Here is a 253273-nt window from a genome sequence, read left to right as displayed (position 1 = left end):
GAGAAAATGGAAATGAGATGGGATGGCGGAGGGTCTGAGGGAAAAGCAGATGCCCCACTGTGCAATGTGGGACTCGATCCTGGGCTCCCCGAGAATCTGGGGTCATGACCAGAGCTGAAGGCAGACGCTTAACTGACGGAACCACCCAGACATCCAGCACTTTACATGTCCCTTTTTTTAATTAATTATTTTTATTAACATATAATGTGTAATTTGCCCCAGGGGTACAGATCTGTGAATCGTCAGGTTTACACATTTCACAGCACTCACCATAGCACATACCCTCCCCAGTGTCCATCACATAACCACCCTCTCCCTAACCCCCTCCTCCCAGCAACCCTCAGTTTGTTTTGTGAGATTAAGAGACTCTTATGGCTTGTCTCCCTCCCAGTCCAACCTTGTTTCATTTTTTTCCTTCCACTTTACATGTCTTAATGGGCATTTCATCCTCTCAACATATTCGCAAGGTAAGGGTCATTGCTATCTCCGTTTTGCAGATACAGAAACTTAAGAGGGATTCTGTGAGGCAGCTCAGTTGTCAGATCCTGGGTAGGAGAGGAAGAACTCAGGATGCCACTGCATTTTTATCACACAATTTATTTTATTTTATTAAATATTATATTTCTTTATTTGATAGACAGAGAGAGTGAGCACAAGTAGGCAGAGCAACAGGCAGAGGGAGAAGAGAAGCAGTCTCCCCGCTGAGCAGGGATCCCGATGTGGGACTCAATCCCCAGACCTGGAGATCATGACCTGAGTGGAAGGCAGACATTTAACTGACTGAGCCACCCAGGCACCGCTCACCGAATTTCTTTTAGCAGCTCTGTGTTAGAGTCTTGGCCTCACTCCTGCCCAGCTGTGTGACCTTGAGCAAAAGTCACTTAACTTTTTTGAGGCTCAGTTTCCTTCTCCATAAAATGGGCACAGGAGGTCCACCTCACAGGGTACTTAGGATGCTAACCGGCGACCATGAGAAGTTAACCACAGAACCCAGTGCTTTGGCACAAAGCACGCTCTCACTGTCCAACAGGCAGAAGAGAATTTTTGCTCTGACTCCCAACAGGCTTTGTGGTCCTGGCTCCCCCCATCCCTTGCCCTCTAAACTCTAAACACTGCTCCCTGAGGCTTCTGTCTGGGCCTGCCACTCCAGCTGACTACAGAATGGCCTACTAATTCAAGCTCTTCTTCAGCCGTTCACCAAATATCTAGGGTGTGTTTACTAGTACTACTCTCCAGGCTCGAGAACACCTGGGATCAGGCAGGGCCAGAGCTTCCTTGGTTGTCCCCTGGAGTGCTAGGCTCACAAAACCCTCTTCTAGGTTGATGCCCCTACCCCCAGTGCAGCTCAGAGACTCTCACCTGCCAAGTGTCATCTTTGAGCTGAACCAACCTCCATCCAGATGTGCCCAGGCTCTGCTTTGCAGATTGGAAGCCCCAGTTAATGCTGTTTTGCCTTCTTTGAAGAAACGATTTGGGGGAAAGCAAGAAGAGGGGTCCTGGGGTTCTCTGAGGTGCAAAGGTCAGAAACTTGCTCTGGGGTGGGGGCTGGCACCGAGAAGGAGCAGGAGGTTTGCCTGGCCTGGGAGGCAAGCTGGAGTAGCTGGGCGCTGGTGAGCCTCGGGTCAAGATTTGCAAATCACATGCAAACCCTCTTGCTCAGGTGTTGCACCCATGACTAGGCCTGTGTGCCAACCCCTGTCCTTGTTAGAGAATAGGGAAGCTTTGAAAAGACCCCTCCCTTGGTTGGGAGCAGAGTGGAGCTGGGCAGAGAGGGGACCCTCCCTGAGCTGAAGGAGGTTCCAGAAGCCCCCTGAACCAGGAATGAGGCTTGAAGGGCTGCAGGGGGCCTGGAGGGAAGCGTTCCCACACCCTGGTTGTTAGGTGCCCCCAGAGTTGAGTTCTGAATTGTGGGTATCTGGGAGGGTTGAGCTCTCCGAGGACAGGGGCTGGCTTCTTTTTTCTCTGTCTGTCCACAAGGTGGCACAGAGCCATGGCAGGGCCAACTCTGGTTGAAGAGATGGCCCTCTCCTCCCCTAAGGACCCTGCCTCCACCAGGGGGGGGGGGGGGGGGGGGGGGGGGGGGTGGGTAGTTCCTCAGTCCCCAGTAGTGCAGCTGGCCCTCAACCCCCAGCTCCACTGTCCAGGCAGCAGGGAAAGTAGCAGCTCTGGGAGAAGTCAGGCCTACCAGTGGCTGGGAGCCTGGCTTCTAGGTGCTTCCTGTTGACAGGGGCTTAGCATTGGTTGAATGAGTGAAGGATTAAGGTTGGGGTGACAGGACCAAAGCAAGCGGTTCCCCCTGAGCTCGTGGCCCAGAGAACTGGAGGCTTCAGGGCAGCTAGGGTAAGGGTGTGTGGCGGAGGGACACAGTGCCCCAACACCAGCGACCCTTGGAGATTATTTTCTGAGAGGCCAGGGACAGCATCCTGTTCAAACCACACCGAAGGCCTGATCTTAGCTGTCTTCTTGTGGCCGTCTCCCTAGGAGGACTGCCACTTCTCCAGCATGGTTCTCTGCCTTTGCTGCTGCTTTTGGTCACAGCCCGTTTATTTCTTGCCTCTGTGAGCGGGAGGTCAGTTTGCGTTTGTCACTTCGAAGCCTCCCCAGTAGCGCGGACCCCACACCCATCGTGTGGCAGGAATATGAGGTAAGGTCCTGCGTGGGAAGTGTCAGATTCATAACGGTGATTAGACAAATGTCATTTTCTTCTTCTTGCACTCCCCGCGATGACTTGCCTTCTGCTCTCTTTTCCAGCGAGTTTGGTCTCTGAAGGTGCTGGTCTGTGGGCTCACCGGGTCTGAGGGGGAACAGCGCCCCCTGGTGGCCAGAGAGGAGATTGCCAAGGGAAAGGGGAGACAGAGGCGCTGGAGGCGGGCCTGTGTCACAGAGCCCGGTCTGGAGAGCTGGGGCGTGTCTTTTCTGGAAACAGTTGGCAGCTAGGGGCCTGGGCAGGACCCTGTTCCAGACTCAACTAGGGCCAGAGCCAGAGCTGACCCTCTCCAACTGAGAGTGTTGCAAGGCATGCTGTGGGCAAGGCTGGCCGATGTAGATGAAGACAGGGAACCAAGGGCAGCTGGAAGGGGAAGAGATAACGCCACTTCCGGAAAGCCTGGGCGGGTTGGTCATCCCTTCACAGAAAGGCAGAAATCAGCCCTTTGGGGAACCACTCCTAGTAGCTGTCCGCCTGACTCTGGGAGGGCTTTTTCCAGAGCAGGTGCTAAGTGGGGGACGTTGCTGACCTCACTGGGGTTCTCCTGAATAACAGAGCAAAGGAAGGTGAGGACAGCACCCTTTGGGGAACACTTACTGTGTGTTCGGTTTTTGTATGCTTGATCTCATTTGATCATTATTTTTCAAGGAAAACAGTGGTCTCTAGATCTTACCCGTATAGCAAAAGAGGCTCACAGAGGTGATTTGCAGGACCATCCCAAAGCCTGGGCTCTCTCTCCTACCCCACGAGAGGCTCTCAGACAGTGGTTCCAGAGGCGAACCCCAGGTCCTGGGTTTGCTTGGCATGAGAGGGCAGTGAGCTGGGGGAGAGGTTTACCGCCCACCTGCCAGTCCTCCCTTGAGGAAGAGAGGAGTTGCCAGTACAGAGTGATTTCCTGCCAGAAACAGTCCAGGTAGGAGGGTCTGGGCAGAATGGTCCTAAAGCCCAAGGTGGGCAGCAGAGCTGGGGCATGGGTGGAGGCAGGCCTGGGAAGGAGGGCATGAGGGGGCAAATGAGGGTCAAACTCCTGGCCTCACCATTGGCCCTGAGCTTTCTTAGCATGCCTGGCATAGGCCCAGGGGTCATGCTTTGGTGCAAGGAATTCTGTGTGAGCTGCTGGAGGCCCCAGCAAAGCTAAGGTCAAGTCCAACTCTGCAGATGACTGGTGGGGTCATCCTGGGAGAGGGACCTTCCTTCTGCCCCTTGTCCCCGTCTGCCTGGTGGGCATGAGGATACTGCCCTCACAGAGTGTCAGAGAACCAAGTGGGCCCAGCAGAAAGCAGGTGCTCCAGACCCCAGGCAGATTCTCAGGCAGACTCAGGGGAACATCCAGACTCTAGGAATGCATCTTCTGGACTCTGACATTTCATTTCTTGGAACAGAAGATCCCTGAGAAGAGGTGCGCGAGGATGGAGGCGCTTCTGGAGCAGGCAGCTCTTGGGGGCCCTTGGGGCTCGTATAACCCACATTCGCTCACCCATTGCTCCAGGAAGGAAGCAGCAGGAGCATTCCCGGAGGCCAGGAAGGGTCTGCACCATCAGTGTTCCTGGTGGCTCCAGCATGGAAAAGATGATGGGTCAGCCTCAGGGGTAATGATTCCCTGAAAGTGGAAGTAAGTTGAACTCCTGGCAGGGAGTTGGATAAAGAATTTCTGCTTTGGGTCGGTCTTTGTAGATCAAGCCAGGGAATGATGGGGAAGGTAGTGGGGGCCAGCCCAATCTTTTGTCTACAGAAATTTTCTTTCTTTCTTTCTTTCTTTCTTTCTTTCTTTCTTTCTTTCTTTCCTTCCTTCCTTCTTTCTTTCTTTTTTCTTTCTTTCTTTCTTTCTTTCTTTCTTTCTTTCCTTCCTTCCTTCCTTCCTTCCTTCTTTCTTTCTTTTTTCTTTCTTTTTTTTTTTTTTTTTTTTTTTTTTAAAGATTTTATTTATTTATTTGACAGAGAGAAATCACAAGTAGATGGAGAGGCAGGCAGAGAGGGAGAGAGAGAGGGAAGCAGGCTCTCTGCTCAGCAGAGAGCCAGATGCGGGACTCGATCCCAGGACTCTGAGATCATGACCTGAGCCGAAGGCAGCGGCTTAACCCACTGAGCCACCCAGGCGCCCTCTTTTTTCTTTCTTTCCTTCTTTCTTTCTTTCTTTTTTTCTTTCTTTCTATCTTTCTTTTTTTCTTCCTTCCTTCCTTCCCATATATCTATATGTCTATTTATATTTCATTTCTTTTAAAGGTTTTGTTTATTTGTCAGAAAGAGAGAGGCTGCATTTGCAAAATGAACATACTTTTCCTTAAGTCGTCTCTATGGGATGGGGTCGCCTGGGCGACGGGTTCCTGTCCGCGGCTCCTGGAAGCCTTTGCTTCTCTAAGTGGCCACCAGGGGGCGTCCCAGACCACATTCTCTCAGCTCCAGCTTCCGTGCGCGGTGGGGTGGGAGAGGGAGGATGGCAGATAACGGCCCCGGTCCGAACCTGGGAGAGGGGTGCAGAGCTGTGTGGGGTGCGTGAAAGGGCCACTCTCCTTCCCGCAGATCACAAGTCTGACTTTCTTGGCAGGGACTGGGTGGGCAGGTGGGAATATTTCCTTTGAAGGAGCCCTGGTACTGGACAAAATTTATAAAACCTGAAGACTGCCACTGTGGCAAGCTTGGACCAAACGTTCCAGCTTGACATTTAGGAATAGACTTGATTCTCCCTACCTCCTCTGACAAGCCTGCCTTGATCAACCCGGCTAAAGACATTGTCTGTATTTGTCTCTTCATAGTCCCTTGCATCCTCTCCCTTTTTAAAAAGATTTATTTATTTATAGTTTTATTTATTTATTTATGAGAGAGAGAACGAGAGCAAATGTGAGAGCAGGTGGGAGCAGCAGAGGGAGAGGGAGAAGCGGGCTCTCTGCTGAGCAGGGAGTCTGATGGTGGGACTTGATCCCAGGACCCCGGGATCATGACCTGAACCAAAAGCAGATGCCCCCAGGCTTATTTTAGAGAGAGAGAAAGAGGGAGAGAGAGAGAGAGAGAGCATGAGTGTGGGGGAGGGAGGCAATGCGGGAGAGGGGGAGGCAAAGGGAGGAAGGGCAGTGGGGAAGGAAGAAGTTGGAAGAGAAAATCTGAAGTAGACTCTGCACCGAGTGTGGAGCCCATTACTGGGCTGGGTCTCCTGAGGTCATGACCAAGAGTTGAACACTGAGCCAGCTGCACCACCCAGGCACACCACACCTTTGGTTCTTCATAGCATTCATTATAATTTGTAATTGGGTATTTATTTGTATATTATTGTTTTGTTTTGTTTTTTAAAGATTTTATTTATTTGACAGACAGAGATCACAAGTAGGCAGAGGCAGCCAGAGAGAGAGGAGGAAGCAGGCTCCCTGGGATAATGACCTGAGCTGAAGGCAGAGGTTTTAACCCACTGAGCCACCCAGGCGCCCCTGGTTATTGTTTTTAGTATCTGTCTTGTTAGTAGACTATAAATTCCACGAGACCAGAAGAGAACTGTACTAACCTTCTTTATTGCCTCCTCTCCACAACACCTAGTACATAATAGATGTTCAATCAATGTAACATAAAGTCCTTTTTTTAAAAAAATAGGAAATCTATAAACAGGGTCCAAAATCCAAAAGTTACAAAAGGATGAATTCTCCCTCAAACCCATGTCCTCTAGATGTGCATTGCCTTCTTTAGAGAAGAGCCTTACTTTTTCTCATACATCTTTGCAGGATAGTCTCTGCATATATTAGTACACTGCTTTTAAAAACATATGTGGGACGCCTGGGTGGCTCGGTCGTTAAGCGTCTGCCTTCGGCTCAGGTCATGATCCCAGGGTTCTGGGATCGATCCCCACGTCGGGCTCCCTGCTCAGTGGGGAGCCTGCTTCTTGTTCTCCCACTCCCCCTGCTTGTGTTCCCTCTCTCACTGTCTCTGTCAAATAAATAAATAAAATCTTAAAAAAAAAAAACCTTAAATGGTAACAAAACTAGACACACTGTCCTGGAGAATCTTCCATAGCATGCATAACATTTTGTATGGATCTATTATAATTTACGTAGTCATTTCCAGATTATTGGGATTAATGGGATGCTACAAAATAAATAAATAAATAAATAAATAAATAAATAAATCCTTGAACATATTGTCATTTGCGTAAGCTTAACTGGAGGATGAATTTCTGGAAGTGACATTGGTGGGTCAAAGGTATACCTTATTTTTTCTTTTAAGATTTTTTTTTTAAGTTATTGCTACACCCGATGTGGGGCTCAAACTTATAACCCCAAGAGTCACACACTCCACCAACTGAGCCAGCCAGGTGCCCCATCTTTAGAATTTTGACAAATATTGTCAAATTCCTTTTTTAGAGGTGTATTTTCTTAAAATATTTATTTGAGAGAGAGAGAGAGAATGCCCATGAGCAGAGGGGAAGGATAGAGGAAGAAAGAGAAGCAGGCTCCCCCCTGAGTAGGGAGCCCACCATGGGACTCTGATCCCAGGACCCTGGGATCATGACCTGAGCGAAGGCAGATGCTTAACTGACTGAGCCACTCAGGCGCCCCAGAGGTTTATTTTTTAACTAAAATTCACTTTCAACAGTAATGAATGTGAGTGCCTGTTTTCAGACTCTTGCCAACACAGTGTTATCAGGCATTTCATGTTTGCCAAACTGGTGAAAAATTGTCATTTTAATTTTAAGTTATATTTCTCTTATTATATGTAAGTGAGGCCAGGCATCTCTTTATAGTTTAAAATTCAGTTGTGTTTTCCTCTTCTGTTCCTAGTTCATGTTCTTTGTTCACTTTTATTAGATTATTGTTTTCTGTAGGAACTCTTTGCATATTAAGGAAATTAACCTTTTATCGGGTGTCATGTAGGGTTCCAGCAGGAAACAGAGGGCATCCTTAAATCAGTTTAATTTGAGGTTTAATACAGGGATTATTTTCAAGGGTGTAGGCAGGGAATCGAGGGGGCTTGAGGGGCAGTTCAGTTGTCCAAAGGATGCTGCTGGAGGGAATGGTTGAGCCCCGGGAGAGAGCTGCCTGGGGAGGGAAGCCTGAAAGGACACATTCCCCCATTTTCCATTACAACTTCCATTCCATGAACCCAGCTAGAAACCAGAGGGCATGAGAGCCTATGACTAAGGCTTCTGCAAGTCAGCTTCCCACAAAAAAGAGCAGGGTAGAGAAGGGTAGAGGGGGGAACCTGGAGGGGCAAAATGGAAGATATCCAGCACACATTCACTGTAAGTCTTTTGACTTTGTTTATGATTCTTTTCAATGCAGAAATGATTTATTTTTATGTAATAAAATCAATCTTTTCTTTTATAGCTTTTGGACTTGGGTCCAATTTAAAAAGGCTTTCTCCTAGGGACACCTGGGTGGCTCAGTGGGTTAAGCCTCTGCCTTCAGCTCAGGTCATGATCCCAGTGTCCTGGGATCGAATCCCACATTGCGCTCTCTGCTCAACGGGGAGCCTGCTTCCCTTTCTCTCTCTATGTGCCTCTCTGCCTACTTGTGATCTCTCTCTCTGTGTCAAATAAATAAAAATCTAAAATAAAATAAAAAGGCTTTCTCCACTTTCAGATTATTTAAAAAAATCAGTTGCTTGCTTTCTTCTGGTGGGGTCTTATGACCAATATTTAAATCTTAGATCCATTTGAATTATTTTGGCATTAGGAAGGAGGTAAGCATCCAATTTTTTTCGACATTATTTATTCAATAACATTTCTTTCCCACAATGATTGGAAACAACACTTGGTAATAAAAACATGTGAGAATGAATAAGTGAATGAATGAATTGGTAGGATTGCTGAGAACAGAAGTCATTGGCTACTCAGTGCCAGATCCCAAAGCCCAAGTTATTCCTGGGCTTTGCCTGGGGTTCATCTCCAAAGTCCTGGTATAACCCTAATGTCCTCTGAGCCTCCAAAGTAGACAGGGTATGGGTCCACAAGATGTAGGTCCTGGGGTGGCCCAAGAGTACTGGTGGGCGAGTGCAGAGTGGCGGTAGGCACAGGTGTGCATATCAGGTGCTGGTCCTGGAGGTGTGGGTAGATGGCTGTGGCGGGGGGTGGGGTGGGGTGGCGGGAAGAGGGCGCCCACTCTCGGTGGGTAGGTGCCCATGGGCAAGTGTAAGCCTGGAGTGATGCAGTATATGTGTGCGTGAGTTTGCCAGGTGTGTTCAGGTGGATTGGCACCCCAGCCAAGTCCATGCGTGCTTGCAGCCAGGCGTGTGTTTGCAGGTTTGTCTGCTATCGTCTGTGCCCTCCGGGCCACGGGAGCCTCCCACTCACGTGCCTGAGAGACCTTGTCCCGGAGCTGAGAATCGTGAGAATGGAGCGATCTCTCAGTCCCCAGACTCGTGCTTCCTCCACAGTGGGGGTGGCTGTGGGCTAATTAGGCAGGTTTGGGAGGTATGTTCTGTCTGCTGCTCACTAGCCTCGGTCACACCCAAGACCTTGGAGACCTGGACCCAGTGGCGCTACCTCTCCAGGCAGGGGAAGCAGAGACACTGCCCAGGGCTCGGGGGTTGGTGGGGGGCACCCGTGGAAAACAAGTAGCTGGGGCAAGATCCAGCCAGACCTCGGCTTCCACGACAAGGCTGTGCTCTGGGACCCTCTGGTCACTAGGCCACCTGGAGTGAACCCTCCGCTGCATGCTGCTGGGTGTGGACAGGCATTGGGGAGGAAGAGCCCCCCACCTTCCCCCACCCTCCTCCGGGACCTTAGAGAGCCTCTAGTCTGCAGGGGGAGATGCTGGACCCACCTGGAGTGAGAAAGTTGGGGTGCAGGCGAAGTTACTGCTCTGCAGGTGAAACCCTGCAGGACTGTTGAGGGAGAGCAAGCCCATCCTTAGTGCCCCCTCCCCCCCACTGCAGGAGGCCTTGTGCTCCCTGGAGGGGTTTCTGAGGCCCTGATCTCATCTTCAGTATAAGTCTTGCCCAAGCTGGATCTTTCTCTCTCATCTTTTCTGGTTCAGCACTGGGCTCCTGACCGACCGTCCTGGACTGGCTTCCTGCACTCGCTCACTCACTCAGTTGGCCAACCCTCACGGGGACTGCTTGAGCCAGGCCACAAGCTGGAGACACCAAGATGAGATAGGAATCCCAGGCTCTTGGGGAGGGGGGCAGCGGTGCCTTTGCCAGAAGGGGTGCAGAAAGCCTCGTGGCCAGTCCGGGAAGCCAGTCCAGGATGGTCAGTAGTGACAGAAAGCACCCACAGCAAGAGGTCTTGAGTACACGGAACCCCTCCCCTTGAGCAGCATGGGGGTCTCCAGGCGTCCCTGGGGCAGGCGTCAGGGGCGGGTGGCCCGTCCGCCAGGAGGTAAGTTTCCTTCCGGCAGCTCCTTCTCACGCAATGAGCCGGAAGGGGTTGGGGGCCTATTGTTCCCTGGCACGCCAGTACCCCCAGCCCTCCCCAGCTTCTGGGTGGGGGGAGCAGCGGAAGGAAGTGGGCTGAGTCCAGGCCCTGGCAAGCCCCCAGTGAGAGGGTGTAGGGTCCGGGAATGCTGGCTCACATATGTGCGCCTGCTGTATACACAGCCTCAAAGGCAGCACGCATGTCATGGGTCTGGTCTTGCCCTGAGATGACCCTTCCCAGCATTCCTGGTATGTGCGTGTGTGCGTGTGAAGCATCGACCTAACACCTGGCACTTTACACACCATATCTTATCAAGCCTCCCAGCAGCCTGTGGGACACGACTATACATAATCCCCAGTTGCACCGTGAGAAAAGCTACACTCAGAAAGGTTATGCAACTGCCCCAGGCTAGTGGGTGAGCTGGGATTTGGACTTCGCAGTGAGCTGCCCTCCTCTTATCTCCTTTCCTTTCCTAGGCCCTGCTGGGAATTGCACTCCAATCGTTACCTCACCAGAAGGAAGTAGGAAGTGCAGAGGTGAAAGCCCAGCATTGGGGGAACCTATCAAATATCTCCATGTGATCCTTCTAAAACCAGAACAATCTGCTGGCTCATGGGGGCCCCCCAGGGAGAGCACAGGTGGCCTCAGAGAGGACATGAGGCGTCCCTCCTCTCTAGTGCAAGCTGAGGGTTTTTGCAAGAGGCAGGCTCTTACCCCAAGGTTCTCCCTTCCCCTGTGTAGCCTGCAAGCCTACTGCTCCAGGGGGATCCCAGAGCCTGCGGTGTTATGTCATAGGGGCATAAGTGGAACGCAGGGTCTTGGGGCTAACTTTGAGGGCGGGGCTCATAGGGAGTCTGGGGAGCTTAGCTGAGGGTGCGATGACCTCTGGTGGTAGTCCCCATTCAGGAACAAGAGCTGGGATGAGGTGGAGGGCAGACTCACAGACGGAATTTCTGAACCGAATAAACTTCACGCCAGGAAAATCCAGCCTCTGCTTGGTTTCCCAGATGTGCACCCACCACCCTTCTTTCAGTCTGTCCCCTCCTCAGATTTCTTTGTGGAATGGATCATCTTTCATAGAGGGAGCAAGTTGCCCTAGGTCTGAGGCTTAGCTGGGCAGCTCTGGATTCATTTGCATAGGGCCCTAGGGGATTCTGGGAGAGAGGTCACCCTTATCGTAAAAGGACTAGGGCAGGACCACTTGGCTCAGCCACAATACCAACTTCATAAAAATTGTTTTATCTCAGAATGCTTCTGTAGTTGAGGTGATGGTTTTGTGTCTTGGAGTCAACATACCTTGCTTCTGTAATTGTGTGCTGTTGCCTGAGTAAATAACATTGAAGAGGTTTGGGTCATAAGTCAGTGTTAATTCAAGGACTTATAGCTACTGTTTTGCTGGTAGTGTAGTAGTAATGTTTTATGTTGAATATATGGTTTGAGTTTATCATATCAGCTAAGCCAGGGTTTGGGCAGCAGGGGTTGGTGTGTGGTTTGGGCAGCAGGGGTTGGTGTGTGGGCAAGAAGGGTTGAGGTCAGGTTTTCTGCCATTTTGTTGCTACCATTTTTTTTATTTAAATATATATATTTATTTGAATGTATAACAAATTGTCAAGTTTTCTCATATTTCTACAGATAACTTAATCTCAGTATTTTATTATTATTATTTTTTAAAAGTTCTTTTCAGCGTAACAGTATTCATTGTTTTTGCACCACACGCAGTGCTCCATGCAATATGTGCCCTCCCCAATACCCACCACCTGGTTCCCCCAACCTCCCCCCTCCTTCAAAACCCTCAGGTTGTTTTTCAGAGTCAGTAGTCTCTCATGGTTCACCTCCCCTTCCAATTTCGTTCAGCTCCCTTCTCCTCTCCATCTCCCCATGTCCTCCATATTATTTGTTATGCTCTACAAGTAAGTGAAACCATATGATAATTGACTCTCTCTACTTGACTGATTTCACTCAGCATAATCTCTTCCCGTCCCGCCCAAGTTGCTACAAAAGTTGGGTATTCATCCTTTCTGATGGAGGCATAATACTCCATAGTGTATATGGACCACATCTTCCTTATCCATTTATCTGTTGAAGGGCATCTTGGTTCTTTCCACAGTTTGGCAACTGTGGCCATTGCTGCCTTAAACATTGCTACAGATGGCCCTTCTTTTCACTACATCTGTATCTTTGGGGTAAATACCCAGTAGTGCAATTACAGGGTCATAGGGAAGCTCTATTTTTAATTTCTTGAGGAATCTCCATACTGTTCTCCAAAGTGGCTGCACCAACTTGCATTCCCACCAACAGTGTAAGAGGGTTCCCCTTTCTCCACATCCCCTCCAACACATGTTGTTTCCTGTCTTGCTAATTTTGGCCATTCTAACTGGTGTAAGGTGGTGTCTCAATGTGGTTTTAATTTGAATCTCCCTGAGGGCTAGTGATGATGAACATTTTTTCATGTGTCTGATAGCCATTTGTATGTCTTCATTGGAGAAGTGTCTGTTCATATCTTCTGCCCATTTTTTTGATATGATTGTCTGTTTTGTGTGCATTGAGTTTGAGGAGTTCTTTATAGATTCTGGATATCAGCCTTTTGTCTGTACTGTCATTTGCAAATATCTTCTCCCATTCTGTGGGTTTCTTCTTTGTTTTCTTGACTGTTGCTACCACTTTTTAATTTTTGTCTTAGTGGCTTCTTCCCGTAGGGTTTTGTCTACAGCCTGAGGGGCAGCTGATAGAGGGGCTGGGTTGCTCTTGGCCTGAGCTTCCAGTTGTCGACTTCGGAGGTGGCTGAAGACTGGGGTTAGAGACCCAGGGATAGGGAGGAACTTGCCCCCGGTCACCCACACCTAGAACCTGAGCTCAGGGCTCTCAAAGCTTGTGTTCCTTCCAACTTTCCCCACAACTCACTGATCAAGCTGCCTTTCCAAGCCCTCTGGTTCTATTGGCTACTGGGGGGAGGCTCTGTATACAGGTGCACAGCCCTGAGTGTCCCCCTACCCCCACCAGTCACAGAGCATGCTTTGAGATGGGGGCTCCCTATCTCCAAAGAGGGTGGAATGGCGTGTGTCCTGCGCCTGCCCAGGAAGGGACAGGCCAGAATTGTTCTGGTCAGCCTCCAACCTGCTGTGAGGGGCAGGAATGGCTAGCAGGGGTGAGGGGTTGCAACGTCTCTTTGTCCAATTCCTTCGACTTTGGCTCTGGCTAGAGGGGAGCCCTGGGCCACCCTGGGTGAGTTAAACATTGGCCAGGTGTGCGTGAGAAGTTCAAGCCAACTCCTGATCACAGGGAGCTGGCCAGGGTGGTGACCGATGAGTGACCGCTGGGCCTGAAACTCAGCTGGGGTTTGGCTGAATCCTCTATTGACAAAATGTGGCTTGTTATGGCCTTCCTGTGTGCCACAAGGGTGCATCAGTGGTTTTCCAGCAGGTAAAGGCTCTGAAGGATAAAAGCATGTGCCCCTCAGACTGGAGCTCCCAGAACAAGGCACTGTGTCCTTTCTCAGATAAGACCATGTTTCCTGAGATTCCCAGGACTGGGCTGCCTCCCCCTCCAGGCTGGGAGTCTCAGAGCAGGCTCATTTCCCCCCGAGAATGGAGCCCTCCAGTCAGGCTATGTCTCCTCCCTCACTTTGTGGTGTCCAGGAAAGGGTCATGTCGGCTCAGTCTCAAGTTCCTGGGGTAGGGCTCTGTAGTCCCCCTCAGGCTGGTATTCCCTGGGGCAGAGCTGTACCTCTTCCTTCTGACAGGCAAGGTAGGTTTTCTCTCAGAGGGAGGTTCCTTGGAGATTTGCTTTTGGTTTGAGGATGGGCATGGGCATGGACACAGACAATTGGAGCTCAAGTGAGATGCTTTTCTTCCCTCCAGGATTTAGCACAGACTCCAGCTGATTTTACTCCTTAAATTTATTAATTTTTCAAAGCCACAGATAACCATAATTGTTTCCAGAATGTTAGAGGCTCTGGAGGAACACTTTGGAAATGAAGGTCTGGCTCATCGTCAACTCATCTCAGAGAACTGTAGTTTGTAGGACAGGTGAGGCTGAGGCTTGACTGGAAATAAAGTGACAGTGAAGGAATGAGTCAACAAGAGTGTAGAAGGTGTCTGTCAGGTAGCAGCTCCTGTCAGTCAAGGGCGGCCTTTTGCTCAGCCCTCTTAGTCTTTGTGCTGACTGCTCAGATAGAAGCGTCCAGAACTGAGATCTTGTAGCTGTGTGTAACAGCTGCTTGGCAGAGGTGCTGGCTGGGACAATATACCCAGAACTAAACACCTACAGGTTGCTTACCATTTAGATCACCTTATTAAGTTTGAACTGTGAGTAGGTACTTTCCTAAGAACGCATCTCTAATACGGTGATAAGGGCCATAAGAAAGTAGGATTCATTTGGCAGAGACTCAGTAGGCTGCCCATGTTGCTGGATAAGTTTATTCTAGAAAGTGGGGGTCATGATAGCTGGAGAGGTACAGCCATTCTTTCTGTGTCCTACGTCCTTCAAGGACCCTTCCTGAAGATTCCAACATTGTGTTCCTTCCTCCATCCCAGTCACACCGGTGGGTACTCTGGAGTCACACTCTAGTCAGTTGGTCCCTTCCAACATAAAAGTGTGTCCTTGCAAATAGCCTGAGGCCAAAGGGGCATTAAGGAGGCAGGTGGTCCTTCTGGTGTGTATGGGCAGGAGGTGGGGGGAAGAAAGAAGCCCCAAATCTCAGCATGCTCTGTTTTCCCATCTGTTTTCATTTTTCTGTTTTGCAGAAGGGAGGAGCCTTGTTCACACATAGGAGATAAAATATGATGAACAGCCTTCTCTTTTTTGTAAAGAACATAGCAAACTTCTTTCTTTTTTTTTAAAAGATTTTATTTACTTATTTGAGAAGAAGATAGTATGAGTGCAGTGGAGCAGTGGGAGAGGGAGAAGTTGATGTCCCGCTGAATGGGGAGTCCTGACACGGGGCTCGAACCCAGGACCCTGGGATCATGACCTGAGTGGAAGGCAGACGCTTAACTGACTGAGTCACCCAGGTGCCCCCAGGTTCCCTCTTATTAACATCTTGCATCAATAGGCACCTATTACACAGTTGATGGACCAGTATTGATAGTTTATTGTTTATATAATAACATATTATTATAATTTATAAATTTAAATTGATAATTTATAAATTATACAATATTTAAATAATAATACATAGCTAAATATCTAGTTAAATATTTATATTATTAACTAAAATCCAGAGTTTTACATTAAGATTCGCCTTGTGTTGGGCACTCAGAGTTTTGACAAATGGATCTACCATTAGTCTCATATAGAATAGCTTCGCTGCCGTAAAAATCCTGCGTTCCATCTGCTCATCTCTCCCCCAGTTCCCAAGACTCCTGCAAACCACAGATCTTCTTATGGTCTCCATCATTTTGCCTTTTCTGGATGTCATATAGTTGGAGCCATAACGTAGGTAAACTTCCAGACTTGGTTCTTTCTCTTAATGATAGGCATTTACAATTCCTCTCTGTCTTTTCCTTGCCTTGGTAGCTCATTTCTTTTTATTGACACACTATTGCCTTGCGTTACTTGCTTAAAAAAAATTGTGGTAAAGTATACATGACAAAATTTACCATTTTATTTTTAAAGATTTTATTTATTTATTTGACAGAAACAGCGAGAGAGAGGGAACACAAGCAAGGGGAGTGGGAGAGGGAGAAGCAGGCTCCTCAGCAGGGAGCCCAATGTGGGGTTCCGTCCCAGGACCCTGGGATCATGACCTGAGCCAAAGGCAGATGCTTAACAACTGAGCCATCCTAGTGTCCCAAAATTTACCATTTTAGAGGCACCTGGCTGGCTCAGTCTGGAGAGTGTGAGACTCTTAACCTCAGGGTTTTAAGTCTGAGCCCCACGTTAAGTGTAGAGATTCTTTAAAAATAAAATCTTAAAAAAAAATTACCATTTTAACCATTTTTAAGCCTATAATTCAGTGACATTAAGTACGCCCACAGTGCTGTGAAACTATTACTTCTGTCCATCTGCAGAACTTTGTCATCACCCCAAACTAAAACTATCCACTGGACAATAATGCCCTATCCCCCCTCCAGCTCTTAGTAACTAACTACTGTTCTAATTTCCATCTCCCTGAATTTAACTATTCTAGGTGCTTCACTCAAGTAGAATCATACGCTATCTGTCCTTTGTGCACCTTAGTTCACTTAGCATAATGTTTCAAAGTCCATCTGTGTGGTAACATGGGTAAGGATGTCATTCCTTTTTATGGCCAAATAATATTTCATTCTATTCCTATGTGATATTGTGTTTATCTGTTCATCTGCTGTTGTACATTTGGGCCGTTTCCTCCTTTTAACTATGGAGAATAATGTTGCTATAAACATTCCTATACAAGTTGTTTTTTGAACACCTGTTTTCCATTATTTTGAGTCTATACCTAAAGAGCAGAATTGTGGGGGGTCATATGGTGATTCGATGTTTAACCTTTGGAGGAACTGCCAAACTGTTTTCTACAGTGACTATACAATTTTGCTTTCTTACCGGTAATGCACAGTGTTATAATTTCTCCATATCCTCACCAACGTGTTGTTTACTAGCTTTTTTTAAACCAAGATAAAATTGACATAAAACATTATATGAGTTCCAGTGCACAACATGAGTCAATGCTTATAGACATTGCAAAATGGTCACCACAGTGTCTAGTTAACATCCACCACCATACATAGTTACAATTTTTTTCTTGTGATGAGAACTTTTAAGATCTGTTTTAGCAACTTTTTCTTCCTTCCTTCCTCCTTCCCTTCCTTCTTTCTTTCTAAGATTTGATTTATTTATTTGAAAGAGAGAGAGCACAAGCAGGAAAGGTTCACACAGAGGGAGAGGGAGAAGCAGGCTCCCTGCAGAGCAGGAACCCCAACACAGGGCTTGATCCCAGAACCCTGGTATTATGACCAGAGCCAAAGGCAGACGTTTAACCAACCGAGCCACCCAGGTGCCCCTTTTTTTGCAACTTTCAAATATATAATACAGTATAGATAATTATGGTCATCATGCTGTATATTATATCCCAGTGATTTTATCTATTTTAATAGATGAAAGTTTGTACTTCTTAACCCCTTTCATCCATTTCACTCTCCGCCCCCCCATCCTCTCCCTCTGGAAACCATCAATCTGTCCCCTTTATCTATGAGCTCAGTTTGTTTGATTGTTGGATTTATTTATTTACTTTTTGTCTTAGATTCCACATACAGATGAGATCTGTCAGACTTATTTTACTTAGCATATGCCCTCAAGATTCATCCATATTGTCACAAATAGCAAGAGTCCCTTCTTTTCTATGGCTGAATGATATTTCTGTGTGTGTGTGTGTGTGCGTGCGTGTGTGTGTGTGTGTGTGTGTGTGTGTAACATGTTTTCTTTATCCATTCTTCGTTGATGGACACTTAGGTTGCTTCCGTCTTGGCTACTGTGAATAATGTTGCAACAGACATGAGGACGCATACATCTTTTCAAGTTTGTGTTTTTGTTTTTGTTGGAAAAATACCTAGAAGAGGAATTGCTGGGTCATATAGGAATTCTATTTTTATTTTTTTGAGGAATCTCCACACTGTTTTCCATAATGGCCTTACCAGTTTACATTCCCACCAACTACACAGCGTGTGCTTTTTTCCCACATGCTCATCAGCATTTGTTATTTCTTCTCCTTTTGATAAAAGCCATTCTGACAGGTGCAAGGTGATATCTCACTGTGTTTTGACTTGCATTTCCCTGATCAGAGATGCTGAGCCTCTTTTCAATACATTTGGGCCATCTGTACATCCTCTTTGGAAAAATGTCTATTTAGACCTTCTGTCCATTTTTACTGTTTCTTTCTATTTTTTGCTATTGAGTTATATGAATTCTTTATATATTTTGGATAGTAACCACTTAGCAGATAGATATATGATTTGTAAATGTTTTTTTTATTCAGTAGGCTGCACTTTCATTTTGTTGATCACTTATTTTTGCCGTTCAGAGGATTTTTAGTTTGATGTAGTTCCACTTGCTTATTTTCGTTTCTCTTGCCTTTGCTTTTGAGAACCCAAAATATCATCTCCAAGACCAATGTCAAGGAACTAAGGAAAACATAGGAGCCTATGCTTTCTTCTAGGAGTTTTAGGGTTTCAGGTCTTATGTTCAAATCTTTGGTCCAATTTGGTTCAGTTTATTTTTGTATACGGGTTAAGATACTGGTTCAGTTTCATTCTTTCGCATTTGTCTGTCCAGTGTTCCCAGCCCCATTTATTGAAGAGACGGTCCTTTCCCCATTGTATGTTCTTGGCTCCTTTGTCTTAAATTAATTGACCATATATGCATGAATTTCTTTCTTTTTTAAAAAGATTTTATTTTATTTATTTATTTGACAGAGAGAGAGAGATCACAAGTAGGCAGAGAGGCAGGCAGAGAGAGAGGGAGAAGCAGGCTCCCCGCTGAGCAGAGAGCCCGATGCAGAGCTCGATCCCAGGATCCTGAGATCACAACCTGAGCTGAAGGCAGATGCTTAACTCACTGAGCCACCCTGGTGTCCTCTCTAAGATTATATTTTTAAGTAATCTCTAAATCCAGTGTGGGGCTTAAGCTTCCAACCCTGAGATCAAGAGCCACATAGTCTAGTGACTGAGCCACCCAGGTGCCCTTCATTGGTTTATTTCTGGGTTCTCTATTCTGTTCCATTTATCTACAGGTCCGTTTTATTTTATTTTATTTATTTTTTAATCATTTTTTAAAGATTTCATTTATTTATTCAACAGAGAGAGAGACAGTACAAGCAGGGGGAGTGGCAGGCAGAGGGAGAAGGAGAAGCAGGCTCCCCACCAATCAGGGAGCCCGATGGGGTGGAGGGGGGGTTGTCCCAGGACCCTGGGATCATGACCTGAGCTGAAGGCAAACCACTAATCAACCGACCCACCCAGGCACCCTATGTGTAAATTTTAATGCAAATACCATACTGTTTTGATTACTATAGCTTTGTAGTGTAGTTTAAAATCAGACAGCATATTAGGTTACATGTTTCTAGGAACTTATCCATTTCTTCCAGGTTCTCTGATTTGTTGGCATATAACTGTTCATAGTTGTCTCTTATGACCTTTTGTATTTCTGTTGTATCAGTTCTAAGTCTCCTCTGATTTTACTGATTTGAGTCTCTTTTTTTTCTTGGTGAGTCTAGCTAAAAGTTTGTCAGTTTTGTGTAGCTTTTCTTTCTTTCTTTTTTTTTTTTGAAAAACAAACAAACAAACAAATAAACAGTGAGTGGACAGTCTTCTTTGTAGTACTTACCACAATTACTAATTTTCTGTATTTTCTTAACTTGTATATAATGTATGTGCATCTGTGTAGTGGTGTGTGTAGATTTCTTTCACTTTGTCTTTGGTGCACCATAGATTTTTTTTAAAAGATTTTATTTATTTATTTGACAGACAGAAATCACAAGCAGGCAGAGAGGCAGGCAGAGAGAGAGGAGGAAGCAGGCTCCCTGCTGAGCAGAGAACCCAATGCAATGCGGTTCAATCCCAGGACCCTGGGGTCATGACCTGAGCCCAAGGCAGAGGCTTAACCCACTGAGCCCTCCAGGCGCCCATCATAGATTTTTTTTTTTTTAAAGATTGTATTTATTTATTTATTTGACAGAGACATTGAGAGAGACAGAAAGCACAAGTGGGGGGAATGGCAAAGGGAGAGGAGAAGGGAGCAGGGAGCTAGGTGCAGGGCTGGATCCCAGGACCCTGGGATCATAACCTGAGCCGAAGTCAGATGCTTAATGACTGAGCCACTCAGTCATCAGTCATCACTCTTTTATTCATTTTTGAATTGTTTGTTTTCTTGTTGATTTGTAGGATTTACTTGTATATTCTGGATATCAATCCCTTATCAGATATATGATTTGCAAATATTTCCTCCTATTCTGTGGCTTATGTTTTCAATCTTTTGATGGTGCCCTTTGATGAGACCTGGGCCTTTTGCAGATAACCCAAGCACTTCCTGGGAGCTTCTGCTCCCCTAGCAGTGCATGAACAAATCAAGGTCTTGTGAGAAGTCAGATGTTTTGAAGATGGAACACGAGGGATTCCCATTCAGCCATCTGGGTTTGGCCATAAGGGTGGGTCACTTCCTTCATATTCCATACAAGTGTTCAAAGACTTGGGTCAAACAGGAAAGGAGAGAAGAGAGAGCAGTGAACAATGTACCCATCAGTGACTGAGGAAACAAACCTGGGCTTTCTCTTAGGACTCAAGAAACCAGGGTTTACTGATACACGCTACAACATGGATGAACCCTGAAAACATTACACTAAGTGAAGAAACCACTAACAAAAGACCATTTCTTGTATAATTATGTTTGTATGACATGTCCAAAGTAGGCAAATCTATAGAGACAGAAAGTAGTTTTGTAGTTGTCTAGAACTAGTGGGATATGGAACTGGGTTAAGGGGAAATAGGGAGTGATTGCTAACTGGTATGAGCTTTCATTTCCGGTGGATGAGAAGGTTCTTAAATTGATTATGGTATGGTAGTACAACTCTGTTTTGATATTGTGATTTATAAGAAATATATATTCGGTCATTTAGATGACCAAACATATATTTGGTCTTTGCCCACAGATCCTGGCTCCTGGCTCCCCTAATCCTTGGAATTTCCTAGGTGTTGAAAATGATGAGGGGATCTTTTGTTATATTAATGAAGGTAATGTTTGGATTGTACTCCGGGGCAGGAGCAGGTTGCCAGGAGATCCAACCATGTGATTAGAATGTTGGGTCAGTCCTATTCCCTAACCTTCAGGGAGGGGAAAAGGGCTGGAGGATCAGTCAGCCAATGGCCAAAGCCTTAGTCAGTCCTGAGTATGCAATGATGCCGCCATCAAATCCCAAAGGGACTAGGATCAAGAGCTTCAGGTTGGTGAACACACAGAAAATGGGGAGAGTGGGGTGCTTGGAGAGGGCATGGAGGTCCTCTTTTCCCAGACCTCGCCCTGTGTATCTCTTTTTTTTTTTTTTTTTTTTAGAAGAAACTTTTTTTTTTTTTTAAAGATTTTATTTATTTATTTATTTGACAGAGAGAAATCACAAGTAGATGGAGAGGCAGGCAGAGAGAGAGAGGGAAGCAGGCTCCCTGCCGAGCAGAGAGCCCGATGCGGGACTCGATCCCAGGACCCTGAGATCATGACCCGAGCCGAAGGCAGCGGCTCAACCACTGAGCCACCCAGGCGCCCCTGTGTATCTCTTCATCTGGCAATTGATTCATATCTTTTGTCATATCCTTTAATAAACTTGTAAACCTGAGTGTTTCCTTGAGTTTTGTGAGCCACTCTAACAAATTAAAGAACCTAAGGAGGAGGTCGTTGGAACCTCCAATCTGAAATTGGTTGATCAGAAGTACAGGTAACAGCCTGGGGCTTGTGACTGGCAACTGATGTCAGGGGTGACGGGCAATCTTGTAAGACTGAGTTCTTAACCTGTGAAGTGTCATACTATGTCTGGGTAGGTAGTGTCAGAATTGAGTTGAATTCTTGGACACCCTGTTGGGGTCTGAGAATTGCTTGGTGTTGTGTGTGTGTGTGTGTATCTCCCCCTGATGTTGAAACGGGGTCCAGGAATGCCCAAAGATCTGTGCATATACTAAAAGCCATTGGAAGGTGAATTGTATGGTTGTGTATTATACCTCCATAAAGCTTTTATTTAAGAAAAAGGAAAAAAAACAAGGGTTGAGGCCCCATGGATGATCCTTACCCCTCCCCCTGCCTTGGCATGCTGGTGCCTTCTTCACTTGGTGGAGAAGCGTGGCCGTGCCTGGACATGCTCACAGTGGGGGTGCTTCATGGTCAGCCCATAGATGGGGGTTAGGTCTACTTTCATACCGGCTGGCACACTGAACTCCAGCTGCTGCAGCAAGATAGCTAGGAAGAGGAAGATCTCCGACTTGGCCATGACCTCTCCTATGCACCGGCGCTTGCCCATGCCGAAGAGCATCACCTTCTCACTCAAGGTCTTATTGATTGCAGTGCCATCAGCGGTAAGGAATCTCTCTGGTCGGAACTTGGATGGATCTCCCCACACCTTTCTGCAAGAGGAACAGAGGAGATGGAATTTCTGGCTGGGATGGGGGGACACCCTGGGAAGAAAAGCCTGGGGGGAGACTTCTGTGGGTGGCACAAGTGTTAGAATAGATTGAGAGTACTGAGAAGAGAATGGAGAGGAACCAAACTGTACTTTCGTGCTTATTTCTTTTACAACGCTTTCTCTAAAACAATTGGTCTTGCAAATGGTGCTTTATCATATCTATTTGTTATTTTAAAGAAATAACACTTCAACTAAAAGAAATTAAAAGAAGGAAAACATTATGTCCAGCCTACTCAGTATAAAGGGGAATCAGCAGTACATCCTGGTTTACGCTTTATTGTTTTCAAGTCATTGTTGACAGCATCCTTTTTCACACTCAGAAGTGCTTCAGTTTGGATGGTAAATTATATGGTCCCCCTACCTACAGGCAGAGTGGGATTTTCCAAAGAGAGGTCCCTGGGCCATTAACATCACAATTGCCTGAGGGACTCCAGTTTGCTTACCAAAGTGGAATCTTGGGGAATGAGGTCCTCTAATCTAACCAACCTTCTGGTCATTTCCTGTGTACAATGTTTGAAAAACACGGACCTAAGTTTAGGTACTTACAACAGAGTCCATATGGCAATTGAGGCCCCATTCCTTTATTTATGCCCATTTCCTAGGGGGACAAAGAGCCTTCCTGTCTGCTGAATCCCATGGAGTTTTCAGTGGGAGAGGTATACTCACGGGTCATGATTGACCTGCCACTGGTTTACAAAGACACAGCGTTCTTTGGGGATGTAGAAGCCTTTCAATATTGTGTCCCTTGTCGTGCTGAGGAGGGAAGAGGTCTCTGTCAGGATCAGGGCAGGAACACTGGGGCTTGTCTCTGGAACCTACTTCTCCTACTAACCACTCTCCCCCACGCCAATAACTTGCCCACCACAGTCTCCACAGTTTCCATATCCCACACTGGGAGGAAGTATCAGGAGCAGGGGAAGGTGAAACTGTCCTCCCCCTCCCTCAGCTCCTGTTCTTCAACTTCAGCAAGTGTCTACTAAACTTCCGTTTGTGTCCAGCTGTGTTCTTGGCCATACTTTGGAGCTGAGAAACAGGCAGCCTGGGCTAGCCCTGGGGAGTTCCCACCCAGGCTGAGGAGTCGGGCCTTTTAGTCTGGGAATAACTAGACCAACATTTGGGTAGAAGTAAATGTTCACTAACTCTCTTGACATTGTTAAAATCCCAGGACACGATCAAGGACAAATGACTGGAAGTCCTACAGTCTATCAGAGAGAGAAGCTGTGCCAGCTGGATGAGTCAAGAAAGCCTGCCAGTGAAGGGCAAGTTTGTGTCAGGATTGACCTTGGGTAAGGATGGGATTCTGGTAGCAGAAGAGGTTAGGAGGCATTCCAGGCAGAAGGTCCAGCATAAGCAAAATTGGAGGTTGACTGTGTCTTGCCAGCCAGGTCCACCGAGGCCAGTCTAGCTGGGTTGAAAGTACTTGCAGAGAGGGAATGTGTGCAGAGGTGAAGGAGAACTGAGGTCAAGAGTGTGACTATCTCCTGACAGCTGGGTGGTTTGATCATGGTTGGACTGCTTAGGGACAGCCTAGAGGCTGAGTGTCTGTAAGAAACCTGGTGACATGGCCAGAACGGAGGCCAAGGTCTGAGCCAGGGCCAGGACTAAGAAGATGGGAAGAAGAAACACGGCAAGGACTATAAAGGTGGTAGGGCAGGATAAGCTGGCCTTACCTGTGGGGGATGGTAAAGGGGACGAAGGAGGTGTGTCGGAAGAGCTCCAGGATGAAGGCCTCCAGGTAGGGCAGCTGGAGTCTGTCAGAGAGCCATGGTTGCCGGGCCCTGCCAATCACTCTGTCTGTGGAACACAGACCAGACAAGGCTTAGGGATGCCCTGACTGCCCCCATGGCGTCAAAGTCCCCTATTACTTGGTACTATGCCTGTTTTATATGTGAGGCCCGCTAACGACCCTGCCTCTAGCATGTTCAAGGCAAGGGTGGGCACCACTGTATGTCCAGGTGTGACCCATAGTAGGCACAAAACAGCTACATGTACATGGGAAAAATGACCTGGGGAATCCCAAGACTTCTCTTAGCTCATGTATCTCAACCACATACCCAACTCTTCCTGGATCTTTCTCTGTATCTCAGGGTTTGTCACAAGATACATGATGCTCCAGGAGATGGCCGTTGTGACGGTGTCAAATCCTGGCCAGCATGGCACAAGGTGAGGAAGGGAGGAAGACAAGAACAAGAAACCAGCATTTACTAAGCATCCAGAACTTACACACAAGCTGTGGGTTTCTCTGCCCCCTTCCCCCTACATTCTCCAATTGCTCACATGCTCCATTGCTCACATGCTCTTCCATGAGTTTCCTGAGGGTAGAGACCTGGTCTCCTCAACACAAATTTGAATCACTAGTTTCAAGATTAGCTGCTGGCATTACAGGGATCCAGACTTACAGGATAAAGAACCCCTTATTGTTCAGGTGGGGAAACTGAGACCCAGAAGCAGAGAGGGGTTTAGCTGAATTTCCACTGGGAGTTTTTGGGCCCACCTGGACTCAGACCCTGAATATGGGCCAGGGGTCTGTATCCCACACCATCTGTTGTGTGGTTAGCCAATGATCAGATGGACTCAGGGGCCTGGCAAGTCTGTGTGTGGACAGCAGGCACTGGTGGATGGAAAAGGTATGGGTCTGGTTCCTACCGGCCCCAAAAATGTCGTTGATAATGTTGACGATCTTCTCATGGGGGATGTGACCAGCACTAGTTCTGGAGCCCTTCTCACTGTGCTTCAGGAGGGCGCCTGTGATGTCCTGAATGTTGCTCTGTGGGGACACAAGCTTGCGGCATCCTGGCACTTCCAGGTCGGACCTTGCCCTTCCCCCCATGGCACTCCCACGGGGCCTCCAGGTAGTTAGCTGGGGTTCCAGGGGTGGCTGGTAGCAGCCCTGGGTGCCCTTCCTCCCAATAACCCTGGGGTCAAATTTCAAAGGAGGGCTTTGTAGGGGAGTACTGGGAAGCCGAGTGCCACCTGAGCTGTGGATTAGCTTCTGTCTGGGTTCAGATTCCTGCAGAACAAGAGCCTTCTCCTGATAATAGCCCCCCACATTGCAGGTCTCTGCCAGGGCCTCATTCACAGGCAAATATCTTTGGGGCTTTGAGCAATCCTGAGAGGGAGGCAGTTGGATGAGGAAATGGAGGCCCCAGAGGGAGAGGCATTGGTCCCAGGTCAAGCAGCTGATCCAATACATTCCAGAGCCTTCCTGGGCCTTGGTAGCCCCTCAGCTGTGTGCGTACCTGGAGGCTGGGTGAGAGGGGCCACCCCCAGGCCCTGCAGGGTGCCCCCTCACCACCAACACCCTGGGCTCACCTCGTCAAAGTCCCGGTAGTGCTCCTGGACAATATTCTGCAGGAACCGAAAGAACTTCTGGTTGAAGGCCTTGAATTTCTGCAGGGAAGGGTTAGGCAGATACCGGAGAATGGGGAAGAAGTCCACGGGGTTCCCAGAGGAGGCTGTCTCCACAAAGTCATTGGTGCTGCTTATAAGGCTGAGCATCTCCTCACTGCTCTGAGGGAAGCGCTTTCCAAAGCACATGGCACCAATGACACTGGCCACGGACAAGAGCACCTCGTTGTAGGGGTCAAAGCGCCCTGCCTCTGCCATCCGCTGCTGCAGCCTGCCGAGGAGGGCCTCTGCCTCCTTGCTCACATGCTCTTCCAGGTAGCAGGTGCACAAGGAAGCCGGGTCTGATGCGGTGGAGAAGCTCTTCAAGGCGTTCTGGGCCAGGCGCCTGCGCGCAGCCCACACTGGTCCAGAGTCCGGGTTGAAGGTCATGCTTTGGCCATCAGTAACCAGAGTGAAGATGTAGAGGTCAGGCCGGCCCTTGAAATCGTCCCCCTGTTGCACTAGGGCCTGCCGGATGGTGTCCAGGCCACTGAGCACCAGCACGGGTGTGGAGCCAATGTGGATTTGCAGCACATCCCCGTATCTCTGGCTCAGCCTCGTCAGCGCCAGGTGTGGGGTCTTCCCCAAGGTCAGCAAGTTCCCCAGCAAGGGCCATCCCCACGGCCCTGGTGGACTCTTCAGGCCTTTGGGAACCCGAGGCTGCCAGGCCCTGGCCACCCAGAGCACCAGGCAGAAGACGGCGGAGACCAGGAGCAGCTCGGTAGCTATCGGGGACCAGGCCATCTGTGCTCACTGCTGGAGAAGACGGAGGAGCCAGGCTGAATGTCAAGACGGAGCCTTTCATTCCTTCCTTCATTCACTTGCTCAAGCAATAAGCACTGACATATGTTCGGTGCTTGGCTCCCAGATGGACACCAGAAAGGCTAGGTGACACCCACCATGGGTCCTGTGTCATAGAAACTCTCCCTGAGAGCATTGCAGAATCTGAGGCTTGGAAAAGAATCTCGAAATGCCCAACCTGAGTGTCTGCACTTTGAGTCCTGACCCTCCCCTCTGCCCATCACTGCTGTCTCCAATTCTGAGGCTGGAGGGGAGGCAAATGACACTTCAAAACAGAGACGTACCCTTGTAGGGGTCAAAGCGCCCTGCCTCTGCCATTCGCTGCTGCAGCCTGCCGAGGAGGGCCTCTGCCTCCTTGCTCACGTGCTCTTCCAGGTAGCAGGTGCAGGAAGCCAGCCCCCAGCTCAGGCTTATCCTGGGTATTATGCCAAAGTGTCCCTGCCAAGGCTGGCTTCCTGCCAATACCTCCTACTCAGGAAACAGGTTGCTACGCCCACCCAGCAACACCAAGGAGGCGAAGGTCCCACCCAGGGCTGATACAAATGACTGGTGATGGCCCCTCTCCCAAGGCCTTCGTTATGACATCCAAGAAGAGCATCTCCTCCCTAGCTCCTCACAATCTTAGAGGCTGAGGTTGGGCTGCAGCCAGAGGCATGGCTGCCTTCGTGCCGGGTGGGGACCCTTCCCCATCTCTCCATTTGAATCACACTAAGGGTCCTTAGAGATGGCCCTGTCCAAGCTGCCAACTGAAAAATGGAGAAACAGGTCTGGAGCTGGGCAGGAAGGACTAGAACTCAGACCTCCTACACCCAACCCAGGGTCCCTTCATTCCTCCATCCTCACTGGGTCCCAGGATATACTGGGGAGGGGGGAGGTCCCAGGGACTGGAAAATGAGCCCAAGAAAGGTACCTGTAGAGGCAGGTGCTTGAGATGAGCAGGGTTGTGGAGGCTGGTACAGAGCTTCTGGCTTCGGGGGAGGGGACCTTTTATAAATACCACCCTCTGTTAGATTGGCCTGGTTACCCTGGTCACCTGATATGAAAGTCATCAAATGAAACTGGAAGGGTCAGCCCTTGGCCTTGGGCCATGATCCCTCAGCTCCGCCTACTACCCAGGGCCCAGGGCAGCCCTTCAGTGAGAATTGCTATGTCCCTAGAGAGGAATGCCCAGCTCTTTTCAGGGTCCAAGATCAATAGACATTTCTCTCTAGGGCAGGCAGGGTGCCAGGAGCAAAAGTCTCCTGGATTGTTCCAGGCTCCTTTTCTACTGTCCCCATGAGGAGAGACCTGTCCCTGAGCCCTCGGAACAGGCTGGTCCCCTCCTCTCAGAAGAGTGCTCTGTAGGAACCCTCTAGCCACCTGCAAAACCAGGTAGGGAACGGGCATGCTTCGGACATCTCTGAATTTCAGCCCAAGTCCTTAATCTGAAAACAAGAGATGAAAAGTACCCTGCATTCTAAAGGGTGACCCCCTCAGCCCTCCTCCCTCTTGGTAAGATATGAAAAGAAACTTAAAATCAAATGAAGAGGGCACCTGGGTGGCTCAGTTGGTTAACCCACTGCCTACAGCTCAGGTCATGATCCAAGAGTCTCGGGATCGAGTCCTGGGAGTCTGCTTCTCCCTCTGACCCTCTCCCCTCTCACGCTCTCTCTTACTCCCTTTCTCTCAAATAACTAAAATCTTAAAAAAAAATCAAATGAAGAATATCCATGCTGTGGTCTGTTCCTCATGACAACTGACTTAGATTCTTCAAAACAGTCACTGTCATTAAAAAATAAAAAGTCCTTGGAGCCTGGTGGCTCAGTTGGTTGGGCGTCTGCCTTCAGCTTAGGTTGTGATCTCGGAGTCCAAGGATCAAGTCCCATAACAGAGCTCCCTGCTCCATGGGGAGCCTGCTTCTCCCTCTGACCCTCTCCCCTTTCGTGTTTTCTCTCTCTCTCTCAAATAAATAAATAAATAAATAATAAAATCTTAATATATAAATAAAAAGTAAAAAACAAACAAATAAAAAAAGTCCCTTTCTACAATGAAGAGCCTAGAGACAGAACAACCAAATGCTATATGTAAAATTTTCCTAGACCCTAGACTTCAAGAAAAAAATGTTTTAAAGCTGCAAAAGACATTTTGGCACTTGAACATGGGCAGGAGATTAGAAAATATTATGGAATTAATTAATTAATTTCCTTAAAAAAAAAGATTTAATTTATTTATGTGTGAGAGAGAGAAAGAGAGAGCACATGCGCAACTGGGGAGAGGGGCAGAGGGAGAGGGAGGAGCAACGATTGAGGGGGGGGTTCCATCCCAGGACCCTGGGATCATGACCTGAGCCAAAAGGCAGACACCTAACAGGCTGAGCTACCTAGGCTGCCCTCATGTGAATTTTCTTAGGTGTGAACATAGCATTGCTGTTATGTGGGAGAATGTTGTAGGAAATCTTCTTAGGAGATCAATGTTGTAAGCATGTAGGGGTAAAGTGTCATGATTTTTGCAGTTTACTTTTTTTTCTTTATTTATCTGTCAGAGAGAGAGAAAGAGAGGGCACATGACATGGGGAGTGGCAGACAGAGGGAGAAGCAGTCTCCAAACTGAGCAGAAAGCCCACTGCAGGGCTCAATCCCAGTACCCTGGAATCATGACCCAAGTGGAAGGCAGAGACTTAACCGCTGAGCCACCCAGGCATCCCTCTGCAACTTACCTTTAAGCTATTCTGTTTAAAGATGAAATCAGGGTGCCTGCTTGGCTCAGTGGTTAAAGCCTCTGCCTTCAGCTCAGGTCATGATTCCAGGGTCCTGGGATGGAGCCCTGCATCGGGCTCTCTGCTCAGCAGGAAGCCTGCTTCCCTTCCTCTCTCTCTCTGCCTGCCTCTCTGCCTACTTGTGATCTCTGTCTGTCAAATAAATAAATAAAATATTAAAAAAAAAAAAAGATGAGGGGCACCTGGGTGGCTCAGTGGGTTAAGCCTCTGCCTTTAGCTCAGGTCATGATCTCAGGGTCCTGGGATCGAGCCCCACATCGGGATCTCTGCTCGGCAAGGAGCCTGCCTCCCCCTCTTTCTCTGCCTGCCTCTCTGCCTACTTGAGATCTCTATCTAAAAGGAAAAAAAAGGGGAAAAAAAAGATGAAATCAGAGAGGAAGACCAACCATAAGAGACTCTTTTTTTTTTTAATTAAAGATTTTATTTATTTATTTGACAGACAGACATCACAAGTAGGCAGGGAAGCAGGCAGAGAGAGAGGGAAGCAGGCTCCCCGCTGAGCAGAGAGCCTGATTTGGGGCTCGATCCCAGGATCCTGGGATCATGACCTGAGCTGAAGGCAGAGGCTTAACCCACTGAGCCATCCAGGCGCCCCAAGAGACTCTTAATCATAGGAGACAAACTGGGGGTTGCTGGAGGGGAGGAGCCGTGAAGGGGCGGGGGTAACTGGGTGACGGGCATTAAGGAGGGCACATGATATAATGAGCACTGGGTGTTATATAAGACTGATGAATCACTGAACTCCACCTCTGAAACTAATAATACACTATATGTTAATTAATTGAATTTGAATTAAAAATAAATGATTCTGTTTAAAAAAGTGTACATCCACATGCGTATGTATATAGAGAGGAGAGAGAGTAGATACGGCAAATGTCAGCTGTCAAGGTCCTAGGGGAAGGTACACCAGCCAGCGTTCAGTGAAAGTAAAGGAGCTTTAAGGTAGCAAGAGGACTGTTGCTTGGTAAGGAGTTCCATGGTGATTCTCTCTCCTCCCCTGGTGAAGGGAGGAGAAACTCTCCATCTCAAGGAGCCAAGTGAGGAGAGGCCAGGAGACCCTATAGCTCTGAGAGCAGGATACTTGCAAAAGGGGAGAATGGCCTCCCCCTCCCAGCCAGGAGTCCAGGTGGATTGGAGAAGGGGGAGGGGAACTGTTCATTTGCATAAATTTGCATAGTTATCACCTACTTTATAGAGCTTGATAGTCATGGGCCCATTGTTTTAAGAGCTTTACAGGTATGATCAAAAAACCTTCTCAGTAATCCTGTGGAAACAAAATTACTACTTTTTTGGTATTACAACGGGGCAATAGAAACTCAGAGAAGTTGTGTAGTTTGTTCTAGGTTCCAGAGCCCTGTGTTAGAGCTGAGACCCAGACCTTCAGAAGACTACTCTGGATCAGTGCTCTATGCCCCGGTTTGAAAAGCACCCCTGGACTGGGGGAAGGGGCTGACAGGAAATGAGTCTCCTGAGAGCCAGGTAGACATCCTGTAGGGATAGGACCTAGGACCTCACTGCAGAGGAGAGGAGATGCCTTCCGGAGTGAGCTGGGGGGAGGGGGTGGGTAAGATGTCATCCAGGGTCCATCAGGAGACTCTGTGATGTGGAGGACAGCTGGGACTCTAAGACACTTGATGAAAAGCTGTCAGTGGGACATCTGCTACATAAAGTCATCCTTAACCCAGAGAGAAGATACACAACGTCAGACAAATAAAAAGAGATTGGCTTTTCCTTCAGCACCCTCCCCATTCACTCTCCCTTATGGAGAGGCCAGCAAGGTGGCAGGGGCAGTGGAAGGAAGGAGTACAGAAACAGAGCCAATTCCTCCCCTTCCTACGGGGTCTGGTTGGGTCCACAGGAGGCTGGGAATGCACCCTAAATTGGATATGAGCAGCCAACTTTTATTTCGATTGGTCTGGGCTCTCTAATTCCGGAAAATGAGAAAGCTGTGGGGTCAAACTGGGCTGAGGTCAAGGGGCAAGGTTGGGAAGTCTGATAGATCTGCAGAGCATGTTTGAAGACCTTGGCTGAGAGAAAGGACAACTATTTCCTGTTTCCAGTAGAGATACTACTGGGTTCAGCTCTCACAATAAAATGATTGAGGTCTGAGGCTAGGCTAAGCTTTGTTTACAGAAAACGATTTCTCTGTGTCTCTCTTCCCCCACCTCCTTCCCGCCCTGCCTCCCTTCTTCCTTTCCTCACCCTCATCTCTACCTCTGTCTCTTACTCTCTCTCTCTCTCTTGCTCTCATTCTTCAATGAACTGAAGTCCTACTTTAATCAGATCTCCTTGGCTTTTGCCTGATGTCTTCTTCAGGATCCCATCAAGAAACACACCACAGTATAATGAATGGTCATGTCTCTTTAAGCTCCTCTTGGCTGTGACATGTCTCAGACTATCTTTGTTTTTGATGACCTTGACAGTTTTCAAGAGTACCTGTCAAGTATTCTGTAGAATGCCCAGTACAGAATTTGTCTGTTTCTTTCATGATAAAGGTTATTGGGTTATTGGTAGGAAGACCAAGAAATAAAGTGCCATCTTAGTCACATCATGTCAAGGCTGCATATTGTCAGCCTGACTCAGGATGGGTGATGTTGGCCTTGGTCAGCTGGCTGAAGTAGTATTTGTCAAGTTTCTGCATGGGGAGTCACTCCTTCCTCCCCTTTCCATACTGTGCTCTTTGGAAGCAAGTTGCTATGAGCAGTCCACACCTATGGAGTGGGGACCCCCAAGGAGGGGGGACTGCTTCCCCTCCTTGAGGATGGAGAATCTACATGAAATATTTGAACTTGTGCATGACAGACCAGCTTTATTTTTAATAAAAATCTTTAAACTTTTGGGACACCTGGATGACTCAGATGGTTGAACATCTGCCTTCAGCTCAGGTCATGATCCCAGGGTCCTGGGATCTACCATGTTGGGCTCTACCATGTTGGGCTCTACCATGTTGGGCTCCCTGCTCAGCAGGGAGTCTGCTTCTCCCTCTCCCTCTCCCTCTGCCTGCCACTCCCCTGCTTGTGCTCTCTCTCTCAAATGAACAAATAAAATCTTTAAACATAAATAAAGAAATAAAACTAATGGATTTTTTAAAAATAATAAAAATTAAAATCTTAAAACTTTTAATTAAGTTATAAGATCTATTCAGAAAAGTGAAGCTATCATGCACATCTCGATGAATTTTTACAGATTTAACAAAGCCACATACCTCGCCCTCAGATCAAAACACAGAACATTACCTACACCCTAGACTCTCCCCAAGTGTAACCACAACCTCAATCTCTAATAGTGTAGATGAGTTGTGTCTGTTTCTGGTCTTTATATAGATGAAATCATGCTGCGTGTACTCTCTTTTTGGTCAAGGAATTTTTTTTTTTTAAGATTTTACTCACTTTTTTGTTAGAGAGAGAGAGAGAGAGCCCAAGCAGGGGAGTGGCAGGTAGAGGGAGAAGCAGACTCCCCATGAAGGAAGGAGCCTAATGTGGCACTCCCTCCCAGGACCCTGGGATCATGACCTGAGCCAAAGGCAGATGCTCAACCACTGAGCCACTCAGGTATCCTGGTCATGGAATATTTTTTTAATTAATAGATTTTTAAAAAAGATTTTATTTATTAATTTGAGAGAAGGAAAGAGAGACTGAGACAGAGAGATTGAGCATGCAGCGGAGGGGCAGAGGGAGAGGGAGAAACAGGCTCCCTGCTGAGCAGATGCAAGGCTCTATCCCAGGACCCCAAGGTCATGACCTGAGCTGAAGTCAGATGCTTAACCAACTGAGCCACCCAGGCACCCCTTCCACATCTATTTGTATGTATTTCTGCATTGTATAGACCCATGAGTAGGCATGCTAGGTCATAGGCTAGACACATATCCAGTGCTAGTAGATTCTACCATAAGATTTTTCAGTGTTCTTGAACCATAGATACACTCACATATGAGGGTCTATGCCTCCCATGCTCACTACCATGGAATATATATATTTATATGTATGTATATATACATATATATTTTTTTTAAATATTTTTTTTATTCATGATGGAGAGATACAGCAAGAGAGTGAACACAGGACAGGGGAGCTAGAGAGGGAGAAGCAGGCTTCCCACTGAGCAGGGAGCCCAATTCAGGGCTCCATCCCAAGATGCCGGGATCATGACCTGAGCTTAACAACTGAGCCACCCAGGCGCCCTACCATGGAATATTTTTAATATTTTTCATTTTATCCATTCTGGAATTTGTATTGACTACTTTGCTTTTTAAAATCCCTCAATGCTTCCCATAGGTTTCAGGATAAAAACCAAACTCCTTTGCTTAGCACCCAAAGGTTTCAGCAGTAGCTCTTGCTCCCCTCTCTGGCTCTGTTTGCCCCTGTGACCCCCCGCCCCACCCCCCATTGTCTTCTCCATATGTTGATCCCTTTGCTTGAAACTCAGTCCTCCACCGAGCGTTCTCTGGCCTGTCATTCTATACCCTGCTCAACTGCCACCACATGGCTCCTCTGAATTACCACAGACTCCACACTGCCCTCCCTGACAGCACTCTCATGCTGCCTCCCCCTTTGGACTGTGAGCTTAAAGGTCAAGATAGCCACAAGATAGCCTCTGCTTCTCTTCTTATCTCGAGTTCCTAGCACTGGAACTGGCACACAGCATGCATTCAGAATAAGATTTGTTGAATAAGTTAGTGTGCCCAAGCAAGAATGCTCACCGGCACAAGAGCTTTGTGAAGACCCTGCTTTGGACATTTCTTACGTCAGTTTTATGAAACTTGCAATAGTCCTTACAGTTAAAATCGATTGAGCACTTGCTGTGCCCTAAGCTCTGTGTTGTGTGCTTACGGTGGGCTGTCTCTGTTCTAGCTTTGTAGTAATCCTATCCTGAGGAGAGGATCCCAGGGGAAACAAGCAGGGTGTGGCCAAGGTTAAGGTGAGCGGAAGCGTAAAGGGCACTCAAGAATTTATTCAGCCCATACTCCTTGTCAGCTGCTGTTCAGGCCTCGGTAATCGATAGCCCCTTTGCTGTTCCTTGTGGGGTGAGTCCTTTGCGCCTCTCATCACTCGTCTCTCTTCTGCCATGGCTCTGCCACAGGGAGCTTCAGTTTTGGGTTGGTCCACTGTCTAACCCAAACTTCAGCCAAGACTGTGGGCTCCTTGACAGCAGAAGCTGAATAGCATTTGTCTCTGTGCCCAGACCTGGCAGAGAAGGAGGACCTTGGTGGACACAGGTGAGTCATTAAATCTAGGGGATCTTGAATCTATGAGATATGGACCTGGAGCATCAGTCCTGGACATCCATCTTATCACCTGTTGCATGTGTCCACCCCGAGACTCCCCTCTCACAGCATCCTTGTCGTGCCCAAATGAAGCATGTCACTTCCCTCCACACACACTTTCCCTCTGATCGTCACCCCAGCCAGAAACCTGGGAATCCTGGAAGTCTCTTTCTTTCTTTCTTTCTTTTTAAGATTTTATTTATTTATTTGACAGAGAGAGATCTCAAGTAGATGGAGAGGCAGGCAGAGAGAGAGAGAGAGGGAAGCAGGCTCCCCCCTGAGCAGAGAGCCCAACATGGGACTTGATCCCAGGACGAGATCATGACCTGAGCCGAAGGCAGTGGCTCAACCCACTGAGCCACCTAGGTGCCCCTGAAAGTCTCTTTCTATCATTCATCACCAGCAGCCTTCTCAGGATTCTATGGTTTAAATACCTCTTGGGTCTCACTCCTCTTCATTGCTGTGGCACGGTCTATGGAAGGCTGTCAAGAATGCTTCCTACCTGGACTTTGGCAGGAACCTCCTACTTGATCTCACCACCTGCAGGCCAGTGTTATCTGATAGAGCTTTCTGGGGAGCTAGGAATGTTCTCTGTCTGTGCCATCTGATAGGGTAGTCACAAGCCACCTGCTGCTATTGAACACGTGAAATGTGGTTAGTGCAATTGAGAGCCTAAATTTGAATTCCATTTAAATTTTTTAAAAGATTTTATTTATTTATTTCACAGAGAAAGAGAGAGAGAGAGAGAGAGAGAGCACAAGCAGGAAGCCTGGTGTGGGGCTTGATCCCATGACCCTGGGATTATGACCTGAGCTGAAGGCAGAGGCCTAACCCAGAGCCACCCAGGAGCCCCCAGAATTAATTTTAAATTGAAGTAGTCACACGTGGCTCCTGGCTGCCCTGTTGACCAGTGCAGTCAGTACTTGGCTCCCTCTCCAGCCCACCCCTCCAGTCCCTGCTCCACACTGCCACCCACCTGAACTTGCAGAACTGAACATCTGAGCACATCCTAGGGCACCTGGGTGCCTCAGTCAGTTCAGTGTCCACTTTTGGCTCAGGGCATGGTCTCAGGGTCCTGGGATCTGACCCGCATCAGGCTCTCGGCTCAGTAGGAGGTCTGCTTCTCCTTCTGGGCTCTCCCTCTCTTTCTCTCTCTCAAATAAATAAACAAAATAATTTTAAAAATATTTTATTTATTTATTTGACACAGAGAGAGAGATCACAAGTAGGCAGAGCAGCACAGAGAGAGAGAGCGAGGGGGAAGCAGGCTCCCTGCCGAGCAGAGATCCTGATGCGGGGCTCGATCCCAGGACCCTGGGATCATGACCTGAGTTGAAGGCAGAGGCTTAACCCACTGAGCCGCCCAGACACCCCAACAAAATAATTTTTTAAAAAATCTGAACGTGTCCTATCCCTACTTCAAGTCCTACAGCAATTTCCTAAGGAATTTGAAACAAAGTTCCAACTCAGTTCAGCATGGAAGCCAGTTCCTGCTCCCTTCTCTCCACATTTCCTGCCAACCCCTCCCTCTCACACAGCTTTCCCACCAGTCAAAGGAAGTAGCTTCTCATTCCTCCAGCCAGCTTTCACATATGCTGTTCCCTCTGCCTGGAACACCCTACCCTTCTCCCAACCTTCTTCCCCAGCCAAAAAACACCCTCCAGGAAATGTACTGCTTCCAGATTAGGAAAGCTAACTTATATTGTGGTATTGGGATGTGTTATTGGCAAAGGATTCCCACCTCTCCAGGAGAGCAAATCCTCCCAAACTCAGCCCTAGGGTCCCCCTCATCTGAGGCACCCTGAGCCCTTACTCTGGTTCAGATCCTCCGCTTTGGGGGCGTGGCTCTCCCGTGGTACCCCAACACACCCGTGTCATATTGTTTGGTTTCCTTCACCCTCTCTAGACTGGACAACTTGAGGCAAACGGTGTTCTCATTCACTCAGTTTTGAGTGTAGTGCCTGTCACTAGCAGATGTTCAGCCATATTCTTTGAGCAAAGATTGTGATGCCAGCCACTGCTTTAGGAGAAAACTTACAGCAGTGAACAAGATAGGCCCTGCCTTCAGGGAGGAGACTGACAACAAGCAGGCAAACAGATGAATGAGATCATTGCTGTCTTACTGAAACTCCTCTTTGTCCTCCAGATCCAACCCCCTTTTTCTCTGTGTACCGAGAGACTGACCTCTGCAGACTGTATCAGTGGGCTCCCCCATCATCTGGCTCCTTGTTGGGTTGCATCAATGGGAGGCACAAACATGAGACACGAGGGTGGGAAGAGAATGAGACTGGGGTACTTTTTCTCCACAGGTCCCAGCAAAGTCACTATGGTAGGCCACAGCTCCTGCCAGGCAGTCCGCCTCTCCTTAGTCTCTCTCTGGGTCTGGGAAACCTCCTTTTTCTTGTATGTTCCGGCCTAAGACCGTGAGGGCTTCTCTCTGTTACTAATTGTATGGTACCACACTATCCTGTGTGGGTTTCCCCAAACCCTGCCCACACCTTTTTAAATCATCCTTATTAAACTCTCCCCAATGACCCAGTTTGAATGGATCCTGTTTCTTGCAAGGACTCTGAATGATCAGTGGGTTCTTTGCAAATCTGTGGTATACCATCCTTGGAAAACTCAGCTTTTTGCCCCAGCCTGGTTCCCTCTGATCACAAGATAGCTGCTGCAGTTCACATTCAGACATGACAAGGGCCAGAGGGACAAGATTGCACCTCTTGCCATGTATCCATTTTCAGAGTGAAGAAGCCTTTCCCAAAAGCTGTCCCAGTTGACCCTGGCTTTCAGAATAGCTTGCCTTGAAGCATTTTTTCATTAAGGGAATTCCCCTGTCCTTCCTATGGCTTTCAGTAAATGACCACAAATGTGTTCCAAAAAGTATTTGGTCCCAGCTGTAATCAAATTGGTCTTAGTAAGCAAACAAAAAAACTTTGTCAGCCAAATGTTCTTGGATGTGCTCTCACTGTCTCTGCCAAGGAGGTGGTCTCTTTTAGACCTATCGGGGACAGCCTGGCCGCCCCACCAGACACTGACGGGCCACTTGACAAACTTAGGAACTCTATCCCACCTGTCCCACCACTTGCAGACACCCGATGACCATTCCTTATCTTTTAACCTGGAGAATAAAAACTCAAGCAGAATCTCAGTCTCTCTCCACCATACTGCTAGCTCTTAGCTTCTGTTTCCCTGCTGGCCACAAGGCTTTGGTGGGCGTTCTCAGGCTCTTGGGAGCCTCTGTCTTCCGGGCCAGTGGTGCAGGCACTGTCTAGGACCCAACACCCTTAGGAAGAGCAGTGCCTTGACTTTCAGTCCCTCCCAGGCTCCTTGGCAACTGCCTCAGTTGGACCTTGTTTCACACACAAAACAACACAAACAGTCCAAAAAACATTCTTCTTTCTTCCTTTTTTTTTTTTTTTTAATTCTTATTTCTTTTTGAAGGTTTTGCATGTGTTGTTATCATTAACCGGGCTTTTTTTTTTTTTTTTAAAGGTTTTATTTATTTGAGAGAGAGAGAGATCATGAGCAGGGGGAGAGATAAGGGGAGAAGCAAGCTTCCGGCTTAGTGGGGAGCTCAATGCGGGACTCAGTCCCAGCACCCTGGGATCATGACCTGAACCAAAGGCAGACCCTTAACTGACTGGGCCATCCAGGTGCCCCTTAACCAGTCTTTCTTAACCAGATTCCTATAATGAACCAGATTTCTCCTACATATCATTGGCCAGAATCCTATCATGGATCTGTGTTTAATCCAATCACCAGCAAGGCAACTGAGGCCACAGTGGCTGGTGCAGAGCAGCCAGGACCCACTCCCTCGGGCTGGGGGATTAGGGTCAGTCTCCTCCAAAGGCACATAGCTCAGGAAAGGAAGGTGGAGGACACTTGCACGAAACAGGGGTGGAGGAGGTGTTAGGAAGAAGAGAACTCAAGGTTGTTGGGGGGAGAATGGCCATCAGGTGCCTACAGGTGGTGGGGCAGTTGGGAAAGGGTTCCTCTATTGGTCCAGTGGCCAAACCCTGGCTGGTGGGGCGGCCAGGCTCTGCCCCGATAGGTCCGAATGAGACCACCTCCTTGGCAGAGACAGTGGGAAGTCATCCAGCAGCATTTGGCTGACCAGAGCAGAGGACTTGCTTTGATGAGAGGATGAGAACATTCTCTCTCAGCAGATCTCGGTGTTTATATATAAAAGGGCATTTCTTTCTTTCTTTCTTCTTCTTCTTTTTTTAAATTTGATAGACAGAGATCACAAGTAGGCGGAGAGGCATGCAGAGAGAGAGAGAGGAGGAAACAGGCTGCCCGCTGAGCAGAGAGCCCAATGTGGGGCTGGATCCCAAGACCCTGGGATCATGACCTGAGCTGAAGGCAGGGGATCATGACCTGAGCTGAAGGCAGAGGTTCAACTGAAGGCAGAGGCTTAACCGACTGAGCCACCCAGGCACCCCTATAAAAGGACATTTCTTTTCTTTTTTTTTTTTTAATTTTATTTATTTATTTGACAGAGAGAGATCACAAGTAGACAGAGAGGCAGGCAGAGAGAAGGAGGAAGCAGGCTCCCTGCTGAGCAGGGAGCCCGATGCAGGACTCGATCCCAGGGCCCTGAGATCATGACCTGAGCCGAAGGCAGCGGCCCAACCCGCTGAGCCACCCAGGCGCCCTAAAAGGACATTTCTAACTGGGAATCGGAGCATTCCCCTGAGCATGCCCAGCACCCCCATTAGCAGGTCAAACATTTCCCTGCAAGGCTGTTGTCACAATTCCCTGGCTTGGTAAACATTCCCCCAATAGTAAAGGCAACTGCCAACCTGAGTGGAATTAGTCGAATTGGGACATATACTATGGGTCTAAATTAATCCTGTCTGTTGCTATTGAAGGAAGAAGAGACAAAGGAAAAAGAAGGCCTGCCTTCATCTCCATTGCCACTCTCCCTCCCTCCCTAGCCTTCTCTGTGCAGTTTCCCAGGTCTGCCCCTTCCCAGCCATTCCCCACCTATCAAAACATGGAGGTCTCTCGTCCCAATCCTGCAGTGCTCCCTCTGTTGAGGGCCACCCCAGAGCCGGCCCTCTGCCGATTATTGTAGGGGACCCAATTGTGGCCCCATTGAAAGGAGCCAGGAGACTTTGAAACAGAAAGAAATTGAGAACTTCTGGTGACCATGACCATGTGGTTAGCCATGTGGTCTTGTCCAGATGCTGGCCTTGAAGAGAAATGAAGAAGACTTAAGGTAGGATGTCTGATCTGGGCCAGGCTGAGATGAGCTTCTGAAGGTAGGATGGTGCCTGATGTCCTGTCTGCTGGGAACAGAATGACTGACAATCTCTTAAAGAAGGGATCTGGGGTGGGAAGATCCATTTAGCTGACCACCTTGGACTTGGTGCCCTGCCTACAAAGACCCAGAATCTCACTAGGCCTCTGCTATTGAAAACTAGATGTGTTTTCCCATTTGGGGGTATCACATTCCCTTATGTAACAAATATGCATTTACCATCCACAGTGTGCCGGTTTGCTATTGATGAAGCATTGATCAAAACAGACAAGAGGGGTGCCAGAGTGGCTCCATCAGTTAAGAGTCCTACTCTTGATTTTGGCTCAGGTCATGATCTCAGGATTGTGGGATCAAGGCCCTGCACTGGGCTCTGCGCTCAGCCTGGAGTCTGCTTATCCCTCTTTCTCAATTTCTGCACCTCTCCCTGTTCTCTCTCTCTCAAATAAATAAATATACTCTATCTCTCTCTTCTCTCTCTCTCACTCAAATAAATAAGTAAAATTATTTAAGTGAGAGAGAGAAGAGACAGAGAGAGCACACAAAAGCTGGGGGAGTGGCAGGCAGAGGGAGGGAGAGAAGCATGAAGTTTGTAAGTATACAAATTCAAACTCAAGTTGAGAAGAAAGGTAGAGTGGAGTGGGAGTCAGTGTCTAGTCTTACATAGGATGACTAAGGAAGGTGTATTGAGAAGGTGATATATAAGGAAGTAGACAGGAGGATTTGGGGAGAAATTTTCCAGGGGGAGGGGGAACAGCAAGTGCAAAGGCCCTGAGGTAGAGTATAGAACTCTGGCCCCGTGCTTCCTGGCCAGGACTTTATCCACCACAGTATCAATCCAGCAAAGCCTCAGGGGCCCAAAAATGGACAGGCTCAGCCCCTGGGTCAGGGCCCCCCATTTCCCTCTACTCCTGGACAAGAGTCTGGTGCTACTAGGGTTATGGGAGGCATTGCACTTCTCATTGCCAACCGTGCCTCAGTGAACAGTCCACAAGAAAAAGGGGCCCACGAATCACCAGACAGAGAAGGAGGGAGGCAGGCAGGAGGTCAGAGGTCCTTGATGTGGATGGAGCTAAACAGCCTATCCTGGGTCAAAGTTCGCATGCCTTTGCGTGAGAAGACCTTTGGCTAGGATTCCCTAGCCATCGATCCATTTGCTACCAGGAACATGGGGACAGTGGGGCAGTGGGGAGGGGAGAGGGTTCTGGGCTGAGGGTCTTGGCCCAACCAACAGTGTTTGGTCAGCACTGCTGAAGACTGTGGTGGGCAGGGGCAGATGGAGAGACAGTAAAACCCAAAATAAACCCCTCTCCCACGGTGAGGATGGGAAGCACGCCCCAAACACAGCCTATGCTGAATCTGCAAATGCTCCAGGAGCTGTGAGAAGGCTAACACCTTGGGGTGGGGACAGGTAATGGGGTTCTACCAGAGGGTAGACTCAGAAGAGTGTAAGGGGGGCATTCCAGGCTTGAGGAGAGAGCATGGCAATGAAGAGGTAGATTTACCTGCTTAACGGATTATTAATACCTTGCAAAGGCTTAGCTTATCAATCTATTTCCTCCAGGTTGGTGTTTGTTCTGTGTTAGGGCATGGAGGAAGAAATGACGGGTTGGTTTGAGGTCATAGTAAGGGTCAAATGCCCTAATAGTTACTATGGAGGAGTGCTGGAAACATAGATCAGGAGACATTGAACTAGCTGTGGGCAGGACTTGGGGTGGGGTAAGGGCTTCCCAGAAGAAGTGATGTTTTAGCTGAAATTGACTGATTGATTTATTTAAAGATTTTATTTATTTGAGAGAGAGAGCACTAGCAGGGGTTAGGAGGAAAGAGGGCAAAGGGTGCAGGGGAAGCAGACTCCCCACTGATCAAGGAGCCCAATACCAGGCTCCATCCCAGGACCTCAAGATCATGAACTGAGCCAGAGGCAGACCCTTAACTGACTGAGCCACCCATGTACCCCTATTTATTATTTATTATTTTTGTTTATTTCTTTAAAAGATTTTATTTATTTATTCGACAGAGAGAGATACAGTGAGAGAGGGAACACAAGCAGAGGGACTGGGAGAGGGAGAAGCTGAGCAGGGAGCCCAATGCGGGCTCGATCCCAGGACTCTGGGATCATGACCTGAGCCAAAGGCAGATGCTTAACGACTGAGTCACCCAGGCGCGCCCCTATTTATTTTTTTAATGAAGATTTATTTATTTATTTTAGGGAAAGAGAGAGAGGGAGAGAGAGCAAGGGCATGGGCAGTGGGGGACGAGGAGAGGGAGAGAGCGAATCTCAAGCAGACTCTCCACTCCCTCTCATGACCCTGAGATCATGACTTGAGCCAAAAATGAAGAATTGGATGCTTTAACCAACTGAGCCACCCAGGTGTCCTCTAGATGAGATTTAAAATAGGGGAGATTGGGGCGCCTGGGTGGCTCAGTGGGTTAAAGCCTCTGCCTTCGGCTCAGGTCATGATCTCAGGATCCTGGGATTGAGCTCCACATCAGGCTCTCTGCTCAGCAGGGAGCCTGCTTCCTCTTTTCTCTCTCTCTGCCTGCCTCTCTGCCTACTTGTGATCTCTGTCTGTCAAATAAATAAATAAAATCTTTAAAATAAAATAAAATAGGGGAGATTAACAGTAGAGCTGGTGGGGCTCCTTGCTCAGTGGGAAGCCTGCCCTCCACATATGTGCTCTGTCTTTCTAATAAATAAATAAAATTTTAAAAAAATAATAAAAGGTGTGACACCTTAAGATTAAAAAAAAAAAAAAAAAAAAAAAAAGAGGAAGTAGAGGTGGTCAGGCCTGGTAGGTTCTGCCAAAGATTCTGGTTTCCATCTAGATGGGAGCCACTCAACGGGCATGGTTGTGACAGAATGAGAATTTCGTACTTTTGGAAAGACACCTGTGGGTGCCACAGGCTTGAGAAGGTATTGGAGGGAGCAACAGGCAAGTGGGAACCAGGTTTGGAGATTATTTTTACTCTAGGGAGCAATGATAGGATCCCAGGAGAGGGTTCCGAAGATTTGCAGTGGGGTTGGACAGCTGTCAGGGTGGGTAACCTATTCTCTGTGATCTTCCTTGCCTCAGACCCCACAATGTGTCCATCTCACACACAGGAGATGTTTCTCAAGGGAGTGCTCTCTGCACCTGGGGATGGGGGCACTCCATGCTAAGAGAAATCCCCAGTCACAAGACCACTGCCATTTCCAGGGCCTCTGGTACTGTTGCTTCCCTCCGCCTCCGCCAATGACTGCCTTTAGGGGCCTTTGAACTTGCTGTCTCTTCTGCTTCCAGATACCTGTGTGCCTGGGGTCTTGATTCCACACTCTTGCCTCTGCTTACTGTCATTTTCTCAGTGAGGCCTTCTCTAACTACCCTATTTTTTTTAAGTAGGTTCCAGACCCAACATGGGTCTGGAACTCAGAACCTCCAGATCAGGAGTCCCTCCACCAACTGAGCCAGCCAGGTGCCCCTGACCACCCACCCTATTTTGAATTGCAGTTTTCCCCTGGGGTGATTTCTACCCCTTCTCTCCTGTATTTTTCTCTAAAGCATTTTTCACCCTATGACATTCTCTATGTGTGATTGGCACCCCGTCCCTCCACCCACCCCCGCCCCGTCCCGCCCCCGACCCGACCCCAGAGTAAGCTCTATGTGAGCGGGAGTAGGGTCAGTTTTGATCACTTGTGGATCCAACGCCAGCATGCAGAACAGTGCCTGCCACATAGTAGGCATTTGTCCAGTGTTTGAGCGGAGTGGTGAAGGGGCGGGATGAACCTCTGTTTGCGGTTGGGCCAGCGGATGGCGGTGTCATTCGCTGGGTCGGGAAGCACGGGCGGGTTGGGCGGGTGAAGTGGTTATTTGGGGACAGGATGAGCAAGACACGCAAATGCGACTTTCCCCTCCTGCACGTTCTACAGCAGGAGGGCTCGGCACGGGCAGCGTCCAAGGCAGCCAGCCAGGCGATCCGTGTGGCGCTGGGGCTGCGTGTCCTGCCACAGGCGTGGACTACAAATATGACACGCGCAGGCTCCTCCTTGCAGGCAAAAGCCTAGCTCCGCACGCAAGCCGGGGCCCTTTGCACCGCCCCCCCCCCACCCCTCACCAATCGCGCACCCGCCAGGCTTCGGCGTTCCTCTCCCTCCACCCTCACCTCCAGGCTCGCCTAGGGACTGGCGCTTTAAGAGCCCCGCCCCCGACTCCTCTCCCCCTTCGCGTGACTGTGCCGGGACCCGAGGTGGGGAGTCAGGCAGCTGGGTGGCTGCGCCAGGCTCCAGGGCCTTCTCACGCGACTGCCGGGCACCGCGCGCAGCCCAGGTGGAGCGGGGATGGGCCGCGTGACCTCTGCCCCCTGGAGGGATGTACCAAACAAGTGCACGCTAGCCTGGGGAGGCTTTTGCGCTGGGCGTCTCCCTCCTCGGTCCCTAGGCCCCCCCTTCTCCCCGGTCCGAGAGTCCCCCTCTTCTCGGTCACCTGGAGCTGGCCGCACAGCCTGCTCGATTTCTCCGCCCCTCCACTAAGCTGGCAGCCCCGGAGTCAAAAGGGAACCTCGAAGGCCTGTGGGTCCCCCCTGGAGGTACCCCCAAAGTGGTCCTAGAGCTAGTGAGGGCCAGTGAGCGCTCAGCGAGACTGAGCGTTTCCATCCATTCCCGCCTATCTATCGCCTATCTATCGGGGAGCTCAGACTTCGGCCAGTCACCCCGGCTCTGGGGGCTCTTGGGGAATGAAGCCAGCCCTTCGGCGCCTCTGGCCTTCCGGCCCCGGTGACCTCAGGGCTGGGGTCGCCGAGCTTCTCACGCGAGCCCGGACTCAGTAACCCGGGGGAAAGAGGTCATCACAAGGCAGCCCCGCCCCGCCTGCCAGGCCCCCGTCAACTAGTAGCAAGAGGGAGGCACTTGCAAGCCCAGTGTCCTAGGGAGGCAAAAATTAGGGTGAGGGGTTACCGCACCCGGGTCTGGAGGGCTTCTCATACCGTGTCTTTGGGCGGTTTGGGGACTTTTTCAAATCCCCACCTCAGGTGGGGTCTGCGCTGTCCATCGGGACCTTGGAACTGGGGTCTCAAGTATCCCCAGCCGTCACCCCTTTTCCTGCTGGCACTTGGATGAGGAGACCCCATAGTGAGTTCTTACCTGTCCCTGAGTTCCCCCAACCCAGTCTAACCCCCACTTCCCATCTCCGGTTTCTCCCCTCTATCCCCTCTATCCTAGAGCAACCCCCTCTTCAGTCAGCCCCTCCCTCTGCCTAGCTCCAGGGGGTGTGGCCAAGCGCTCCAGCTGTTTATAAAGGTGGAAGTGCTTTTCACCCTCATCCTGAAGGTGACAGTTCCTAGGAGCCTTCCCTGATCTTCTTTGGGGTCTCCGGCTTAAGAGACCACTTGTCCCAGCTCACTTCAGTACCTCCTCATAGCCGCAGGTGAGTGCTGGGGACTTCTGGCTTGCCCTTTTCCTCCCAACAGTAAGAAAATTTTGATGCCTCTTAGGTTTTCCTAGGTGGCCGCTGACCTGGCACCTCAAAAAAGGAGGCTAAGAGTGTCCTTAGTGACCAGGCACTCCACCTCCGTAGTGGGAATACTGAGGCCAGGGGAAAAACAGGAATTAGCCAAGGTCCCACAGCTAGTGTCAGAATTCTAGATTTTCCATGGGCTCCCTTCAAGGACTCTGGGATTCAGCCTCCAGTTCCATTCCCACTGACTCTCTGAAAGCCTCTGGGCTTCCCCATCAGGGTCACCTGGGAGGCTGGAATAAGTACCGTATACACTGCGGGAGGCAAGAATGATGTGCAGTGCCTTGTTCAAGCTGTGTGAGGAGGGGGGCTTCTCCCTGGGTGGACAGGTTGGATGGAGGGGGCAGGTTGGGTTCTTATCTGTTGTACCTTGTCTCATCTAAAAGCTACCCCTGGCAGTCTCAACCCTCCTACACCCAAGGCCTGGCTTGTAACACCCAAGATGTGCTGGCCAGAACAAGAGAGGCTGCTCTGAACGAGAGTCCTGGGCACTGCCCAGGGCCCCTCCCTATCCCACTAACTGCCTTCTCTGTCCTGTGCTCTGGGGCAGTCTATGGGAGAGCCTACGGAGAGCTGGACTGTCAGTCCCTGAAAACTTACCAGTCACATCTTTCTTGGCCTCTTACTGTCGTGCTAAGGCTGGAGGTTTCTGGGCACCCCGTGTGCCGAAGGGAAACCATGGCACCCCAAGACCTGTCCCTACATCACTCAAGGAGTCAGGGCTTGAAGGATCTAGCTCCTCCAGGAGGCCTCCCTAGACAGATGGCTGTATAAGGTAGGACCTAGGCAATCTCCCCATCTTAGGAAGTTCTGTGGGGAAACCAGGATTCAGATGGGGAGGCTCCCAGGTCAGATCTAGGTTTTCTGTTCTCTGAGATCTAACTGAGCCTCCTGAATCAAAGATCATATCCCCACTTCCACCCCAAGTGATATAACTGCCAGAAAGGCAAAATGACAAGTCCAAGGCCCGTGGACTTGGAATGGGGAAACCTGGAGCTCCTCATCTCCAGTCTGGGACACCTGGCAGGAGCCCCAGTCAGAGACCCATGTCTTGAAGAGAATACTCAATGAATTTGCACACCCTTTCTAGAACAATCCTAGAGAGAAAGTATTGTCTCCACTTCTGTTAAATTTAGATTGATTCCTAATTTCCCCAATTCCAGTCTAGTGTTTTCTTGCAGCCCTTATCTGGTGGGAGTCTTCCATTTATTCTCTGTTCTTTGGTGACTAGGAAATGGGGGAGGCCCAGACCATTCATTCATTTAGAACTGAGCCCAGTGAAAACCCTGGCCTGGATTTCTGTGACCGGGAGCCTTTTGTAGCTTTTCTCTGGTTGCTTTTAAACCCTGGGTCAGTCTGACTCAGAGAGCCTCATGAGGCGTAGTAGTATGGCTTAGGCAGTGGCCTTGGGGTTCCCTGTCACTTCCCTACCCTGTCCCAGGGTCTGGTCTGGCAGGATTCCCTAGACCCTGGGATGGAGATATAGAAAATGGAGAGTTCTAGGAGAGAATGTGACCACTCTTCAAAGGGAGGTAGCTGTGACAGGAGCTTTGGAACTTCCTAGGGAACTTTCCCTGAGAGGTCTGAGTCCCAGCTCTGTCACTGAGGGGTGGGTGACTTCATCAAGTCAATAGCCCCTCTGGAGGTCAATGTCCCGAAATGTGAAATGAGCCAAAAGGAGCACATGATCCCTAGTTCTCCTGACGTCCTTGTTTCCCCAAGTGAGGTGGATAGTACTCAAGGGGGTTGGTGGTGACATATGTCGATTATGTGTTTGATAAATATTAGGGGGAAAAAATCAAACCTGTACTTTGACACGGGTTTTTTTGTTTGGGATGATGCTATGTGGGTAGATTTAAAGTTGATTATATTTTATTTTTTTAAGATTTTATTTATTTGTTTGACAGACAGAGATCACAAGTAGGCAGAGAGGCAGGCAGAGAGAAGGAAGCAGGCTCCCTGCTAAGTAGAGATCACTGTGATGTGGGGCTCCACCCCAGGACCCTGGGATCATGACTTGAGCCGGATCCAAAGGTAGAGGCTTTAGCCCACTGAGCCACTCTGACGCCCCTAAAGTTAATTTTAGAAAAGTATAAAATAAGTGACAGTACAGGTGCTATATGAGAATCACAGACTGATGTGTAGAAAACCCTTTTTAAAAAAATTTATTTTATTTTATTTCATTTCACTTTAAGGGGGCTCCACGCTGGGCTTGAATTCACAACCCTGAGATCAAGACCTGAGCTGACATCAAGAGTCGGATGCTTAACTGACTGAGCCACTTAGGACCCCCAAAGAAAAACCTGTTTTAGATAGGTGCAGCAGTGTTCTGGAATTGGGCACTTTGGGTTGGGAGTGTGGATCCAACACTGTGTGACCTTGTGCTAGTTACTTAACCTCTCTGAGCCTCACTGTAGTCTACCTTATAGGCTGTGGCCAGGACTGAATGAATGACTGTGAAATTCTTGGCACATGGCCGCATCTCAACAAACAGCTTCTCCCATCTTCTCCTCCCCTTCATGTCCAGATACTGTTCTGGATAGGAAAATTTCTCCTTTCTTTGACCAGCATGCTGACACTTTAGGACACTGGTTCCTCATATCCCCCCATCTGATATCTTGGTCTTTTCTCCCCACCCTGCCTCTCAGCAGTCATCTGGAGAACTCTACACTGATGATGTCCTCTGTGTCCAGGCTCTCCATCCCCATCTCGGCCACAGAGTTTCTTCTGGCCTCTGCCGTCTTCTGCCTAGTGCTCTGGGTGGTCAGGGCCTGGCAGCCTCGGGTTCCCAAAGGCCTGAAGAGTCCACCGGGGCCGTGGGGCTGGCCCCTGCTGGGGAACGTGCTGACTTTGGGGAAGACCCCACACCTGGCGCTGACAAGGCTGAGCCAGAGGTACGGGGATGTGCTGCAAATCCACATTGGCTCCACACCCGTGCTGGTGCTCAGTGGCCTGGACACCATCCGGCAGGCCTTGGTGCGGCAGGGGGATGATTTCAAGGGCCGGCCTGACCTCTACAGCTTCACTCTGGTTACTGATGGCCAAAGCATGACCTTCAACCCGGACTCTGGACCAGCATGGGCTGCCCGCAGGCGCCTGGCCCAGAATGCCCTGAAGAGCTTCTCCACTGCATCAGACCCGGCTTCCTCGTGCACCTGCTACCTGGAAGAGCACGTGAGCAAGGAGGCAGAGGCCCTCCTTGGCAGGCTGCAGCAGCAGATGGCAGAGGCTGGGTGCTTTGAACCCTACAGATATGTAGTAGTATCGGTGGCTAATGTCATCTGTGCCATGTGCTTTGGCAAGCGCTATGACCATGATGACCAAGAGCTACTTAGCTTAGTGAACCTGAGTAATGAGTTCGGGGAGGCAGTTGCCTCTGGGAGCCCCGTGGACTTCTTCCCCATCCTTCGTTACTTGCCCAACCCCACCCTGGATTCCTTCAAGGACCTGAATAAGAAGTTCTATAACTTCATGCAAAAGCTGGTCAAGGAACACTACAGAACATTTGAGAAGGTACTGGCTGGGGAGAGGCAGGCGACTGTGGGGAGCAGTAGGGTTGGGGTCGGAAGGTCAGAGACAACTGGAGGAGTAGGGGGTTTGGCGGGCTCTCAGGGACTTCACCCTGCGATTTTGAGGAGAGTGGTCGAGTGGACTCTGTCCTTGGCAGGGAAATAGAACGTTTTCTTAATTGGCTTTTCTATCCTTCCATTAGACAGCAATATTTACTGAATATCCAGTCTGTGCAGGACCTAAGGCCAGTGGTTGTGGGCAACAGAGAGTTAAAAAGCTGGTCTCCTGGCCTCATAGATGACACCTCTGTCTCTGGGGTCCCTTAAATTGGGGCTGCCTGCATTCCAAGGCAGGAGAGAGCCTTAAAGAGGCACGAAAAGCTGGTCTGGCAGCCTTGGGGTAGAGGGGTCACCTCTTGAATGAAGGTGCTAGGGATGTGAGGAACCAGTCCTCATGGAAAGGTAGGCCTGGATTTGGGATCTCGTTCACCTGTGGGCCTTCCCTACCCAGGGCCACATTCGGGATATCACAGACAGCCTGATCGAGCACTGCCAGGAGAAGAGGCTAGATGAAAATGCCAACATCCAGCTGTCTGACGAGAAGATCGTTAACGTTGTCTTGGACCTGTTTGGAGCAGGTATGAGCTACCCCTTCGTGCCTTTCCTACGCCCAGCTGCCCAGACCTGCCAACTGCTTGAGCTTTCCCTTTGTTCTCTGCGGGGCAGGATTTGACACGGTCACAACTGCCATCTCCTGGAGCCTCCTGTACCTGGTGACGAACCCCAATGTGCAAAAAAAGATCCAGGAGGAGCTGGGTAGGTGGGGGCTTCCTTTGAAGTACTCAAGGCAGAAGGCCTGGCCAGGTTCTGGGCAGCCCCTTCATGCACATAGTCCTTTTATTTTATTTTATTGTAAATATTTTATTTATTTGAGACAGTGAGTGAGAGAGGAGAGCACAAGCTGGGGGAGGGTAGGGGGAGAGGGAGAGGAAGAAGAGGGCTCCCTGTTAAGCAGGGAGCCCGATGCGGGGCTCAATCCCAGGACCCCAAGATCATGACCTGAGCTGAAGGCAGACGCTTAACAGACTGAGCCACCCAGGTGCCCCACATGGTCCTTTATGTTCTGCAGACACAGTAATTGGCAGGGCCCGGCAGCCCCGGCTCTCCGACAGGCCCCAGCTGCCCTACATGGAGGCCTTCATCCTGGAGATATTCCGACACGCTTCCTTCGTCCCCTTTACCATCCCTCATAGGTGAGGCTCCATGGATCGACTGCTGTCCCTCCAGTCCATGCACCCCATCAGGGCCAGTGGGAGGCAACAGTGTGGGAGGCAAGGGGATGTCCTTGTGGTCCTGAGCCTGACTGGGCTTCCTTCTTCCCCAGCACCACAAGAGACACAAGCCTCAGTGGCTTTTACATCCCCAAGGGGCGTTGTGTCTTCGTGAACCAGTGGAAGATCAACCATGACCAGTAAGTTGAGAGGAGGCAAGGGCAACTCTGCCCTCTCCCGAGCTCCAAACCCTGCTGTCTTCGGGCCACTTGGCCATCCCCTACCCTTCCAGGCTGGGGTTCAACCCACTGGATGCTTCTGAGCCCCTGGGCTACCACTTTAGCTGCTTCTCTCTGATTACAGGAAGCTCTGGGGCGACCCATCTAAGTTCCGACCAGAACGATTTCTCAATCTCGATGGCACCATCAACAAGGCACTGAGTGAGAAGGTGATTCTCTTTGGTATGGGCAAGCGGAAGTGCATCGGTGAGACTATTGCCCGCCTGGAGGTCTTTCTCTTCTTGGCCATCCTGCTGCAGCAGGTGGAATTCAGTGTGCCCCAGGGCACAAGGGTGGACATGACCCCCATCTATGGGCTGACCATGAAGCATGCCCGCTGTGAGCACTTCCAAGTGAGGGTGCGCACTTAGGGGACTGAGAGCCCTGCAGCCTAGACTCTGCCTACCTGGTCTGTCTGGGCAGCCAGGACAGGGGACTGGCCCAGGTCTGGGGGCTGTTCTAAGCCTCAGCCAGAAACCCACAGATATTGGTCTGGCTGGATTTTGCTGTCTGGGCTGCAGGCAAGGCTGAAGGATCGTGCCTGCCCACCAGCCTGGACTTGCTGCTCTGCGTACTGACCATGGACAGTGGGCACAGCAGGAGCCCCAAAGGAGCAGATGGAGCCTTCTGGAATTGTGCTTGAGCCAGGAGGCTTGGTTGGTTTGGGAGATCCTAAGTGCCTGGAAAGCTTGAGGGAATGCACTAAAAGGCTGTAAACCCAGTGGCTGGCTGGCTTTCTGTGGGGGTGGATTGGCTGGAGAAACATTTAGAGCAGGCCACACCGGGGCCTGTCCAATCCCTCTGACACTTGGGAGCTGTCACTAATGATGGGAAGAAGCATCTTCAGATCTGCTGAGCGATCTGACCACGGGGTTCTGGGCCACTGTGATGCCTTTTGTGTTCTCCCTGCGTCAGCAACAGGGCTGCCTCCCAGCCTTGGAAGGCCCCTGTTCCTGTCCAGGAGGAGCTGGGGACTTGGACATGTCTAAGAGGAGTAGAGAGCAGAGGGAGGGCCCAGATTCAGACACCAGAGACCAGTTCTCTATGCCCTATATAAAAATGCCTTTTAAAAATATTTGTATGCAAGAAGCTTTTTATTCGCCTGCATTTATCATACATAAGAGCTTAAGAACAACTTACTGAGTGCAATAGAGACAAAGTCTAACCCAAGTATCCAGAAATGTGTAAGAAACACCTACCTAAGCTAAATAAAGATATTACCCAGGACTCCTATTGTGGAAATTTTTTGATTCTTGAGTGAATCCGTCCCTCCTCTACCTGCCCAGTCTGAGCCCAGTCTCAGGGAGGAAGAAAAGGAAGAGGGGGCGGTGAAGAGGTGAAGCCATGGCTCTCGGATGCTCAGTGTCCAGCTGGGGCCCAGGACTACCGCCTCACTGCCTTCCTCCAACTGATCACACACCGATGAAGTACATTCTCTAGACCAGGCACTGGGGGATACACAGCAAATAAGACACAGTCTTGGCCTTCAGAAGTCTCCCAGACTCATTGGAGGAACCAACTTCTAAACACATCACCCAATTCATTGTCATGAGGGCTCTACCAGACAGATGCATGGAAGACGAGGCCCTGAGCTGGGGCTGGGTGGCAGGGGGAGAGAGAGAGAGAGAGTAAGGGGATGCTGCAGATCTTGGGGTTATCAACGCAGATTCTTCCTCAAAGGATGAGAGGCAGGGGACGCCTGGGTGGCTCAGTCTGTTGAGCCTCTGACTCTTGATTTTTGACTCAAGTCATGGTCTCAGGTCTGTGAGATCGAGCCCTGCCTCAGGCTTTGTGCTTAGTGAGGAGTCAGCTTGAGATTTTTTCTCCCTCTCCTTCTGTCCCTCTCCCCTACTCACATTTTCCCTCTCGCTGTCTAAAATAAATAAATAGGTCTTTTCTTTTTTAAGATTTTATTTCTCTATTTGACAGAGAGAAATCACAAGTAGATGGAGAGGCAGGCAGAGAGAGAGAGAGGGAAGCAGGCTCCCTGCTGAGCAGAGAGCCCGATGCGGGACTCGATCTCAGGACCCCGAGCCACCCAGGCACCCCAATAAATAGGTCTTAAAAAAAGAAATGAACAATACTAAACTGCAGTGTCTGGGAATACACACTTGGCAACAACTCTACAATAAGAAGAAGGAAATGATTACTATCAGGATATAGAGAGTGGTCGCTCTGGTGGGGAGGGAGTGTGTTATAATTGAAATGGCCATGTAAGGGACACCTGGGTGGCTCAGTTGGTTAAGCAGCTGACTTCGGCTCAGGTCATGATCCCAGCGTCCTGGGATCGAGTCCCACATTGGGCTCCTTGCTCAACAGGGAGCCTGCTTCTCCCTCTGCCTGCCACTCTATCTGCCTGTGCTCACTCTCTCTGACAAATAAATAAATAAAATCTTAAAAAAAAAGAAAAGAAATAGCCATGTAGATGGCTTCCAGGATGACTGATAAAGTTCCATTTCTTCTTTTTTCCCCCAAAGATTTTATTTACTTATTTGACAGAGACACAACAAGAGAGGCAACACAAGCATGGGGAGCAGGAGGGGGAGAAGCAGGCTTCCTGCCAAGCAGGGAGCCTGATGCCGGGCTCGATCCCAAGACCCTGGGATCACAACCCGAGCTGAAGGCAGACACTTAACCCACTAAGTCACCCAGACATTCCCCATCTTTTCCTCTTTCAATTATTTCTAGTTTTATACCCATGCAGCTGGAAAAGAAATTAGTATTATTTCAGTATTCTTAAATTTGCCATGACTTGTTTTATGACCTATCATATGACGTATCTTGGAGAATGTTCCTTGTGCACTTGAATAAAATATGTTTTCGGCTGCTATTAGATGGAATCTCCTGTATATCTGTGACAGGTCTATTTGGCATAAATTTGGGAGTGTGTTATAATTGAAATGGCCATGTAAGGGACTCCTGGGTGGCTCAGTTGGTTAAGCAGCTGCCTTCGGCTCAGGTCATGATCCCTTGAATCAGGACATGATTCAAGTCCAATGTTTCCTTGTTGATTTTCTCTCTGGATGATATATCTATTATTGAAAGTGAGATTTTGAAATCCTTCACTATTATGATATTACTGCCTACTTTTCCTTTCGGATCTGTTAGTATTTGCTTAATATATATTAGATATTCTGGTGTTGGGTGACATATATATATATGTATATTATATATATGATTATTATTATTTCTTGTTGATGAACTGACTCCTTTAGCATTATACAGTGACCTTCTTCGTCTTTTATTAGCATTTTTGGCTTGAAGCCTTGTTTTGTCAAAATACAGCTACCTATGCGATCTTTTGGTTTCCACTTGCATTGTGTATCTTTTTCCATCCTTTCTCTTTGAGCCTCGGTGTGTCCTGAAAACTGAAGTGTTTTTGTTGTTGTTGTTGTTGTTTTGTTCCTGTTTGTTTTTGGGGAGGAAGAGCCCGGCAAGAACTTTGTGACCCCAGGAAAGCAGCTGCTAGGGAGCAGCACCTGGAGCCAAATGGGCTTCTGTGGGCAGGTAGGAGACGTGGCCTGCTGGGCTCGGAGCCCAGGCTGGATCCCAGTGGCGCTCCTTCTTGTTCACGTGACCTTCACCAAGTGTGGTAAACCGTCTGCGTCAGCGGAGGAGCAACAGGAGGCCTCCACAGAAGAGCTCACTAAGTGTCCGACTTCGTAAGCACGAGGCACCCAGCAGCTCAGTTAAACCTCATCACGGCTGCGCGCGCAGGGACCGTCACCCCCGTGTTCCACTTGAGAAAACGGAGAACCAAAGATGGTAAATACCACGTCCCGCGTGGTCCGTGGGGGCGGGGGCGTCCATACATTATTTCAAATTCTCCTTTACTTCCAGTCGGGGCACGTCGGTAGCGGCACCTGGGAGAAGGTCAGGTCAGGGCTGAGGTTGGAGAACACGCAACAGCTTCTTCACGCCTCCCTCTCTCCGGCTGAAACACTTGTTCCCACCCCCGCGCTCTTTGTCACGCCCCCTGCCGGCTGTGGAGAAGCGACCTTCGTTTCCCAGCTCATGCTTGAGGCCACATGGGCCTGCAGCCTGGAGGCAACAGAGAGAGGAAGGGACCCGTGGGCCCCGGGGAGGTGAGTGGGGCTGACTTTGCCGGGGTGAAAGGAGATGGTCCGTCGGGAGGCTCAGTGCCGAGGCTCACATCAGGCGGCTGGGCTGTCTGCTTCAGCCAGGCTTGCTGGGCCGCCGGGGACCTAGGAGGGAAACCGCACAGGAAGGTGGTAGGTGGGGAGCTGGGGCCCGGCTGCGGACCTTCCAGAAGAGACAGTGCTTCACCTTGAGGAATGTGTAGGCGCTTGCTCCATAGGAAACTAGGGAAGGGCATTCCAGGAAGAGGGAACAGCATGCGCAAAAGCTGCGGGCCTCAAACCCTGGCTGTGTTTAGGGAGCTGTGTTTCCAGGTGTGGCCGAGGCCTGGAGGGCCCCGGGAGTGGGGTAGCTGCAGATGGGCCTGGAAGAGAGGCGGGGCCAGCTCATGGACACCACGGGCCTAGAGCTGGGCCTCTGGGAGTGAAAATGGACAGCAGGGACTGACCTGTTGAGGTATGGGCTTTGGAATGCCCTTGTGTCAGAGATTGTGGAGTTAAATGGGAAGGGGGAGATTCTAGAGGGGGTGGAGGGAGAGGCAGAAGAAGAGCTAGCAGGAGACAAATACAGGTTAAACATTTTTGTTTGTTTGTTTGTTTTATTTTTTTAAAAAGATTTTACTTATTTATTTGACAGAGAGATCACAAGTAGGCAGAGAGGCAGGCGCCGGTGGGTGGGTGGGAAGCAGACTCCCCGCTGAGCAGAGAGCCCGGTGCAGGGCTCCATCCCAGGACCCTGAGATTATACCCTGAGTGGAAGGCAGAGGCTTAACCCACTAAGCCACCCAGACTGCCCGCAGTTTGAACATTTAGCCATTTCCTCCTCCCCTACAGGCAGTGTTAGTTGGATCTTGGTTTTTTATCCCTTCAACCACTTTATGTCTTTGGATTGGAGAATTCATTTCATTTACATTTAAAATAATTTTGGGAGTGCCTGGTTGGCTCAGTTGGTTGAAAGTGCTCTGGTCCTGGTCCCAGAGTCCTGGGATTGACCCCCACATGGGGCTCCCTGCTTAGTGGGGAGCCTGTTTCTCCCTCTGCCTCTGCAGCCCCCACTGCTTGTGCTCTCTCTCTCTGTCAAATGAATAAATAAAATCTTGAAAAGAAAAATAATAAAATAAAATAATTATTGAGGGATGCCTGACTGGCTCAGTTACTAAAGCATGTGACTCTTAATCTCAGGGTGGTGAGTTCAAGTTCCACCTTTGGCATGGAGGCTACTTAAAAATAAAATAAAATATATAAAATAATTTTTGATAGGTGAGAACTCACTAATGCCATCTTCTTAATTGGTTTACTGGCTATTCTGTAGTTCCCTTGTGTCTTTCTTCCTCTTTCTGCCTTCCTTTGTGAATTGATGGTTTTCCATTGTGGTATGCTTTGACTCCTTTCTCTTCATCTTCTGTGAATCTACTATAGGTTTTTGTTTTTTTTTTAAGATTTTATTTATTTACTTGACAGACAGAAATCACAAGTAGGCAGAGAGTCAGGCAGAGAGAGAGAGGAGAAAGCAGGCTCCCTGCTGAGCAGAGAGCCCAATGGGGGCTTGATCCCAGGACCCTGGGATCATGACCTGAACCGAAGGCAGAGGCTTTAACCCACTGAGCCACCCAGGCACCCCTACTGTAGGTTTTTGCTGTGTGGTTACCACGAGGCTTACATAAAACTTCTTCTAGATATAATTGTCTGTTTTACATGGAGAGCAGTTTAACTTCCAATGGATAAATAAACTCCATTCTTTTATGCCCTCCTTTTGTTTTTGATGTCACAATTTACATCTCTTTATATTGTGTATCCATTAATAAATTATTATAGCTATAGCTATTGTAATCATTTTGGCCTTTAACCTATTTCTTTGTAAAATTCCGGTATAATTAAATGTAATTAGTGTTATATAGGTTTCAGGTGTACAATATAGTGATTCAAAAGTTTTATACATTACTCAGGGCTCATCACAGTAAGTGTCTGTCCTTTAACCTTTATATTAGAATTAAGTGGTTAACACATCACCACAGAACAGTATTAGAGGGGTGCAGGGAAAGCAGTGGGCAGAGGGAGAGGGAGAAGCAGACTCCCTGCTTCTGGGGCTGGATCCCAGGACCCTAGGATCATGACCTGAGCCTAAGGCAGACAATGGACTGAGCCAATCTTTTTTTTTTATCAGTCAGAGAGAAAGAGACCACCAGTAGGGAGAGCAGGAAGAGCAGTAGGCATAGAGAAAAGGAGCCCAAAGCAGGATCATGACCCAAGCCAACCACTTGCCTTCTTCCTTACACTACCACAAGTTATAGATCAGAAATTGAGTTTTCTAGAAGGAACATCAAAAAGCTTCAACAATGAACCATTACAGACACTCACCAGACTATACTAAATGACCAGGCCAGGACCTTTCAGACCTTTTTAGTCCAGAAACAGGGTCTTCATGAAAGTAGACAGCTCCACCCCAAGACTTTTCAATCAAGATCAATACCCAAAAATAATGCTAGTAATTTACCTTTTAATTCTGCTAAAAGATACATTGTTAACAACTTAAACCTTTCTTTAAAAGGTAAATCTTTTGGGGTGCCTGGGTGGCTCAGTTGTTAAGGGTCTGCCCTCAGCTCAGGTCATGATCCCAGGGTCCTACATTGGGCTCCTTGCTCAGAGGGAAGCCTGCTTTTCCCTCTCCCACTCCCCCTGCTTGTGTTCCTTCTCTCGCCGTCTGTCCAATAAAGTCTTTAATCAAAAAAATCACAATGAGATTGCTTCACAGTCAATAGAATAACTATAATAATCATCATCTTAAAAAGGAGGAATAAAAGTGTTGTGAGGGTGCGAAAAATTTCGAACCCTTGTATATTGATAATGGGAATACAAAAAAGCAGCCACTGTGGAAAACAGTTCCTCAATAAGTTAAACAGAGTTATCGTATGACCCCACATTTGCCCTCCTAGATAGATACCCAAAAGAACTGATAACAGGTGTTCGAACAAAAACTTGTACATAAATGTTCATAGCAGCAATATTTATAGTAGCCAAAAGGAAGAAACAGCTCAAATATCTATCATAAGATAAATAGATAAACAAAATGTGGTTTGTTCACACCCTGGAATATTATTCAGCCATAAAAAGGGATGAAGTGCTGGTACATATTACAACATGGTTGAATCTCAAAAACAATATTCTAATGAAAGAAGATACAAAGTCCCCATATTGTACTAATCCCATTTAAATGAAATATCCAGAGTCAGCAAATCCTTAGAGACAAAAGGCAGATTAGTAATTGACAGGGGTTGTAGGGAGAGAGGAATGGGGAGCTACTGCTTTATGGGCGGGGTTTCCTTTGAGATGATGAAATGTTCTGGAATTAGTGGAGGTGGTTGCACAACATTGTAAATATGCTAAATGTCACTAGTGATAAATTTTATGTCATATGTATTTTACTTAAATAAAAAAAAATGTTCAGGAGTGCCTGGGTGGCTCAGTCAGTTAAGTGTTTGCCTTTGGCTCAGGTTATGATCCCAGGGGCTGGGATCAAGTCCTGTGTAGGGCTCCTGGCTCAGCAGGGAGTCGGCTTTTCCCTCATCCTCTGCTCGTCCTCCTCTGCTCATGCTCTGTCTCTTGCTTTCTCTCATTCTCAAATAAATAAAAATAAAAACTTAAAAAAAATTTTTTTTAATTTTATTTATTTATTTGACAGAGAGAGAGAGATCACAAGTAGGCAGAGAGGCAGGCAGAGAGAGAGAGGAGGAAGCAGGCTCCCTGCTGAGCAGAGAGCCCGATGTGGGACTCGATCCCAGGACCCTGAGATCATGACCTGAGCCGAAGGCAGCGGCCTAACCCACTGAGCCACCCAGGCGCCCAAAAAAAATTTTTTTTAATGTAAAGAAAAAAAAAAACCTCATAAGGAGTGGGACCCTTGTAGAATGTTGAAGTAGCTTAGTTTGGGTCTAAGAACCAGTCAGAATCTTTTCCCGTGTCTGTTAGAGCCATTTAGAATCTCCATTTCTGTTCGAGCCAATCAAAATCTCCTGCATTCATTCAGTGTAAAATCTATCCGACCTGCTCAAGCATTGCTGAGATTCTCTGAATGAACACAGGGCTCCCTTGCCTGGCAAGTTTAATTCATTCCTATCTTTCAGCTGGTCTTAGTATCTTATGAATAGGGCCAGTCTCAGCTGTGTGATCCTCAGCAAGTGACTTCAGCTCCTTGGGTCCATGTTTTCTCAACTATGAAATGGGGTAATACTTCCTACCTATTCTATGTTGTATACATGTTGCATATGGTAGGATAAAGTTGGTGAGGCCACAAGAGGAAATAGGGATGAGGCTTGGATGGAGGACATTTGTATTCACAGGTGCCAGAGAGAGGGTCACCACACATCACACAGGGCCACAAGAGAAGGGCCTTGTTACTTGCTTTGGTCAATAGAAGGAATTGCAGGGTGCCTGGGTGGCTCAGTGGGTTAAGCCTCTGCCTTCGGCTCAGGTCATGATCTCGGGGTCCTAGGATCGAGCCGTGTGGCGAGCTCTCTGCTCAGCAGGGAGCCTGCTTCCCTGCCCTCCAACCCACAACCCTGCTTTCTGCCTACTTGTGATCTCTTTCTGTCAAATAAATAATAAATAAAATCTTAAAAAAAAAAATAGAAGGAATTGCAAGTGATGGTGTGCTAGTTCTGAGCATCCTACTGTCCTTTCTTAGGCTCCGGACACCACCAAGAGCAAACCCAGGTTAGTCTGCTAGAGAATACAAGACTATGTGGAACAAAGAGCAGTCAACGCCACCTTCAACCAGACAGACCCTGGACAGCCTTCCTTGAGCAAGTCCAGCAAAGATCAGCCACTTCTGGGCACCTGGGTGGCTCAGTGGGTTAAAGCCTCTGCCTTCAGCTCCGGTCATGATCCCAGGGTCCTGGGATCGAGCCCCGCATCGGGCTCTCTGCTCAGCAGAGAGCCTGCTTCCTCCTCTCTCTCTGCCTGTTTCTCCACGTACTTGTGATCTCTGCCTGTCAAATAAATAAATAAAATCTTTAAAAATAAGAAAAAAAAAGATCAGCCACTCCTAGCCCAATCAGCAGAACTATCCAACCAATCCATAAACTAATGAGCTAATAAATCATTGTTATTTTTTAATATTTAATTTATTTGTTTGAGACAGAGCGAGAGAGAGAATATGAGTGGGGGGAGGGGGCAGAGGAATAAGCAGACTCCTCGCTGAGCAGGGAACCCTATCTGGGGCTCGATCCCAAGACCCCGGGATCATGACCTGAGCCGGAGGCAGGCGCTTAATGGACTGAGCCACCCAAGTGCCCCAAATGGTTGTTAATTTTAAACCACTAAATTTGGGGGGGGGAGTTTGTTACATAGCAATAAATAATTGATACAGTATATTAATTTGGTTTCCTTGGTTGAACAAGAAGCTTCTTCATGGCAGGCCTTATTTGTTGCCTCCATCCTATGTTTTAATGCCAGAGATGAGCACAAGGTTGCCATTCCATACATCCTTGTTGATTTCTTCCCTAATAACTTTCTCTGTTGGTTGGGTGAGTTGGAGCCCCTTACTTTGCTTGTCTAGGTTTACTTCTCTCCTGTTTACACCTCTGTCTGCTTTTCCACAGGCTTGGGTCATGACTAAGTAAAGATGTATATTGCCTTGTTGGGGCTTTTTCCCTGAGCATTTCTTTCTTTCTTTCTTTCTTTCTTTCTTTCTTTCTTTCTTTCTTTCTTTCTTTCTTTCTTTCTTTCTTTCTTTTTTTTTTAGAGAATGGAGAGGGAGCAGAGAGGGGGAGAGAATCTTCAGCAAGCTCCATGGCCAGTGCGCAGGGCCTCTCAGGGGGCCCGATCTCATGACCCTGAGATCATGACCTGAGAGGAAATCAGGAGTCTGATGTTCGGGCAACTGAGCCACCCAGGTGTGCGAGTTCCTAAGTGATGCAGGAGGGATGTTAGAGTGTAAGCCGATGGCCAAGAAAGAATTCTTGAGATGTCTTTGGTGAAAAAAGGTGGTTTTATTAAAGCATAAGACAGGACCCATGGGCAGAAAGAGGTGCACTGGGGTCATGAGGAATAGCCTATTATATACTTTGAAGTTGGGAGGGCTTAAGGATAGCTCAAACCTCCCAGGTATTTTGGAAACAGGTTTTCAGGATCCTGTGGGGCTAGCTATTGTTAGGAAAAGGTCATTTATCACTATTTAGTAAAAACTCAGTCATGAGACCCTTCAGATGTGTATCAGTGGGTCATATGCTTGGAGTATGATTGCCAAAATGCATCTTGGGGGTTGGAGATAAAGGAAATTTCCAAAGGAATTTTTATGTGTTAAGGTAGACTCTCAGGATCCTGGGGATTGGGCCTAAGATTGCCTTTTGCCCTTAGCAAAGTATTAACATCAAAACAGCTGAGTTCCTAGAGGAATGTCACTCTACCTGTTTCAGGTGGGCTGCAAGTAGTAGTGAAAATTAATAACTTTTCCTCTGCCTTCATTTCCCAAATCACTGAGCAGACTCAATCAATTAGTCTCAGTCTATTTAAGAAAAATGTAGACTCATGAAATAGGCCATTGAATTCTTGGGTTTATCACAAAATTTGTTTAAAGGCTCTTACCCTGCATGTGAAACTATTTGTTGATTTCCCACTTGGCACTTCTCTTAAAGGGGAAATGTCAGTGATCTGAGGATGTAGTACCCAGGTGAGTGGTAGTAGACAATAAGGCATCATGGAGATATACAACCTGTAGTCATCACCCATTTGGGCTGTGGGGAGCACCCAGAGGTGTCCTGAACTCAATTATTCTGCACCACGAGTTTAACCCTTGAGGTATGCTGGGGGAGGACAGCTGGCTTCTAGGTCCCCAGGAGCACAATGAAGCCGAAAGGGAGCTCACCGTCTGGGCCATCTGCCAGAATGACCTAGGAGGTTTTTTTCCATGCAACCCCCTCCCTGCTGACCTCTGAACTTCCACTGGGTCCTGCTCTGTACCTGTGTAGTGAGATCTTCTCTCCTGAGTACTTTAATAGCAGGCTTGCAGGTTCCGGTGAGGAGAATTGCAAACCTGTGCACCCCTGCAAAGCCCTTAAGGCTTGCCTGGGAACCTGTGAAGGGAAGCAGGCACTCCTGAAACTGTTTAAAACTCTAAGGCCCAAGCAGGAAGTGGTAAGTCAGCAACACCATTTGAAAAGGCCAACTGTAGGTGGCCCATGGGGGACTCAGTGGGTTAAGCCTCTGCCTTCAGTTCAGGTCATGATCTCAGGGTCCTGGGATCAAGTCCCACATTGGGCTCTCGGCTCAGCAGGGAGCCTGATTCCCCCTCTCTGCCTGCTTCTCTGCCTACTTGTGATCTCTGTCAAATAAATTTAAAAAATCTTAAGAAAAGAAAAGGCCAACTGTAGGGGAGCCTGGGTGGCTCAGTAGTTGGGCATCTGCCTTGTGCTCAGGTCATGGTCCTGGGATCCTGGGATTGAGCACCCCTGCCGGCATTGGGCTCCCTGCTCAGCAGGAAGCCTGCTTCTCCCTCTCCCACTCCCCATGCTTGTGTTCCCTCTCTTGCTGTGTATTTTTATGTCAAATACATAAATAAAATCTTTAAAAAAAAAAAAAGAAAGGCAAACTGTTGCTGGGCCGGTGGACCTCGGAGGATGCAGGAGGACAGGGGAGGGAGGACAGGAAGCTGAACCGCTGGAGCTGGGAGCCACATCCTAGGTGAGGGGAGTCTGTGGCCTCAGCTGGGACCTTTGTCTGTTCTCTTCCTGGACATCGTTTCCAACAGAAAACACACCCTCCCCTATTACCCAGCACAGTTCTACCTTACCCTGGTTCTTTATGCTCATTATCTATCCCTGCCTTATTGAAAAAATGAAAGCATTCTTTCATTAGACATCGGGAAAGGGGGCGTCTGGGTGGCTCAGTGGGTTACAGCCTTTGCCTTCAGCTCAGGTCATGATCTGAGGGTCCTGGGATGGAGCCCCGCATGGAGCCCCCCCACCCCCGGCCCCTGCGTGCAGCATCGGGGCTCTCTGCTAAGCAGGGAGCCTGCTTCCCTTCCTCTCTTTCTGCCTCCTTGTGATCTTTAAAATAGAAAAAAAGAAAAAAAATAGACATCAGGAAAGGAGCTTGACAGAGAAGGCCAAAGAGAAGGTAAGGATCACAGGGTGTGGCGAAGAGGTGTAGTGGTGATGTAGTTTTGGAATACAGGTGAGGTTTGGTGGGGTGAAGTCTGGAGCTGATGACCAAGAAAGAATTCTTGATCTGTCTTTGGTGCAAAATGGTGGTTTTATGAAAGCACAGGCACAGGACGGGTGGGCAGAAAGAGCTGCCGCCCCAGGGTGGTGAGGGGTGGCTGGTTTTATACTTGGGAATTGGGGGTGGGTAAGGAAAAGGGAGGTTTCGAAAGAACTTTCATATGCTAAAGAGGACCTACCAGATACTGGAGGCCTTGCTATTGGTCAAGCTAAGCTAAGGTCAAGCTAAGACATTAACTTTAAGACAGATGGGAGCTTCCTGGAGGAATGTCACGAAAATCCCACCCAGGAGTGGGGGAGGGAGGAGGTTGCTGGGTGTCAGCCTGTGCCTTGTCCTCAGTTAGCCTTCTGCTCCCTCCTCCGGCCAGATTCCCTCTTGCTGTTAGCAAAGTATTGATATATTCTTTTAAAGATTTTATTTATTTATTTGACAGACAGAGATCACAAGAGGCAGAGAGGCAAGCAGTAAAAGATGGGGAAACAGGCTCCCTGCTCAGCAGAGAGCCAATGTGGGGCTCCATCCAAGGACCCTGAGATCATGACCTGAGCCGAAGGCAGGGGCTTAACCCACTGAGCCACCCAGGTGCCCCTAGCAAAGTATTGATATTAAGGCAGCTGAGTTCCTAGAGGAATGTCACTCGGCCTGTTTCAAGGACCTATCAATGGGCCACGGAAAGTAAAGAAATCTAATAGTTTTTCTTCTGCCTTTGTTTTCCACATCACTAAACTACTTACAGCCCATTGACAAATCCCTGAGACAGGCAGAGTCTGACCGTCCTCAAGGAATACACAACCACCGTAAGGTATTTATCAATGGGCTGCAAGTTTTTTTTTTTTTTTTAAGATTTTATTTATTTATTTGACAGAGCGAGATCACAAGTAGGCAGAGAGGCAGACAGAGAGAGGGGGAAGCAGGCTCCCTGCTGAGCAGAGAGCCCGATGCTGGGCTCCATCCCAGGACCCTGGGATCATGATGGGAGCCGAAGGCAGAGGCTTTAACCCACTGAGCCACCCAGGTGCCCCTGGGCTGCAAGTTTTAAGGAAATTTAATTTTACCTAAATATCTTTAGCCTTTGTTCTCATCTTGGAAGCAGCCAGTCACAAAAGACCACATGCTGTGTGATTCCACTAACCTGTCTTGTAATAGGTGACTCTATGGAAACCCCCCTACCCCTTTATGCATGGCAGCCATTTCCCCATTTGCCCCTCCCCCAAGCCCCAGGCAAGCTCTAATTTAATTTCTGTCTCTACATTTATCTGTTCTTCTGTTGATGGACATTTAGGTTGTTTCCATCTGTGGCTATTGAAAATAATGCTACTATGACCGTTTGTGTACAAAATTTTGTTCCAAGACATATTTTCAGTTCTCTGGGGTATATACCCAGAAGTGGAATTGCTGGGTCATGTGGATAGTCTAACTTTTTGAAGAACTGCCAGAGTGTTTTTTCACATTTTTCACAACTATTTTATGTTCCCACCAGCAAGCATTAGTACTTTCCTCTCCCTTTATTCTCAGGGACTTTTAAAGGAGTCTTCTTTAATTAAAAAAAAATTTTTTTTAAAGATTTTATTTATTTATTTGACAGAGAGAGATCACAAGTAGATGGAGAGGCAGGAGAGAGAGAGAGAGGGAAGCAGGCTCCCTGCTGAGCAGAGAGCCCGATGCGGGACTTGATCCCAGGACCTTGAGATCATGACCTGAGCCGAAGGCAGCGGCTTAACCCACTGAGCCACCCAGGCGCCCCTAATTTTTAAAATTTAAAAAATTTTTAATTTTTAAAGGAGTTTTCTTTAATTTTTTAAAAAAATAATTAATTAATAATTAATTAATTTGTGAGAGAGAGTCAAGTTTGAGTCCAAGCTGAGTGGGGGCAGGGTAGGGGCAGAGAGAGAAGCAGACTCCCTGCAGACCAGGAAGTCTGATGGGGGCCTCAGTCCCAGGACCCCAGGATCATGACCTGAGCCCAAGGCAGAGGCTTACCCCACTGAGCCACCCAGGTGCCTCTAAGGAGTTGGCACAGTCACATCAGCTGTTCAGGCTGTAATCGTCTAGCCTGTGGCTATTCTATTGGGAGGGGAAAGCCTGCCTTTTGGTTGGAAGTTAGTACCCATGGTGGTAATATTGATGAAGTTCTAGAACACAGGTGAGGTTTGGTGGGGTGAGGTCCGGAGCCGATGACCAGGAAAGAATTCTTGAGACATATTTGGTACAAAATGGTGGTTTATTAAAGCAGGGCGACAGGACCCGTGAGCAGAAAGAGCTGCTGCCCCAGGGATGAGGAGTGGCCTATTATATACTTCTAAGTTAGGAAGGGGATTAAGGATGATGTAAGTCTCTAAGGAATTTTGGAAGCAAGGTTTCTAGGACCTTGAGGGGCTAGCTATTGTCTGGGGGAAAAGGTTATTCATTACCAGTAATAAAAGCTTTACCAGTAATAAAAGACCCTTTAATGTGTATCAGTGGGCCATCCGCTTGGGAATGATTGTCGACACTATCTTGGAGGACACTATCTTGGAGGTTTAGAGATAAAGTTTCTAAAAGAATTGTTAAAGTAGACTTAATAGGATCCTGGTTGGGGATAGGGGTTCAGTCAGGCTAGGATTGCCCTTTGCCCTTAGCAAAGGCTTAAGGTGGGGGTAGTTGAGTCCCTAGAGGAGAGTCACTCTGCCTGTTTTAAGGGCCTGTCAGTAGGTAAGGAAATTTATTTATTTATTTATTTATTTTTAAAGATTTTATTTATTTATTTGACAGAGAGAGATCACAAGTAGGCAGAGAGGCAGGCAGAGAGAGAGAGAGAGGAGGAAGCAGGCTCCCTGCTGAGCAGAGAGCCCGATGCGGGACTCGATCCCAGGACCCTGAGATCATGACCTGAGCCGAAGGCAGCGGCTTAACCCACTGAGCCACCCAGGCGCCCAGTAGGTAAGGAAATTTAATAGTTTTTCTTCTGCTTCTGTTTCCCACATCAACATGACCCAGAAATTGTGTCCTCTCTTTATTTCTATTCTTTTGTAAAGATGTCTTGGGCACGGGAGAGCCACCTAAATCACCAGGACAGCTGCTAATCTTAAGATTTCTGTGTGAGTTTCCTCCTCATTGGTCTAATGTGATCCTCTCCACATCCCTGGTGTCACCTCTTCCGGCCACGAGAACTCCACTGTGAGCCGGCTGAAACCAGTAACTGATTGAATTGAAACCCAACTAGGCACCCTTTCCAAGGAAGTTGGCTGTGAAGGCTGCATGTGTTGGAATGTCGCTTAGGCCATGATGGAATTCTATCTTTACTGTTTTCTGTCAGTGTCCTGTAACTACTTAAGCTACAAAACTGGATACTTTCCTCTTGAAAAGCTTTTTTTTTTTTTTTTTTAAAGTTGAAAACCTTTTCTAGTGTTTTCCATGGGTTAAAAACAGCCGGTTCTTTGTGGCCTTCACAGTGGGGCCTTCAGCAAGACTAGCCAAGCTGCGGTGCAGCCTTCACAGTAAAGCAAACTCGGTCCATACATCAGCACCCATCATAGAATAGAATGCAATGGTTAGGAGTGCCTGGGTGACTCAGTTGTTAAGTGTCTGCCTTCGGCTCAGGTCATGATCCCGAGGTCCTAGAACCGAGCCCCACATTGGGCTCCCTGCTCGGCGGGAAACCTGCTTCTCCCTCTCCCACTACCCCCTGCTGTATTCCCTCTCTCACTGCGTCTCTCTGTGTCAAATAAATAAAAATAAAATCTTAGAATGCAGTGGCAAAGCGGGGGAGCAGGGGGGACAGCAGGGGTAGAGGTGGGCAGGCCTTCATCTTACAGGGCATTTATGGCAGGTGGTGATCACAGCAGTTTCATTTGAGGGATCCCTTGGGTCACTTTGGCACTAGGAATCTCTGACAAATCCTGCATGTAGGACTCCACCCAGGAGTTGGGAGTTGGAGGTCAAGGGTCGGGGGATGGGAGTTGGGTCCGAGTGGTGCACGTTTGGGGGTGGTTTTCTTGGTAATGGACCTTCTCTCATCAGTCCCCAAGGACACTCCACTGGGATGCCTATTTAACCCACTGGAAACAATTCAGATTGCAAAATTTAAGAAGGGTACTGCATGGCCTCAGGAGGATCTAGCAGTTAGGTCTCTTCTGCAGGAAACGGGGCAAATAGATGGAGGTAGCCTAGGTCCTTCCAGACCTTTGGGGTTCTAAATCAGGACCCAGACCTAAATACCTCTTGCAGAATGTGTTTGGTCATAACCAGACTAGTAAACTTCTTCCTGATATACTGGATGATAATGATCTAAACAGGCCTCTTCTGAATAAACCCAGATGGGAGGAAACACAGGCCATCCCTGACAAAGGGGATGCTGCCTCTCATTGTTCTCCTGTTAGATTCTCTCTCATTCATTTCCCAGGTTAATGGCTATAGTTGGAAACGACTGTCTGTTAGTTTACCCCAGGATATGGGCTTTAAGGAATATTCTGGGGCACCTGGGTGGCTCAGTCAGTTAAGCCTCTGCCTTTGGCTCAGGTCATGATCCCAAGGTCCTGGGACTGAGCCCCATGTCAGGCTCTCTGCCTATCAGGGAGCCTGCTTCTCCCTCTACCTCTGCTGCTCCCCCTGTTTGTGTTCTCCCTCTCTCTAATTAATAAATAAAATCTTTTTTTTTAAAAGGAATATTCTCAAGCAGCTGTCAAAACTCCCTTTGTTTTGGAATAATTCTGTGTTCCCCAGCCAGATGTGGACTGCCTATTCCTTCTTTTTGGCAGGAAAATATGGCATCTGCTCCTCTCTTGAGCTGATCGCCTCTAGAACTGGGAACCCTTTCTCTGCCTCTGGCCATACTTTGCCTCTTCAGTCTCCCTTTTCCCTTCGTGTTTCTGCACCGCCTTGGGTGCAGCCTGCCTAAGTGGCTTCTAGACCGTCCTCAGTGTCTTTGCCACCTTTGGCTCCTCCTCCTCCCAGGAGCAGAGAGCATACTCTGGATTTAACACAGCGCACTTCAATTTCTCCACCAGTGTCTCAGGTAAAAATTAACAATGGGGAGCAAACTCACGACTTTTTTTTTTTTAATTTCATTTTTTTGACAGCGCTCACAAGTAGATGGAGAGGCAGAGAGAGAGAGAGAGAGAGAGAAAAGCAGGCTCCCTGCTGAGCAGGGAGCCCCATGCGGGACTCGATCCCAGGACCCTGAGATCATGACCTGAGCCGAAGGCAGCGGCTTAACCCACTGAGCCACCCAGGCGCCCAAACTTACGACTTTTAAAAGCGAATCCAGGTGGAACAGAGTTCGGTATTTAAACTAATTTAAGTTTTTGGTTTAATTAAGGTAGCCCTGTCTTTTAGAGTTATCAGCATTAAATGTGAAACTTTCATTTAACCAAGAATTGAAGGTCAGATAAACTTGTGTTATCTCTGTTGCAATTTTATTTTTTAAAAGATTTTATTTATTTGAGAGAGACCGAGCTCAAGTAGGCAGAGTGGCAAGCAGAGGGAGAGGAAATGCAGGCTCCCGGGTGAGCAAAGAGCCTGATGGGCTGCTGGACTTATTACGTCCCACATGGGCAACTGATCAAGGATGGGGTCCACGTCACCATCCACTCTCTCCTCTCTAAAGTCCTCCGCTCTTCTTTGGGGATAAGCCCAAGGGGTGTAGAGGGAAAGCGGGAACTTTTCATCCCCCAGGTTTCTGAGCGGGAGAGTGGGGCAGGACCCCAGCTCCAACCAAACCTCTACGCGACAACAGTAGGCGGGGCTCACAGAATGGACGCCCATGCGCAGTTTAGGAAGGCCGCAGCGCCTGCCCTCGCCACGGTCTCCCAACCTCTCAAATTTCCCGGGCGCTCCGCCCCCCAACCGCTCGCCCTGTAGTTGCCAAGGCGTCGCGCCGGAAGTGACCTCACGACGGTGGCGTGGAGACGCGGGGCGCTTCCGGCCGCCGCTGTGGGGGTGGGTTGTGGAGAAGACCCTCAGCCTCCGGGTCTTCTCCTGTTTCGGGGTGGACTTGGCGAGGTGTGCGGAGGAGGCGGCGGCCAGACGGCGTGGAGGTGGGAGCGAGGCGGCGACTGGGCTGTGGGTGCTTGCGGGAGGGGGCTTCCGGGGTTGCTAGGCGGGTTTGCTTTTAGGCTTCGGGGTTCCAGGCCTTGTAGACTTTTTTATCAAGGCCGGCGCGAGCTGGGGACCGGGTCCTAGGGTTTGCGTCAGGGGGTATGGTTTGAGGTGGGAGACTGAGGGCAGCAGTTCTAAATGAACCGGGAATCGTATGAATTGTGAGGCATGAGCGGCCTAGGCTCTTGGTTTCGCCTCGTTGATGGCCGCTGCAGTTCGCCCACTGTTTGCTCCCTGCCTCAGTGTCCTTTTGCACAATGGAATAGGGTGGCATGGAAAACCTCGGGTGCCCCAGCCGTGACCGATAGCCTGAGGACGGAGGTGAACTGGGGCCTGAAAGGGAAGGTGGTTGAGAAATTAAGGATACCTGCCAGGGCGCAGCTTCTTGATTATTTTCAGCTGTAGTTTATGTCTGAGCTTCTTCAAGTGTTCTTTGTGTGCTGTTGATTGAATTTCTCAGTAGTTGGCTTGTTGAGCGGTTCAAGTGTTGTGGTGTGCAAGGCGTAGCCCTCGCCTGCTTGGCCAGTTTTCAGTGACTCTCCCAATTCCAGAGCTAGGAGGAGTCCTTAACAACTCTCCTATGGTTACTGATGAGAAATCAGAATGATTTTTGTTCTCTTCCCTAGCCAGTTTAAACAGATTTCAGTCTCCTGTCAAATAGAGGTGTTTCTACCAATTCAGAACATAAATGACTGTCTCTGAGCAGGTTAGTATTTCAACTGGAAACCTCAGGTGGATTCTAGGCTTTTTTTTTTTTTTTTTTTTTTATGATGGCAGATTAGGTGTACCGAGTTCAAAATTCCTGTTGGTTTCTCTGTATGAAATGAAGATGGTTACAAACATAACTTTTTGATTACTAAGAATTTCTTTGGTGGAGCTTCCTTGTGGGGGTAGGGCTGTGGGACTAGCAAAGTGTGATTAAACTTTTTTTGACTGGGACCCACGGTTAGATACATTTACATTATGACTTAATGTGCTCCAAGCATACGCAGAGTACACACACACAGAGCCCAAAAGTTTACCCTTTCTGCGTATGATCCCCTTTGACACTTTCTGTTTCATTAAAAGAAAAAAAGTTGATGGCAACTCACTAAATTGACTATATGTCTGACCGCTAAAGACCCCTAGTTTGAAAAACAATGGACTAGAAAATGTTTAAGATATTTGTAATTCCTGAGATGCTGTAATTAATGCAAAGTGGGAAATGTGTCTTTTTCCTGTCCTTTATAGGCAGAGGAGCAAGGGTACTAGAGTTATAAGTTCCGTCAGAACAACAGGACAGGACATTCAAATTGGTATCTCAAAGGAATGTAGTGATAGTGTGTCAGAATTTTAGCAAGGCATTTGGTAAGTCTTTTATGAGGACTTGGTGGATGAGATAGGGGAAGTTGCTAGAGTGGGGTAAAATTAGATGGAATCCTGGTTTTGAGCATCAGTGTCTGGAGGGGTTTGATTTATGGATACAACTTAGAGTTGGGATTCTGGTGAGTTGAGGCTGCATCACTTTCTTTATATACAGTATGTATTTAAAGCTTTATTTGGAAAGTGTGCTTATTAGATTTGTTGCCTTTATGAAGTGAAGAGAGAAGATATCATCTGGTTAATCTCAAGATTTTTCCAGTGCAGTTTAATGAAATGGAAGGGTCATATACGTGTGAAAAATTTCAGTTGGGTCCAAAAAATGCAGTTATACCAGTTAATGAAGGTAGAGATGTGACTTAGGGGCTCGAGTAGAGTCTCAGTCTTCTAAATCAGTCACATGGTTACAGCTGACGTGCCCTACAGTAGTAGATAACATTAGGCGAATGTAGAATCTAGAAGAAAGGAAGGTTGACCCTAGCACTGGTTGACTCCGTCCTGGAGTATTGGGTGTATGTCTGGGTACTCTACAAAAATAAATTAACTTGGGGGTAGAAGTTAAAAGGATTTGGAATTCGTCAAATTTTCAAAAATAATTTTTGTGTGTGTGTGAAGATAGGATGGAGTTGCTTTGGGATGAATGATTCTTTTTCCCTTGTTACTCGGGTCTTAAAACATTTTTTAGTGTTCAGAACATTAGAAAATCTATGTATCTCTTACACATTAAGTTGGCATTTGAAATTTTTCATCATGAATTTAAGTAGTTTTAATAGTTTAGGATGTAATTTTTGATGTGTAAATATTGGCTTTTAAAAATTAAATACAAAGGGTGCCTTGGTGGCTCAGTTGGTTAAGCGTCTGCCTTTTTTTGCCTTCTTCGACTCAGGTCGTGATCCCAGGGTCCTGGGATGGAGCCCCGTGTTGGGCTCCCAGCTTAGTGGGAAGCCTGCTTCTCCCTTTCCCTCTTCTTCTCCCCCTGCTTGTGCTTGTGCCCTCTTTACCTCTGTCAAGTGAAAAATAAAGTCTCTAGATAAAAAAATAAAAAATACAAAGTTATCTAAATACACAATTTGATATTTTTATTTTATTTTTTAAAGTAGCTCCATACCCAGTGTGGGGCTTGAACTCACAACCTCCAGATCAAGAGCCACATGCTCTACTGACTGAGTCAGCCAGGAGCCCCTTGATGTTTTAAAAATGTACAAATAACTTTTTTTTAAAAAAGATTTTATTTATTTATTTGACAGAGATCACAAGTAGGCAGAGAGGCAGGCAGAGAGGGAGAAAGGAGGAAGCAAGCTCCCTGTTGAGCAGAGAGCCCGATAGCGGGGTTTGGTCCCAGGACCCTGGGATCATGACCTGAGCCAAAGGCAGAGGCTTTAACTCTCTTAGCCACCCAGGCACCCCCAAATAACCTTTTCTATATTAAAAAAAAACTCTTCTAAATGGTGTATTTACTTGAGTTTTGGATATTAAACCAATCTTCTGTTCCTGGAATGAACCCCACTTAGTCATGGTGTATATATTTTTTATATGTTGCTGAATTTAGTTTGCTAAAATTTTGTTAAGGATTTTCATGTCTGTGCTCATGAGGGATGTTGAGGTTTTCTTATGATGTCTTTAGCTTTAGTATCAGAGTGATAGTACCTTCATAACAGTGGTGAAATGTTACTTTCTCTTTTGTTTCCTGAAAGAGTTTATGTAGCATTTTTTATTTTTCTATATGTTTGGTAGAATTTATCAGTGGACTCTTCTTCGGGGCCTGAGCTTTTTTTTTAAGATTTTATTTATTTATTTGACAGAGCACAAGTAAGCAGAGTGGCAAGCAGAGCAAGAGAGAAAAGCAGGCTCTCTGCTGAGCAGGGTGCCCGATGCAGGGCTTCATCCCAGAACCCTGGAATCGTGACCCCTGAGGTGAAGGCAGCCGCTTAACCAGCTGAGTCACCCAGGTGCCCCTTTTAAAAAAGATTTTATTTATTTATTTGACAGACAGGGAACACAAGCAGGGGGAGCAGCAGGCAGAGGGAGAGAGAGAAGCAGGCTCCTTGTGGAGCAGGGGGCCTGATGTGGGGCTCAATCCTAGGACCGTGGGATCACGATCTGAGCCGAAGGTAGATGCTCAACCAACTGAGCCATTCAGGAGCCCCATTAAAAAAAAAAAAAAAAATTAATTGATTAATTTGAGAGAGAGAAAGTAGATGCATAGGGGAAGAGGCCAAGGGAGAGGGAGAGAGAATATCAAGCTGACTCCTCACTGAGCAGAGAGCTGGAAGGGCCCCATCCCTTGACTCTGAGATCATGACTTGAGCTGAAATCAAGAGCCAGAGGCTTAAATGAGCTACCCAGGCAACCCAATTTTTTTTTTTTTTAAGATTTTATTTATTTGGCAGAGTGAACAAGCAGGGGGAGCAGCAGGCAGAGCGGGGAGCCCAATGCGGGGCTCGATCCCAGGCCCCTGGGGTCATGACCTGAGCTGCAGACAGACTCTTAACTGACTGAGCCACCCAGGTACCCCCCGCTTCTTTTTTAAGTTCGTTTGTTATAACCCCTACACCCAGCATGGGTCTTGAGCTCAGGACCTCGAGATCGAGAGTCATATGCTCTACCCACTGACCCAACCAGGCACCCCGCTAATTAAGTTTCTCTGCTTGATACAGGTCCATCCAGATTTTCTATTCTTGAGTCATTTTTGGTAATTTGTATTATTCTGGGGATTTGTCTGTTTCATAGTTTTCCTTTTTCTTTTCTTTTCTTTCTTTCTTTTTTTTTTTTTAAAGATTCATTTATTTTAGAGAGTGTGAGAGTGCAGGAGTGGGAGAGGGAGAGAGAATCTCAAGTGGACTCCACGCTAGCTCACAACCCCAGCCAAAAGGGAGTCCAGGAGTCCAAGGCTCTACCGACTGAGCCATTGAGGCACTCCAAGTGTGGCGGTGTTCTGATTCACCTTAATTGGTAGTGGGGCCTGTTTGGCCCATGGTCTGTAGTTTTCAGACTCATGTCTGAAAACATATTACTTTAGGAGTAATAAATTTATGGCTGTAGTTTTCAGACTCATGTCTGAAAACATACTACTTTAGGAGTAATAAATTTAAGGTTAAAAATATTTTATTGATAATCCAATTGTGTGGGCTGTTTAGGTTTATAAAAGAGTATGGAAATTGATTCCCTTGCTTGCATATCTTCGTGTACCCCTAAAGATGTGTGTGTTTCAGTTGAAGATTGGAACTTCATTTCCAAGATGTAGAGAATTTGTTTTTGTAGTTGCATTTTTGTTGTTTTGTTTGGGTGAGAATGGAAGTGGCCCTCATACTATGATTTTCTAGGGCCTTAACTCAAGTCCCTTATCCAGTCAATATTTCCACTAAAAGGAGACATTTGAAATAAAATTTAATAATAGAATATATTCTATAATATATATGATATAATATATATCATCTCTGTTCTCAGAACACATCCTTAATGTGGAAAAAGTGGTAGTTTAGCATTTGAGCAAATAGTCCATAATACTCTATGACTTCCTGTGTAATATGGCCAGAATAATGGGTACGTTTGTTCCCCACAAAGACAAATACAGAAATGTTTAACTCTTTATTCTTGATAGCCCCCCAAACTGGAAATAACCCAACTGTCTATCAGCAGTAGGATGAGGGGCGCCTGGGTGGCTCAGTGGGTTAAGCCTCTGCCTTTGGCTTGGGTCATGATCTCAGTGTCCTGGGTTTGAGCCCTGCATTGGGTCAGCAGGGAGCCTGCTCCCCCCAGCCCCCTGCCGCCTCCCTCTCTGCCTACTTGTGATCTCTCTCTCAAACAAATAAAATGTTAAAAAACAAAAACAAAAACAACCAACAACAGTAGGATGGGTTTATACATTGAAGTATAGTTACAGAATACTATGTAGCCATGAGAAAGAATGAACTATTGCTACATGCAACAAGGATGAATTTCACAGGTAAATATTGAGCAAAAGAAGCCAAACATTTTATTTCTTTATTTATTAAAAGATTTTATTTATTTATTTGACAGAGATCACAAGTAGGCTGAGAGGCAGGTAGACAGAGAAAGGCAGACACAGGCTCCCCGTTGAGCAGAGAGCCCAATGTAGGGCTCAATCCCAGGACCCTGGGATCGTGACCTGAGCCGAAGGCAGAGGCTTTAACCCACTGAATCATCCAGGTGCCCCTAAGCCAAACATTTAAAAAGAAAACCTTTATGATCCCATTTATGTGAAGTTCAAAAACTGGGATAGAGCCCCGTATCAGGTTCCCTGCTTAGTGGGGAGTCGCTTCTCCTCCACTCCCCCTGCTAGTGTTCCTCCTCTCGTTGTTTCTCTCTCTCTGTCAAATAAATAAATAAAATCTTTTTTTTTTTTTTAAGGATTTAATTTATTTGGCAGAGAGAGACACAGCAAGAGAGGGAACACAAGCAGGGGGGAGAGGGAGGAGTAGGCTTCCCGCCGAGCAGGGAGCTGATTGTGGGACTTGATCCCAGGACCGTGGGATCATGACCTGAACCTAAGGAAAAAGCTTAACGGCTGAGCCATCCAGGCACCCCCAAATAAATAAAAAATTTTTAAAAAAATTGTCTCTTGATTTAGGTGGTAGTTATATGGGTGAATTAGTATGCAGTAATTCATTCATCTATACGCTTATAATATGTAGACTTTATAGTATACCTTGATGGAAAGGTAGAATGTGAAAGGCATCAAAGGCTGGTCTCCTTGTGGCTCCTAAATCTCCTGCTTCAGCTGTCACTCTTCTTTTAACATAAAGGTGTTAGCCCTATAATTAATGAAGGCTCTTTCCTTAATGAAGGCTCTTTCCTTAGTGTGTTCATCTGATTAGGAACCCAGATGGTGACACTTGTTTTAGATTCACAGTTTTCAGTTAATAGAGGATCTTTCTTTCTTTCTTCTTTTTTTTTTAGATTTTGTTTATTTATTTGACAGAGATCACAAGTAGGCAAAGAAGCAGGCAGAGAGAGGGGAGGAAGCAGGCTACCTGCTGAGCAGAGAGCCCAATGAGGGGCTCCATCCCAGGACCCTGGGATCATGACCTGAGCTGAAGGCCGAAGCTTTAACCCACTGAGCCACCCAGGCACTTAATAGAGGAATTTTCTTTATAGAATAAACCTTTTTGATGAGTTTTGAATAATGCATTAATGTTGTATTTTACATAGAGGGAAGTTTGTTACAGGTTGAGTACTTTTTTTTTTTTTTTAACAGATTTTATTTATTTATTTGACAGAGATCACAAGTAGGCAGAGAGAGGAAGGTAAGCAGGCTCCCCGCTGAGCAGAGTGCCCAATGCAGGGCTGGTCCTAGGACCCTGGGATCATGACCTGAGCCTGAGCTGAAGGCTGAGGCTTTAACCCACTCAGCCACCCAGGTGCCCTGAGTAGATACTTTTTTAAAAGTTTCTATTGTAGAACTGGCAATCCACATGTTGAAACTATTAAAAAGTCTGCTCAATTATTAACAGTATAAACCTGGATGTACAACATCAGTGTCTTTTTTTAAAGATTTTATTTACTTATTTGACAGACAGAGATCACAAGTAGGCAGAGAGGCAGCCAGAGAGAGAGAGAGGGAAGCAGGCTCCCTGCTCAGCAGAGAGCCCGATGTGGGACTCGATTCCAGTACCCCAAGACCATGACCCGAGACGAAGGCAGAGGCACAACCCACTGAGCCACCCAGGCACCCAACATCAGTGTCTTTTTAAATTCTAGTTGACATACAATTTTATATTTGTTTCAGGTGTACAGCACCATGATTTGATAATTCTGTACATCACACTATGCACACCATGATAAGTATATGTACCATCTGTCACTGTACATTGTTACAATATTACTATGATTATCCTTGCTTTAAGATTTTATTTATTTGACAGAAAGAGGGAGAAGTAGGCCCCTGTTGAGCAGGGATCCTGATGTGGGGCTCAATCCCAGAACCCTGGTACCCTGACCTGAGCCAAAGGCAAACACTTAACTACTGAGCCACCCAGGCGTCCCCATTGTTACAATATTATTGACTATATTTCCTGTGCTATACTTTTCATCCGTTACTTACTTTTTTTTTTTTTTTTTTTTTTTTTTTTAAAGATTTTATTTATTTATTTGTGAGAGAGAGAGAGTGAGAGCGAGCACAGGCAGACAGAGTGGAAGGCAGAGTCAGAGGGAGAAGCAGGCTCCCTGCGGAGCAAGGAGCCCGATATGGGACTCGATCCCAGGACGCTGGGATCATGACCTGAGCCGAAGGCAGCTGCTTAACCAACTGAGCCACCCAGGCGTCCCCATTACTTACTTTTTAAGTGGAATTTTGTACCTCTTAATCACCTTCATTTATTTTGCCTATCCCAACTCCTGCTCCGCTGGCAGCCAACAGTTCTCTGATTCTTTTTCTGTTTGTTATTTGTTTCGTTTTTTAAGATTCTACATGCAAGTGAAGTCATATAATACTTGTCTTTATCAGACTTACTTCATTTAGCAGAATAGCCTCTTGTCACAAATGGCAAGTTCACATGCATTTTGACAGCTGAATAATATTCCAGGGTTTGTAGTGTACATTGCATCTTCTATCTTCATCTCTCAGTGTGCACTTAGGTTCATTTCCATTTTTTTTTAAAGATTTTATTTATTTATTTGACAGAGAGAGATCACAAGTAGGCAGAGAGGCAGGCAGAGAGGAGGAAGCAGGCTCCCCGCTGAGCAGAGAGCCCGATGGGGAACTCAATCCCAGGACCCTGAGATTATGACCTGAGCAGCGGCTCAGCGGCTTAACCCACTGAGCCACCCAGGTGCCCAGTTCATTTCCATTTCTTGGTATTGTAAATAATGCTGCAACGAATATAGGGGTCCATGTGTCTTTCCTTTTTTTAAGTATTTTATTTATTTATTTGGCAGACAATGAGAAAGGGAAGACAAGCAGGGGGAGAGGGAGAAGCAGGCTTCCTAATGAACAGGGAGCCTGTAGTGGGGCTGGATCCCAGAACCCTGGGATCATGACCTGAGCAGAAGGCAGATGCTTAACAACTGAGCCACCCAGGTACCGCCCCCCCCCCTTTTTTTTTAAGATTTTATTTATGTATTTGGAGAGAGAGCATGAGCAGGGGAGGGTCAGAGGGAGAAGTATGCTTCCTACTGAGCAGGGATCCTGATGTGGGGCTTGATTCTAGGACCTTGGGACTATGACTTGCGCCCGAGACAGATGCTTAACTGACTGAGACACTCAGGTGCCCTGCGTATATCTTTTCAAGTTAATGTTTTCATTTCTTTGGGTAAGTATCTTGTAGTGGAGTTATTGGATTGTATAGTATTTATTTTTTTATCTTTTAATATTTTATTTTTGCATGTGCACATGTGTGCGTGTGAAAAGAACAAATGTGTGTGCACATGAGCATTGGAGAGGGGCAGAGGGATAAGCAGACTCCCCGCTGAGCAGGGAGACTCCATGCTAGGACGCCAGCAGTTGCTTAACCAACTGAGTCACCCAGGTACCCCCTGATTGTCGTTTTGATTTGTATTTCCCTGTATTTTGATTAGTGATGTCTCATGTGTTGGCCATCTGCGTCTTCTTTGGAAAAATGTCTGTTCAGGCCCTTTGGCCATCTTGAATCAGATTATTTGTATTTGTTGTGTAAGTTTTTTATAAATTTTGGATATTAAACCTTTATTGGATATATCATGTGCAATCATATTTTCCCAGTAGTAAGTTGCCTTTTTCTTTTGTTGGTTTCCTTTCCTGTGCAGAAGCTTTTTATTTTGGTTCAACATAAGTGCCTTTTTTTTTTTTTTTTTTTTTTTTAAGAGAGAGAGAGAAAGCACACACACATGCAGGGAGAGGCAGAGGGAGAGGGACAAGCACACTCCTTGCTGAGCGTGGAAGATGTCACAGGGCTCGATCCCAGGACTCCCAAGATCGTTACCGAGCCAAAATCACGCTTAACCAGTTGAGCTACCTAGGCACCCTTTATCATTAGTCTTGAAGATACATGTTGAATGAGAAAGAAGTAAAAGTCTTTTTCACATCTGATTAATTTCTGGTATTCAAAAAAATTCTTGTTATTATGGCTTTCTTCATCTATCTAATAAAGGCATCAGAGTAGGATTGTGATGGAGTATAAGTGATAGGAAGTGAAATTCATACTTTTGTGATATTAAGTAGACAAAGTCTTGTGAGGATATTGGAAATAAGCCTAAAGTGTATTTTTTGCCTTTTACCATTATCAGTGTTGTGGAAATTGTGCTGTATTGGAAATTGACCTGATTTCTTAATTTCTTATATTGTTAATTGTAGCAGCTGAGTTATGGGTATGTGGGGCTCATTATGCTATGCTGTCTACATTTGTATATGTTTGAAATTTTTCATAAAATGTAAAAAAGAGTCTTATGATTGAGTCTGCTAATGCATTATTTTCTGTTCTGTCAGTGTAGTTTTCTGATACTGCTTAGTTGGATCACTGGAAAACAACCTGAGTTTTCTCTTTAGGTTTTTGTGTTTCTGATGGGTCATACTCTCCCCCCGACAAGAGTGTTTTTTTAATTTTTCCTTCATTAGACTCTATATTTTATGTAGGTATGTTTCTTCTTTTTTTATTGTTTATTTTTTTTTGAGAGAGAGCAAGTGAGCAGGACCAAGGGTGGGTGTGTAGAGACACCACACTGAGCGCAGAGCCCCCGAGTGGGGCTCAGTCTCACTACCACAAGATCATGTCCTGAGCCCAAACCCAGAATCAGGAGCTTAACTGACTCACTCAGGCGCCCCTTATGTAGGTATATTTCTGAAATTGGTATTTGAAACCAGCTCGAAATGCTATTTTTTATTTTTCATGGAGAACACTAAGCAATATTTCATTTTGTACTTAATACTGTATATTTATATTCATGTGCTATCTCCTGACTTCCTTCTGTGTATAGGGCAGTGTTAGATTCCATATCTTATATAGGATTTTGCATAAAGGGTATTATGATTTTAGAACCATTTCCAAGAAGGGCCACAACATTTAGATATAAATAGATACTCTAGATTTTCAGCGATTAACTTCTGTCAGATTTATTATGTGTAATTAAGTCATTGATTAGATAAATATTTTGAGCTTTTTCTCATTGTAAGCACTCTGTTGGCTGAACAAGACAAGGTTTCTTGCCCTCATGAAGCTTACATTTTAGTGGGGTGATAGAACATAAACCAAAAAGATAATTTATTTAGTGATGAATTTTGAGATCATAACCGAAGGTGAGGTGTTGAAGAGCGATGGGGAGTAGTGACATTAGATTAGGGTAGCCAGGGAAGGCCTCTTTGGGGGATGGTGACATTTTAGATACCATATAGACAAGATAGAACTAGCTTTTCATAGAGTTTTGTTGTAGTGTCTTTTATTCCTTTTTGTTGTTGAGTAGCATTCTGTTGTATAATACCATGACTTGTTTATCTCTTCTCCTTGTTCCCAGTTTTCCTGCTCTATGAATAAAGCTGCTGCGTACATTTGTGTACAAGTTCTTTTGTGAATATGTTTTTGTTTTTCTTAGGTAAATCCTGGGGATGAAATTTTGGGTCATAAGCATGTGTTCAATATTAAAAGAAACCGCTAAACTCTTTTCCAGAGTTGTATCATTTTACATGGTCAGCAGTGTAAGGGGGGGTTCCGGTTGCTCCACGTCATCTCCCATTTGGTGTAACCTACCAGCCCTTTTTAATTTTAAGCCATTGTAGTGGGTGTAAATGGTATCTTACAGTGTTTTTTTTGCCAATTTAATGGTTTTTTATTGTTGTAAAATACATATAAAAGTTACCATTTTGGGGGCACCTGGGTGGCTCAGTGGGTTAAGCCTCTGCTTTCAGCTCAGGTCATGATCTCAGGGTCCTGGGATCGAGCCTCTGCTCAGCAGGGAGCCTGCTTCTCCCTCTGTCTCTGCTTGCCTCTCTGCCTACTTGTGATCTCTGTCTGTTAAATAAATAAATAAATACATCTTTAAAAAAAAAAGTTAACCATTTTTAAGTGTATAGTTCATGGCATTGAGTACACTAAAGTTGTTGTGCGACCATCACCACCACCCATCTCTAGAGCTTTTTCATGCTCTCCCAAACTGAAATTCTGTACCCATTAAACAATAATTTACCATTCCCTGTTCCCGCAGCTGTGGCAGCCACCTTCTACTCTCCGTCTCTGATTGAATAGTCTCTTGTGATAAGTAGTCTCTTGACTACTCTAGGGACCTCATGCAAGTGGAATCATACACGATTTGTATTTTCGTGTCTGACTTCTTTAACTTCTCATAATATCAGGATTCATCTGTGCTGTAACATATGGTCAGAACTCCTTTTTAAGACTGAATGATATTCCACTGTATGTATTTACCACATTTTGTTTTTCCATTCAACCATCGTGGACATTGGAGTTGTTGCATTGTGTTTTAGTTTTCATTGCCCTGATAATTAATGATGTTGAGCAGCCCTCCCTGTGTTTATTGGTCATTCAGATAACCTCTTTTGCTCATTTTATTTTATTTTTTTTAATTTTTAAAAAGATTTTATTTATTTGACACACAGAGAGCGGTCATGAGTAGGCAGAGATGCACGCAGTGGGGGAGGGGGAAGCAGGCTCCCTGCTAAGTAGAGAGCCCAATGCGGGGCTCCATCCGAGGACCCTGAGAGCCAAAGGCAGAGGCTTAACCCACTAAGCCACCCAGGCGCCCTGGATATAAGTCCTTGATCAGATGTATCGATTGTGAATGTTTTCTTCTTGACTTGCTCAACCCATTTTTTTCCCCCTCTTGCTTTGGGGTGATAGAGAAGAGGGCAGAAGTTTCTTTTTGCTTCTTGAAGTACTTCACTTGGCTGCCTGGGAGGTTGTCTCTATTGAGGTAATTTTGGGATGTGGCTTGGTAATGTGGAATACCTTCCTAAATATTTTATTACATTACTGTTATTTTGTTATTTATTTATTATTTATTTACTTACTTTTTAGTCAGGGGAGAGGTTCTCGCAGTGGGGGGCTCAGTCTCACAACACTGAGATCATGACCAGAGCTGAAATCAAGGGATGCTTAACTGACTGAGTCACCCAGGTGTCCCCTTGATGAGTAAACCTCTAGATTTTGATAAAATCAAATTCATCGGATTTTTTTCTTTTATGATTAGTACTTATTTGTGTTTTCTCTAAGAAAGCTCTCTCCTCTAAGGCCACTGAGATACTCCAATTTTTGTTTTTGTAGTAGCTTTAGTTTTATCTTTTATGTTTAGTTTGTTTCAAATTGATTTTTTGTATCTGGTGTGGGATAGGAATAGGAGGTTATTTTTCCTCATATGTTCAGTTCTAGCACCATTTTATTTTTAAGATTTTTATTTTTTTTGACAGGGAGACCCAGGGAACAGCGAGAGAGGGAATGCAAGTAGGGGGAATGAGAGAGGGGGAAGCAGGCTTCCCTGCTGAGTAAAGATCCCAATGCTGGGCTTGATCCCAGGACCCTGGGATCATGACCTGAGCCAAAGGCAGCCGTATCACCACTGAGCCACCCTTCTCGCACCATTGGTTGAAAAATACTTAGATTTCTTTATTGATTTATCTTGGTGCTTTGATCAGTAGTCCGTGTGGGTCTGTGTCTGGATACTCTTCTGGTCCATGGATCTATTCGCTTATCCTTGCACCAACACCATATTGATTTCTTTCCTTTTTAAGATTTTATTTGTTGGGGCGTGGGTCAGGGAGAGGGACAAGCAGACTGTATTGAGCACGGAGCCCAACTTGGGGCTCAACCTCTTGACACAGAGATCCTGACCTCAGCTAAAACCAAGAGTTAGCTGCCCAGCTTACTGAGTCACCCAGGTGCCCCAACACCTCAGTGGTTTCTCTAGCTTTATAGTATATCTTGAAATAAGGTGGTATAAAACATCTTCGCCTTGTTTTATATTTTCGTGATTATTTTGGCTAGTCTAAGTATTTTGCATTTCCATATACAGTTTATTTTATTTTTTAAAAGATTTTATTTATTCATTTGGCAGAGACACAGCAAGAGAGGGAACACAAGCAGGGGTAGTGGGAGAGGGAGAAGCAAGCTTCCCCCCCAAGCAGGAGCCTGATGTGGGGCTCGATCCCAGAACCCTGGGATCATGACCTGAGTCGAAGGCAGAGGCTTAACCCACTGAACCACCCAGGTGCCCCTCCAGCTGGGATTTTTATTGATATCTGTGTTTGATCCCTAGATCAGTTTGGGGAGAATTGACATTATCTCTTCATTTATTTACGTCTTTTAATTTTTCTCAGGGGTCTTTTGTAGTTTTCATTATAGCATTCTGCACATTCTTCATTAGATTTATTCCTAAGTACTTGATGTTTTTAAATACTATTATAAATGATATATTAAAATTTCATTTTCAGGGCATCTCCATGGCTCAGTTGGTTGGCTTTCTGCCTTCAGCTTCTGTCATGGTCTCTGGGTCCTGGGTTTGAATGTTGCATAGGACTGCCTGCTCGGGATCATGACCTTGGTCAAAGGCAACATTGCACTGGGTAGAACATACAGTACAGTGTTGAATAGAAGTGGAAATGGTGAAAGTGGACATCCTTGCCTTGTCTTAGTCTTGTGGAGTAAAGAAGTCATTATTTCACCATTAATATGATGTTAGCTGGAATTGTTTTGTAGATGCCACTACCCTCCCCTGTTTGGTATCACAAGTGGATGTTGAATTTTGTCAGATTATCTTTCTGCATTGTGTGTGTGTGTGTGTGTGTTTTTAAAAGAAACATTTTTTTTTTAAGATTTTATTTATTCACTTGACAGGCTGAGATCACAAGCAGGCAGAGAGGCAGGCAGAGAGAGAGGAAGTTCCCTTCCTCCCGCCAAGCAGAGAGCCTGATGTGGGGCTCTATCCCAGGACCCTGAGACTGTGACCTGAGCCGAAGGCAGAGGCTCCAACCTACTGAGCCACCCAGGAGCCCCTGTTTTTTGTTTCTTGTTTTTTGTTTTTAGATTTTATTTGAGCGAGATGGAGAGTGAGAGAGCATAAGAAGAGGGAGTAGCAGAGGGAGAGGGAGAAGCATACTCCTCACTGAGCAGGGAGCCTGATGCGGGGCTCTATCCCAGGACCCTGGGATCATGACCTGGACAAGGCAGATGCTTAACCGACTGAGCCACTCAGGCGCCCCTATTTATTTATTTATTAATTTAAGATTTTATTTTTAAGTAATCTCCGCACCTAATGTGGGGCTTGAACTCAAAACCCTGAGATTGAGAGTTGCATGCTCTACTCACCGAGCCAGCCAGGCACCCGTATGTTTCCGCATTTATTGATTTTATACATGATTTCCTCATTTATTTTGTTAACGTGGTAGAAGACATAAATTTTATTTATTTATTTATTTGACAGAGACACAGTGAGAGAGGGAACACAAGCAGGGGGAGTGAGAGAGGGAGAAGAAGTAGGCTTCCTGCTAAGCAGGGAGTCCAGTGCAGTGCTCAGTCCCAGCACCCTGGGGTCGTAACCTGAGCCAAAGGCGACGCTTAGCTACCAAGCCACCCAGGCACCTGGCATGGATTTTTTTGGTTAAACTTTTTATTTGAGATACTTTTAGATTTGTATGCACTTGTAAGGAATAATACAGAAAGATTCCATATACCCATCCTAGTTTTTCTCATTGATAACATCTTCAAAAACTGTAATACAGTGTCACTACTAAGATGCTGACATTGATGTGGTCCAGATACAGAATATTCCCATTACTATAAGGATCCCTGGTGTTGTCCCTTTCATAGCCATCCTCATTTCCCTCCTGCCTCACACCCTTCCTAAACCCTGGGAACCACTCATCTCCATGTCTGTAGTTTGTAGTTTTAAGAATGTTAACATAGATTGAATCCTGCGGAATGTAACTTTTTTACTTTTTTTCCATGGTATGGAGGTACCAGTTTGTTTAACCATTCACCCTCTGAAGGTCATCTGGGTTTCTCGTTTGGGGCTATTTTTGTGAACTTGACTTCCTTTCTCTGGGATAAATGACCAGTAGTGCAGTTGCTTAGTCATGTAATGGTTGCACGTTCATGATTTTTGTTTTGTTTTGAGATGGCTGAATTGTTTACCAAAATGGCCACATCATTTTATAGTCTCATCAGCAATGTATGAGGAATCCAGTTTTTCCGCTTTGTTTCCAGGACTTGGTGGTGTCACTGTTTGTTTATTTTAGCTATTCTGGTGCGTGTGTAGTGATCTTCACGGGAGGAGTTTTAATTTGCCTTTCCCTAATGGTTAATGATGTTGAACATTTTTTCATGTGCTTGCTTGGTGTCTGTTTGTTTTCTAGGTTGAAATGTCTTCTTGTGTTTTTTGACCTTTTTAAAAATTGGATTGTTTGGGTTTTTTTAACTACTGGGTTTTGAGAGTTCTTTATACTAGATATTCTTTGTCTTTTTCAGATATGTGGTTTGCAAATATTTTTTCTCAGCCTGTAGTTTTTGTTTTTATCTTCCTACCAGGGTTTTTACAGAACAAAAAAGTTTTTAGTTTACAAGAATTCCAGTGTACCAGTTTGTGTTTTTATTGATTATGCTTTTGGTATCTTAAGAATCTTTTGCCTCATCCTAGATCTTGAAGGTTTCTCTTATGTTTTCCGTAAAAGTTTTATTGGTTGACATACTACATTTAAGTCTATAATCATTTTTAGTAAATGTGTAAATTATGACACTTAAGTCAAAGTTTATTTTTACTGATGAATATCCATTTGCTCCAACACCATTTGTAAATGCTGTGTCATCTTTGTTGAATTACTTTTGCACTTTGTCAGAGTCAGTTCAGGGTTTATTTTGTGTGGGTCTATTTCTGGGTTTTCTCTTCTATTCCATTGATTTATATATCTGTCCTCCTACCTGTACCGTGTAGTCTTGATTACTATAGCTATATAATAAGTCTTGAAATTGAATAGACTGATTCCTCCCATTTTCTTGTCAGAATTGATTTAGCTATAAAATAGTTGCATAGTTTGTATGATTTGATGTCTAGGTAAATTTTATCTTTACTATTTATTCTTTAAAGCATTTATAAAATTCAGTGTTATTTTTATTCACTAATATGCATGCTTCTACTAAAAAAAGTAAAACAAATTTTTTTCAGTTCCAGTATAGTTAACATACAGGGTTATACTAGTTTGAGGTATACAATACAACATAGTGATTCATCAATTCTATGCATAGAGCTCATCAAGATGAGTGTACTATTGATCCCTTCACCTATGTCACCCATCTCCCACGCACTTCCTATTTGGCAACCGTCTGTTTGTTCTCTATAGTTAAGAGTCTATTTTTGATCTGATCTCCCCCCCCCCCCACTCTGCTTTCCTTGTTTGTTTTGTTTTTTAAATTGCATATATGATCAAAATCATATGGTAATTGTCTTTCTCTGACTGGCTTATTATTTTTTTTTTAAGATTTTATTTATTTATTAGCAAGAGAGAGCAATGGGGTGTGGAGGGCAGAGCGAGAGGGACAAGCAGACTCCCTGCTGAACAAGGAGCCAGACAGGGGCCTCAGTGTCAGAACTTTGGGATCGTGACCTGAGCTGAAGGCAGACACTTAAACAGCTAAGCCACCCAGGTGCCCCATGACTGGTTTATTTTGTTTAGCATTATACATTATAGCTCCATCCATGTTGTTGCAAATGGCATGATTTCAGTTTTTTTTGTGTGTGGCCAAGTAATATTCTGTGTGTGTGTGTATGTGTGTGTGTGTGTGTGTGTGTGTGTGTGTAACCCATACCTACTCTTTGAGTAGTGCAGTTACTGTATCATAGATAGGTTAGTTCTGTTTTTAATTTTTTGACGAACCTCTGTGCTGTTTTCCACAGTGGCTGCACCAGTTTGCATTCCTGTCAAAAGTTTTATTTTATTTTATTTATTTATCTATTTATTTATTTAAAGATTTTATTTATTTAACAGAGAGAAAGTGCACAGCAGGAGAAGCAGTAGGCAGAGGGAGAGGGAGAAGCAAGCTTGTCTAATAGGGGGGCCCATGCAGGGCTCGATCCCAGGACGCCAGGATCATGACCTGAGCCGAAGGCAGACGCTTAATGACTTAGCCACCCAGATGCCCCAAAGGTTTTATTTTTTATACTTTACTACTTCAGTTAAGGATGTGACAGAATATGCAGTATTTTTTCTTTCTTTCTTTCTTTCTTTCTTTCTTTTTTTTTTCTCTTTTTATAAGATTTATGTGTTAGGGCACCTGGGTCACTCAGTCATTTAAGCATCTTCCTTTGGCTCAAGTCATAATGATCCCAGAACTGGGATCAATCCTGTCTCAGGCTCCCTGCTCAGTGGGGAGTCTGCTTCTCCCTCTCCCTCTGCCCTACCCCCCAGTCATGCGTGCGTGTGCGTGCCTCCCCAAATCTTTAAAATAAATAAGAAGATTGATGTATTAGCGTGCCTGCACACAGAAAGGGGGGCCAGGCGGGGAGAGATAGAGGGGGAAGGAAAGAATCCCAAGCGGACTGAATGCAGGGTCCTATCTCATGACCCCGGGTTCTATCCCACAACCTGAGCCAAAATCAAGAGTCGGAAGCCTAATGGACTGAGCCCAGGTGCCCCCAGAATATGTAGTATTAAGGTTCAGATCCTGACATAATATTTGCTGAATTTAATGAAAGGTTTTTCTGTTTCTCAAGATTTGCATGACTCCTTCTCTCTACAGTGGTCTTACATCAGAAACATGGCTACAGATTGGCTGGGCAGTATTGTGTCCATCAACTGCGGAGATAGCTTGGGTGTCTATCAGGGAAGAGTGTCAGCCGTGGATCAGATCAGCCAGACCATTTCTCTCACCCGGCCTTTCCACAATGGAGTGAAGTGCCTCGTGCCAGAAGTCACCTTCAGGTGAGTGTCCTGACTGATTTCTTCAAATCTAGTCTGGTGGTCTGTGGAGCTTGAATCTAGGTCTAGTTGCCAACATTCTCTTGGATAGGGCTGCTTTTGAGTAGTGTCTTGTCAGGGGTGAGATTTTGCAGTCTTAACCTTCATAGTCTAGCTGTTGTTTTAGTATAGACTTTGTGTGGTAATTAGCTTTCAGCCAGGAATCAGGGTTTGTGAAACCTTTTTCTTAGCTCTGGCAAGCCCTTAATATTCTTATTTAAATGGGTCAAATTTGGAATAAGCTTTCTGTTTTCTTTGGCTTTTGTTATTTGTGTTTTCTTATATCTAAGGCCTTTACTGATCTCCCCACCCCCCACATTAATGTATCTTTCTTTGTAGATTTGTGTCTTAATTTATCTCTAGAAGCACACTGTCACCAATAGCTGATGTCCTTAATTACAGGAACATGTGTTTTTTAGTGTTTGTCTGCAGATTTCAAGTTCACTTGTCTTCACATCCCTCTTTTCACCAGTTTGTCACAAAATCTCCATTCTTAGGTTAAAATGGCAACAAAAACAACAACAAAATAGTCAGGCAAGAACTTCCTTGACTTTCTGAACAATACCTTCACTTAATCTTTTCTCTAGGAGTATCCATTCTTAATGTCTTAGCCCTTCTGAAGACTCAGTAGAAGGCATGCCCTCTGTGTTTAGGGCTACTCTTATCCCATATGCTTTATATACTGTCCTTTTCTGTCTCCTTTGACACTCTTTTGTGTCTTCATTTTCAACCTTCATACCTCATTTTCCTCTTTGCATTCTAACATTCCCAGCCTTCCCCCACAGGTCACACCCTCCTACACACCCACATCCACTTACACACACGCACACCCACACACCTGCCACATCTTGGTGTTTACCATTAGGTGTTGCCCTGTCATTTCCCTTCTCTTTATACCCACAGTTCTTTTCAGAGCAAAACAGTCTGCTTTCATTTCCTTTGTGGCCTCATTCTCTAGTCCTTCCTTAACCCCACAATTATCTTTCTTCTAACTTTATCATCTTGCTGAATGAGCTCTTGCCAAGGTTGCAAATGACCGAGTAGGCAAATTCAGTGGCAGTGTTTTAATGCTAACCTTAGTCAGATGCTCCCTAAGTGTTGAAGTGCCCTCTTTAATTTCTCTGTCACCCCTTTGGGTTTTCTTTCCATGTATTCCTCCATTCCTTTACATCCCCCAGCACCAGATTCCTTTTCTTCTCACTTTTTAAGATTGGTTTATTTAGGTTTTATTTTTTATTCTTTTCTCAGTCTGTAATCTCCCTAGACCATTTCATGTGTACTTCTTACACATTAATGAGACTCCAGATCTTTTTTTTTTTTTTTCTTTTTTTGAGAGAGAGAGAGAGAGAGATCACAAGTAGGCAGAGAGGGGGAAGCAGGCTCCCTGCTGGGCAGAGAGCCTGACTCAGGACTCAATCCCAGGACCCTGAAATCATGACCTGAGCCAAAGGCGGAGGCTTAACCCACTGAGCCACCCAGGCACCTGGCAGAGACTCCAGATCTTTAATTAAGACCCATTATCTGGGGACGCCTGGGTGGCTCAGTTGGTTAAGCAGCTGCCTTCGGCTCAGGTCATGATCTCAGCGTCCTGGGATCGAGTCCCACATCGGGCTCCTTGCTCAGCAGGGAGCCTGCTTCTCCCTCTGCCTGCCATTCTTTCTGCCTGTGCTCACTCTCTCCCCCTCTCTCTCTCTGATAAATAAATAAAAATCTTTAAAAAAAAAAAAAAAAAAAAAAGACCCATTATCTGAACTCCAGACACTTACTTTGTCTATTGGCCATTTCCAGGTGGATATCCCAGAAAATATCTTAGATTTAAGAATTTCAAAGCTTTGGGGCGCCTGGGTGGCTCAGTGGGTTGAGCCTCTGCCTTTGGCTTGGGTCATGATCTCAGGGTCCTGGGATCGAGCCCCACATCAGGCTCTCTGCTCAGCAGGGAGCCTGCTTCCTCCCCCTCTCTCTGCCTGCCTCTCTGCCTACTTCTCTGTCAAATAAATAAAAACCTTTAAAAAAAAAATTTCAAAGCTGAGCTCATTATATCACCTGCAGGTTTCTTCTTCCAAAGGTCTGCCCTTAATTGGTGGCTAATGACAGCTTTCCAAATTAGAAGCTTAGAATCATTGTAAATCCTTCTTTCTCTTTGTTCATCATAATCATTTAGTCACCAAACCCTATGGATTCCAAATTTCTCTTGGGTTCATCCTCTCTCCCTTTGCACTGTCACTTGTCCTGTTCATCCTCTCTTATTTCTCGCCTGGTCTCCTATTGGGTGCTTTTCCTTCTAGTTTTCCACCTTTTCTATAGTCACCAGAAAAATTCAATGTGATTATGATCTAGTCCCTGATTACCTCCACAGCCTTACCTCTTGGTGGCTTTCCACAAGCATCTTTCCCGTTAGTAACAACATGATGTTGGCACTTTCTCAGGTGTGCCGCATTTTCTCAGTCTCTGAGTCTTGGTCTGTGATAGTACTCCCCGCCCCCATACTGCTGGGCCAGCTCTTATTTTCCCTCCCTGCTCAGGCTTTGTTTAAATGTCTCATCGATTTCTGCCAGAGTAGCTTACATATTTTGCTTTTGGGCTCTTTGGCCCCCTATACACACCTCTGTCACAGTATTTAACACTTTTGATTGTCTGCTTGTTTTTTCCACTGACCAGACTGTTCGTTTTGGGCATGTGTTGGTTTTTGTCTCTGTCTAGTCCATTCTTAGCACAGGGCAGACCATATGGTAAGTGCTGTATATACACTTATGGAATGACAAAGTGAGTGAATGAATGAAAAAAATCTATTAGGCATTCTGAAAATCTAAGATGCTGGTGATAGTTCTGTGATTAATAATAGGTCTCTTTAAAGGCCAGTGCTGTCACTTGACTGTTGTTGCTGAGCCTTGTCTTTAAGTAGTCTACTACTTTTCCGCACTTTTGCCTGATACTTCACTGGAATGGAGCCCTGGATTAAGAGGTACAAATTTCCAGTTATAAGTAAGTCATAGGAATGTAAAGCATAGCATATAAAATAACTTCATTTGGTGACAGATGGTCACTAGACTTACTGTGGTGATTATTTCATGGTATATGTAAATATCAGATCATTATGTTGTACACCTGGAACTAATGCAATATTGTACATCACTATACTTCAGTTAGGAAAAAAACAAAAAACCACAGGTCTGCAAAAGTGTAGCTGGTTGCTATTGATCCCAGTTTCATAATTTTTATTACTGTTAGACTTTGTGTGTGTGTGTGTGTGTGTGTTTTACATTGCCTGTATTATTTTTTAACGTGGTAAGGTGGCCACAACATAAAATGTACCATTTTAACCACTTTTCAGTGTATAATTCAGTGGCATTAAGTACATTGACATAATGGGCAACCATTACCACTCTCCATCTCAAGAACTTTTCCATCCTCCCACACTGAAACTTGATACCCTATAAACTAACTACAGTCCCCCTTCCTCTGGCCCTAATAACCACCTTTTTACTTTCTTTCACTATGAATTTGATGGTTCTAGATATCTCATATAATTGGGATCATTTAATCACTGTCCTTTTGTGATGGCTTATTTTACTTAGAAATAGTGTCTTCAATATTGTAGCATGTGTCAAAATTTCCCTCCTTTTTAAGGTTGAGTAAATATTTTACTGTGTGTTTGTACCGTATTTTGTTTAGCCATTCATCTTACGGGGGGACTTGGGTTTGTTGGTTATTACAACTTTTTGGTTATTGTGAAGTATGTTATTATGAACATTGGTTGTGACACCATTACAGTTTTGAGACTTGGATTCTTTTGTGTATTTCAGGGCAGGTGACATTACGGAATTAAAAATTTTGGAGATACCAGGTCCTGGAGAAAACCAACATTTTGGAGACCTTCATCAGACAGAATTAGGCCATTCTGGTGTTGGGTACCAAGTGGGTATCAATCAGAATGGCACGGGCAAGCTGGTGAAGAAGCCAACCTCTTCCAGCAGTGCCCCTCAGAATATCCCTAAGAGGACAGACATGAAGAGTCAGGATGTTGCCATTTCCCCACAGCAGCAACAGTGCTCAAAGAGCTATGTGGACAGGCACACGGAGTCCCTGAGTCAGTCCAAAAGTTTCCGCCGTCGGCACAACTCTTGTAAGTTGAATCAAGTTGATGTATCTTCTTAACCTTGTGTTTCAGGCCTATAAGCTCTTACCCACTGCTGTTCTTTAAAGAAATTCTTTATTGGGCGCCTGGGTGGCTCAGTGGGTTAAAGCCGCTGCCTTCGGCTCAGGTCATGGTCTCGGGGTCCTGGGATTGAGTCCCGCATCGGGCTCTCTGCTCAGCAGGGAGCCTGCGTCTCTCTCTCTCTCTCTCTCTCTCTGCTTCTCCATTTGCTTGTGACCTCTCTTTGTCAAATAAATAAATAAAATAAAAAAAAAAAAAAAGAAATTCTTTATTACCCTCATAAAAAAGGATGCTGGCAGAGCATGATCGACTTCATGCAGGGCTAGTCCCTCAGGATATTAAGGGAAAGAAAATAAGCTATTAGCGGCTCACATCAGCTCCTTACTCTCTCCCTCCACTTAACTTCCTTCAAGAAAAGCCAGTGACCTGCCTGGAGTTCACATAGACAGAAGTCATTATTAACTTCAATCTGGTAACTGATGGAAGTAGTGATGTTTGAGTTGAGCACGTGGCTGTTCCAGGGCATTTTTGAGTAACTTGTGATTTGGTTTCCATCCTCAAGAAGACAGGAAGCGGGGTGCCTGAGTGGCTCAGTGGGTTGAGCCTCTACCTTTGGCTTGGGTCATGGTCTCAGGGTCCTGGGATCGAGCCCCACATTGGGCTCTCTGCTCAGCAGGGAGCCTGCTTCCCCCCTCTCTCTGCCTGCCTCTCTGCCTACTTGTGATTCCTCTCTCTCTCTGTCAAATAAATAAATAATCCTTAAAAAAAAGGAAGGGATTGGCCTATGCCTCTCTGTGATCAGACAGTTTCTAACAGACTACAGTTTTTTGAATTTGCTGTATTCCCTGTCCTTACTGACACATCAAGGAGGAAATGCACAGGTGTATTCATGGCCCAGTTTTGTTTGGCACTAACAAATTGTTGAATGCCATTCAATCACCATGGAACCATAGGTAATTCACTAGAATGTGGTTTGCTCTTTAGCATATTCAGTTATGTTATATGTAATGTTATAAAAAGTGAAGTATAGGGGGACCTGGGTGGCTCAGTCCTTAAGTGTCTGCCTTTGGCTCGGGTCATGATCCCGGGGTCCTGGGATCAAGTCCTGCATCAGGCTCTCTGCTTGGCGAGAAGCCTACTTCTCCCCCTCCCACTGCCCCTGCTTGTGTTCCCTTTTTTACTATGTCTCTCTCTGTCAAATAAATAAATAAAATCTTAAAAAAAAAAAAAAAAAGTGAAGTTTAACATTCACCAAAATCTGTATGGTGTCTGTCTTAGGGGCCAACAGTTTCAAGTTTTGAAGATGCCTTGATTTTGTGAACAAGCTATTGAAATTTTGGAAATTAAGGGGCGCCTGGGTGGCTCAGTGGGTTAAAGCCTCTGCCTTCGGTTCAGGTCATGATCCCAGGGTACTGGGGATTGAGCCCCATGTCAGGCTCTTTGCTCAGCGGGGAGCTTGCTTTCCTTCCTCTTTCTCTGCCTGCCTCTCTGCCTACTTGTGATCTTTGTGTCAAATAAATAAAAATCTTAAACTTTTGGAAATTAAAAAAATTAATTCTGGACATTTTCCTTCATTGCTTAGGTAACTGTCTGAATCGGGGCACCTAGGTGGCTCATCGGTTACGGGTCTGCAGTTGACCCAGGTCATGATACTGGGGTCCTAGGATCAAGGTCCACATTGGGCTCCCCACCCAGTGGGGAATCTGCCTCCCCCTTTCCCCCTCCCTGCTGCTTTTTCATGTGCCCTCTCGCTCTCTCAAATGACTATAATCTTAAAAAAAAAAAAAAAAAAAAACTGTCTAAATTGACAATAATTGAAAACCTGAGAGTGAAATTGAATTGTTACTTTCGTATCCTTGGAAAAAACCGTAGAATGCTTGGGTAGAAAATTTGTTCTTTCCATTTCAACTTTAAACCTCACTACTTTGCTTTATTTTCCCTTTCTAATTTTTAAAGAATGTTTATTTATTTATTTTAGAGAGTGAGCTTGCCGGTGCCTGTGTGTGCAGGATGAGAGGAAGGAGGAGCCAGAGGGAGAGGGAGAGAATCTTTTTTTTTTTTTTTTTGGTAATTTTATTTTTTTCAGTGTTCTAATATTCATTGTTTATGTACCACACCCAGTGCTCCATGCAACACTTGCACTCCATAATACCCACCACCAGGCTCACCCAACCTCCCACCCCCTCCCCTACAAAACCCTCAGTTTGTTTCTCAGAGTCCACAGTCACTTATGGTTCGTCAGAGAGGGAGAGAATCTTAAGCAGGCTTCATGCCCAGAATTTGGACTCTGAGATCATGACCTGACCTGAATAGAAACCAAGAGGCGGGTGCTCAACTGACTGAGCCACGTAGGTGCCCGTTTTAAAAAGCTCTTTTTCTTAGGGCGCCTGAGTGCCTCAGTGAGTTAAAGCCTCTGCCTTTGGCTCAGGTCATGATCTCAAGATCCTGGGATTGAGCCCCACATCGGGCTCTCTGCTCAGCGGCTCGGCCTGCCTCTCTGCCTATTGTGATCTCTATCTGATAAATAAATAAAATCTTTCTAAAAAAAAAAAAAACCAACTCTTTCTTTACCAAAAACATGGACTTGTTTGTTTAAAGTTCAAATATTCAAGCAGTTTATATTCTCATGTGCTTGGAGACAACCTTCATTAGCAGTTTTTTCCTAAATATTTTTTCCGCCTGTTATTAACATCTTACTAAGGTAGATTTGTTATACTTTTTTTTTTTTTTTTTAAAGATTTTATTTATTTATTTGAGAGAGAGTGAGAAAGAGCATGAGCGAGGAGAAGGTCAGAGGGAGAAGCAGACTCCCCATGGAGCTGGGAGCCTGATGCAGGACTCGATCCCAGGACTCCAGGATCATGACCTGAGCTAAAGGCAGTCGTCCAACCAACTGAGCCACCCAGGCGTCCCTAGATTTGTTATAATTAATGAACCAATGTTGATATATTATTATTAATTAAAATCAGTATTTCATTCTCATTACCTGTTCTTGTCATAGACTTCTGTCCCGCACACCACCTTACATTTAGTAGTCAATCTCCTCTTGCTTCTGACGGTTCTCAGACTCTGATTAGTTTTGGTGACTTAGACTATTTTGATGAGTACTGGTCAGGTATTTTGTAGAGTATTGTAGAGTATCCTTCCATTGGTATTTGATGTTTTTCTCATGATTAGATTGGGTTATGTGTTTGGGGGAGGAAGACCAAGGTGATAAGTTATTTTCATCACATTGTATTAAGGGCATGTGATATCAGTATGGTTTATGACTTGATGTTGACCTTGATATCTGGGCTGAGGGAATGTGTGTGTCAAATTTCTACTCTAGAGGTTTTCCCACCCCCTTCCATATTGAAAGGACATCTGTGTCCATACCTAAAGGAGTAGAAAGATATGCAGTGTATCTGCATAAATTATTCGGAATTCTTCTACGTCAGAGATTTGTCTCTTCTCCCCTGTTGACTCAGTTAAGTATTTTTTATCATTGAGGACTCATAGTTATCTTCTACCTTGGGTTATAATTCATCACTGCTTTATTTTAGTGCTGAAATTGTTTGTTTTCACAACTGGTAGCTGTTTTAGTTAGCTCCTGTGTTCCTTTGACATTCCCCCATTCTTGTGTGTGGGGGGGTCCCTACTACTCTACTTTCTGGCAGTACAAGATGCTCCAGGTTTATCTTGTTTATTTCCTACCCTACCCTAGAATCAACAATGTCTTTAGGGAGCCCTGTTTCTTTTATTGGAGAATGGTATTACAAGCCACTGTCTGGGTGCTAGATGTGCTCATTGCTACTGGGTGTTGCCTTTTGGCTGACAGAGCAAGGAAATGGGTATCTGTATACATGTATAGATGTGTATCTATTATTTTCTATATGACTTTCTGTACTATATTAAGTTAATGTGAGTTCATACGGTTGTGTCCAACTCTAACCCATTACCATGTCGCCTCATTCTAGCTGCTTCCTTTTTTTATGTGTAACTTCTCACTCTAACAATGAGAGACCTGTCTCCTACTATCTGCCATCCATTAGCTTAAATGATTCCATTCTGCATGGTTATAGCACTATCAGAGTTAACAACCTGCACCCACACTCCCTTCATTGACTTTTTTGCACGTTTGTAGCAGATTGTTTTGTCCCCTTCTGCCGTCTGTCTTGGGATCCTCCCACCTCCTCAATGGTATTTTAAAAATTTGCATACACTAAGGCTAATTCTTTTTTAAAGATTTTATTTATTTGAGAGAGAAAGAGAGCATCTGCTGGGGGAGGAGGAGAGGGAGAAGCAGACTCTGCACTGAGTAGGGAGCCTGAGGCAGGGATTTCGCTTAACCAGCTGAGCCACCCAGGTGTCCCATGGGCTTATTCTTTGTGCTCTTAAGTTCTTTGGGTTTTAACAAATACAGTGCCTTGTATCCATCATTACAATATTATACAGGATGCCTTTTTCACCATTTCAGTCCTTCCCCTTTATCCTCCACGACCTTTCCCCCACCTCAGCAACTGCTGATCCTTTCACCATTTCTCCAGTTTTGCCTTTTCCAGAATATCACATAATTAAAATCATGCAGTATGTAGCTTTTTGAGATAGGCTTCTTTCACTTAATGTGTGTTTAAGATTCATTCATGTTTTTTTGTGGCTGGATAGCTCATTTCCTTTTAGTGCTGAACAATATTCCACTGTATGGATGTGTCAGAGTTTGCCTATCCGTTTATCTATCAAAGGGCATCTTAGTTGCTTCTAGCTTTTGGTGATTATGAATAAAACTGATATAAACATTTGTGTGTGGGTTTTGTGTGGACTTGTTTTCAGATCAGTTGGGTAAATACCTAGGAGTATGATTGCTGGATGTTATAGTAAGAGTATCTTTCTAATTTTTCCCCCCTTACCAACAATTACACCAACTCTCTTGAAAGAGTGCAGTTAAGTTCAAAACAGATAATTTATTTGATCTTTACTAAGTCACAAAAAGTGGGATCACTCTCAAAAGCATTCCCTGGTAGATGTTTCTTCTGCTTTTGCTGGTTGGTGTTCAAGTGCACATAAATAAGGTAAAGAGGTCATGGCGCTAAAATGTTATTCTAATTCAGAGAACTTCTTTTGAATCCAGGTTAGTGTGGAAAATGTCTGTGGCCTGGGAATCTGATGATGAGATGTGGCTCAGAATTGGTTTATGTTGGAAGGTAGAGTTGCCTTTATTTGTTCAGTGAACCCTGAGTTCACTTAGTAGACTGGTCTGCCAGAGACTTTGCATTTTATGTGGCATTTTAAGGATTCCAAGAAAATAGAGTGGTTTCTTCCCACCGTAGTTGTAATGTAGATTATCAGTGTTTTTCTCATCAATGAATGAAGAAATAGAGGTTAAATATTTTTCTCATTAGAGATATGTAAGTAGAATTTTCTCTGGTCTATATGCACTGATACTGAGACTAGTAGATTGATAAAGTATAGGAAAATAATAATCTCTCTGGTTTTTAGTGTTCTTTCAAGGTTAATGATGAGTTGTAGAGGATTTGTTGGTTCTGGTTACCTAATCCAACATTGATGAGAGATTTAGCACAAGCAGATTTTAATCTCTTCTTTAGGTTGTGTGTATATGTGGGGTGGTTATGGAGGATAGTTCCTGTGACCTTGGCCATTGAACTGACCACTGAGAGTATTTGTCATGTAGCTGAATGGAACATGAGTGCTGTGGAGTAGAGGGAAAACCATTTGAGACCAGCTAAGGATACAGGTCTGTGTATAGTGTGTTCAGTGTAACAGGGACCGCACCATCTGAGGTTAGAAAGTTTTTATGGTCCTACTGAGGTCCTACTGTGACTTAACCTCCTTGGGTGTGCTTCATCCAACAGGCTTGAAAACCCTGGTGCTGCTGCTGGAGCCCAAGAAGTTGACTGATTACTAAGGCCTGGAATTTGGGGAGTTGAAAAGAAGGTCCCAGATGCTCTCAGTCACTTCCTCGTGAAGCCTGTTGAGTCTGACATTAAAAGATTTGCAGTTTGACCTTCAGGTGCCCTTTAGCGTGCTAACTGCAGGACAAAGTTCCCCTTCACAATATGTGTGTGACAAAAACCAATAAATAAGTGGCAGTGAGGGTTACACAACAATGGGTTTGTTGTTAAGTTATCCTGGCCAAAGGGCTTTTGTGCCAGAGGCTGGCAGCAAAATGGCACAGGAAGGCGGCCAGCCTCTAGTCTTAACACATATTTGGCCCTTGCAATTGAAAGGTAAAGAAATCTGCAAAGCACTGTTTATCTTTTCTAAGGGAAGTGCTTTTCTCTCTTAGTAGCCAGAGGCCATTTTAAATACAGAGCCAAGACCTTTGGGCTGAGTAACCCAAGTATCGAGACCACTTATTCACCCAGGACTACGTAATATTTGTATTCACTGTGAGCAAGAGGAAGAATAGGAAGACAACTAAGCATATTGGCCTGCCTTTCGTTTACTTTATTTTGTCTTCTCTTTTTCTTGCTGACCTACAATGTCAGTATTTCCTCTTGGAGGTTTTTTTCCACTGTCTGCTTTCCGGACAGTATTTGGAACATGGCTGGTCCTTAGTGTATATTTGTCAAACGAGTGAATGTAAGGTCTGTCTTGAGACAGCATGAGGAAAAACACCTGTTACTTTCTAAAGGCACAACTCTGGTTTGGTTGGAAGTGGTGTTTGTAGAGCCTTTAGGCTGAGCCAAAAATGGCTTCCCGTTTTGCTGCTTTTACCCTGCCTTCTCTTAAATTGATTAATTGCTTATTTTCATCTGTTGTTGTGATAGATCCAGGATAGTTCATTGTCACTTCCTAGTGGGCACAGCTGAACTCCTTTCCTCTGAAGCCCCTGCCTTATGCTCCCTCTTGTACTACTGTTGACAACTTCGTCTTCCTAACCTTTTCAGTTGCGCACAGTTTTGATAGATCCCTTTCTTTCCCATAGTTAATCTCAAGATGGCTTTTCTTTTGTGACCTCTTCAGACTCCTAACTTTTGTTGGTTTTGGGGGGTGTTTTTTGGTTTGTTTGTGTGTGTGTGTGTTGATATAGCTGTTTCTATTCAGAGATTTGTGTATGTATGGTGGGCTAGGCATAGAATTGGGTGACAGTCTGAATGACACGGTTCTGCCCTCTGCTGGCTTATGGTGTCCTTGGGGAGTTAGAGTAAGAACACAGATAACTGTAGAACAGAGTGGGTGGTATAAGTCAAGTGCCAACTGAAAGGTACCTGCACCGCTGCAGGCAGTCCAGTGGGGATGATCTTTCAGCTGCAGTGGTCAGCGTGGTGTGTTTGGGCTGAGTCTGTAACAATAGGAGTGAGAAATAGCTTAAAAACTCAGCAGTAGGGGCACCTGGGTGGCTCAGTGGGTTAAGCCTCTGTCTTCAGCTCAGGTCATGATCCCAGAGTCCTGGGATCGAGCCCCACATCGGGCTCTCTATTCAGCAGGGAGCCTGCTTCATCCTCTCTCTTCTGCCTGCCTCTGTCTGCTTGTGATTTCTGTCTGTCAAATAAATAAATAAAATCTTTAAAACAAAAAAAAACTCAGCAGTAGCGGGGCGCCTGGGTGGCTCAGTGGTTTAAGCCTCTGCCTTTGGCTCAGGTCATGGTCTCAGGGTCCTAGGATCGAGCTCCGCGTCGGGCTCTCTGCTCAGCGGGGAGCTTGCTTCCCTGTCTCTCTGCCTGCTTCTCTGCCTACTTGTGATTTCTCTATCAAATAAATAAAAAGGAAAAAAAAATTAAAAAATAAAAAAAAACCTCAGCAGTAGGGATGGTGTAGATCAATATGGTATAACCTATAAAAATCATATAAAAAGATATTTGGAGAAATCTTTCATGAAACAGAACTAAGCTCTTTTTTTTTTTTTTTTAAAGATTTTATTTATCAGAGGTGGGGGGAGCGAGCACAGGCAGACAGAATGGCAGGCAGAGGCAGAGGAAGAAGCAGGCTCCCTGCTGAGCAAGGAGCTCGATGTGGGACTTGATCCCAGGACGCTGGGATCATGACCTGAGCCAAAGGCAGCTGCTTAACCAACTGAGCCACCCAGGCGTTCCCCAGAACTAAGCTCTTACGCAAGAAAGCAAGGTATAAAGTTTTGTAAGATGGATGCATATTGGATGCATATCGAGCCCTGAGTCGGGCTTTCTGCTCAGCAGGGAGCCTGCTTCCCTCTCTCTGCCTGCCTCTCTGTCTACTTGTGATCTCTCTCTCTGCCAAATAAATAAATAAAATCTTTAAAAAAAAAAAAAAAGATGGATGCATATTTTTGACTAAAAGGAAACATGTCAAAATGTTAAGTAAGTATCTGGAATTTTCTATATATTTTATGCATTACTATGAACATTTGTTAACAAAAAGTTATTTAAAAAAAATTTTTTTTAAAGGATTTTATTTCATTATTTGACAGATCACAAGTAGGCAGAGAGGCAGGCAGAGAGAGAGGGGGAAGCAGGCTTCCCTCTGAGCAGAGAGTCTGACGTGACGTGGGTCTCGTCTCGATCCTGGGACCCTGAGACCATGACCTGAGCCGAAGGCAGAGGCTTAACCCATTGAGCCACCCGGGCGCCCCCGAAAAGTTATTTTTAAAAAAGGAATGCTTGTTTCCTGTTCCTTTTGAATTCCTTTTTAGCCTTGTGCTATACTGGAGAAGTTTTTTGCCTTTACCTTATGTGCTCATTTTCTAGACGTGATCGTCTGTTCGTTCTTTTAACTTTGCCTGGGTCTATCAGAGTTTTGTGGTTTCCCTACTTGTTTCCACAATTGTGTGGAATTTGGAATCTGACAGCTCAGAGTTCAAAACCTAACTCAGAAATTATCAGTTTGGAGCATCCTTAGTTTCTTCATTTGTAGAATGCTGATTTTAATCGGGTTGTTTGGAAGACAGACTGAGAAAATGTGTCTATCAAAGCCTAAGATGGTGCCAGGTACATAGGCTCTGGAAGATGACAAGTGGAGTGAGTCCTTAGTGTCTTCCTCTGCTCTTGGCTAGTAAAGGGAGACAGTAATAATCATCCTAACTATTTTCTCGCCTTTCTAATACCTTAACGATACTTTAAAGTGTAACAATGAAGTCTTCTTTGGGAAAAAGCTCGTGGTAAATGTTCATGTACAAGTGGATTATATCAGGGTGCTCTGATTTAGTAATAGAAACCCTACTTCATGGCTCAGATAACAGAGAAATTATGTCATAGGTGAAGTCCAGAGTTGGGACATTTCCAGGGATAGTATAATCAGGCCTTCAGTCTTGTTTCTCTGAAGCTCTCCTCTGTGTGTTGGCTTTGTTCTCAGACTGAAACTAGCTGGGTCCAGCAGTTCTGTGTGCCTCATCCAGATTCTTTAGAAGGAGAGAAGACACTGTCTCTTCCAGGGTATCCTCTTTAGCAGGGCTTCTTAACCTCAGTACTCTTGGCATTTGGAGCCAGATCATTGTTGTTGTTGTGGGAGACTGTCTTATGTAGTTGTTGAATGTTTAGCAGCATCCATGGACTCTACCTTCTAGATGCCGGGAGCACTCCCCAACCACCACCAGTTGTCATAACCAAAAATGTCTCTAGACATTGTCAGATATCCCATGGGGGTAATATTGCCCCTGATCGAGAATCAGAAGTTCTTTAGGAGTGAGAAAACCTTTATCGGAAACTGCTGGGATGCCTGGGTGGCTCAGTCAGTGAAGTGTCTGCGTTAGGCTCAGGTCATGATCGCAGGGCCCTGGGACCCAGCACCCCATCGGGCTCCCTGCTCAGTGGGGATTCTGCTTCTCCCTTCCCATTGCTTGCGCGCTCGCTCTCTCTCTGACATAATAAGTAAAATCTTAAAATAAATAAATAAATAAATAAATAAATAACAACCTGCTGCAAGAGCTGCCCTATGCCCTTCCCCCAGTCCTGTCTACTTGACCAGTATTCTTCTCATGCCCATGCTTAAATCAGTTGTTGGCATGAGCACCACATGATTGATTCAGAAACTAATCCATTCCTTCACCTTAGAGGAGGGCATTGTATCTATCTGAACAAAAATGGGTTTTGTTCTGAGGGTAGAGAGGTATGGATGTTGGGTAGACAACAGCAGGGTCTGCTTACAGGGCAAAACTCTAAAATTGCTTATCTGTGGCAAGGGCCTACTGAAAGTACATGGTGGAAGATGTGAGCAGTTTGACTGTCGGGTCTGCAGAAGTGATTGGGGGTGATCGTGAGGGGGGTTGAGTGTAACAGGAGAGGACTGGGGTCACATTATATTGTTCACCATTAACTCTCTGGCACTTAGCACAGATCCTGGTGGACAGCAGATGCTTAATGAACATTTTTGAACAAATAAAGAAAAATGCTGATCAGAATTTTTTCCTGAGTGAAATTTGTGCCCCCATTAATTAATTAATTAATTAATTTGACAGACTGCGAGAGAGGGAACACAAGCAGGGGGAGTGGGAGAGGGAGAAATAGGCTTCCCGCTGAGCAGGGAGCCCAATGTGGGGCTTAGTCCTAGGACCCTAGGACTAAGGTCAGGATCGTGACCTGAGCTGAAGGCAGATACTTTGACCTAGCCACCTAGGTGCCCTGCGAAATGTGTTTTGGATTCAGTAAGCAGTGGTATGATTATAGGTGCAGTTTGCGGAAATGAAGATACTTATGGAGACCCCCCCCATTTGTGTCTTTCAGATAAACTATATTCAGCTTCAGACAAATTACGCGTTGGCCTATATAGTGCGTTAAAATAAGCATTAAGTGGGGGCATCTGGGTGGCTCAGTTGGTTAAGTAGCTGCTTTCGGCTCAGGTCACGATTCCAGGGTCCTGGGATTGAGCCCCGCATTGGGGTCCCTGCTCAGGAGAGAGCCTGCTTCTCCTCCTCCCTCTGCCTGCTGTTCTGCCTACTTGTGCTCTTTCTCTCTCTGTCAAATAAATAAAATCTTTAAAAAATATAAGCATGAAATATTTGACTCATAATATTATTTCATTAGGTTTCTTGTGCTTCCTCTTTTAAAACTAAACATTCCTGTGACATTGACAACTCTTAAGTGGCTCATCAATTTATTGTTTTCTATCATACATACATACATACATACATATTATATGTATATATCAGATACAAGACACAAAAGGACAAATTAAAAAAGACTAGATAAACACGGAGTAAACCTTTACAGTGATATTGGTTTAAATTTGGCTCAGTGGTTCAAAATGTTTTGCTTATTAATAAATTAATATTTAGTTAGAACAGTGAATAACTGTGAGTCATTGACTATTTTGGGGGTGATGGGAGGTGATGGATAGGTTTATTATTGTGGTTGTGGGCATGGTATAGCAAGTGTTTGAATATGTCCAAACTTCTAAAATTGTATACATGAAGTATGTGCAGGTTTTTGTATACTGATTATATACTTCAGTAAAGCTGTAAAAAAAATCAGTGCTGCACTTCTGAGCAGCTCAAGCCTGGCTGCATCTTTTCTTGGTTCCCAGGGATGAATCCAGAGCTGCAGTAGACTCTTTGTGTTTCTTTAGTATTTTCCCCTTTGACTAATTTTGTGTTTGTCTTCATTTTTGGATTGTTTATAGCTAAGCTGTTCCCCCTCATTGGTAGCAGTGGTGATTAGGGGTTTGCCTTTATGGTTTGATCACTTGACCTCTGTTAGGGGATTAATGTTTTCTAGATATCTACTTTGTTGAATTAGAGACTGTTAACAGAGAAGTAGGTTAGTCTTTTTTTAATCTTTTCTCTTTGTCTATTTGTCTACTTTGAGTTCCAGTCAATTAAGACTTCCATCCACACTGGGAGAAGATGGGCTCTTTAACCTCTAGACTGGTCTGTGTTTACTCTTGGCCCATGTCTGAGACTTTAGAATTGGAGCTGTAAGTGCTGTTTCTTCATGTCTGTCTGTAATTGAGAAAGTTCTTTACCTTTACAAATTAAAAAGGGTTAAATAACAATTTTTGAAGTAATATTTTATTAATGGTTCAGAACTTTTTTGCTCATTAAACATTAACATTTGGTTAGAAGAGTAATTAGTTCTGAGTCATTAATTTTTTAGATCTTGATATACCACTAAAGAAAATAGTAACCATGCTAGTTATTTCAGATGAAATTTAATAGAATTGGTTAAGTAGGTGTCAGAAGACCAAAGAAGCAAAAGGAGACATTGAGGGAGAGGAAGCCGGGAAGAGGTTCTGTTGTCAGAACGTGGACATTCAGAGAACGGGCTTCCCAGAGCCACTGGTGGTTCTTCAGGGAGTTGCAGTGAAGCTTGTTCTGTCTACACCAGCCGAAAAGAAAAACTGGAGACTGGAGCTGGCAGGGCAGTGCTGGTGCAGATAGCAAGCAAACAAGGAGGAAGTCCCTTCTCATTCCTCCTTCCTTTCTCCTTCCATTCTCTTCAGGTAACTACTGCTGGTAGTGGAAGCTAACCGACAGCCAGCTAAGGAAAGAAAATTGTAGTTTTTAGAGTTCCAGCCTGGCACTGTGAAGATTGAGTGTAGAGTTGAAAGACAGTAGTTTAGGGACACTTGGGTGGCTCAGTCGGTTAGGTTTCCAACTCTTGATTGGGGCTCAGGTCATGCTCTCAGGGTTGAGCACCCCACATTGAGCTCCCCAAGTTGGGCTCTGCATTCAGCTGAGAGTCTGATTGTCCCTCTCACTGTTCCTCCCCCAGCCTGTGCTCATGCACTGTCTCTCAAATAAAATCTTAACAAAAGACAGTAGTTTAGTGACACTATTATTATTCTTACTAATTATTATTGAAACAGAGGTTCAAAGGACTGATCCTGGGCTCAGTTAATTAAAAAATTTAAAATTTTGGTGCCTGAAGAGTCATTAGCTGAAAAAAAGAAACTTATAGTAACCAAAAAGAATACTTCTGAGAGGCATGATGGAGAGCAGGGCGAGCGAACTTCTGTAAAAGGTCAGATGTTATACACTTTAGGCTTCGCAGGTCGTAAGGTCTCTGTCTTAAGTACTTTTTGTTGCTTTTTTAGCACAGAGGAAGCCTTAGACAATACGTAAACAAATGAGTGTGGCTGTTCCAGTAAAACACTTACAGAAGCAGGCAGTGGACTGGATTTGGCAGAGTCAGAATAGTTGGTAGAGTCCTGATGTACAATATTCACTTACTGTGTGGTTGGTCAGTGATAAGGCCGTATGCATTCATGTTTGGAATAACCTTAATACTTTTTAATTTGGGAGACCATCTTCTTTAGATCTGATGATTTTTTTTTTTTTTTTTTTTTAGATCTGATGAATTTTGTAAGCACTTCATCCTAGCTAAAGAATGCCTGTAAGAGGAATAGAGGAAGTGTTAGCTGTGCCATGCGCTTGTTCAGTTGTGATTGCATTATTAGTATTATTTTAATAATACTGTTTCTTTATAGGAATCTTTCTAAGCCGCTTATTTTATTATGCTCTAGTAGCTACAAATTCATACAGTTGCACAACAGTGTGCCTGTACTTACTGCTGCTGGGCTTCTTGTTATATATATTTTACCATGATGAAAAAGAATTGATGTTACGACTACTTGCATGGACATCATTCTTTCCTCTGATACCTGGAATACTGGCAGTGATCAACTGGCATGAAACCTCATAAGGGTGCCAGTTTCTGTCCATACATTAAATTCATAAATCTTAATTTTTCTACTCTTTTTAGTTAAAAACTAAAGAGAAGTTAGTGTCTTTTCCCTGCATCCCAGTGGATCATGTTTTACACTCCTGGGTTTGCACACACTCACTGGAGAGAGACCACTGGGCTAGAGACTCTTTTTTAATAAGATGCCTTGATTTCGTATTGAGGCAAAACATTCGGCCTACGCACTGGACTTTTTTTCTGGTTGTTCCTCTCCCTGCTTATATTGCTGATGGTTTTATCCTGACCTGTGTTTTCCTGCCAATTCAGTTCTGCTTTCTCATCCACATTTCTATGATACTTGATATAAACTTACAGTATAATTCTTACCACGTTGTATTTCAGTTACTAGCTGTTATAGCTCTCCTCCTTCCTTTTGAGTAGCATGCCTTGGTTTATACAGTGTATTCCTAGCACCTAGGTGTGGCACACAGCATGCTTTCACTAAATGTTTTTGTCAGATTTTTGGAACTAGAACTTAACCCAGATTTTGACGAGCTTGTCATTGTTTCTTAATTCAGGCTATTTCTGGTGGCTCAGCTAGATTTGCCTCTACTTCATAATTTTGGCCAGCCTTAGTTTTTTTCTGAGGTCTAAATCTCATCTTCTAGCTCAGCCCTTTTCCATACCAATATTTGACATTAGGAAGACTTGGATGCGAGTTCTATTTACATGGTGTACATCTTTCTTTTTTACTTTCTTTCTTTCTTCCTTTCTTTTCTTCTTCTTCTTCTTTTTTTTAAAGATTTTATTTATTTGACAGAGCACAAGCAGCGGGAACAGCAGGCAGAGGGAGAAGCAGACTCCCCGCCTGAGCAGAGAGCCCAATGCGGGACTCGATCCCAGGACCCTGGGATCTTGACCTGAGCCAAAGGCAGATGTTTAACCAGCTAAGCCACCCAGGTGCCCAGTACACCTCTTTCAGAATAGTTATTGTAATTAATTTTGTCAATGTTGGTGAATTTGTTAAATATATATTGACTGCTCACTATGTGTTAGGAACTGTGCTGGGGATACAACAGTGAGTATTTTACATACAAGGAGATTGAAAGGTTGAATGACAGGTGTAAGATAATGTGGTAATGAGAACTGCAGCTAGATCCTAGGTCTCCTGGCTGGTCTGTAGGGCAGAAGGGAGTTGCTGTGAGAAGCTACTGTAGTGTAGTTGGAATGATATGAGTGTGGGGGTGAGGGGGTTTCCTTGTGATCATTCTAACCTCTAACCTTAATAATTGAGGAGCTCAGTCTTTCAAAAGGAAGCACATTACATTTATTTAAACCATATTGGAGGTTCCATTTGGCCTACCAATAACCTGATCTACCTTTTCAGGGTGGTCGTATTAGGTCAGAGCATAAACTCAGTTCAGGGTTCCCTGGGAATGGATGGTTTGCAGAGTTTTGTGGGGTGTTCTGTCTTGGCTGCCAGAAGACTCGTTAACTGATGTGTGGTGGCCATGTGGAGGGCAGCTGCTTTTGGTGCTGGTGTGCATCTTGGTGTGGTCATGACAGAATCAGGTCAGTGTGGTACTTGTCATATTTGATGGTTCAGAAATTGCTTACTGACAAGTGTTAAGTTCTGAGAAGAGAGATCACATGAACTAAGAGATCTAAAAACAGGTTTATAAATCAAAATACCAACTTAACAGTGATAGATGTATGCTTGGCTCAAGATCTGGAATCTCTTTAAACAGAGATTGTCTCCGGCTGGTGTCTATTAGACTGAGGTCAGATTAAAAATCAGAAGGTTGCTTGCTTGGTAAGCAGAGAATTAGGAGTCAGTTGAGTATTCTCTTCCTTTGAGCTTCAGGTTATGAGGAGTTGGCCTTATTTTACAGCGAGGGGGTGGGTATTTCTCTGTTCACTACTGCTGGACAATTAAGATCAAAACATCCAGACCTGGGGCGCCTGGGTGGCTCAGTGGGTTAAGCCGCTGCCTTTGGCTCAGGTCATGATCTCAGGGTCCTGGGATCAAGTCCCGCATGGGGCTCTCTGCTCAGCAGGGAGCCTGCTTCCCTTCCTCTCTCTCTGCCTGCCTCTCTGCTTACTTGTGATCTCTCTCTGTCAAATGAATAAATAAAATCTTTAAAAAAAAAAAAAATCCAGACCTGTGGGAAGCTGTTGTACTCTTGCCCTTCCACTTTTTTTGTTACTCAGTTGCCAAAAAAGCCTCTGTCATTACTAATTTCCTTATGAAGGATAGAACTGGTAAGATTTCCAGGAGTTGTACTTATTTTATCTTCACTGTTACTTGGTTAATATATGAAATCTATTATTCCATGAGATTTGTGGTAGTTTGTGCTACTTAATATGATCTAGGAATAGCCTACCTTTCTCATCTTCACTTTGATTCCTTTAACACTCTCCATAAAAGACTAATGTATTTTCCATTTCTACTGAGTGCTTCCTGTGGGCACATTTACCTTAGTCCGTGTCTTTTCTCTAGGGTCATCTAGTAGCAGACACCCAAATCAGGCAACTCCAAAGAAAAGTGGCTTAAAGAATGGCCAAATGAAGAATAAAGATGATGAGTGCTTCGGGGATGATATCGAAGAGATCCCAGACACAGATTTTGATTTTGAAGGGAATCTGGCCCTTTTTGACAAGGCAGCTGTGTTCGAAGAGATTGATACCTATGAGAGGAGAAGCGGTACCCGTTCCCGGGGCATCCCAAATGAAAGGCCAACTCGGTACCGCCACGATGAGAACATCCTGGAGTCAGAGCCCATTGTCTATCGTCGGATCACAGTGCCCCACAACGTGAGCAAGGAGTTCTGCACGGGTGAGTTGTACCAGCCCATCTCACTGGTTCTCTCTGCTTTCTGTTATGCTTGAAAGAGAATGACCTAAATTCTGAATCGGAGTGTTGCGGTAGGAATTCACTAAACTCATGAAAGTGGCTTTGTGGTTGGCTATTATTATTGTCTCTTGGGAATTGTGGTTACTATGGCATCCTAGCTACCACAGGGATGTGGGAGTGTGGCGTAGGGGGCTGATTTCATGTCTGTTTATATCCCATATCTGACAGGTTCTGGTCTGATCTTTATATAGTGTGTCGTGATTAGCAATGAAAGGCAGAGGAGCCATCTGTCTAGAGTCACATAATCAGATCCTTGCCTTTTCACTGTGGCTTGCCTGTTACGACCTGTACATTTCACCAGAAGTTTCCCGTTGTTTGTTGGGGTTAAAAACAGTCAGAGATGGACGGTTGAAACCACTGGCTAAAATTGGGGTTTCCATAAATTGTTTACTACAGTGTCCTCATCTCCTCCTGTCCCTGGTCAGAGAGGGTTTGGCTAGTCCCATTTCTCACGTAACAAAGTAGTGCCTTGGTATTTCCGTCGGCCATTGTATAGGATAGTCTAGTCTATTACCTCAGTGGTTTTTAAGCTTCTTTTTTTAACATTAGGATCTTTTCTTCAAACATGGCATTAGAGAGGCACCTGGGTGGCTAGGTCAATGAAGCATCTGCCTTGGGCTCAGGTCATGATCCTACTGTCCTGGGATGGAGCCCCGCCTTGGGCTCCCTGCTCAGTGGGGAGTCTCCTTCTCTCTCTGACCCTCCCCCCCTCATGCGTACTCTTTTCTCTCACACTCTCTCTCACTCTGTCTCTCAAATAAATAAAATCTTAAAAAACAAAAAACCCATGCACAAAAAAAAGACATGGCATTAGAGGCAGATTAAACCAGCTATGGAGGGTGGGCGCCTGGGTGGCTCAGTGCGTTAAAGCCTCTGCCTTTGGCTCAGGTCATGATCCCAGGGTCCTGGGATGGAGCCCTGCATCTGGCTTTCTGCTCAGCAGGGAGCCTGCTTCCCTTCCTCTCTCTCTGCCTGCCTCTCTGCCTACTTGTGATCTCTGTCAAATAAATAAATAAAATCTTAAAAAACAAACAAACAGCTATGGGAGAGGTGGTCTGCCTCATCCCTGTCCCTGTCCTTTCCCACTAAACCACATTATTACCTGAGATGCTTCAAATAGTTTGAAAACTATTCTTATTGAACAATCTTAAAGAGCTGAAGGAGGAATCATAATCATTTTAATTAAGTAGAAAGGAACTAAGTACAATATTCGTTTTGGTTTGAGGGTTTGAATATAGGGGATATAAATTTAGAACAGTAGTAGCAGTTATAGAAAGTGTTATGGAGATGGCTTAATTACATTTGGAAGAAAATCAGATATGGTGTGGCTTTTTTGTAGATAGCAGTAAGGCTGTTCTGTATTTAGTTTGCTGGATATAGAAGTTTGCACGTGCTTTCCATGTGGAAAAAAAATAAGACTGTCAGGCTAAGAGTACCAAATTATTTTTCCATCGTTCACTGGGGGACTCGTGGGGATACCTCTTTGCCAAGGTAGTTTCCCTAAGTGACACTGACAGTGTGACTTCCTCTGATTTTTACCACCTGTGTGTAGGCAAACAGCCCAACTCAGAGTCAGGCTTCATTCAGTTGCCAGGTGTTTAGCTTTTCAGAGGCATCCATCGTCCAGCAGGTCTGGTAGCATACTCAGTTCCTGTCATTCATTTGCCCCACTGCTCCCCTCTTTTACTATACTCATTTGCAAAATAAGCTGCTTCTGTGGGACCTCTTGAGCTGAGGTGGTCCAGTATGCAGCAGGTCATTTCCCTGAAATTCCTCAACTTGGGGAGATACAGCCTGCCTTGGACATAGCTACAGGGAAGGAAAGAGAAGAGAAGAGTAGACTCAAAGAGTCTCAGATCTAAAAAAGCCCAAGAAAACATTGCTAAAGTAGACAAAGGGGAGGGTGGGAATTTTTTCCCACTACACACTCCTCCTCCCCAACTTGATTTTCACACCTTAATTTAACAACAGAAGTAAAAAGTCCCCTTCTCTCGCATGAAACCATTTTCCCAGAATTGCCATTAATAAGCTTACAGCAGACACATGAGCTGGTCCTCAGCCAAGCATTCAGGTATGGCGGCTTGTGTGCTGGTGACCAGTTGCACTTCATTGAGGCATGACGGGATGGGAGGCCCTGCAGCTTCATGCCATCTGGTTTTCCTCTTTGTCCGCAGAAGTGGTAGGAGTGCAAATGAAGCCCTTTTCCCAAGAAGGGTCTGTGTTGGAAATAGAGCAAGTAAGCCGTTGGCCTTGCTGAGTAACTTCTCCTACATCAAGTTTTTATCTCTGCTCCAGCAACAAGACACAAGTCTCAAAGTCGGTTTCTACTCTTACCCAGAGAGTGTCTGGCTGGGGACACTTTTCCACTTGGGTCTTCTATGCAGATGTTACAGTCAGAGTAAGGCAAACTATCTAGAATACATGGGGAAACAACCTAAGACCATCAAATGTTAGTGTTAGGTTACTCGATCACTTAGTATGATTTTTCTCATTCTGCAGATGAGAACATTGAAACCCAGAGAGATAATGACTCTCACAAACCTTCTTTATCACATTTCCTTTCACTTTTGGAAAGTGGCTAAGTTGAGGAGGAGGAAGGACGGAGGATCAGAGGAGAAGGATAGTGTAATGGCACAACAGACCACAGTCGTTTCTCTTTAGTGTCCTCAGAAACGGACCAATTTAGATCAGCAGTTGTGGAGGCTAGCTTGGATAGCTTCCCAGCTAGCTTTTTGGCATTCATGTTCTAGAACCCCAAAACCTTATTTTCTCCTAATCGCCAGGGTAGCAAAAGAACAACATGTTTACTACCCATGTGGTGTGATGGCTTGGGTCTCAGGATTCTGACAGCTTGCTGCTGCTATTCAGCACGTCGACTGCATGCTAAGTGGTGTCAGCAGTTTCTAAGCCAATATGCTGTAATTGCTCACACTCCTCTTGGCAGTCCTCTACCAACTGTGTGTGTGTGTGTGTGTGTGTTACGGGGCAGTGTTATAAAAGGTCTGTTGATTGGGAAAACACATTCAGGAAGCAACTAAATTCAGCTCTTTGTTTAACCCAAATCTTTTCTCTCTGGAAAGCCTTTTTGAGTCCTTTGACAGTGCTGCTGTCTCCAACAATTGTGGATTGTCAGACATTCCTCCAGCTTGGATTTAGCCTGCTGAATAATATCCAGTGGTCACATACTTGTCTATTAAGTTTGGCTGTAAAATGTGAGATGTGTGTGAGCACTTCATTCAGTGGGTAAGAGCTTCTCAAAGAACACTGGTTAGGAGAGCGGTAAGGCTTCAAAGAAGAATCTTAGTTCAACATTCATATTCTTCTAAGACAAATAGGTTAGTCTAAATACTGTTGCTTATTTTGTGTAAGTCACTCTAAGATCTTGTATTTGTTATTCAGGTGTATTAGGAAGGGGCGCCTGGGTGACTCAGTTAAGCATCTGAGTCTTGATTTTGGCTCTGATCTTAGGATTGAGCCCTACATGGTGCTCCGTGCTCAGCGGGGCATCTGCTTGAGGACCCCCCTCCCTGCCATGCGCATATGCTCACGTGCACTCTCTCTCAAATAAATACATTATATTTTTTAATCTTAAAAAGATGTATTAGGGGCGCCTGGGTGGCTCAGTGGGTTAAGCCCCTGCCTTCGGCTCAGGTCATGATCTCAGGGTCCTGGGATTGAGTTCTGCATCGGGCTCTCTGCTCAGCAGGGAGCCTGCTTCCTCCTCTCTCTCTGCCTGCCTCTCTGCCTACTTGTGATCTCTCTCTGTCAAATAATAATAATAAAGAAAGATGCATTAGGAAGCAGCATATATGCCTGGAGTCCAGTGAGTGTGGACATTAATTGTACTAAATGTTGAGAGGCAGAAGAGGTCCTGAAGGCTGGACTGATCAGGAACAGCTTCACAAAGGGAGCAGGACAGAAGCCTTGAAGCATGTGCAGGGTTTCACCAGACAGAGAGAAAGAGGGAATATGTGGATAGGCTGGTAGGTGCTGGTGAATAGTGAGAGTAAAGGGCCTTATGGGAAATTGGCCATCGGCTGGTTTGGCCAGGCCAGAGAGTGTTTGTGTGGGGGAGTAGCAGGAATTAAATAAGCCTTGGACCACAAGAACACAGAGCCTTATGTGTGTACGTTATCCTTGTCCTGTGCCATAGGGAACAACTGAAGAATTCTGAAAATGACATGATCCCAATCTCATTTAGGAAGACTTAGAGACTTTTTTTTTTTTTTTAAAATAAAGATTCTATCTATCTATTTGACAGAAAGAGAAAAAAACACAAGCAAGGGGAGTGGCAGGCAGAGGGAGAGAGAAGCAGCCTGATGCAGGGCTTCATCCTGGGATCCTGGGATCACGACCTGAGCCAAAGGCAGACACTTAACTGACTGAGCTACCCAAGTGCCCCAGGAAGATTTAGAGTCTCTCTCTCTCTCTCTCTCTTTTTTTTAATTAACATAAAATGTATTATTTGCTTCAGGGGTACAGGTCTGTGAATCATCAGTCTTACACAGTTCACAGCGCTCACCATATCACAGGCCCTCCGCTAGTCTGTAACCCAGCCACCCTGTCCCTCCCTGCCCCAGATTTAGAGTCTTGAGGAAGACTGGTCTCATAGATTTCAGGGTGGAATGAGAGGAGAGAGACCGGAGTAGGAAGACTAGGTTCGTGACGTAACTAATGGACCAGAGGTTTGGACTGCTGAATGGAAAGGAAGAAAAGGTGTTGAAAGAAATGACAAAGGGAATTGATAGTTGAGAGCAGTTGGAAAAGGGTTGAGTGAGCGGAGGACTCAAAGGCATTGAACCTGTGGGGCAGGAAGAATGGCAGTGAGAGTCTGGTTGTCATTAGGTTGCCTGAGTCTGCAGCAGGCCTAGTCTGCATGGTTTTGTGATTTCCCTCCTGTGGTGCTCTGCGGTTGAGCTCGGAGAAAGCAAATAGTAGAGGTACCACACTGAGAGAGAGGTCAGAGAGCTATTAAAAGGTTCAATGAGGAAGCTTCTGTAGAATCAAAGAATGGAGTTATATAGCCAAATGAGGGCTACTGAGCCTGTTTCCTTATCTGTAAAGTGGGATAAAATTGTAAACTAAATGAGATCATGTGGAAAAGCAGCTAGTGCAATGCCCAGTTTATGATTGTTAGTCAGTTTTTGAGTTCAAATATGAATTGCAGAGGTGGCCTCAGTAAGGTTATTTCAAAGCATCTACATTTGTAAAATTTCTATTGTGTGTGAGGTAGCATTCTAGATCCTCTAGGTAAGTCCTTGTCATCCCAGGGGCCTTACAGAGGAGCCAAATGTTACAGAGTAATTTTACAGAGTACTCTGTAACCAAATTACAGCAGTGTGTGCAGGGTTTGGAGGTGGCAGCAAGGGGATGGTGGGAGCCTGGTTCGGGAGAAGAAACATTATTACGATCAGTGTCATAGCATTGAAAGTTCATTGGATATTTACTGTGTCACAGGCACCATTCTAAGCACTTCACGTTTGTCACAGTTTTCATGGCGTATCTATGAGATTGCACTGTTCTCCCCATTTTGTTATTATCCCTGTTTTGTTGGCATTAAGTGATCCAGTAAGCCTTTCAAACCAGGAGTGACTTTAAAAAGTGTCTCAAATTGTTCGTTTCCTGAATGCTAATAAATTCTTTTTAGGTATATTTATTCAAGAATCCTTCCTATTGGGTTGAATTCTTATTTAACTTCTGCCATTTGTGTTCCACTGTGTAGCCTCCTTCTGCCTCCAAGTGTTCAAAAGCCCAGATGGGAGGCAGCGGGGTGCTGTTGATGCAGACAGTGAGTGGCTGCGGTTGTCCCATTTGCTTTGCCCGAAGGCTGTTCTTTTGCCGCAATACTGTCTGCCTGCTGAGATTTGGGGAGCAGCAAGTATATGAGGAGGATGAGCTGAGGTAGAGTTACTGTTTACTGTCTTGCAAAAGGATCAAGTTGGGTTTGAGTGAGGCACTCTGGCCTGAGCTCCCTTTGAGTCTGGCATCACTTAAACATGCCTGTTACTCTTGGTAAGAGCCAGTCATGGTTCCTTCTCTGGAGGGAGTTGCTGGTGAAGCCACGGTTGGTTTATTCCTGCTGCTTTATGGCTTCCCTCTTTACTCTTCCCACCTTGGCTAGCTAAATTTTTGAACTTCAGTGGGGATGTGTCTTGCCCTCAGGACAAGCTTGACCTTCACTCACTTTTGAGGCTGGCAATTGTCTTCCACAGCTAGTGTTCCATTTCTGCCTCTGAACTCTAGCTGCCTTCTCTTGCTTCTTGTCAAGAGTCCCTTAAGAAATATTCACATGCTTTTAAGACCAGCAATGTTCGAATCTCTTGAAGAACAGATAATCAGGAAATCTACTTTGGGTTTGTATGTATGTTCAGCAGGAATACAGAAAGAAATCTTTGAGTTTAGAAGTGGCCATTGAAGAATTTTACCCTCAGGTGGTGAGACCTCCTTCAGTAATCATGGTCCTGAGAGCCACAGAGATGCACTGGGAGGTAAATTCTAGGAGATGGTCTGGATCAGAACATCTGCCCTGTCACACTTGTGCTGGAGCAGGTTCTGATGTAACTTTTCACGGAACAGAGGTAATGAACCAAGTTTCTGAAATGGTGTCTGCAGGCAAAATTCCTTGACAGTGACCTGGTTGATTTTAGGAACCTCAGGTTCTAAGCAGTTCTCCCAGTGCCAGGAGTTGAGGGAGTAGACAGTCCCTTTAATGTGGTGTCCTTTGGAGTTTCTGGGCCTGGATAATCAGATGGATACTTATAGATCTGAAGGGCGTGGTTGAACTCATTGGTAGTCTTAAGAGGTTTTAGGGCTACATTGTTAAGACAGGTGTCTTGGGGGGTGCGCCTGGGTGGCTCAGTGGGTTAAGCCTCTGCTTTCAGCTCAGGTCATGATCTCAGGGTCCTAGGATCAAGCCCCGCATCGGGCTCTCAGCTTGGTGGGGAGTCTGCTTCCCCCCCCCCTCTCTCTGCCTGCCTCTCTGCCTACTTATGATCTCTGTCTGTCTAATAAATAAATAAACTATTAAAAAAAATTTTTTTTTAAATTCAAATTAAGGTGGGGGAGGATGTGGAGCCTTGGTACTTTATGGCCTGACACCTGAGAGAGAGAGAGAGTGAGAGAGTGTTTTCTTTTTAAAGAGAGGACACTCAAAGGGCAGAGGGAGAAGGAGAATTTCAACAGGCTCCTTGCTCGGGCTCAGTGCTGCTGAACCCGATGCAGGGCTCAATCTCATGACCCTGAGGTCATGACCTGAGCTGAAATCAAGAATCAGACAATTGTCTGAGCCACACAGCTGCTGCCTCCCCCACCTGAGTTTTTGATAAAACTCGAAATGGGACCACTTTGCCCTTCTGTATCATCTTGCCATTTCAGAACCACAGGTGTCTAGCCAGGGTGAGGATGAGGAAAGAGTTTGATTTCAGTGTATGCACCATCCTCCTTAAATTTGACACACTGCAGCAGCTAAGTCAGTCAGCACAACATCTCCTCCTTGCCACCCCACCCCCCACCCCCAGTTCCGGCAGTATTATTGCCTCTTTGCATTCTTGTTTCTTTCAATGCAGTCGCCATTGTTAAGCTTTGCAGCCACCTTTACCTTTTCCTTCTCATATAAATTCATGCCACATGCAGAACCTCACTTGGATGTGTTCGGAGCTTTGGAAGCTTGGCCTACCCTATGTCCTCCTAAACTTGACCTTTTGAGGCTTGTGTAGAGTTCCTAGCAGGGGAGTGCAGCTACTCGTGTACCCATGATGGAAGAACAGTCCTTTCTTGGGGACGGTTTCCTCTTTGACCAGCAGGCAGCTTTAGGAGGGACACCCACGGAATGGTGAGGGAGGAAGGCGACACCCACTTAGCCAGTCAGATCAGCCGAATGAACCCTGGTGATCAGTGGGGTGACAGATGCCACAGCCAGATTGCCCTGACCTCCTTTTTTTCTAATTTCATAGCAAATATAGTGATTCCTTCTATAGCAGCCCTGGCAAGGAGTTTCCTTTATCCTCTGTTCATTCTGGCTTGGGGCTTTCTAACTCCTTACTTGGTCACCATTGAAATGCTTATGATTTTTTAGTTTCTCCTGCTACCCTATCCATGGGTTTCCTATGTCCCTTGACATCAGTTCTACCTAGTCCTCCTCTCTTCATTTTCTAGCCCAGTCAGCATAGCCTTCACATCAGCCTCCGGGTTCCAGCAGGGAATTTGCATCTGCACAGTCACCCACATTCTAGCCTGTGGAACTTTGTTCATTGTTCCACCCACCCCCACCTGGAGGGCTCTCTCCCCCTCCTTTCCTTCTGACTACAGTCCTGTCTGCCTTTCCAGGCACAGTTCAGTTTGAGAATTTGAACATTGCCTCGAGCTCCTGGGGATAACAGTTTATTGTGTGTATTTTCTGGTATTTGCATATATATATTTTCTGTTTTCAGCTAGATTGTAAGACTGTGGGAAACAGGGTTGGTTTTTGTATTTTTTTTTTTTTAAAGATTTTATTTATTTGGCGGAGAGAGACATAGAGAAGGAACCCAAGCAGGGCGAGTGGGAGAGGGAAGGGGGGGAGGAAGCAGGCTTCCCAACAAGCGGGAGCCCAGTGAGGGGCTCGATCCCAGGATCTCGGGATATGACCTGAGACGAAGGCAGATGCTTAATGACTGAGCCACCCAGATGCCCCCCCCCACTTTTTTTATATTGAAGACAATTTTACACTTTAAGTTGCTAGAATAGTATAATGAATACCATGCACTCTCCATTTAGATTCATCTATTAATATTTTGCCACATTTACTTTTAAATACAGATACACAGGAGCACACCCGAGCCACCTGAGGGTTCATTGCTCTCGTCCCGTTCCTGTACAGTCCACAGGATGTTGCTCTTACAGCCACGCAGTGAGACTGCCCTCAGGAGACGTACAGCTAGCACCAAGTGTTATTTAACACACACTCCGTATCCGTGGCTCTCCGGTTGTCCCAGCTGTGTCCTTTATAGCTGTATTTTTAGTCGACAGTTGTGCATCACATTGAATGAGATGTAGTCGAGACACAGCTGTCTCTTTTTTGTTTCTTTTAACCAGGAGAGTTCCCACAACTTCTGTCATCTCTTGTGACAGATTTATGAAGAGTCTAGGCCAGTTGATTTGCAGAATGCGCCTTAGTTTTATTTACTGATTGTTCCTTTTGATTCATGTGATTTATGTTCCAGGTGATTCATGTTAAACATGTTTCCCAAGATTTGGGGGGGAATCTGTCTGTCTCAGGGTATCACATCATAAAAATAAACAGTGTCGTTTTGTCTCCCCATTGGGGCCGGGTTAATCACTTGGTAAGGTTTTGTCCACTGGGTTTTTCCTTTGTAAAGATACTTCTTCCCTTCATAATTAGTAAGTCTTCTTGTCAGCAGGTCCTTCACCCCTTGAGTCCACAGCTTGTTCCAGTGGAGCTTTAACCTGAAGGAATAAAGTTCATGGTGGGCAGGGGGTTTGTCTGGTTGTAACAAATAGGGGAAGGAAAAGGTGAGGAAGCATTCTGAAACCTCTCCCTCACCTTTACCTTTAAAGGTTACAGCAGGCCTTTTACCCAGCTGGCAGAATGGACCGCGCTGAGGAAGTTTTATCAGTTTCCTTCCCATTCATTCACTAATTGCACCTGTATTTCTGTAGACCGCCCAGGCCCTTCGCTAACACTGAAGGCACCGTGAAGAACGGGTAGAGCCGTGAACAAGACAGACGTGGTCACTGCCTTTGTGGAGTTTGCAGTCTGGCAAAGTAGATAGTCCAGAAAGAAAAACAGTTATTTACAAGTTGTGTTCAGTACAGTGAAGAAAATCAGCAGCGTGCTGAGACTGATAGGTAGTTAAGAAGAGGGACAGAAGAAGGAGGGACCAGCCATGAGTGTGGGTAGAGCACTGGAAGAGCGAAGAGAGTCCCCGGAGAGGGGACGTGCTTTCTGAGGCCAGCAGGGACTTGGAGTGTTTAGAAACCAGAAGGCAGCCAAGGTCCCTTAGAGCGTGGTGGGATTTGGGGTTCAAGGTGAAGGGGGTGAAGTAAACAGGGGCCAGATCATGGGGGCCTTGTGGGCCCTAATAAAGAGTATTGAGTATTTAGGCTTCTTGTAACAAATCCTTCTTTCAGAGATAGATGTGACACCAAATTTCATTTGTGTAGATCTTAGGATATGAATTGGGATCTGATTAACCTCAGGGTATCAGTGTGTTTAACTATAGGGAGCAAACTGGTGGTTACCAAGGGGGAGTTGTGGGGGAGGGTGAAGTAGGTGATGGAGGTTAAGGAGGGCACTGGTCCTGATGAGCACCAGGTGATTAAAAATAAAAACTTAAAAAAAAAAAAAGTGTGGTATCTCCCTGAAATGGTGTGATCCTCCACAGAATAGAATTGGAATTCATAGCCCTGGAGAACTCAACATGCCCTCCTTGAGGCATTGAACCTTCAGTGAGCTATGCTCCTTGTTGGTAAGACATGGGGTGCGCACAGCCTTTCTAACTAAAGGGCCATGTCTGCGTGAGGATTGAGTTTAGATCTGAGCTGATGCTTTGTTGTGGGTGTTTTTTTTTGTTTGTTTGTTTTTTTTTAATTTGACACAGAGAGGGGCACCTGGGTGGCTCAGTGGGTTAAAGCCTCTGCCTTCGGCTCGGGTCATGATCCCGGAGTCCTGGGATCGAGCCCCGCGTCGGGCTCTCTGCTCGGCGGAGAGCCTGCTTCCTCCTCTCTCTCTGCCTGCCTCTCTGCCTACTTGTGATCTCTGTCTGTCAAATAAATAAATAAACAAAATCTTAAAAAAAAAAAAATTTAAATTTGACACAGAGAGAGGCAGAGACAGTGAGAGAGGGAACACAAGCAGGGGGAGTGGGAGAGGGAGAAGCAGGTTTCCCGCTGAGCAGGGAGCCTGATTGGGGGCGGGGGGCTGGATACTAGGACCATGGGATCATGACCTGAGCTGAAGGCAGATGCCTAACAACTGAGCCCACCCAGGCACCCCAAATTCCATTGTGGGAGTCTTGTCACACAACCAAAAGGCTGGGAGGTTTAAGGGACAGGGAGGGATATACATGCAGAGGCTGCCAGAGGAGGTTTGGACATAGTGCTGCTTGAGGGTGTGAGAACGTGTGTAAATGTCCATACGAGAGGTAGAGTCCTTAAGTTGTATGTGCTAGAAGGAGCTGTGTGGCAGTGAGAAAGATTAGAGAAGCTGAAGCCGCAGCAGGCACTGTGGTGGCTAGCCTGCGAGCTTGCCAGGCCTGCTGTGGAGTGTGCTGCGTGGGGAGGAGTCTTCCCTCCCAGCCCATACAGAGTGTGCTTAAGCCATTTTCCTGGATACCCTGAGGTTAATCAGATCCCAAGATGTGCTCTGCTTGTCACGAACTGACTGGAATTCTATCTCCCTTTCTTGTTCCACCGACAGCTGTAAAATACATATTGAGAGAAACCCTACCGACTGATTTTACTGCCTTGGTTCCAGAACAATAAAGATCTACCTTCCAGCTCAAACATAATTAAGCTTGGCTCATGTTCAAGCTTTGGCAGTGTTATTGTTTGCCATTTACACGCTATGTTCTTGGTTCCCTTCCTTTGGAGTTTATTTTATCCCCTCTGCCTGTTTCTGATAAGCAGTCTGACTGGTGGAACTTTGTGTGTAAATGTTGAAAAGGAACATTTTGTGGTGCTTGCACATTCCTTCCAGAGAAACTGAGTAGGTGCAGCGGAGTCCTGTAGCTGGCAGGCTGGGAAGAAAGGGTGCAGCCTTGTCTTGCCTTAGGCTTTAGAGTGTGCGGGTTCATCAGTGTGCCCCTGCCACCAGTGAGGGGCTGGTGACGGATACCCAGCTCCCAGCTGTAGCAGCCAGCCAGGGTGTGGGTTCTGCTCTCCTCTCCCCGTACTGCGAGTTTTGTACCCTTCAGGACTGTGAGGAGAAAGGTAGCAGAAAACGCTCAGCCTGCCTCCAGAGAGCTGTCCGAATGGGAGGGGGCTGGGTGCCTGTACCTACAGCACAAGATGTAGACCCACAAAGAATGCTTGCTCTGAAGGGTGGTGTGCTCAGGACTCCCTGTCTGGATCTGTTTCAGATTCAACAGAAAGCAGTTAAATGGGTGAAGAAATGCACAGGGTGAAGGGAACACGCTCTCTTGCGTGACTCTGCAGGGAAAGAGGGTTTGGAAGTAGGCATGACTTGTCTGACAGGTTTAGGGTTGTTAGTGGCTTAGGACTCCTCTGAGAATTCCTTTGGCCTTTTCACACTGCTATCAGTGATTCCTAATTAGTTCTGATGATATGTGCGTGTCTGGAGCAGGCCATAAAAATGGCTGTTAGAATCAGCTGTTGACATGCAAGGTCAAGCTGCAGCCTCCAGCGTTGGCGCTTAGGACTGGTATTTCAGAAAGAGAGAGGAGACCTTGCTCCTGATGGCACTGTTTGTGCCAGAGTGGGACTAGGACTCTGGTAGGTAGAAGGCTTCAGCTAATCAACAAGATAGTGTTAATTTTGATGTGTAGATGTCTTTTATTGTCATTATTACAGTAAGTCATTATTTCGCCTTCCTTTGAGAGGATGTATACCTTGGTGTTTTCGGTTCAGTCTTTGTGCTTGGATTTCTGTTGTTCAGATGTACCACCATAGCCTTGTTCTGTGTGGTTTTAAGAGTCTATGTAGGCGGGACTGGATATCTGGTAGAACTTCAAGAAATTATTCCTGAAATGATAAAGGAGGAAGACAAGTTTTTCTAATGGATAATTTATCCATTATCTAGGATAAATGAGGAACTTCTGAAAACTTCTGCCAGACCAGAAATAGCACCAGGTTTGCATCATTTATGTGTTTGAGGACTTGATGAGAGCTCACCTCTGTTGATAAATGTAGTTGAAGCAAGTTGAGGAGATGGGGGCCAAAGGAGTAAAAGGTTTACTTCCCTGCTCAGAGGAGTGTATAGTCCAGTATAGATGAAGACGCAGGATCTGAGAAGGCGTCGGATCCAGCCTGACAAAACCCGTTAGGTGCGGTCCCATGACAGCTTGCTGATTGGAGTCTGTGTGCGTTCGTCTGTCAGCCAGTGAGGCCAGGTGGGGCTCGTGCGTGAAGGTCTCTCTTGGGGCCAGTCCAGTGGCTTCTGGTATTTGTAAGATGGCATTGGTTGTCAAGACGAGCTGCTCGTTACAGATCACAATTCTTTACTTTGGTGTTTCTTTCCTGTCCTGGTTTTCTGGCCCTGAAATGGCCCCGGTGTGTTGGTGCTGATGTGTATGAGACTCTTGCCTGTGTCCCAGCTGCTGCAGACTTTGGCCTTACGAAACCAAGTATTTTCCATGCTGTACTTTCAGCGACTGGCTCTCCCTAACCTTTACAGAGTTCCTTTCTCTATGGCAAATAAAATATTCAAGATTCTTCTGAGCAGGCTGCTTTCCATGTGCTCTTGCCCTGAGGTTTGAGTATTAGGTTACATTCACACCAGATGTGGAAGAAAATGATAAATTATTTGAGAAAACAAGTTGCTAATTAAATTTTTTAAGCGAAGAGGAAGGGCTGAGTAGAAGAGAAGAGGAAGAAGAGGAAGTGGGGAGCAGATGGGGTCAGCACACCATCCAGCCAGGACCTGAGGGTCAGGAGGCTTAGTCAGTGTCTGTTCCTCTTGTGGGGAAGGAGGAGGAGTCTGCTCCTGAGGACGGTGCCACTGCCAGGGATATCATTTCCCCCACTTTGGGAAAAGCATGGTCTCTTCTGACATGGCCCACAAGTTGCTGTTCCATGCTGTGCCAGCCCTTTCTCTGTAATAACCAAATAGGTCTTGGTAGAACTGTTTGGATTTGGAACTGTTAGGAGAGTAGCGCCTGGGTGGCTCAGTCGGTTAAGTGACTTCATACAGCTCAGGGCATGATCCCAGGGTCCTGGGATTGAGCCATGTGTTGGGCTCCCTGCTCAGCGGGACTCTTCATCCCTTTCCCTCTGCCCCCTACCCCACTCCTCCTCGTGGGTACCTGCCCTCATGCGCTCTCTCTCATAAAGAAAACCTGAAAGAATAAAGTGCTCAGAGAGCTTAAGCTAGCTCCTGCTCTTTGGTAATGGGCACAAGGTGTTACTTCCCAGCTGCTGCTGTGGAGGGCTCCAGGGTACACCTCCATCCCACCCTAGGCAGCTAGGCCAGGGGAGGGCTAGTCTTAGAGTCTTGGCTGTCACAGAATCCTGGATCGAGTATGTCCATTTGTTGGTATGGTTTCCTGTCATCTCTTTCCCTTTCTCTCTCCATCTCCTTTTGAACTGCAGACTCTGGCCTGGTTGTCCCAAGTGTTTCCTATGAACTGCACAAAAAGCTCTTGTCTGTGGCTGAGAAGCACGGGTTGACTCTGGAGCGGAGACTGGAGATGACAGGAGTGTGCGCCAGCCAAATGGCCCTGACCCTGCTTGGAGGACCCAACAGGTAAACGCCTCTGGACTGGGCGGAGGCTGAGGGTGGGGAGGTGCTGCCCTGCCGAGGTGCCACCGCGCCCCCACCAGAGGAGTCTGTCAGTGTGAAGTCCCTCCCCGGGGTGCTCTGAGGGTGTTGTTTGCCCCTCTTACCCTCCCGGAAGTCCTCATTCTTCTCTAGGCAAGCTGCCCTTTGACCCTTTCTTTCCTGATAACTGCTGGCTTTGACACTCTTGCTGGCTCCCAGAGACCTGCCTTCTAAGAGCCTTCAGAGACTCAGCCTTTGGCACTTGTCCTTCACTCAGAGGGGCTGAGATACAGATTAGCCCAAGTTCCATACCTGAGCACTGTTAGAACCACCCTGACAACTGGGTTGGGAAAGCTGGAGGTCGGTGCCTTCCTACCTCCTTTCTGGGCCTCTGTGTCAAGAGCAGTGCTTAATTTTATTTGTGGTCACTTACTGGTATCGTGTGCCAGTCCTTGTGCTAGAACTAGGCACACAAAGAAGAGTAGAATACTGCACCTGCCCTCTGGAAGGCTAGTGAGGTGTCCGGAAGGTACACCGTGGCAGGAGAGGAAGCAGGATCGCCGAGGAGGCCGCAGCAGCATCCACACAGAGTCCTGCGGGGGCTGAGGAGGCATTAACAGGCCAGCAGGCAGGGCGGGGGGTCCAGGTCTGGGGAGTAGCCTGCGCTGAGGGCGGACAGAATGGAGAGCGTGGTCGTGGCTGGGATCTGTGACGTCCTTCCTGTGGGGCTGGGAAGTCGGGCTTTGCCTCAGCTGCGCAGTAAGGAGCTGAGCTGCCAATGGGAATTTCAGAAACAGCCTTGTGGGGGCAGGATGTGAATGTCCTCACCCCATCACAGTGCCCTCTAGCCGGCTTCTTGGGGCCAGCTGTCTGTGGGCTGGCTTTTCTTGCCGCCTCTGACCTCTCCAAAGGGCCAACTCCTGCAGCCCCTTTGAGAAGGGTTGCCATAGCTAGTAATCTTCCTCATGTGTGTCCAGTCCTATGCAGTTCTCACTGTGCTCACAGCCCTGTTCAGTTTGAGCCTTGTGGCTTCACCTTGAAGGTGAATAGTAGCCTAATGTTTGAGGATGAGCCCGCTGAGGCTCCAGGAGCGGAAAGACGTGCCCAGCTTGGTGCCGCCGCTATGTGGTGGAGCCAGGTCTCCTGTCCAGACAGGCGTGTTTCCAGTGTCTGGTCCCTGACCCTTGCTGTCGGCTGTGTGATGCCAGGGTCTGCGTCCTCTGACGGTGGTGCCTCTGTGAGAGCAGGAGTCTTCAGGAGCAGCCGTGGGTGAGGCAGCTGCCACGACACAGCAGTGTCTGTGTGAGGGGAGAGGCGCTCACCATATTTCCTTCAGATGCACACGTAGTGGGGGAAATGAGTGGTTTGGTATATATGCAGAGTACGTTGCTAAACGCCCCCAAATTTACTTGGAGCATAGGGGCTTCCTCTCTGACTGGAACAGCATCTGTCATCTGCCTCCTTTCGGGAGACTAGTAAGTGACTGTCACTGCTAAGGAGGTACCTAAGCCCATTTCTTGCTGTCCATCTCCTCCTGCCTTCTGCCCCTGAGGCAAGCCGTATGGCCTGTGAGTTGGGAACAGCTCCAGTCAATCCAGACCTCCTGTGGCTCAGCTTTGAATGACAGGAGCTGGAAGTGACTTCATCAGGACATGGGTAGCCAAGGGAGCTGCCAGCGTAGGAGCCCAGGAAGGCCTGCCTGCTGCCTCTGTGACCTGCGATGTAACGTGACAGTCCTGTTCTGAGTGCTGTGCGTGCGTGGACACACAGCATCCTGTGGAAAAGGTCTTGTTTGTATCTGGTGTTGCCCTTATTCCACTTATTGGTGGCTCAGTGAGGAGCACTTGGCCTGGCACCTGATTGAGGACGATTTAGAACGGCCCTGTTTGCTGCTGCTGTTGAGTTTCTTAGGAGCTGAGCCAGAGTAACCCTGGAAGAGGTGAGGCTTGAGCTGGATTCCAGAGAAAGGGTGGGTCAGAGTTTGCCAAGCGAAGGGCTTTCTGCGCAGGGGACCTCATCTGAGGAGAAGCAAGGAAGAGCCTTTCAGAAACAGTTCCGTGTTTCTGGTCGGAGAGCCATGTTCTGGCAACAGTGTTGTATGGCTCAATATGTGGGTGAGCTGCCTTGTGAGAGGACCCACTAGATGAAGTGACACCGGGGTGTGGGACCATGGGAATGCCACCCTGTAGCCCTGGGGTGTGTGGCTTTTCACCTTCTCTGGGAGGGATTGGCAGGTCTGCAGCTGCTAATACTTATTTGCCTTCTGTTCTAGGTTGAATCCCAAAAATGTTCACCAGAGGCCCACAGTGGCCCTGCTGTGTGGCCCCCATGTGAAAGGGGCTCAGGGGATCAGCTGTGGAAGGCACCTGGCTAACCATGATGTCCAGGTCATTCTCTTCCTGCCCAACTTTGTCAAGATGCTGGAGTCCATCACCAATGAGCTATCTCTTTTCAGCAAGACCCAAGGCCAACAAGTATCTAACCTCAAAGGTGAGCACTCGCCTAGGGCAGGCCTGCACCCTCCTCCTGTAGTTGGATGGTCCGGTGCTGCCGCCCAGTGGCGACAGATGGAACATCACAGATGTAAGGCGTGCTCTGCCTGCTGGAGTCTTTGTACACAGAGGAAATACTTTGGTTGTTGACTTGGTTATTTCCCACCCCTTCACTGTTCTCCCTCTCTGATTACTCAGATGGAGAGCTGGGGGCCCACTTGTTCACTTTACAAACGTTTACAGAACAGGCACCACTGCTGACACTGAGGATGTTTTTTTGATCCGTACTTCCATGGAGCTTACACTCTGTTTAGGACAGAGAAGAGACAGATAAGGAAGCTTTCTGTTAGGCCAGTTGGCGGTGTTATGAGACAAAGGAGGGAAGGGAGCTAGAGAGGGTCGGAGGGTTGCGTTAGGGAGGTGCAGGTGGTAAAGTGCCTGAGGTTCGCTGTACGGGTTTGACTTTCACACTCACTGTGATGGAGAGTCACTGGAGGAACACGCAAAGGAAGGCAGAGGCCAGCTCAGATTCCTAATGATCCCCTGGCTGCTGCTTGGGAGTAAACTAGAGATTTACAAAGAGAAGTGTTAAGAGGCTGTTGTGCTGGGGCGCCTGGGTGGCTCAGTGGGTTAAGCCTCTGCCTTCAGCTTGGGTCATGATCTCAGGGTCCTGGGATTGAGTCCCGCGTCGGGCTCTCTACTTGGTGGGGAGCCTGCTTCCCCCCCTCTCTCTGCCTGCCTCTCTGCGTACTTGTGATTTCTCTCTCTCTGTCAAATAAATAAAATCTTAAAAAAAAAAAAAAGCAGTTGCACGAAACCAGAAGGAAATGTTGGTGGCTGAGACAGTGATAGTGGTAGAGGAGGTAAAGGGGGGGGGTTAGGTTTTTTGTTTTTTAAGATTTTATTTACTTATTTGACAGACAGATCACAAGCAGGCAGAGAGGCAGGCAGAGAGAGTGACGTGGGGAAGCAGGCTCCCTGCCGAGCAGAGAGCCCATGCAGGGCTCGATCCCAGGACTCTGAGATCATGACCTGAGCTGAAGACAGAGGCTTTAACCCACTGAGCCACCCAGGTGCCCCAGGGAGTTAGTTTCTAAGTTAGTTTTGGAGCTAGAGGCTGCAGAGTGGATATAAGGGATGTGACAGGGAAAGGTTAAGAACAATTCCAAGGTGTTTGGCCTGAGTGACCAGAAGGATGAAGGTGCCATCCTGAGCTGGGAAGACTTGCGGGAGGAGGTTTGGGGAGGAAGGTGCCTGTTGAATATGCAGGTAGAAATGTTGACTGATGCAGATGAGTCTGCAGGTAGGGGCAGGGGTCTGGTCTGGGTGCTGAGGATGTAGGTAGGAATGAGCCCTAATAAACCTGGATAAGCTATCTTCTAGGAAGAGGTAGGGAAGTTGTTAAGTCTAAGTTCTTTTAGAAGTCAGGGAGTTGATGGGGCGCCTGGGTGGCTCAGTGGGTTAAAGCCTCTGCCTTCGGCTCGGGTCATGATCTCAGGGTCCTGGGATCGAGCCCCACATCGGGCTCTCTGCTCAGTGAGGAGCCTGCTTCCTCCTCTCTCTCTGCCTGCCTCTCTGCCTACTTGTGATCTCTCTCTCTCTCTCTCTCTCTCTCAAATAAATAAATAAATAAGTCTTAAAAACAAAAAAACAAGAAGTCAGGGAGTTGAGAGAGCAGTTCAGGAGACAGGGTGGAAGAAGCAGGGGAGCCTGGCACCTGGAAGGCAAGTGAAGAGGGAGGTGTGGTGTGGTCAGCTCTGCCAGCAAGCCGCTCTGAGTTAGGCTCAGATGAAAGCTGAGAATTGACCACTAGATCTGTGTGGGAGCCCTGTGAGCAGTTTCTGCCCACTGAGCAGTTTCTCAGTGGCGATGTATGGGGGCGCGGTACAAAGTGATTAGAGTGGGTTTTAGTGAGAGCAGGGGAGAAGAGAGAAGAAATACGAAGGAAGGGTCTTGCCAGGGGTCAGATGGCAAGTTGGGGCCAGATCCTGGGCCAGAACCTCTGGCTCCTGTGTACATGTAGAAGGTAAGACCCCATTCTTACTCTTGAGAGCCTACTGGTCCCCAGCAATGCCTCATCATGGTGGTCAGATCTAAGTACGGAAGCCCTGAGTCCCTAATTGAGAACTAGCATTACTGGAGCCGGAAAACAGGCCTGTTCTGGGTTCCCCTGCTTGAGATCTGTAACATGATGCTCTGTTTTAGGTAATTCTTCCTCTGGCTACCTAAAAGCCTTCCAATTTCAACTCCAGGAGCCAAGTCTGAGGATGCTGACCTTGAATTTGGTCTGGTTTCTCCTATTCTCAAGTTACTTTCTTAGGCTGGTCAAGGCTTAACGTAGCTTTTGAGACATCTGTTCTTCTGCTGTCCCAGAGGCTTGGTTTGAGAAGAAAAACTTTTTATGTAAAGTGTTTGAAGAAGTGATTAGTTTCCTCTCCATCCTTCAGATTGGGCTGTAAGCAGAGCCTATTTTATGAGATAGACGTGGGGCATGATGCAGCAAGGCCAGGCTGGCTCAGGTCGGGTGAGGAGGCTAGCCCAAGGTTCTGGCCAGCTTGCTGTTCGGCTAGTCACATGTGGAAGTCAGCCCATTTCTGCTAGGGTGTGGGCAGAGCTCCCTGTGAGGGCTAACTCAGCGGCAGTCAGCTCCCCCTTCTCAGATCTCCTAGTGTGTACCCTGTGTGTTAGTTGGATGTGTGTCTGCTGTCCCCGGAGACAGCCTGTACGGCCTGCAGCACAGGGCTTCAGCCTGGGAGACTCCATGAGGACACTGGTCCACCGGGCTGACATGCCCTTTGTCTCTGGTGCCCAGCCCAGCCTGGCCTTGGAAGTCCTGGGGCTGGTCCTGGCCTTGAGAAAGCCAGCCTGTGGTGAGGCCACAGAGTGGTGTCAGAACAAGACCCCCCTTGGGACCATCTGGGTCCTAGTCCCCACCTGGGCTACTCTCTCCTTATAGTGATTCTTATGTGGTGCTCTTCCTACCTGCAGATCTGCCCTCTAGTCCTGTGGACCTGGTGATCAACTGCCTGGACTGCCCCGAGAATGCCTTCCTGCGGGACCAGCCCTGGTACAAGGCAGCCGTGGCCTGGGCCAACCGGAACCGGGCGCCGGTGCTCAGCATTGACCCTCCCGTGCATGAAGGCGAACAGGGTATCGACGCCAAGTGGTCGCTGGCTCTGGGCCTGCCTCTGCCCCTGGGGGAGCGCGCAGGCCGCGTCTACTTGTGCGACATTGGCCTCCCCCAGCAGGTATTCCAGGAGGTAGGAATCAGCTACCACTCACCCTTTGGCTGCAAGTTTGTCATTCCATTACACTCTGCCTAGAGGGACTCTGGGCGAGTTGGACTCTGCAGTCCCCCGCTGCTCTGGACACACTGAACTTGACAACGAACGCCTTAAGGATGTGAAGCTTCATGGACCTTCAGTTTTTTTCACTTTTGGATTTGTTACTTCTGTGAGAGAACAGATCATATTTAAAAATGATCTGTCACCTGCCGATAGCCAGGGAAGGCTTTCCCACTGGGTGTCCTGGGTGGGCGGCAGGCCAAGTGGCTCTAGGCATCTCTACACTTGGCCCCCTGTGTGGTTGGGTGGGGCTTTGTTTACAGACTTAGGCAGCTCACAGACTGTGTTTCAGGTTTACAGTCACTGGGGCCTGGGCAAGCACCTTGCGGGGTGGGGCGGGTCCTGTTTGGGGGCCTGTACTTGCTTTGGCTCCGTGTCCTCTGCTCCCCCACCCCCCCAGCCCTTCTGATCATGTCGAACTGGCTGTGCTGCAGCCGCCCACCAGAGGGCAGACTCGCACTCTGTTCCTTGCCAGAGCTCTGAGGAGGCCTTCCCAGAGCCCCCCCACAAGTTGGTTTGGGGGCTTTTGACCCTTTCTTCTGAGCTGATGCAAACTGTTTGCTGGGATTTTTCTCAAGGGTCCTTCTTCCTTTCCACTCCATCATTCTGAGAGGCAGGGAAGGGGGTGGCATCAGGATGGTTTTACTGTATGGGGATTTTATACTGTTTTTCTGTTTTCAGCATAGGTAGTACAAGGTCATGTTACTGTAGAACCACAGTGCCCATCTTGCCAGCAGTGCCCCCGCCCCATACCCTCTCTAGCTGGGGCCGGAGCCCTCAGGGTGCAGCTTTAATGTTCAGTATTGGGAAGGTCCCTGAGGGAGCCTGGTGCTGAGCCAGAAGAGGCTCCCTGGTGCTTCTGTCTTAGGCCACTACCACCCTGTTCCTGCCTCCTTGCCTGCCCATGTACCCTCCTTTCTTCTGTCCCTGCCCTATCTTCCTGCTCAAACAGTCCTCTGCAGCTGTCATCCCAGAGCAGGGCGCATGTCCCTCCCCTGTCTGGGCTCCACCCCAGTTCTTACAGTCTGGGCTTTGAACCCTTTATGGTTGTCCACTCGAGATGAGTAGGCTCGGGGCCAGCACGCTATCTCAAAAGATGCCAAAATGAGGCTAGTTCTAGAAGAGCTAGCTGGCAGGGCTCAGCCACAGGAACATGCTGCTGTTCAAATCCTAAGGCGGGAAAGCCCTCGGACCTCACAGGCTTAGGCCTTGGAGGCTGCTTTCAGAGCAGGAGCCATGCCTTGGGAGTCCTTCACAGGGACTCTTCCAAAAAGTTCATGCTTTAAAGCCTTTTTCAGGCCTTCAGGCTTAGCTTCTGCTCTCTCCCCACCCACTCTGGTTGAGGGGGTGAGTGTGACGGCTTGCAAGGGATCATGGACACAGGACAGGCCCTGCTGCCATGGGTTTCAGGCTGCCTATCACTTTTCTTATAGGAACATAGCCAGGAGCAGATGAGGCGAGGCAGAGGGCTGGTCCCTCCTTTTCTCCCATCCTCCCTGAAGGTCTGATCGTCTCCAGCAGTGGGAGGAGGCCAGAGGCCTGAGGCCCAGGGCCTTGTGTGTATCCTCCCTGAGCCTCTGCTCACTCAGGGCCGTAGTCTGAGGAGCAGTGCTGGGTCATAGGCATTTTAGTAAGCAACCACTGCATAGTTTCTGGGTACCTGCCTGGCCACGCAGTAAGGCCCCCCCAGTTGGGTACGGTAGGGGAGCAGCTTTAGGAGCCCTGGCGCCACAGACTGCTGACTTGGGTGAACTGCAGCGGCCTTGGGGGTGAGGGCCTTGTGGAGGGGCACTGGGAGCTTGTGCCTGAACCTGGCTTCTCCCCGCAGGGGGCTCTGAAGCAGCTTCCTGCCCTCAGCATGGGCCTTCCCCGGTGGTATTCACATCAGCATGATTCCTCTGCCTTCAGCTCCTTCCAGAGGCATCCTGTCCCCAGGGGGCCCCAGTCAGGGGGTCAGGACTGTCACTCATGCAGCTCTTGGGGAACCAAAAACCAGCACTTAAAATAAAGCTGAATGACAGAGTCCTGGGCTCTGTGGTAAATCGCTCTGTAGGCTGCAGTGAGGTGCCCCCCCCCACCCCGCCCCAGGAGCCCAGAAGGGTCTCCTCACAGTTGCCCACCTGCAGTCAGGTGGTTGGGCAGGCACGGCCTGAAGTGGCAGGTGGTGATGGGGCCAGAGGCAGAGGTCAAATCAGCTGCTGACCGGCCAGGGATTCCATGGGGGCTGAGGGAAACTGTTGCCTTCCAGCAGGCCTGCCACCTTCGGGCTCTTCTCCGTGGCCCAGAGGGACACACGGCTTCTGTCTGGTCACTGGCTAGCCCTTCCGTGCCAGCCTAGTTCACACTTAGCTCTCCACAAGCTGAACTGCTAAGAAAGTCTTTATTAATAAGGTGGGAAGGGAAGGCAATGAGCCTGGAGACGGACACACTGGTACCAGGGGTTACAAACAGTAAGAAACACTTTATTATAACTTTACAACATATAAATAGCTTGGGTCAAATCTGTGCTTTCTGGCAGCTGGGCATCCAGTCTTGTCCCCTGCAGGCTCCGGCCTTCCTTCACATTGCACTGTTCGCTGGGTGGCTCTGGCCCTGGGGCCTGGTGGTGGAGGGTGGAGAGAAAGCTGGGCAGCCCCGTTCCGCTGTCCAGCTCCCGGAGGGGGGGCCCCGCCTGTCATCTGCTTGGGTTGCGGCTGGTGTGGAAGGACCGCTCCTCAGGGGTCAGGCCGGCAAAGAAGGGGTGCAGCAGGGCCTCCGCCAGTGTGATGCGCTGGGCAGGGTCGAATTCTAACATCTTCCTCATCAGGTCAAACAGCTGCACGTGCTCCAAGGCATCCTCGAGCATGTAGCTCTGCTCAGGGACACAAGGTGCCGCAGTGTGACGGCGGGGCTGGGGGCCACCGCGGGTCCCCGGGCCTCTGGGAGGCGTTGCTGCAGGGCTCGAGGAGCCAGTGCTTGCCCCCCGGAGGACCACTTCTGCCCTCCTGGACCGCGAGCGGCTCTGCTCCTTGCATGCCCGTGTAGAGCTTTTGGCTCTGAGCGTCTCGCTGGCTTGGTGCCTCTGCCCCTGCATGCAACGTCCCGACAGGTGGGCAGTGTCCCCTCTGTAGAATTCACTGGTCCGGGCACCAGATGCCGTTGACAGAGGATTTCAGGCCATGTCTACATCTTCCCTCCCCCTCACCTCAGTCCTGCCTAGTTCTTCCCAAAACTGAGAGAAGAGGAGCACCGGAGGCAGCAAGGTCTCTGACATCGGGCTCTTCTGGTGCTCCCCCATTACATCCATGGCCACCCTGTGGGGGAGGGGCGGGGCTAAGGGCCCCTCGGGGGGGCGGTTGGCAAGCAGCCCCACGGCCCGCACCCAGCAGCCTTGGGTGTGGCCTCCCACAGAGCCGGAGCGAGGAGGCAGCCTGTAGCTGCCCGGCCGGTCTCTGCTGTGTGTCTGCCCAGTGCCTGGGGCCTCCTTGGCATGAGCCGAGCTGGGGGAAGCCAGAAACTGACCTTCAGAGGTTTGCAGTTCTCCTTCACATACCGGCCATCAGAGCTGTTCTCATCCCAAACCAGACCCCCTTTGTAGAAATATTTCTGTTTCCTGGAAGCGAAGGAAAGAAGGGGTCAAGCCTCAGGGGTTGGGGGAGACATGGCAGTCTGGGGAATGACTGCAGAGCCACCGGGGATGCTAACTGGCCCAGTACAGCAGGGGAGGGAGGTCTGGGCGAGTGTCTGCCAGCTCAGAGTGCAGTACGGGAGGGAAGGCTGCTAGGAGCCTGGGGGAGCCAGGGTGTCCCAGGAGACTGGCTTGTGACCCAAGGCCAAGATGGGAAAGGCCCCTATGGCCACCCCTGAAGGTGTCCCCACGGCTGCTTACCTGGTACGGTGGATCATGTGTGAGGGGATGGGCCCTAGGATCTTCTCCATCATCACCAAATGTTCTCGGTTTTCGTGGGTCTATTGGAAGGTCAGGGATAGAGCAAGCAGGAGTCAGTACCAGCCTCTGCCCCCTCAAAAAAATAAGGGACCCAAAAAGATGGGCAGGTGCCTTCCTTGCCCCAAGAGATGTGAACCCACCAGGTGAATAGTAATCCCGGCCTCTGACATGGTAGCAGCCTGCCAGACCATTCTCTCAAGGTCAAGTTCACTCTCCTTAGCCTTTCAGGTGGATTTAACCATCACCGCACACCTCTCTCCAATGACTTCCTCACTCTTTCCAAAACGTGCCCCTCTCTGCACCCTCCTCCCTCAGGCTGTGCTCCTGCCTCAAATGCTCGCTCCTCTTGCTTATGGTCCTCCACGCTGAGGCCGAGCACAAGAGAATCCCTGGGCGCTCCACTCCTTGACCTCAGGAGCCTGAGTGTTCCAGCGTGCTGACGCGGGGTGGTCACAGGGCTCTCCCACGTCAGCCCCTGCAGCCTACCCAAGGAGCAGTGCTCAGGCGAGCCCCGTGATGCAGGAGGCCTTACCTGGAAGAGTGTGAAGCCCCGGTAGTACTCGAAGAGAATGCAGCCAATGCTCCAGACGTCGCAGGGCTGTGCCCAGCCCAGCTCTGAAAACCAACATGGGAGGAGACTGTGACACTCAGCCCCCTGCTCCCAGCCCAGATGTCAAAGGACAGCTGCCACTCTGGTGGGCAGGACCCTAGCCCAAACCCCAACAGAAGGCCCTTTCTCAGGGAAGGCCAAGTGAGCCGCTACAGTGACATCGGCCCCTGGGGGCAGGCACATCCCCGCCCCTAGTCCTCCCCTCCCGACAATGGTCCGCTTTATCAAGGGCTGGGGGCTAGCCAGTCACTCACCAAGGATCACCTCAGGTGGGCGGTAGTGACGGGTAGCCACAATGGTCGTGTGGTGCTCATGGTCAAAGGTGGCACTGCCGAAGTCAGCCACTCGGATGCTGGTGTTCTTCACCGCCTTCTCCTCACAGCTCTGAGGCAAGGAGGGCGCGCAGGTCAGGAGCCTGCAGGTAGGTCCCAGTGGGTGACCTACCACAGAGCACGGCCTTGCCCTCTCCCAACCCCTACCTTGTGCTCATTGTAGAGAGTTTCAAACTCTGAATTCACAAACAAGATGTTCTCTGGCTTCAAGTCTGTGTGGGTCAGTTGGTTTTCATGTAGAACTGGGGAGGCAGGAAACAACCTTGAGAACCCTGGCTGCTTCTCGGGCCCCACGGCCGGTGCGAGACGAGACTGCAACCCCATAGCTGGTCTCTCGGCCACCCTGATCCCCCCCAGCCTCTGCAGGGGGCACAGCGGACTCTGCCTCCATACTGGCTTCGCTCTTGAGTGCTCGGTGCTTGGGGCCGTGGCCAGTTCTGATACTTCACAAGGGGGCAGGGACACTCTTCCCATCCAGTATAGAAAACCTCCCTCCTCCTCTTCCTCAGCCGGTCTCTGGCTGAGGCTGCAGCATCAGCCTGGGGGCTCCTTCTCCCCAGCAACGGCTGCATGATTTGCAGGACCGGGGACAAGATGAACACGTAGGTCCCCTCAGGAGTCACAAAGAATGTTAAGTTGGCAGTGAGCGAACAATGAATAACCACAGGGCCGCCCCTGAAACAACCTGAGGCCAGCCCTACCTCTTCCCATCCCTCAGCCTGGGAAGAGACCTCTACCTTCTCCTTCCAGCTCCTGTCCCATCAATGCTGGCACCCAGTTAGCACCTTCTGACTCCACGCTCCCAGCTGGTGGTCAAGACCCGGCCTGTAGCGTGACCCACCTCTCTCCAGCCTGGACCCTGCTTCCTCAGAGGAGTTTCAGCATGTGCCGGGGTCTGGGGCCCCCGGGCCTCCCCGTCCCCCCACCATCTGTGTAGACCCGAACAGCCTAGATCTAGGCTCCTCTCTAAGGAGCCTTTGTCCTGTGTGGACCACCATGCCCTTCAGGGCACCTCTGAAAGTCCCACACCACCAAAAGCAGCTCTGAGAGGTCGGCGGGCAGATGGGAAGGGGTGGTCAGACGAAGGGCATCTGTGCAGGCACTGCCTGGGGCTGGAATCTACAGTCAGACTTCAGCCTTCCCATCCTCCGTAGGATGGCAAAAGGGACAAGGGGAAGATCTTTATTCCTGAGTGCCTGTGGCATAGGTGGACTCAGGGGCCCCCTGGAGGGGAACCAAGCCTCTCCTTCCTCCCAAACAGTCCTCCCTGAAGGCCTTTCAGCCAAAGGGGACCCAGTGCCTCTGGGGCCAGGCATGATGGTTGGTAGTGCACTGGTGTTAGCGGGGGAGCAGGAGGCCACCAGGCGCAGGCACGGACACTTACATCGGAGGGCGTGGCAGAGCTGGTAGGCCATATGCCGCACATGTGGCAGGGGGTAAGGCTGGAAGTTATTCTCCTTCAGGAACTCAAAGGTGTTCTTGCCTAGGAGCTCAAAGGCGATGCACATATGCCCATGGAAGTTGAACCAGTCGGACATCAAGACACACAGGCTAGAGGAGAAGATTGGAGGTGGGGGGCTCAGTTTCTGCCCCTCCCTCAGATAAGGCCGGTCCCCACCCCCAGGCCACTGGGTCACCCATGCCCATAAAGAAAAACCCTCAATTACAAAAAGCATGTCTCCCATCAGAGACCACGCTGTTCAGCTCAGGGCAAGGACTAAACTTCCTACTGCCACAGGGGAAGTTCTGGTCCAAGGCATCCTGCCCTGTCTACTTAAGACATGGCCACAATCCCTGTACCTCGGAAAGAGATGGAATTGTGCCTGCCGTTCTCCAGCTCCCTTAACTGAGCTTCCCGAGTCTGCGGGGCTCAGCACCGGGCTGGCAGGAGAGGAACTGCTCAGTGTGAGTGCACCGGGGTGGCTCGACTTCGGAGCCCTCCGACTGTGTAAGCGCTGCAGCAGCTGCGGGGCTGCATCTGTTCTGATCCCTGCTGTGACCCACGAGGCCCTCACTTATAGAAGTGGGCCCAGGAGGCCGCCTCAGAGCACAGAACCCTTGGGGTGGAGCCTGCACTGCAAACCCAGGGCTCCTCCAGCAGGACTCACAGGGCCTGGGCGTGCTGCTCTGCACACCAACTGGGTGAAGGGCCACGGCTCCGCCGGGGGTCTGGGCAACTGCAGCCGGAGCAGACACCGTCCCCACCGAAAGCTTCCCTCTCATTCCCTGAGACACTCACAACTTGTTCTCTTTGTCCTTCTCCTTGATTTTTTTGAGAACGTTGATTTCTAGCCGGGCGGCCTCCCGGTACTTGCCCACATTGCGAATGATCTTCAGGGCAACCTGAGACTTCCCTCTGGGAGCCAGGAAAGAAGCAGAGGTTCTCAGAAGTGCCCTAGCCCTTCCCTGCCCCCCCCTCCACCCCAATCTCGCAGCTCCTGGCAAACGGTGCTCAGGACTCCAGGAACAGCACCTGTTCAGAGGGCGCAGATACCTGGCCCCCAGCCTGTCCCCAGGCAACATCCTCCCCACCCCGCCCTGCCAGCTCCCCTGGCATCTGTGAGTTAGTGCGTCAGGGCCAGCCTGGACTTCGCTGATGCCAGCCGCTGCCAGCTCCCCAGACAGCAGGCAAAGGAGTAGAGGCCCAGCCTGCCGGCCGGCACCAACACCAACTCCCCTAGGAACCTGACCTGCAGGCCAGCCAGCCCTGACCGTGGCCAGGCCATCCCAGCTAGAACCTTCCTACAGCACCTCCTGACCTTCCTAAAGCACATCTCCAGGTCTGGGCAAATGGCTCCACCTGGGGTGGGGGTTCCAGGATGAGACAAAGCTTTGGCAAGAGGGTGAGGGTGCCAGCAGTAGGGTCTTCTCGCTGGGCATCCCCGGGTTGCTCCCTTTACTACACTCCCTCTAGCCGCCTGCCAACCAACCAGCCACAGCGTTTCTCGGAGACCCCCGAGTGCTAGGAGGCCTCTTCCGGGTCTAGTAAGGATTTGAAGAATCCCATCCCTGCTCTGTGCTTCCCATCCGCCAGCCCCGCCCCACAGCCTGCCTGTAGGATGCCCACAGAGCAGGGACCACGCTGAGGTTCGAATGCCAGGCCCAGCGGCCAGCAGGAAGGGCCAGCCAGACTTCAGAAGCCCGGGGGAACAGGAGTGAGACGGCACTGGCCCACAAGAATGTGGCATCTTGAGGCCCCTGGGAAGCTGGCGTGGTGCCTAAGGAAAAAGTTCACAAGCCCCAGGGCAAAGGCATCTTCTGGAAAATAACCTGTTTTTCTCTCCCTATCCCACTTTCCCTGATTTTCAGGGCAGGGAAAGACCTCAGAGGAAAGGCTGCTCACTCCAGGCTCCTAGGACAGGATCCCTCAATGGCATTCTCACCTTTAGCAGAGAGCTCACAGCTCCCGCAGGCAGCCACAGCCTGGGCTGGATGGCGCTGGGGATCAGGCCTGCCCTTTGGCCAAGGTCAATTTACCCCCCTCATTACCACCCTGCTGGCCAACTACCTTTGGATCCCCTAAAAGTCCCCCAAGTGTTGTGGCTGCCCCTTAGTGATTTCAGAGACTCACTTCCCCTCCACCTACTTGGGGTGGGGGGTGGGGGGACATGGCCCAGACAGCTTAGCTGCCCCCACATGTCACAGTTGCCAGTCTGCCTCCCACCTTCAGGTCCCAGTATGGTCTACATGTCCATCCCTATGCCCACCGGCCCCAGCCCTAACCTCGGGGGCCACCACTGGGTCTGAGGGGTGTTTAAATGGGAGCTGGGAGCCCAGGGAGATTTCCTGTCAGTCACTGTCATTACCTTAGCCAGCTGGATGGCTAGGTCTAACTGTCCTTTCTGAGCGCCCAGTACCATGGTGGCTCGGTGCCAGGGGAGCATGGGTCCTATTCCTTCACCCCGAGCACAGTGGGAAGGTCATGATGGGCAGCACATGGCTCAGTGGGACAGGAGAGACAGGGCACCTGGTAGCTAAGGCATCAGACCAATGAGAGTGCCCTCAGAGGAGAGGCAGCGGGCTCCCGGGAGGTGGCCTCCCAGCCTAAGGCAAAGGGGCACAAGTTCTGGTCTGCTAGAATGGCGAGGGAACAGAAGTGTTTCACTGCGCAGCCTGGAAGGCAGCACGGATCCCTAGAAGCCCCCAAACACACACCGGAGGAGCCCCGTTCTACCTGCATGCACCCAGAGGGACGCGTAGTCCAGCCTGGCCATGTGGGAGAGGGCAGCAGCCAGCAGAGTCAGAGAGCCTGAGCCTAGTTCCTCTCAACCCAGCCATGCACTGGGTTTAGGGGGTCCAAAGGGAGTTGGCCAACAGGGTGGACAGCGGGGTGGCCAACCTCTCAGACAGACCTCCTGAGCCAGGGAGGGGTTGCTCAGGCTGGGCTCTGCAGTATTCCCAACCCGCCTCCCAGCCCCAACCTGACACAAGATGGCAGGAAGTGGGCCCAAATCACAGAAGGGCCAGGGCCTTGGCCATGTGCCGATAGCCACCACCAAGTCCTGGGGCCAAAGGGTCACCAGAGCTGCACCCCTCGCCAGCCAGCAGTTCATGGGCAGGGAGGCCACCTGGCTGCAGAGCCCCAGGACGGCTCCCTATCTCAGGGGATCAGCAGAAGCTCAGCACTTGCAGGCCGGACCCCTGCCATGAGCCCGCTAGGATGCCCACCACCCATCGCGCAGAGTTGCTCACCGGGCGTGGTCCAAGCACTCCACCACCTTGCCGAACGTGCCTTCACCCAAGTTCCCCACGATCTCATCTAGGAGAGAAAAGAAGCAGGGCATGAGGGCCTGCAGGGCAGAGAGCCGGCAGCTCCTGCAAGTTCACAGCATTCAAATTCTCAAAAACAAAAAAGGTTTCTCTCTCACGGCTACACTCTTAAAAACAGAAGTTGCTAGCGTCTGCGTCATTCAGGCAATTACTGGTGGCCCCGCTAAGGCGCCACGCGCACTAGAGGCCCCTCCGGGCAGGAGAGGTCTCGTCTAACAGGGGGGAGGAAGTAGAGAGGTAAAGTTTTACGAAAGGTGGCTGTACATCGCTCCTGGAGCCAATCGCCGGTCCGACACACCAGGTGGCCCTCCTTGTCATCTTCCACACTCCGGCTGCTGCGCTTACTGCTCTGTTGGCTTCTCTGCATGCACCGCCCCCCGAAACGCCATCCGACCCATCGCATGGTAGGCGGTTCCGATTGACAGATTGAGGTGTCAGTCAAAGGCAGAGGTGGAGACGGTGAGGAGCCGGCGGGTTGGTTGGTTGGATTTTCCAGATCCCAGCATTTCATAAGGCACACAGCATATATAACGATAGGGATATTGCAAGGGACACGTCAAGACACAAACTGACTTCAAAAACAGAAAAGTAAAAACAGCTACAGGTATGTAAGGAAAACTCGGACATTATCTAAGAGAAGGGCGCCGCCAGCGCTCAGAAAGACCACCAAGCCTCTGCTGCCAAAGGGCTGGGCCACGCTGAGAGCCACAGCCCTGACTCCCTTCGCCACCGCGCGTCCCCCTCCCGGGCCCTCCCGAGACGGCCCCTGCTGCTGAAGCCGTGCTGAGGACGGCGCAAGAAGGCGGCCAGCTCAGCGCACGGCCGGTCGTGCGGAATGGCCAGAGGCCACTCCGGCCTGAGCGGCAGGACGCCCGGCCCACCCCTGCCTGCCTCTCTGCGCACACGCTGCCCTGCACGGGCCCGACAGCTGCCATTCAGAGCCACGCCTGCCACCTGCCCCTAGACGGCATCCGCGGCCAGACGTCACGTCACCACCACAAATGGCCTGTTGCCGGCGGCCCTCGTGCCGCCGGCCTTGAGCAGGGAAGGAGCCCGGGATCCGCTGGGCCAGGCAGCCTCCTACCACAACGGCCCCCGTGGGCCCCACGCCAGCTCCTGCCCTGGCCTTGGCACCCAGGCGACAGCCTCATGACGACAGAGGGCACCAGAAAGAGAAGAAGCAGAGCCCCAGCCCTGCACTGCCATCCTGCAGCAATGTGTGGCTGCGGGCACAGAGGCCACCAGGCCGTGCTCGGTGGTCGCGGTCAAGCCTCAACCTGTGGCCACTCAAGGAAGTCGCAGGAAAGCTGAGCAGAAGAGATGCCTGGCCCCTGCACTGGGTCCGCCACTAATCCTCAGGGGCCTCCTGGCCGGCGGGAAGGAAGAGGGGCGGGGAGGAGAAGAGAAGACAGCAGGTCCCCTGACACGCGCACGAGGGGCCCGAGTGCCGCGTGGGCTCCCGGCCTTGGCCGAGATCGAGACCGCCTCCATCCGTGCCAACACCACGACCAGGGCCTGCACCTGGCGCCTGGCCAGCAAGCAGAAGAGGCCTGGGCCGCAGGCCTTTCTGCCATTCGTCCATGCGCCCCATCACATGGGCAGCCTGTCCCCTCATCTTGACCGCCCCTCCCAGGAAGAGGCGAGGCTGCAGAGGGCCCGGCTGGAAATCAAGGTCAGAGGGGCCGCTCCCGGTCTGAGCTCACGGGCAGACCTCCCCTACCCGTGGGCACTCCGGCCTCCGGGCCTCTGGGGAGGGCTGCGGACCTGAGAGACCGGGCCACACGTCGCCAGACCACACACCAGCAGCCCTATCAAGTTCCCTAAATGTCCCCGGCCACGCACATCACGTGACCCGGAGCAGCGCGGAGACACAGACAGGTGGGGGTAGGGGGTGGCTATCGCTGGAGCCAGAGCCCCTCTCGCCACCAGCACAGTGGCCCGAAGATGGAGGAGCCAGGCCTCTGGCTCGGCCCTGCACCTGGACCAGACGACACAGACACACACACAGGCACACACACCCAGTACGCGGGCGCAGGGCTGGCGGTACTCACCCAGACCCGCCAGCCTGAGAGAAGGCTAGAAAGCCAGAGGGCCCTGAGGCCCCAGCCAGCACACCCCGGCCACCACTCACCGAGGAGGCACTGCTACAAGACCTGGTGCGGCGTTTGTGGCAGTGGTGGGCATGCTTGCGGGGCCGGTATGGCTCCCTGTCCCGCGACCGCCGCCGGTGGTGGGAACGCGAAGACCCGTAGCAGTCCTCCCCGAAGGACGGGCTCCGCTCTTCACACCGATACGTGTCGCTGTCCCGACGCTCCCGGTACCTCCTCTGGTAGGGCAGGCGGTCATGGCTGCCGGGAGGGGGCGAGGACACCAGTAAGATGGGGCACTTCCTCCCACCAGCCCGGTTTTGCTTCTGGGCAAAAGGCGTGTGGCGAGGCCCCCACAAAAAGCTCATGGGGGGGCCTGCTGGAGCAGAGGCATCCAGATGGGGGTGGGATGCATGTGCACAAAGTCCCACCTCCAGAACCCGGGCTGCTGGCAGCACCCCTCCAGACAGGAGGCAATGCACGGGGGAAGGTGAGCAGGGTGAAGGGCCTTGGAGGGTCCTATCACCCCAAGACTCCCTGTGGCTGCTAACACAGGATGAGGAGCCAACCTCCAGAAAGGACAGAGGCTGTGTTATGAATCCCACTGAGGGAGGCTCAGAAGTCAGCAGGGGAGATGCTGGCCTAGAAATGGGGAACCAGTCTGGAGAAGGAAGACTCAAGGACAGAGAAAGGGGCAGCAGGATGGCAGTGAATACGGAGGCCCGGGAACACAGCTGAGATAGGGGGGTGGTGGGCAGAGGCGGCAGGCGCTGAAGGAGCCCAGGGCTGCCCCAAGCCTCCACACTGTCTCCCCAGCCCTGCCCAGGGATGGAGCCCGTTCCTCCCACCTAGCCCCCTGTCACCTTCTGGACCGAGATCTCCGGGGCGGAGGCTCCCTTCGAGACGGGTACCGCAGTCTCCCTTCATGCTCCCGACTGTAAGACCTCCTCCTCTTCCATCGGTAGCTCAGGTACGGGTCTGGCTCAGGGGAGCGGTATCGCTTACAGTGATGCATCTAGGCCACGGGAAAGGGAGCCCCGCTCAGTGGGGAGCCAGGCAGCCAGTCACCTCTGGCCACTCGGGCCCCAGGGCTGCTCGGGGCGCCCAGGCGCTCCTGAAGAAGAGGCCCATTGTTGTGTTTGGGGGCAGCCCCTCCCAGGGGTTTATGAAGCAAAAAAGAGCTCTGAGGTCACACTAGTCCAACAGCACACAACGGGCAACACCCTTCTGTGCCAATGAACAAACAAACAGCTGCCTCCCCAGCCCAGCATCGTGGGGCCTGGGGACCTGAGCGCTCAGGTCACCCGGCAAGCGGGCACAGGTGCAGCAACAGAATGGGTGGGTGGGGGGCGCTGGTGAGCACCATCCCAGAAAACCAAGGCCAAGGAGAGAGGAGAGCCTCCTGGCCACCATCCCCTCCTGTCTGTGGGCTTCTATGAAGTGACTGGCCTATCAAGCCAGAGGCCCAAGGGCTGCTGGCAGGGAACAAACACACAAGAGCAAAGGGTGAAAGCCCTCAAGTTTGAGGCCAGGTTGCCTGACTGAGGCCCTGAACTGGACCCCACTCAAGGGAGCAAAGGCCACACCTCCGTATCAGGGGCCATGGGCAGAAACGAGAAGACCAGCCTTTAGAGAAGGAGGTGCACAGGGCCTTACATACATTCCCTAGCCGATCCGACGGGCCAACCAAACAGACCTGGGGGTCTGTCCAGCCCCTGCTGCTCCATACTCTGTCTCAGCACCAATAAACTGACGTCAGCCTCCTCAGGGCAGTGAGTCTCTCACCAAGACACCCAGGGCACCCTCCGCCCACCTGCAGTGCCACGCCAGGCAGCGCCTCGCCGCCAACTGTACCACCGCTGCCCCCTATGCTAGATCCCCTGCTAGATCTGCTAGACCCTCTGCTAGATCTGCTAGATCCTACCTCGAAGTTCCAGTCCCCTCTCCTATGCTCATCTTGGGAGAAGCCAGAGGACCGAGTGTCTGGCAGCCTGTGTGCTTGGAGAGGCCTGCCCAAAGGGCCCTACCTCACCGTGCCTGTTTGGCAGGGACTTAAAATCCACCACAGGAAACCACCAGGCTGGATCAGACACGAGCTGAGGAAGAAGGCTATGTGAGGCCAGCTCCCGGTTCCACCCACACCCAGAACCCGGACACTGCTTCTGCTGGAAGGCTGGGCCAGGGATCGTGGCCAGCCTTCCTCCCAACCCTTTACTTGGCCTTCTCCAGCCTTCAGTGGTCAGTGCTGGGCTCGCCTTACTCAGCACATTTGGACAAACCCACCGAGGCTGCCCCAGCTCACGAGAAGGGTCCATCAGGAGAGCAGAGTGAACCAGCTCCTGTGGATGGGCAGGCAGCCGGGCCTATCTGACTAAACCCCTGGAAAACCTGAGAAATCCTCTGTTCCGGATCTCCTCACCAGCAGATTTCTCCCCATATCTACCTTGAAGCCCAGGCCCCAGCAACCCTCGGAGGTAAACACCATGTAAAATCACCAACTGCTCCTCAAGAGCTTAAACTGCTGTTCTGTTTTGACGATCAGCTGACTAATGAATGTTTCACGGTTTTCCTGCAATTACCCGGGTCAGGTGCCCGAGTTATGGAATGAAGGCAGTATGTCACATCTCCCTAAGCGACAGCGAAGATGCTCTGGTGGCCAGGCAGGCAAAGTTCCAGAGCTGGACACATGGTCTGGTCTACACCAGGCCAACTCCTCCAGGGACCAGGAGGGTTCCCATACCCCCCCCCCCCCGCCACTGTACTCGAGAGGGCGGAGCAGAGGTTCAGAGTAGACAGATGTTGAGTCCCAACACTGCCACTTCTAGCTGTGTGTCTTCAGGCAAGTTATTAAACTACTCTGACCTTCAACTTCCTCTTGCAACAAGGGAATAATAATCTCTTATAAGGCTCTGTGAGGATTAAATTATGCCACTCCTTTAGTAATGCCCAGCACACGCCTTTGGGTCATTTCATTAACAAGGTTAAAAAGATTCTAGGTAACACCTCTGGGTCTAAGTTAGGACACAAAGGATATTTTATAAATCCCTTCCAAGGGGTGGGGGTGAGAGGCCTGGGTAGAAAATCCCAAACTAATTCCCAGTGCTCTACTTACTGGCCTCATGACTCTAAGGTCGCCATACCTGAAAATTCCAAAAAACACCCTCCAGCCAACTTGGCAATGGAGATGACAAGGATGAGAGCTACAGAGTACCACGCAAGGTAATCAGAGAGGAGATAACCTCTGCTTCGACACTTTCTAGACAGGGGAAATATGGGGAATACCAGATGTTCCTCATTATCTTCCCAGCCAGGGCTCCAGATCCCATTTCTCACCAATGATCTCTGAAGCTCTGACACCCCAGCAAATAGATTATTCAAGGAAGCTAAGGGTCACAATTACGTTCAAGAAGGCTCTGCTCTTACACAGTGAAGAAAGAGATAATGTAGAGGAAACCAGGCCAAGGATGCCAGCTTTTCTGTGCAGGGGCCTAGTCGGCTTCTCATCTGCAGCTCCTGGCCAGAGAACTGGGTTGACAAGAAGAGCAGCCAGCCAGGTCAGCGTCTGCACTACCGGATCCCAGCCACTCCAGAGCCCCATGGTTATTTTTGGCTGACGCGGCCCCACCGCTGCAACCTCAAATCTGCCACCTTACAAGCCGCCACCACCGGGTGAAACGCTCCTCCTTTTCAAGGGCATGGAGGAGGGAAGCTGGAAGGCCGCCAACTCCGCCTCGACGGGGGCCTGGCTCAGGCAACTCCCACTCCAGCTCCACACCAGGGCACCCGCACCCGGAACTAAAGCACACAGACTCCCCCGGATCAAGGAACAGCTCCGGCATTTGTAGTGTCAGCTTGACTCGGCCCCTCCCCCGGGCTGGAGAGGCTCCATCATCACAACAAAACAGGCTGGAGGCCTGCGGCCCTCGCTCGCGTCCCTTCCTGACGCGCCTTGGGTCTCAGAGATCCAAGCCCCTTCCCCCATAACCGCCGCCAGCGGCGGCGAGGGGCTACCCGGGGGACAGGCGGATGGCCAGCCAGAGCTAGAATCAAACTTCAGGCCGCGCGTGGAGGAGGAGTCTGCAGGCCTCGAGCAGAGGGTATGGGAGGAGTCTGAAGGCCCCTCCAGGCTCTCCCAGGTAAGACCCCGACCCCACTCCGCGGGAGGTGCAGGGCTGAATCTGGATTCCTGCAGGGGCCTCAGCCGCCGCTCAGACTCCGACACCGGGGGATCGAGAGGTCGGGGTCTGCGGTGACCGCCCCTCCGGGGGAGAAGCGGCGGGTCAGGGGTGAGAGGTCGGGGCCGCGACCAGAGGCGGGCCGAGGGAGAGAAAGAGAGAGACTAGACCGAGACGGAACCGAAAGCCCGGAGACCCGCACCCACTGCGCCCGCCCTACCCACTCACCCCCCGCCGCTGCCGCCGCCGCCGCCGCCGTGGGCCTGGGCCCACACTCACCGTCTCCCAGGATCCGGCTGCGGCTAGGCCCCACTCCCCACTCCGAGCGCCTCTTCCGCTTCCGGCTCCGGCCTCCGCCCGCGGCGGCCCCGCCCCTCGCGTGACGCAGCCGTCGCCAGTCCCGGCTCGACACGGGTCGGTGGCCTGGCCGCTCTGGCCCCCGACTCGAAGGCTCTGGAGGACCCACCTTCGCCGCTCCGGTCCGGGCGGCAGCAGTGGAGACAGGTTCCGGGAGGGCAGAGGGGACGTCCCCGGCCGCGGCCCACCCCCGCCGTATCGCGCCGCACGTAGGCCTCAAGACTCGACGTGGGTGCAGGCCCAAGCCGCGGGCGCCCGGAGGTGGAGCCCCGACCAGGCCGGGGGACCCTGCCTGCTCTGCAGACTCGACCCCGCCCGTGCCCGCCAACCCCTTTCTGCTCGTGGAGGGGCGGGCATTGTGTCGCTTTTGCCTCAGTGAAAACCGGGCGGGCCTTGAGCGTCCCCTTGGCCCCGGGACCCCGGAGGGCGCCAAAGATGACGGAAGCTAGTGTCGCTAGGCTCGGGAAGGCGGGCGCCACTCCCGATTTCGGGGAAGACGCAAATGAGAGGCAACTCTCTGTGTGGGTTTCTATTAAAGATCTGCGACACGTCCCCGTTCCCGTGTGCGTCCAGAACGGTTTCGGGGAAGATACCCGAGAGCCATGTCGGCGGGTTTCTGGAAGGACGTGGTCTGGGGGCAAGGTTGTCCCCTCTTCCCTGAGCAGCGCCGGACGCAGACCAGCACTGTGTCTCAGTTCATGAACCCCGGGCTCTCGCGGTCAGGCCGCGCGGGCCATTCCTCCCAGCCACTCGACGCCCTTTTTGCCGAGGCTGCGCGGGTGGGATCGCCGGGGCCCGTCCCGCCCCTGGCCCGGGCGGGATAACGAGACCCCACTTTCCACAGGAGAAAGCCAAGGTCGGGTCCTTTGCGGGAAACTCAGGGATTGTGAGCGTTCACGCCCCACGGCTCTTGCTGGTAACCACCAGGCTACGCGGCCGGGAGCTGCAGGCCGGGGCACCCTCCCGGGACCGCTCTGTCGGGGGCGGGCCGCCCACTCCCCCAATGAGGGCTGGGCACGCCCCCGACGCGAAATGTCCTCTCCCCGCCTGGGCTGGCGCGCTGTGGGCGCATCCGCTCCCTCCGGATTTGTGGCGGTTCCCTCGGTCTTTGGTCTCTGGCTCTCGCTTAAACCGAGGTCCGACGGCGTGGCCTGAGCGGGGTGCTTAGTACCCCCCGCCCCCCAGTTCTCTGTTAGCTCCACCACGCCACCCGAAGTAACCAAGAGAAGCTAAGGCAACACCGAGGCTTTCTATGCTAATACGGCCTCAAGAACGGATCCCGGTCCCCTCCCAACCAAATTCAGAAGGCGCTTCCAGTGTGCTGTGGGTGACCGAGAGCCCGGCTGTCCCCGCCCCTCGGTCGCCCTCCCTTAGGATCCTGTCTCCGGAGCCAGAGGTAATGAGTTGCCATTCTTGGCCCGGGCGCTGTCCGTGGCCTAAGGCCACGGCCTGCGTTAGCCTGGTTTCATCTCGGGGTTTCACCCACACAGACAAGATGAAAGGTGTCTCCCCCCACTTCACCCCAAGCCGTCATGGCTCCTAGAAGCCAGGACTGCATGGGCAGCTGAGGGTGGAGGAGCTGGGGGAGGCTCCTGTCTTCTAGCCCTGCACTGGGCGCCGGGCTCCGAGGGGGCAAGTCAGGCGCATCTTCCCACATCGGGGACCCAGGAGTCCCTGCCTCCGGCTAAGGAAGCTGCTCTCCTTCTCTGAAATGGGGCAGGAGCCATCTCCCAGCCCTCTCTCCAAAAGCAGTTCCATAGCTGTCTGGTGCCTCAGATTCTACCATTAGAGCTTCCTTCTTCTGTCTTTATTGTTCCGGAAAGAACTCACACCTAGAAGAAAAAGAGGCAGAGTATCAGATAGGCACTTGGAAAAAGATCTAACCTGAGGTCAGGTACAGGTACCCCCCCCCCCCCACACACACACACCCTCCTATCTCATTACTGCCACTGCTGGAAGGCTGTAGCTTGGGCAGCTCTTAGCTGGGGAGTTCAAGCGGTGAGCCACCTTCAGAGGACCCTTGCTCCACACCCCCAGCCCCTTGGGACCCACCATTTTCCCCAGGTCTCTACCCTCATACCCACCAAGCCTTTGCTGTGCGGGCTGAGAACTGCAACACAGTTCCAGGGCACCAGGGAAATGCCCCTGCCCCGTGCCCTGCTCCCAGCCACCTGAGACCCACGGCAGCTCCCGTCCCTCTTGATCTCCCTTTTGCCCTGCTGGGCTCCTGGCTCAGCTCGATGCCTTCTCCAGACCCCAGGCCCTCTGATCCCCTCCTTGTCCTGCTGCCCTTGCTCTCTCTAGTCTGCCACATCCATCTTTGGCTTCTCTGGGGCAGTTAATTCACCTTTGAGCTTCAGCTCCAGGGGCAGGTTAGCCTTCCTGGACGCTCCAGAGGAGAACCGGACTCCCTACCCCTGTGCTTCCGCAGCATTGGGGGCTGCCCCTTCCTCTGCACAGGCTCTGTGAATTCAACATCTGGCTGGTGCCACTCCCCACTCCCGCAGACCAGGAGCCCTCCTACACCCAAGTTAGGTAGTCTAGGTTCTCAGTAAGCGCTGGGGGCGGTCTGTGGGGAGGACTTTTTTTTTTTTTAAGATTCTATTTATTTATTTGACAGAGAGAGAGATCACAGGTAGGCAGAGAGGCAGGCAGAGAGAGAGGGAAGCAGGCTCCCTGCTGAGCAGAGAGCCCAATGCGGGGCTCGATCCCAGGACCCTGAGATCATGACCCGAGCCGAAGGCAGAGGCTTAGCCCACTGAGCCACCCAGGCGCCCCAGGACTTGTTTTTAATGGGAAGACTGAGTACCCAGCCAGAGTGGAGTTGTGGTGGCTGCGCCAGGGCGTGGGAGATGGGGGCAGCAGACCGTCATCATAGACCATCTTGGAGAGGCCTTGCATGGTGGTGAAATGTGGAGAGAGCAGCTCAGAAGTGGCTGCAAGAATGTGAGCCTGGAGTCCAGAGAGGAGAGCGTCAAGGTGTCTACAGGGAGAGGGCTGGTGGGTAGTAGTGCCATCCTGAGCTGGGAGCAGGTCTGGGAATGTGAGGAGTGAACAAGTCAGTTAGGGGTCCAGGGGAGCTCAGCTCAGTAGCTCAGTAGGTATCTTCTCCCTGTGCCCACACAGAGTTGGGGCAGGGTGCCTGGTGCCCAGGTGCGTGGGTGGGAAGATAGTGGTAGGATTCTGAGGCTCAGTCCCTGGAGGTTAAGTGGGTGGGGCCTAGGGCTCAGGTCCCCCATCTTCCAGCTAAAGCTATGGAAGCCAAAGGGGAACTGAAGGAGTAACTTGGTTTAAGGGTTTCTGACTTCTTACACTGGAGCTAATCTACAGTGTCCCCCAAATGTTCCCCTGTCCCCTGCAATTTCCAGACTCCCATACTGGGTAGGGGAGCAGCAGGGGTTGGGGAGTGGGGGCCCAGTTTGCAGTGGGCCCCCTTCATGACCTGGGGCAACTGACATCCTCTTCAGACTTCTGTGCCCCCTCCTGAAGCCGGGGAGGGCTAGGTGAGCTTGGCTGTTCAGCAGGTGGCTGGGCCAGAGTCAGCACCAAAGCTCATGGAAGCTGTTGGAACTGAGAACTGTTCAGCGGAGTTGGGGCAGACATTTATCTGAAATCTGAATCACCAGGGAAGATCCTGAGCCAGGGTGTTGTCGGGTTTGTGCAGGCTCAGTGCCAGGGCCTCAGTTTCCCTATCTGAAGAGGGGCCTTGGAAGCTGGTGCCCTAGCTCCAGGGTCTCCCATCTGTCCCGCTCTCAGGAACTGCACTGTGCAGGAGCCCCATGGACCTGCCTCCCCTCTTTCCCCCACCACACTCCTATCACTTCTAGCCACTGGACTGTGCCTGCTCACTGAGCACCACCGGAGGGTGCAGGTGAGTGTGGGAAAGGTGGGCATGGCAGCTCCTGAGGCCCAGGCTGAAGCCTGGCTCCTCTTTCCTAGCAGGTGCTCAGAGAGAGCCCTGGAGTAGGTTGGGAGGCCCTCAGAGAAGGCCCTGTGTGGGTACAGCTAGCAGAGAGCTGGGAGCACTGGGCCAAGCCGGCTGGCCACCTGCGGGCATCACTGGAGGCTGTGTGAAGCGAGCACAGGTGCTGTGGAGGCAGGGATGTGAGCTGGGACTCTGCAGGGCCCCGGGCAACCTCCTCATGCAGGAGCAGAAAGTGAGGTTTAGGGTCCCATCATCCTCTCCCTGATCCTCCTTGATTATCTGTAGCCTCAGGGAGGTCCCCTAAGCTAGCAAGGTCCTCTTCACAGACTGAGAAGTCCAGAAGGCTCGGGGCTGGTGCTCACATCTGAGGTCATGTTCTCGGGAAGGCTTGTCAAGGTCTGGGGCATCCAAGGAGGACAGATGGGAAGTGGGTCCCCAACAAGGCTGCTGTGCTGAAGTGTCATCTCTGTGAATGGCGTGCTCTGCAGGTACACAGAGCATTGCTTGGTGTGGCTAGAGGCGCTGATTGGAGGCAAAGGAAGGGCCTGGGTTCCTGTGGCTCCCCAGGGAGAGTCAGAGGAAGAGAGGGGCTGGTTTTAGCTCAGCAGAAAGAGGAGTTTCCTTCAAGGGCCATTTGCCCCTGGTGAAAGCTGCAGTCCCCAGGAAGAGAGGAAGGCGATGGTTCATGCAAGCTGAGGGTTCTAGGGGAGGTATCCAGCACCCCTGTCCCATGTGAGGATGTGGCAGGCCAGCCACCCTGTGATGGTCTAGGTATCTGAGCCTTTAGTGACATGGGGGTCTCAGCCCACAGCTGCCCCTCCTAGAACTCCTGCTCCTTACAGTGCCTGGGGTGACTCTGGGGACTCACCTGACAGCCTGTTTGCTCCTGCCTGACAGCTGTCATTCCACGACAGTGTCCCTGGTCCTCCTGCTGGGGCTCTAAAGCCATCAGCAACTGGTATGTCCTAGGTCCAGCTGGAGGTGGAGGGTCACACATCTGGAGCCCGTAGTGGTAATAGTTGGGCACCCCCTGGGAGCTGCGTCCCTTGTGCACAAGCCAGGACATGGGTCGGTGCTGGGCTGGCAGGTGGGCCCCTGGTGGGCTTATCGCAGTGGGTGGGAGCCAGCAGGACCTGGTGGAGTCAGCCTGCTTTATCAGAATCTGCAGGCACTGCTGTGCTAGGGGCAGGGACGGCCCTCTCCAGGGGCTCAGCACTGCCTTCGGCCCTCCCTACAGCAGGAGGAATGCTTTCTGGCCCACCTGGAGCAGGAGGGGGACCAGCTGCAGGGGTCCCAGGGACAGCAGTGGAGGAGGCCAGACCAGGATGCAGAAGACAAACCAGGGTGCCAGTCATGCAGGAGGGGCCTAGTGGCAAGAGGTCCAGCAGGATTCTGCTGTTGCAGATGGAAGTAGAAAAGGCCAGCTGTGTTTGGACCAGAGGAGCCAACAGCCCCTTGGCCTAGAGCCTCCTCTAAGTGGGTGCATGGGCAGGGCCCTGAAGACTGGCCCTGCCTTTACTTCATTCTCTGGTCTTCATTCTTGGAGTAGCAGCTGGGGAGGGAGGGAGAGGCATGCAAAGATTTCTGTGCAACCCAGAGAGGGACAACCCCGCCCCCATCATTTGGGAAGACCCTGCCTTTACCCAGCCAACTCCCTTCCTGGTTCAGATGGGAAAACAAAGCCCCGAGGGTGGGGAGGAACTCATTCAGGGTCAAAACAGTGTGGTCTGGAGGCTGTGAGGAGACCCCAGGATCCTGGACTGAGCGGACCTGCAGGAGATGCTGGTGTCAGGCCTGCAGGGGTGGGGTGGGGACAGGGCCCAGGCACTTCGGGGCCCTGGTGGAGTCTTAACCCCTGCCCAGGTTGAGGACACAATCTTCCCGCAGAGCAGCTGTTGATGCTTGCCCCGGGGGCCCGAGACAGCCGGCAGAGTCAGCCCCACAGGGTATCCAGGGCGCCAACTGAGCCAACCTGTGTCTACCTGTAGCAGGGGGCAGAGAAGCACGGGAGTCTAGACCCTGTCCTTGGGGGATTCCAAAGTCAGGGGAGGGACTCTAGCAGCATGGAAAAGAGAGTGTCCAGGAGGGACAGGCTGGAGCAGGGCCTTGACATAGTACTACTCTAGCACGCACCACTCACATCCCAGAAGGACAGCGCCCTTCAGTAATGTGTGTCTTGGTACTGTCCAGCCTTAAACCATCTGGTCCAGAACGAAAGCCTGGAGTTCAGAGAAGCCTCTAGGGGCTGGGTTCAGAGGAGGTCTTCTGGAAGAGCCCCACAGCCCCGGTGGATGCTAAGCCATGACTGGGTGGAGTGGGAGGTCTTCACAGGTGAACAGGAGACTCAGAAGAGCTAGGCAGAAGTGCCAGTGACCAGGGTCGGCTCACAGCAGCCATCCTGGTGGCCTTAAGGACAGCAGGAGACAGAGGGCCCTGGGCAGGCCCTGGAGGCAGAGCACCAAGGCTACGTGTGGGGAGCGCAGTGTGGCTAGCAGTGCTGGGGGTGGCCCCTGGCCAGAAGACCCGGCAAGTGGCTACTCAGACCACTGCCCCAAGATTGTCCAAGCTGGAGTGGGTATCCTGCTCCCCACTGGGTGAGATGACCCTGTAGGCAGGTGGGCCAGCCTGTCTCCAGCTGCAACAATACTGAGCCCCAAATCCCAAACCATGTGGCCAAAACCAGCCTCCCTTCCCCCAGGTATCAACACTCCTGCTTGTCCCATTCTGGCTCTTTTTGGGGGAGCGTGTGGAAAATCTTTCAGCTCCAACAAGTCCTGTCTCTGACACACGTGGCCAAGACCCTGCTGCTGACCCAGACCAGGCTGGAGGGCAGGGGGCAGGGAGGCAAGATGACCTTCACTGCAGGGGTCAAGTCAGGAGGCTTGGGAGTGGGAGTGCCCAGGACAGACGCTGTGTGTGTAGGGGCCTCGGAGGCGGCGTCTCTGCCCCAGTCCCCATCCCCGCCAGTGAGACATAGTGAGGACATCTCTGCAACTTGTAAAGAAACCATTAAAATCTCCCCAGCTGGGGGCCCTCTGTCTGCCTTCCCATCCCTTCCCACAGGCCCCTCCTCCTCGCTCTCTTCCCCATTGCCCAGGCCTCCCTATTGCCGGTGAGCTAGTCTCTTCCTGCTTGTAGGATGCCCGCTAGCTTTATCCTACACTTCCTCCCCTTCTCCTGCAGCTTCCTTGTTCTGTTCTACCCAGCCACCCACTCATCCAACATCGTCCTCATCGTCCGTCCATCCGTCCGTCCATCCATCCATCATATGTTCACTGAACATCCGCTTCTGGCCTCTTCTGTGCACAGGAGAACGGAAGTCAGATCAGACCACTCCTTGTCCCCAAAAGCTTGTGGTTTGGGTCTGCACAATCATCAAGTGAGCAATTACAATTTAATATACCTGCTCAGGGGACAGGCATTGTGGGAGGTGGGGGGATGTGCTGCAGATGGGTAAGTCCTCCATATCAAGGGGATTTCTGAGCCTCTGAACCGTCACGGAAGGATGAACAGGCATCCTCAGCAAAGAAAAGAAGGGCGGAGCACATGCAAAGGCCCAAAGACAAGAGGCATGAAGGTGGCAATGCTGTGAACAGTCCCTGCCCCAACTGAGAAGCCGAGCGGGTAAGGGGCTGAAATAAGCAGCAGGGGCCAGAGCAAGGGCTGGGGTGCCCCGGGCCCTATCCACCAGACTTGAGCTCGTTTAGTGACTGCCTCCTTCCGGCTGGTGCCCTCCCTTAGTCTCCAGGGCAAACGTTTATGTGCACAAGCAGACAGACTGGTGGACACACACCTGCCCCCCGCCCCAGAGACACACACCTGTTCCCAGATGCACACACAAAGACACAGAGAAACAGAGGCAGCAAGGAGGTGGCTGGGAGAAGCAGAGATGTAGAGCCCCAGGTTGGGGGTGCGCTCTGCCGCAGTGGGGCTGATCTGTTGGTCCAGCTGGAAGGAGCATGAGAGAGGGTCTCGGCAGCCCTGCTTAGCTGGTCTTGAGCCTCATAAAATGTGGGGTTGGTCTGAATCAGTGTATCTCAAGCTGGGGTCCGGAGCTTTGCTCTGAGAGGGCTGTTAGTTCCGCAAGGCAGCGTATTTACTGTGATTGTCTGCAACCGTGATTGTGTATTTATACAGACAGTGATTGTGAATTTGTACGGAAAGAAATCTCAAGTTTTGGTCTGTTTCTTGATCCAGACCCCTGAGGATGGAAGTGTCTCCCCAGGGCCTGGAGAGAGAGTCTACACTTTCTGGGGTGCATGCTGGTCAAGATGGGGGTCTGCAGTGGACGATGTCAGGGAGAAAGCTGGGCAGATTTAGGTGCCTAGAAGGAAGCAGTGTGTGGGGGGGCACTATGCAAACAACATGCAAAGGACCCCCAAACCAGTGTCCACGTGGGCCCCAACTCTAGGGCCTTCCAGTCCTCTACTTCTCAGGGACAGCGTAGGGCATTTTTCTCCAGTGCCCAGGGAGGCCTGCCCAGGACTCATCTTCTGTGAGCAAGTGGGTGCCTGTCCAGGGAGGGTGGCCTAGGATTCTGCCCTGGCATTGGCAGGGGTACCGTGGGGAGCAACCAAATGGCCAAAGTCACAGCAGGGCGGAGGCCCTGAGGGAGAGGGGGCAACAGCTGGCTGGCAAGAGGGTGCGAGGGGCTCCCAGGGCCACCAGCACCCTCCACCTCCATCCATCCCAACCTCAAGCTCCTTCTACCCTCACCCTTTCCTGGGCTCTACCTCAGTCTGTCTTCCTCTGCTCAATCCCAAGATTCTCTGCTCTTCGCTGTTCCCAAATTAGTGGATGATGGTGGACTCTGGAGCCTGAATACTGGGCACAAACCAGGCCCCCATAGAGCACTCACTACGTGACCTTGGGCAAGTCACTCTCCCTCTCTGGGCTCATCTGTAAACAAAGAAACAGACACCGAGAGCAGCTGCAGTTCTCTATCAGCTGCATATGAGGGTTCCATCCGGCAAGCGTGGAAAAGGCTCACGTGGCTCGCAGTCACAGAAGCGTCGCTCCCGTCAGTCCGCGCTTCACGCCACCGCACGCGCGGCTGCCCGGAGGTGAGAGGCCCCCTTCCAGTCAGGGTCCTGCTGGGGCCAGGGAGCTGCCGCAGGGGGTTCCGTCTCACCCCACTCTGAGGTAGTGTGCTAGGGCTGCCCTGACAAAGAGCGAACCCAGGGGTGTGTGTGTCCAAATTTTCCTTCTAGAAGAACACCAGTCAGATTAGATTAGGGTGCTCTATAATGGCTTCATGTTACCTTGATTACCTTGCAAAGACCTTATCTCTAAAGAGGGTCACATTTTGAGATATTAGGGGTTAGAACACAAACATACCTTTTTGGGGGGAGTCTAGAGTTCAACCTGTAACGCCTCCCAATTTGTTTCCTGTTACCTTCCTGTTGGGTGGTTGGATCTGACTGGAGATCTCGGGGACCCAGCTGTTCTGTCTTGCTCTTGCCCTCACTTAACGCCAGGCCCCTGACATGGCTATAGAAAGACCGTAGGGGCCGCAGGACGGGCCGTTGTGAGGAGTGGTGGGCCCTGCTCAGTGAGCCCCCAGGCAGGCCAAGGTCCAGACTGGACACCGGCTCCTGTCTGCAGGCCAGGCCCTGCCCAGACCCAAGAGCCTGTGTGTGTATTTCTGGGCACAAGAGGATGGGGTGGGGGTCCCCTCAGATGGACCAGCCACAGCAAGAGGCAGGCTCTGGGGAAGAAAAATCAGATGCCTTCCAGGATCCAGAGGTGGAAGGTGGGGAGGAGCTGGAGGCTGCCTGGGGTACCTTCAGGTCAGTGTGGCCTGGGCCTGCCCCCAGCCCAGAACAAGAAGGAGAACCTGGACAGTCCAGTCAGCCTGGAAGGGAGGCCAGTGTCCCTGAGTCCTAACCACCCGCCTTCTTCCCACAGGTGCAGGCCATGGCAGAGCACCCCCCACAAGCCCCCAGATTCTACACAGGGCAGGTGAGTTCCGCACCCCCTCAGCCCCCTGTGGAGGTCTGGGGACAAGACTGGCACATGCTGAGTAGGCACCAGTCAAGCCTACTCCCCAGGCTGTTGGGGAGGGCCCTGGGGAGTCCTCCCTGGGCCTTTCAGGCAGGGAGGACAGGGCTCCTAAGCACACGGATGAGGCAGTGGCCTGGTAGCCCTGGCTGTCGTGCTTAGCTCTTCCTCTGTACAAAGTGCATAAGGGCTGAGCCTCTGTAGGCCGGGCCTGGTGCACAGGGACCTCACTCGGAGACGAGGGAGGATCTGGAAATGGGGAGGGTTTGGAGACATGGCCTGCTCTCAGAGAGCCCTGAGGCTGGGTGGTGTAGCATCTAGGGAGCACTAAGGGAGTACCACCCATTCGTATTTTTGGATTTGGGGGACTCTGTAGTCACCTGTACAGAGTAGAGTAGCAGAATGAGGCCATCCTGCTCCCTCCCCTGAGGGCTGTTCTGTCAGCCTCCCAGCACCTGACGGCCATTATACCCCTTGTTTGGGTCAAGGCGGAGTTCCCAGGCAGGCCCCCATGAGAATGGGCCTATGAGAGCAGGGGTGGGGTGATGTCCTGCAGCACCAGGTCAGGAGCCAATGACCCCCTCTCTCTACACCCCTTCCCCAGACTTCCCTGTAGGATGGGCTTGGAGCTGGCCTGGATGTGCGCTGAACTCCAGAAAATCTGGGACCCAGAACTGGAGAGGCTCAGCAGCCAGCCCCAGAAGGTCCCCAGAACCCGGTGTTCGGCACCCCTCCACCTCTGTGCCTCTGCTGGGCCTGCACGCCCAGGGAGCCCACAGTCCCCTATGCCCAATCCCCTGTGCCCCTGACCTGCCCTTCCCAGATTAACTCAAACCCCTCCCCGCCACTCACTGCCCTCTGCCCTCCTCCCCAAGGTGGCAGAGAGCCCTTGCCAAGAAGCTGGGGTTAGAGCAGCAGCTGGTAGAAAAGTGAGGACCATGGAGTGAGGGCACCCGGATCTGAGGGGCTCTGCAGAGAGAAATCCCCTTCCCTCACAGAGGTGTTCACACTTCCTCCCTTCCCGTAAGAAGCTGGGATAGACAGGTGAGGGCATCTGGGGACATGCTAAGAGAGCCCTCTCATCGCTGGGGGGACGGTGGGGGGTGGAGCAGAACAGTGCCAGGCCTGGGACTTGATGTATCATCTCCTGGTCGGCCTTCTCTCTGAGGAGGAGGGCACAGGGGCAGAAGCAGGAGAGGCAATGGCTAGGTGGGCTATGGAGGCACAGGGAGTTAGGACATCTGGGTTCCTGGGCCTGGGGTTATGAATGAAAGGAGAGTGGCCTTTAGAGCCAAGAAGTCCTGTGCTCGCCTCAGCTCCACCACTGACCAGCTCAGTGGGCAATAAGCAAGTCTGCCTTCTCGAGGCCTCAGTCTCCGCATCGGCAAAATGGGGATACCACCTTACCTACCTCAGAGATTGGCGTGAGGATTACATGAGATGGTGCCCCTGGCTCAGTGCCTGCTGCCCTGAGTCTCCCCTGGGGTCCAGTTAGGGGGAGTCAGAACTAAGATTATAAAACCATGGATGTGTGCCCAAGACCACCTGCACAGAGGGCTTTAGTCACAATGTCTGTTTATCCAGTATTTCGTCCACAAGCCATTATTTACAGTTAATAAACTCAGGAAACCATATGCTGTCATGTGCAGCTGCCGGTGATGGACAATGTAGCAAGTTCCACTGCCCAGGACAGTCCTGTCTTACACTTCAATACCAGGGAGGGCCTCGTCTTTCTCACTCTGCATGGAGGAGCCTCGTGGGGTGGGGATTCCTATCTTTTGCCTCAGCTGCTCTCCGGGGACCCCTAGAGAATGGGGTCCTACCTGCACGTGGGACCTGGGAGATGCCAAGAGTTCTGACCCTGAGGCTGAGAACCGGGTCCCCAGAGGGCAGGAGCTGGAGCTCTGAGCATCAGCACTCCAGCACAGGGAGGGCAGGGACCTCCAGCCACCTCTCAGAGCCTGAAGGTAAGAGCTGGGGACTCTCTAGAGGGGCAGGCGGAGTGAGCCCTGCCTCCCTAGAGGACCCAGGCCCAGTTACTCTCTCTACCTTCATCTCCCCATCTGCAAGCTGGGGGCGGAGAAGGCCCAAAGGGTCCTTCCAGTTGGGCCTTTGCTGGTTCTGGAAGAACTTCTCAGTTCACCTCCCCTCCCTGGGAAGAGCTGGAGTTACTCCTCACTGGTACCCGGCCTGCCTCTCTGCCCTCTGTGGGGTCAGCTGCTGCTTCTTCTGTCCCCAGATGTCAGACAAAGCCCAAGAGCCACTTAAGAGAGGTCTGAGAAAAGCTGGCAACCGGGGCAGTGCCCTGACTGGGGGAGAAAGGTGGTGTGGAGACTGAGGCTCACAGCTCACTCTGCCACACAAGACACTGAGGTCAGCCCTTTGCCCCCAATGAGGGGGCAGTGGACTGACAGGCTTCAGGAACCAGGGGTGGGCAAGGACTCCTTGGGGAGAGGGCAGGCCTGTAAGACTATGCCTTTATCCCCTCATGCTGGGGTTTCTGTCAGGTCTGAGCGGTGGGACCTGTCACAGGTGGCTGCAGTCAGAGGTCTCCCTGTCCCCAGCCTGCAACAGGGCCTGAAATGCCCATGTTGACACAAGGCCCCTGACTGCCCGTGCATGAGGCCCCTTGCCCTTTCTCAGGAGGATCCTGTGGCTAGGAGCTGGGCAGAGAGTGGCTAGTGGGGTGCTGGTGTCCTTGTGGGGCTTTGTTGGTCCATTCACTGCTCTGGTGTCAGCAGAATGATGACTACAGACCTTCTGCTTTCTGGTGAAGGCCTTGGGCACTGGGCTTTAGACTTTTCAAAGTGAATTCTGATTCACTTGTACCTCAGATCACTCTATAGTCCCCATTTTACAATAGGGAAACTGCCCAGACAAGGGCAGTAAATTGCCCAAAGTCACATAGCAGAACAGCATCTAAGACCCCTGGCTCCCCTAACCTGTCCCAGAAAAGGTGGTTTCTCAGTTCCAAGCTTGAAAGCATGGTCATCTTCAATGGCCACAAGCAAGGCCAGCCTAGAGTTAACCTCCCTCGAAGTCACCTGGTCATTTTCTCTTTCTCTCTTTCTTTCAAGATTTTATTTATTTATTTGACAGAGATCACAAACAGGCAGAGAGGCAGGCAGAGAGAGAGAGGGAAGCAGGCTCCCTGCGGAGCAGAGTGCCCAATATGGGGCTTGATCCCAGGACCCCGAGATCATGACCCGAGCCCAGGGCAGAGGCTTAACCCACTGAGCCACCCAGGCGCCCCTCATTTTCTTTTTCTGAACTTCCTTCCCCACTTTGCTGTGTATTTCCTTGCCCTACAGAGCTCTGTCAGCTGGGCCATGTGCTTCCAGAATCCAAACCCTACTCAACTCTATTGCTCTACACTCTTTCCATCTACTGACTTAACTGAAGCAGAGTTTTGCAGAGGGGGACTCTGGCAGGGTGGAAGGACAGAATACCTCTGAGACTGCTTCTCCAGTGTCATCTGCAAAATGTTCTCTGCCCTCCCTGCCATTCACACCACTGCTGTGGGGGCTGCCGAGTTCTCAGTGGATGTGTCCAGCACGGGGTCCCGAGCCCAACTGAGCCAATGGCCCCTTCCTGATCACTAGACTTGAGACAAAATCATAGTTCTCACCGGGGCTGAAGACTGGACACAGAAGTTGGGAAGTGTCAACTGCTCTTTTTCACAGTGGATAAAGCTGCATTTCAGTGACAGCAAATGGAGCCGACAATTTCCAGGAAGTGGAATTGGGATGGAGAGATTTTGGTTCAGCCCAGGAAGTCTCATGTATGGAGAAGACATAAACCTGACTTTTGGGACGGTCATGTCATGTTGCTCTGTGGCCTGGGCAGCAGGGTGGGCTGGTCTTCAGGAGAGGAGTACCTTCCATGGGCAGCCCAGGTCCCGCTGTCCTTGGGCTCCTCCACACCCCGAAAATAAATCCCTCTCCTTTCTGTTTACATGGGCCCGAGTGGTTTGGGTCCCCTGCCAAGGACCCAGCGCGCTCCAGAGCGCGGCGCTCCTGGACAGCCCTCCCTACGGCCAGGAACCCACCCGGCACCGGCTCACCGCCCAGACCCGCTCCTGTTTGCTCCCGGGCGCACAGCGCAACCCCGCCCCGGCCTTCCTGTCGGTCCCTGTGTCCCAGCAGCGGTCGGCTTTGTACCTCACTGTTTCCAAGCGTAGCAGGGCCCCCACTCGTCCCGGTCGTGCTTCTCTGGTTGGTTCCTTCTTCCCTTCCCTCCGGTGGTGATTCCGAACCTCCCTCCAGAAGCCGCAAGCCACCGACTCCCCTTTCCTTCTGGGCAGGGACCGGCAGAAGGTGCAGCCGGCGTCCGGGCTTCCCTCCCTGCTCCGCCCCCTCGCACCCACTGGCTAGGTGGAGGACACGTGACCAATCCTGGCCAATGAGATGGGGGGAGTTTGCGGCGCGGAACCTGGGCCGCTGCTCTTGGAGAACGTTGGGGCTGCTAGTGGCCGCCTGTGACAGGCGACTCCCGGCTGTGCAGAGCAAAGGGCACGTGGGCAGAACGGAGACTTGGGACACCTAACCCCCGCCCCAACCTCTGCTTCTTTCTGTCTCCGGGCTGGCTTGCCCCTGCCCCTCACTGAAGAGAGGAACATGCACGAGGAGTTAGGGCAGCTGATCAGAGTCCATTCCTCGCCCAGCTATTCACCAGATGTGTGACTTTGGCCACATCTCTGCTCTTCAGTTTCTTCATCTGTAAAATGAACAAACTCACTGCCTCATAAGGTTGTGGGTGGAGTGGAAATGTGACAATGTGTATAGAATGCTTAGCCGTTCCTGGGAGGGCAGGCTCTGGGCGCTGTCGCCACTGAATTATAACCCCTCTACAAGTTCTCACTAGCTAAAGGACCTCACGCTAGTTACTCAACTTCTCCGCATCTCAGTCTCCTGCTCTGTAAAATGGGAACAATAGTCCCATCTCATAAACGTGTAGAGGATCCAAGTAGTTAATTCATGCAAACAGCTTTTTTATTTTTTATAGATTTTATTTATTTAAGACCGAGAACAGACAGAGACAGAGACAGCACAAGCTAGGGGAAAGGGTGAAGGAGAAGCAGACTCCCCACTGAGCAAGGAGCCTGATGTGGGGCTCAATGCCAGGACCCTGGGATCATGATCCAAGCCGAAGGCAGATGTTTAATCTACTGAGCCACCCAGGCACCCCTCATTCAAAGAATTTAAACAGCACACACGTCTTCAGAAATTTGCTGTCAGGGCTCCTGGGGCACCCTTGTAGTTCCTTTGGGGTATAAAACTAGGAGCAAAATTGCTGGGCATGTGTCACTTCACTAGGTAATGCTAAAGTGTTTTCCAAAGTGGTTAGACTAATTTACACTCCCTGGCAGTCTGTGAGAGTTTCCATTACTCCCCATCCTTGCCAAGACCCGGTACTGTAAAACTAAAGTTTGTGCCAATCTGATGGCATGGAATGGTTTTCTGTGGATTTCCTTGATCACAATGAAGTCCAGGCATTTTTATTTCCTCTTCTAAAAAACACCTGTTCATGACTTTGCCCCCTCTCCCCAGCCCTTCTTTTTACCCACTCCACCCCCCTTTTAAATGATTTTATTTGACAGAGAGAGCACAGCAGGGGGAACAGCAGGCAGAGGGAGAAGTAGGCTTGCTTAGTAGGGAGCCAGATGCCGGGCTCCATCCCAGGACCCTGGGATCATGACCTGAGCCAAAGGCAGATGCTTAAAGACTAAGCCATTAACTTAACAGTAAGCATACACACACACACACACACACACACACACACTTTGTGTTGCACAGCTTCTCCCAGTCTGTCATTTTATTTAAAAATCTTTTGAATTTTTAAAAAAGATATTATTTGATGAGAGAGAGAAAGCATAAACAGGCTGAGTGGCAGGCAGGAGAGGGAGAAGCAGACTCCTCGCTGAGCAGGGAGCCCAAGGTTGGGCTCGATCCCAGGACCCTGAGATGACGACCTGAGCTGAAGGCAGATGCTTAACCACCTAGACATCTCCCACCCTCCCAGCCCCAGTTTGCCATTTTATTTATTTATTTTTATTTTTAAAAAGATTTTATTTATTTATTTGACAGAGAAAGATCGCAGGTAGGCAGAGAGAGAGAGAGAGGAGGAAGCAGGCCTCCTGCGGAGCAGAGAGCCAGATGCGGGGCTCAATCCCAGAGCCAAATTGGATCACGACCCGAGCCGAAGGCAGAGGCCTTAACCCACTGAGCCACCCAGGCGCCCCCAGTTTGCCATTTTTTTTTTTAAGATTTTATTTATTTATTTGACAGAGAGAAATCAGAAGTAGTCGGAGAGGCAGGTAGAGAGAGAGAGAGAAGCAGGCTCCCTGCTGAGCAGAGAGCCCGACGTGGGACTCGATCCCAGGACCCTGAGATCATGACCTGAGCCGAAGGCAGCGGCTTAACCCACTGAGCCACCCAGGCGCCCCCAGTTTGCCATTTTAAATACCAGTATCTTTCAGTAGTGTTTTGGAGGGGCTAATTTGAGTTTGAGATACTCTTTTTTCTTGTTAACTTGAAATGGGACAGAATTGCAGTGGCCTGCTGCCTTGCTCTTCTAGGTTCTCCAGGTCTGTCAGGAGCCTTACTCATCTGTCACTTTCTCCCTCAGCACCTCCACCCCTGCAGTCATGTGTACTGTTTCCACCTCGGAGGTCTCTGGACTCTGCTTCTCCTCATCTCTGTGCCCTTGTAGGCTAGGCCCACTGCGGCTCCACGTGGCAGTCCCCTGCGGTGTCACAGGAAGCTGTCATGTGTGATACCAACTACTGGTTACCAGTTATTAGAGAACTGGAGTGCCTGGCTGGCTCAGTCGGTTGAGCAGGCAACTCTTGTTCTCAGGGTTGTGGGTCTGAGCCCCACGCTGGGTGTAGAGATTACTTTTTTAAAAAAGCTAAAAAGGCACCTGCCTGGGTTGCTCAGTTGGTTAAGCGTGATCCTGGGGTGCTCAGATTTGAGCCCCAAGTTGGGCTCCCTGCTCTGCGGGCAGTCTGCTTCTCCATCTTTCTCCAACTTCTGCTCTCTCTCTCACTCAAATCAATAAATAAAATCTTAAAAAACAAAACAAAACACTAAAGGACTCATCATTTCTTTCAAAAGGTCTTTAGAAATCAGCAAGAGAGACTCGAGGCTATCCCAGTGTCTCCCGCATTTGCTAGTACTTCCAAATGGCAAAGAGGTCCCCCTCTGCCTCAGAGGGCTGCACGGACAGGTGGGGTATGCATTGTTGCGGAGGAGGGCAGTTAGAGATCCCCCATGCTTTCCCTCCCTCCCCACTTCTTTTGGTTGCACTGACACTGAGCTGTAGCCACAGGATGTGCCTCATGGCAGAAAAAAGGGCTGAGCATTCTGGGGTCTTGCTGCCCTCGTCTTGGACAGTCACAGAAAGCACCCGAGAGACCTGCTTGTGTGAAGAGGTAGAGGTTTATTGAAATATAAACATTCGAGAACATGTAGGATAGAAAATAACCACCACATATACAGACACTTGCTGCAAGAGGACATCTGAGGTATTTATCACTGCCTAGGCTACCCATGTGCTAGCACATTTTCCTGGCCAGAGTACAGAGAGACAGGGAGGGGAGGGGAGGGGCCGGAGCAGTCCTGGCCCACGGCCTGCCCTGAGGCCTTCCGGGAAAGCTTCTCTTGCCAGGGTCCCTGCTCCTGGGACACCTGCTGGCATCCCCACTCTTGGGCTTTCAAGCTGCCTGGGGAAGGGGAGAGGATCTAATGACCAGAAAGCCTCAGTATGCTGTCCCCGCATCCTCTGGCTGGGAAGAGTCCATCCTTCGTGACCAAACCCCTGAGAAAGACAAACTGGCCAAATGCTGCGACACTTTCAGGTGGGCCCAGCGCCAGCCAACTGGGCTCCTTCATGGCACCAGATCCCAGAGGCCCTTCTCTGCCCACCAGAGTGGGTAAGGTGGGAAGGCTCCTGAGGCCAGAAGAGGGTCAGGCCCCAGCGGCAGGGCTGTGTGAGAGTGTGTGTGGGAGAGCGAGTGCGTGGAAGGCCGGGGAAGGGGCGAGAAGATGGCAGTCCAGCAGAGCTGCAGCTCACCAGGCTGAGGTAGCTGTTTTGTGCTCAAGCTTTTGATTTCCCTTTCCTTTCATAGGGCAGAATGCTAGTCATGCGAGGGCTCCTGCAGGCGGCATGGCCTGTCACCACCAGAGCCTGATGACGTTACAGTGGGTGGTGTTCCAGGAGCTCTGCAGGGCCTACTCAAAGAGAGGTGAGCCTTGCGTGGCAATCAGTCATCTTTCCAACACCGGAGCAGCCTGCTCCAGCCCAGGGTCCCAGAGGAGGACGGAGTTCTCCCCTCTTCCAAGAGCATCCCCTTATCCCCTGGGGCGGCTCAGCCTCTCTGTCCTGCCCCTACCCTGAGATGGGAATGCTGAGTGAAGGGCAACCATTCTGTCCCCATCCTGGGGAGCCAGGGAGGGGTGTGGGACAAGCCCTGCTCTAGCATGAAATGGGTCAGGGGCCATCTCCCGAACTGTGTGGTCTCAGGACCCAACCTTTGAGAGCACAGGCCTCTTATTCCACCGCCTTCCCCACCACTGTGATCCCTGAGTCATCTCTCCTGCCTGCCTCCCCGCCTCCTCACTGGGGTCTTAGCAAAGGGCTGGAGGGGCTGGGGTACCAAATGTTTGCTCGGCTTTGGGGGTAATCTGCTTTCATTTCTTTGGTGCTACAATAACAACAATAAAAATTAAAAACAAAAAAGTCAGCAAAACACATATAAAAAGGATTTCAGAGATGCAAATACTTCCTGAAGAACATCAACGATTACAAATCTGAGGTATTTCAATGAACCTGACATCAGCAGGTCTGGGGATGCTGGGGCTGAGGTGACCCCATGAGAAGGGAGGGCCCAAGGGACAAGTGGGCTGTTCTTGGGAGAGCTGGCCAACAAGGGTGAGTGAAGGCGTGAGGTCTGGGAGGGCCAGAAAAGGGTCAGTGTGAAACGGGTGCCAGGGCCTGCCTGGGCAGCCCCCGTGGCTCTGCTTCTCCCTCAGCAGGTACCCAGTAAGCCCTGGACCTTGAGGACTGCCCTCGTGTGCCCCTTCCTGGGACCACTAAAAGGGGAGTACAGGGCCCTGAGAACTGTCTCAAGACTTGAATTTGAGGGACCCACACCCCTGGAACCAAACATGGTAGGGAAGGCAGGTTAGGAGGGCCCCATCCCATGCTCAGGAGTGAAGGGCCACAAAGGCATGGTCTTCGGCTCTCACAGCCCCACATGGGAGTTAAAGATCGGAGGACTGAGCAAGGGAAGAGGCCAGTGACCCTGGGGTCATGACAGAGGGAAGGGGAAGGGCAATAAATTAAAGGGGAAGGGCTGTGGAGGGCCTCCAGCCCTGTGCCGGCTTACAGATTGTCGATACACCGTGCCCGGGACGGGAGGTGGCCTGGGAACCAAGGAGGAAGGAAGCTGGATGCCGGCAGACCCCGCCCGGTTCTCCAGGACGATCCCTGATTGGACAACGCTGCCCTGTCCTGCCCCTGCAGCCTCTCCCTGTCCCCAGAGTACAGCAGGACCTGAACGAAGCCTGGATAGACGGACACGTCCAAACTCTAGTCTGGCCAAATGGTGTTTGACATGGGCTCCGTGAGATGAGGTAAATTCTGTGCATCAACCTCCTTTACTCTCGACAGGAGAGTGGGGCATGGGGAGCTGGGTCCTGCCCCTCAGAGGGACCAGCTGGTGGAGGGCTCGGCGCTGGGGGTGCCCCGGGACGAGGTAGGACTTGGTGAGCAGTGAGAGCTGCTGCTGCCGCTGGCGCTGCCACCCACGCTCTGGGGGGTGGGCCCCGCGATCAGGTGGACCACAGGCTTCTGGGCGAACAGCACACCTGCAGGGGCGGTGGGGGGTAGTGAGTGTGAGCAGCTGAGGAGACATGGGGCCTGTGCGCTCTGGCCCCGCAGGTGTGCGCCCCTCCGCACCCTGTGCCTCCGACCAAGTCCCGCATGCCTTCCACCTTCCCCCTTCAGGTGCTCCAGGGCCGGCCAGGGGGCAGAGAGGTAAGCCATGCTTTTGAGGATATGTCCCCAGTGCCGTGTGGGTGCAGTGAGATGGGGATGGAAGGAACCAAGAGCAGGGCTCAGAAGGCAAGGCCTGGCTAGTCAGGAAAGGCTCCGGAGGAGGAGAGCGCGCCTGGGATGGCAGAAAGCATGGTCAGAGGAAGGGCTGTCATGCCAGGCAGAGCAGAGGCCAGGCAGGGCTGTGGCGGGGAGGCTGCCTGGCAGCAGGGACTCATGAGCAGGAGGAGGGGTGCAGAAGGCGAGTGCCCGCTGGGGAGGCCACAGAGACAGGAGGCCTGTATGCCTCTTGGGGGAAGGGTCTCACCCTGCACCTTGGTGATAGGGATGCCCCTGAGGGTTTTTAGAAGAGGGACATGATGAGATCTGTGTTTTAAAATGCTCTCTGTGGGGCTGGGAGGAATTGGGGCCTGCCAGGAAGCTACTCCAACAGCGGGGAGAGGCCCAAACCGGGGCAGTGGGGTGCGAGGCAGCAAGAGGGGGCAGAGAGCAGAGTAGCAGGGTCCAAGCGGCTCTGGGGGCCTTCGGGGACAACTTTCTGGTTCCTGGCCAGTGCAACTTGCACATCCACTGACAAAGGGCACAGGTGGGAACAGGGGACCAGGGGTTGAGGCAGGTGAGGGCTGGGAAACCTTCAGCTCTCTTCTGACTGCTCCCTGTTCTGAGAGAAGGAGGCATTTATTCCCTCCTTTCTCCTGAGAGAGGATGACAGCATTATTAGCTCCAGACACAGATCCCCTTCTTCCCTGCTTTCTCCGTGGACCCACTCACAGCCTCCCAGACTCCTAGACCATCGAACACCACCAGATGGCAAAGGACACCTAGGTCTTGCCTGCTGGCTCGCCTGGTCTCCTCAAGGGGCCCCCCATGTCAGGCAGAGGCCTTCCCCATCTGACTGGCCTTACTGCGTCTCTGCAGGCTGCCCTCCAGGAACTCTGGCCATTCCTGGGCTGCAGCGCCAAGGCCCAGCGCCAGTGGCCCAGCAGAGAGCCAGCCAGAGCATGAGGCCTTAAGTGCGGCACCCCACGGGGGCCCTGCACCCAGCTCAGAAGAGGAGCATTCAAAGGACAGAGCACTTACTGAGGAAATGCCCCAGGGTGATGGAAGGTGCAGCTTTAAGACCCTCCATGGGGCACGTCCCGGGCCCGCCATCTAACACAAGGCCAGCAGGCCTGGGCTCCCCTGGCCCACCCATCAAGCTGCTTGTAGAAGGAGTCGGCGGGCTCGTTCCCAAACGCACACCTAAACCAAAGACATGGGGCTGGGGAAAGGGCTGGTTCCTAGCAACTGCAAAGACCTGGTGGAGGTGCTAAGCCCACCAGCCAACAAATAAACCACTGCCCAACTAGACTGAGAGGGACAACTGGGAAGGACTGGGTGGGATCCTATACCCAGGGGCTGCTTCAGCCACACTCAGATTCCTCCGCCTGCCTGTCACCCCTTGGTCAGTTGTGAACAAAGGGAACAACAGGCGGTGTTCAGGGAGAGCGGGCTTGAGCTAGTTGGAGGAGAGCGGTGCGTCACAGGACCCTGACAGCAGTGGCGGAGGTGGCTCAGGACATATTTAGGGAAAGGGGATGGAGTAAATTACAGAGCTTCACACTCAAGGACAGTTGCAATTAACGAGCCAGCCATCGGTCAAAAGGGTCAGACGGAGGGTTTCTATGGTTCTGTCAAAGCTGGTTGGGGGAGAACCTGTCATCCCATTAGCAACCCTCAGCTTCTCCTAGGCTGGAAAAACCATTTAACCCTTGAGACTACATATAAGAAAGCTAGCCCTAAAAGGGTTCAGATGGGAGCGTGACAAGCAGGGCCAGCCAGGGCCACCATTCCGTGGCCCCCATGACAGCTCCGAGCCTTACCTGCGTAGGTGGTGCCATCGATGTCCACAGACATGTTGATGCTCCCTATGCTGCCTGTGGCCAGGTTCAGTGCTGCAGCCGAGGCCTCCGATCTGTCTTCTGCTGGGGACAAGGGAGACAGCAGGCCTGGTCAGGCCTCCTAGCACTGCGGTGTCCTCTCCGCATTGGACAGGGGCTATACACAGGGGCTACTTCAACCACACTCAGAGCCCGCTGTTCCTTGGCCACGCTGGCCGAGGCCTCCCACATCCAGAAAGCATCCTTACAACCTTCTCCTGAGGGTCAGATCTGGCAAGAGAACCCAGGCTTGCCAATGGCCTATCACTTGCTTTCTCCGTTCTTGGCTGAGCCACTTACTCCCCTACTCCTCTGGGGTCCAAGGACAGGGATCGCAGGCAGTAAGGCACTGACCCAGCTCCCAGCTATACACTAACACTTTCAACGTGATTTGGTCACCCTAACTAAGCACCCACCACCCATCGGGCTGGGGAAACGGAGATGAGGAAGACCTAGTCACTACCTTGGAGAACCTGCCTTTCCTCCTCCTCCTCTCCTTAAGTGGGCTGGGTCCTCAAGGAGTGGGTCTGCCTACCCAGTGTGGGGCTGGCACCTATAACCCATTTCAACCTGACCATCTGTACAAAGCTGCAGGTGCTGGCACCCAGGGCCTCTGCCTGGCTCACCCCAGACTCTGCCCTTTCACCATGCAGCCAAGAATTCTTCCAAATGAGCTATTTTTCGTGTCTGGCTGCTACAGGACCAGAGGCACCAGCACTGAGAGGGGAGGGAACAGAGCGGAGCTGTTGCTGCCAGCGCCCTTCTGCACCTCAGCTGGGGACAGGGGTCAGGGAGTGCCAGCAAATACGCACAGCTCCCTCCACACCTGACTTCTTCCCATCACGTGCTTGCTCAAGTTTGTTCTGCAATAGAATCAAGGGCAAGAATAGCAAAGAAAATGTGCATGGGGTTGGGGGGAGAAAGGAGGAACAAGGGGCATGGAGTGTGTGATTCTGGAGAGGAGAAGGCAGGGCACTTGAAAAATGAGGAGGGGAAGGGAAGGATGTCAACGATGCTGCCAAACTTGTATTTCCTCTTTCCCCATGGTTCGGAGGATCACAGGCAACCTGGCCTGAGGCACTTGGCCTCCTTGTGGAGATGCTGCCTTCTGCCCACAGCCCAGATCTACATCCCTACATCCGGGGAGGCACTGCAGGGGAAGGCTAAGCCCTTTCATTTGGACAGATCAAAAGGCTAGTGAGGAAGAGAAGCACAGCAGCTGTCCCTGAGGGCCTCTGGCCCCTCCTCCTCCTAGAACTCCTTTTTTGGCCGGAGAACAGGGTGCTGCCTGAGGCAATTTCTGGTCAGCTTGGTGAGCTGAGGTCCCAGTGGCCACAGAAGCCCCATGTAGCTTTCTGGCCCTAAGATGGTTCTGGGAGGTAAACGGGCCCCTCAGGGGAGCCCATGTCGGCACCCAGAACAGGGGAGGCCCTGCCCGGGGCCCAGCGCTCACCCCTGCCGTTGATCCTGATCTTCATGGGCAACTGCCGTGCCATGGTGAACAGGCTGCGCTGGAAGGCCTGCTGCACCAGGCGCTGCTCCTCCTCTGACAGCCGGGGTGCCTTCTTCTCGGGGGGTTCCCCTGACTCCAGCCGCTCCCGCAGCTGCTCCAGCGTGGCCGTCCGGGTACCGGCCTGCTGGCCTGCCAAGCTCACGGGCACAGCCAGGCGATTTGGCACGGGCACTGTCGTCACCGGGACTCCATCACCTGGCAAAGGCACCAGATTCACAAATTCACAACCCTCTTCCCCACCTGACAGTGGGCTCTGCCACTCCCGCCCTGCCCACCCTCCTCCCCCCTGGGCCCTGCAGACCTTTCCTGAGAGTGGCTGCTGGGGATATCCGAGGGCTGCTGGCATTGGCACCACTACTGGAACCCAGCCCGAGGATGGGGAAGCGGATCTTGGGTGGGGAGAGAAGGGCAGGGGCCCCAGCAGTGGCGGCGGCGGCGGCAGCGGGCGAGTAGCCAAGGAGGGAGGAGCTGTAGCTAGGCCGCCGGCCCTCCCTCCGGTTGCCGTCAATGGCTGCCTGGAGCTCGGCCGGGGAGCTCAAAGCTTTCTTCTCACACTCATAGGCATAGAGATACTTCATGTACCTGGAGGGAAGGAAGGAAGGGAGGAGAATAATCCAGAATGGTACCAGAGGCCACCCAGTTTAAGTTTATGGCTCTGTGGGACAGGCCTCTGGGACACAGGGTCACTTGGCAGAAGAGAAGGTCCAGGGTGGCCGGATGCCCTGTCCCAGGCCCTTCCAGCTGCTACTCAACACTGTACCAAAACTCTGCTCCAACTGGAGGAAACTATTCTTTAAAAGAAAGAAAGGACATCTTCACTCCCGTTTTCTGTTTGTTTGGGCACCATTTTAGGTGCTGTTTAGACACGTTTTTGCAATGTCTTCCTGGCTCCTAGATGCCCTCACCATTTTGAGTCAACCAGGTCAGGTAGGAGCAATGTTTCCTGTCCTCCTTTGCATCACATATCGTAAGAAGCACTTCTCTATCCAAGAACCTTGAGAGAAGGAGCCCTTCTTTCTAGCGTACTGCCTCACTGATGCTCATTCCTTAGTCTCCAGAGAGCAACACCCAGTGTGATGCAGTGAATGGATTCCCCTCGGCCTTCACTCTCTGATGCTACTCTTGGTTCCCTTGCTCCTATGACCCCCATAATTAACTCAGATGATGATGAAAATAGGTCCAAATCCCAGGTCCTCTGTTGCTGGGCAGGCGGAGTGTTGGGTAGGAGGGGCTAGGCTTAGGGCGGAGGTGTCTTGTCAGAAACAATGTCCTGGAAAGAGTGGCTACAGGGCCAGAAGCCCACGGGGGAATCTCAGTTCTACCACTACTAGTTGGTATGGCCTTGATCAAACCTTTTAAACTCTGAGACTCTGTTTCTGTTTCCTGAAAAATGAGATAACACCTATCTCACAGGGTTGATGGTGAGGTCTGAAAGAAATAAAATAGCAAAGTAGCCTAGGGAGACACTTGGGAAATGGTGGCTCTCATGATCTCCCAGGTCTAGAAAGGGATTCGTCTCAGAAAGCTCCTGGCTACATTGAGAATTCCTCCCATCTTGCCCTCTGTACAGTGGAATTTCCTTCCTTCCTCTCCTCTAGGTTAAAACATCCCCTTTCTCCCAGATCAGCTTCCTTTCCCTAGGGCCCCAGCCACTCACTGGGTCCTCAGGGTAAAGGCGGCACTGGTGATTGATGTGGGCAGGTTCAGGCCTTTGGTGATCTCCCGCCAGATCTTCTTGTTGATGATCTCCACCAGGCCCCCCTTCTCTGTCACCAGCTTATACAGCATATACAGGTCCAGGATCTGCTTGGCCATGATGGGGATTCGGTTGATGGGGGTCCCTGGGATTGTCCAAATAGAGAAAAAAAGTGTTGTGTCATCAAGCAGAGAAAGAAGACATATGCATGTGCCCAGCTTTTGCGGAGTTGGAAATATGGTCATGAATCTGCTTTAATCGGACTCAAATTCCCAAAGCTGGAAGCTATCAGACTAGCTGCCAGTTCTCCTTGGGATGAGCAGAAACACAGGTCCAACTCACAGGCTTTGTGAGCCTCTCTGGCTCTGTCTTCCCATCTGTAAATAACGGGGCTGTACTAGATGGCTTCAAAGTTGAGTTGTTGTGGGGTTTTGCTTTGTTTTGGGGTTTTTTTTTTTTTACTAACAGGATGAGTCCAGATTCTTTCCTAATGATGTGGTAACTCACACTCCTCTGGGGCCTTCAGAAGATGCTGCTCTGCGCCGCACCCCCCACCTTCCACCGCCCCCCCCCCACATGCACAGCTCTGGCGCCCTTTTAACAGTGTACACAGTGTAACAGTGTTTTCATTTGCATACCGCCTGCTTCCTCCTCTCCTGCAGCAGGACAGAGAAATGTTTTCTCTCCCTTGTCTCCACCGAGTCAAAGGAGCTGCTGGACACCATGTCTCCAGGGGATGAAAAGCCACTGAACGACTCTCTCCCCACTAACCGCTCCATCCCTCCCTGGCCTCTGAAAGAGGGAGGGTCAGAGTGGCTTCCGCCACTGGCCCCGAAGGGAAGTGAGAGGAGCCGGGGACTTGATTAGGAAGCCTGGCACCAGGCAGGAAGGCCCACTAATGAGCACCAGGGGACGGCAGGGAGGGCGGGCCCCGGGCCCTTTCACAGGCCACTGGGATGCTCAGCAGGAGGCGTGATGGATGACTGTCATTTGGCAGCCTCAGGATTAATGATCCAGAGGTCAGAGGGGAGAATTCCACAGGGAAGGGTCACCGGCCGGGGCAGGGTTTGAGACTTGTTGCCTTTTGATGACAAACTCCTTGTACTGCACACAGGCTGCTCCTCTCGGCCTCGGCCCCCTCCCACCGCCCTGGTCTTGCTGAGGCCTCACTGACTAACTGGAGGCCTGTAAGCCAGCTTGATTTTCGAGAAGTGCTGTTTGTCTCAGCTCCTCCTGCTTCTTTCTTTCTGGTCATGGAATGGTATTTTCTTCCCAGCCCTGAAATGCGGGCTTAGTACAGCTCTTTCATAGGGTAATTCACGTGAGGGAACGGAGCAAAGGGTCCCAAGAAGAGCAAGCAGCAGGAACACGGCGGGAGGGTGGGGGGGAGGGGGAACGGACCTGTGTGGCAGCACCTGACCTCTTTTCTAAGTGTGAGGAGGGAGCAGCAGGTCCTCCAGAACTCTGTCTTGGTCAGCTGGTCCTCAGAGGCTCAAACACAAATGGGTCACAGTGTTAGACCCAAAGGTACAGATAAACTAGGAGATACTGTGAGTACATGGCCAGCACACACAGCTTGTGTTGGTTAACTTCTCTTCCCTGTGCTGCTCTGGACGATAAAATGAATTCCTGACATAAACACGAGAGCCTGGTGTGGCAGAGCTGGTCTCCTGGCAGGACAGGGCTAAGGTCTGCCTCCTGTGGGAGGCCCGTCTGCCCGAGCACACTCACGGCCCAGGCCAGGTCACATCCTCATGGCACCACCTGGAGACTCTGGAAGACCACTCTCAAGGTCCCCTCCCATTTCCAGAAACTTCTAGGACATCTTCAGGGTGACCTGTTCACTTCCAAGTCAGAACGTTCACCCTGAGCCCACCGTTATCCCCAAAGCCAGCCCCTTCTTTCTGCCCATGGCGGCCTCTTACCCACGTACTCTACGTGCGCACTGCAGCCACGACGACACTCACTCTCCTGCTCCACACCCACAGACCCTGACGCCTACCACACCCCTTGAATGACTGCCTTTGAAGTGTCTCACTCTCTAGCTCGGTCTCCTCACGACCCTCCCCAAACCAGGCTCATTTCTACTCCACTCTCTGCTTCGTGCTCTCCCTCATCAAGCCTCATGTGACCTGCCTCTGCTCAAATCCTCTCCACACTGGCCTTCAGGAAGAATCTTCTAACTACCCCAGTTTGGAGGGATTTCTTCTCTCAGAATTCTTACTACAAGCCCTACGAGCTCATCAGGTGATTAGTCTCTGTCTCACGTACCTTCACCAGGCATTCCAGGAGGACTGCAACCTCTGTGAAGGCAGACAGAGACTGCTTCTCCTTCACCACTCCTTAAGTATTAGAGTGTTTAATAGATTAAACTGCCGTGCACATGGAAAAAGAAGGTGTTTCTCAAAGTCAAAACAACCAGCTATGGGTTACCCAACGGGGACCCTCAGTCACATGTCTGTTGTGCTGGCAGTGTGCCCACCAGACCTGTCCCCAGCATCACGTGTCTGAGGCTGACAGCCCTGAGCAGAAGTCCCCTTCTCCTCTCAGGTCCCAGCAGGTTCATTAGGGTCACGACCCTTAGTAAAGAGCCTGGGGGTACAGAGGCCCAGCGTGCGTAAACTCTTTGTGGCCACGTCCCACGCAAAGTGGACCAGCAGCAGCAGAATGGATGGAGAGCTGGGGGTCCTTGAGAAGGTAAAGAATCTACGACTGCACTCAGTGGGGTGGAAGAGAAGAGGAAGCAGGGGTTAAAGAGCGGAATGCGGGCGGGTCTGTGCCAGACCCGGATGGGTGCGGCTGCGTGTGTAAGCACCAGGCAGGGGCTTGCCCAGCCCACCGCTTTCTCCAGAACAATCACCTTGGAGAACCAGCTACACTGCGGTTTTGGAGATCCATTTGCAAATGGCCTTCTGAGTTGGCGTTATTTTCATTAGAATCTCCAATGGTGGTAAACCTTCAAACATAAAGGGTGTATTTTACGTTTAGAAATGGTCATTCTTGGAAGGAAGTCAGGAGAACAGGAAGTGACCAGGCTGTTTATACGGATTTTATTTGAAGATGAGTTGTGAGAGGTTCTCAGGTGTGGCTCACACTGCCTCTGGAGGCAAGTCCTAGATACATTTACTCTGAGTAATCACTGGACTGTCTAGTTATCTGAGGTGGCTTCTCTGAAAGATAATAATGTTTTAGCTGTAGAAATTTCATGAAAAAAAAAATGCCCCTTTTTATAGTCATAGAATGTGACTGCATGAGGCTGAGAAATGCTTCAGGAGGGGGAAACAGGCAGGTAGGGGGGCTGAGAAGACAAGGAAGGTTTCAGAAAGTGGCATTTTAAGTCAAAGCTATAAATCTAACCAACAGTGACTTCTTCCCAGCCCCTCTGGGGAGAAAGCACAGGTCTGGGGTACATGGCACCAGGTGGTGGCCCCCACAGTCCCGCTCTGTGGTCCAGCCAGGCAACCTGGTTCAGAGATCAGTGGATAAGGAGACTGGGCGTGTTCTTCCCAGAACCTGGCCCTCTGCAGAACTTCTAAAAATAGCTCCCAGGGCAGGAGGCCCCCGGGGGGATGTCAGAAACAAAGTCGAGACTGTTCTGAGTGCTAACTCAAGATGATGGTATGGTTTTCTCACATTACCCAGAAAATCCAGATACAAAACTTGCCCTGGCTTCAATTCTGACAACCAAGAAAGAGGCTGGATCCACAGGCCAGTCTGTCTATAGTCTGCTCTGTGCCTAACGGACCTGGCACCCATCTCCTTTGTCCCAAGGAGACTCAGCTATGAAAGAGGTGGGGGCAGGCAGAGGAGGACCTTCTGAACAAGAAAGGGAACCAATATATCATACAGGGGGTTAGGGATGAGGGATCGACACATTCAGCTCTCAGTTTCCCCATCTGTGAAATGAGGAATTTGGACTAGATGACTTTCAGTCCCATGAGTCTATGAATAAAAACTTAAAACAAAAACTAATAGTCATGATTATTACTGAAGGGAGGGGGACGTGGTTTTAGGAGCTTGCCTGAATTATGGAATAATGTTGCCAAGTGATCTTGAAATGGACAGTTTAGAAACTTATCCTAGGAAGGCCGCTGTGTGGCCACAGTAGGCCTCTTTCCCCAACCCTGAGGGAAGAAGAGTGTCTCTGGCCTACTCTCTGGGCTCGACTGCATCTTCCTCTAAGGAGGCTCTTCATCTGAGAGGTGACAGTTTTCTGTCCCCAATAAATGCAAAAGCCACCTGCGAAGAACCAGGAAGGAGGCAAGCAGCCACTGCAGAGCACGCTCTGTGGGTCACTGGTGTTGGCGCAGCAGGAGGCTGAGTTTCTGCCCCCCATCGTGCCTGGGGAGTGGGGCGGTGTGTGAGCACCTGATGGCGGCCGCCTGCGTACTGTCAGTCACTGCTATCAAAGCAGGAGCTAGGATAGAGGGTAATTAATCATGCTCCTTCTGACAGGAATCCAGGGCCTTATCTGTACCCCAAGAAATGCCACTGGTCTCTAGTTCCCTCCTCAATAAAAGAGACTGACAGTTCCAACAAAGAGCGCCCTTATCAGATTTCAGCCAGGGAGCCTGAGGCAGCCCGAGGGACAGTGTAGAAAAGGCTTTTATGAGGGCCAGGGACCCTCATAGCGAAGCTGTGGGGCTCCTGGGACTTTAACCCTTGGGTGGTGGGAATGCCGCAGGGCACTGGCACTTGCAAGGCCAAAGCTGTCATCAGAAGTTTCCAGCCAGATGAAGCCAAACAAAAAAAAATCCTGCTCCCTGGCACTTTGCTCTCCTTCCTGCCACTCAGACTGCAGAGACAGAGCTAGGGCAGGGGTGAAGGCAGACGGAGTAGATGGCCTCGTTGGGCAATGGAGGCAAAGATGGGAGATGGCAGGAGTGTGGGAGGGAGGGTGACTTCCTCCCCACCGCAGAGAATAGGCCCATTCCAATGAGACCAGACGCAACTGGGGGCACGGACCCCAGACAGAGTCACACAGCTGCCTTCCTGCCCACTGATCAGGGGTGAGGGCCCAGGACCCAGGACATGGCCCTGCCAACGACCCTCGCTGCTTTTTCTTGGCTTTAAAAAAGATCATTAATCATTTTCACTGTCTGTCAAGAGAGCTGGGCAGCTGAGTGGAGAGCCTGGAAGAGTTAAGACCCATGTGAAGCAGGGAATGCGCACAGACAGGCTTCCTGTCCATTCCTCTGCATATTAATTCTTGCCCTGCTCTGGTCTTGCTGCCCAGGAACAGGCAGAGAAATGACTGGTAATTTTCCTCCTGTTTACGTACAAAATACCTCACACTAGGAAACTGGGCAGTCGCATCAGGCAGCGTGCAGTGCAGTGGAGTGTAGTCGACTGTTCCACGAGCAGAGCAGAGGCAAGAGGCCCAATACCCCAGTTTGCACTGACAGGTGTCTTGAAGCCTTCTGCCTCTGATTTCCCACGGAGCAGGTCTGACAGATACCTGCTACAGAGCACGAAGCTGAAGGTCACAGCTTGCTGGCTTCTGCGGACACCCCTATAACCATAACCACTTCTCAGATCAAAATACACCAGGTCTCCAGTGCTGCAGGAAATTCTCATGCCCCCTCCCAATCAAAATGCATCTCCCACCTCTTCCCTCCTAGGCGACAGCCCTTTTCCTGACCTGTATCACCACAGGTGATTTTTTTCAACTTTGTGTACCTGTAACCATGGCGGATCTCCTCTCTTGTGTCTGGCTTCTTTTGTTCAACATTAGGTCTGTGAGAGCAGCAGTTCATTCCTCTTTATTGCGTGCACAATTCCCTACAGGACTGTGCCACCGTTTGTCCATCCACCGCTGAGGGACACTGGGGTTCTTTCCAGTTTGGGCTCTAACAAACAGTACTGCTCTGAAGACTCCTGAGACGTTTTTCAGTGAACGCAGCATTCACTTCTGTTGCGTATACGCCCAGCAGTGGAGTCTCTGGGTATCAGGGTCGGCCTGTGTTTAGCTGTAGTAAATCCTTCCAAGTACATTTCCAAAGTGCTCGTGCCCATTTATACTCCTAGCAGCCATGCGTGGGAGCACTGGCTGTACCACAACCTGAGAGGTTCCCTTTAAACTCCTCACTCTTCATGATACTCTAGCTCAGACTAATTGCTTTAGGTGAAGGTCAATGTTAAACACTGTGTTCTCCTATGGCTAGTAATCAAATGAAGATTAGGGCTGTGTTGTCTCCTTGCTTAAAAACTCTGTTCAGGGACGCCTGGGTGGCTCACTGGGTTAAAGCCTCTGCCTTCGTTCGGCTCAGGTCATGATTCCAGGGTCTTGGGATCGAGCCCTGCATTGGGCTATCTGCTCAGTGGGAGCCTGCCCCACCACCACCTACTTGTGATCTCTGTCAATTAAATAAAATCTTAAATCTTAAGATCTTAAGTCTTAAAACAAACAAAAACCAACCCTGTACAGAGAAGTTGGCCAAGGAGTTAGGAGGAGGTGAACCACTGGGTTTTTTTCTGCTTTGACTGCTGCTGATCAATAGACCTGGCTAGTGTCTCCAGGAGCGGTGGCAAAAAGTTGATGGGGAAAGGCACAACTCAAGGGCCTAGGATAGTGTGCTAGGAAAGCTACAACAACCCAGCAGGCCTAGGGAGTACATGGCTGTCCTCCATTGTCAAACCACAGCACTAGCTTCACCACAAGTGTAAGTGTAACCAAAGCCTTCCTTTAGACTTTTTGGCACCAACCCTGAGGTACTAAATATTAGTTCACCTGGAACAAAGATGGCAAAACTATCAACTCTGTTTTACCAAGCGCTGAAAGTATCAAAGTATCAATAAAAGAGTGCGGGGGGGGTGGGGGGTGGGGGAGGAGGGCACCTGGGTGGCTCAGGTCATGATCTCGGGTTCCTGGGATTGAGCCCCATCCTGGGATCCCGGCACAGTGAGGGATCTGCTTCTCCCCTTCCTCTCCCTCTGCCCTTCTCCCCAGCTCATGCTCTCTTTCTCTCTCAAATAAATAAAATCTTAAAAATTAGAAAAAAAAAAAAAAAAAAAGATTTGACGCCAAAGGGGCTGAATTTAATGACAAAATTGGGCTCTTCAAATTAATCATGTCTTCCAAAAACTAGGATCCCTTCCTGTTATCATGGATAACTGAACAGATATAGAGTATTAAATGACTATTACAAGTGGAAAAAAAGAAAAAAGTATAATAAAAAAAGTAATAGTAGTTGGAACACCTGGGGAGAGAAAAAGACCTAGCCTCAGACAAAGGCTAATTGTGAGACAAAGATTTGCATTTTAGACTTTCATTTGGGGATAAAGTTCGAAAATGAAGCCCCAAAGCCTATTTCATCTAACAAAGCCAACATATTTTAGTCTATCAGGAAGAATGTCCATGGCACAGACCATTTACTTCAAGATACAAAGAATATATGAGAAACTGCCTCCACCAAAAGGCAAAGCAATATATGTCATGGACGTTTCCTTGCCTGAGATGGATAGATAAGCACACAACAGAAGGAAAAACACTCAAATTGCACTTTGGGGCAGACCAAACCCTTTTCCCACAGTAAATTCTTTGTATATACACATCAAGAACAGATCCAACAATCCATTTGGGAAAACCAAGGTCAGTTTGCAGCCTTGAAAAGAACTAGTGGGGGAAGGAGGGCAGCTCTCTGGGTGAGGTCTTGACAAGACTTGTCCTCTGTGTCACTAGGCAGTTCATTCACTGGTGTGTCCAGCTGGGGCAGGGAGAAGGTGCTCTGGGTGCACGCACGACGTGTCAGAGCTTCCGCCGCTTATGCCCCTGCCCCAACCCCATCCTGCCTGACAGATGGCAGCCTCCGCGCCACTGTGAACAGTCACATCTGCCCTTCCCTGAGAGCTAGGCCTCACCCTGAGATGAAGACTCCTCTTCCATGAAGAGTTCTACATCTGTGTTAATCGGCCAGATGCTGGCAGACCCTACTGGACACCCCACTGTGGAGGCAGACCAGCATTCTCCGCAGGGCTCAGAAGGCTCAAGGAGAGACAAGGCTGCCCACTGTCCAAACAGGAAGTGACGGAGCTGCTGGCACTATGGGACCAGTTTCTCAAGGGCAGAAGAGGGAAAGAGCACTTGCCCAGGAGTTAGGGGACAAATGCTAAATTGGCTCTGTGGCCTTAGTCTAGTCCCTTAAGCTGGTGAACTTTGCTCTCTCTACCCCTTTAGAGCTGGAGCTGTGGGGAGGGGATTGGAAAATGGGTTGACAGGGATCTCTAAAGTACACAGGATATTAAAAATAACAGCGAAATCAATTTCTTTCTGGTTCATGGCCTAGGGAACAAGAAAACAAGCTTTTCTTCCTCACTGATGAAGAATGGAATTGTTTATAAGCCTCTGCTTATCAGACTTCCAAATTAGTCCCCCTCTGGCCTACCTAGATTGCCCCCTGGAGAATTTATCACAGAATGATATCTCAGAAACCATCCACAGTCAATTTAATTAGCCAGAGAATTTTATTTACAATAGTTTGGCTTTATTTTTGGCAAAGAAACGTGTGTGTATTTTCCATACACACATGTGTGCGTGTGCACACACAGCTAAAGGGAAGCCAGAAGGGGCATCAGAACTCTGAAATCTCACCAATCTTTCCAGAGCAACAGGGGGTGGGGAGGAGGAGAAGCAAAACCAACCAGTTGAGTTCAGTGTGGCTTAGACAAGGAAAGGGGAGAAGCACTTGGTCTTGGGGGTCCTTGGTATGGTTTATACATAACTGTTTGGATAGAATTGCTAGAGGGGCTTCTCTTCTCTTTTTGGTCACTGAGGGTGGCTCGTTATCTGTTGGAAGCTCAAAAGACACAGTCATGGATGTAATACAGAACTTGGAAGAAATTTCCAGATTAATTCTAATTGAGCCCTCTCATTTTACATATAAGGAAACTGTGGTCCCCAGAAGCAGGATTTGCTCCAGATCATGGAGATTTGGGTGGGGGGATGTGAACCCAGCTTTGTACCCAGTCCACAGCACTCTCCCTGGCTATCTGCCTCCCCAAGGGGTGTGCCTGGGCCTCTTCTCAGGCTCCTTCTAGGGCAGCTTGCTCTGCTAGTGGGGCGGCAGTCATCAGGGTGGAGTCACCCTTGTCTGGCCCAGAAACCAAGGTGCCTGGAGCCGAAAGGCCCATCTGTTGCAGTCAATTCACTCAAACACATTAACAAGCGAAGGAGACCCTGCACAAAGCAGCAGTTACGGCCTGGCCCTCTCCCACTGGACAGCCATTTTATCACCTGCAGCTGTGGCCGCTGGGGCAGCCTTCCGACCACTGCCTCCGAGCCCTGTTGTCTTCCTCTACGGTGCAGCCTGCAGTGTCAAAGCTGCCCAACCCCACTCCTGGCCCAGGCAGGAGTCACCAGGCCTTGGAAACTCGGGCTGTTTTCAGTGGCTCCTGTGAAATCTACGTTTCTCCTTCCCATTGGCTGTGGAGGAGTTGTTGCTGGCCTGCTACCGGCATCTCTGAGGCTTTTCCTCGGACCCAACTAATGACATCTGGCTCCTGAGTGCCGCAGACACTCTGATTCAGGGGTGAAGAATCAATCACCCATGTCCAGGGGCCCTTGAGCTCACCACTGTGTGAAGACCAAAGACAGCAAACTTCCCAGGAGTACAACTTTGATCTGCTCACAGCCCTCTTGAGCGCCCCCTCTAGGCTAGACCATTAGATGCGGGTTTCCAGGGAAGAGATCCCCTCCGGTTTAAAGGAACCCCCCTCCAGCCCTGCCTCGGTGCCTCCCTCTCCCCTCTCTACTGCATGTGTGCGTGCGCACACACACTGTTTGCCACAGCATGCTTCCAGAAGGCCCAGCATTGGCAACAATCGCCGTATTCTATGGGCACAGACTAGTGCTAACTTCTTGGCCAAACACGGCTCTCCACAGTGGGGTGCCAGCTGACTCAGCCAGGCCACAGACAACGGTTCTGCCAGCTGGGCCTGGGCCATGGGCAACCATGCTTCTGCCGCCGCCTGGGTGGGTCCCCCACTCCTGGTACCTCCTACTGGAAGTGCATTTCCTCTCAGAGGCCTCCCCTGTGCTGCAGCCCAGGACAGGGTCCCCGCACCCACTCCTCTGGCACTCAGCCATGGGAGGAGCGCTGGTGATACTGCTCGGCACAGGCCCCCGCTGCCCTCGGGTCCTGCTACTGGGGTGGAGGGAAGATGATTTCCAGAAAGAATTTCTCTCCAAAGTAAATTTTAGACCTTCATCCTCTTTCCCATCCTTCCATAGTAGTGGTTCTTAATGGGGGGTGGGGGATGGGTGTGACTTTGTCCTCCAGGGGAGGTTTACTCTATCTAGAGATATTCTGGGTTATCACGACTGGGAGGTGTCCCTACAACAAAGGACTGTCCAGTCCCCAAAGTAAATATGCTGAGGCTGAGAAAACTCGTATTCAGATAACTAACAAATAGCAAAATGGACTCCTCTGTTCCTATGGGTGATGCCAGCAAACAGTGAAATACCTAGCTTATGTGCTGAGGACAGAACAAGATCTGTCGCGGCGATCAAAGGGAGTCCCTTACTCCCACTTTGGGGTCACTCAGAAATACACTCAACAGCAGTCTGGCAGTACCTGGCCACCGCAGAGTGGCCAGCTTGTCTGCACACGCTGCTTTTTGGTGCTGACTTCCAGTTATAGGGTGGCTATCTAAAGAGGGCCAGCTCCAGGCCTTCTGAGTAAGGAAAGCCTACAGGACTGCTCAGACGGCCAACACCTCTTGAGCACCTCCCAGTCTGGTGCTGTGCTAGCACTGCGGGTGCAAAGAACTAACCGACTGGCTGTCCTCAAGGAGCACCTAGTCTAGTGAGGACACAGAGTAGTAAATAAATCATTTCCGAGATTCACTCTTGGCTAGGCTGATCTAACTTCCATTTTCCTTTCAAAAAAAATCCTTCTGGGAAGGGAGATGAACAATAAAGTAGAGAATAAAGCAGTGGAGCCACACTGCTGATTAAAATCTATATTGCTATGGCAGCCCCTCCGAGACGTGATCAGCTCCTGGGTTTGCACCAGCTGGGCTTGTGGAGCTTGTAAATAATTAAAAGGTAATTGGAAGGGAGACCAAAGTATTAAGTGGATTTTTCGCTCTCAGGGCAACCAGGGAGTTTCACTGCTGCCGGTCACATTATCTTTCAGGATTATATTCTTGTTTTTTACCAACACATGCAGCTCCAGATAGTAGTTGGGGGAGTAAACTAATTAGGCTGCTTAGACTGCTCTGAGAGGCCTGGCGATGGGAGGACAAAGAGACACAAAACTTTCAGTCATCCTTGTTACAAACCAGTTGTCATGGGCACACTGCTAGGACAGCAGTGAGTATTTAGAATGTAAAGGAAGAGGAAGGAGCGGGAGAGAAAGGAGTTCACACAGAGTAATACCTGCTGGGGGCTGCCTTTAAGCTCAGCCTAAGAGGAAGAGGAGGATTTCAGTCCCAGATCCCAATAAAGGAGCTGACACAGAAGCCAAGGAAAGCAGGGTCCCAGGCAAGAGGCTGGTGGGAACAGCTCTCTCTTGTGTCCTAAGGGTAATGAGGGTGGAGCTATGCAGGTTGCTGTGGACCTTCTCCTAGAGAGGCTGGGTTTCTGACCATGCTTCCTGAGGGCTGACCTGGCCAGTGAACCCAGCGCTATGACAGGATATAAAGCCAGGAAGTTGAGTCACTGGGGCTTAAGACTCAGTCATGTCAGGGTCCAACGTGGAGATGGCTGGGGAACGGGGGGGTGGAAGTGAGAAAGAGAGATGGACAGAGAAGTGGGAAGGTGCATTATAAAGCAGATGCCCACATAACCTACAAACTGCAAGAACGCCCCAACCGAGCCAGTGGGTGCAAAAACCAAAGAGCCAATGGGTAAGAAAAAGAGAGTTAGCCTTCCCTTTTCATGGATCATCTCAGACCCTCTCACCAAATTCTATGGGACAATCATTCAGGGCAATCATTCTAGCCTTTTCTTGGGCTTTCTCAGTCTCTGTGAGACTAGGTACACCAACATGAAACCCCACATACTAGTTTAAAGTGATGTCTAAGGTTGCTAGAAGGCTAAGGAAAAAGTACCTTTGAATTTGAAATTACCTCCTAGAGACCAGTTAATCAGAAGAGAGCATCACAAATAAGGCAGGACAAAATTTGGATGGATTCATTTTCTGCCAGGGCCCTCTCTGCCCATTTCAATCTCATTGTCTGCCAATTCCTCTGCTAAGGCCAGAATCGATAATCAGGAAATGCTTCTTGTTCTCCTGGGCTAAGTAAGACGCTGGCACTCTGCATGGAGGATGGCTAACAGTAACTTGTGCACAGTAGGCACTCAATTAATACTCACGGAGTTGAAAAACTGAGTAGACTGCACACTCACCCCTCTTCTGCATAAAGACGAAGAGGTCATCCAGGAACTCTTTCCTTTCCGGATCACTGTCCAGTTCATACAGCTGCAATCCCAGTCCCCCCGGAAAAAAAACACAGTGAAAAATTCCAACTAATGCAGGAAGTCTCACACCAGAGATACACAATCTTCTCTGTATGACAACAGATATGACTCACAGGCCACTCCTGTCCTTACTCCTTGGGGATCAGATACAACAACCCACTGCAGAACTGCCCCTTTTGTTATCACAAAGGAAACATTACAGACCTTGGCAAAATCTCGAGAGATCTCTCTTCCCCGGCCTCCATCAGCATCATCACTCCAGGCCAAACCACCATTCTGAAGGGGAACAAAGCACAGAGTTCAGAAGGGAACAGGACAGAGTGGCAGAGGGAGGGGCAATCATTCAGGGCAAAGACGAAGACCTTCAGCAACTGTGCTATCCTGGGCTTAGACCATAGAAGACTGCTCGGCTGACTGCCTCTGCCACTCCTATGGGACAGCTTCTTCTTTTGCTTTCAATTACATTCCAAAATAAGAGGGAGTCAGGTGGAAAAAATCACATCCATTTGTTGGAGGAGGGTAGGTATTACTTTTCCTTGATAATCCTAGAAGACAAGGACACCAAGGCCCAACTTTTGACTTTTGGAGAACCTACTCATCCCTAGCTGATCTTCCAGAAACCATCACTCTGAGCTGTACTTCTTTAGGTTCTATACAGTATATGCATTTGTATGACTTTTATGGTGTGCTTAGATACTAAACGGTATGTTATAATGACACCTAGCCCAGCTTCCGTTATGACACTCTAAATGGAGGGCAAAGTGTCCCGGGAGCAGGACACAGGTCCTGAAGTTCTGGTCTCTTGGCCAAGCCTCCCCACTAGAAGCCGTAAGTCTAGAGAGAGGATGGTCCTCGGAGACTGACATTCTTTCCAAGGTACAGAGACTGTGTCACTGGGGTGAAATGCATTGCCATTAGAGAAATAATGAAAACCTAATGCTAATTTAATTGATTAGGTTAAACCAACACCACTCAGCCAAATAGGAGCAAATGGCAAATATGCCTTTGTTTATGTTCTTGGAACCTGCTTCCTGCCTTTATTCAGCTGCGTAACTCTTACTCCTCGGATTAGGTAACATCTTCTGGGGGAAGCCTTCCCCTCACTCCAGGCGTGCTAAGCACTCTGGAAGCAATCTCTGTATATTCTGAGTTTAGAACTTAACATATTTTGGAATTATCCATCATCCTCACCACATTGTAAGCTCAAGAACAAAAGTGTCTCATTCATGCTTGTAACCCCAGCAAAGAGCACACCACCTGGCACTTAATAGGCCCCAGTAAATGCTTGATGAACTATAACATTGCTAAAAGGCAGTAACTGGCTATTTGTATCAATTAAGCACCTCTTCTAAAAATACACACATCAGGAGTGCCCCGGTGGCTCAGTGGGTTAAAGCCTCTGCCTTTGGCTCAGGTCATGGTCCCAGGGTCCTGGGACCGAGCCCAGCATCGGGCTCTCTGCTCAGCAGGGAGCCTGCTTCCTCCTCTCTCTCTGCCTGCCTCTCTGCCTACTTGTGATCTCTATCTGTCAAATAAATAAATAAAATCTTAAAAAAAAACACACACACACACACACACATCTACTGTACAGAAGAGTCAAAAAGGCTCTCTGCTAGTGGGAAACATGAATTGTCTATAGAAGTCTGCTGTTCATTTCTGCCATGCTGGTCCAGTGGAGGACCTCATAGACACTCTTTCATTTCTACCCCCAGGACCACAGGCGCATGCGCAAATAGTTGGGGAGGGGCCTCTGGGGATGGGGTGCAGAGGTTTCTTGGGAGGACATTCTTTGGACTGCACAGGGATCGTGTTGTAAAACCTCATCAATAAAACAAAAGCCTCATCTAATTCCCTTCTTCCTAGCTCCCCCTCTAATCAAAGCTTGCCTGAAAGCCGGAGGTTATTATTCAGTCATATTTTGGGACCATACTTTGCTTCCCCTACTCAAAGAGGGCTCTAAGATGCAGACCTACTTTCTGATAGCAATTTAGTACACAGGGAGGTAAGTATAACCAAGAAGAACTGACACTCTGTCAGCTGAAATGGAACAGGCTAGACCAAATTGTTTCCCTACTTATCTCGTAAAAGATGTGTGTGAGGAAGTGCTCAGTAAATGCTATCTAAGTGCACTCATCATCTCCCCAGGCAGACGCCACCAGAGATCTCCCTACAGCTCTTCAGCTCAGGGAGGCCAATAACCAAGCAGGAGAAACACTATTAAACAACAACAACAAAAAAGAATAAAGAAAAAGGCTAAGATTCACCCCCACACTGTAATTACAGTGAACAGAAATCTGGTGTCATCTGGTGGCAAGTAGCACAATGAATAATCAAGATGAATTATGCCTGTCAGGTCAGCAAAACCAGACGGAGTTACAGTCCCCCTTTCAAAGGATGCAGGAGGTTGCCCTAATGCCCACTGATTTCGTTTGAGCCAGTAATTCCTGCTGGAAAGTCAATTATCCCGGGAGCCCCTATCGGCTGAAAGACATTTAATGGGGGATCACTGCCGCTTCTGTTATGTCAGCTGTTTACTGTGGCAGCTCAATTCCCAGCTCTCTCTAGCTGGGGATCTGAAGCGGATTCTGTTCACAGGAGGTTTCTTTCTCTATAGGTGACCAAGAGAGATGAAAACACAGTTTTTTGCTAATTACAAGTAACTTCCAGGCACTCAGAGCTTTCTCAGAAATGCTTTAACACTCAGCCAGGTGGGGAGGACGGAAGGGTGGGGAGGACGGAATCCACAACCCAGAACCCAGACAGCGCTTCCCACAGCAGGAGATTAGCGTCAAAACAAGCACACCAGTGCAACCACCATGTGACTATGTGTGAAAATAAACACCCAGGTGTGAGGGCTCAGCTCTGGAACAGAGAAGAATGCCCTGGGGGGTCGGGAGGGGGTCTGGGGACCAGCAGGACCCCTTGGCCTTCTCCAGCTCTGATCAAATGGAATCAGAACCTGAGCGGCGGGAGGGTCGGACTTGGCACTAGCTATGGCCTGCTAAATAGGAAACACTTAAAAATCTGCGTAGTGATGGGATTTTAGCATAAAGCACCCTTGGCTCAGTGACCGCAGAGGACAGGGAGATTTGCCAGAACAGGATGGAAAGAGGGCATCCAACTCTTTGGGCAATCCTACAGTTCGACCCATTCCACAGATAGGAATTTTAGTGATGATTTAAAGAAAACACAGGGCAAGAGTTTCCCATGAGTGGAGGTGTTCTCTTTTGTCCAAGGAAAGGATGGGCCATTACTTCATCTAAAATACTCAGCTGGGGTTGGTGGGGAAATGTCCATTCTCTGTGCATTATTCTCTTTGTCTTGGGGCAGTTAAACCCTGCTTCACAGGATTTTCTAGCTGAAGTGAGAGTAATTCCTGGACCTGCCCACCCTTTACAGTCCTGCTGGAATGTTGCCTCCCCCCCACAGGAAGCCTCCCGCCTCTGCCACCGGGCAGAATCCACGCCTTTCTCCTCTGGGCTGTCACCTGGTGTGCTGGTGACTTGTGCCCCTGTCCATGCCCATCGGGGTATCCCGAGGCCCCAGCACATAGAAAGTGCAGACAGGTATACTGAAAGGCAGCGACCTCCAACCCTACAATGCCTCAGTTCTCCCCCTTTTCACAGGGAGGACTACAGGCTTCCACGGCTATCTTCTCGGTTCTTCGCTCTGACCAACTACTGCAGAACACAGCCCCCTTAGGCACCTGGAGTTTGTGCGCTGGTTTCTTAGCCTATCCCCAGGCTGTGGGTGTGACTGCTGGAAGCCGAGGGATGATTTATTTCTTGGATGCCAAGTGTGGCCAACGCAGACCATGGTAGGGAGGCAACTGGGGAGCGGTAGACGTGAGTGTGGGGAACACACGTCCAAAGGGAGCCAGCTCAACACTATCGAGGGGTCCCCAAGAAAAACATTTCAGTTTACGGCCCAGGGGAACAGGCTCTGTGACAGGGAGGCCAGCAGCAGCCAGTGCTCACTGATGGCCATTTACAACCTTCCCAGCCTCTCCTACTTGAGAACTCTCTTAACCACTTTGATCTCACCAGGAGCTCACAGGAAACTGACAGTTTGTTCCCAAATACCAACCCAAGACTAGCTTTGGCTACTATGTATACATTCAGCTTCTTTCCCCCAGGGAAGCCACAGTGTCGTGCCTTTAAATCCCTCAAAAATGGCAGCAAAAGAAGGCTGGGGGAAGGAGAGAGGGGAGCAGCAAGCTGATGTCTGTGTATCTCCTGTGCAGCAAGGGCTGGGCCAGGGGCTTAGCAGGCCTTTTCTCACTGAACTATGATTTAGAGGTGGGAGAACAGAGGCTCAAAGAGCAAACTGCTTAACTGGCCAGGGGTCACAGAGCTTCCAGGTGACAGCACAGCATATAACGAACCCAGGTCTGGCTCTCTCTGTTACACTGCTCTGCCTGGTGGGCAGAAAGAATAGCACAAGGTGTTCTCGCAGGGACATCAGGAAAGGAGAGAGGGAGGAGAAGAAAATCCTCCTGGCTACAGAATGCCTGCAATGCCAAGTCATGGCCCTCGGGGTTCCTCTCATAGGAAGATTCTTTTATTCCCTGATTCATCTCATTGGTGACATCTGGGAAGGCCAGCCAAGCAGGAAACCAGCCTTCACACATCATCAGCGGAGACTTATCTAGGGTGCTGGGGGGGGTACTGGAATAAAAATTGTTAACCTTTCACCACTACTTCCAGAACAGAACATCTGGGGCAGGATCCCCCACCCCGCCACCCCACCCCCCACCCCGCTTCCCCCAGAGCCAGGGCATCAGGGGAAAGAGAAAGAGAGATAAAGTAGGTTTTGCCTCTGGGAGGACTGGTGGAATATGGCACCTAGCACTACAACTCGCTCATAAAAGGCCTTTGAAAACAATAAATCAGTCTAACCTGACAGCTTCTCAAAATTAACATAGTGCTTCCTCAATACCTCAACCCTGGAAGATCAAGAAGACAGAGGGGAAATGTATTCACTCCTTTAAAAATTTAAAAAGCTACCTTTGTAGAAGAAGGGTGTTTTTTTTGTTTTGTTTTGTTCTGGTTTTCCTTCTCTCTGTAAAGCCCCGGAAGACAGAACTAGAGTCATGGGGCAGAATTCGCCAGGAGGACAATTTCAAGTGGACAGAAGAAGGACTTCTCTAACGATCCGAACAGTTCAGGGATGAAGGGGGCCTTCTCAGGAGGTGGGGGGGCAGGTTCCTGTCCCTAGAAGGCCATCTGTCTGGGATATCACGCTGTGGAGTCCAACATGAGACCGGGCTGGAGGAGAGGGCCTCTAGGGGCCCTTTCTGTTCTGAGAAGCAAAGACCCTGTGACAAATTCATTCAACGCTGATTTCCTGAGAATCCACACCAGGTAGAGCCTTGAGCAAGCTGCTGAGAATACCCCCACCCCCCAAAAAGTGATTCTCCCCACTGGGAGTTTTACCACATGGTTGGAAAAACAAGCTAGACACACACAGCATTTAATAGAGCAAGCCAAAGTGCCGGAAAAAAGTGCCCAGGAGGTGGAAGAAAGGAGGGCGGCTCAGAGGTGGAGATAAAGCCCGCCTGGAAGAATGGGCTGAGGGGAGATTTACAGTGTAAATGAGCATGGAATGGGGGGATAAACAGGGCGTGTTTTGGCAGGGAGGATGCGAGTCTGAGTGGCTGAGGTGGAAACAGGCTGTGAGATGCCTTGAATACCATGAGAAAATTTAAACTCTGAACTGTGAACAGAGGGAGGCAGTGGATGTTTTCTGAACAGAAAAATAAATAATTAAACCAGTGTTTTAGATGATTTTAATGACCTACTTTAGAGAGAATAGAATAGAGAATAGAATCCAAATATACAAACGTATGTGGATACCATTTGTATTAAGATTAAATGGATTAAATCCCATTGAAAATGGGATTTTCACTTTTCTTTATATTCATTCACATATATTTATTTGATCACCTAGGATATACTAGATACTGTGAAGGTTTCTGAGGGGAAAAAGAACAAGCCAGTTACGAACCTCTGACCTTGTGGATCTTAATGGAAAGAAAGATGATTAAAAGAAAATGGCTGATTTTTTCTAGATTAACTTTGACTCATCTGTGAAGCCCCATCACTTGCTCTCCTGCCTCTCCCTTGCCTCCAGTGAAAAAAATCTGGATTGCAATGAAATGATAGAACAATTTCGTGAAATAACACCTTCACAATATGTAGTCTTTCCAGTAAGGGAGCAGTATGACTCTTCATTTAACAACAGTTACTTTGAATGGCTCTCAATAATGGCTTGCAATGTGACATACTACTTTTGTACACTGCACAGAAGACCAGAGAGGGAAAGCCAGCACCGGCACTGGCTGGCTGTGCCGAAGCCATGCAGAATCCAGGGTGGGAGAGGGGGCAGCAGGACCAGGGAGAAATGACAGGATCGTACTAAGAGGCCGAAAAGAGAAAGAGGATGAACGTGAATCTCATAATGAGAAAGGTACCTTCTGATGGAAAGGGAGAGACGCTGGGCAAGGAACCAAGCAGGAGGCCTTTGAGCACTAATGAAAACAGACTACTGTCTCTGGTCTGAGAAAGGGAGGGAGAGAGAATATCCCACAACCCTGGAAGAAGCCAGGTTATGGTACCTGGCAGTGGCAAGAGCCAAGCTTCTAGGAGGAGAAAGGGAGAAATCCAACCAGTGTTTCCTGACCCAAGAAGGCTATGTTGGGCCTTTCTTTTTACTGGGATTTGGGGAAAGGAAGGGAAAAAAAAAAAGGCACAACCAGACCACGCCTCCAAGATCTTAGGAGCCAACACTACATTCCTTAGAGCCGTACCTCCCCAGAGACAGGAGCGCCTGACTTTAAAAGCAATTAAGTATCTAGGCTATTTTAGGATTACTCCTTGACCACCTGGAATATCTTATTAAAGCACAGCTCAGATGTCCAAAGCAATTTTAGTTCCCATTCCTCACTCCTCCCCAAGGCAAATGTTAACCCTTTCCTTCAGACTGAAAGTACAGAAGCTAAGCTTCCAACTCCTCACTTGGGCTCCCCGTATTCTTAAACCTCTAAACACCATCACACATACTGACAACCCTTATAGAGATTCTTGAGTATTCTCGGAAAACACAGAACAGTAATTTGTTTCCGTTCTCTCTACTCTATAATCTAATAGATTCTGAACCCCAAGGTTAAGGATCTGGGCAAATTCCTGGGGCCTGAATCTCAAAGTAGTCATTAGCAAAGGAACTAGACTTCAAAGGGGCTGATCTCAAACTCATAGATACTATTTAATTGCTTTGAGTATATGTGCTGCCAAAGCGAGCACCTATTTAATTGCTTTGAAATATAAAATGTAACCCAAGTATTTGGGCTGAATATTGCTGTTGTTACTACTGTTACTTTTTTAAAATAAGCAACCCATAAACTACCTTCTCTTTGGCTAGACCCAGGCCCTACTTTAGGCATCACCTCTACAATACTGTGACTGCTCTGATGCTGGCCAGGCTGATGATGCCGTAATGTTCAAAGTCCAATTCCCAGATCTTGGTAGGAAGGAAAGAAAAACATCTTTGCCCTCCCACCACTTTTAACCAATTCCAGGAGGTAATGAGACATGCACAAGGGGCTAATGGGCAGGATTATAGAAGAATCCTAAAAGGCGACCGGAGCCCCAGGAAGTAAAACAGATATTGTTATAAGCAACACTGTTGGACTACAAAACCCTCCTGATAAGATCAGGATTACTGCTCTTAGCTAAATGGCTCCGGCCTTGGAAGCACAGAGTTATAATTATCAGATGCACACCTTCCGCTGTCAGGTAACTTTAGCAGGAACCAGAAAGCACCCCCCTACCCCCTTACAAGCAGCAAAGATCAATTCAAAGTCGGTGGCTTGGAAAAAGAGCGAAGGGACACTTTTCTGATTAGGCAGTAGAAAGGAGGAAGTGTGGGGGTCGGGGGAGGACAGCAGTCCTACCTTCCCTGTCTAGACACACAGTCCCTCCCGGCCATAACCAAGAACACTGCCCAGAAATGGAGAGTTGCTACAAAAGGAGGAAGAAAAACTAAAGTGCAGTGTTGGTGAAGTGTTGTCTACCGACTGGCCCAGCCAAGTCTAAGTCCGCCACAGAGCAAAATCCCAGCTCCTGCTCCCAGCAGAATTCCAGTAGGCAGCCCTGCTCACTCCACCCTGTGAGCTACCTGCCCCTGAACTCCCACGGCCCTCCATTTAACCCCACGGAACTCTGAGGGCCAGCGGCGGACAGCTGAGGAGACCACCTCATCTGACCTTCATCTGACAGAAGGGGAAACTGAGGTCTGAGGAGGTTAGGAAACTTGCCCGAAGTCAGTGCTACAGAAACTTGTTTCAAGAAAATTCACAAAACTTTTTTTTTCAAGCTATATTTTTATAAAAGAATTATTTATTTCTGAGAGACAGAGAGAGGGAGAGAAGGAGCAAGGGTGCATGGGAGAGGGGAGCAGAGAGAGAGAGAGAGAGAGAGAAAGGGAGAGAGAATCTGAAGCAGGATCCCTGCTGAGCCCAACAGGGCTTGATCCCAGGACCCCAAGATCACGACCTGAGCTGAAACCAAGAGTAGGACACTTAACCAACCATGCCACCACAAATACATTTTTTTAAACAAAGGGTTTAATTTTTAACTCATCTCTACACACAACGTGGGGCTCAACTCACAACCCAAATGAATGTCAGTACCCAAAGAACAAGCTCCGAGCATAAACTCAGGAGGATCACCAAGTGATGAATTGGGGGAAAGCAAATACTTAAAAGAAGGTGGGCTTCGAGTTCTAAAAATACGGTTCTATTAAAGGGACCCAGAAGGCAACAGAAACCATTTCCTAAAGACAGCAGTTTAATTTTAAGGTTCAAAAGGGTAATAGAAAAGTATATATTAAAAAGAAAAGAGAGAGAGAGAGAGGGAGGGAGAGTGAGAGAGTCCCTCATGCATATTCAATTTTACAAATTAACCAAGCTTTGAAAAATGATAAGATTCAATGGTAACAAGGGTTGGGGGAGTGGGATCTCCCATACTCCCATAATGGAAATGTAAAATTGGTATATCTTTCCAGAGAGTCACTTGCCTCAAAATGCCCAACCTTATAAAAACAGCAGCAGGAACAACAGATCATAATTGAGAACTTATTATATGCCACGCCCTGTTTCAGTATTTCACGTGTATTAAACATTTAAACCTCAGCACAGTTCTGAAGGGCTACTATAAAGACACCCATTTTTCAAACCAAAAAACTAAAGCACAAGGAAGGCATGAGGGAACACCTGGCAGAAGGCTGCAAAGCAACTGAACAAAGGTGTTGAGAGGTAAACACAACTCTGCTTGTAACTGCGTCACTGTCCCGTCTCCTCCTGATCTTGTAATTCTGTCCTATGAATCTACCCTAAGGAAATGACTAGAAATACAGAAGAGATTTATAATAGCAAAAAATTAGAAACAGCCCAGCTACGTGACATTAAGGCCAACAGGCAACACGTGAAGGTACTATCTGTGGGGACAGAACACCTCCCAGCCAATCACAGAAAGCCCTGCTTTTGTGAACCATTGGGTCCCTACTTCACATCCTTCCCATTAATCTAGATGTAGTGAAGATCTACATATAAAAATGTAATCATAAAATTATAATAATATATATTTATAGCCCTGGGGAGAGGGGACCTTTTTAAATATGAGAGAAACCAAGAAGGGAAAGATCAATTGATTTAGCTACATCAAAATTTAAACTCCTACATGATGAAAGAATTAAAATATGAAAGAACAGCAACTGTGAAAAATTCTTGCCACATAAAAGACAAAAAGCCTTGGAGCACCTGGGGCGCTCAGTGGCTTAACGCCTCTGCCTTCAGCTCAGGTCATGATCCCAGGGTCCTGGCATCGAGCCCCACATCGGGCTCTGTGCTCAGTGGGGAGCCTGCTTCCTCCTCTCTCTTTGCCTGCCTCTCTGCCTACTTGTGATCTCTGTCTGTCAAATAAATAAATAAAATCTTAAAAAAAAAAAAAGACAAAAAGCCCATGTGCAAGAGCTTTTACAGCTCAATAAAATAAGGTAACAGAATAGACAAATGGGTAACGTCAACAAAAGACAACAAACCAAACTCATGGAATATAGCAAAAGCAGGACTTAGAAGGACGTTTACAGTAGTAAACACCTACATTAAAAAAGAAAATGTCAAACGACCTAACTCTATATATCAAAGAACTAGACAAGGAAGAACAAACTAAGCCCAAAGTTAGACGAAGGAAGGAAATAATCAAAATTAGAACAGAAATAAATATGACAGGCACTAGAAAAACAACATCAACAAAACTAACAGGTGTTTTTTTTTTTTAAGATTTTGTTTATTTGACACAGAGAGATCACACGTAGGCGGAGAGGCAGGCAGAGAGAGAGAAAGAGAGAGAGAGAGAGAGGAGGAAGCAGGCTCCCTGCTGAGCAGAGAGCCCGATGCGGGGCTCGATCCCAGGACCCTGGGATCATGAACTGGGCTGAAGGCAGAGGCTTTAACCCTCTGAACTACCCAGGTGCCCCTAACAGTTGGTTTTTTGAAAAGGTAACAAAATTGTCAAACCTCGGGCTAAACTAAGAAAAAAAAGAGAAGACTCATATTTGTTTAAATTCAGAGATGAAAGAAAGATACTGCAATGGTTATATAAGAAGCTTCTCTGAACAATTACATGCAAAAACTTGAGAATTTAGAGGGAATGTATAAATTCTTAGAAACTGACCCCCAACCAAGAGTGAATTAGGAAGAAATAGAAAATCTGAACAGACCTATAACCAGTAAGAAGACTGAATCAGAATCCAAAACCTTCCAACAAAGAAAAGCCTGGAACCAGATGGCTTCGCAAGTAAATTCTATCAAATATTTAAAAAATTAACATCCAATCCTTCCCAAACTCTTCTAAAATCTTAACGAGGAAGGAATACTTCCAAATTCATTTTATGAGCTCAGCATTACTCAGATAACAAAGCCTGAAAATGACACTACAAGAAAACTACCTGATGAATACAGATGCAAAATCCTTCATAAAACACTGGCAAACCACAATCAACAGCACATTAAAAGAAGCATATACTGTGACCAAATGGGATTCATGACATGGGATATAAGGATGATTCAACACACAAAAATCAATCAATGGGATAAACCACATTAACAGATGGAAGGATAAAAATCATATGATTATCTCAATAGATGCAGGAAAAAATCTGACAAAATTTAAGTCCTTTCATGACAAAGATACTCAATAAACTAGGAACAGAGTAAATTACAAATTACCTCAACATTTTAAAGGCCATGAATGAAAAGCCCATACCTAACACCATACTCAATGGTGAAAAACTAAAGGCTTTTCCTCTAGGGTCAGGAACAAGGCAAGGATGCCTATTCTTGCCATTTCTATTCAACACAGTACCAGAAGTCCGAGCTGGAACAACTAGGCAAGAAAAAGAAATAAAAAGCATCCACACTAGAGGAAGAAATAAAATTATCTCTATTCGCAGATGACATAATCTCATATGTAAAAACTCTAAAGATCCCCCCCCCACACACAAAAAACCATTAGAACTAAGAGGTGGAGCACCTGGGCGACTCAGTCATTAGATGTCTGCATTCAGCTCATGTCATGATCCCAGAGTCCTGGGATCATGCCCTGCATTGGGCTCCCTGCTCAGTGGGGAGTCTGCTTCTTCCTCTGACCTCTCCCCTCTCATTCTCGCTCTCTCTCAAATAAATAAATAAATAAATAAACTCTTAAAAAAAAAAAAATCAGTTGTATCACCATACACTAACAAGGAATTTCCAAGAAGGAAATTAAGAAACACAATCCCATATTCAATAGCATCAAACAAATAAAATACTCAGGAATAAACCTAACCAAGGAGGTGAAAGACCTGTATACTGAAAACTATAATACTGCTTAAAGAAATTAAAGAAGATACCAAAAAAATGGAAAGACATTCCATGGTTATGGATGGGAAGACTTAGCACTGTTAGAATGTCCATACTACCCAAAGAGATCTATAGGTTCAATCAACCCCCACCAAAATCCCAGTGGCATTTTAAAAACAGAAATAGAAAGAACAATTCCAGAATTCATATAGAACCACAAAGGACCTTGAATAGCTGAACCAATCTTAGAAGAAAGAACAAAGCTGAGGCCTCACCCTTCCTCGTTTCAAAACACATCACAAAACTGGGGTGCCTGGGTGGCTCAGTGGGTTAAAGCCTCTGCCTTCGGCTCAGGTCATGGTCTTAGGGTCCTGGGATGGAAGCCTGCTTCCCCTGCCTTCCCTCTCTGCCTGCCTCTCTGCTTACTTGTGATCTCTGTCTGTCAAATAAATAAATAAGAATCTAAAAAAAAAAAAAAATCACAAAACCACAGTGACCAAAACACTATGGTATTCGCATAAAGACAGATAAATTATAGAGCAAGGGAACAGAACAGAGTCCAGAAATAACGAGCACACATATGGTTAACTGATCTTTGAAAGAGTACCAAGAATACACAACAGGGAAAGGGTAGTCTCTGCAACAAATGGTGCTGAGAGAACCAAATATTTACCTGCATGGAACGAAAATGGACTCTTAGCTTATACCATACATAAAAGACTTAAAGAAACTATAAAGTTCCTGTTAGAAAATATAGGATGGAAGCTTTGTGACGTTAGTCTTGGCAATGATTTCTTGGATAGGACACATGCAACCACAGTAAAAAGACAAATGGGACTACAACAAAATAAAAAGCTTTTGCACAGCCAAGGGAACAGTCAACATAGCAAGAGGCAACAGACAGAAGGGAAGAAAATATGTGCAAATCATATATCTGATTAAGGGTTAATATCTAAAAGATATAAGAAACTCCTACAGGCGCCTGGGTGGCTCATTTGGTTAAGCACCCAACTCTTGATTTCGGTTCAGGTCATAATCTTGGTCATGAGACACAGCCCCATGTTGGGCTCCATGCTGAGCAGGGAGTCTGCTTCTCTCCCTCTTCCTTACCCTCTACACCTCTCCCCATCCCTCCTTAAATAAATAAATCTCTGGGTGCCTGGGTGGCTCAGTGGGTTAAGCCGCTGCCTTCGGCTCAGGTCATGATCTCAGGGTCCTGGGATCGAGTCCCGCATCGGGCTCTCTGCTCAGCAGGGAGCCTGCTTCCCTCTCTCTCTGCCTGCCTCTCCATCTACTTGTGATTTCTGTCTGTCAAATAAATAAATAAAATCTTTAAAAAAAAAAAAATAAATCTCAAAAAAAAAAGAAAGAAAAAGAAAAAAAAGAAACTCCTACAACTTATGGCCAAAAAAACCCCAAATAAACCAATTACAAAGGGGGCAAAGACTTGAATAAACACTTCTTCAAAGAAGACATACAAAGGCCAACAGACACATGAAAAGATGCTCAACAACACTCATCATTAGAGAAATGCAAATCAAAACCAGTAAGATATTACCCCACATCTGTCAGGATGGCCACTATTAGAGCAAACATAAAATAACAAGTATTGGAGAGGATGTGGAGAAACTGGAATCTTTGTGCACTGTTAGTAGGAATGTAAAATGGTATAGCCAATATGGAGAACAGTATGGAGGTTTCTGAAAAAATAAAAAAACAGAACTACCATATTATACAGTAATCCTAATTCTGAATATTTATCCAAAAGAATCAGGATTTTTTTTTTTTTTTTTTTTTGACAGAGAGAAATCACAAGTAGGCAGAGAGGCAGGCAGAGAGAGAGAGAGAGAGGAGGAAGCAGGCTCCCTGCTGAGCAGAGAGCCCGATGCGGGACTCGATCCCAGGACCCTATGATCATGACCTGAGCCGAAGGCAGCGGCTTAACCACTGAGCCACCCAGGCGCCCAGGATCTTTTTTTAAAAAAATATTTTATTTATTTATCTGACAGAGACAGAGAGTACAAGCAGGGGGAGAGGCAGTGGGAGGGGGAGAAGCAGGTTCCCTACTGATCAGGGAGCCCAAAGCAGGGCTCGATCCCAGGACCCTGGGATCGTGACCTGAGCTGAAGGTAGATGCTTAACCAACTGAACCACCCAGGCGCCCCAAAAATCAGGATCTTGAAGAGGTATTTTCACTCTCATGCTCACTGCAGCATGGTTCACAATAATCAAGATATGGAATCAACCTAAGTGTTCATTGACGGATGAATGAATAACAAAGATGTGGTAAACCAGAAATAAACTCATGTTTATATGGTCAATTAATCTATAACAAAGGAGGAAAGAATACACAATGGGGAAAAGACAGTCTCTTCAATAAGTAGTGTTGGGAAAACTGGACAGCATGCAAAAAGCAAAAAGCATGCAAAAGAATGGAACTGGACCACTTTCTCGCACCAAACAAAAAAATAAACTTAACATGGATTAAAGACCTAAATGTGAGATCTCCAACAATAAAAATCCTGGAAGAAAACACAGGCAATAATTTATTTCACATTGGCCCTAGCAACATTTTCTAGACATGTCTAAATAAGCAAGGGAAACAAAAGCAAAAATAAACTATTGGAGTTATACCAAAATTTAAAAAACTTCTGCACAGCAAAGGAAACCATCAACAAAAGACACCTACTGAATGGGATAAGATATTTGCAAATGACATATTCAATAAAGAATATCCAAAATATATATATGGAGCTTATACAATTCAACACCCCCCAAGCCTCAAACAGTCTGAGTTGAAAATGGGCAGAAGACCTGAATAGACATTTTCCCAAAGATGTACAGATGGCCAACAGACACAGGAAAAGATGCTCCACACCACTGACCACCAGGGACATGCAAATCAAAACCACAATATCATCTTACACCTGTTAAAATGGTCAGAATCAAAAAGACAAGGAGCGCCTGGCTGGCTCAGTCAGTGGAACACGTGAGTGTGTGAGTGGAACTTGGGCGGTGAGTTCAAGCTCCATGTTGAATGTAGAGATTACCTAAAAATAAAAATCTTAAAAAAAAAAAAAAAGACAAGAAATAACAAGTGTTGCTGAAAAAGTAACCCTGGTGCACTGTTTGTGGGAAGGAATGCAAACTGGTATAGCCACATCAGTAAGGAGGTTCCTTAAAAAATTAAAGAATAGAGAGGGGCGCCTGAGTGGCTCAGTGGGTTAAGCCTCTGCCTTAGGCTCAGGTCATAATCTCAGGATCCTGGGACTGAGCCACCCCCGCCTCTCTGCCTGCTTGTGATCTCTGTCTGTCAAATAAATAAACTCTTAAAAAAAATTAAAGATAGAAATACTGTATGATCTAGTAATTCCGCTACTGGGTATTTACCCAAAGTCAATGAAAACACTAATTCGAAAAGATACATGCCCTCCTATATTTACTGCAGTATTATTTATTATTTACAAGAGCCAAGATATGGAAGCAACTTAAAAGCCCACTGACAGACTGAATGAATAAAGAAGATGTAGTGTACACACACACACACACACATACACACACACACACACACACACACACACACACACACACACGAAGAGGACTATCATTCAGCCATAAAAAAAGAGTAAGATCTTGCTATTTGCAACGATATGGACGGACCTAGAGGCTGTAATGCTAAGTGAAATAAGTCAGAGAGAGAAAGACAAGACCCATACAATTTCACTTATATGTGGAATCTAAAAAACAAATGCATACACAAAAGAAACAAAAAAAAAGCAGAAACAGACCCATAAATGAGTGAACTGAGAAGAATGAACTGATTTTGCAAGAGGGGAGGGAGATAGGAGGTTGGGCAAAATGGGTGAAGGGGTGAGGGGAAGAAAGGTTTCTAGTTATGGAATGAGTAAATCATGGGGATAAAAGGTGTAGTAGGGAGAAGCTAGTGGATGATATTGTAACAGTGTTGCATGGTGACCTACGGGAGCTACACTTGCTGTGCGCACAGCATAAAGTGGAGACCTGTGCAATCACTGTGTGTTAACTCTACTCAGTTGCAGACTACTACTGAGTCACTAAAAAGAAGAAAATCCTACAGGATAGGATGTGGTAACATGGATGAACCTGGAGAGCATTATGTTAAATAATGTAAATCTCTCAATAAAAAGTTAAATGTAATGAAAGTGAACTAAGCCAGTCACAGAAGGACAGATACTGCATGATTCCACTTACATAACATAACTAAAATAGTCAAACTCACCAAAGCAGAAAGGGGGATGGTGGTCACTGTGGTCTGGCAGGGAAGGGAGATGAAGAGTGGCTGTTCAAAGGGTTTAAGCTTCCATCATGCAAGTTGAAAAAGTTCTAGAGATCTTCTGGACAACATTGTTTATAGTTAATGTGTGCTGCACACTTAAAGTTTTGTTAGGAGGGTAATCTCATGTAGTTTTTATAATTAAAAAAAAGAAAGGGAAACAAAAGGCCACAAGCAGGATAAGACAAGAACAAATAAAAAGGCAAACAGGAAAAGATAATATAATATACATATACCCTCTGATACAACAAACACAATCTCTAGGATAATCTCACCTACCACAGAAATGCAGACACAGTGTAGAGGGTTACACAGCATTTACAAAGATAGTTTAATTTATACTAAACACACACCACACACAAACACACACTCTCTCTCTTCCCTAACACGTTCTGCAACTATACAGTTAAGTAAGTAAACATATAGGAAAAGCCCTACAGGCTGATTCATGCCAAATGGCTGGCTAGCCAGAAAGGTTAGCCTCCTGCCAGACAGGGTGGGGTGGGATGGAAGAGAGCAGAGTACGCAACAGAACAATATATACATATATATGAGTGTGTGTATATACATGTATTTAAAGATTTTATTTATTTTTTTGACAGAGAGAGAGAGAGTACAAGTAGGGAAGCAGCAGGCAGAGGGAGAGGGAGAAGCAGGCTCTCTGCTGAGCAGGGAGCCCGATGAGGACCCTGAGATCATGACCTGAGCTGAAGGCAGCAGCTTAACCGACTGAGCCACCCAGGTGCCCCAGGACACTGTATTTTTTTAAACTAGGAATTTTTATTCTGTGTCTTCCTATGTGGCTTTAATTTTCCTGAGCATCTATTCATATTACTTATATAATTCTGAGATAAATGCTTATAAAAATATTAATATGTAGCTCATTATGAACACACAGGGAAAGACAGCCATAATACTGAGTAAAACAGTACCTTACAGAATAACATGTAGAGTTCCTATTTTTGTTAAAAACAAGCAAAATGCATTTGTAAAGAAGAAAGTTCTGAAAAGACACAGAGTACCAAGTGTTAACAACAATGACCAACTGGAAGTCAGGTCTTTACTTTATACATTTCTATATTTCTAAAATTATTGAAGTTAATTTAACTTCTGTAATATGTTTTTAAAAAATTGAACATTTAAAATAATTCTTTACAATATATTTTAATGATAAAAATTACTCATGGTCTACTAGGTGACAAAAGTTGGGCATAAAATCATATATGAAATGCCTTTCACAGGCATTTTTTTTTTTAAATCACAGGCATTTTTAAAAAAGATTTATATATCTATTTGAGAGAGAGTGCAAACACGCACTGTGAGGAGGGCCAGCGGGAGAGGGGCAGGACAGAGAGAATCTCAAGCAGACCTCCTGCTGAGTTCAGAGCCCTGAGCTGAGGCTTGATCCAAGGACCTGAGATCATGACTCAAGCTGAAACCAAGGCTCTGATGCTCAACCAACTGAGCCACCCAGGTGCTCCTACAGGCATTTTTTTTTTTTTAAACGCAAAGGAAATACAGTTGACCCCTGAACAACACCAGGATCAGGAATGAGGAGTGCTGACCCCGCATACAGTGCAGAATCTCAGTGTAACTTTTGATTCCCAAAAAGCTTAACTACCAATAGCCTACTGTTGACAAGAAGTCTTACTGATAACATACAATTAACACATATTAAGTGTGTGTGTGTGTGTGTATGTGTATATATATATAATATGCTGTATTTTTACAGAAAACTGAACTAAAAAATAGAAACAGTTATTTAAGAAAATCACAGGAAGAGAAAATATATCTGCAGTACTGTACTATATTTTCGGGGAAAAAATACACATATCAACGGACCCAACCAGTTCAAACCCATGTTGCTCAAGGGTCAACTGCACAAGAAAATATTTACAGTTACATCTAAGTTACATGGTTATGGTGATTATATTTTCTCTTTTACAAATGTTTTTATTTTTCGTGTTTCCTAAAATAAGTCTGAATTACTCTGACAATGAGAAAAAAGAAATCAAAGTTACTTTTAGAGTAATGTGAGTATTAAAAAAATATTATCCTTGCCCTGCTCTATCTAGAATGGAGCGACAGGGAGCACAGGAGGTGGCAAAGCCTGGCAGCTGAAGTCAGACCCCCTGGGTTAATAGCCCAGCTTCCCAACTCTGAGATCATAAGGAACACAGTTCTTTCCTCATCTGTAAAATAAACACATAAAGGGTGATAATATCAGGGCATGCCTCACACAACTCAGGGAAATAAGGCAAGTACCTGGCACACAAGAGGTCAAAAGCCTAAGCTATTAAAATAAAAAACAGGGGGCGCCTGGGTGGCTCAGGGGGTTAAAGCCTCTGCCTTTGGCTCAGGTCGTGATCCTGGGATCGAGCCCCGCATCGGGCTCTCTGCTCAGCGGGGAGCCTGCTTCCCAATCTCTCTCTCTTTGCCTGCCTCTCTGCCTACTTGTGATCTCTGTCTGTCAAATAAATAAATAAATAAAATATTAAAAAAAATAAAAAACAAAAAAACCCAGCAAACAAAACCATGACCAAGGACAAGCTGATATGAAGTCCACTGCTCCCTTCCCTCTCCAAAGAAAACCTCACTCAGAAATGCTAGAAAAAATCCAGCAGGGGCGCCTGGGTGGCTCAGTGGGGTAAGCCTCTGCCTTCGGATGGGGTCATGATCGCAGGGTCTTGGGATCGAGCCCCACATCGGGCTCTCTGCTCGGCGGGGAGCCTGCTTCCCCCTCTCTCTCTGCCTGCCTCTCTGCCTATTTGTGATCTCTGTCAGATAAATAAATAAAATCTTTAAAAAAAAAAAATCCAGCACTCCACACTCCTTACACATATAGCTAAGCTTAAAACCAAGACAGAAAGCAGAGTCCTCAGGGCCAGAAACAAGAAGGAATTAACCATCGGTGAGCAGGTGCCAAAGCTGTAGGACTCAAGGGAGAAGGACCTGGATACGGTTCTTAACATCTGAGGCCTGAGGATGGTGGATTTAATCCCAAGAGGGAGGCGTCCAGGCTGCAGGTGCCCTGCATGCCAGGACCCAGCACTGAGATAAATGCATAAAGTCAGGCCAGAAGAACTACACTTCCATCTCCCATTAACTGGGGCTTTAAAAACTGCCCTCTGGCCTGGAAAAATAAGGAACTTGGCTGTTTGTCATGGCCCTCATGGAAAAACAGGGTCCGTGAGAGACAGAAGCCCAGGTTCTCACCAGGCACAGACGGAGACTCCAAATTCATAACACTCCAAAACGATGACAACCAGCTAAACTTGCAGGGCCCCCGTGGAGGAGCAGACAAAACTCCCCTTAGGAATGCTTCCATAATCTAGCACATGGGACTCCCATGGAACCAAATCCCGACTCAAAATGAGCTTATGCTGGAAAAACAAAAACACCACAAGAGGTAATAAACCACCACATGGGAGAGTAACATGACAAGAACCTGCACTCCAAGAATGATAAGAGAATCATCTAAAAGCATCTCTAACATAAGCATGTTTAAAGAATGGCAGAATGTTGGTAATTGTTGAAAGCTAAGTAAAGGACACAGGCAGCTCGTTACCATCCTCTCTTTTGTACACTACAGATGTCCATAATAAAAAGTTCTAACAGTTCCGTAGTATAGTTTTTAAAAAGTTAAAGATGTTCAAAGACCTTAAAGGAAGGAATACCAATTGGTAAAAACAGGCAGATTTTTAAAAAGTTAAAAAAAAAAGTACAGAAATTAAACACAATATTAAGATAAACAATTTTTTAAGTTATTGAGCAGGGGAGACAGAGCAGAAGAGAGAATTCAAGATTGGGAAATGGAATGTGAAAATATTCCAGAATGCAGGGGGATGACAGAGAGAGATAAGGCTATAAAAGATACAGAGAAGAATGAATGAGAGGGTCAGGGTGAAAGAAAAAAGAAAAAGAGGAGCCAAAGAAAAAAAAAAGACTCAGGTCAGGTTGAACAAGCAGAACAAGGCCCAACTGGAACAAATAAAAGTAAGTCCAAACCTAGAATACAGAAGTGCAAGTGCAAAATAACAAGAGTCAAAAAGGAAAATCTTAAAAGTCACAAGAGAGAAAAAGCATTCATAAAAGTGACAATTAGACAACAGACTTAACAACAGCAAAAGAGCAGCTAGGAGAGATGAAATCACATCATCAAAATGTTAAGAAACATCAGAGTCCACGTAAAAAAAAAGCGGGGAGGGGGTGTGCCTGCGTGGCTCAGTAAGTTGGGCATCTGACTCTGTTTTGAGTTCAAGTCCTGTGTGGGGCTCCACACTGGATATGGAGCCTACTTAAAAAAGAGAAAAGAAGGGCACCTGGGTGGCTCAGTTGGTTGAGTGACTGCCTTCGGCTCAGGTCATGATCCCTGACTTCGGGGATCAAGACCCACATAGGGCTCTCAGCTCCTTGGGGAGTCTGCTTCTCCCTCTGACCTTCTACTCTCTCATGCTCTGTCTTGCTCATTTTCTCTCAAATGAATAAATAAAATCTTAAAAAAAAAAAAAAAAGAGAGAGAGAGAGAAAAGAAGGGGCGCCTGGGTGGCTCAGTGGGTTAAGCCTCTGCCTGCGGCTCAGGTCATGATCTCAGAGTCCTGGGATGGAGCCCCACATTGGGCTCTCTACTTGGCAGGGAGCCTGCTTCTCCCTTTCTCTCTGCCTGCCTTTCTGCCTGCTTGTGATCTCTATCTGTCAAATAAATAAATAAAATCTTTAAAAAAGAGAGAGAGAAAAGAAAAAGAAAATCAGTGTCAATCTAGAATTAAAAGCTATGATCAATTATACAAAAATAAAGAAAAATAAAGATATAAATTTAAAAACTTTCTTCAGACATACCAAGACTAAAGTTTACTGTATATAAATCTCTGCTAAAAGAGTTTGTAAAAAAGTATAAAGACCAAGCCTAAAAGGAGAGAGTGGGCTGTAGGAAGTCATGGAGAGAAAAAAGAAACAAACAAACAAACAAACAAAAAAACCAGATACACCTGTTGAGAAGTCTAAAGACTTGCCATTAGTATTAGAGGAAAAAACTAATTTGGGGGAGGGGTTAGAACAAACTGGAACTAAAATACTGGCCACAACAGACTGGAAGATGGAGTGGAGCAGAAGTTAAAACTAGAATCTCTACAGTCCTACTATTGTTTGAAAGTCAAGAATGCAAGGTAAAAATCTAAATGTAACCAAGAAAAGAACAGAAACAGAAATGTAACTTCTAAACCAGCAGAGGAGACAAAGGCTGAATTAAAAAACAAAACAAAACAAGAAAACCTCAATCAAATGAACAAAAGACAGGAGAGGACAAAACAAGAAGCAAAGAGAACCCTCAGTCAAACTGAAAATCCAGAGCCAGAAGGCAGAAATAGACCCACATGTACCACCAATCCTAATTAACTACATGGATTAAATTAATTTAATAAAAAGGCAGAGATTGTAAGTCTTTTATTTGTGATTTTAAGATATAAAGAGTGGAATGTATAAGAAAAAAAAAGTACTAACACTCATCAAAAGAAAGCCAATCCTACCTTGGAATACTTTAATTCAGCTCTCTTTGAAACTGATTACACAAACAAAACTTTGTAAGGATAAGGAAGATTTGATTAATACAGCTAATAATACGCTTGATCTAACAGACAGATACACAAACCCCACATCTATCAAAAGGAAAATTTAATTCTTTCCAAGCACACATGGAAAATTTATAGAAACTCATCATATATAAAGCCAACACAAAGGACATCTTAACGAATTCCAGGAAATTATTATCATACCAGCTCTCTAACCACAATGGTTAGAGGTTAATTATAAAGCTATAAATGAATATATTTTAAAAACCCACATATCTGGCAACTAAGAAACATTCTGAATAATCCATGGATTAAAGAAGCAATGACAACTAAAATAATGAAATGTTTAGTACTAACCAATGAAAAGTTACATACCAATATTTGTGGTGTCCAGCAAAAGTGTGACCTTGAGAGAAAGCTACAGCTTCTAATGCATTTATTAAGTAACAAGAATTTCAGAAGATATATTAAACATACAACTAAATATACAAGTAAAGTTTGGAAAATCTAAACAGGATCAGTAGATAATGACACCGATCTCTAGGTTGTGATATTATAGTTTTATAAAATGTTACCACTGGAGGCACCTGGGTGGCTCAGTCAGTTAAGTGTCTGACACTTTGGCCCAGGTCATGGTCTCAAGGTTCTGGGATGAAGCCCTGAGTCAGGTTCCCTCCCCGCTCAGCAGGGGAGTCTGTTTCTCCCTCTCCTTCTGCCCCTCCCCCTGCTCATGCGCTCTCTTTGTCAAATAAATAAAATCTAAAAAAAACCAAAATAAGAATAAATAAAAGATACCATTGGGGAAAACTGGGCAAAGTGTATGGGGACCTCTCTGAATTATTCTCTTTATAACAGCAACTGAGGGTGCCTGGGTGGCTCAGTGGGTTGAGCCTCTGCCTTCGGCTCAGGTCATGATCTCGGGGTCCTGGGATCCGGTCCCGCATCGGGCTCTCTGCTCAGCAGGGAGTCTGCTTCCTCTTTTCTCTCTCTCTCTGCCTGCCTCTCTGCCTACTTGTGATCTCTCTCTGTCAAATAAATAAATAAAATCTTAAAAAAAAAAAAATAACAGCAAGTGAATCTATAATTATCTCAATGATAATTTCAATTTTTTAAAAAAAAGGCCGGAATACCAAACATTACTACCACTACCACCAAATGCTGGCAAGGATGTGGAACACTAACTCATTGTTGGTGGGAATGCAAAATGGTACAGCCACTTTGGAAGACAGTTTAGCAGCTTCCTATAACACTAATCATACTCTTAACATAACCCAGCAGTTGTGTTCCTTGGTATTCACCCAAATGAGCTGAAAAACCTGTACCCAGATTTTTATAGCAGGTTTATTCATATTCCCAAAGCAACAAAAATGTCCTTCAGTAGGTGAACAGATAAAAAAACTGTGGTATAGGGGCGCCTGGGTGGCTCAGTGGGTTAAGCCGCTGCCTTCGGCTCAGGTCATGATCTCAGGGTCCTGGGATCAAGTCCCGCATCGGGCTCTCTGCTCAGCAGGGAGCCTGTTTCCTTCTCTCTCTCTCTCTGCCTGCCTCTCAGTGTACTTGTAATTTCTTTCTGTCAAATAAATAAATAAAATCTTAAAAAAAAAAAAAACTGTGGTATAATAATGGAAAATTATTCAAAGCTAAAAAGAAATGAGCTACCAAGCCATGAAATGACATGGAGGAATCTTAAATGTATATTATTAAGTGAAAGAAGCCAATCTGAAAAGGCTATATACTACATGATTCTAACTATATGGTATTCTGAAGAAGGTAAAACTATGGAGACAATAAAAAGAAAAAAAAAATGTCAGGGGTTGCCAGAGGTTGAAGGGGAAGGTGAGATGAAGAGGTGGAGCACAGAGGATTTTTAGGGCAGTGAGACTACTCTGTACGATCCTACAATGGTGGATATATGCCACTACACGTTTGTCAAAACCCACAGAACATACAACACCAAGAGTGAACCCTAAGATAAACTATAGACTTTGGGTGATAATGATGTGTCAGTGCAGGTTCATCGATTGCAACAGATGGACCCCACTAGTGGGGGCTTTTGATAGTGGGGGAGTCCGCGCATAGGTTGGGGCAGGGGTGGTATGGGAAATCGATCAGTTTTGCTGTGAATCTAAGACTGCTTTAAAAAATGAAATGATGCCATTTGCGTTAAATGACAGAAACAAAAACAGGGGAAAGTAAAAGACAGTGGAAGACACAAATACCACCTGCCATCACTCTGCTGGGCACCAGAATACATGATAAGCAAGGCAGAAGGGTCCCTGTTCTCTTAGAGTTTACGATCTAGTATAGGAATCAGATACCAAACCAAACAATCACACAAATATAAAAGGATAATGTTCATTGACAGGATATAAAGGTGCACTAAAGGTGAAGGCAGTGGCACTGAGGGAGTGATGTTTGTGATGTTTCCGGGGAGAACCGAAGGCGGGACAGAGTTAGCCTAGAGTGGTGTTCTAGGCAGGACCAACATGTGAAAGGGCCAGGGTGGCTGGCGTAGTACAGGGTACAGTGATAGGTGAGGACGTTTGCAAAAATAAGGCTGACAAACAGGAAGGGATCAGATTTTGCAGATTTTGACTTTTACAATCAGAGCAACTGACATCATACTTGGATGGCATTAAAGGAGTGACATATCTGATTTGTGTTTTAGAAGATCATTCTAGCTACTGTGTAGAGAATGGATTAGAATGGGGGAGGGAAGACACAGACACTTGTTGATAGCGCCAGCAGGAGGTAGGTAGCTTGGTTTAGGTAGATGACAGTGGAGGAGAGATGGGGCAGAATTCTAGACACTTAAATGGGGGGAAAGGGGGTGCCTGGGTGGCTCAGTGGGTTAAAGCCTCTGCCTTCGGCTCAGGACATGTTCCCAGGGTCCTGGGATGGAGCCCCACATCAGGCTCTCTGCTCAGGCTCTCTCTCTCTTCCTCCTCTCTCCTACTTGTGATCTCTGTTAAATAAATAAGTAAAATCTTTTTTAAAAAATTAAAAAAAAATGGGGGAAATGATAAGACCTGATGATGACTGGACACCACCAGATGGAGTGATAGAGTAGGAGGTATGAGAGACAGTTAACTCTAAGGCTTCTGGTATGAACCACTAAATGGACAGAAATGTCCTTTACAGAGATGGAGAAATAAAGGAGGAAGTAATTGTAAGGGAGTTTAGGTTTGTATGTGTTAAACTTGAGATGCCAGTAAAATATCTGAGCGGGCTCGAACAATGCATACCGGAGCGAAAGCCTTGTGGATAGTATTTAAAACCGTGAGACTGAACAGAATTGCCCGGGGAGGGAGATAAAGAGAAGACAGTTGGAGACTAAACCCTGGGGAACTTGGGGTTCTAGTGGTCAGACAGAAGAGACAGAGAAAGGAAAATAAGGCAACGGAGGGGGTACAGAAAGCAAAGGAAGAGAATGTTTCATTCAAGGAGAGGGGTCTACTGTATTCAATACCCCTGAGAAATCAAGTGAGGTGAGGGTAGGCGGGGCTCAGCCACATGGTGGTCACTGGGAGGCCTCACCAAGAGGAACGTCAGGAACATGCAAGAGTCAGAGTCTAGACTGAAGTGAGCTGAGGAGCGAGCTGGAGGTGACAAAGTGGAGGTAGAGTGCAGACAGTGCCTCTGAGAGGCTCCGCTGGGGGAACAACGGGAACTAACCCGGAAGGAGATGTGTCCACCAGGGAAAGTTTCTTAAAAAATGACTCCTAATTCCCTGGTAACAAATGACCCAAACAGATTTATGGATTAAAGGAGTCTTTTTTTTGTTGTTGTTGTTTTTAAATGTGGGAGACAGGGCATCTTGGTGGCTCAGGTCATGATCCTGGGGTCCCGGGATGGAGTCCCACACCGGGCTCTCTGATCAGCAGGGAGTCTGCTTCTCCCTCTGATCCTCCCCCACCTTTCATGCTCTCTGTCTCTCATTCTCTCTCTCAAATAAATAAAACCTTTAAAGAAAACATTAAAAATGTGGGAGACAGCAGAACACGTATGAAGGTGGAAAAAGCTTCAGAAGCCAGTGGGTCCAAAAAATCAGGGAAATAGGCCTTTCTCTGATGGAGCGAGTCCCTGAAAATTAGGAGGGGGATGGGATCTCAGATGTGTGTGGTGGGATCATGTTTGGTAAGAAGGGTAAGGAACTCAGTTAAGTCAAGACCATGTATTTATAGGAATCCAATGTAAATTCGGGGCGCCTGGTGGCTCAGTTGGTTAAGTATCTGCCTTTAGCTCAGGTTGTGACCTTGGGGTCCTGGCATCCAGCCCCACATCGGGCTCCAGTGGGGAGGAGCTCTGCTCCTCTGCCTGCTCATGTCCTCTCTCTCTCTCAAATAAATAATAAAATCTTTAAAAAAAAAAAAAAAAGAATTCATTGTAAATAAAGCTTAGTTCTACCTAAAGAAGAAACAAGCACATAGCCCTATTTTAACGTGGAAAGAAGCAGCTTTTAAAGTGTTGACTTAAAAAAAAAGGCAGTGGTTTCAGCTCACATAATCCTGAAATGTTTCAGAGAATTCTGGAAATAAGAGAGTTTGGTCACAGCTCTGCAAAACTTGAAAAGGAACTGTTTCAGAGCAGTGTCTAGGATTTATGGAGCATCTTACCTACAAAAGTAGTAAAGACTGAAGAATTACCACTTCAAAAAGTATTTCAGCACTAACGCCAATCTGACCCAGCCTTTGTATGATGGTATAAATTTACAAAGATGTTTCATACTTGTACTCTTCCTCCACCTTGGTAACAACTTTAGAGTGCTCCCTGAGCACAGTGGGAGACTATGATTTCCATCCTCTGGGATACATGCAAGTACAGGTTCAGAGTGCCAGGTCAGGACACCTGTCCTGAGTACTATAGCGAGCAGACAGTGGAGCTAGGATCTAAATCCACATCTTCTGGCTCCAAAACCAATGTTGATTTAATAATTAAATCTGTTACTAATTAACACATTTGCTGAGGATTTATGCCTTAACTTTTTGGGGTTAATGTCTAAAAGGGCAACCAAGCTATGTCACAAATCACCACAGACATCTTAGACATCATGGAATGCTATGCTGGAAGCACCATTGGTTGAGCCAAATGAGAGAGCACAAGTTCTAGGTCCCAATCCTCTCCTAAGTGACAGACTGGTCACCCAGGTGACTATGGGGAAAGACATGAACTCAAGATATTGAGTTCACAGATATTGAAAGGAGATGTGACGAAAACTCAAGGTTGCCAAACTCTTCAGTGACCAAGACTGAAATACAAAGGAACAGAGTCTAGGGCAGTGTCTGATGAAAGGATGGCATATGTTCTTTTTCTAATTACACAATGTACAGCTGGCTTTCTCAACACGGCACTACTGACATTTTGGATCAGGTAATTCTTTTGTTGTGGGGGCCTGTCCTGTGTGGGACAGGATGTTTACCAGTAGATCCTCTACTCACTACACGCCAGTAGCGTATCTCCCCCACCACAGTCTCAACAAGCAAACATGTCTCCTGACACTGCCAAACAACAGCTGGGAGCAGGGTGGGTAGCTGGGAGGGTGGGGAGATCAACCTCAACTCAGAACCACTGATTCGATTCCACCATAGAAGCTAAGGACATGCAAGACAGACCTACAAAGAAACCGAGGAAAGTTTATGACTTTATTTTTATTCAGGCAATAGTTCACACAATCTTTACAAAAAGCAACAAATGTTCCAAAGACATGGAATATGAACCAAGAAAAGTTGGACTAGCCCCAAGAAACGGCACCTTACTACTTAGAGAAACTCTTGCTAATAGATTCCAGAGGCCAAGCAGTCAGCCATCCTTCCTCGTTCCCACACTCAGTGACCGAGGAGACACCCAAGTATGCAAAAAATCAAACATACACACTTTGGCTCTCCCATGCCTATCAAGCTATTGCTCATCTTTCTATTCTCTGGGAGGGAGTCTACACCCTTCTAGAAAGCTAGCTCCACTAAAAGGCTCAAGGCAGACAAAGCCTGTATTGCCTGAACTATCCTCTTCCCAGGAGGACAGATAACCACCCCTAACAGGCCAGCAACAACCCCCCACTTGGTTGTATGCTGACAGGGCTCTACTGATCTCCCTCGAGAGAAAGGACACTCAGTTCTTTGTCTGTTGCCTTGTTTTACAATTATTTACTCTGCCCATCGAAATCTGATGGGCTTTAGAATGCCTGGCTCGATGGCATTATCCATCTTCCCATCACTCTGGTGTCAGAGAACACTATACTCTGTCTTAACGATCCGGGCCTTAAGAAGCAATTATTTTCTAAGAGTTTCTTTAAAGAGAATCCATAAAATTACTTTGACTTCACATGTTCTAAGAAAGGGATTACAAAACAAAAGGTAATCTGTAGAGTCCTTAAGCTTTTTAAATTTTGCTTTTTGGTTGGCAGATGCCTGCTGACCTGCACCCACACCCTGCCCAAGTCTTACAAAATATTGAGAATTCCTATTAGTTGACCAAGCTATGTTAGCTATGCTGTAGACAAAATTAATGTTTTACTTTGATATATGAATGTCTGAAACAAAAACTTATTTTAAAATATCTGCAGCATAGGCTGCCTAGGTGGCTCAGTGGGTTAAGCATCTGCCTTTGGCTCAGGTTGTGATCCTGGGGTCTAAGGATCAAGCCCTGCATTGGGCTCCCTGCTCAGAGGGGAGTTTGCTTCTCCCTCTCCCCCCAGCTCATGCTCCTTCTCTCTCTCTCAAATAAACAAATACTTATCTTTTAAAAAAAGGAAAAAAGAAAGTATCTGCAGCATAGCTAGGGCTGGGCAGCTGGGCTTCATCTGACTCAGGATAGAGTGAAATTACTGCAACCCAAGACCCAATGAGACCCAATGCCCCTTGAGGTTTCCACACGGCCGCTACTTAGACTGTGAGTTCCTTAGTACATGGGGCTCAGGCCTGGCCCAAAGAAGCTTCTGTAAAAGTCTGTTATATAAAAAAACAAAATGGACACCGCAACACACTGACAGTGAGATCATTTTGTATTACCTGCAGAAGATCGTTGTAACTGTTGCTGGAGCAAGGAATACTCCATTTCTGCTCTCTACAAGTTAACTGCGTAAGAAACAAAAGACTGTCAACAATACAAAAGCTAGTTTCATGGTCTGTAATGGTTTCTACAGGCTCTCTCCAGGGATATTTTTTCAGCCCCACTTCATACACACAACTTTAAAAAAAGGTTTTTTTTAAATCCCTAAGCATATTGTTTGCTCCTTTTTTTTTTTTTTTTTGAAGATTTTACTCATTCACTGAGAGTGTAAGAGAGCAGAGAACACAGGAGAGCACCAGCAGGGGGAAGGGAGAAGAAGAGGAGAGGCAGACTGATATGGGGCTGGATCCCCGGACCCTGGGATCATGACCTGAGTCCAAGGCAGATGCTTAACCGACTGAGCCACCTAGGAGCCCTTTATTTACTGCTTTAAAGATGGGATTAGACAAAGGAGGTGGGCACAGGCCAAAGCGATTTTGTAAAACTAAATTCAAAAGGAAAAGGAGGGGCGCATCAGAGATTTCAAAGTCACCATTACCCAATGACCCCCTAACCCAGTTCTCGATCTCCAAATCCAAGGCAAAGGGGAATTTAGGGTGTGAGATTAGGTCTCAGCTCTGCTGGTGTTTATAAAACATTCTGGCAGGTGTTCTGCCAGGCAGTCTATAATTAGTGGGTACACCTCAGAAACTTAAAATGAACTCAAAGGGTTTCAGAAACCAGCAGCCAGCGCCTGAGCACTGAGCTATGTAGTCATGGGGCCGACTCGCCCAGAACCCGGCGCTGGGTGCCTGCCACTGTGCACTCAAGTATGTGTGCACACGCCGCTTCTGAAGAGTCTCTTTTTTCAAAGCTCTAATGGCTTGACCTCAACACCTGCTGCACTTCCTGAAGACAGACAGGCTCTGGAGCTCCACTTGTTCCTCGCACGCGGCTGCACTTTCTAGGAACGACCGCACACACGCAGAGGCTGGCCAGCTGCCAAGGCGGGGGCAGCTCAGCCGCCTCGGGCCTGAACTTTCCCAGTGCTGTCAGGGCGGGATCCCACTATGAGCTGACTCAGCGGCCGGCATGGAACTCTGCCAGCCACAAGGCAGCGCGGGGGCTGCAGGCAACTCACAGATGTTTTGCTAAACTAAAGCAATCAGCCAGGAGGCGGGTCTGGGCTGGCGGCCAGGCTGCTGCTGTCGTGGAAGCTGGGACTCTCCGATCCAAGTCCCAGCCCAGCCACTACCGCGGGGCGAGCCGAGGGAAAACCCCAGGGCACTTCAGCATCTTCTGCCTGCTTCTGAGCCCAGCCCGTCCCATCTGTGGGGCTGCAGCAGAGGATGGTGCTCTGTGCAGAGAGGAGCACAGGGAGCACGAAGACCGACCACACATTAGCTCAGTCAGACCACTCACCATCCCTGGGAGAGGCACACTTCATCATTTTCACTTCAGGGATGAAAGACCCATGCTCAGAGAGACTGACAGCCCTCCGGAAAGATCACAAGGGTAATAACTGGAAGAGATGGGAACTGAACCCCACTTTGCAAGCTCTGGAATCCACTGCAAATACCGCTGCGCAAAAACTCTGATCAACTACACAGGGCTCCTTTCTACAAAGACGCTGATTTTTCAGGCTCCAAAGGACCTTTCTTAGATGACTTCTCAGTCGCCCTGTGAAAACCCACAGCTCTTCACAACGGATTTCCAAAGAGCACCACTGGGCCACTGAAGAGCCTGTATTTATAGGAAGTATCCAGGTACTACCAGCTTTGTCATGAGCTCCCTGTCTCAGCATCAATGAGTCACTTAACCTGGAACAACCCATCAGCAGCACTCCTGGCTCTCTGGGTGAGGAAAAACTGCACAGCAGGTCAGAAAGGGAAAGAGCAATTAGAAACCAAAGGCCTGGTTAAGAACACAGATTCCTTAGGCTCCACCCCAATATAATTCTTTAAGACCTTAGAATCTGTATTTTTTAAAGCTCTCGGGAGGACTGTGATGCTCACCTATGTTTGAAAACCAATTAAGCTGGCCTTGGTTAAGCTGGGAATTTTGAGGTCTACCCCTTCCTCTTTCTTCTTCTTTTTTTTTCTTTTAAAGATTTTATTTATTCATTTGACACAGAGAGATCACAAGTAGCCAGAGAGGCAAGCAGAGGGAGAGGGGGAAGCCGGCTCCCTGCCGAGCAGAGCGCCTGATGCAGGGCTCAATCCCAGGACCCTGGGATCATGACCTGAGCCGAAGGCAGAGGCTTTAACCCACTGAGCCACCCAGGCGCCCCTACCCCTTCCTCTTTCAAAGGGGATGGTGTAAGGGTGAAGTGAAATGTCTGTAATGTTCTTTGTTGGAAAATATACACAACGCAAGCACTTCTTGTCAGCTATATGTAACTGCAAAACAACAAAACTGTCCTTAAAGAGCATGATCCTGGTTTAGCCTGGAGCTAAGGAATGGTCTTAGGCAAGATTGTTCTTTCACTAAAAGAACTGTAATTAGAGTCACACATTGCATTTTTAGATATCCCGCATAACACTGTTGCAACCTCATCCTTCCTTTAAAAAAAAAAAAAAAAAAAAAGACCGTACTGACATTCTTTCACATCCCATTTGAAACAATCTATATTAGGACTAGTAACCTGCACATTTCAGTGCTGTAATCAAGAAAACAAGTATGAGAAAAGAAATTCAAAGTCTATTCATGGCTAGGCTGTCGGGTCACAGAGGTGGGGTGAGAAGGCGCGGACTGGCAGAGATGCTGGCCCTGGCAGGACTCTTCTCGCCCAGCCTTTAGGAAGAACAAATGACCCCCTGCACCATGAAGACTGACCTGCTTGAGCTGCTCATCCAGATTCCAGCTCGGCTGCCCAGCTGTGGAGACCGAAGGTGGGGCCTTGGAAGCATCTTTGGTATGGTCTTCTTTAGCTTGCTGGCCACGCAGTGGGAGTGCTGGTGCTGGAAGCAGACCAGATCCAGGCACTGCTCTGGGGTCCTGGCGAGCCACTTTCTGCACATGGAAATACTTGGACGCGGCCTGGGCCTCCTTCTCAGCCACCTCTGCAACTTCATCATCCCCATCCTCATCTTCCAGACCTCCCTCCTCCTCCTCAGGCTCGGAGTTCACGTTGCTCTGTTCAAAAACTCGGGCCACGGCAGCGGCCGGTGGCCCTCTGGCCAGGGGGCCCAGGGTAGGGCTGCCAGATGGCCTCCCGGGGGGCGCAGAAAGGAGAGTCTGCTGTGCGACGAGCTTCTGGGCATACAAAAATGGGGCTTCTCTCATCTGCTGTCCCTGTTTCTCTCTGGCATCCATCTGCAGAGGCGCCAGGTGTGGGGCCTGCTGTGGCGGTGGCTGCCGCGGCTGCTTCTGTCGTGCCAGGGGCTCCATCGCTGCCTCAAGCTTCAGCCGCCGACTGGCATGGCTCTGAAGCTGGGGACAGCCCGGCCGGCACACTGGGTCTAAACCTTAAGTGATTAACAGAAACCACAAAGAAGAAGAAACAAGGGGGAAAAAACAATAGTAAAACAGGTATTAAAAGACTTTCTTTTTTCTGGTAAAGGGTTGGGGTTCTGAACACTAAATATATGCTTCTAAAGCCCGGGTTCTAGGAGGAGGAAGGGTGGGGGGGCAGGGAGGGGGAGTGGTAGGGAACAGTGTGAAGAACAGGATTTAAGAGAGGAAATGTGGGATGAGTCTCAACAATGGTGGACAGCTGTGGGTTTAAAAATCAGTACATCCTGATGGCATCTAGCCTGTGAACCTCTGTGTCCTGATCTTGACATTATCAAACGCTGGCCTCTTTATTACTGAAAAGGCAACCAGGTTTGCACTGCACAAAGGTTGTGAATATGAAATATCACAATAATGAAGGAAAGAAGAGCCTGCCTACAAAAGAGAGAATGAGGCTTATGTTCCCAGGCCCATCAGAGAAAGAAAGTACCGTCCTAGCTAGACACAGAGCTATCAGGCAGACAGAATGAGTTCGCTCTTACAAAAGCAGAACACAGCAAACTGCTCTTAGGTTTAAACTTTTCAGATTTTCCCAGATCGAATTGCCGGCCTGCTTTTCAAGTAGGCTGAGCCCCGCTAACTGTACATTACGGCCTCAAAAAGAATCCAATTTCAACAACATGAAAGAAACATGCAAGGAGGCAAGAGTTTCAAATTGCAGTGGTCACTCAAAAAACAAACGGGGGGGGGGATTCCTCTGGAGATTTTAAAGTTAATTAAACTGAAACAGATATCAATATTGTCTAAACAACAAGCTAATACCTCTTTTTCATAAACAGCCAAGTAAATCTCTTCACAGCCCTTTTCCTTCTGATTCACTTCTACTATGATATTCTAGGACAAACGCAAACAGAAAAGGCTTTCAGGCCAAAAGTATTCTGGGGGCAGGTTTATCAGCATTCTTATACCAATCAGTCTCCAAACACAGCCCCCTTTCACACCCTCTTCCCACTCTAGCTCCTCCTTTCCCTTCCTCCTCTCCAGGGCTCCAGCCCCAACAAACCTTACTTGAGTTATGTTTCCTCAGCAAGTCTCCATAACTGAATGGATTACTATGCATGGGCAAATTTTAGGTGAACAGGACTTGCAACATGGCGTGCCATATTGTCATCACATAAAAGAAGCTCCACTGCACAGGTAGAGACTTGATATTTGCATTGTTTCACTGTTTTAGAACTGAGTATAAAGATTAAAAACACTACATGTCTTCAGCATCTTCAAAAATTCACGGGGAAGGAATCACATCCCCAGCAATAAAAACCGCTTGCATTTACTAATCTTTTAATGGGTAGGGAGAAAAGGTGCAATTTTTAATGCTAGGCAAAAAGTAAAGATAAAAATTCTCATTGTCTGTTCATCTGAGAAGCACTGCTTTTGCCTTTTGGAATCTGTGAAAGATTCAAATTCCAATTTGCCTCTTACTGCCTTTACTTCCTCTCTTGGCACTTGAGAAAGTGTGAGTTATGCCTGTCGCACTGCTTTCATTCTGCTTTAGCCCTTTTTTATAGTGTAACATGAAAAGATTTACACCCACATTAAATCCAGCTGGCAAAAGTATTCATTTAGGATAGAAACAATTAGCGTAAAAAAAATTAAACAAAAGAATAAAGCAAATAATTCAGCGGTCATTTTAATTTTTCTTATAATCATTACAAGCAATCAATCACAAGAGGAATCATTTTTCAACTGAGTCCTGCCAGTCTTTGAACAACTGCTTCTTGTCCAGTGGCACCATCTTCTCAGTGTGCTGTCCCCAGCAGAGGGGGAGGCGTCTCACTGCCTCTTTAGTAAGATTGAGATGACTCAGTTCCACAACTCAATACACACACCCTCCCCCAAAAGAGCCCATCTACGCCGTCCCTAAGCCGAAATATCCAAACAACAATGCCACTTGCCTACGGTTCGAAAACTTGTGTCTCAGAAATCTAAACCACTTCATCCCTTCACGCGGCCCCCTCCCCCATTTCCCCTAAAGTTCTCGGACCACCCTGCCCGGCGCAACGGGCTCCTTGAAGCTTTGAGCCCGGCCTCCCCTTCCATTCCCGCTACCTTCGCTCCGGGATCCCTCTGGCCCCGGTCCCCTTGAAGCCCCATACCTCCTTCCCGGTTACGCCAGCCCCCCCCCCCACCGCCGCCTTCTTTAGACCCCCCCCCCAGTCCAGCCCTATCACTTTTACCTCTATCAAGCCCTCCCAGCCAATCCGCTGGCTCTTCTTCGATCGCCCCAACCCCACCTACCCTCGCCCTCTCAGTTCCCGGGGGCCCTCACTCTTCCCATCTCTTTATCTCAAGTCACCCTAAGGGTTGCAGGGCGCTTCGGCTCTCCTCCCAGAGCTCTCACTTTTCCTCCGCGGGCCCCGTGCTCTGCCAGCCCGCGCCTTCGCGTCTCCCCCCCCACACACCTGCCTCCCCTCCCCTCCGGCCCCTCCACCTGCTACAGCCCCCGCTTCCGCGCGTCGGGGGAGCCGGGCCCCACGGGGCTTACCTGTGCAGGGCACTCCGGATCCGCCCGTGGGGGTGGCGGCGACTACTCAGGCCCCGGCGCAGCAGCTGCGTCTCGGACTCCTCCGCAGCCGGGGGCCACAGCCGGGGCGGGGCCCGCACCGGAAGCGGCGCCGCGGGGCCGGAGCCGTGAGCCCGGGGCGGGGTGGGGGCGGGGCCACATTGGACAGGGGGCGGGGCCTAAGGCCGGAAGCTGCCAAAAAGGGACCGAGGGGCGGGGTCAAACGGAAGTGACTTCGAGGGACGGCCCCGCTCGATCGAGTCGTTGGCGGAAGCGGACTGACGCTGGCGGAAGTTTCCGCCAATGGGAAAGCGCGGACATCGCGGCGTTCCGGTGCGAGGACTTCCGCGCGGAGTTGGAAAGAGCCGGTCGGCGTCCACTCTTAGCCTGTTTTCTAGTTGCCGGGTTTGGTGTGGCGCAGCGTCGGGTTGGGAGGAAGGTAAATTAGGGACGAGGCGTGTCCGTGTTTTCTTCTGCTTCGGTCCCCTTCCCAGTTCACTGCTCTCATATCGCTCTTTCTCCGAGATTCCCGCTTCCAGATCAGTTTTCTCTGAACTTCTCCGACGGAGACCTGGCTGTCCCTCGAGGGTACTTCATCCCTTGAAGAATTAGTATTCTCACTCCTCAGGTTCAGGAGGTCGGGGAGCTATGTACGGAATGCGGCCACCTCTTGTAAAAACCCTTGCTTCTCCAACGCTTTTAAGACTTTGCCACCTGTTTAACCGCCTCTTCCAGATCGTCTTGCTTCGTCCAGCTCCTTGTCTTACTTTTATCCCCTCTAGCTTCCACCTTGATCATTTTAGTCAAACTGCCGGTTTACCGTCTGGGCCTCATCTCTAGCGACCCTTACATCAGCCTCCCAAATTTAAATAAAAACCTGGACCTTGTCACCAGAAACGTTATCGCGTCACAGATTACTAATTGGAACATCCTTCTGCCCAGTTACAGCCTGATATCCTTTCAGCTTGACTGTTCAAGAACTTAACTTTTTTAAAACTTTAATTAATGGGGACTTTCAAAGGCTTAGAAGTACTTCTAATCCGTTGAAAGCCCCCATTAGTCCACATTCTTCACTACCCCCTCCTTTTTAAAAGGTGTTTTTTTTTTTTTTTTTTTTTTAATTTACTTGAGAGAGTGAGACAGCATGACCGAGGAGAAAGTCAGGGAGCCTGAAGTGGGACTCAATCGGGAGACTCCAGGATCATGACCTGAGCTGAAGGCAGTTGCATAACCAACTGAGCCATCCAGGCGTCCTTCACTTCCCCTCTTAATGCATTTTCAAAATGATGGTATTCCATTACAATCCTTCTCTTACTCCTAAGCCTGCCCACCATTCTTTTCCCCACCTAAGTTTTCCCCCCTAGATGGACCAACATGCTTCTCCATGCCTGTATCTTGTTGTAGAAAATTGTCTTGCTGAACAGAGTGGCATCACTAAATTATTAATTTCAACCTTAAATGGGCTCTGAACAATGCCTGGAAAATTCATTGCAGTATTTTTCTAGTTAACTTGCTTTTCACTGTCTCTGCAAATCTGTAGCCCTACAGTTCCCATACACCTTCCCCTGATTATCTTACTGAATAAGTAACAAAAAAATCAGAATGCCCTATACTGCCCAAATATAGAAACACTAAATAAAAAGAATACATGCACCCCTATATTTGTTGCAGCATTATTTACAATAGCCAGATTATTATAAAAATAGCCTAAGTGTCCATCAATAGAGAATGTATAAAGAAGATGTGATATATATACAATGGATATTATTTAACCATAAAAAAGAATGAAATCTTGCCATTTGCAACACTTTGGATAGAATTAGAGTATAATGCTATGTGAAATAAGTCAGGCAAAGGAAGACAAATACCATATGATTTCACTCACATGTGGAACTTAATAAACAATAGGTGTCTGGGTAGCTCAGTCATTAACCATCCGCCTTCTGCTCAGGTCATGATCCTAGATTCCTGCTTCTCACTGCTTGTATTCCCTCTCTCACTGTCTCTCTCTGTCAAATAAAATCTAAACAAACAAACAAACAAAAAAACAACCAAAAACCAAACCAAAGCAAAAACCATAGAGAACAAACTAATGGTTACCATAGGGGAGGTGGGTGGGGAGATGGGAGATACAGATTATGGGGATTAAGGAGTGCATTTGAGCACTGGGTGATGTATAGAATTATGAAATCACTGTATTGTATACCCAAGACTAATATAATGCTGTATGATAACTATACTGAAATTAAAATGAAATAAATGTAGAATGTCCTAAGATCTAGAAATTAACATGTGTTCCCATTCTGTCTTTTCCTTCTATAACTTACTAAATAAAAAATATTCATTGAACTCTCTCTATATGCCAAGTAGGGCACCTGTTTAGGTGCTTGTTAAGCAGTGAACAAAGTCCTAATCCTAAAAGATTTTTCTAGTGTTGAGAGACAGAAAAATATATGTGTGCTCTGACAAAAAACAAAGCAGAGTAGGGGTTAGACAATGGTGTCAGGTAGCTGCTATTTTAGATATTAGAGAGGGACTGATAAGTAGAAACTGGAATTGATTTGATGGGCTGAGCCATGTGGATATCTACGAAGGGAGTGTTCCAGACAGAGGACACAGCAGGTTCAAATTCTCTGAGGCACGAGCATGCTTGGCTTACTAACGGGATAGCAAAGAGACCCCTAGAGCTGAAACAGAGTGAGTGAGGTGGATGGTGACAGAAAAGACATCAGAGAGGTAGTTAGGGGCTCAATCCTGTGGGTCTTTTAGGCCATGGTGACAACTCTGGATTGTCAACACTGAAACCACTGGAGAGTTTTGAGCAGAAGAGTGGCCTGATTAGATTTACATCTCTAAAAGGCTCAATCTAGCTGTTGTGTGCAGAACAGACTGCAGGGCAAGGGGAAAGAGTAGAAGCACTTGCCCTGGCAAAGGTGGTGGCCTGAACTTGATGACAGCGGCGCAAGTATTAAGAAGTCAGATTCTAGGTCAATTATGAAAGTACAGCCTTGAGGATTTAATGATGGATGTGTAGATTGAAGAAGAGAGTCGAGTCAAAGATGAAGCCAAGGTTTTGGCCTGAATAACTGGTAGAATAGTGAAACCATATACTCATCTGGGGAATGTTGTCACAAGCCGACCCCAGTGGGGTACTACTCAGCAATATAAAAGAATGAAATATTGATATACCCAACAACTTGGCATTATACCAACATAATAATAAAGTCATTCTGCTGAATGAAAAAAGCTAATCTCAAAGTGACATTCTTGAGAAGATGAGCACTGTAGTGATGGAGAATGAGTCAGTGGTTGCCAGTAGTTAGGGGTAAAGGAGTGAGTATAAAGAAATAGCAAAATGGAGGGTTTGGGGAGATGGGACTCTTCTGAAACCCAGAGAACGATACAGCAAAATACAGTCAATTTTATTGTATGATAATTTTTTGTAAGCCAAACATTTCATGCATGCTGGAGTTTCCCTTCCCAGTTCCCAGGGCTCTCCCTCTAACCTCTTGCAGTATTGTATCATTCTATCAGTAGTCTATCAAGCTTTAGTTTCAACCATATTTGCTTTAAAACAAACAAACAAAAAATCTTTCCCTTGACCCCATATTCTATGACGAAAGGCTTATCTCACTATTCCCCTTTCCGGAAAAGTTTCTAGAATTACTATCCTCACCATAGCCCAAGTGATCTTATCTCTCCTTAACATGTTCTATGGTGTCCCGTTGCTCTTGGGATCAAGACTGAAATTTCTTCATGTGGCCTGCAGAGCCGTAGCCTTCCTCTTTGGTTTTAACTCTTTCCCTCGGGTACAGTAGTGGATCCAAGATGGCAGCCTTACTAGATGACCTCAGTCGTTAAAACAGAAAAGTCTCCTCCTGCCCCAGTGGAAATATGTTTAAACCCTGAGATAAATCACCCGTTCAGTTTGTAAGGAATATCATTCAATCTCTCTATTTTGGCTTCCATGATAGAATTGAACAGAATAGCCTTGGTATTTTCCAGCTTCTCCCCTCAAGAGATGTAGTCTCTCCTCCCTTTGAATCTAGGCTTGGCCATGTGACTTGCTTTGTTCTATGGAACATTAGCAAATCTGATACAAAGAGATTCTTTAAAAAGTGCTTACAAATGGTGGCTTGCTCTCTCTTGCTGCTGGGAACTCTTCTGCCACGTTGTGAAAAACTCACAGCTGACCTGATGGGTGAGGAGAGAAAGGATGTCAACACCTCATCTGACATCTAACCCATTGCCAGACATATGAGTGTGGCTCCTTAGACCAATTAGCCTGCCAAGCCCTGGACATGTGAGCGCCAGGCCACTGTAGACTAAGTCCAGCTATGCTGGCCCAGACCCAAAGAAACCCCCACAGACCAGTGAAAAATAATATTTATTGTTCTAAAGTTAAAGCAATAAATTTTGAGGTGGGTTAATTTTTCAGCAAAAGATAAAGGACACCCAGGGTATTTCTTTGTATCTAATAGACTGGATTTAGTCGGATGTACTTCTTGGAGCTGCTTAGCACCTAAAGAAGAGAGCCACCATACATCCCCTTCAGGTGGCTAGTCTAGGTTATCTTATGTTGTCCCATCTGATTTCTCACTGTTTTGCTTATTTACAGCAGGGGTAATCTTACATGTCATGTCCGTTGTATTTCAACTTGTTCAGTAAAACTAATATCATTTGCCTCTTTTCGTTCCTAGCGCAGCCATGGCTCGTGGTCCCAAGAAACATCTGAAGCGTGTAGCAGCTCCAAAGCATTGGATGCTGGATAAACTGACTGGTGTGTTCGCTCCTCGCCCATCTACTGGTCCCCATAAGCTGAGAGAGTGTCTCCCTCTCATCATTTTCTTAAGGAACAGACTTAAGTATGCCCTAACAGGAGATGAAGTAAAGAAGATCTGTATGCAGCGTTTTATTAAGATTGATGGCAAGGTCCGAACTGATATAACATACCCTGCTGGTTTTATGGATGTCATCAGCATTGACAAGACCGGAGAGAATTTCCGTCTGATCTATGATAACAAGGGTCGCTTTGCTGTTCATCGGATTACACTTGAGGAGGCCAAGTACAAGTTGTGCAAAGTGAGAAAGATCTTTGTGGGGACAAAAGGCATCCCCCATCTGGTGACTCACGATGCTCGCACCATCCGCTATCCTGATCCCCTCATCAAGGTCAATGACACCATTCAGATTGATTTGGAAACTGGAAAGATTACTGATTTCATCAAGTTTGACACTGGTAATCTGTGTATGGTGACTGGGGGTGCTAACCTGGGAAGAATTGGTGTGATCACCAACAGAGAGAGACACCCTGGTTCGTTTGATGTGGTTCACGTGAAAGATGCCAATGGCAACAGCTTTGCCACCCGACTCTCCAACATTTTTGTTATTGGCAAAGGCAACAAACCATGGATTTCTCTTCCCCATGGAAAGGGTATCCGCCTCACCATTGCTGAAGAGAGAGACAAGAGACTGGCGGCCAAACAGAGCAGCGGGTAGAATGGTCCCTAGGTGACATGATTGGAAGTCTTTATACCTAATTAAAGGTCATATAGCACGATTAAAAAAAAAAAAAAAACTAATATCATTTGTGTAGTTTTCACTGATTTTATTGCTATTTATTTATTTAATATTTTATTTATTTATTTGACAGAGAGACAGCGAGAGAGGTAACATAAACAGGGGGAGTGGGAGAGGGAGAACCAGGCTTCCTCCTGAGCAGGGAGCCCGATGTGGGGCTCTATCCCAGAGCCCTGGGATCATGACCTGAGCTTAAGGAAGATGCTTAATGACTGAGCCACCCAGGCGCCCTATTGCTCATTTTTTTTTTCTTTTTTTTAAACTAAAGGTTGAATTGTGTAAGTATTGAGTGTCATTTGTATGTATGTTTTGTCTTAAATTTAAGGACATAAAAACTAAGAAACAACAGGGAAATGGTCATATTATAGAATAATCATGTAATTTAGTCATAACTAGTTAAGAGAAAGATGGCTTCCATTTGCGTTCATGATAGCCAGTATTAATTATTCATGTAATTGGGTCTGTCTCAATGAGATTTGACGTTTGAGCATGAATGAGTATCAGTTTGGGGACTCAAGAAACAAAAAATGTTTTCCCATTGAAATTACCGGTGATGACATTTTCAGCTTGCATTGGTTCCATGAGAGGTTTTGCAGGATTGACTAGCCTCGTAAGTCAGGAAAGGACTGTCCTGCAGTTACTAAACCTTTAATGCCATGGAAAATTAAAATGTGACCAGATGATTAGGGTTTCCTCTTATCCTGAGGTCAAGGTATAGCCTCAGGAGCCTCTCTGAGCATGTGTAAAGCCTCGCCGAGTAAATGTAGAGAAGGAATGTGACCATCCGGTGGGGTATAAAAGGTGGTGGATCAAGTCCACAGATTCCTGAAGGGACCTCTTCATGGAGCTGGAGGCACCCGTAATGTTGCCTGCGGCCTGACTGGTTTTTCACTGTGCTGCGTGTCTTCCCATGGAGCAGGGAGGATAAGCCCGTCAGGCTGATGCTTCAGTCCTTTCTTCTACTGCCCTGTTCATATTTTGAATCAGGCAGTTGTTACTTGGTGTCTGATGACTTGAGTTACCTGACATGTGAGCTTCCACAAGCCCGTCAACCTGGGAAAACTGTCAGCACCCAACGGCTGAGACCCAAAGTTGAGCTTGGAGAATGCCTTCAAAGTAACAGGGACTCCCTTCTTCTGTAGCCAGCCTTCTTTTGCAGGTAGCTGCTCTCCTGCCATATTCCCTTTCGACCTACTCTCACTGCAAAGGTCCTTTCCAGCCTGTGGCTCTGGGATTGGCCAACGTCCTGATGGACTGCCTTGACTGTATGATTCTGTCACTGAGGAACAAAACAAGTCAAACCTCTAAAGCAATTAACAAGTGACTCACTGATCCCAAAGTGACTTGCTTTTGACTCACCCTTAGATTGTCTCACTCTCCTTGATGGTTTATTGAAAGCTGTCTTTGCAAACTCCAGCCAGATTTCTCTGATGGCTCTCGCACTCAATGGTCCCGCAGACTGTCAGAGCAAAAGGCAGCAGGAGGTGTTTCAAGCCATCTGTCCCAGAATGCAACATCTGGTCATAGGTCTATGCCTCTGGTCGGGGCTTTTTGGAAGCCATCTGGCTCCCCACCCAGTGGAGCTGTGATAAGCTCGACACTGTCAAGTGCTGGTGAGGCTAAGAGGAGAGGAAGTCTGAGCTGAAGCTGGGCTGGCAGTGAGCTTGGTTGGCTGGAAGAATCATGGAGCCAACCAGTTGCCATAATGTGTCCACAGACCCCTGCACATGCCCGGGGGCTTTATCTCCACCAAAAAAAATATTTATTTCCAAGCACCAACACTGAATGTTGATTTATCAAGAACAGTAATATGCATTTTCTATTGTTAAAGTTGGCCAGGATTCTTGTTCTCTCTGAACTAAAAAACAACAACAACACAACTGTCAATTTCAGGACTAAAGTATAGAGAATTTAGGACAGTAAGTATTTTGGAAACATGGGCTCAGAGGATACGAAGTATCCTAGAGAAACTTCAGTGAAAAAGAAGCTTCCAAAAACGGGGTGGAGGAAAGGAGTTTCTCAAATATAGGGTGGGAAGCACTTGGCTTTGTGTGGCTTGAGGAGTTTGGGTGCCTGGCTCATCATATCTTTATTGTCCCCATGAATCACATGACACAGCCGTGTTCCCAGTGCCGGCTTACTGCTATCTTAGCCCTCATTCTTAGCTAAAGAAAACTGAGTATTGTATAAAGGGAGCCCCTGGTGTTTTATTAAGGTGAACCACATGCAATGCCAGAGAGGTGGAAAGGGCTTATCTGTATCCCGTGCCTTCATTTACTACTTTATAGCAAGAGCATATGTTGAAAGCTTTGATTCAAACCAATCTTAACATAGGATTTTCACCTGCTGCAGTTTCAGGGAATAACAGATAACCTTATTTGGGAATCTGATTCAGAAACTTCACCTTTAAAAACTGAGCTGGGGGGCACCTGGGTGGCTCAGTGGGTTAAGCCACTGCCTTCGGCTTGGGTCATGATCTCAGGGTCCCGGGAGCAGCAGGGAGCCTGCTTCCCTCTCTCTCTCTCTCTGCCTGCCTCTCTCTCCATCTACTTGTGATCTCTCTCTGTCAAATAAATAAATGAAATCTTAACAACAACAACAACAACAACAACAAACTGAGCTGGGGGCGCTCCTGGGTGGCTCAGTTGGTTAAGCATCAAACTTGTTCTCAGCTTAGGGCTTGGTTTCAGGGTTGTGAGTTCAAGCCCTCTGCATTAAAAAACAAAGAAAACCCAACTGAGCTGGGTTTTCAGGCTCTCCAACTGAAGTGAAAGTTTGATTTTATAATGCTTATAACTGCACTGAGATTATGGGGAAGAGAATAGAGTGGTTCTAAAACTAACTGATCTGATAATAATATCCTCCTGACCAATTCCCTTCCATGCCACCCACACCCCCCTGAAAAGCAAACTACTGAGCTTAACTATGTGCTCATCAAGCAACCAGTCATTTCCTAATATGGACAGTTCAGCCATCCAGTTTCACTTCTGGAATTCAAGTGCTAGGAGAATGGCATTTACATTTGCATGCGTTTTCTACAATTCTTTCTCACTCCCCAAAGCAGTCTCTGTGTCATTTGTTTTAACATCAATGATAACATTGACAATGACTGAATTTCCTGGACCTGTAATATGGGATCAGCCCTGACCCAATACAGTTGAATCCTAATTGTTTGATAGAAAACTCATGAACAGTCACAAAATTTGAGGCCTTTGTCCTTATGAAAAAGAAAAGTTATCTCCAAAATGGGTATAGCCATTAAAAACAATGAAGTCCATAATTTCTACTGACTTGGGAAGATGCCAGTGGTAGAATTCTAAAAGTAACTACCAAATTACAGAAAAATTTGTAAAATAAAAATTATTTCAAAAAAGAAAAAATTTGAATGATTTAATCTTTTGAAAAACAATTCCCATCTTAAAAATAAAGATAATTACGATGGATGCCCTAACCTCAGAGTCCAGTCTAACTTTTGTTGTCTTTGGTCAATAGGAAAAAAATGCTAGGGGCGCCTGGGTGGCTCAGTGGGTTAAGCCTCTGCCTTCAGCTCGGGTCGTGATCTCAGGGTCCTGGGATGGAGTCCCGCATCGGGCTCTCTGCTCAGCAGGGAGTCTGCATCCTCCTCTCTCTCTCTCTGCCTGCATCTCTACCTACTTGTGATCTCTGTCTGTCAAATAAATAAATAAAATCTTTTAAAAAAAGAAAAAAAATGCTATATTAAGGAAAAATCTATAGTACTTCTTAACTGATAGTTATTATGTGCTAAGTACTTCACTTACCTTCTCATTTAATCCTCACAATACTGCCCATTTCACAGATGAGATAACATGCTCACCGGAGTTAAGTAACATGCCCAAGGTTATGTTATAGGGAGCAGGGCTGGGATTTGAAACCAGGGCTGTCTGACTGTAATTCATGCTGGTGACCACCATGCCACGTTCCTCCCAGTAGTGTCAGTATTTCACTTGTAACCATTTATTTTTTTAAAAGATTTTATTTATTTATTTGTCAGAGAGCGAGCGAGCACACAAGCAGGCAGAGTGACAGGCAGAGGCAGAGGGAGAAGCAGGCTCCATGCTGAGCAAGGAGCCCGATGCGGGACTCGATCCCAGGATCCTGGGATCATGACCTGAGCCAAAAGCAGTGGCTTAACCCATTGAGCCACCCAGGCATCCCTGAGTTTATTTTGTAATACATAATTTATCCTAGTGTGCCATAGAGAATCAGTAATCACATATTAGCTTTGCAATTTGGCTAAAAGAAGCTAAGTCCCACATCAGAGAGTAAAACTAGAGCATTCTGTACATGAGGCTGACCTGTATCTTGCATTTGCAGAGGACCAGCTGAAAGAACGTGAGCATGAGAGTGTCTAACAAAAGACCAGAAACAGCCTAAATGCCCATCAGTTGGGAACTGGTTAAATAAATAGCTAAATACACTATCAAGACGTGAAAAAGAAAGTAAAGAAAAAATGAGGAAGTTTTTAATGGACTGATATGGAACACTTCCCAAGACATTAAATGAAAAAAAGCAAGGTTTGTTAAAGGGTGATTAGTATGTTACCATTAATAATTGTGATTTAAAGGATGTAGTATGTACATCATTTGTGTATGTAATCATGTGGAACAAGCATGACTCATGGGGTATATCTCATGGGGTATACTGTATGACTTATGGAGTCTACTGCAACAAGCAGATCCAAAATGTGACTCATCAAAATTGTTTCTTTTTTGTTTTGTTTTTGTTTAAAAGATTTTACTTATTTGAGAGAGAGAGAGAACAAGCAGTGGAGAGGGGCAGAGGGAGAGAGAGAGAGAGAGAAGCAGACTTCCTACCGAGCAGAGAGCCCGATGTGGGGCTCGATCCCAGGACCCTGAGATCATGACCCGAGCCAAAGACAAATGCTTAACCAACTGAGCCACCCAGGCGCCCACAGATAGTTTATTTCTTGCTTACCTGACAGTCCTGGGCAGATATTCAGGTGAGGGACATGGTCGTCTTTCAATGCTGGTGTTCAGGAGCCTAGGCTCTTCATTCTTGTGCTGTCCCACCCCATAGTCACCAAGTGGTACACATTGCTTCCAGTCACATTACATTGGAGAAAACTTTGTCGTATGGCCACTCCCGAATTGGAAGGGGTGTGTGCCTGCAGAGAATAATGGCTTTTGGCAGACAGCAAGAGATCTCTGTTACAGTTGGTCTTTCTGGTCACCAAATACAATCACTCTTCCCCAAAGGGAGACCACAAGAAGTCCTATCCATTTATGGCATCCATATGAAAATTTGGATCGCAGTCTTCTTCAATTGGCCTGAACGAATTTCCTCACGATCCAGCAACCTATAATTAAAAGCCAAGTTGTTGCCACGTCACCATTACTCCACTACACAGTGACAGAGGGGACAGGAAAACTGCAACACAAACTATTTGGAAGAGGGAGATTGGGAAACATGTACAGTCATGTCTAAAGCAATCATGGAATCCTGCTAGATGGACACCGTGAAGACTCCCTTTCCGGTAGTGAAGGAAGCACCTAGAAGAGATCCAATTTTGCTCTTTAGGAAAAATTCTCTTGTCCTTGTTCTCCTTATGCCCTGGTTCAGCCCTCTGCCATTGCTTTCCCTGGCTATACGTGAGGTGGGGGCATGCCCTCCTTGGGGACTGTATGGCCCCAGGTATTATTTTATGGCTTTCCTTATTTACTCAGGCCAGGCTTGTGGGGTTGAGGCAGTACAGAATCTTCGGGTCGATTTGCTTCTAAGCAGCTTCTTGTACCAGAAATCATGCCTCAAAGATTTTTTTTTTTTCCAGGATAGAAGTATCAACTTTCATTTATTTCTTTACTCCACGCCTCTCTCTCCCAACTTAATGGCAGTTACAGTGAAGCCATATGAAACAAAGGCTTAGGAGGAAGGAAAGCCTCGAGACTTTTTTTGCACTCGTGCTGGAGTCCTCTGTTTAACTGAAATATCTTTGTGGATAACCTTTTCAGTCTTTTTTCCTGCTGTTGGGGTACAAGGCCCTAGTTCTGGGCGCCCTCAGTTCCTTTTCGTGTCAGCTTGCAAACCAGGACATTCTTGCTTGAGCTTGCCTCTTATGGTATCTTGTTAAACACAGCAAGGAGCTGCCAATACACTCTGACATTCTGACTCATGATCATGACTTCAGAAAACCATGGAAAGAAAGAGAATGTTTTTTCTTTTTACCTCTTCAAGTGTCCCTATTAAAAACAGACACCAAAAAAAGTGAGTTGGTTTTTTTTTTTTTAAGATTTTATTTATTTATTAGGTTAAGAGAGATACAGAGAGAGTAAGCACAAGCAGGCAGAACAGCAGGCAAAGAGAGAAGCAGAATTCCTGCTGAGCAGGGAGTCCGAGGTGGGACTTGATCCCAGGACCCTGGGATCATGACCTGAGCAAAGGCAGATGCTTAACAACTGAGCTCAGCGGGAAGCTTGCTTCTCCCTCTCCCACTCCCCCTGTTTGTGTTCCTTCTCTTGCTGTCTCTGTCAAATAAATAAATAAAATCTTTAAAAAAAAAGAAAAGTGGAGAGAACAAAAGAAATATTGATAATTTAATGAGCTAAATTAGCAGATACCAATTGAGTTCCCATGGCCTTGAGTACTGTCCTCGGTACTTCAGACTCCGTGTTCTTAGGGCACCTGGGTGGCTCAGTCAGGCCTCTGCCTTCAGCTCAGGTCATGATCCCAGGGTCCTGGGATGAGCCCTGCCTTGGGCTCCTTGCTCAGCAGGGAGTCTGCTTCTCCCTTCCCCTCTACCTCTCCCCCTACTTTTGTGCTCTTTTTCTCTCTCTCTCTGTCAAATAAATAAATAAAATCTTAAAAAAAAATAAGACCCCAAGTTCTTCACATTCAGGAACTCACAGCTTGTCTCCCTGTGAATTTGTCACTGGCAGGCAGGCCCATATAACCAGGAATCTCTCCACCAGAGAGATTCTACTGGATACTATTGGCCAGAAGTCTACTGGATTCTAACCTCATATAGGCAGAGCTGGCTGCATGTTGCAAAGGACTAACCAGACCTACTGAATCTACTCAGTAACAGGCACAGGTCACATTCCCTTGCCAGCCACCTAACCAGCTTCTAAATGCCCTTAGATCAGGCACTGGGTATTTTGGAACTAAGGAACTTAAACCTTGCTTGAAAAAGACCTTAGAGCAGTCAAACTCCAAAGGACTGATCTTCAGTTTCATGTTCCTCAGCTAACATGAGATTATCTGTTACACAACAACAAAAAATTGGAAAATGGCACTTACCAGACATTTGAAATCGAGGTTCCCCAAGAGCTGCCAGAAAGCAGATGATCCTTTGAAGTTGCTACTGAACACGAAAACCTTGGAGCAACCCGATGACTGTATGAAGTGCAAAGCCAACAACTACTCAGCCACATGTCTTTCTTCCCATGCTTTTGTTTTCTGTCCCACTGGCCATCATTTTCCACTCTAGGTGTTCAAGTGTATATAATTAAAAATTATTTGGTGGGGTGCCAGTGGTTAGGCATCTGCGTTCGGCTCAGGTCATGATCTCAGGGTCCTGGGATCAAGCCCCACATCAGCTCCCTGCTCCTCCTGCTTCCGTTCCCTCTCTGGCTGTTTCTCTGTCCAGAAAAAAAGGTTATTTGGTAATAATGTTTTCTAAAGAAAAGTTGCAAAATTAGTACCAAAAATTCCCATATACATTGGCCCCATATTCTGCAAATGTTGACATTTTACCACATTTGTTTCATCATTCTCTCTCTGTATACATGTTATTCTATTCTATGATCCATCTGAGAGTAATTTACAGATACAACATCCCTTTAAAACTAAATATTTTAGTGTGTGTTTCAAAAGTACAAGTACACTCTCCTACATAACCATTGTACAATTCATTGGAAATCAATTTTTAAAAGACTTTATTTTTATTTATTTGTCAGAGAGAGAGAGAGCACAGCAGGCAGAGTGGCAGGCAGAGGCAGAGAGAGAAGCAGGCTCCCTGCTGAGCAAGGAAACCTATGCGGGACTCAATCCCCGGACCCTGGGATCATGACCTTAGCTGAAGGCAGTGGCTTAACTGACTGAGCCACCCAGGCGTCCCTGGAAATGAATTTTGACACGATACTATTATCTAACTTACAGATCATACTCCTTTTTTTTCTAAATGTCCCCAAAGTATCTTTATATCAAAATAAAACAAAAACTTGGGGCACCTGGGTGGCTCGGTGGGTTAAAGCCTCTGCCTTCAGCTCAGGTCATGATCTCAGGGTCCTTGGATCAAGCTCCGAATTGGGCTCTCTGCTCAGTGGGGAGCCTGACTCCCCCTCTCTCTCTGTCTGCCTCTCTGCCTACTTGTGATCTGTCTGTCAAATAAATAAATAAAAATCTTTTAAAAAGTTTAAAAAATAAAACAAAAACTTGTTTTTCTGGTCCAGGATTACACACTGCATTTTAAAATAGTCAAATCTCCAAAAAAAAAAAAAAAGTCAAATCTCTTGGGAGCGCCTAGACGGCTCAGTTGTTTGAACGTCTGACTCTCGATCTCGGCTCAGGTCTTGATCTCAAGGTCCTGAGTTCAGGCCTTACACTGGGCTCCACAATGGGTGTGGAGCCCACTTAAATTCAAAAAGAAAAAAAGCAAGCCCTGGGGCGCCTGGTTGGCTCAGTTGGTTGGGCAGCTGCCTTTGTCTCAGGTCATGATCCCGGGTCCTGGGATAGAGGCCCACATTGGGCTCCTTGCCCACACTGGGCTCTTCGCTGAGCAGGGAGCCTGCTCCTCCCCTGCTTGTACTTGCTTTCTCTCTCTCTTCTCTGCCAAATAAATAAATAAACACTTTTTTTTTTTTTAAAAAAAAGGAAGTCCAATCTCTTTATTTTCCTTTAAATAATCTACAGTCTTCTTCTTTTTATGACTTTGACTTTTTTTTTAAAAAAAGGTTTTTATTTATTTATTTGAGAGAGAGAGAGAGCATGTGTGCACATGCGTGTAGGGGAACAGAGGGAGACAGAGAGAGAATCCCAAGCTGACTCTGCCCTAAGCATGGAGCCTGATGTAGGGGCTTGATCTCATGACTGTGAGATCAGGACCGAAGCCGAAATCAAGAGTCAGGTTGCTCAACTGACTGAGCCAGCCAGACACTCCGGCTTTGACTTTTTGAAGAGTACAGGCCCGTTATTTTGTACCATGTCCTCAGTTCAGGTTTGCCTGATTAGATTTGAGGATATGCATTTCTGGAAGGAACACTGCAGAAGTGGTACCATTTATTTTCAGTGCATCGTATCAGGAGGCATATGGTATGACGGCGTTAACTTTGATCACTTGGTTGAGGTGGTTGTCTGCCAGTTCTCTGTACTGTAAAGTTATTCTTTTTCCCTTTGCAATTAGTAAGGATTTTATATGGACCCAGGTTCCTTCTCCCTCTCATCCTTGGTGTCCTTGTCACCAATTGTATCCAGTTAGCAGAAGAGGAAAGAAAAGAGTTTCATGGCGTGGGGGAAGTGGGGAGTGGCTGTTACTAGGCCAGTCCTGGAAGGGGCACCCATCAGATTAACCCTAATCTGGCTCACATTCCATTGTAGAGAATCGAGTCTAAAGATTCTATCTAATTGCAAGGGACAGTAGGAAACATTGCCTGGCTTTGTGCCTGAAGGAGGGAATGCACATTAGTAGGGAGCTAGAGGTCTCCACTACAGGATACAACTCTTCCGGTGGACTTTTTAAATTTATTCTCAGGGGCTGTGGTTTCCCCTTGCCTCCTTAGAGGAGATCTTGGTCAGGTCCCTCAACTGTGCTGATCACTCTTAGGTTTCATAAGTCCTCCTGTCACACTGGTCTCCCAGACAGCATGAGTTAAGCAACAAAAATGCCCAGCCCCCTGTAAGAGTCATCATTCTAAAACTGATTTAAAACTGAGGCTTCTTGGGGTGCCTGGGTGGCTCAAGTCAGTTAGGTATCTGCCTTTGGCTCAGTTCATGATCTCAGAGTCCTGAGATCGCGCCCCATCGGGCTTCTTGCTCAGCAGGGAGCCTGCTTCTCCCTCTCCTTCTGCCTGTCACTCCCCCTGCGTGTGCTCGCTCTCTCTCTCTCTCTCTCTCTGGCAAATAAGTAAATGAAATCTTGAAAACCAAATAACAAGAAAACCCCTGAGGCTTCTTCCTCCCTTGCAGCTAGCTTGGGCCTCTGTAGGTGGGTCACCTCCCACAGAAAAGGACTGTGTGACCGGTTTCACTCCCTCATTCAATACTTCCATTCCTTTCTTCCTCTTGCTAGCTAATGTCTCTGAGCCCTGCACACTGGGGGTCTGCTAGTCTATGTGCTGCCTCGGTGGAGGTCAGAAAGAGCTTCTCCTCGGGGATGCCTGCCATCCTACAGGGAGAGGGCTGCGCCTTCATGTGAAGTAGAAAAAGGCAATTCCTCCGAGAAGACACAACCCCCTGCCAGGGCATATGGTTTGGAGCTTGGAAAGCAGGCTGGATTGGAGCCCCGTTTGCACCTACAGCCAGGCACGCGTTTCAGTGAATGACTTGCACAACCGTAAGGTCTGTTAAATGTGGAGCATATGGACGAAGTTCTGGGCCAGAAGCTCAAGTTTGCCCTTAACTAGTGCTGTCCTGAGTGGCAACTGCATTCTCTGGGGTTTGCAGAGATTTAATGCTACTCTTTTTGGGGAAGGGAATGGATTCCTTAGTTCTATAAAGCTCCATCATTCCATCAATGGTGACCACATCTCTGTAGTTTCTTTCTTGTAGATGGAGGCATTGCTTTTACTGGTGTTTGTTCATAAGTCTTTCTCAAGACTCTGGGCATCTGGGGATGTACCTCCACCTTCCTCCCACTGAAATGTAGTCACTTCTGGCAGCGTTCTCGAAAAGGATCTGAGACTGAACTTCTCCAGACCCCCTGTATGTATGTTTCATAGCAAAGGACACGTTCATTTGGGAGTGTGGCTACAACCCAAACCATAGCCTCATCTCTACCCCGTGGGAGGCCTGAGGCAGTCCTTCACCTTTGACCTACTCCAGCTGTAACTCAGACACTGGCTACTCTGTCTCTCAAATTGGAAGGAACACGCATTATGTACTATTGGGTGATCCCAGTAAAACTCCTCCCATCAGTGTGAGGTGATGGGTACATACTCTTCCAATGAGGTTAGGGGTGTGGCAATGACTCAGGACACGGATAACTTTCTCTAAAAACCTTAACTCTCCTATATTTTTCAACCTCTCCAACATCTTTTACAGGCTGGAGGTGGGTGGTGAACTAAGAATGAAAAGCTGTGTTTCTATCATCTTCCCCTGTAAATCCTGTGGTGGTGGACTGGCATCTAACTTGGAACGTGACTTTATTGTTTGGGGATCTGAGACAAATCAGACTAAGTGAGCTTCATTTCAACATCCTACGTGTAACCTATCTCTGGAAGTATACATAGGGAACAGGAAATATTGGTTACCTTCGGTGGGAAATGTGTTTGCTCAGGTAAGCCATGGGAGGGAGAATTTTTCACACATACTCTTTGAACTCTTTTTAAACTCTCTGTGTGTAGTACCTATTTAAGAAATTTAAATGAAAGTCAGATACCTTCCAAATACCCTAGTGTCCATTCACGTAACAGAGCACTTTCTAACTCTGAAGAAGAACGAGCCACCTATTCTGAAGTAGAACAGTCTCAAAGATGTTGTTAGGTTAGAAAAGGAAGATATAGACTATTTCATAATATATTTACATACAGTAAAATTAGGCATAAATGCATATTTTTAATACATGAGGGATTTTCAGGACATTTTTTCTAGGATAAACTCAATCGTGTAGTAGTGATTACACAACAGTAGTGAACTTGAAATCAGTTACTCACCACAGCAAAGGCTTATATTTCTTGAGCCACAGGTGTCCGGTGTAAGACAGGCAGCTCTGGAAGGCTGCTCTGCTCCATGTGGTGCCTCAGGGATCCAGGCTGTTTCTGTCCAGTGACTCCACCATCTAAATCCCTTGCTGCAGCAAGGGAAGGGAGAGCTGGGGAATCGTACACTGGAACTAAATGTTCTGACCTGGAAGTGCACATATCACTTCTCTGCACAGTCTTTGAGCCAAAATTGGCCTCCTAGGCACAGCCTCACTGCAGGACAGGGTAGAAGTATTTTCCTCTTGCAGATCCAAAAGAAGAAAATGAAATGGGCTTCAGTATCCTATAACATCGCTTCTTCCACAAAGACACAGAAAAAAACAAGTAGGAACACCTAGGTGGTTTAGTGGGTTAAGCCCCTGCCTTTGGCTCAGGTCATGATCTCAGGGTCCTGGAATCAAGCCCCGCATCAGACTCCCTGATCAGCAGGGAGCCTGCTTTCCCCTGCCCCCACCTGCCTCTCTGTCTACTTGTGATCTCTTTCTGTCAAATAAATAAATAAAATTAAAAAAAAAAAAAAGAAAGAAAGAAAAAGACAAGTAACAGGAGGAGGGAGTCAGGATCTGATATCAGAAGACTTACTTTTCACTCTACTATTTACTGTATTATATGGTTTGGATTTTTTTGAACCATTGAGTCATGTGTACTTTTTCAGTTAAAAGAATTAGGGACTTGGGACGCCTGGCTGGCTCAGTCTGTAGAGCATGTGACTCTTGATCTCAGGGTTGTGCGTTTGAGCCCTCTGTTGGATGTGGAGATTACTTAAAGATACTTAAAGATAAAATCTTAAAAAAAAAAAAAAAAAGAATTAGGAACTCTAGTGTCAATGAATACTAAAATTAGTGGGTGAAAGTTTTATAAGGAATAGGATATGGTCTATAGATACCCAACCAATGCCACCTTAACTTAGGAATCAAAGTTAATTAACACCACCAGTAGTGAGACAAATAGAAAGCATATGCCTCCTGATTTAATAAACCGAGAACACAGCATCATTTTTTGCAGTAGTCTTGACAAAAATGCATAGCCCGAATTTAATCATGAGGAAAAAACACATATAAAACTAAATGGAGTGATTTTGTACACAACATCTGGCCTGTACTTTTCAAGTGACAAGGTAATGGCAGGCAGAGAGAGACTGAGCAATTATTCCAGATTGAAGGAAACTAGGGAGACTTATAGATGAAATACAACATGTGATCCTGGATTGCATCCTGAAGCAGAAAAATACTTTTTTCTTTTTGCTATAAAGGACGTTACTGAGACAATTGATGATATTTGAATAAGGCTTGTAGATTAGCAAGTATTAGTGTATCAGTGTTATTTTTCACATTTTGTAATTGTGCTATTGTTACAAAAAGAATGCCCTTGTTGGGTGCCTGAGTGACTCAGCTGGTTAAGTGTCTGCCTTTGACTCAGGTCATGATCCTGGAGTCCTGGGATCCAGTCCCGCATCAGGCTCCCTGCTCAGTGGGGAGCCTGCTTCTCCTTCTCCCTCTACTGCTCCCCCTGCTTATCCTCTCTCTCTCAAATAAATAAATAAAATCTTAAAAAAAAAAAAAAGCCCTTGTTTCAGGAAATATTCAAGTATTTAGGTGTAAAAAGGCATCATATCTGCAATTTACTCTCAAATGGTTGAGGGAACATATACATATATATATAATAGAAATAATATATTTATATGTTAATATATAAATACATGACATATAGTTTTGTATATTATATGTTTTAATATATAAACATATATAATTATTTCCTGAGCAAGTAGACCATTTGAGAGTAAATTACAGTTATGCCTTTTTACCTCTAAAGGAACATATATGTGTGTGTGTTTATATATACAATGGGGGTAAAGAATGATAAAGCAAATTTGTTAAATGTTAACATTTTAAGAATCTGAATAAAAGGTATATGTTAGGTCTTTGTATTCTTCATTCAACCATTCTATAAGTCTGAAATTCTCTCAAAATAAAAAGTTGTTGGGATGCCTGGATGGCTCAGTCGGTTAAGCCTCTGCCTTCGGCTCAGGTCATGATCCCAGGGTCGTGGGATCCAGTCCTGCATCCAGCTCCTTGCTCAGCAGGGAGCCTGCTTCTCTATCTCTGCCTCTGCCTGCTTGTGCTCTCTTTCTCTCTCTCTCTGAGACAAATAAATAAATAAAAACTTTAAGAAAAATAAAAGAAAATAAAAAGTTGTTAAAAGTGACAAGTAACTATACTCATTAAGTTTGTGGACTTTTGCACTAAACATAATACTTGTCAGCAATTCTATTGGTAACAGAATAAAGGCATAAGGTAATTTAAAAAATTGTGTCTCACAGAATTATTGCAAAGATCATAGACTGTTATATGTGTTTGCTTGAAAACCACTATTCACATGCACTGTCTTCACTGTTATAATAATTATTTTTATTTTCAAAGTTTTATTTATTTATTTATTTATTTTTAGTAATCTCTACACCCAACATGGGGCTTGAACTCACAACATGGGTCTGAAGATTCAAAATCACATGCCCTTCCGACAGAGCCCACCAGGCACCTCTGTTGATTTCATTTTGACTGAAGTAGGTGATTCCCATTGGAGAGCAATGGAGGTTGAGGCTGAACGAGTGACAGGAACAGCTTATTGAATAAGAAGATGAGAGCTAGGCCAGGGGGTTGGGATTTGCCTCGATGGTTCCTTTTGGGTAGTGAAAAGTTGTTACTTACCAAAATGGGTTGAGGGAAAGCTGAATTCTTAACAGTGCTGGAAAAGTATCCAGAAGGATGAGCTCAACATCCTCATTTTCCAGTTAAGCTGGTGGGTTTTACAGATGAAGCATCTGGACTAGGGTCTTAAAGATGAAGCTGTGAAGATTCAAAGCTTGAGAAGGCAGATGAATAAAAACAAGAAGATAAGAAATGTCATGCCGAGGACGCGTAGGTGGCTCAGTCAGCTCAGCATCTGCCTTCGGCTCAGGTCATGATCCCAGGGTCCCGGATGGAGTCCTGCATCAGGTTCCTTGCTCAGTGGGGAGTCTGCTTCTCCTTCTGCCTGCCACTCCCCCTGCTTGTGATCTCTCTCTCTCTCTGTCAAATAAATAAAATCTTAAAAAAAAAAATAATGTCATGCTGCTATGACCAGCTATGCAATTTGGGGGGCCCAGGGCAAATGAAAATGCAGGGCCCCTTGATCATAAGTTATTAAGAATTTTGAGGGGTGCTTGGGTGGTTCAGTTGGTTAAGTGTCTGCCTTCAACTCCGGTCACAATCCCAGGGTCCTGGGTTGGAGCCCCACATTGGACTCCATGCACAGTGGGAAGCCTGCTTCTCCCTCTCCTCCCCACTCATGCTCTCTCTTGCTATCTCTGTCAATATCTGTCTCTCTCTCTCTCTCTCTCAAATAAATAAATAAAATCTTTAAAAAAAAAAAAAAAGAAAAAAAGGAGGGGCGCCTGGGTGGCTCAGTGGGTTAAGCCTCTGCCTTCGGCTTTGGTCATGATCTCAGCGTCCTGGAATCAAGCTCCACATCGGGCTCTCTGCTCAGCGGGGAGCCTGCTTCCCCCCTCTCTCTGCCTGCCTCTCTGCCTGATTGTGATCTCTGTCAATTAAAATTAAAATTTAAATTTAAAAAAATCTTAAAAAAAAAAAAAGAATTTTGAAACAGTAACAGCAGAACAGGAAACCAAGTGGGGTTGGGTGGTACTAAGCATGAAACCTCACGTGACAGCAAGGTCATACACCGGTGAAGCCGGCCCTGCACGTCACAATCCACCAAGGATGTCCACATTCAGTCATTCACCCAAGGTCACTAGGTGTTTTCAGTGGAAAGGGACTGAAACTGATGCAAATGGGCTTAAATCCAAAGGAAATGCACACTGGCAGAAGTTGTTCTTCAGGCACAAGATGATCGCTGGTTCCTGACATCACAAAATGTCCAGGTTTTTTCAGGCTCCATGTGTGGAATTTGCTTCAAGACCCAATGACTTCCAAAGTAAGAAATGGGGCCCCTCCTTCTGTTCTCTTTGGCAGGAGCAAAGATGACTTTTCCAGGAGCTGCACACATTTCCTTAGCCAGAACTGGGACCCATGGCAGGAGGACTGTGGAGCCATGACTGGATTAGAGAATGAGGATGCCCCTCTGTAGTTTAGAGTGGGGCCATCGTCCCCGGATGCACAGGGCCATGTGGAGGAGGGTGGATGCCCGAACAAAATCAGGAACTTGGGGGCACCTGGCTGGCTCAGTCAGTGGAGTATGCAACTCTTGATCTCGGGGCTGTGAGGTCGAGTCCCACAATGGGCACAGAGACTACTTTAAAAAATAATAAATAAATAAAATATCAGGGCCCTAGTGGGAAAAAGGAGCGTTTGCTATGTTCCTGACATACCGTTTCCAGAATTGCTGATATAAGAGTAGGGTGGTTGGTTAAGCAAATAGCTGAAGGCAGAAGTGCAGAGCAGGGAGCAGCAAGAGGAGTCTGGGGGCTTGGCGGGGATGCAATCATGTGACTCGTGAGCCAGTCTGTGTTTCATCCAGTGGGCCATAGAGGTCTACACAACATAACTTTAGGCGGGCCACAAAAGATTATTCTTTTCTCAGTAGATACATGTTTATTCTTATGCATATATATTTTTTAAGATTTTATTTATTTGACAGAGAGCAGGAGAGCACAAGCAGGGGGAGTGGCAGAGGGAGAGGGAGAAGCAATGGGGCTCCATCCCTGGGATCATGACGTGAGCCCAAGGCAGTCACTTGACCAACTGAGTCACCCAGGTGCCCCCTTTTGCATATTTTGAAAGTAATTAGTAAGCAGAACACAAAAAGTACGGACCATAAAGAAAAGGATTGATAATTCAAACTTCTTAAGATGATGAACTATTGTTCATCAAAGACACCATAAAGAGGGCAAAAAGGCAAGGCACAGGGAGGGAGACTGTATTTGCAATCCATGTATCCAACAACAGACTCTTATCAAGAATTCACATACACACGGTCAGGGGAAATGAGAGAAGACGGAGTGCATAATTTGTGACAAGCCTCAGAGAGATCCCTGGAGTTCTGGAGCAAGTCCATATCATCCACAGTGGAGAATTAAACAGTCCTTGGAAAATACATACAAATACTACAAAACTGAAAATCAATTAAAAAAAAAAAGACAACCCAATTAAGAAAAGGGTAAAAGACATAAGCACTTCACAAAAGAGGATATGCAATTGACTGATAAATGAGAAAAGTTTTTCAGCCTCATTAGTCATCAGGGAAATACAAATCAACACCACAATGAGATAGACTTTATACTAATGAGGATGGCTAAAATTACAATGACTGAGGGTATCAAGTGCTGCTTGGTGTGAAAAAACTGGAACTCTCATTCAGTGCCCCGGAGAGGGGAGCTCACCCCAGCTCACTGGACACCTGTGAGGCAGAAGGTAGTAACACTGAACATGCATAACTTATAGTTCAGCGATTTAACTCTGTGGTATGAACCTGGAGAAACGCATACATGCGTATCCTGGAAGACCTGAACAAGAATATTCATGGCAGCACTATCCATAAACCAATGCAAAAACCTGGGAGCAACCCAAATGTCCATGAATGGTAGAATGTATGAGCAAATTTGGGTGTGATCACATAACAGACTACTACATACCAATGAGAAAGAGTATCCTATGGTTAAATGCAATAAGATGGATGAATTTCACAAACATAATGTTGAAGGGAAGACACTAACCACAGAAGAACATACGTGATGTAATGCATTCCATTTGTATAAAGACCAAAGGCAGATAAAGGTGCCCAGTCCTTTATAGCGACATTATTTGCAATGACCAAAAGGTAGAAGCAACCTTAGTGTCTGTTGACAGATGAATGGATAAACAAAGCAAGGTATACCCATACAAGGAAATATCACTCAGCCTGAAAAAGGATGGAAATTCTGACATTCTGCTAAGTGAACTAAGCCAGCCACAAAAAGACAAATACTGTACTATCCCATTATCCGAGGCACCTAGAGTAAGCAAAATCGCAGAGACAGAAGGTCTCAATGGTGGTTGCAAAGGGGTGAAGAAAGGAGAGATCAGGAAGTTGTTAATGGGTATATATGCATATGGAGAGAGGGTCAGCTTTGCAGGAAGAAGAGAGTTCTGGACATTGTTTGCACTACAGTGCGTATTTAACACTGCCTAACTACCCTTAAAAATAGTTAAGATGTGGGGCGCCTGGGTGGCTCAGTGGGTTAAGCCGCTGCCTTCGGCTCAGGTCATGATCCCAGGGTCCTGGGATCGAGCCCCGCATCAGGCTCTCTGCTCAGCGGGGAGCCTGCTTCCTCCCCTCTCTCTGCCTGCCTCTCTGCCTGCTTGTCATCTCTCTCTGTCAAATAAATAAATAAATAATCTTAAAAAAAATAGTTAAGATGATAAGTTTTATGTGATATGTATTTTATCACAGTTAAAAACTTTAAAAAAGGGCACCTGGGTGGCTCAGTGGGTTAAGCCTCTGCCTTCGGCTCAAGTCATGATCTCAGGGTCCTGGAATCCAGTCCCTCATCGGGCTCTCTGCTCAGCAGGGAGCCTGCTTCCTCCTCTCTCTCTCTGCCTGCCTCTCTGCCTACTTGTGATCTCTCTCTGTCAAATAAATAAATAAAATCTTTAAAAAAAAAAACTTGAGAAAAAGGCAGATAAATGGGTCTATGGTGTTAGAAGAAGCATAGTTACCTTGAAGGAGAAACACTAAGAGGGATAAATGGGGCTTTTGTGATTTCCTGAGCTGGGTGATGTTCACCAAGCTGTACGCTCAGGGATTTATGCACTTTCATGCTACTGTGGGAGACATGGTGATGTGTTGTCCAGAGCCCCCTTCAAGGAAGAATCTGCCGCCCAGCTGCAGGGATAATGGCCAGCAGACAGACTCCAGTGCCAGTTCCTTCAGAGCCTGCAGAGGGCCGTCTTACCTGACGCCGTGCTCTTCCTGCGGCTCCATCTGGTGACTTTAAAAAGTAGGGGTATAGGGGCACCTGGGTGGCTCAGTGGGTTGAAGCCTCTGCCTTCGGCTCTGGTTGTGATCTCGGGGTCCTGGGATTGAGCCCCGCATAGGGCTCTCTGCTTGCAGGGAGCCTGCTTCCTCCTCTCTCTGCCTCCCTCTCTGCCTACTTGTGATCTCTGTCAAATAAATAAATAAAATCTTTAAAAAAAAAAAAGTAGGGGTATAAAGGTCTAGCCATTTAAACTTGATACTTGACAACCCTGATGGGACCTCTCTCTCCAGGGTGATCTGCTGATTGTCTTTGGTGACCCTGCAGCACAGATTTCCTTCAGCCCAATCCTGCCTTTGGTCCCTTCCTTTCCTAGGTGTGGATCTCTAACAAACATTTTACACCCCAAATTCCGTCTCAGCATCAAACCTTAAAAACCTAACCTTCTGACAGTTGCTACCAGAAGTGGATGAGAAAGCTGGTGACAAGATGGAGTTTGGGAACTTGACCACCACCCATCTGACAACAAGGACCCCATCACTGGAGGGGGAGCACACCCAGTAGTGAACTCATAGAATAGAATTCTCTAGAAGGCACAACGATCCAGATGCTTGAGATGTACATAGAAATACTAAGTATAAGGATCACGGAGCTGGAGAGGTATTGCTAAGCTCCATAGATGTGCTATAGGATAATGCTGGGTAGGAAAACCAGAGGGCATCTTTGTTTCATAGAGAGAAGCCTCATGTCTCTTGCAGGGGAAGGGCAGAGAAGCTGAGGACTCAGCCCAGGATTTAGTAGTCTGAGTGACTGATTTCAAAGGCAGTTAAGTTCCCAAATAAGGCAGGTCTCTTATGCCAAAGTCAGGGTCCTGGTTGGAAAAACCTGAGATTCTGACACATGGAGTGGTGATACTGAGTGGACGCTCCTGAAGTTTTTATCTCCACAAATTCCTCTGAGTCTTCTGAGCTTCCAGAAGCAGCCCACTTCTCCCTAGTGAGAGCCAGCGCTCCCCCTCGGCTTGAAGACAGTGCAGAAGCCTCTCCCTCACAAAGCAACAGATACCTAGGCAGCATCTGCCGCTCCCTCTCCTCCTAGTCACCAGGCTCTATGAGGTTAGCTGCAGCCTAACCCAGCATGGAAGTGATAAGGCCCGACGTGGCCTCATGGGGAGGAAAGGGGCTCTACCCCATAGGAGAGCCCAGACCTAGCCAGTATGAACTGGAGGAGCCAAAGGGATACCTGTGGAATAGGATTCTGAGGGTGCTTGTTGGAGGGGGAAGGAACCCAATAACAGGAAAAGAAGAATTTATTGACTTGGGATTCCTTCCCCTTTCTCTCTCTCTCTTTTACATGTACCCAACTTTGGATCAACTACTTACTTTTTTTTAAGTTTTTTTTTTTTCATTAGTTATGTGTTCAAGAGGAGGGGGTGTGAGGGAGAGGGAGAAAGAATCCCAAGCAGACTCCTCACTGAGAACCCCACATGGGGCTACATCTTACAACCCTGAGATCACAACTTCAGTTGAAACCAAGAGTTGGAGGCTTAACCGACTATCACCCAGGTGCCCCCTTAAATTTCTATTTAAATTCCAGTATAGTTGGGGCGCCTGGGTGGCTCAGTGGGTTAAGCAGCTGCCTTCGGCTCAGGTCATGATCCCAGGATCCTAGGATCGAGTCCCGCATCGGGCTCTCTGCTTTGGTGGGGAGCCTGCTTCCCTCCCCACCTCCTGCCTGCCTCTCTGCCTACTTGTGCTCTCTGTCAGATGAATAAATAAAATCCTTAAAAAAAAATTCCAGTGTAGTTAACATACAGTGTAATATTAGTTTCAGGTATACAATATAGTGATTCAACACTTCCATACATCGGCTGGTGCTCATCACAACCCAGGCACTCCTTAATCTCCATCACCTGTTTAAATTATTCCCTACCCACCTCCTGGCTGGTGACCATCAGTTTGTTCCCTACGGTTTAAGAGCCTGTCTCTTGGGGCGCCTGGGTGGCTCAGTGGGTTAAGCCGCTGCCTTCGGCTCAGGTCATGATCTCAGGGTCCTGGGATTGAGTCCCGCATCGGGCTCTCTGCTCAGCAGGGAGCCTGCTTCCTTCTCTCTCTCTCTGCCTGCCTCTCAGTGTACTTGTAATTTCTCTCTGTCAAATAAATAAATAAAATCTAAAAAAAAAAAAAAAAGAGCCTGTCTCTTGGTTTCTCTCTCTTTTTGCCTTTGCTCATTTGTTTGTTTCTTAAATTTGTTTCTGTTTCTTAAATGCCACATAGGAGTGAAATCATATGGTATTTCTTTGCCTGACTTAATTCACTTAACATAATACACTCTAGTTCTATTCATGTCACTGCAAATGGCACGATTTCCTTCCTTTTTATGGCTGAGTAATATCCTGTTTGTATATATACACATCTTCTTTATCCATTCATCTGTTGATGGACATTCGGGCTGGTTCCATATTTTGGCTATCGTAGATAATGCTGCTATAAACGTCGGGATGCATGTATCCCTTTAAATTAGTATTTTTGTATTCTTTGGGTTAATACCTAGTAGTGTGACTGCTGGATAGTAGAGAAGCTCTATTTTTAACTTTCTGAGGAACTACCATACTGTTTTCCAGAGTGGCCGTAGCAGTTTGTATTTCCACCAACAGTGCAAGAGGGAGGGTTCCTTTTCCTCCAAATTCTTGCCAACATCTGTTGTTTCTTGTGTTGTTGATTTTAGCCATTCTGAGGGGTGTGAGGTGATATGTCATTGTAGCTTTGATTTGCATTTCACTGAGGATGAGTGATGTTGAGCATCTTTTCATGTGTCTGTTGATCATCTGTATGTCTTCTTTGGAAAAATGTCTATTCATGTCTTCCGCTCATTTTTAAATTGGATTATTCATTTTTGGGAGTGTTGAGTTTTGTGAGCTCTTTATATGTTTCAGATACTAACCCTTTACCAGATATGTCATTTGCAAATATCTTCTCCCATTCTGTAGGTTGCCTTTTAATTTTGTTGATTGTTCCCTTCACTGTGCAGACGCTTTTTATTTTGATGTGTATCAATAGTTTATTTTTGCTTTTGTTTCCCTTGTCTCTGGAGATAAAATCTAGAGAGAAATTGCTATGGCCAATGTCAAAGAAATTACTGCTTGTGTTCTCTTCTAGGATTTTTATGGTTTCAGGTCTCACATTTAGGTCTTTAATCCACGGTAAGCTTATTTTTGTGTATGGTGTGAGAAAGTGGTCTAGTTTCATTCTTTTGGATGTTGCTGTCTAGTTTTCCCAACACTGCTTCTTGAAGAGACTGTCTCTTTCCTATAGGATATTTTTCCCTCTTTTTTCAAAGATGTGTTCATTTCTGGGTTTTCTATTCTCTTCCATTGCTCTATGTGTCTATTTTTGTGCGAGCACCATATTGCCTCTTTTTTAGAGGGGGGATGGGGGGAGGGAGAGAGAGAATCTTAAGCAGGCTCCATGGCTTGAGATCACAACCCTGAGATCATGACCTGAGCCAAAATCAAGAGTTGGACACTTAATCAAGAGGTGGTCCCACACTGTCTTGATCACTATAGATTTGTAATATACCCTAAAGTCCAGAACTGCAATGCCTCTAGCTTTTCTTTTCTTTCTTTTTTTCCCCCAGTTTTTCTTTTCTTTTTCAGGATTGCTTTGGCTATTTAGGGTCTTTTGTGGTTCCACACAGATTTTAGGATTGTTTGTTCTAGTTCTGAGACAATTGCTGTTGGTATTTTGACAGCGTTTCCATTAAATCTGTAGATTTCTTTGAATAGTATAGACATTTTAACAGTATTTGTCCTTCCAATCCATGAACATGGAATGTCTTTCCATTTGTTTGTGTCATCTTCAATTTCTCTCATCAGTGTTTTATATTTTCAGAGTACAGGTCTTTCACTTTTTGGTTCCTAGATATATTATATAAGTTTTTGGTGCAACTGTAAATAGGATTGAGTCCTTAATTTCCCTTTCTACAGCTTTATTATTGGTGTAGAGAAATGCAACAGATTTCTGCATGTTGATTTTGAATTCCGCAACTTTGCTGAATTCGTTTATCAGTTCTAGCAGTTTTTTGGTGGAATTTTTCAGATTTTCTATATATAATATCATGTCATCTGCAAATAGTAAAAGTTTTACTGCTTCGTTGCCAGTGTGGATCCCTTTTATTTCTTTTCATTTTCTGATTACTGACCCTAGGTCTTCTAGTACTGTATTGAATAGAATTGGTAGGAGTGGACATTTCTGTTTTGTTCCTGATCATAGAGGAAAAGCTGTCGGATTTTCCCCATTGAGGATGATGTTAGCTGTGGGTTTTTCATGTTTGCCTTTATTATGTTAAGATAGGTTTCCTCTAAATCTACTTTGTGGAGGGTTTTTTTTTTTTTTTTAAATCATGAATAGATATTGTACTTTGTTGAATATTTATCTTCATCTATTGAAATGATCATCTGGTTTTTCCTCCTTTCTTTTATTAATGTGATGTTCCACGTTGATTGATTTGTAAATATTGAACCACCCCTGCAACCTAGGAATAAATTTGGGACCCCCCTCTTGAGTTACAGGATTCAGTATCCTGGCAAGTGCCAGGATATAATGCAATGTCATCACTAGGATGGATCCTGGAAGCATGGAAAAAGTGATGATGACCCATGCTAAAGAAAATTTAAGTGTTAGACTTCCTAAGGAAGATGATGCAGGTGACATTACAAGACTCAGGGAAGTGGGTATGCCAGAATGGACTATGGATAACCAGAAGACCTATCAGATAATTATGTCCCTTGGAAAGAACAAAAAGACACACTATTTACCAAGGCCATGAGAATCTGCTGGTGAGAAGCTGACCAGAATCTTTAACAAGTTAGGTGGTGGCTCTCCTCCATAGACCAGGGCTGATGATGGAAGATACTGTTACAGAACTTGGCTCACTGATAACAATGGGCACAACTGGACCGTAAAACAACAAAGGCCAAATGGCACTGCTTAACTTCTGGAATCGAGAGAATGACAATTCTCATAATGACTGGTAATGTTGGAGTGGCAGCCAGGAGGACCTGGCCCACAGGTAGTTATGGAGATGATTAATCCAGCAAAGCGTTCCTAGAGGCAAAACAGATGGACAACTTAGTTTGTACCAGCAGAAAATATTAAGGATAGGTGACTGGAGGGCTGGAGGCACCAGCTCCTGGAAAAAGTCCCAGTCTCTTCCCAGAGTCCAGACCTGAGACAATTTTCAGACCATGACTGAAGAACTGGCCAGGCTTGTAAGAGGAAGGATCCTCAACACTACAGCAAGAATATATGCTAATGATTCCCCCAATCCTTTCCCAAAGAGATCTATGACCATTTACTTGGGTAACTTCACTGGGAAAGGGAGAATACCCAGACATGTACAGGGTGTGTGTTGACATTGATACTGAACATCTGAAGTACCATCTGCCTGCTCCCAGTTAGAGCTGGGGAGGCACATGGGTCCAGGTAATAAGCAAAAATCCTGTCTATCCTGTCTTAGGTTTGGCTTACAATGAGTCTCCTGGGTTCCCGGACCCATCAATGGTCATTTCTCAGTCCCTGAGTATATAATAGGGGTCGGTTTGTTCTTGGGGCTCCACAAAGAAAAGTGCTGAGAATAAAGATAACAGAGATTAGTTCTATCCTTAAGAATATAAAGGATGCGGGGATGCTGGTTTCCATCACATATCTGTTTAATTCACAGTTCTCACCCCTGCAGAACCCAGATCCTGGAGGGTGACTATAGACTACTATGAGCTCAACCGGGTACGCTAGCCCTGACTACAACTGCCGAGCCAGATGTGACCCATTTGCTAGAGCCGGTTACTCTGGCCTCAGGTGCATGGTATGCAGCCACTGATTTGGCAAACACGTTTTCCATCCCAATCAGATAGACAGGGACAGAAAAAAATTAGCATTTGCATTGAATGGACAACAGGCATTAAGGGTCATGTCCTGTGTTGTATCTAATCTGATATGAGAAATGCTTGCCCCATAGAGTGTTGGGCAGTCTGCCGACATCACAGCTGAAGCTGAGGCAATGCTCTGCAAAGACAGGGTGCCATTCTTCAGGACACAGAACGATTGAACATCGAATCAATATAAAGGCAGTGGTGCGCCATGGTTATTTGGAAATTATGCTAGGATGGATAATATGGGTGACTAGTATGGGTGACCATAGATTGGCTTTCTATGCCCAATTACTCCTTCCTTTCTAGAAACACACCAAATCGTTCTTTCTAGAAGTTACCGATTATGTTGTATTGAAGTATGTATAGGGGTACACAAAGATGTAAATTCAAATTGTACCTATGCAGTTTTGCTTTATGGTTCTTTTATTTCCTCTATGGGATCAGTGGTTAAAATACAATTTTCCCTTCCTTTTCATCTTGAAATACTTTAAACTTTTTTTTAAAAAAGATTTTATTTATTTATTTGACAGAGACACGAGAGAGGGAACACAAGCAGAGGGAGTGGGAGAGGGAGAAACAGGCTTCCTGCCAAGCAGGGAGCCTGATGAGGGGCTTGATCCCAGGACCCTGGGATCACAACCTGAGCGGAAGGCAAACACTTAACAACTGAGCCACAATTTCGAAATAATTTCGAACTTAAAGAAGAATTCCAAGACTAGTGCAAAGAACTTTTTTGCCCTGAGCAATTTAAGAGTATGTTGCTAGTGATACGCCCTGGCACCTGCAGTGACACTTACTGTTTGTATTTCCTATAATCAACAGTATCCTTTTACATACATACAACACAACCATCAAAACCAGGACTTTGGCAATGATGTCTTACTACAATCGAACCCAGAGAGCAGGTTTCACCAAGTCTCATCCAAATTTCACCAACAGTCCCAAAGATATTCTTGCAAAAGAAGCCAGCCCAGAATCACACCCTGTTTTGGGTTTTCATCTCTCTTTGGTTTCCTTTAGACTAGAATACTTCCTCAGTCTTTCCTTGACTGGTACAATCACTTTTGTTAGTGACAGGCCAAGTGTTTTGATATGAGTTTGTCTGATATGTTGTCATGTCTAGGCTCAAGTTATGCACTCTGGCAGGAGTATCTTCCCCTTGCATCTTATCAGGGGATGCACAATTTCAATTTGGTGCATTACTTGTGATGTTAATTTGATTACTTGGTTAAGATGGTCTCTTGCATGCTTCTCAGCACTCAGCATCTAAGATCTCAGTGCTAAGTAGACTTGCTTCAGCATACTGTTGTTTCCAGTCTTTCTCAGTGGACAGATCAAGGGAATATATGTTTTAAAAGACCTACATATACTTAGTTATACATACATTATTACCTGTTTATATTAAATGAAAACCATTCCAATTCCAATCCAACACCACAGGGTTTTTCTGGCTTCTCCATTACTTTATTTATCCTTTCATTTAAAAAAAAAAAAGATTTTATTTATTTATTTGGCAGAGAGAGAGCACAAGTAGGCAGAGAGGCAGGCAGAGAGAAGGGGGAAGCAGGCTCCCTGCTGAGCAGAGAGACAGATGCAGGGCTCCATCCCAGGACCCTGAGACCATGACCCGAGCTGAAGGCCAAGCCTTTAACCCACTGAGCCAGCCAGGTGCCCCTGTCCGTTCATTCTTTCTTTCTTTCCCTGCTCTTTCTTTCTTTCTTTCTTTCTTTCTTTCTTTCTTTCTTTCTTTCTTTTTTTAATTTATTTACTTGTCAGAGAGAGAGAGAGAGAGAGAGCAAGCGCAAGCACAGGCAGGCAGAATGGCAAGCAGAGGCAGAGGGAGAAGCAGGCTCCCCGCTGAGCAGAGAGCCCGATGTGGGACTTCATCCCAGGACACTGGGATCATGACCTGAGCTGAAGGTAGCTGCTTAACTGACTGAGCCACCCAGGCGTCCCCTTTCATTTTTGATAGTGAGAAATTTGGCTCCTAGTATTCTATCACCCCTGACATATTTACTTCTTTGATCAATCGCTTTGTATCTTATGAAGCACTACTGTTCTGCCCCTCCCTGAAATCTCTCCCTACCTGGCTTGGACGCTGACATCCCAGCTGGCTGGCGACTGCTACGTCCCCATCCCACTCTAGAAACCTTCTTGTGCTTGGCCTCCAGCCCCTCACTCTTGATCACCACCCATCCACCACTACCCAGCAGACTCCCTCTTCATTCTGCTTGGGCTTCAATACTCTGAGCCCAGTCATGAAATGGGATTTTTAAAGCAAAGGGATTAAGAATGTGCACTATAAGTTCTGGCTGTGATGAAATCAGCCATATGTCTTCATTTGGCATGAGGACAAAATTAACAATATTCTGTATTTATGTTCAAGTTCTTAAAGTACCAACTATATTTTAGTATTTAATCTACTTGGCACTTTTTGTAAATGGTATAAAATTGGGGTCTAGTTCATTTATTATATATTCATCCTTTTATCACTGAATTTCACCTTTCATATGTTCTATCCTTTAAACACATTTCTATTCCTGGATTTTCTAGTTAGTTACACTGGCTCATTTGTCTATTCCTATGCCAATTTCATATGGGTTTTATCATGGTAGCTTTACAGCGTCTTCCAATGTCTGGTAAGCCAAGTGTACGTTTAGTGTACTTCTTTCTACATTATTAGCTATTCATAGGTGATTTATTCTTTCCAAATGAATTTTAAGATAATCTAATACCATTAAAAAGAAGCCTGGTGGATACTGTAATTGAAATTAATTTTATATAAATTTATGAAGTTGACCTTTTTTGTGACATTAAGTCTTCATATTTTAGGGTAAAACAATGAGCCCATACAACAGATCCTGTTTCGTTTATTTATCCAACAAGTATTTTCGAGCACCTACTACTTGCTAAGCCCTATCCTAAATGTTGGGGATACAACAGTCAACAAAACAGATAAGTTTTGCTCCTTTTTGAAGTATACATTCCAGCCGAGCAGACCGGTAATAAATACATAATACACATAACAAGTAAATATGCAATAAGTCACACAGTATTACGTGCTACGGCCAAAAAGAAAAAAGAATCTGGCTGAGGGGGCAATATAGAATGGTGAACGTCATTTTCTTTTTTCTAAATTTAGGGCAACAAGGTGATATGGCGAGGTTTGCGCGCAGCCGTGAAAGAGAAACCCACGGGTCGCAGGCAGAAGAGAGAGCGCGGCCAGGGCGCGCGCATGCGTGGTGTGTTACACTTGCCGAGGAGGGGCAAGCAGCGCATTAAGGCTAGCTAGCAAGGAGTAAGAGGTAGATGGTAGGAGGGAAAATGAACATTGGCTTTAACTCTAACTGGGGAAGAAAGTTGCTCCTCAGTTTTGAGCAGAAGAGTAACGCGATCTGATGAAGGTTTTAAAAGACCATTCGGGGGGCGTCTGGGTGGCTCAGCAGGTTAAGCCTCCCACTCGATTTCTGCTCAGATCATGTTGTCAAGGTCCCAGGATGGAGCCCTCTGTGGCGTCCACACTCAGGGGAATCTGCTTCTCTCCCTTTCCCTCTCCCTCTGCCCCTCCCCATGCTCGTGCAAGCTGTCTCTCTCAAATAATTTTTTTAGTAATATTCTTTTTTTTTTTTTTTTTTTTTTGCATTTCTGTATATTTACATCACATAAATAAGTCTTTAAGAAAAAAGATCATTCTGGGGCGCCTGGGTGGCTCAGTGGGTTAAGCCGCTGCCTTTGGCTCGGGTCATGATCTCAGGATCCTGGGATCGAGTCCCGCATCGGGCTTTCTGCTCAGCAGGAAGCCTGCATCCCTCTCTCTCCCTCTTTGCCTACTTGTGATCTCTGTCAAATAAATAAACAAAATCTTTTTAAAAAAGAAAAAAGATCATTCTGCTGGACCAGGGCGGGGGCAGGGCGCGGGTGAGAGGGGAGGAGGGAGATTTATTAGAAATCTCTTAGGATAATGCTTGCCTGAGGTGATGGCTTGGACTCCGTGGAGGTGGGAAGAAGTGGGGGATTCTGAGCTGCCTGACTGAAGTGCCCTTTCGTCCACCAGGGGGCAGTACACACGTGTCCTGAAGAGACCAAGCGCAGACAGCCGGTCCTTTCTTCTCCCTCCGGAAATGATAAGGTTACCACCCCTTCCCCTGTGCCGCTAGAACTTACACATCATTTGGGACCCTGGTATGCCCAGCCTTAAGGGATGAATCGTGACGGTATAAGCACCATTTCCATCTCCATGATGGCGGTCACCTAATGTCATAACCATCAACCCCACCTCCTACACGTGTACAAGCATCAGCTAGCATACTCATGTAGTCTGGGAAAGCAGGTTTGCCGAGTATGACTAGGAACTTCGTTCTTTGTCATTATTTCTTATGAGAACAATGTATTTTAAAACCTACAATGCTGAAAAGAAAAAAAAAACCAACATTAAAAAAAATTTAATTCCTGGACATGTGAAGAAAATTTGAGATGTACAAAAGAGTTTACAGCAGCACTGTCCAACAAAACTATAACATATAGTTTTAGAGCCACATATAGAGCCATATATGTAATTTGAAATTTTCAGTTACACACGTAACCAAATGTTTAAAGTAAAAGGAAACAGGTTGAAATCAAGTTTAATAATGTATTTTATTTAATCAAATATATCAAAAATATTATCATTTCAAAATATAGTAGATATAAAAGATACTTAATGATATATTTTACATTCCTTATTTTTCATACAAAGTCTGAAAGCTAGTGGATATTTTGTGATTATAGCACATCTCAGTTTGGACTGGCCAAAATTCAAGTGCTCAGTATCCACACGTGGCTAATATCCGCTGTTATTGGACAATGGAGGTGTACAGCTTATGCAAGAACATTTTATCATCTCCCCAGCATTCATTCTTCTCTTTGTTTTATTATAGACACATCCCACTCTCAAGTTTGACAACACATATGAATAGCCAGCTGGAGACACCATCTCCCACCTCCCTAAGAGTTGTGTGTGGCCATGAGGCTTTGTTTGTTTTAATTGCACAGTAAAGAGCTACCACAAACTTAGTAGCTTATAACAACACCACTTATTATCCCAGAGTTCTGTAGGTCAGAAGTCTGAGTTTGGTTGTTTTCTGTTCAGGGTTCCACAAGGCCAAAATCAAGGTGTCAGGTCTGGAGGTTCTGGGTAAGAACCTGCTTCTAAACTCACTCAGGCTCTTAGTGGAAGCCAGATCCTTGGGGCCACGGGTCTGAGGTCCCGTCCCCTGTTCTCTGTTCCTCGAGGCTGCCTGGACCCTCCTCTTGTGCCCTCTCCATCTTTAAAATGGCATCAGTACAGCAAGTCCTTCTCAGGCTTTGAATCTTTGACTTCCCTTTCTGCTCACCAGTAGGAAAAAGCTGTGCATTTAAAGGGCCTGTGATTAGAGCCAGCCCACCTGGGTAGCCTTTTTTTTATTATGTAACATAACAGGACCACATCATGAGATCATACCCACACTCCTAAGGAAGAGATTTCACAGAGCACTGGGGGCATTCCTAGAATCTGGCCTCCTACAGCATGTGACTAAATGCCAGTCAATAGAAGTTAGTGGCCACTCATTCCTTCCAGCTGCTCAAGGCAACGCTTTGGGTGTCATCCTTGTCCTCTTGCTTTTCTTTACACTTCATTTGTATTAAAAAACAAAATTCAACCAAATAAATCTTAAAGCTCTTACTAGCTTTATTCAGCAATTCTTTTTTTTTTTTTTAAGATTTTATTTATTTATTCGACAGACAGAGATCACAAGTAGGCAGAGAGGCAGGTGGGGGGGGGGAGCAGGCTCCCTGCTGAGCAGAGAGCCCGATGTGGGGCTTGATCCCAGGACCCTGGCATCATGACCTGAGCCGAAGGCAGAGGCTTAACCCACTGAGCCACCTAGGTGCCCCTTATTCAGCAATTCTTTAATCAGGCAGCATCCCATCTAGCAAGGAGAAAGGAGCCCCAAGTGTTATACGAAGTGAAAGACTTATAGGCAGAAGGGAGAGGGAATAAAGAAACTATACCAGCAAAATAGTGGATTGTGACGGTAAGGTCACTTTCCCTAGGGGATGGCAAGGGTCTATCAGACAGATTACCTCACTAGTGCAGACCGAGTAATTCCTGATCAATAGATTTAAGATTTTACTTCTGGGAGATGGTGGAACTATAGTTCAGTTAAGTCTCCATTTGGTGATGTGGGGCTTAGCATAAGTGACTCCATTTTGGGTCTGTTGCTTTGTTTTTAACACTGATCAGTCATCTGTCAGCTTAACTTCCAAAATACATTTAGAATACAACCATGTCCTGTCACACACACACACACCCACCCACCTGGTGCCCTAGCTTGGGCCAGTCATCACCACCTCTCACGTAGCTTACTAGGTAACCTCCTAATGGACCCAGCTTTAGCCATCTGTTCTCAGTAACCCATGTGCTCCTGGTACGACATAAGCCAGACCACGTAGTTCCTCTGTTCAGCACCCTTCACTGGAGGCCCATCTTGGAATAAAAGCCGAAGTCCCTAATATGACTACAGTCCAGACTGTAGTCCTTGTGAGGCTCTACTTTGGTCCCCTCATGAGCTCCTGTGATCCCAAATCCTACCATCCTTCCCTCTGTCTCTTCCCCGCAGCCTCACAGGCCTCCTTGTCAGA

At 47.7% G+C, this 253273-nt stretch overlaps 5 protein-coding genes, 1 long non-coding RNA gene and 1 pseudogene across 27 annotated transcripts; 4 read left to right on the top strand and 3 right to left on the bottom strand.

Annotated features, from left to right (window-relative positions):
- Positions 1-21697: 21697 nt before the first annotated feature.
- On the bottom strand, positions 21698-27330 carry LOC309867252 (cytochrome P450 1A2-like). 4 transcript variants are annotated; one of them, XM_082735861.1, is made up of 8 exons: positions 27272-27326; positions 26646-26776; positions 25486-26316; positions 24820-24940; positions 24228-24317; positions 23844-23967; positions 22840-22926; positions 21698-22114 (listed from the first exon to the last, which is right to left on the bottom strand). In XM_082735861.1, exons 3-8 carry the CDS (start codon positions 26302-26304, stop codon positions 21817-21819), a joined length of 1539 nt encoding a protein of 512 aa, XP_082591987.1. In that variant the 5' UTR covers positions 26305-26316; positions 26646-26776; positions 27272-27326; the 3' UTR covers positions 21698-21816. The 4 variants fall into 4 exon arrangements, with proteins under 4 accessions (XP_082591987.1, XP_082591988.1, XP_082591990.1 ...); XM_082735862.1 differs by lacking the exon at positions 26646-26776 and having other exon boundaries at positions 27272-27330; XM_082735864.1 differs by lacking the exon at positions 26646-26776 and having other exon boundaries at positions 25486-26313; positions 27272-27327.
- Positions 27331-44925: 17595 nt separating this feature from the next.
- CYP1A1 (cytochrome P450 family 1 subfamily A member 1) lies at positions 44926-51416 on the top strand. 3 transcript variants are annotated; one of them, XM_082735859.1, is made up of 7 exons: positions 44926-45041; positions 47780-48644; positions 49152-49278; positions 49367-49456; positions 49770-49893; positions 50025-50111; positions 50275-51416. In XM_082735859.1, the coding sequence occupies exons 2-7, from the start codon at positions 47805-47807 to the stop codon at positions 50558-50560; spliced, it is 1554 nt and encodes a 517-aa protein (XP_082591985.1). In that variant the 5' UTR covers positions 44926-45041; positions 47780-47804; the 3' UTR covers positions 50561-51416. The 3 variants fall into 3 exon arrangements, with proteins under 3 accessions (XP_082591985.1, XP_082591986.1, XP_082591984.1); XM_082735860.1 differs by having other exon boundaries at positions 44936-45041; positions 47783-48644; XM_082735858.1 differs by lacking the exon at positions 44926-45041 and adding an exon at positions 47081-47165.
- A 16943-nt stretch (positions 51417-68359) lies between these two features.
- Positions 68360-129714, top strand: EDC3 (enhancer of mRNA decapping 3). Of its 3 annotated transcripts, XM_082735866.1 has the most exons (8): positions 68366-68517; positions 83990-84118; positions 86605-86786; positions 90626-90945; positions 107008-107343; positions 121687-121840; positions 124128-124345; positions 127336-129714. In XM_082735866.1, the coding sequence occupies exons 3-8, from the start codon at positions 86623-86625 to the stop codon at positions 127668-127670; spliced, it is 1527 nt and encodes a 508-aa protein (XP_082591992.1). In that variant the 5' UTR covers positions 68366-68517; positions 83990-84118; positions 86605-86622; the 3' UTR covers positions 127671-129714. The 3 variants fall into 3 exon arrangements, with proteins under 3 accessions (XP_082591991.1, XP_082591992.1, XP_082591993.1); XM_082735865.1 differs by lacking the exon at positions 83990-84118 and having other exon boundaries at positions 68360-68517; XM_082735867.1 differs by lacking the exons at positions 68366-68517; positions 83990-84118 and adding an exon at positions 77107-77208.
- Positions 129715-130132: 418 nt separating this feature from the next.
- On the bottom strand, positions 130133-158241 carry CLK3 (CDC like kinase 3). Of its 13 annotated transcripts, none has more exons than XM_082735875.1 (15): positions 158036-158241; positions 149137-149427; positions 143873-145782; positions 140282-140433; positions 139463-139679; positions 137596-137692; positions 137254-137320; positions 134801-134917; positions 133946-134112; positions 132709-132803; positions 132484-132613; positions 132152-132234; positions 131560-131639; positions 131193-131283; positions 130133-130542 (listed from the first exon to the last, which is right to left on the bottom strand). In XM_082735875.1, the coding sequence occupies exons 4-15, from the start codon at positions 140431-140433 to the stop codon at positions 130366-130368; spliced, it is 1473 nt and encodes a 490-aa protein (XP_082592001.1). In that variant the 5' UTR covers positions 143873-145782; positions 149137-149427; positions 158036-158241; the 3' UTR covers positions 130133-130365. The 13 variants fall into 13 exon arrangements, with proteins under 13 accessions (XP_082592001.1, XP_082592000.1, XP_082591999.1 ...); XM_082735874.1 differs by having other exon boundaries at positions 149137-149270; positions 158036-158229; XM_082735873.1 differs by lacking the exon at positions 149137-149427 and having other exon boundaries at positions 158036-158240.
- Positions 143168-157829, top strand: LOC309867273. 2 transcript variants are annotated; one of them, XR_014313087.1, is made up of 5 exons: positions 143235-143554; positions 147707-147821; positions 152640-152938; positions 153783-153836; positions 157187-157829. It is a non-coding gene; the product is annotated as an uncharacterized lncRNA (long non-coding RNA). The 2 variants fall into 2 exon arrangements; XR_014313086.1 differs by lacking the exon at positions 147707-147821 and having other exon boundaries at positions 143168-143554.
- Positions 158242-161295: 3054 nt separating the features above from the next.
- ARID3B (AT-rich interaction domain 3B) lies at positions 161296-216345 on the bottom strand. Its single transcript, XM_082735855.1, is given in 11 exon segments — positions 161296-163744; positions 165794-165892; positions 167304-167558; positions 167665-167945; positions 169021-169204; positions 181409-181481; positions 181685-181756; positions 213081-213674; positions 213676-213712; positions 214521-214592; positions 216244-216345. Coding segments are annotated over 10 exon segments (1770 nt in total). The 5' UTR covers positions 214532-214592; positions 216244-216345; the 3' UTR covers positions 161296-163580.
- Positions 216346-220928: 4583 nt separating this feature from the next.
- LOC309867264 (small ribosomal subunit protein eS4 pseudogene) lies at positions 220929-221806 on the top strand (annotated as a pseudogene). Its single transcript has one exon. The product of its transcript is annotated as a small ribosomal subunit protein eS4 pseudogene (transcript).
- The last annotated feature ends 31467 nt before the right edge of the window (positions 221807-253273 follow it).

This window comes from Mustela nivalis, assembly GCF_964662115.1.
Source record: "Mustela nivalis genome assembly, chromosome: 6".
Classification (NCBI taxonomy): domain Eukaryota; kingdom Metazoa; phylum Chordata; class Mammalia; order Carnivora; family Mustelidae; genus Mustela; species Mustela nivalis.
This window is presented reverse-complemented; position numbering and strand designations above follow the sequence as displayed.

Bases quoted from the DNA above. Each gene is read 5' to 3' on its own strand.
- CYP1A1 (XM_082735858.1), top strand. From the start codon at position 47,113: ATGTGGGGCTCCACCCCAGGACCCTGGGATCATGACTTGAGCCGGATC. The intron at 49,457-49,769 runs GTAGGTGGGGGC...TATGTTCTGCAG, and splicing joins AAAGATCCAGGAGGAGCTGG to ACACAGTAATTGGCAGGGCC. The intron at 49,894-50,024 runs GTGAGGCTCCAT...CTTCTTCCCCAG, and splicing joins CCCTTTACCATCCCTCATAG to CACCACAAGAGACACAAGCC.
- LOC309867252 (XM_082735862.1), bottom strand. From the start codon at position 26,304: ATGGCCTGGTCCCCGATAGCTACCGAGCTGCTCCTGGTCTCCGCCGTC. The intron at 24,318-24,819 runs GTAGGAACCAGA...CATGCTGGCCAG, and splicing joins CAACGACATTTTTGGGGCCG to GATTTGACACCGTCACAACG. The intron at 22,115-22,839 runs GTGAGTATACCT...TTCCTCTTGCAG, and splicing joins TGGCAGGTCAATCATGACCC to AAAGGTGTGGGGAGATCCAT.
- EDC3 (XM_082735867.1), top strand. The intron at 121,841-124,127 runs GTAAACGCCTCT...CTTCTGTTCTAG, and splicing joins CTGCTTGGAGGACCCAACAG to GTTGAATCCCAAAAATGTTC. The intron at 124,346-127,335 runs GTGAGCACTCGC...TCCTACCTGCAG, and splicing joins ACAAGTATCTAACCTCAAAG to ATCTGCCCTCTAGTCCTGTG.
- CLK3 (XM_082735868.1), bottom strand. From the start codon at position 145,607: ATGTGGGAAGATGCGCCTGACTTGCCCCCTCGGAGCCCGGCGCCCAGT. The intron at 134,113-134,800 runs GTGAGTGTCTCA...CTTCTCCTCTAG, and splicing joins AAGGACAAAGAGAACAAGTT to CCTGTGTGTCTTGATGTCCG. The intron at 132,804-133,945 runs GTAAGTGTCCGT...CTGCCTCCCCAG, and splicing joins GCTCTGCCACGCCCTCCGAT to TTCTACATGAAAACCAACTG.